The sequence below is a fragment of the Adiantum capillus-veneris genome, chromosome 14 (assembly GCF_014529385.1).
Source record: "Adiantum capillus-veneris isolate H3 chromosome 14, ASM1452938v2, whole genome shotgun sequence".
Taxonomy (NCBI): domain Eukaryota; kingdom Viridiplantae; phylum Streptophyta; class Polypodiopsida; order Polypodiales; family Pteridaceae; genus Adiantum; species Adiantum capillus-veneris.
The window spans coordinates 5,929,372-6,217,729 of NC_140944.1; the positions used below are offsets into that span (position 1 = coordinate 5,929,372).

The window sequence follows — 288,358 nt, forward strand, 5'->3', positions numbered from 1 at the left end:
CGTGCTAGCAGGTCTCACTCAGTTTCTCCTCATTTCGGGCAGTTTTCACATCAGGTGCATACATTTTTCATGGCTGACAACAACACATATATGTGTTCAAGATGTTTGCTAATGACAGATTGGATGGGGACAATTTATATGTCCTAGTTCTGAGGATGTAGGCAATGTTGAGGATGTTGCAGGCCTTGCTACAAGGATTGCTGCTGTTAGAGTTGTTTTGCTTACAGCATAACAAGCTCATTGGGATGTAAGAGATGCGTAGGCTCATGCATTGATTGCATTCTATGTGAAGTGCACTATCACTCCTCACATCTGTTAAGCAAAATCTACAAAACAGGCTTGGGATATTTTGGGTGGTCTTTATGCAAGCTGCAATGAGGCTAAAATTGCTTTGCTGCATAAAGAGCTGGAATCGAAGATTATTTATGAGGAAGATGAAATGGACACCTTCCTTGCTAGTGTCAATGATGTTAATGAGAAACTAATATCTACAGGAAAAGTCATTTTTTACAGTTCACTTGTGCAGACTGTTCTTGATGCTTTGCTAGGTTCTTACCAGACTTTTGCTAGTACTTAGAGACTTATGACCCAAGGAAATCTTGAAGTTGTCAAGTTTGATGCATTGTGCACATTACTGTTGCAAGAGTCACTTTCAAGAAAAAACAACATCAGGCAATGTGCAACTAGTTGGATAGGCTTTCAATGTAGCTCAAAGAAAAGGTGGGAACAACAATGTAACCACTTCTTATGGTTCTGTTGCAAGTGGCAAAACTTCTGATCCTAATGCTTCTGCTGGTAGCACTTTGTCTGGCAATTCTGGTGATAAGGGCAAAAAGAAGATGCGTTGCCATTATTGTAAATCTAATGATCACTTGATCGAGCACTGTCCGAAATTGAAGGCAAAAGAGACTAAGAATAAAGAGGCTAGATCCACTACAGGGTCCAATAGAAGTGCAGCGATTGTAGAGTCTTTTGTCAAAGAAGATTGTGATGTTGATGTTGATGTGGAATGGGCATTTAGTGTAGAGTGAACTTATGATCCTAAAATCCATGATGCATGTATGCCTATTGCTGCAGATTCACATGTGTGGTATTTTGACAGTGGTGCTATAAAGCACATTACCTCACATCGTGATTTTTTTACCTATGTTGAGTCTGTCCCTCATGAGAATATGGTGGCTTGTGCCAACAATGCCTCTTCTCCTGTTCAAGGACTTGGAAAGATTGTGCTTACTGCTACAAATGCCAGTTCTTTCACACTTGTTGATGCATTGTATGTACCTGGGATAAAAAAGAACCTTTTGTTTGTATTTGCACTTGCTAAATTGATCTTGTAGTCAAATTTGTGGATGACAGATGTCAATTCATAATCTCAGTTTTAGTGATGAAATTGTTGCATCTGGCCTTTTGTGTCATGGGTTGTATAAGCTCACTTTGTATGACAAGTGTGGACAAAATTTTGCAAATGTAGATTCAAGGGCTGTCTCAGATGAAAAACTGTGGCATGCACGTTTTGGGCATCTGAATTTTACGAGGTTGCTATGTTTGCAAAAATCTGATATGGTTGCTTCTTTGCCTCCTCTTGAAGCACCTGACAAACATGTTTGTGAAGGGTGTATCTTGGGTAAAATGCAACATGCTAAGTTTCCAAAGGATGGGCCAGTTTGTGCTACATGCAAATTGCAACTTGTGCATAGTGATGTTTGTGGGCCTATGCAAACTCCATCCTTGGGAAATTACTTGTACTTCGTGACTTTCATTGATGACTACTCCAGGCATGCATGGGTGTATCTGTTGAAAGCAAAGTCCGAAGTGTTTATGTGCTTCAAGTAGAAACTGAAAATGTCTTGAAATGTACTACGAGCACCCTCCGTTCCAATCAAGGGGGGAGTATATGTATCATGAATTTAATGCATTTCTGGCTAGTCATGGGATAAAACACCAATGTAAAGTGCCGTATACGCCTCAGCAAAATGGTGTTGTTGAGAGGAAAAACAAGTCTCTTACAAAAATGGCACAATGTATGGTCAAGAGTCAATCTTTACCACATGTATTTTGGCTCGAAGTTGTCATGTGTACCACTTATGTACTCAGTAGGAGTCCTACAAAAGCGTTGCAATCTATGACTCTGTATGAAGCATGGCATGATAGAAAGGATTCTATTGAGCACATGCATATTTTTGGCTGTTTGGCTTATGGTTTAGTGCCACAAGCACAACACAAAAAATTGGATGATAAGGTTGTCAAATATATTTTTGTTGGTTATAGTGCTAAAAGCAAAGGTTATAGGTTATATCATCCACAAACAAAGCATATTTTGGTTTCACGGGATGTTGTCTTTGTGGAAGATTCAGTTTAGTCCGTGATGTCATGTACTAAAGACAGTAATGTCAGCTCTTAGGACATTTAAGTCACTTTGTTGTCTCTTTTTGGTGGTGGAATTTTGAATGTAAATTCCAATGAGGCAAATGTACAGCCTATTTCCGAAAATGTCACAGATCAGCCTATTACTGATGTAAATATACATGATGTACTTGATGAGGAAAGGGCTGCAAATGAGCAGGCTAGAGGTATGCCAAAATGGTTGATGCACACTTTGTGTAACAGTAAATTGGATGCACCTTTGTCTAGTCGTACTCATTCAGGCTCTTGCCATGCATCTTATGCATTAGATTGTTATTCTTTGGCTATGTCTAGCTTACATGATGTTGAGGAACCTCTGTCTTTTGATGAAGCACAAAATTCAAAAAATTGGATGGCTGCCATGCAATTAGAATATGATGCACTTATAGGAAATGACACATGGACTTTATGTGATTTGCCTCTTGGCAAAATGGCCATTAATACAAAGTGGATTTACAACTTGAAATGCAATCCGAATGGTGAGGTTGATTGCCATAAGGATCGACTTGTTGCAAAAGGCTATGTGCAGAAGAAAAGCATAGATTATGAAGAAACTTTTGCTCCACTTGTCATATGACTATTGTTCATTTTCTATGTGCATTGGAAACTCATTTTGGTTGGGATGTACATCAATCAGACATTGTTACTACTTTCTTGAATGGTGACATATTTGAGGAAGTTGAATGTAACGCTCCAACAAAAAAGCACATTGTATGTAAAGCGTGAGGGTGATGTACTTTATGTAGATGATTTGCTGATCACTGGACCAACCGAGAGACATATTGCTGAATTTAAGGCTGATTTGAATGCTATTTTCAAGATGAAAGATTAGGAACTGTTGCATCATTACTTGGGTATACAGTTTAAGCAATATGATGGTGGTATTGCCTTGTGTCAGAAAAGTTACATAGAGACATCGCTATGTAAGTTTGGACTTGAGGATTGAAAACCTATTGCCACTCCCATGGAAACAAATTTGAAATTGAGTCTTCATGATGCTGTGATCTTGCAGATGTCACTCTTTACCAAAATGTTGTTGGATGCCTCATTTATGTATGCAACATGAGGCCGGAGTTTGCAGTCTCACGAGTCAATAGATTTATGCATATCCTAGGGTCTAAGCATTGGCAGGCTGTCAAGAGGATTTTCTGCTACTTGAGTGGCACTTTACATCTTGGCTTGTTTTATCCCAAGGGGTGATCGTTTTCGCCAAATTTACATGCTTTTTCGGACTCAGATTGGGCTGGTTGTTATGATACGCGAGTGTCCACAAGTGATTTTTGTTGCATGGTTGGCACCTGATGTATTTCATGGTTGAGCAAGAAGCAACCTACTGTGGCCACTTCTAGTTGTGAGGCTGAGTACAGGGCAGTCTTCATAGCTACGGTTGAGTGTGTATGGCTCAGACGCCTTATGGATGATTTGGGTGTTGGACAGGACATTGCCAACACTATCTACACTGAAAGTCAGAGTGCATTGCCAGTTGCGAGGAACCCAATTTTTCATGCTTGCACAAACCACATTGAGGTGCATCACCACTATGTCAGGGAGAGGCTCTCAGCAGGAGAGATCGACTTGAATTATGTGCCAACTCAGGACAACCTTGCAGGTCTTTTCACAAAGGCATTGTCTCGTGAGAAGTGAGAAGCTTTCTGCAAAGTTTGGGCTTACTCCCTTTTGTGGATTGATCATGTCCTCAGGGCATGGCACTTCCCTTTACTCTTGTGCCAGCTCTCGTTCACCACATCACTCCAGGGGGGATTTGTTACCATATACATGTGGTAGTGATGTGTGTGAACACACTAGGACCGTCGAGGAATTTTTGTCCTTTTTAGGAGGTTTTTTCCCCCGTGCATTTTATATACACCCATCATTATAGGGCTATCTATCTTTCCATTGCACACTAAGTAACACACTCTCCATTGTGTGCTTTGAGCTTCCTTCATCTTCTCCAAGCTGCGTGTGTTTCCTTGCAGCCCTAATTCCAATAGCTTGGAGAAGGAGATGGAGTTCTTGCACTTCACCAAGTGAAGAATGCGAGAAAACAAGAGAGAGTGTGAGAGAGTATACCCCCAAGCACACCCCTTGCTTGCTTTGGTCGACCCCCCCCTTGTAGCTCATGCTTGAAGCTCATTGGACCCCTCCAATCCTAGCCAATCACATGCAAGAGGCATATCAAGCAACAAGTGTAGGTTTTGGACAAGTGTCTTTCTTTCTCCTTTGAGGTAGAGAGACTTGATAATTGCTTAGATAACTATTTAATTAATTAAATGCTCATTGGACCCCTTTTAAGCCTGTCCAATAGGATTCAAGCACACCTTGAGGGCAATATGGGTAGGGATTGACATGTGTCCTTGCTGCCTCTTGAGGCTTGGGCTTACCTGTGTGTGTGTGTGTGTGTGTGTGTGTGTGTGTGTGTGTGTGTGTTTTCTCTCTCATCCCCCTAGCTTTAGGGCTTGCCCCTCCTTTGTAGGGATTTTGTTGACTTTTGGAATAGCAAGCACCTTAGTCAGCAAGCACGACAAAGCACCTCAAGCATGGGTAGTGTTTCCACAAGCACCTCAAGATCCCTATTTCGCAAGCACGACAAACACCTCAAGAATATTAGTTAGCAAGCACGACAAGCACCTCAGGCATCTTAACGAGCAAGCACCTCAAGTTTGGGTAGGGTTCCCACCTCAAGCTCAGCCTCAGCTTACCTAAGGTCAAAGGACTTTTAACACAAACCATTGGAGGTCTTTAACAAAGCTAAACCTAAGGTCTTTAAGCTCCATTGGCTAGCCTTGCTCTTTGACAAATCACCTCTCATTTGGACCCCTTTACCATTGGCCCCATGTTGAGATAGACCCCGTAAGCACCTGTCTACATTCTAACTCTTGTTCTCGTCTATTCCCCCACATTAAATGATCAATTTAATATGAGAAAATTATTTGGATTGGTTAGATATTAGATTTTATGACATCATCCTTGGATAGAAAGTTAGAGAATCCTCTAGATTTTGTTTATGGTTATCTATGCGGGCCTATGCCGCATTATTCTCTAGGGGGGCATCATATTTTTTTAACATTCATAGATGATTCTACTGAAAGGTGTGGGTCTACCTTGCAAAGAGATAAGATGAAGTCTTCAATTGTTAGGGTAAGCCCAACTTGTGGCACCATGTGGGAAAGCCCTCTAGCCACCTAAGAAGAGATAAGTGATGAGATGGTCCAATAAGCAAGAGGGTGCAACCTTTGTAGCTAATGATTGTAAAGCACTAAGCCCATATTAGAGGTTACATTCCGATGAAGTGTTGCACTTTGAGCATTATCATTGTGTCTATACTCTTTCTCTCTCTATGCTCTTGCTTTTGGCATAACCCTAATCCCAATCACCATTTGTCTAACCCTAACCTTAACACCATGGTTAAGCTAAGGCTTCACTCGGCATAGCCTAACGCTAATCATTGGTAATTAGGGAGTACATTTTTGCATCAACTAACCCATTAAGTTTTTTTAGAGCTGAATGTTTGCACCTAAGCTTAATTAACCTCCCCCTCCCCCTCCCCCCCCCCTCTCCCTCTCCCCTCCCCAATCATTAGGATCACTAATTGAGCTTGGGCATGTTCTTGGCAATAACAATGAGCCACTACCCTTTTTGATTAGTGAGCTTTTGATTAGTGACATGTGTGTGCAATTTTTTGTGCTTCTTTGTGTTCATCTTCAGCCCATTCTGCAGTCCTATAGTTGTCATTGTAAGCATCATCACCTCGTGTAATCTGTGTATGTGCAAATCACTTTTTGATGGCATTTTATAGAGCCTCCAATTGCAAATATTGATTAAGATTTTGTTTGTTGGTTGTATGTCTACAATTTATTCATTTTCAGCTTTTAATTGATTGCTTAATCTTTTCCTTTGATGCTTATTAGCCCACCTAATCTCTTCTAATTAATTTTTGGTGTGTGTCAAGATCTTTTGTGTGTGAAGGCCTGCTAGACTGGGGTAAAGTTTACTTTCTTTGGAGCTTTTCACATCGTGGGCCATGGCTCAAGTGGTCAAGACATTCTACATTGGGCATTCCCTAACAAGTATAGAGATCAATCCCTATTAGCCTTTTTTCAAGCATCGTGGGCGGACTTCAAAAATCTATTGCATCTACTTGTGAAGTATTGGCAAGTCTTTACGGCTAGATTTTTGTGCCGCAGCATGCCAATATTTCTTTTTGGTGCATCCTCGGATGCGAGACAGTATTAAATTCTACTTTAAGCTTTTTTTTTTGGCTCCATTATTGTTGTTTCTCATGTTGTGGCCTTCCTTGCCCATCGACAGACGTGATTTTGAAGCCAATTTGCCCTAAGGGGACTCTTAGATTCACAAGAAAGCATTCCCACACCGCGTTGTTGGCCACATGATCCTAAAACTTGTACTCCAAAGCACCTGCTTTTGCAAGCCCTTGCTCACACAGCCTAACCTAAGCTCCCCTTTGCCAAAGTTCAAACCCCCTTACCAAGGGGCTATTCCTATGAGTAAAAAGAGCACATCAACTTAGCCCGCGTTGTTGGCCACATGATCCTAAAACTTGTACTCCAAAGCACCTGCTTTTGCAAGCCCTTGCTCACACAGCCTAACCTAAGCTCCCCTTTGCCAAAGTTCAAACCCCCTTACCAAGGGGCTATTCCTATGAGTAAAAGAGCAGCATCAACTTAGCATCAAATAAAATCTTCAAAGCATCATCAAGCTTCAACGAGCATTTGAAAGCTCCCCATCGAGCATTCAAAGAGATTTTTTGGACTTTCAAAGGGTTCTTTCTCATTTCACTTCAAGGCTTTGGTAGGCGTGAAGAGATGCTTCTCGTGAGAGAAGAGTGTCTTCACACTCAATCAATTTTTCCCTTGAGGATTCCTTTGCACAAAGGGCACCTTGCAAATGACCTCGTGCATGCATAGCACTAGATTTGACATGTATGCTTATCAATATTTTTCAAGATGATCTTGTATTTTTAGACATATCATAGGGACTGATGCTACCACTAAATGTGGTAAGACCTTCCCTGCAAGATGCGCACACATTGACACACACATAATGGGGACTAAGTTTGATATATATGTGTGCATTATGACATTAGCCAAGATGAATACACCTTCAACACAATGGACCAATGAAGATTGACATCAACAAAATGACATAAGGAAGATGCATGACAAAGATAACACAACAAACAAAAAATCTGTTGCAAATTTGTGTGGGGAGAAATTCCTTCAAACTACAAATAAGAATAACCATGTGAATCTATGTGCACTCAGTTGTGTGCCACCCTCATTTGTGATAGGGAAGCTTTGTGTGTCTACACCCTTTGTGTATAGGAGGAGAGATAGTTTGTGTGAGTGCAATACTACCCTTATCTATGTGAAACCTATGTACACGTCAACCATGTGAACCAAAACATATGAAATCTTTATAAAACTCCAAGTTTGGTTTAAGGAGTTGATTGTTAGGGTAAGCCCAACTTGTGGCACCATGTGGGAAAACCCTCTAGCCACCTAGGAAGAGATAAGTGATAAGATGGTATAATAGCAAGAGGGTGAAACCTCTCTAGCCAATGTTTGTAAATCATCAAGCCTATATTAGAAACTACTTTCTAATAAAGAATTACACTTTGAGCATCTCTCTCTATGCTCTTGCTTTTGGCATAACCTAACCCTAATCACCATCTCCCTAACGTGTATCCTAGCACCATGGTTAAACTAAGGCTTCACTCTCCATAGCCTAACGCTAATCATTAGTAATTAGAGAGTATGATTTCGTATCAACTAACCCATTATTAGTGTCTTCCAGAAGTTCCTAGCCATGGTTGAGAACCAGGTAGGCAAGATGTTGAAGGCTTTGCACATTGAAAATGGCGAGAGTACGTTTGCACTTAGTTCAAGAATTTGTGTAGCAAAAGAGAAATTTGAAGGCAATTTAATATGCGATACACACCTGCTCAAAATAGATTTTTTAAGCACATGAATAAAATTATTCAAGAGAGAGTCACTTCCACACTGTTTATGAAAAAAATTATCTCAAGAATTTTGGGGAGAGGTTGTTATGATAGTGGTGCATATAATCAATAGCTCACCTAGTACATCACTGAACTATAAAATTCCGTAGGAAATGTGGACGGATAAGAAGCCTAATTATGATAGATTACATGTGTTTGGGTTTGAGGCATTTTCACATGTGCCTAAAGAGCTTAGACAAAAGCTGGACCTCAAGTCACACAAATGCATCTTCATTGGCTATGGTGCAGATAGAGAGATGGGTTATCGTCTTTGGCACCCAAAATCTCAAAGTTATTTGCGGCTAACAAGTGATCTTTAACAAATCAAAGATGCACAAACAGCCTATGAAAGAGGTTGAATATCGCAAAGGAAGATTCAAGGATGTAGCCTCAAGTCCAATTACGCAAACAACTTAGCCTACTAGTGATGTACCTAACACTAGTAATGCTCTAGGGAGAGCTAGTGATGCTCATGAGTGAGCAGAGTTGAACAATGAAGATCTACACATGTCTTTCATGTCTCTAAGTGTTTTCAGCCAAGGTTAGACTATATGTTGTTCATTGACTGTGGAGAGGCTACCTGCGATCAAGACGCTATTCAAATGAAAGATAATGTGAAGTGGGAGAAATCAATGTAATTTGACTATAACTTGATTTTGGCAAATGAAACTTCGGAATTGATAGAGTTGCCAAGGGCAAAGAAGCCTTGTATTGCAAATAGATGTATAAGAAAAAGTACATGGCAAAAAATCTCGAGCCTAAGTACAAGGCTAGATTGGTTGCTAAGGGATTCAAGCAAAAGAAAGATACAATGCAGTCAAGATGTGAGGTCTCTGCCCCTTGTCGAGAGGAGCGGAGTACCTTTGATAGGTCTCCAATCCTAAGAAGGAAAAACCAACAGACATTGCCTTAGCTACTACGTAGCCACGGGCATGAACCGTTAGTGAAGGATTAGTCCTATCTCGCTATGGCGGAGCGTGACCACCATAACCCTATCTAAAAACTATCTATAATCAATTATACCTAAAAGTATAAATCTTAGAGTGACCAACCTATGCGCTTTTTTCCCCATGTTTCAAAAGCACAGCCAGCAAGGTTTGTCTCTTTTAAGATTTATGACTAATAAAAAAACATTCTAGCGTTGGAAAGTTACCCGACTCATCGGATCCACCCGTCGATAGAATGATACCGTCGGGGTATCATTCTCCCACTTTCCACACCACACTCACCCTTCTTTTGTTATCTAATTACTACCACATTGTTTAAACATACATGTTCCTTTACTTTATTTATGATACGGGTTCGTTAAAACAACCCTTCAAATAGTATTACAAACAATAGTCAAACAAGAAGTCGTCCAATTTTAAACCAACAACCCTTGGATTAGGTTCAATTAAGAATCTCTACTGGCGCTATTATGTCCGATCGGTGTATACATTATTTATAAAACCCCTTGTCCTCAAGAGCGTCCCATACCACTCGACAAGTACTCGTTGTGCTAATCTGGACGTACTCCCACCACAACAACAACGGTGCCAATCTGGGTGTCATCCTCACGCCACGAAAAAACAAAACTGCAGTATCCAACTGGGCTAATCTGGGTGTACTCCCACCACAGCATCAGCGGTGCCATTCTGGGCGTTATCTCACGCCTCGGCAACTGCCACATAATGCCAGCGCTAATAAGTAGAGATACTTAAGAGAAACCATACCGAAGGTTTTCGACAAACATTCTTTCCTATAGCAACCAGTTTAACCAGACATTCTTTCCTACTTGTCAAACATATGCCGAGTTTCTTGGGGTTAAGCCCCTTGGTTTCGGTCCGTGTTTTCTTTTCATAAGGTAGATAATATATTCCTATGGTCTCGCATATGCAATGATGCATAACTTAAAACAGCAATACTAACTTGTACCATAGCTCCGATTTAGGTCCGATTGGTGGAGACATAACATGTTCCGCAGGAGTTCCACCGTTACTTGTACCAGCTTCATGATCATTAGCACCTTGGGTTCGAGCACTCTTTGGAACCATTTTTTTGTACTACACTTATGTTATACACTTAGAACTTTAAATTGGTCAATTTTTCTAATAATCTCTTTGTTTCCAAAGAGAGTCTGTAATTTGAAACTTCGCCAACTCGAATTCACACTTCGTATTGTTGTTTTATATCTAATTTCTATACATCAAATATTTGTTAATCTTAATTAATCAAAAATTAAGTGTGTAAACTACGAGTGAAGGTTTAGGATTGCATTACTTTTATGCATGACATTTCTAATCCAATTCTAACTTCCATTTCTATACTTTAACTAAATCAATTTTTAGTATTATTCAAAATTCTACTTAATCTAATTGACAATAAAATTGTTGAATGAGAATTTCATCATGTATAATAAGAATATGATGAGTTCTCTTATGTATTAACTTTCAATTAACTATGCATAAGTTAATAGTGAAGATGTACTAACTAGAGAGAGTAGGTATATTTAGAGAGATCACAGTAAGAGAAAACATACACACACATCTTTTCTAAAGTTAATTGAATCTTACTAATCCATTAGAAGATTAGAGTAAAAGAGAACACACACACATTCTTTTCTAAAGCTAATTGAATCTTACTAATCTATTAGAGAAATTAGAGTAAGAGATAGCACACATACACACATATCTTTCTTAAAACTAATTGAATCTTACTAATCTATTAGAGAGATTAGAGTAAGAGATAGTACACACACACACACATAGCTAATTGAGTTTTACTAATCTATTAGAGAGATTAGAGTAGGAGATAGCACATATACATCATTCCTAAAGTTAATTGAATTCTCAATTAATACGCACCTTATTAGTCCACTAGAGTTTTTTCTCTCTTAGTGGTTTGTGGACGCTTCTCTCTAAGAGAAGTGGCAGCACTTCGTGAGCGCTATATTGGCAATCTCTATGTCTAAAGTGTGAGCATGGATGCTCTATTTATAGAAGAAAAGAAAACGTCCATTTTTTTTTAAATGAATTTTTTTATTAAAAAAATAAAAAAAATTCCTCAAAAATCATACCCGCGCTTTTGGTACCCTCGTGGTATCCATCAGCTTGACCACTTTGTCATTATCATCAAAAGATAAGACCACACAATCCCCCCTCATTAAGATTAGTCAAGACTAGCCTCTCCTTTTCATGTGATAGTGTGTCCCACTTTGTCCCCTCCTATGTGAGTCCAAGGGAGTCCATGTGCCTTCATTTGTCATCCCTGTGTATTCTTTTGTCTTTATAATTATTTTATTTATTTCCTTAATGATAATTTACTTTACATTTTTAAGTTAAACTTTACAGTTTTATATTAACTTTACAGTAGTAAAAGAAAATTCTACAATCAGTAAATAAGTCTTGCAATAAGTTAGTTAGTGATTCATATAGCTAAACATGTCAGAATTTTGTAGCGTAAATTTTAAATTCTAGGTTTTCTCAACCTACGATTCATAATTTGAACTCGAATATCTTAAATAATGATTGATGGTTTAAAAAAATTTCAAATGCGTAATAGAACTTGTGTAAAATTCGAAATTAGAGACCTTACAATCTCCCCAACTTAGAATTTGAGATGTCCTCATCTCAAGAACAGTGAAGGGTAATCTTTAAAAAGGGATGTCTCATCTTCCCAAGTAGCATCTTCTATAGGGAAATCCTTCCATAAGATAAGATGTTCTTTGATGGATCCATTCCTAAGCTTTCTCTCCCGAGTTTCTAGGATAGTATCAGGTTGGAGTTGTAGAACATCTTGAGCAGGTAAAATGATTTGCTCATCATCAAGGACATGGTCAAGGTTATATACATAAGGTTTTAACAGACTTACATGAAATACATCATGCACTTTCAGATGAGAAGGGAGTTTTAGTCTATAAGCTTCATCACTTACAACCTTGATTATTTCGTAAGGTCCACAATATCGGCAGCTAAGCTTCTTATACCTTCCGAGAGATAGATTGCTCTTTTTGGGCTTTACTCGTAAGAAAACTTTATCACCTTCTTTGAAAATCTCATTAGATCTTTTTAAGTCGGCATACTTCTTTTGTTGATCTTGAGCCGCTTGAATATCCCTTCGAACAGCTTTGGTTTGAGCTTCCATTTCTTCAAGCATTTTCTTTGAGGCTTCTACCTTTATAGTGGGGTCAAAAAATTTAAGAGGTGATAAACATTCTTGACCATAAAGAGCATTAAAAGGTGTCATTCCAATACTTCTATGAGTAGAGGAATTGTAGGCATACTCTACCAAGTGTAGGTATTGAATCCACTTGCGAGGTTCTCTATTGCAGTAGGCTTTGAGGATGTCTTCAATTACTTGATTAACTCTTTCAGTTTGGCCATCAGTTTGAGGATGATAAGCAGTACTAAAACATAAATGGGTTCCAATAGCTTGAAACAATAATACCCAAAACTTTGAAGTAAACTTGGCATCACGATCACTGACAATCCTCTTGGGTAAACCATGAATTCTGAAAACCTCCTTCACAAACAGACGAGCAATATCTGAAGCTGTAAAGGTTGTCTTGACTGGGATTAAGTGAGCCACTTTAGTAAGCAAGTCGACTATGACCATGATTGAATCATAGCTAGCTTGGACAGAAGGAAACTTGGTGATAAAGTCCATGCTAATACATTCCCATTTCATTTGGGGAATATCTTAAAGGATGTAATTTACCTGGCATCTTTAGTCTTTCTGCCTTAATCCTTTCACAAGACAAACACTGCTTGACATGGCGAAGGACATCACCCTTCATACCTTGCCAATAGTAACTTCTGCGAATTGCATTGATGGTTTTGGCATAACCTGGATGTCCTGAAGTTGGGCCATCATGTGCTTCATATATGATAGCATTCCTTAGGGTAGAATCCTTAGGTATGCATAATCGATTCCTATAGTAAATTTTCCCATCTTCTAAGGAGTAATGTAGAGGTTTAGGCTGATTTGATGATACCCTCTCTTCACGTAGGATACTAGCAAGCATCTGGTAATCTGCATCTCTGACAGCAGCATCCGAGACCTTGTCTAGAATAGGGTTGTTAGCCATGGAAATTGCCCCCAGAAAAGCTTTACGGCTTAGGGCATATGCCACAACATTATCCTTACCTGGTCTAAATTTAATATCAAAATCATATTCGTGCATGAGCTCTATCCATGTCCTCTGTCTCATGTTAAGGTTAGGTTGGATAAAAATCCACTTAAGGCTCTTGTGATCTGTTACCAATTGAAATTTGCGTCCCAATAGATAATGTCTCCATAGCTTGAGAGCGTGAATTACTCCTAGCAATTCTAAATCATGCGTAGCATAATTCACTTCATGAATCCTAAGCTTCCAAGAAGTATAAGCTACAGGTCTTCCTTCTTGAGTAAGGACTCCTCCTAATGCAAGGTTACTAGCATATGTGATCACCTCGAATTCTTGGGTGAAGCCTGGAAGTTTTAAGAGAGGTTCTAAAGCAAGATACTCCTTAAGCTGTTTGAAGCAAGATTCATGTTTTTCTTCCCAAAGTATCGTAGCTCCTTTCTTTAGCAAGTCGGTTCGTGGTGCAGCTTTAAGAGCATAGTCCTTTACAAAGATCCTGTACCACCCTGTGATACCTAAGAACCCTCTGACTTCGGTTTGTGAAGTGGGTTGAGGCCATTCCACAATATCTTTGACTTTGTCAGGGTCAACAGAGACTCCTTTAGGTGAAATGATAAACCCTAAGTAACAAACCTTAGGGGTAAAGAAGGTACATTTGCTTTTCTTTGCATACATCTTATTTCGGCGTAAAAGCTCTAACACTTTCCTAACATGTCCTTCATGCTCTTCTTCTGCTTTGGAATAAATTAAGATATCGTCAAAGAATACTAGGACAAAATCATCCAAGAATTCTCTAAAGATATCGTGTATCAGATGATTGAAAGTTGCAAGAGCATTCGTAAGTCCGAAAGCCATCACTGTAAATTCGTAATGACCATAACGAGTGTTGAAAGCTGTTTTGGAGATATCAGCCTCTTGGATTCAAATTTGATGATAGCCAGATCGAAGATCGATCTTTGTGAATATTTTGGCTCCATGTAATCTGTCCAGCATCTCATCAATACGAGGAATTGGATATTTATTCTTGATGGTAACCTGATTTAAGCCCCTATAATCTATGCAAAGTCGAAGAGAGCCATCCTTTTTCTTTTGGAAGAGAACAGGTGCACCCCATGGAGATGTACTAGGTTGGATAAACCCTTGCTCAATCAATTGCTTGAGATGCTCCTTGAGTTCTATAGCCTCTGGAAGTGACATCTTGTATGGAGCTCTTGAGACTCGTTCACTACCTGGAAAAATTTTGATTTCATGGTCTACCTCCCTAGGTGGTGGTAGTTCAGAAAGTTCAGCGGGGAAAACATCCAAAAATTCTTCTAGCCACATTGGTTCAGGTTTGGAATAAGATTTTTCTACTTTGTTTAGCTTGACTACACAAATTTGTTGACCCTTGCATAACCCTTTCAAAAGACGATTAGCTTTGACCAAGTAAGATTTTGGTCGTCCATTCTGGCCTTGAATAGTGACTTCTTGACCTTGGTTGTCCACAAAAGTAACACTTCCTTGGGCACAATGGATATTGACATTATGACTGGCTAATCAATCCATTCCAAGAATTCCATCATAGATTCCTATGGGTAAGGTTTGAAAAGTAACAGAAGTAGAGTATTCTCCCAACTTAAAATCTATTTTTTCCACAGTGTACTGAGATAACACCTTCTTTCCATTGGCTAATTCAATCTCATCTTTCTTGCAGGGTTTTGATTAAGTCCTAACCTCCTTAAACAATTATGTGACAAGAAAGAATGAGTACTGCCACAATCAATAAGAAGCTCAAATTTTTCACCTTGGTGATTTGCAGGTGTTTGAATGACATCATATTGTTGTCTTGCTCTTGGGTTATCAATTGCAACATGGAGAGTTGCTCTTTCCTCTTGTTCTTCTCCCAATGTTGGTTCTCCTATGATAGCATTGACTCTGGCATCCATTCTGCGCCCTCAACCTTGTCCTCCATTTCTTCCTCCACGATTTATTATTTGGCCTCGTCCTCTAGCTCGATTAGGTGTATTTGTTGCAGAGACTCGCCTAGGACATACATTCCTAAAATGTCCTAGCTCGTTGCATTCATAGCATCTAATATCTAAATTTTGAGCTCCATTTGCTGAAGCTACAACTATTGGATGAGTTTGGTGAACTGGGTGAACTTGCCTTTGGTTCCACATCATAGGCCGTCCTCTCCTTCCAGCATTCCTTATATTTCCATTTCGCACCCTTTGAGAGTTTGACATCTCTTTAGCTAAGGGTTTAGCTCTTAAAAGAGCATCTTGCAAATTTACAGGCCTCATGGCTTCTAGACGTGTATTTAAAGGAGCATTTAGTCCTTGGCAGAAACGGGCTACTTGTTGATATGCGGTCATTGGCGGAGCATAGCGCCTAAGAGTTACAAATTTGGAGTAGTATTCTTCCACTGTAAGATGAAACTGACGTAAGTTGAAGAATTCATTCATCTTAAAGGATTCGTGTGCAGGTGGAAGATAACGTCCTTTGACAACATACTTAATATCTTCCCAAGTTTGAGTGTTTTGAACTACTTGATTATCTTTGCAGTGTTGTTTCCACCAAAGCTTGGCATCTCCCGTGAGACGAAACATAGCCAACATTGCTTGGTTATCATAATCCTCCATCTCTTCGAGCCACACTTCTGCATCGCGCTCAACTAGGGCTCCTTCCCCTTTGAAAGAGGGAAGTTTAGCTTGCTTGAGAAGTAGATTTTTCTCTTGAAGAGATGTGTACACCGCACTCTGTGCAATATAGATTAAGTGAAACTTTATTGGATACTCTAACTTTAATCCACTTTAAGGCAAGACTTGATCAGACAATAATACAAACAAAAGATAATATTAATCCAAACTTTATTTATATACACATTATTTGCTACCAAGGTTGGTAGTCTTTAAGTACAAGGATTGTAATGTCTCTATATTTTGAGTTTAGTGACTACAAAAGGATAGGCTAAAGAATCAAAATAATAAGTTTCTTTTGACCCTTTAAAGCTACGAGATACACATATGGGTCGAATCCTACCACCATGGATAACTTTTGTAACTTGGTTATAGACCCATTGAGTCTGAGATAACTTTTCTCCTCCCAAGGTAATGGTAGCATCCGGATTTTTAGTATCAATGAAAAGATAAACTTCGATGACTTTTAACTCCTCTGCCCATTAAACTTTCTTGAGGTTGGTATCCATGCACCATATCTTGTTAGCATCGATGGTATAGATTCCTCCAAATGGACTCCAGTTGATGCCCCATCCTATATGCACCCTTGGGATAGGTGGTGCAAACACCTTATCAAAATTTATCATCACCCTTTTTCGAAACTGATAATTTGGTGATTGGCATGCATTTTCAAACATGATGGTGAACACCTAGAATTTCTGGTAGGCTGAATGAACATTTTCCTGTACCAGGAAAGTTCAGTCTTCAATACCATATAAAAACTCAAAACAATTTTTCTAGGTTCTTCTGTTATTTCAAACATTCGCATCCTTCAATATCCAAACATCAATCTAAAAATCTCCCCACGCTTTAACCTAGGCTCTGATACCAGTGTGAGGTCCTTGCCCCTTGTCGAGAGGAGCGGAGTACCTATGATAGGTCTCCAATCTTGAGAAGGAAAAACCAATGCTTTGATAGGTCTCCAATCATAAGAAGAAAAAACCAACGGACATTGCCTTAGCTACTACGTAGCCACGGGCATGAACCGTTAGTGAAGGATTGGTCCTATCTCGCTATGGCGGAGCGTGACCACCATAACCCTATCTAAAAACTATCTATAATCAATTATACCTAAAAGTATAAATCTTAGAGTGACCAACATGTGCACTTTTTTCCCCATGTTTCAGAAGCACAGCCGCCAAGGTTTGTCTCTTTTAAGATTTATGACTAATAAAAAAACATTCTAGCGTTGGAAAGTTACTCGACTCATCGGGTCCACCCGTCCATAGAATGATACCGTCGGGGTATCATTCTCCCACTTTCCACACCACACTCACCCTTCTTTTGTTATTTAATTACTACCACATTGTTTAAACATACATGTTCCTTTACTTTATTTATGATACTGGTTCGTTATAACAGCCCTTCAAATAGTATTACAAACAATAGTCAAACAATAAGTTGTCAAATTTTAAACCAACAACCCTTGGATTAGGTTCACTTAAGAATCTCTACTGGCGCTATTATGTCCGATCGATGTATACATTATTTATAAAACCCCTTGTCCTCATGAGCGTCCCATACCGCTCGACAAGTACTCCTTGTGCTAATCTGGAGGTACTCCCGCCACAGCAACAACGGTGCCAATCTGAGCTTCATCCTCACACCACGGCAAAACAAAACTGCAGTATCCAACTGGGCTAATCTGGGTGTATTCCCACCACAGCATCAGCGGCGCCATCCTGGGCGTCATCTCACGCCTTGGCAATTGCCACATATTGCCAGCACTAATAAGTAGAGAGACTTGAGAGAAACCATACCGAAGGTTTTGGACAAACATTCTTTCCTATAGCAACCAGTTTAACCAGACATTCTTTCCTACTTGTCAAACATATGCCGAGTTTCTTGGGGTTAAGCCCCTTGGTTTCGGTCCGTGTTTTCTTTTCATAAGGTAAATAATATATTCCTATGGTCTCGCATATGCAATGATACATAACTTGAAACTGCAATACTAACCGGTACCATAGCTCCGATTGGTGGAGACATAACATGTTCCGCAGGAGTTCCACCGTTACTTGTACCAGCTTCATGATCATTAGCGCCTTGGGTTCGAGCACGCTTTGGAGCCATTTTTTTGTACTACAGTTATGTTATACACTTAAAACTTTAAATTGGTCAATTTCCCTAATAATATCCTTGTTTCCAAACAGAGTCTGTAATTTGAACCTTCGCCAACTCGAATTCACACTTGGTGTTGTTGTTCTATATCTAATTTCTATACATCAAATATTTGTTAATCTTAATTAATCAAAAATTAAGTGTGTAAACTACGAGTGAAGGTTTAGGATTGCATTACTTTTATGCATGACATTTCTAATCCAATTCTAACTTCCATTTCTATACTTTAACTAAATCAATTTTTAGTATTATTCAAAATTCTACTTAATCTAATTGACAATAAAATTGTTGAATGAGAATTTCATCATGTATAATAAGAATATGATGAGTTCTCTTATGTATTAACTTTCAATTAATTATGCATAAGTTAATAGTGAAGATGTACTAACTAGAGAGAGTACGTATATTTAGAGAGATCAGAGTAAAAGAAAACATACACACACATCTTTTCTAAAGTTAATTGAATCTTACTAATCCATTAGAAGATTAGAGTAAAAGAGAACACACACATATCCTTTTCTAAAGCTAATTGAATCTTACTAATCTATTAGAGAAATTAGAGTAAGAGATAGCACACATACACACATATCCTTCTTAAAACTAATTGAATCTTACTAATCTATTAGAGAGATTAGAGTAAGAGATAGCACACACACACACATAGCTAATTGAGTCTTACTAATCTATTAGAGAGATTAGAGTAGGAGATAGCACATATACATCATTCCTAAAGTTAATTGAATGCTCAATTAATACGCACTTTATTAGTCCACTAGAGTTTTTGCTCTTTTAGTGGTTTGTGGATGCCTTCTCTCTAAGAGAAGTGGCAGAACTTCATGAGCGCTATAGAGGCAATCTCTATGTTTAAAGTGTGAGCATGGATGCTCTATTTATAGCAGAAAAGAAAACGTCCATTTTGTCCCTTTTTTTTATTTTCCTCAAAAATCATACCCGCGCTTTTGGTACCCTTGTGGTACCCATCAGCTTGACCACTTTGTCATTATCATTAAAAGATACGGCCACACAGCCCCCCACTCATTAAGATTAGTCAAAACTAGCCTCTTCTTTTCATGTGACAGTGTGTCCCACTTTGTCCCCTCCTATGTGAGTCCATGTGCCTTCATTTGTCATCCCTGTTGTGTATTCTTTTGTCTTTATAATTATTTTATGTATTTCCTTAATGATAATTTACTTTACATTTTTAAGTTAAACTTTATAGTTTTATATTAACTTTACAGTAGCAAAAGAAAATTCTACAATCAGTAAATAAGTTAGTTAGTGATTCATATAGCTAAACATGTCAGAATTTTGTAGCGTAAATTTTAAATTCTAGGTTTTCTCAACTTACGATTCATAATTTGAACTCGAATATCTTAAATAATGATTGATGGTTAAACAAAATTCAAATACGTAATAGAACTTATGTGAAATTCGAAATTAGAGACCTTACACAAGATGACTATTAGAGAGAAAATCTCATCAAGGTCTACTAGGAGCCACTGAGGACATGAAACTTATCCAGGTGGACATGAAGACAATTTTCTTTCACGAAGATCTTGATGAGGATGTCCATATAGAGTAGTCATAGTGTTTTAAACTCAAACCTAAAAAGCTTACAAGGGTAGAACTGGTGTGTAGATTGCATAAGACATTGTATTAATTAAAGCAGGGCTCAAGGGAATAGTACATAAATTTTAATAAGTACATGCAACCCCACTATTGAGTTTCATGTTGGAAACTCAAGGAGTGCCATTATGTCTACATCGCTAGAAGAGAGGTATTCAATCAAGTAACACATTGGGATTTTGTATTGTCCTCTATTGTACAATGTTCATGTTTGTAAGATTAAGACCATTTTATTAGTCTAGAAATCAAATCCAAGGGGATAGCATTTGCACCATGTCTACTGAAGCGAGTGTAAACCAAGGTTGTTAGAGTCCATTTTAGAAAGAAGTTTGTCAGATACTTCATTTGACAAATCCTATCCAATTGTGTATGAGAGATCTACCCACATGCATTTCATGGACAAGGATGAGGTCATTGAAATCTCTAGTGTCAAGCCAAAGATAAAACTCATGCAAAGCCCAACAAATTCAAGGATCTAGTACACATGGACTGCAATGTAGATAGACATTTTAAAGACGGTGGAGTGGAGTAGCGAGTTATATTTCACCCATACATAGTCGATAAGTGCGACATGACGGGCACCAAAGCCAAGGTAGATGACAAACCTCCTCTAATCAACATATCTAATTCTAGGTTCATGAAGGTCAATGACTCCACAAGAGTTCATAAGGATTATTTCGACATGGGTCTATATAGGTTAGCAAATGAAGATGAATATAGCTTTATATATGTATAGAACCTAATTTTAGAGAGTTGGCAGACCATAAAAACCTTTATGTATTTACATATATAGATGCTCAAGGAGTTCAAGCCCTACTGGTGGACAAGTACACACAAGAGTATAAGATTGTTGAACCATATTATCTGAAAAGGGATGCTTATATGAAAACTCCACTCTCTACATAGTATATTTAGTTGCATGTAAGTCCACCAAGAAGATCTAAAATTAATCCACAAAAATTTCAAACTAAAAATGTCAAAAAAAACAAGATTCAATGAATTTAGAGAACATACAAATGCTTCGAAGGCTCACCCCACATTATCAATGGGATCACACCTCTAGGAGAGCTATCCAAGGGAGCCAAAAGTTGAACCCAATGAGGAAAACATGAAAGCATAATGTTGTAATGGGGTCAAGAGAAGCACAATTTGGAAATAGAGACCTAAGCAGATTGACAGAGATAGTTCCATTGAAATTTCCTTTACAAGTGTGCACAAGGTAGTAAGAGAAGCCTTTCCTAGAGATCTTGTAATGATGAGGTATATGTTTGAACCACATAGGACAAGACCATGACAAGTCTCCAAATGTGTAAGAAAAATTATGGTCGGCGGTCTAGAGATTCTCATGAACATGTATTGCTATTTAAACAATCTTAAGAGTAGAGACGGTGTATGATTTCTACACCAAGTATGAAGCATTTGGATTGACTTTGGAAGGTACGGCCTTCACATGGTTTCAATAATTGAATCGAGAATTTTTTTTTCACTAAAGAGAATCTCTTAATTGAGTTTGCAAAAGAGTTTTCAAAATGGGGGATCTTGCAATCATAATACTGTTTTGTAGATGTATACTTTTAAATAGAAAGAAAACAAAAAAGTGAAGGAAGCTTCACTACGATTCAAGTAGTATCTCAAGAGATGCCTACCTACAGAGGTACCACAACAAGACAGATTCATAGTATTGTTCATGGAAGGTCTAAAGGAAAAATGCTTGATGTTGATCATGCTTTGAAGGGGATTCTTCTCTTAGAGGGCTTGATAAATGCAGAACATATTGCAAGATAATGAAGGAAATTGATATCTCAGCCACTGAAACAAGTTCTACATTAAGTGAGACTACATATCAAATAAGGAATATCGTACAACAAATAGCCAATGTATAGAAAATCATTGAGGAGATATTTAGACAAGCATAAAATGTTAGAAACTTCAAACAAGAAAGTGTGACATCTGTGGAGGTGAGCATCCTATCATTTTGTGCTATACGCTGCTACAAGCTTTGGTGCCAAATAGCCACTAAAGTAAATGTTGTGCAATTGAATAACCATATATAAGGATCATTTCTCCCTTTGTGATACGGTTACACACTAATAATGAAATTCCACTTTAGTCAGTCATGTAGCCTTTTTTCAGTTTATAGGAGTGTGTTGTTTTTATTAATCTTGTGCTTAGGTAATAATACTTAGCTATGGTGCTACACAGTGATTCTTGCCATGATATCCGAGCTAGAGTAGCTACTTGAAAATTGGTAATAGAGCATGAGAATCTAGCATCCAATTAAAGGGGCATTTCTTGGACTTCATCAATGGTGCTACTTCAATTGTTATAGGCTCAAAGTCTTAAAGAGAAAGTGATCAAGATAATTTATGCTCTACACCAAATTTGAGACCGAATGAACAACAATTAAAGCTCCAATACACCACCTAGTAATTAGAATGGGTAATTTATTGTCTTCTACCACTAATCTTGAGTAATTATGTTTTTGTAAATCCACTTAGACTCCAAGTTACAAGCCTTGCTAGTGTAATCAAGGCATATTGGTGCTCAAGCAAATTTTATTCAAGGTTGTAGATTAACCCTACTAATCTCCAATTAGCGACCATATAATATCGCACAGACAAGTCACTTGTCACAAGAGCAATCAAACACCTTGTATCACAACTTACAATAGTGGTGGCCTCTCTCAAGGATGCTTTTGGCATACAATAGCTGTATGGATTTGTGATCTGGGGCTGAAATACCCGACCACATAGTTCACACAAGTTGAGAGGCTTTTGGTGACATCCTTACAAGGAAAAACTACCATCAAGCTACGCCTATTTTGATAGGAGATTTCATTTTTTTCTTTTTATGTCAATTTAACTTATTTGGATTTAGAGATCATCCACATGGTTTCCAAACACAGAAGCTCACTTCTTATGGGGTTTTCCATATCTAATAGAATCTTTAAGTGGGTCCACCACTTTAATACAATGGAAGTAAAGTGACATGGAAGCCATTATAATCCATTGCACTGAGATTAGAGACTAGTCTTGATGTGATCAAAAGGTAAGTCCTTCTCATGCAGAAATTATAATGAGTGAAGACACTAGTGTATCTAGCATTCTCACTATTGAAACCCACCTACTAGTCAACCATGAAGAAAAAGTGACTTCCCAAGACTTTATAAAACCACTATGGGATTTGAGGATAGCCCACAAAGTTTGGGATGTTTTAGATAGAACCTTTGGGGCTGTGAGTAGAGTCTCAAAGATTACCTTATTTATCTAATTTTTTGAGCTAGAGAACGACTAATCCACCAGCATGTCATCACACTTTACTAATTTTGAGAGCTTACTAGCACAACTAGCTAGCATCAATAAGCAAATACAGAATGATATCAAAATAGAATCTCTAGTGAAAAGTATCTCTAACCTCAATGAATAAAATCTTGGCACAACAAATTTACAAGCACCAAGACTAGAAGACGAAAAGGCTTCATTACTTAAAGAGAAAAAACACGTCACTAATAAAAAAGAGACTATAAATTGATAGTGCTTTGTATCATGTGGTAAAAAGAAAAGAGTTATAACAAGAATCATCCCTCTCAAACTAAAAACATATAAGCCACATTCTAGCATCAAATACCTTTTGTGATAAACTCAACCACATTAAGGAGCACTGATTCCAAAACCAAAGATTACAACACTTCTCGTGGAGTAGCAGGAAGAGGAAGTTTTGCTAGAAGTTAAAGACGTCAAAGAACATGAAGAAGAAGCAAGAGAAAGTCTTAGTTAGAAGTCAAAGAATGTGAGAAATCTATAGCAACAGTCAAAGATGACCCTCCTTTAGTACCTGATAAAGATCGGGTGTCTTAATGTTACACCAATTATTGGAATTGTAGGCCTGTGAATGTTTGATAGCTTTTTCATCACACTTTTGGATATAAAAAATTGAGAATCTTTATACATGTCATACTCATGGGTAACACAATATCACTAAAAAGAAGACTCTGCTCAAAAATAGGAAAAGGCTATAGTGCCAAGTTATATAAACTTTCTGTATTAACATGTAACCATATCACAAAGGGAGAAATTGTTCTTCCTTAGTGGGTTCTAGTGGATGGTCGATCACACTCTATATCAAAAGACCAACTAGGAGATGGTCTAGTGTGTTGCTCCAATGGAAATCAAGAGGTGAAACTATCCAAAAGAATCCTAAGAGCAAGTGGAGTGATTGAAGTTAGATGGGATGCAGATTATGTGCCACTTAGGCCAAGAATAAGAAACCTATAAGCATAGGTAAACCTCTCGGCTTATTGATGCTAAGAGACTTGTGGACACCTCAATGTTAACTAAACTTTAAGGCTTTAGGCATAGAATATGTGAGTGCTTCTTATCAATTCCCCCTTATTCACTTTATATTTGTGGAGTTATACAAGGCTTGATATTGGCAAGGATACATCATTCGAAGGTTCTCTCTGGATACATCTTTGGATGGTTCTCTATAAGGTAATATTACTATACTATGACATAGCTATACTAATGATTCTTGCCATGCTATTGTATCTAGAGTAGCCACCCAAATCAACAAGATAAACCCAATCAAAATTGATGTCAAATCAATTAAGAACTGATCAAAATCTTGGGAGGCCAAAAGAAAAAAGACAAAAACCAAACAAGAGCACGAACAAGCAATCATGGCAATAGTCAAGCTTAAAAATAGTTGAAACAAGATAAAGAAAATATGTGTCCATGGTAGAACCAAACAAGATCCCAATAGTTAGTTAGTTTAGGAGGGTTGGTGCTAGTAGACAAAGTCTTAGAACCATTGCACGCCTTACTAGAAGCATATGAGGCCAGTTTGAAGACTACCCAAACATTAGAGCAAAGATGAATGACCATGCACATTAAAGACTCTACCATCTTATATAGAAAAGCATGAAAACAAAACATAAGTGAGTTCTATCCTCACAATGGAAATCAATGCTTAAGATTATTGATTCAAGAAGTTTGCAAGAGTCCTTGTCTAATCCTATCCAATGCATGATAACAATTGTTGAGTTGTATGGGAGTGTTAGCGGCTAGCTAACCAAGATACCATTTTCTATCACTTTAGCCAAACATCTTGTAACAGGCTTCACTTACTAATCCCATTAACTCCAATTTCTTTGTGCCAAGAGCATTCATTCATATGTGTGAAAAAGGTAAATCGGCCCAAGAGCTTTCAGCTTGTAGTTACATTTTGATCGGATATATTTATTAGCCCTATTTTCCTCAAATTTTGAATCTGAAACCTTTATTTTCATAAAGTATTTTTTGCTAAGGTATAAAATCTAATTTTGTAAAAATGGACCTAAGCTTTTGGATAATGAAAGTGAGTGTAAAAAAATTCTGTCTATAGGGTCTTCTCTCTTTCTTTTGTTGTTCATACCTCCCTCATACAATATGGAAATTTTGTTTTGAGACTTACTACATATACACATATAAAATCTCTGTTGTTAAATAGCGGTGGACAACCTCAAATAGACAAAAACAATAGAATTTTAGATGAGCTCACTATCAGGTTACATAAGGGAAATTTCAGTCAACTGGGATCCCTAGAGTTTATAATTGACACTTGAAAGGTGTTGACCAATTTTGGAAGAATTTAAAGCTACAAACAAGAAAATTGTCAGAAGAGTTAGAGACCTTCTTAAATTTATAAATTTTGTGATAGAACTCAAAATTGAGATCCAAAGCCAGTGTAACTCAAGGGGAGGATATACTTCATCAGTGTTAATAATCCACAAAAACCCAAAATCTTGAGAAATTACCCAAAATGGGGACATTTCACTATTAAGCTTGCCAAATAGTGAGAGGCTTGACGGTGCAATTTTTGACTTTATAAATGTTCTAAGTAGAAATAATTGCAAAATTGAGATAAAATAAGCCAATTGGACATTTTTTAAGTCACATATTGTTTGAAGTGGATATTTGTAGTATTTAGAGTAGTTGGCAAGGAAATAGACAGAGATTACCCCTGTGGAGGACTCAGAGCAACTGATCTTAGGTTTATCGTTCATTGATAAATCATTGTGAATCTTAAATCTATTATAGAGTTTAAAAATCTTATGAATTTTGATGAAAAACTCAGTAGAGGATCAACAAAAGAGAGTATAAGCCAAGGAGATAGATTTCCAACCATAATTGATTAAGTACTATATACATACTCAAATATCTACTCAAAAATGTCTTTGATATCAATGGGGATAGCTTCAAAGATTGGTGGTTCCAACACACTTGCAAGATATCAGTGCAGCTTAACTTTTTTGAAACAAAATAACCATGGAGTACTATTGGAAAAATGTGGATTCAAATGAAATGCTATGGGTAAATAACACCACAGGACCTATAACACGTCAACATAGCAAGACAATGTACATCTTTAGGAAGGAAAAAGGAACTATGCTTGTCTTTTAGATTTCAAGACAAATATAACAGCGGGTTTACATCCATGACTCAAGAGGACATAGATATAACTCTATTTTAGGGATATTCACTGAAACATTATAATCTTGATAGAAAAAGTGAATGTTTCACAAGATTTCATAGATAGCTTGCATAATGAATAACATTAAACAATGAGTCAAACACAAGCCAGAGAACTTGATGACTTGATTCCATGAGATTGGATCAACAAACAGACCAATGCAATGCCTGATGTAAATGTAACCAACGCATCAAAACCAAACGCGGGTTCATTGAATGATAGTGATCAACAAATTTGTTTGATGATCTTGGACCAATAGCACTAGTAATAAGGAGAATGAGACTATTACCACGTCAAGAAGTAAGACCAATGGATTTTCCAAAGTAGATTTAAAAAAGTATGATAGAAATGGAGATCCCCATAATCACTTAGCAGCCTTTAAATAGTCTCTTACAACCAAGAAAGTCTATACTTTTTCATGTAGTATAAAGATTTTGGTTTGATGCTTGATGAAAAGGCCGTGACCTGGTTCTAAAACCTAGAAAACATAATGATCTACTAACTTTAGCTAGTAGGTTTGTAGTAGCATTTTCAACAACAAGAAATAAACATAATATTGTTGCTCAATTTTACAAGTTCAAATACAAATTAGGATAAATAGTATAAGATTGCATCAGCCAATACGTAGTAAGATGTCCTAAAGAGAGCTATCAAGCCAAGGAAAACGAGTATTATTTTTTTTGGAGGGTCTGCTTAACAAAAACTTTTTTGCTATAGCTTGTATAGTATAAAACATGGGACATTAAAAGCTTTTATACATGATGGAATAGATTTGGGAGACAATTGTGAGATCTATGCTAGGAAAGAGGAGAGTGAAACACAAAAAGTGAACAAACAACAATGACTTTGTGCATACAAATTACACCTGTAGTTATCACCTCTTCAATAATTGGTGCAAGTTTGGAGGAAGTTATTAAGTTTGCTACACAAACTCTTGCACAATTGCAAAGATAGATACTAGTGAAAGCACAAGGGCCAAGATCACTTCTTCTTCCATGGTAGAACAATCTATGGCTCTTTGATAAAACAAATGGTGTGCCATAGAGGACACACGAACCAACCAAGAGATACATAAATGCTATTATTAACCTATATATGATGGAAATGTGTAATATATGCCCATAACACGACAAGGAAAACCTGTATATGGATATCCACCCAACATGACATGGGATTAGATTTACAAGGAAAATGGAGAGACCTCAACTTATATTGGGGAAACAATCTCTATTGCTTGGTGATAATTCTATACTCGTTAAGATCATGCAACGTGAGGAATTGAGAGAAGAACACATGCTAGTGCTAGTAACTCCTTATGAGAAAGCTAGTTCTTCATGAGTAGTAAAGAAGATTTGTATGAATCACAACTAATTTTTATGTATGACTCGTTATATTACGAGAAATATGAAATTCCTCCAATTTGTTTCATTGCAAATTAGGGGGCTAGACCACCTATGGTAAGACAATAACAACATCAACAAAGAATAGGAGGATGTAAAAAATGCACAACACCTTATCATTGGAAAAATGAGTTCCAAGAATAAAGAGAAGGGTTAGCGCCACCATCAATTTATTGCATGCAGTGTAGAAAAGAGGGACACTTCTCTAAAGATTGTCCCAAAAATCCCAACAAAAAAGGAAAGATGTCTATGAATTTGATAGAAGTGGGACGTCGCATCAAGTTTATTACAAGGTAGATCGATGATACCTGTCAAGGAGGTATTCACCAGGACAGAATCTTGGGTGGTGGTGTCAAATATTCATTTAAGACTCAAAAAGCTAGAAGACATAGGTACAAAGATAGAAAATAAAAACTTAATGCTCAAATCAAAACAATGCCCCAAGAGATTATGGAAAAAAGAACCAAATCTATTCTGAAAGGATAGTGGAGTCTTTAGTCAAATCCGAAGGGTCAATCTTGGTCGACAAGGTTTATGAATAGAGATGGATCTGAGGCGCCTTTGGAGTGAGCTCCCCCCCCCCCCCCCCCCCCCCCCCCCCCAAGCCCCCCCCTATTACTCTTCATCTGACACACAATCTCTCTTGGATTTTCTTTCCTCCTTCCCTTCTTCTTTATTCTCCTCTCTCTCTCTCTACCTCCTCTATTTTTTCTCTTGCTCTCTCTCCTTCAATTTTATATGTTTTATATTAGGTAGCATTGTCTCTATCTATTCATTGTCATCTCTCTCCCTAAATTTCTTAGGTAGCATCCTTCTCTCTCTCTCTCTCTCTCTCTCTCTCTCTCTATCTCATATTTGTGCATTATATCTTTTGTGAAGCATCACAATGGTCACCTGTAGTCAGGATTATGTCTTGGTTTAGTGTATTTACACAAATATTCTCAATGGTTCCAACGATACATGTCTCTATGTGAGAAAGTGTTACATGTAGAACTTTGAGTCAAATGCATAACTTTTTAAACAAAACATGAGCCTTGAAAAATGCATTATTCAAAGTAAATAAAATTTAAAATGCTTTCTCAACCATGGTCGAGATTTTACAATAACTCAAGAGAAATATTACTTTAGTCTTTTGCTTTGTAACAAAATATTGAGCTTGTGGCCATCCAAACTAAATTGGTGGATGAACATATTTCGATTTATGTTCATTCCAAACACTTATAGGTAATATAGAGGAATGAGGTGAAGGGTGACATGGATGAAAAAGGATAGTGGACAAAAGAATAAAGGGGGGAATATGTGTAGGGTATAGATAAGATTGGAGAGAAAAAGCATGTAGGGAGAAGAGAAGTAGAGGATAGAGGTATGGATACTGAGAGGGACAAGAGAGGTAGAGGGTTAAAAGAGGAGAGAGGTAGAGCATAGGGAGATAGAGCATATATGGAGAAGAGAGGTAGAGAGGATAGAGCAAAAATAGAGGGTAGATGTGAGAGAGGTCAAGAGAGTAGGATTGGAGTTGATGGAAGAGAGGTGAGGCATGGATAGATAGAAGAATAAGAGATAGATGCTTAGGAGGCACCTTCCACCAATGAGGTTGCTAGTGTCCGCAAAAAAAAAAAAGTTTTATTTTTTGTTTGCAATAGCGAGCTCACTGTTGCTGTTTTTAATTCCCCCCTAGTTACACCATATCACAAATCCTCTTGACACCATTGTTGTAAATTATATCTTTGAAGACTGTCAAAAATCCCTCACATGCTTCTCAACATAAGAAATTATTAGGGATTATATAGTGACAATGTCCTTTTCAACAATTTAATCCATATCTAAAAGAGCTACATGCATATCCAAACTTAGCATTAGATTTTGTTCAAAAAAATCCTTACATTGAGAGTAAGAGATTAATGGAAGCATTTGGTTATGATTGGTTGCTTTAGTTTTGTAACATAATTATCTCATGCATTTGCACAATATCGATCCTGATTCTTGACACTTAATAACTTGCTTTACCCATATGAGGGGGCATTGAAAGAGTAGTGGGCCATGTCAAGATGGGATTACCTTATGTTTTTGATGATGCATATATATTGTGAAAACCATGTATACCTTGTCATTTATGGCCTTTGAAGTTTATATATGTTAGCTTTATATGGACATTTTTATACGTTATCTTTGTATGAAATATTTTTTTGTCACTTGAAATAAAAGGACAACCCATTGGATTTCTCCCAAGCCATAATACATATATACCTAAACACCTTTATTCTACCTTGTCATACTAAATTCCAATGTTTGAGCACTTTGATTTATATTGTCTAATACATAGGTCTATGTTATACTAATACATACAACATAGATTTATACACCTCCATTTCACCTTGTCACATTGAATCCCATTGTTTGAGTACCTTCATTTATACTGTCCAGGTAAAAATTATTACAAAATACTTTTTGAAATGCAGAGCGTGAGTGTGGACATTCACCATATTGCTCAAGAGGATTTCACCATAATGCAAGACTACTAGTAAGATGATTGGATAAGCATTTGGATTTATTGGTTTAAAAGAGAATCTTTATCATGGAAATAAAAAAGTCAACTAATTGATCGATCAGTGGAAAATATGGTGCTTACATCTTTGGTATTATGAAAACCTTTGGAATTGAATGCTTTACTCTAGGTTTACTCTTTTTGTGAAAGATCAATAGAGTCTCGTCTTTCCCTTTCCAATTGGTCCTAGTTGATCAATGTATGTACGGAAAAACTGGCAAGAGAAGAGACAATAGGATAGCAATGTGAAGTATTCAAAAATCCAATAACACCTCAAAAAATTTAGTAGTTTGGATCTTTTTCCAACTTTTTCTATTTTCATTCAATAATTTTTTAAAATTTGAATTTTTTTGATAATCCATTTCAGAGTCAAGTTTGTAGAGATAGATTTATGAATCAAAGTTAGTAAACTTCAGAAGCCATTTTTCAAGAGGTTTAGTGCGAATGGGGTCTACATATGGTAAGGCACATTTTTTGCCACTTCTTATATAAATAGTGTAAAAGGTTCATATAGGAAAGAATTGATCGACCAGCTGTAAGATCCTCGATTTTTGAATCTCTTTTAAAAATAAGAAAAATAGATTTCAATATGCATTACTTTTCTTTTGGTCTAAATTGCTTGTTGTGCAATGTTGAGAGGTTTTAAAGTGGAAAGCAAGGCCGTTTCCATGTTCTACTAGTTAGGTCAAATGAACACTTAACTCACTTTTGAAAATTTTGCTTTTTCTTGTTTTTTGTGATTTCTACTGTTTTTTTTGTGAAAATCACGAGGGCCAGACCCTCACCTCAATCTACGAGGTCCTTGCACTTTTCAAGAAAAAGTAAATTTGTTTTCTAGTTCAAGTCCGCTAAGTGAGACCATAATTCTTTTTAGAAATATATATATATATATATATATATTTGTAGCTTTTTGTGCTTTTTGACATCCTCACAAAGCAAAGTACTTGTTAATATTGTCTTATCCCAAAAAAATTATCTTTACTCATTGTATAGGTGGAAAATGGATATATGGTGGAGAAGTCACATTAATAAAAAAATTTCAAAAATTATTTTTATAAAATTTGGCATTGTAAATATGTCAAGGCGGTATGATGGGTGTCGTGATTATATAGAGGCATCACGATAGTGCGGTTTAGTTTACTTCCGATCACATTAGTTGTCTAGATCTTGTTTTACAAAGTGGGGTATTGCAAAAAACAATTTCATGGTGTATCACCACTTCTAAAGGCAAACCATGTTTTTAGCAATGTTTGGAGCTTTTCTCAAGAATTTCTGACTAACTTTGGCAAGAGAGGAGACACTCTCTTTTGCCTTAGAAGACACTCCAAGCTACATAAACATATAAGGAGTAGTAGAGCTCAGTTTTAGGGACTGACAATTGCATAGAATACATTGAAACTTTACATACATATTATACAAAGGTAGTGCAAGCTCTCCATCACCATCTTCATAAGAATCTCTCTCGTTTGTGGGAAGAAGAAAAAGAACCATCTCTCTCTACTCTCTTACTATATTCTCTTCTCTATTCACAATATACATGTTGCATTCTACATCAACTTCATAGCAACATTCTCTAAATAGCTCTCATCACCGCTCTTGTGGCAAAGCAATAAGACTTTTGATTACCGATATTAACTTTTTATTCACAGTAAGAAGCTCTAAACTCCATAGCTATTATCTTTTTCTCTCTTTACTTATGTTCCACTATGTGTAGGAAAACTAGACTGTTGATGATTGCTTTTCTATATACATAGGTAGGTATGAGCTTATTGCAAATGTACAAGGATGCTACATGCTTGTTTAATGGTGTTTAGCAAGCCAAAATACCTATACAATGTGTTTATGATCACGAAGATACATAAGAAGTACTTTTTGCTTTCACATCATGTAGGCAATAGGGACACTGTTTTAACCATATCTCCTAAACCGTTAAAAATAGTCCAAACCCTTTGAATGAAAGATTCATCACATCATTTAGAGAATTTTCTCTTTTATGTTTCATTGAAAATTCTACTTGAATGAAGAGTTATGGCTAAAATATAGGTTGCTATGCAGTGCACTCTCAATATTTTAGATTCTAGGCTCCTTGGAGAGCCACTATATAAACCTTTTGGATGAAGAAATCCAGTTTAAAAAATCACAAAAATTTAGTAGACATGATGATTGATGTATTCAAGTTACCGTAATCACTTCATGAGTACGAGCTACTAATCATTCTTTGTATGAGACTATCTATATATCTAGTGGTGCTACCAACAAAGAGGGGTACCATATGAAGTTGTATCTTTTATGAGAGGTTCATATATGTTTTATGGTTTTTTTTAATGATTGATTTTAACTATTTATTGTCCATAAACTTATGTATGGATGTATGGCTAGCCAACCCAAACTGTATGGACATAATTGCATATAATGAATTTTTTGTGTCACGGTTGTTAGTGTCATTTTTATATGAGTGACATCATGTGATGAGGTGATATTCTATGTTATAGGGTTGAGTTTGATGCATTGGTATGAAGCCAAAAGAGAAAAAGTTTGTTTTGCAGCTATATATGACATTATGGCATTGGATTGATCAAAGTGGTGGGGTTGTTTTGCATCATAATTGGGTTGTTTTTATATGGTTTTATGATGCAAAAAAAACTCAAAAATAGATGTGGATGTCTTATGTGCATTTGTGTATTATTTGCCAGCTTTCCAAGTCAAAATTAGCTCTATGTGCAAGGAGGTGAGGTGCGATCATGGTACATCATTTACATATAATTAAACAATTTCAAAATGGTGATTTCATATTATGTTTAGCCACTAGTCATATGTCTTTGGATATTTAAGGGCCATGTGTGTTGGCTCAGTTTGACAACAACAATGTCTATACTTAAAACTCTTGAGTATGAAAGTTGTTTTCAGTAAGAAATGGTCAAGAGCTGAGGATCCCTTATGGCTATGGTTGTGCTTTTTGAATTACAAAATCGATGTGGCTCTTAGAGATTATTATTTTTGTTGTGATTGTGTTACCAAAATGCTATAGAAAATTTTGCAGCCAATGCTATATACTAAATTGGTTTTGAAGGATGGTTGTCCATCACGTAGAGAAGGGTGAAGTATTAATCTATGTGATCAGGATTGGATTGCCATTTATGGTTTTGAACTGGGTTATGAAGTGGTTTTGGCAATTTATATTGTAAGCCAAGTGTAACCTAATCGCACTGGAAAAGATTGGTTTTACATATGCAAGGTTTTACTTAAATTGGATGGACTCATGTGTTATGTTCTCATAGAAGCGTCCCGAGACTTTTCTAGATTGAGGGTGCTGCTTAGATCTTCTTTGTTGATTACGCTCACCTACAGAATTAGTGCTCCATGGGTTGAATGAACTACATGGTTAACGCATTGAGGATCTTGCCTTGGCTTGGACTAAACATCTAGTGTGGCACCAAAGAGGTGTGGTGCCTAAAGAGGTATTGTTGGTGTTGATTTTTTATCACTTACTGGTATTTGAAATCCTTTTAGAACAAGTTGAAGGTGTTCTTCCTTGCTAAATTCTCTTTTTTCATAGTAGGAGCGGATGTTGATGGATGGACAAGGGTCAAATCCTCACAAGGTCTGATGATTTTGCTTGATCAATTATGGTTTTAAAGTTATGGTATACTCACATTTTGTAAGTATTACTTCATGGTTATCCCGTTTCATTTGAATGGGGTATTTAAAGATTATTTTTTGTCATTGTGCTATGTCATATGTGTACTCTTATTCACTCTCCACATCTCTCTCTCTCTCTCTCTCTCTCTCTCTCTCTCTCTCTCTCTCTCTCTCTCTCTCTCTCCACTTGGTCATTTTCTTGAGTGTGTATCCTTTTATTTATACACATTTAGAGTAATCACTAGGTACCTTTGGAGGTATATTAATAGTAAATAGCAAAATTGTAAATTACTCCTCATCTAGGAGCAATCCGGTTTGGAGCAAGAAGGAGGAGTTTTTGCAAAGTCAACCCCTTAAGTTCTTTTGTGTTGGAGATTTTTTGCCACATGAAGAGCTGAAAGTATCCTCTTCTTCTTCATCTTATCTTCTTGCTTCTTGTGATAGCCTTAATTAGTTATCCCACATACTACCTTAAAGGAACTTCAAAGCTTTCAAAACATGAAATTTCTTCATCCACTTCAAAGCCATAATCAATTTTCTACTTCATGATGTATTTCCAGGTACATATCGTAACTAAATCCATCTATCCTAATTTGATTTAATTGCATCCTCCAAATGCAAAAGGGAAATTTATTTGTGAGCAGTTCTTGGTTAATTCTAGAACATAACCAATGTTTAATCACAAAAGCCAATTACTGTAAATTTCTTGCCAATTTCAAAGATTTTGGGACTCATTTTTCTCTGTTGAACCAAGACAAATAGACATCATTGCACCAAAGTTTTGATACCACTATTGTCAAAAGGAAAAGCTCAAGAACCTCCTCCAAGCTCTTTATACACACAATCCCTATCATCTCTCTCTCTCTCTCTCTCTCTCTCTCTCTCTCTCTCAAATACACACACAATCAAGATTGTGACACTTCCATGCTACACACACACACACACACACACACACACACACACACACACACACACACACACACACACACACACACACACACACACACACAAAAGGCACGGTGAGTGGCCTATAGATTGTGTGACGATACACCACTTTAAGGTTTAAGAGGTGAACCCATGCTCACTTAGTCCTCTATGTTGTGCTGCTTTGTTGCTATTAACGCCATGACCAAGAACTCCAAGATGGAGGAAAAGACAATTACATCACACGTGGTCACCAAACTCCTCTCTTATGAGTTTGATTCACATGTAACTTTGTTGTATTTGAAGGTCACCCGAGTTGGGAACCTACACATGGTTCTAGAATAAACTAATGGCAATCCTTTGTTAAAACTTGCACATATTTAATATTGTATTGACTACTGGTATAATGGCATACCTTCCTCAATGAGCTGGTGTACATTGTTTGTAGTAAATTCTTGGTAATCAAAGGGGGATATATAATTCTTAAATTTTAGACCATGTGTGACAGATTATCTTGAAGGATATCTTTTTCACGAATAAATTGGTTACTCATTTTGTTTGTCCTTGTTCATGGACTTGCAGGAAATGCATGATCTTGATATTTCTATGAACTTTGACTAAAAGGGTGAACTTTGACTAAAAGGGTTTTTTAAAGAGGTTAAGTTTGTCCTTGTTCAAGGACTTGTAGAAAATGCATGATCTTGATACTGCTATGAACTTTGTCTCAAAGGGGTTTTCTAAAAAAGGTTAAGTTTCCCATGAAGGGAACCTACATTGAAAACTTTGTATATATCTTACCCATGTACAGGGACTTGCATAGTAGACTTTCAAGCTTGCATCTTGATTATTTTATTGCAAGCACATGGGCATTGCCTACATGCATCATACAATAGAAGAATCTTGTTGTGAATGACTTTAACAACACTTGGTTTTAGGTGACTACCAAAATATAGCTATAATTATATTATTTGGTTTTGTACCAACCTGATGTTGCAAGTCTTTTCTTTCAGGGTGCATAAGTGAAATTGATGTTGGTTTATTATAATGGTGGTGTTGTAGCACTTTGCCGAGTAAGGCAACAGAAAATGGTTTCCTTTTATGGGCTTACTGCTTTGATTGTTGATATTGACCAATGATTCTTTGACACTAATCTTTTTTGCAAGAGGCAATGTGGAAATGGTTTTGTGTATAAACCTTTGGTGTGTAGAGTGTAAGGCTCACTTGAACTCTTCATGTCAACAGGACTGTTGTTGCTCAAAAAAGCATGCTACATTTTGCTTAGCATACCCTTTTTTTATATTAGATATTGCTTTTCAAACTAGTTATACATTTTTTTGGCTATAGAAAAATAATAAATAAGGTTGGTTAGATTAAACTTAAAACTTGGGTTGAGATCATGGCATCAATGGGCCTTTGCATGGTTTGTTTTGAAACCTTGTTGTTTTTTAAATACTTCTCAACATATTGTTTCGAACTCTACTATGGTGGAGTGGTGATGATACTGTTATTTAGAATTTGGATTCAATTATGAACGTTAAATAAATTTACTCTAGAAACCCTACTAAGGTTTTTTCTTTTGAAATATACAAACCAATTCAAAAAGAATAGAAAGCATTCTTAAAATGAATCCTACATGCTTTTTTTTTTTTAAAGAGAGCATAATTTTTGAACAATATAAATCTAGAAATGTGGGTGACATTGATAATAAGTAGAGAGTCTGCTGAGGCCTCCAATGCACATCAACAACTAATGAATAGTTGTCTTGTGTTGCATGGATGTAAGTGGGATTCTGTGTGTGTGTGTGTGTGTGTGTGTGTGTGTGTGTGTGTGTGTGTGTGTGTGTGTGTGTGTGTGAGTGAGAGAGGAGGGGTTGCTGTTCAAAAAGAAGATCAAAGATCATTAACTATACATAAACTTTCACAACGATTATTTTATTACTCTTGTATTGAATCTATAAACTGTTTGAATTTTAGTACAAACCACTTCATTGTCTGATGTCAATTGTTATTTGTGATAATTTTTCTATTCAATTATAGGTATTTTAGTTTATATTAAACAAGGACACACACACACACACACACACACACACACTCACTCAAATATGATTAGGAAAGGTAATATTTCTCATGAACACATAACTTACACACACACATCTACATGGGCCTTAGTTTAACCTTGTAGTCTCTAAATTGAGATTCTTCAATATAAAGTAGTTGCAGCATGTACGCACACTTAATCTCATCTTAATATTGAGGATTTTCTAATGCATCTAGTGTACACCCAGGGTTAATATGTTATACACACTTGATGCATCACCCATACCTACACTTTAGGCTTATCCACCTAGACTTTAGACTATCTTCAACGTGCGAACCAGGTTTTTTTTGCTTCTCTCAAGTTCGAAAATCCTAAACTTGATAGGCTCGACAAAGGATATTGTTTCCACTTCTCTTGCGTGACCTGCTTCTACTATCTCTGATTGGGAACAAAAAATATACAGATAAGCCTCCGGAGGTGGTGGTGCCTTGAAATTAGGTCCCGTAGTTAGAATATTGGTAGTTGGCTTTTGTGGTGTATCCACTCCTACTATTTTTGAGCACCACTTCAACTTTAAAATATTCTCTTTATGCATAGTCGGTCACACACTCACACACTTTGACTTGAGCATCTACTCCTTTGACTTCATAAACCTTTGCTCACCTAGCAAAAATGCAATGAGCACTCATCCTGAGCATACACCATAACGCTTCACAAGCCTACATATCCGTCCCTCTTCTCATGCACCAGGACGTAGCCTGATGTCATTGGATGTAACCATCTAGAGCTTTGCTCTTAGTGCTTACATGCACCAACGTTAGGACCTAACACACACACATACACACATGCATCATAAGTCACTCGCTATCAACCATCGGCAGGTGATATTTCTTCCTCATGTCGCTCAAACACTACTTGCCTTAAATAAACACACTTCAGTGGTTTACACTCGCCTGGAAGATTAAAAAATTACGGTTGAAAAATCTCGGACATTCGTGTACACAAGCATGTTAGTTTATTGATTGGAGTGGAAATGCTACCCTTGCTGTCCCATGACAGTTTCTCAAGGCATATACAACATCTAGGTAGGTGCATCTGAACCTACTCAGTATGTAGTTAGATTATCTTAAAACGTTCCTTTTTCTGCTCATGATTTGGAGAAAGTGTACAAGGTTTTTGGTTTTGACATCTAGTTAGTCAAAACTTAATGACAGATGTGTGGTTTTATTTCTCATGTCATGCAATTCATATAGAGATCGGATGGTATACCAGACTGATTCATTGACTTGAATGCATCAAGGGTGGATAGAACTAAAATAAAATACACCCTTTGTCGGTGGAAATGGTTGTCACTATTTGTTTTCATACAACCTCATGTGAGGGTCTCATGGGAGATGGCATTGATTGGATTTTTTTGAAATGACTAAGCATATACAAAGGAAATGCTGCCGAAATTTTTGCGTACATAGTTTAGTTTGTAAACGATTATTACTTTTTTTAAAAAATTGGTTACTCCAAAACGAAGTTAAGCCCTTGTCCTAGCTTACCTAAGGGTGGGTATTATTTCTTATTCCTTCTTGGTATGAGATGATTGGCACTACTTGATTTGTCAGTATCTTCATGTCAGGCTATCATAGGGGATGCTGGGACTATATCTTTTTGAGAATATTGAGTGAATACGAAGGAAAAGCTACCGAAAATCTTACGCAAATTGAAATACATGCATATTATAGCTTAATAATGGTTAGTATTTATCTGATAATAAACACGTTATGAATGCTCATTAAATTTTAGGCTACCATGCTTAGCACGCTTACCATACTTTCAACTGGTTGTCCTTTTAGATGATGTATCGCTTCTTCACTAAATGGTGTGTCATAGTTATGCGGGGTTTTCTACGTGTGGCATACTATCAACTTGATGGATTTCTAGTTGCTGGTGTTTGACCTTTCAACTTGATAGCATTTTGCGTTGTAGATTGTTATTACTATGGCTTTGGAACATAATGTTCTTGGCCTTAGAAGGATTTGGTCAATCCTTTTGCCATAGCTAACGACATTAATCATAATAGTAAGCTCAGGGAGGAAAAATCCTAAGCAGAATAGATGCTACTCGTTTTTCAAATTTTGAACAGTTCTTATGCTTCACATGGACGTCAAATTTGGCTATTTTTTCGAGCCACTTTGGAGTTGAAACCTCAAGCTATTGGATAATCATATTATGGTATGATGGACTTTTGGATATATTAGACATATTGAGCAACATGTTGGTGCATATTGGATATCAAGTGACATATAGCTAACCTTTTTTTGGCTTTCTTTGTGTGATGGCCTTAGAGATTGACTTAAATAATTGTCTTTTGGCAAGGTTTGGTAGACTTATTTTGGGATCCATTTGCAAAAATATCTCAAAATGTGGTAGTAATTTTGTAAATGAAAAATCTTGAGTATTATGATATTATTTACTTGATCTTTGCTTTTGTTATCACTTATTTGTAATTTTTGACACCGATAACAAGGGGAAGGGGTTGTTGACACTATCTTCCCAAGTAATGCCAGTTCTAATGGGCTTGTGTTTCTTGGATGGTGGTAGGTAAGAGGTTCCTTCTTTGGGATTACGAAGGAAACTGCAGCAATAGTTGGAGGTTAACCAGTGTATAGATAGTCTTTGTAAACACTTCTTTGATAAGTATATATATGCATAAGTGATACAATTGGTATCAATACAACCAATCTAAAAGTTGTCATTTGTACAATCTTGTCTTTGTCTTTTCTATCTAATATACAGACATATTTTTATGTATTTATGTACCCCTTGTCTGATCTCTAGTCCCATTGTATGGTTCAGTAGTTTGTTAAATCAAACTTTCAATTTTGTTGCAAAAGTTTTAAATTTTAGGGTTTTTTTGGTGCACGTTTTTTACTTTTGGAGGTCAAAAAATTCTTTTTTGACCATAAAACAAGTTTAAGGGGTTTTTAAGAAGATAAAATTTGACTTTTGAAAATTTTAATTTTTTGGGGTTTTTTCATAATCGGGTCAAAAAGGACAGAAAAATGTTGATGTTGTCCCTAATGTGTCAAATGCACTAGTCTTCACTTTTGATTTGAGTCCACACGCGTTGTTAGATCTAGATGAGTTCATGCTTTGAGGTGTTAGACATGTGCCAAAGCAAGAGAAGTCAAACCTAAAAATCCTACAAGGGTAGAACTGGTCTATCAATTGTGTAAGGCATTGCATGGCCTAAAATGAGGCTCAAGGCAATGGTACATAAAGTTTGACAAGTACATGCAGTCCCAAGGTTATGAAAGGAGCTAGAAAGATCATTGCTTGTATACCAGAAAGTTAAATGATGGTTTACTTATCATCTTGATACTCTGTGTTGTTAATACATTCATTGTTGGGAAGTCTAAAGACGATATTTACATTTTGAACAAGTCACTTAGCATGTAGTTTTCTATGAAGTTTATGGGAGATGCAAGCCATTTTCTTGGTATGCGTATGGAGGTTGATAGAAAACGTGGAATATTGGAGCTTTCATAGGAAGCTTATATCCACAAGGTCTTGCAAAGTTTTAATATGTAGGGGGGAAAGGCCACATTGAGTACCCCAATGTAGGCATATGCAAAACTTACCAAGAATGATGCTCCCAAGTTTGATGTTGAAAAAGCAAAAATATCCAAGGTGCCATATTCTTCAGTAGTTGGTAGTCTTATGTATGCTATGGTAGCCACGAGGCCGGACATTGCTTTTGTAGTGGGAGTGGTTAGCAAATTTATGGCAAATCCTCCCAAAAAGCATTGGGATGCTGTGAAGTACATTTTGAGATATCTGAAAGGTATGGCAGACAATTTCTTATGCTTTGGGAATAGTGATGCATCCCTTATAGGTTACATGAATGCAGATTATGTAGGTTGTGTGGATAGTCAAAGATCCATGCCTTGCTATGTTTCATATTTGCTAGACCAGTTGTGTCATGGAGATCATGTCTCCAAAACTGTATGTCATCTTCCACCACAGAGGCAAAGTATGTGTCAATTTTTTTTATGCTAGCAAGAAATTTGTATGATTAGCTCCCTTAGTGGGAGATATTGGCATTACTAAAACTCTAGTGTTGCATTGTGATAGTCAGAGTGTGATTGTGTTAACAAAGAAACCCGTGTTTCACTCCAAGTTGAAATAGATAGAAGCTCGTTATCATGTTATACGTGACATATTGGATAGAAAGCACATTGAGCTACTCAAGGTTCATACGGATGACAACCTTGCATATACTCTCATGAAGGACCTAACCTTTTAGCAGTTTTCACATTGCATGGACATGATGGATGTAGAGTGAATCCACATGGATATTTCACGATTGTAAAGATGTACATACATAAGCTACTTAGGCCGTGTTAGCCTTCAAGTGAGAGATTGTTACAGTTCAGGTCAACCAGTCGGACACCAATCACACTAACCATACTAACCTTATCTACTCTTTCAATCATATAGAAAAATAAGGAGTAGTGAAATTTGAATCCTAACTGAGAGCTACACCCACATTGTGCTTGTGTTTGCTCTTATTTCCCTCTCATTTTCCATGCACCTTGCACTCTTCATGTAGAATCTCTAAAGGGGCATTTAGGCCACTCAATGGCACCTACATAGGAACCATAGACATAGAAACTCTCATCAGATTAGAAGGCACCATGTGGCCCTAGGGACATAGTGTTCCAAGATAAAATCTCTGGAGGGGCATTTAGGTCACTCAAGGACACCTATATGTACACAATGGATGCTTTTAAGCCATAACACCATAGGAACTCTCATTAGATTAGAGAGCACCCTTTTGACCTAGGTCCATAGGGTGTCAATGTAGCATTTAAGCCACTCAAGAGCACCCACATGGGCAACATGGCATCATAGGGCCATAAGATCTCTCATTAGAATGCATGGTAATCTAATCTAATGAGAGATCTTATGGACTTAGGACCATAGGGTGGCATCGGTGCACTAGTACAACCTTTACGTTGGCACCCTATGGACCTTGGTCCATGGCGTCCCCTCTATGTTATTGAGGAACCCTATGGCCCTAAGTCCATAGTGTGCCAAGTTACTACCAACAAAATGGTTCTACAAGGGAACCTATGCCACCCTATGGCCTTAGGGTCATTGCATCTCTCATTATATTAGAGACACCATGTGGCCCTAGGGCCATAGGGTGCCAATGTAAAAGCCCTACATAAGCATTTAGGCCACTAAAGGGTGCCTACATGGCCACAATGGTATCCTTATGACCTTATGGCCATAGGACCTCTCATTAGAATAGAGAGAAACTTGTGACCCTGGAGCTTCTACTTTGGCATCCTATTGCCCTAGGGCCATATGGTGTCCTCTAATCTAATGAGAGATCCTATGACCCTAGAGCCATATGGTGGGCTAGTACCCTGGTAGAAGAATTTTGTTGGCACCCTATGGACCTAGGGTCATAGGATATTTCATTAGATTAGAGAGCACCCTATGACCCTTGGGGCATAGGGTGCCAACATAGAAGCTCTAGAGAGACATTTATGCCACTCAAGGACATTTACATGGGCACCATGTACATAGGAACTCTCATGCAATTAGAGGGCACCTTGTGGCTCAAGATCCATAAGGTGTCAATGTAGAAGCTTTGAAGGGGGCATTTAGGCCCGTCAAGGGCACCTACATGGGCACCATGGACATAGGATGTTTATGACTTCCAATGGCCTTAAGCCATTATGTGCTTTTGAGAGAGGTTCTACAAAATACATTTAGAGAACACATTGGCCATCTTATGACCCTAGGTCCATAGGTCTCCTCACTAGCATAGAGGGTAGCATGTTCACTAGCATAGAGGGTAGCATGTTGCCGTATGGCCATAGGATGCCCATGTAGAGGCTCTACAGGGGCCTAATGGCCATTAAGAGTTCTTTGTCAAAGTACTACATAATTATTTTAGAGAGAACCTTGGCAACCCAATGGCCATACAGTCATACAATTTTTAATCTATGACCCTAGAGACATAGGATGTACTAATATCCATCTTATCTAAATATATGTTGTTATTTATAGAAAATGGCTCATGAGAGCATATCAAAGTTGATCGATTGTAACAGGCTCAACACCAAGCCCCTAGTATCAAGATTTTCACTTACCAAGTGGTGCAAGTGATAAGAAATTCCACTTGTCCTTTCAAGATAAAGAATAATTGTCCTTCAAAGAATGTAGGATTGTTATGGAGCTAAAGAAAGATTGTTCGAGTCTTGACATGTCTCCATGTCTTGGAAAAAAGCTACTGAATATTGATTCCTACTTATTGGAGCCCGTGTCCTTTGCTCAGAACTTGGTGAAGTTTGATTGTGATGGAGTGAAAATGTCAAAAATAGGGTGGGTAGAGCTTAAAGAGGGCACTCCATGTGAGAACTTCATAGACATATATATTGAGGGCTTTAAGAAATTCACTCAATATTTAGGTAAACTGAGCAGCACAAAGAAGAGTAAGAAGCAAATTAATGAATACATAGTCTCACTCTCCTTGAGAGTCTCACTCTCAAGGAGAGTGAGACTCTCTCACCTGGAGAAAATAGTAGAGATGTGGCCCAAGAAAACCTTCACTTATACCATTATAGACTCAAGAAGCCAGAGATGCTAATGCACTTGCAACCCCACGGCTAAAAACCCCTCAATGGCAGTGGTCATGGACTCAGCCTCACTAGCTATGTTGGACTCTATTGTACAACCCAAAGGAAAAGATCTTGATAAAGAAGTTTCCAAAACTTCTAGGAGTAGGGGTTAACTCGATACGTTGGAATTGCACACTATTTTAAATTTGGGACACAATTTACCCAATTGATCTCAATTGACCAATGCAACCTTGCACCAAACAGCTACAAATGCAAGCCATTGTCAGATATGTATGTGAGTTACCTTTTGAAGTAGTTTGCGGGGCACTCTAAGCTAGTCTCCAGTGCAACCGACTTAATGCCATATGATCCAATTACAAAAATGCCTCTACAAACAACTGAAGTATACAAATATAAGCTAGCAGCATACCATTATTGGATACTCTCTAGTCAACATTCCATCATATCAATTAGAGCTTTTTTGCATAACAAGAGGACTAAGTACGCTTCTATGAAAGAGTCCTACAAGTTTAGAACCGCAAGGAAAGCGGTAAATGCTCCCAAGAGAATGTTGTTTGAATATCCAAAATGAAGAACATAGAGAGAATAACAGCAAGAAATCTCCCAAGAGATTGTTATTCAAATATCCAAAATGAAGAACATAGAGAGAATAACAGCAAGAAAGCACCATCCTTATGTGAAGGTCTTAAAGCATGGTCATGATCAATGGCTTACCAATTCTTTTCCATCAAAAACCCAAGCCAAGAGTTCTTATCGGTCATGAGAGTCGAGCATCATGGGATGTAAGTTCCACTTCCCACTTGTAATTTTCTAAACAAATACATCTTTGTTTTTAGTTTATTGAAGGCCTTTGTAAAAGTGGAAAACATCACATTCAACCATAGATCATTTGAAACAAAAGAAGAAAACATGTTCATATGATGAAATCTATGACCAATGGATAAACATCTTGGAGAAGCATCACATATCAGCTGCTCGTGGACAACTTCCAAGCATAACAACCTTTAGATGCCTAAAAGGTTTAGAAGATAATTATGTCAAGTTACTAAAATAGGATCTGATAGAAGAGAAGGTTTGCTTAGCAACCACATCAAGAGGACATGCTCGACCTCTCTACGCGCACAATGAACATAAAGCAGACCAAGGTTTTTGTGACTCAAATGTTAATGATGTCTAAAGAGCTAGATTCAGTAGAATTTGTTACTTCATGGGAAGAATATATGTCTCATTACAAAAGTATGAATGAGATCTACAAATCTCTCTCCATGAGATGTATCCAATAACTAAATCTCAAGCTATAAAAATCAAAGGAGAAACAGTCACTTTCAGAAATCACCAAGGGATATGTGCAATGGATCATTGCACAAAAAATGGCACATCTAATTTGCAGTTAATTTTACCATGGACAATCAAGTGTGTTGGAAATAATTTGGAAGGCATTGAGTTTCTTTATAGTGGGAATAGTTCTACAATTTTCCTTGGTGTCTATATCATAGATATGACACACAAAAGTCTTATATCTAGTGGTTGGAGTACTATCCAATTTGGTAGATTAATAGTTAGTTGATGGAGTATGTGGAGTAGCACACATCAACCATCAGAGTTTGTGATTGCTGGATTAGTCAAGTATCATCATGTTACTTCCCTAGAGAAGGCAATTTTTGAGAAAGTTGGGTGGTATGAAATGCATGTTCTACCTTTGAGCTCTTAAATAGCATCAGAGATTTTCCAAACATTTGCTCTTCACAAAGTATTTTTTGGGGCTTGGTCATTCTTTAGTCCAGGAGAGCAATACACCAAACTACTCTAGTGTTTAAAGAGTCATTGTTGGAGCCAATACATTCTCTTTGCCATCAGTGACGAGGAGTATGATCTTGTGACCACGGCCAAATCTTTTCTTGTGCGTCATGCAATCAAATTCATTTTTGTCAAAGAAGATGATCAAGTAATAGAAATGTTGCTATTAGGCTATGGGACTAAAGAGACACTACAACAACAGACTCTTGATCTTGGAAGGTGGGCATGTGTGGATACCACAGACAAAGTCAATGCCAAGGAGTCAGAGGAAGAAGAAACTTTGAAGAAACATTGGATGCAAATGCTGATGCCATTCTAGAAAGTTTACAGGAAACAAGCTAAGCTAGACACCCATGATGCTACATCATTGATGTTTAAATTGTTATTTTTATCATTTGTTTTCTTTGTACCATTTCAAATCCACCCATGATGTTTAATTTGTTCTTTTCTTCAATTTAATTTTTTTGGAAAATGTTAACTTATGAGTTTGAGTTTTTTCACAATAAATTAATTAGAGTTAAGTGTCTAGATACATATTGTGGCAAATAACACCCTATAAATATATGGCCATAAGATAGAGTTTGTAATACTTCAAGGCTAAGTGATCATATGATGTTTATTGTAACTCATTTATAGTGAGCCGGATAAGGCTAGGGATTTGGTCAAAATACCCTATTGCCTGAGGATCATAGAGTTCTTTTGTTTGGAGAAGAGGGGGAGATCGACTGCTTAAGCTATTCAACACATGCTCCCAAAAATCACCATTAACCTATCCACCTCTTTTCCCAATTTCCAAGCACATAGACACACACACACACACACACACACACACACACACACACACACAGAACATAGAATTGACATAGACATGCTTGTAAGAGAGTGTAAGAGAATTGTAAGAGATGGAAACTAGATTAGAGAGTACACATCAAATAGAGCATAGCATAAGAGAGTAGAGAAGAGAATCTGCAAGAGAAAGGCCTAAATCTAGCCCCAAACTCAATGGCACCTCTCTTGTGGAGTTGGTATTTAATATATTTTTTTTGAGTTTAAAGTGCCAAAAATTGAGGCCCCTCTTTTTACAACCACTTCACTTTTGTAAATGAGTGAAGCTCATTAGTTCTTGCATGACCCATAAGGGGAGTTCCCACTACAATTATTTATAGAATCATAGTGGCTTATTGAAATGAAATTCTAAAATACTTGCACATATAAAATGACCAAGAGTAATTGATGGCGCCTCTTCATCAACTCCCCGCATTCCACTCTACAAAATCATCATCAACTCAATTACAAAATAAATAGACAGCATATAATTAACCATTATGCCAGCTATCCCAATTGCAGCTAACCACTACAACAGGAGGGTGCCCAGTCTTGTAACATCCCTCCCACCAGGGATAGTAACTGTCCTCAGTTGCTCAATAGAGAAATCAACTGGACCGTGAGTGATGAAAAGTGTGGAGAAGGTCGGGGAAGTTGCAAAAAAACTTTTCAGGCATCCATTTGGCATCCTCTCTAGGGTGGCCCTTGAAAGTCAAAAGGTAATGGTTATAAACCCTGTCAGTGTGTGTAGTGGGTGTAGTGGTGGTCTTGTGATCGACTATTTTGTCAGGGATGAGTTATTCTTCTTGATCTGCAAGTGAAGGTGGGTCTTCATAAATGTGGTGTGTAGCTATGGGTCCTTTGAATGGGCGTAAAAGACTAATGTGAAATGCATTGAGAATGTGTCAATGTGCAGGTAGGTCTAAACGGAAAATCATAAACACACACACAGGTGAAACCTTGAGGGATTCACTCTATATACAAAACGGGACGCCACCTGCGAGCAAACAACTTTGATAAAACCCCTATATACGACTCATACTAGAAAATATGACCCCCCTTTCTACGTTTATACGACAATCAATGAAGAAAACTATCATACCCCTATCTTACATATAAAATTTATGCCTCACATGATCTAACTGAGTAAACCTAGTCAAAGAATGTGTAGCATAGTGACCCCGGGGGATTCACTATTAGTAATGGGAGGATGTCACCTACGTGCATCCAAATTAGAGAAACCTCCCAATGTATGGTATCTAGCATGCTAACCTACTTCCCTACATACGGACAAGATATGGACGTTTTCGTAATGAACCATCCCCCCATACGGATTTCGTACAAAGTGTAATGGCCCACTATTTTATGTATACTGTAACATGACAATTTTAGAAGCAAATGCTTTGCAAAAATACATGTTGAATTGTAAATGAACAGAAGTGTAAATTGTAGTGTGCTTTCATTTGAGAAAACAAACCACCATGAAAAGCAATAAATAAAATGAATACTAGATTAAAATAAACCAATCAACAAAATGTAATTTCTCAAAAAACGAACAACATTTCCCTCGTAAACTGATACAAATCTTAATCTCAAAACAAATGATACTAGCTACCTACTCAGTAGGCTTCCCACATGGAATATAAAGCACACATAAAATGCATTGTTCTCTATATAACAAATAATGGCAGGTCAAGAGCAAGGGCAATATGTTGATGTAATCAAACATTGTGGCAAGCCATCATGCATGGAAACATCATGCAGCCTAAGTGTAGGAAGCCATGATCGCCATCCACTTCACCATTGCATTATCGCTGATTAGTTGAAAGCTTGTTTGTAAGACCTGCATACATGTGTTTTCGTCGCCTTATGTGAACAATAAGGTGGGGGACAAGCTTTTGTGCCTCTTTTACCAACGAGCTCGTTTGAACCCGCCCCAAGACTCTGCTCTCTTCCTTCTTTTAATCTTTTGGTGTGCCTTGCAACTTACAAGTACTAAAAGACTCATGCTTCTTACTGCTAGCAATTATTATTTGACAAGAGATAAAGAAAGATGGGGATGCGAGAGAGAGAGAGAGAGAGAGAGAGAGAGAGAGAGAGAGAGAGAGAGAGAGACTTTGTGCATGTGAGGGAAGGGATGGGCATCAAAAATTGATGTAGACCCGCCCCCTCCCTCTTTTGGAGTTTCTCACATGGCTATGGCTCTTAAATTTTAAGAATTTGTACTACACCTTTCAAGAGTCCGCCTTTCTTCTATAGACATGCTAAGTCTTGCTACTTGTCCAAGCATTCATGTATTGGCTTGGGTTCAAAGTGTTGCACATAATGTAGCTTCTTGCTAGGCTTCCACAAACAAGAAATTGGTGTAGAGTGTAAAAGCACAATTTATATTGCTAATTTCTATCCGAACGCATTTAATAGAATAGCTTATGAAGACATACGAGATGTTTTCTACATCGTCACATACGCTAAATGTTCATAGATACAGCCAAGTGTCCACATATGCTACTCCCAATGGCCTCTTTTAGACTTACCCATGGCCAATGTCATGAGTTTACAGATCAACTTTGTCTTTGAGCACAACCTCTACTTTACAATCCAAGACTTATGCTTACAAGAAATCCTACCCATATATCACATAAAATGAAAGTGATTACACCTAAAGTGTACCAAGCAAACGTTGAATCTTGACATGCCTGACTAATAATTCCATCGTTCCCATAGAACTTCCAAAAAGCAACATACAGACATTTGACATAAAACTTCTAGAAAAATAGTATACAAACACTATGTAATAATTGAAAAGAGTTGGAAAAAATGCATTTTCTGATGTGTCTTTGACATATCAACCATAGTCATTGAGAATGAGAACAAGATCAACAAGGCTATCAGAGACGGAAACGACTTGCTCATTTCACTAGAATGGTTTCAAAATGGCTTTATATAGGTATATTGTGTATAAACATTTGAAACTCCCCAAAGAAATGGAAAATAAAAAACAAGAAACGGGGGACGAGTTCCAATCTGATAGGCTCCGAAGCGAAGTTTCCTTGTAATTATGATATCAACAAGCAGGACATGAATCATATCAATGCATCAATATATATCACTCACCTAACCCATGAATTGAAAACGGTTGAAGTGCCTGTGAGCATGGAGTGAATATCGAAGGCCTGAGCACATTCCTAAATACAACAGATAAAATTGTAGTAAAGCAGCATCCAATACTAAACAAGTACAATTCTGCCTCTTAATTTGTCGCTGCATGCATTCTTATAAACCAAAATATTTCAAGAAGCTAATAGAAATTATCCCTACATGTTACAGAAAGAGAAATTCATTCTACATTTGAATCGCTAACCTTGATCTGGTTTGAAGCCAAAGAAGAAATTTGCTATCTTTCTTGTTTCGGTGGCGGCTGGTGGAGCAAGCAATGGCATCTTTGCTGGCTTCGACTTCATATTGAAATTCCCCTTCGAGTTTGGATTCTCATTTTCTTATGCGTAGAGGCATGTGCAACCATTGCTAGATGCTCAAGGAATAGCTATGAAGCATCTTGTCAAGACAAACCAGAGAAGTTGGGACTTTGTAGTCAATAGGATGTCCAAATATGTCATAGGCCTTCAGAAATCAAAATGAAAAACAATGCTAAAAGACATGCCCATGTTAAATCATATGCAAGAGCCCCAACTTGGGTTCACATTCATTATAATCTCTGACAAACAACATCAAGAAGAAACTGAAGTGCTGAGTTACCCGCCCTAGAAAACAGAGACAGGGGGAGAAGACTGACTGATGCTTCGAAGCTGGCAAGCTATACTATGTGGAGTGCTACAGTTGGTGGGGCGAGTATGTCGGGGTTTGATGAATTGGAAGGTTGACAAAAGCGGCTATTTTCTGCTTATGCTGCAACATTCCTCCTCAGCATCTTATTCATCATCTCTTCTGTGTGATGCCTGATCCGCATGCTCCTTTAGTCCTTTCATTTCTACGTCTGCGTTCACCTTTGGCTCTAATTGTTTGATGCACATATGCTCCAAATTAGCTGAAGGCTACTTAATTCCGACAATTACTGCCATTCCACCAAATCAATATGGTCGAATGAGGTGTTGATGAATGCTCAGGGAGTTTGAAACTACAGCACTACCTTCTTGCTTGCATGACAGTGTTCTGCTTTGTTATTATCTAATGTGACACATACAGTTGTAGAATGTTGATGGAAATCCAGCTGTGAGGAAGTCTCATGAAGCCTTGCAATAGCCCCTTGTGAAATCTCAGACAAGAATTCAGAAACGTGGTACTTCCCTTGCTCTCCTTCTTTGCCTCGGATCCTCCCCCTCTTTGCCTCGGCATAGGACATATTGTTACGCATAAAAAATAAGTACATCAAAGCGAGGATGCCCTACCAAAAAACAATCTTGAAGTTATAATCCACCTGCACCAAAGTCAAGAATTCAATGAAAACAAAATGCGCAAGGAAGCTACATGCTAGTGCAACATCATGTGATTGCAAGATACTTTCACCTTGTACTTCTTTAACAGACACAATAAAACGAATACATCAACATACCTTGAGTAGCATGTAGCATGTGAAGTTGGTAGCCAGCTTGACAGAAACAAAAGAAGACATAACTGAAGCAGATGGTCTCCACTTGGTAGAAGAATGTTCTCCACTTGGTAGAAGAATGATCAATAGTGATGACCGAGATCGTGCAAATCTGATCCCTCATTGAACACCCGAACACCAATGAAGACCAGTTAAGATTAGGCATTGGCATTGCAGGCTTCCCATCACCAGCATCTCCCCACTCAAAACCTATGAGACTTGTACGAACCTCTCCTACCATAGCTACAACAAGCCTGATGAAGATCTTTCGGAGTGAAGAAGCACGTGTGCATGTATAGAAGATGTAGAACCAAACAAGCTCTCTACTTCAATTAGTAGAAGAACAACATAACTGACATAATAAAATCCCTAAAATGAAAAACAAAGCTTTAAGGAAAAGAGATGTGACTCATCTCATCTAGTCCCAGAGCAGGAGGGAATAGCTTCCATCAAAACCACCATGATGAAAGGAAAAAAACATCGATACATCGGTGTCCACTCTGCTTCGGGGAAGTCTCGGGAGAACTCACCAGATTTGTTGCAAGTGTAGCAAGCATTTCCACCTCCACCTCTGCCTCCATCACCGTCACCTAAGCTATAACCTCCGCCACCACCTCTCTCTCTCTCTCTCATGGTTAGAGTAGAGGTGGGAAAAATTAGCAATAAGTGTCATGCATGCCTACTCTACATACTCAGGCAGGCACACACACATTTTCTGTTTTGTAAGTGTGCACTCATATTTTATCACACATTAATGCACAGAGACAAAAGGAACGATAACCTCCCTTCTTATGCACAACAAAATTCAAAGAAAACGATTGTCCACCACACGTCCACCTCTCTCTCTCTCTCTCTCTCTCTCTCTCTCACACACACACACACACACACACACACACACATACACGTGTGACACACACACACACACACACACACACACACACACACACACACACACACACACACACACACACACATCCAGCTGTTACAAGGAAGAGTGCAATTTTTCACAGAGACTCGACGTCGACCCTTCAACCACCCCTTTCCAGCAAGCGGTCCTTCCTCTACTAATTGGTAGCTGGCAATCCCAATCCTTGCAGCTCTTGATGTTCCTGATCTACCTGTCTCTACTTGCGTGCGCTTGCCTCGCCAAAAACCTAGTTTCATTTGCAACACAAAATATGCAAGGGAAAAGAGTCTAAAAGGTGTGTGCAATGAGTTTTGAACTCAAGACTTGCTTTTAAGAGCCCCGCCCCACCTGAGGGCTGGGTAGTCACGGCTTGTCATGTCCCCTAAGTAATTCATCTGCTCACACTCGTAAAGACTTTTTGGAAAAGCGCAATACAAGTTATCATCTACAACGATTTTACCAATTTTCCTCAATTTTGGCATTCTTTTTGCCAACCACCTTCTAATGTAGAGGGAGGGAGCTCTACCCTAGATAGTTATCCACATTTGTGCATTGCAGAGAGAGAGAGAACAAGAGAGCTCTATGTGAATTTTTGCAATGTAACCAGAGAGAGATCTATACAGTCCTTCATCGTTTCCTCTCTCTCTCTCTCTCTCTCTCTCTCTCTCTCTCTCTCACACACACACACACACACACACACACACACACACACACACACACACACACACACACACACACACACACACACATAGAGGGGCACATGTCGCCATGTAAAATACTAGGGAGAAAAATGCATTGCTTGCCATCATCCCAACTATCATAATCGCGGCAAAGCAAGCCAAGGAAATTTGTGAGACAATGCTCTCGCCTTCGATGGAAACTGAAGATCACAATTCCATCGAGCTCATCTACAAGCATGTTTCATCTTGCACAACATGCTGATGGATCTAGCCATGGATCAAGAGGTCGAGGTGTGTCAATGACCCACTTCTCGACAATACAGCCTTCACAGACATGTTTGAGAGGTGCTTCAAGAGGCGACAAAGAAGCAACCATATCAGATTTCTTATGGAATGTTTGTGTTTCTCCTATTTCTTGGTTAGAGTCAGCCAAGATGTGACATGCTCTAAGGTTCTCTTTGCTCAATAGTCACATACTTACAAAGGAAATCTTTGAAGATGCAGGATAAGAGAATCTGACAGAGCTTGTGTCACGTGTGCCACAAATGTTGAGAGAGAGGAAGAGAGAGTGAGAGGGGACTCTCAGACAACGTTCACAAGTCACAGGCTCACAAGGCAAATTGTAAAGAGGTGGGATGACACAAAGGAGCAGGAGCCTTGCCATTAAAAAATAATGTTTATTTAGATTTGAATGTTAGCTAAGCCTAATAGCAACAATAAAGTCTTTAAAATTTACATGAACCTTATTAAGGCATCCTGATTCCCCATTCCCACTATCCTTAGTCCTATTCCTCAGTTCAAGGACACAATGCACTTTAAAATTCTAAAAAAACTATATAACTTTTTTATCTTACATTTATCTTATCCTTGTATATTCAAAAGGTAGTTTACCTCCTCTTCCTTTGCACACACTTAAAAAAACCTAATAGGTTCTTTTATTTCTAAGTTGACACAACACACACAATTAATTTCAAGAGGTAAATTTCAAAAATTTCTATGGGAATACATTAAACCTAGGTTTGTTTCGAGCACTAGCATGTAGCCTTTAGTTTTGTTTCAAGATAGTATAAAAGATATAGGCTAGATTTTCAAGCATCTAGAACATGATAAAACAAAGAAAAATATAGGGAATAGTATGTGTGCCCCCCCCCCCCTAAATATGATACCCCCTCCCTTATTTTTAAGCTTGGGAGATAAATTATTGGGGGCCTTATCCGCTTATGTAACTTGTAAAAAAAAAAACCCTCCCCTGCACTTACGAGGTGCGGTAAGTTTTCCATGGTGCATCCCTCGGGGGCGAAACAAGTATTTAATCTATCTCCGTCTTTATCTTTATCCTCTCATGACTTTACTACTTCTTTGATCTTGGATTTACTTGATACTAGATCTATGGTAAACTCATGGAACATCTTGGGATGAAGCTCATCTCATGTTAGGTCTCCCACTAATTGGATTCCAATACTAGTAAAGATACAAGGAAATACTCTCTGCTAATACCTACGATGGAAAATGTATTATTGATTGTTGGCTAGACAAAAAGAAAAAAACTTTCTTTCTTTAATGAAATTATATGGATGTGTTTCCTCTCTCTGTTGTGGATTTACCTCCTTTGGTCATGGGTACGTATAGGGTCAAAAACCCCTCTAAAGATTTTCCCATTTTAATGGGTCCTTCTTACTATGTGAGATATGGGCTATCAAAGCCACCTGCCTGGACTTTGACTTGCTTTGGAAATTGATGATGTCTTAACTTCTAGTTGAGATGTCCATGCTCCCTCTCCCATTCTCTGCATCGCAATGGTAATTGGCTTGGATGTGCTCCTCTTGCATACCTCCACATGAGTATCATGGCTATGGTGTGGTCCAATGGGATGTCCCCCTCCTTTAATGGAAACTCTGATGGTTATGGTATGGCTCTTGGATTCTTGCTTAATTTTATTAAGATATTTTACTGATCTTACTATTAATTGGGCTGCTATATTGTACTTGATCTAGCTTGTGGATCTCTATGGCAGCAGGGTCTTGTACTACCAATACCACTATGGTCTCTCATTTAATTTTCTTCTACTAATCATTGGAACACAACTAGACATGCTATGGATAGACGTGATGAGGTGATGGTTGTCAGCCAGCTTCTTCATACGCATTACCTCTACATAAGATGAGGGATCTTGATCTATCTCTCACTTAACCTTTTGATTTTTTTAATTAATTTATACCAAGAAAGAGGGTGAGAGAGAGTGGTTTCTTGGTAGTGCCATCTTCTTTCTCTTTGGGAACTATGGAATGCATCTTTCCCATTTTACCTTATATAGATTGTGGAGGGTGTTTCTTGTTCACATGTCCTCTACTAAAAATATGATTTTTGTTGGTAGCTTGGCTTAATTCAATACTCATGGCTCTAACAGTACTCTGTGATTATCTTTTAACTTTGGTTTCTTGAGGGAAAGCATTTCTTGGATGGTTTTGGTTTTTTGTATTGATTGGAAATGTTGAAGTGTTTACTAACTGATTCTACATTCCTTATGCATAGATGGTTGGTTATTGGTCATTATGTTGGTTACTAAAAACATACGTATGATTCTACGAATGGTTTTGGTATTTTTTGTTTTTTTTAAATAGGTCTATGTTGGGTTTATTGCTATGGTTATTGTCTTTGATATTTAAAATGGCTTTTGGCTTCTAGGGAAAATAGTTTTCACCAATGCCTTGCTAGTATAATTTTAAACTTCACTATTATTGACCTTGATTGGTTTGGATGTATTTAGGAGGCCTCGTTTTCAGAAGTTTTCTACCTCAAAACTAGGTAATTTCTAACATGGATGATTGTCCTTAATTTTGATCTAGTTGGCATTAGAAATCATGGATTAATGAAATTAAACAATTGTGATTGGTCTTGGTGGCATAATTACTTTCAATCTTATATTTGGTAGGTCCCATGGGAAATCAAATACTAGAATCTAAGTTCTTTTTATTATTCATGCCCATAAGTCATTTGGCTATTGTTGAAACACTCCACATGATAGCTAGCACAATCTACTTAACATATGGACTGGTTCCTATCTTTGAAACTGAGCATGATATTTAAGGTTGCCTTTACTAGTTTGAAAATAAGGGGTATTTTATGAAATTTTGACTTTCTTTTTTGATGGAAGAGTTTTATTCTTTCTAGTGTGTGCTGCTTGGCAAGAGGTAGAATCATGGTAGAACTAAGCTATTTGATCTAATCTCTACTTTAAAAATTGGGATTGAATGGAAGATTCAAATCTAAGATACAATCCTATGTATATTTTTGGTGTAATTGCCCGATTCTTTCAAAGATATAATGTTCTACTTCACGATCAACCCCGTATGGTACACCTAAAAGAAATTTTTATTATGTAGATCCATAAATGGATTTTTCGTAATAGAATTTATTTTTGACTCCCATAAATACATTTGGGATCTTGTTGACGTTTAATAACTTGATATTTTATTAACTTCTTGACTAAGAACACTAGCTTTATGGTTGTACCTTTCTTAAACATTGAGAGTGGTAATGCCTAGTTTTAAAGATGAGGTGGATAAAAGACGTTTAGAATGTGGATTTGGTTGAGGAATGATCACTCTACCCTCCGGTTTGCAACTGGTCACTTCTTGTTGGAAGGAGACGAGTTTTAAATCTACTAACCTTATCTTTCTCAAGCTAACCTTATCTTGCTAAAGATAGGTAGGTATAGTCTAAAGGAAAACCCTGTTGCACTAAGCAAGGTCTTTCAAACTTTTCAAGAAAAGACTACCTAAAGAATTTTAGGTTATGGTTCATAGGGGTGGTTGTATGGGATGCATTTGACTTTTCTCCATAGTTTTGCCTTGACCTTTCTTACAGTAAATATATTTTTACTCAAGTTGATTTCCCTAATTTGATGCTTACTCTCCGATTTTACCAACCTTCTTCTATGTCTTCTCTTCAAACCCGAATTCTCTTCCTCTCTTCATGTATCTAGTGCACATAACTAGACATGAAATACTCATCCAACAGCCTTAATCACATTGCTACACATCTACTATAGAACTAATAATAGCATGATAGATACTAAACATAATCAATACACAAGAAAGTGAGCAACATTCTCTTCATCCATGTGTTAACACAATATATAACATCTCTCTCTCTCTCTCTCTCTCTCTCTCTCTCTCTCTCTCTCTCTCTCTCTCTCTCTCTCTCTCAGCTTCCTTACAAGGAATAACTACGTAGTTGGCACGCCTAGAATTGGTCTTTCAGCAGACTTCCTATAACAACCGTATAATCACTCAATAAATAATGTCGACTCAATATGATAAGGATCAAAATAGTCTTCCTTCATTAAGTATTTCTTGTCTAATGTTACCTAACAAAAGGACACCTATTGGATGGATTGAAAATCCAAGACAAATTCCAACAAGCCCTTGATCAAGAAAAGTCTAAATGTTAATAGCCTCAAGTAATGTAAAGTGTAGTGTTTAGAACTCAATCTAAGGTACACGAGATACGTCACCTAAAATCATGAGGCATTGTTACACAATACATTTTCTTACAAAACCAAAATGTTTCTCATTTTTCAAGATTTTTTCTCAAAATTAAAAGGAAAAGTTAAATGCTTAGTGTTTGAAAATAATGTGGTGTTTTAAGCATCTACAGCCTTAGCTACTGCTTCATTAGCAAGTTGATTGAACTTTGGTATCTTAATAGTGGTTGCTTCTACCACAACCTACACATTTTTTCTTCTTTTGCATAGTTGATTCTTCTATCACACTTGCTTGAGATTTTGCTAGAATTTCTTCGTGCCAGACCACATTCTGTACGGGACTTGTCTCCATAATATCATATTAAATACTCGGCAAATGTTGAACTATGTAAGTATGTTAAAATCCTCTTCATCAAATAATGACTTTTGCTTCTTCGATAGACTCTCCAGCTCTTCATTTCTACTTAGCAACTCTTTTAGCATAATCAACTACTTTTCTTTGACAAGCTGCTCTTCTGTTAGAATGTAGTCATCAATGTCAATGATGGATTCTTAATCACTTTCTCAATCTACTCATTGATAGTAACCAAACCATTTTTGTTGTACTCACTAACTCATGCTTTTAGCAAACAAGGGTCATTAATATTGTTGCTCTAAAGATCCTAGCACTTTGAAAAAGAAATTCATCATATTGTTAGCCTCAAGAAGAATATTTTAGTTAGCTAAGGTTTCTAGATTTAATTTGACTACTACTAGTAAGCCATCAATCTGTAGTTTAAACACATCCAGAAATGTCATGCTCCTTACTTGTAACTTTTTAGCTACCTCCCATTGGTACTATAACTCATTCTTAACTTTTGACTCTGCTATTGCTATTTCTACACGGCCTTTTATGTATGCTCTACTTCAGCCTAGCTTTCCCCTAATCATGTCTTAAAGTACAAAGATTCAACTTCTTTCATCTTGCAACATCCTTAATTCCTTTTCTTGCTGCTCCTATTAGTGTACAAATTTCTCAACATTCTACAAAGCTAACATCTTTTTTTGAGTTGGTGATTGATCCTTGGCTCCTTAACTTGGTGTATCTAATTCCTATTGGATTTCCCTACTTATCTTCATCACATCTTACCTCAAGGGTGTCTCACCAAGCTTAGGCTCAAAATCTATTTCTTAGATCTAAGCTGGAATCTAACAACCAAGTTTAGTGAGTAGTTTACCTCTATCAAATATTCCATCAAAGACATATGGTAAATTTTTTATGTTGACCAAAGGTCATAATGTCCTTTTGTGTGAACCAATTTTCAACAATGGTCATTTAGCTAGTGGTTATTCTCTTAGGCTTGGTGGATCCACAACCAATGAAGTGATCTATGTGTCCCTAAAAACAAAGCAGCTAGATAAGGTCCTATCTTGCCCTTGATAGTGGCCTCTCTATAACCCTCTATTTATGGGCCCATCTATTCCTTTCATAAAGATAGTGAGCCCAACTGACCAATAACCCCCTTTGTGCTACATGCAAGGGTAAAGGCCTCTTGAATCCTATAACTAAACTTGATCAGTAAACACATTTTTTTCTCAATTACCATATTATTTGAGCTTTCTAACAATTTCTAAGCTCTAGAGCTGATTATAGGTTTGTACCTTTCTTGCTGGCATACCAAATTTCTAACAATTTCTAAGCTCTAGAGCTGATTATAGGTCTGTACCTTTCTTGCTAGCATACCAAATTTTTCCATAATCTCAGCATCAGATATAGAGCATTACGAGTTGGTGGATATGAATTTGAAATAGCTTTGTGACCAATCCTAGTGTGATAAATTTTTCTTGAAGTCTTTTTGCCTCTTGACATACTCCAACTGGAACTATGCAATAGGGTATTTGATCTAGTCTACCCACGGCAATAGGATAGAGTGTGTTTACCCAATTTTCGTCAGACATTGGGTGTTCTTTTTTTTTTTTAATGAATCCAAATCATTCTTGAAACCATAGTTCTCCTTAGTAGATAGTAGGGGCATGTTTGGTACTATCTTAGCAACGTTCTCTTAATCCTCATCCTCTTTGTCTTCAAACAACTTTATTTTAGTGACTGCTATTTATGCCTGCTATGTGATGAGATTTTCTAAACTCTGCATATATAGAATAGTAGGCTCTAGAAGGGGTGAAGTGCAATGGTTTTCTATTTGGTGAGGGGTCCATGAGAGAATCACCGAGATTAAGGAGACATTGTAGTTCTTGTTTCTCCATGCAGGTATAAATAAGAGTTGGCTTCTATAAGATGATAGGTATGAAAGCAGTAAGTCTAAACAATGATGGTTACCTACCTCGGTATCAAAGTACTAGCCTATCTTTGCCATGCATGTGTTAGCAATCTAGTTTGCAATGAAGTGGCACATATTTCCCCATTTTTGATGTAAATATTACATTTGGAAAAAGATTACCTAAAAGTTAGGTTTGACTATAACTACCCTTTTGATTGGATGCACTACTACTACTTGCCTGCTTCTGCCATATCATAATGTCAATTCTTTTACTTGTCACCCCACCAACTACTAGGTCTACAAAATGCTCATTGGTGGTTGGGTTTTTGAAAAATCCTCATTGGTTGGTTTGGTAGCTTTTGGTTGGCCTAACTACTTGTTTCTCGGTGTCCCAACATCCTAAGTCCTTAATGGGCAAGCACCATTGTTGTGTTGTGTTGCTTGGTGTGCCAGCATCCTTGCTCAGCCTACACATAGTTTTTTTGACCTTTTTGTTGGCATTCTGCACTAGCTGCATTTGGGAGGTTGATCCATGATATTTTTAGCCTAAATCTACTCACTAGCTCACTTTTTGTTGGCATGTGTACTATCTACACTTGTGGAGGTTGACCCATGATTTTCTTTAACATCTAAGTTCATTCACTAGCTTGGGTACATTATTACCATACATATCGCGCAAGATGAAAGTACTTTGGCCAACATCTTCAACAATTTTATAGGGACCTATGCTCCTCAATTTTAGCTTCCTTGGATGAGGAACTAATCTATAATTGTAGACCATGAACCAATCTCTAATAGCAAAGACCTGATATGATATTTATTCAAGCTTGTCTTCTCTTTTGGATCACTTTAAAACAATGTTACCACTTACAATCTTGTCCTTCTTGAACTAAAATAAGTATATCTACCTATGCTACATTGACTACCCAAGACACAACATATGTTGTTCAAATTTCATAAGACTTGGGACTAAGTACTTCATTGGTACTACAGCTTCTAACCCATAAACCAACATGAAGGATGTCATTTCCATGATCACCTATGTTGGAAATTTTTTTTAAGACTTGGGACTAAGTAATTCAATGGTACTATAGCTTCTAACCCATAAACCAACATGAAGGATGTCATTTCCATGATCACCTAGTATACTATCCTGAATGACCAAAGTGCCGAGTCTAGATTCTAGTCCCACTCCTTCTTGATTTCACTCACTATCTTCTTCAAAATCCTTCCTAGCACCTTGTTGATACTCTCTCTTTGTCCATTTGCTTGTGGTTAGTATGTGGTGGACTTCTTATGTTGAATCATATGCTTTGATGTTAGCTCTTCAATAACATGATTCAAGAAATGGCCCCTTTGGTCACTTGTTAGTTCAACACGACAACCAAACTTGGTCATGGTGTTCTTGCAGATGAACTTAGCTAGTTGATCATTGGTATCTTTGCATGTACTTTGCATGGGGTATGCATCTATGACAAAGTCGAATTTTTGCAAGAGGAGCATCCATATGGCTAACCTTTTGTGTAAAGTGTGGCTTTGTAATCAACTAGACAGAGTAGTGTTTGGTGGTCTACATGGAAGATAGCCCTATTTTCTAGAAAATAATGCGTAAGTTATTCAATGTAAAAATCATACACAATGCTTCCTTTCAGTCACACTAAATTTCTTTTCTACATTGGTCATTAGTCTGTTGGTATAATAAACCGATCTATACTAGCACTGTGTTAAACTTTTAGTATCTCAAGTGAATGGCCTAATGCAAGTCTATTTGCTATTTTGTCTTTAGGTATTTGTTTTACTTATTTGACATGATTTTGGGTAGTAAAATTTCTTGAGGGGGTACTTAAGGACCTCAAGCTAGTATTTAAGAACACCCTAAGTCCCCATTGTAGTGTAATTAATTTGTTGCCTCCAAAGTCGCTCTCTATCTCTCTCTCTCTCTCTCTCTCTCTCTCTCTCTCTCTCTCTCTCTCGTATTCTCTCCATAGTTTTACTCTTTCACATTGTCAAATTTGACAAAGCCTTGTGGTCTATGATTATTGGACAAGAAGCGCAAAGGCAAAGAAAACAAGGTGGTAGTAAGAAGCTCAGTGTTTTGGACCTAGTATTTTGAAATGCTGTCAGCAAAGAAAAGGCTCTTGTGACTGGTGTTCCCAAATGCTATTGGAAGGTAGTGTCAACAACTACATTTTTAAGAAATGCTTTTTTTTAATTGTGGAAGGAATTCTCCCTATTCATCCTCATCAATGTCCTTCAAATTTTGCGTATAGTGTGAATATCAGGATCATCTTTCTCTGTAGGAGTAAGCGAAAATCTAATAAAAAAAGACCATAAAATTTGTGTTACTAAAGAAAGTCAAGAATATGTAAAGACATCAACAAACCATATTTTCTTACCACCATAATGACATTTGATTCTTTGAAAAACAAAACATTGTGGAATGTATATAACAACATGGCCAATAATATTGAAATTCTACTACGTGAATAGTTGTGGCAATCTCATGGTGGCTTATATAAGGTGGTTCATGAAACTCTTTAAGAACAAGTTGATGGAATGAAATGATTACGCACAATCGCTTTTCAAAGAACAAATATCCATCATGAAAGGAGTATTGTGCATGAATTAAAGATGTATGGTTACAAAAGTAAGCATAAATGCTAGTAAAGGTTTTGAACGTAAGTATCAAACAGTTTTGAAAAAGTTTCAAGAGACACAATATAAATGTTATTAATTGATGACATGTGACTTAAGTGCATCTATGAACTCATTTTCATGCCTTGGTTGATATTGAATGAGTGGATGAAAACTTTGAATGTGTTGAGAAAACCGATATCTATGCTCTTAAGACGTCTCCTTTCAATGCAAAGTGTCACAAAATTTCTTTCTTTGAATTCCATGGATTCTCTCTTTTTATTTGATTATTTCATGCATGTATGTTGTGATTTGTGAATTTCTTGTTTTGCTTCCTTAAAGATTTGGGTGTGTTGTTGAGAAATTTCATCAATGTGTGATACTTCATGAGAAATGCAAGATAAAGGAGTAGGCAATGAGTATCATTGTAAAATTTAAAACGGTGGTTTTTTCATGGATGAATGAGAAGTGTTGTTGTATGTGAATTGAAAAAAGTGTATGTATATATCCCATGTTCTTGGTCTCTCATGAATGTATGCTCTGAAAAGATTTAGAATGGTGCTATTGGTCTACCTTGATCAGATATGATAAATTTAGGCATTCCATGCAAAACAAAAATATGCTTAAAAAAATAAAAGATCCGCTTGCTTAACTAAGAGGATCTTCTTACAAGATAGAAATTAAGCCTATTTGCTAAATCTATCTACAATGGTCTAAATCATATTATTTTGTGCACGAGTGAGTGGAACCTTAAAGGACGCAGCAAGTAAGTGGTATTACCACCACCCAACCTGCAAGCTCAAGATGTACATTAAGCTAATCAACGCATTTTGTATGGGTACATTGATAATAGAGGTGATGAAAACATCCTATGTGAACTAGATAAGATTAAGTAGGGTAAATCTATCGGAGAGAAGCTATGTTGAAACAGTGTGAAACTAGAAGGGTCTCAAGTAAAACTAGCTACTTCAGTTCCAGTAGGAGCAATCACTGGGAGTGCTTGATTAGCAATTGGGAATTTATGAGATGAGCTAGATCAGGAAACAAAACAAATCAAAGAGGCTTGGAGATGGGAAAGCAGTGAGCTACCTAAAAAGCAAAGAGTAATGCTAAGGAGGTTTATGAGTGGCAAGAGCAAAGAAATCTAACAGCCAAGATCATAGAGAATTTGGCTAAGAAGAAGTCCGAGCAACAAGAGTGCTTAAATACCAGATTATCCAAAGGTTGTCGCCACATAACTTTTAAAAGCTTCAAAGAGGAAGCCCACAAAAAGTGTATCTAGTAAGGAGGAAGTTGAGAAGAGAATTAAAGAGTCAGTCAAAGCCATAATAAAGTGCTTGGAGGAGGAAGTATGATAAGTTTGACCAGACTTAGCGGAGATTGAGAAAACAGACCTGAGGATGGAAAATGCTCAAAGGCAATCTGATTCCTCACCAAGGGGTCAATTATCCACTAAATGCAAGAGGCTAGCAGAGGCATGGCACTGCAAAGACAACCAATTGGAGAGAAGGTTCTCTAGTTCAAAAAGCATCTCTAGCAATGAGCAAGATGTAATTTATTTTAAGGTCTACAAGAGGATTCAACAGCTAAACATAGAGCTAGATCACATTAGGCAGACCTAGCAGAGGGTGCAAAGCTTATCAAAAAACAAAAGAAGAAAGAATCAAAAGCAATGGCCGTGAACTTGTCTAATAGTAAGGATGATGAAGTGCTAGTCATCTAGATAGACTAGAAACAATGGGAACCATTATACAATGTCAACTAGATGGTGACATAGGGATACACATTTTAAGAGAAATTGGGCATTTCAAGAAATGAAACCAATGCCATTTAAAATAAGGATGCCTGACTAGAGAGTTGTCTAGTTCAAAATTAGATAATTGATGTTGGACATTTAAGGAGCATATAGTATGCTATTTGGCTGACCGTTGCTCAAGAGTGCGAGAGCCATTTATGACTATGCAAACCAAGCATTTTGAACTGAAAATTTCATTCAATAAACATGCACCAGAAATACAAACAGATAAGAAGGTGGAATCATTGGAAAAATAGAAATAAGGTGGTCCAAATAGGTTATTGCCAGATGATCAAGAAATTGAAGAATGGAATCTCGAGTTGGATGAGAATTCAAAAATGGTGAAAATCAATAAGCATCTGCTTCAAAAGCATAAAGATGTATTTGCTTAGGAATATATAGACCTACAAGGGGTAGATCCACAGGTCTATCAATACAGAATACCACTAAAATGTGATCCAAGACCAATAAGGCTCTAGAGGTATAGAATGAATCCAGATTATGTCAAGAATATGCAAGAGAAAATTGAAAACTTACTAAAAGCGAGATTCATCAATGAAGTGGTGAGTAGTGACTAGTTATTTTTAATAGTTGTTGTACCAAAGAAGAATGGGAAGCTAAGGGTATGAGTGGATTAATAGAAGTTGAATGTTCAGATAGTCAAAGACCCATTTCTGTTTCCATTCACTAACATGATGCTAGACAAAATTGCTGGCCATGAAATATATAGTTTCATGTATATATTGTGGCTACAATCAATTAAGAATGGCACCCAAAGATAGAGCAAAAGTGATGTTCATCATTGAATGGGAAGCATTCATTTATGTGTGCAAATGTAAGGAACGATGCAGATTATTATATAAGATCACAACGGGAGCGCATGAAGACATTTTTCCATTGAAATGACTTAGAAGAAAATATTGCAGGTAGGGTTATGGTGGCAAAGCATGATTACTAATGTAAGGGCTTTCTACAAAGCCTATGATATTAGACCCTTTACCACCATACAACAATTGGGGTTTTTCATGAAGTGGTGTCTGGACTTTATGGGTCCATTCAAGAAGGTCACCCCAAGAAAGAACAGGTATATTGTGATGGCCACATGTTATGTGAGCAAGTGGATGGAGGCCAAAGCATTGTCTAACAACATAACAAAGTCAACAACACGGTTCTTGTATGAACATGAAGTCTACAAATTTGGTTGTCCGATTGAGATCGTTTCAAACTAGAAAATTCACTTCATCAATGACACAATTAAGCATAAAAGTTCAACACCCAATTATCCAAGATGCAATGGACAAGCTGAAAGCAATAACAAGACAATAAAGACCAATCTAGCTAAAATTGTATATAATGAACTTTATATACAATTAACTAGGAAGAATGACTCCATTTCGAATAGTGTAGAGTCAATAGTACCAATGGGGTTTGCAATTTCTAGTCTCAGAATGGCTATTGAACACGACATGGATTTTAACTAAACTTTGAAAGTTAGGTTGGATGAACTGTTGAAGCTAGATGAGATAAGATAGAGGAAAATGTTGAAACATGAATTCAAGAAGGAAGGTTTGGTCTTGTTGTACCAGTCAAAGCTAGGCCCTAAGAAACCTAATCTAAAAATAGTTTGCTCGTGACCATATGAGGTAGATTGGGTCTTCTGAAATGACACAACCAAGATTTATCTAGAATACTATTTCTAGGGGTCTTTAATGGGACTAAGATAAGGTTCTATTGCTCCAAAACTTCCAACATCACAGGAACACAACTAGCCATATTTTGAGTCTAAAAGCAATCCATTGGTTATGTTCATAATAATCAAACCAGATGTAGCGGGAGTAGCTAAGGAGTAGAATAGTGGTGAGGACCTAAAGATTTTCAAATTTCAAAACAAAATGGAGTTTAATTTGAAGGTGTATGATTCCTATAACGATCATTGGCGATGCATTAACAACCAAATCTTCTTAGTATCCTTCCAATTATCATTAGCTGGATAGACCAATGCATGCACGACACGTCATATATACGATGGGCATAAGATTAAGAAGCAAAAGGAATGGGGCATTCATGGCCCAAATTAGGATAACTAGGAGGAGGGTGTGCGACCCTATATTTATTCCTTCACCTCTTGTTCTTCTTGAGCCTTATCCTTGTTTTGAGACCTTTCTCCTCTATTGATAGCCTACACCATCTTCAACTACTCTTGCATCACCTTCACACTCACCAGCTACTGGTGCACATCTTGACACACCCACCTACTCTTGTTTCACATTGCCATCATCTTCAAATGAATTTTTAGTCTCCACACAAAGTTTGTCGTAGAGCTCGGCTATGGGGAAAAAGGGATAACTTCTGTCATATGCCATGCAGGTCACTACGAATGACTATGCAACATAAATTAAAGAGCTACAATTTTTCAAGGAGCAATGTTTTATACCTCATGAGAACATTGAAAAGTATATATTTCAATTAAATGAAGATCTTTGCTAAATCTATGGGACATGGAAGTAGTGGTGGATGCCACTAAAATCTCTTTTGATGCTACTATTATCTAGCAGGTTATTGATAACTTGATTCTAATACCAAAGCAATTATAATCAATGGTAGAACATTACAAATTATCAAAATAGCATTAACATTTGTTTTATGTTTATCATTTGATTCAAAACCACAATCGTGTGCTCAACATATCAAATTAGCACTTTCTTGAAGGAAACACCACAAACTAGGAAGAAAGGGAAGAATGGGGACTAGGGTATCCCAGTGTTAGCCTTGAAGTATAAAGTAGCATATAAATTTTCCGCTGAAGCATTCAGTTTGAAAAACAAACCTACATACATATTCAAAAAATTATATATAGAGCATGCTACTTGCTCGGACAAAGAACACTCAAGTGCCCATCAATCTGAGCTCCATACTATTTAGCAGTGTAATGATCCAAACTGAAAAGGTGAAAAACTAGAATCTATTTAAAGCATGGTAAGTGTGGCGGTTTTTATATTGGGCAACTTGTATCCCAAAACATGTCAATGTAACAAATGCTTTAGCAAAGATTAGCTGGGTAGCAACAGCCCAAGACTAGACGATGAATCTGGAGAATCACCAAGGGAAAGCTACGAAACATACGACTCTAGTTATTGTGGGAACAAAGCGATATATTTCGTAGTTGACAACTACAACATCAAAGGCCACATAAAAAAAGACAAAAGATCATACGAGACTTTTGGGGTCAAATTAACGCCGCTTGAAGAAAAATAGTTCCATCAACAACTTTCTAAACGAGTGGAAAGCGAGTTGCTAGCTAGACTTAAGGGATATCAATTGAGAAGCAATTGTACTGCCAGAATTCCCACCAAAATCAACAAGGAAAATCCCAAAGCAGCTTGATCAAGCTATCACGTCTGCATATCCCATTGTAGTAAGTTCTTTCATAAGGTAAACATCACTTGATAGGCTATAGGCTTTGGAAAATAAACCTATGGTGGGCAATCTAGTGTGGTAACATATCTAGAAGATTATCAATTTCATACCAGACACCTATATTTATATATGAGATGGATTAGACGAACAAGGATACAATAATAAATGGATATCTGTGTGGCTACCATTCATGTGTGTGATAGGTCAGATGATGGAAGATCCGAGCTCCATCTAGAAATTTGACATCCATCAGCTTGAGGTTGAACTTAAAAAGGAGAGGATCACATGTGAAGAGCAACAACAAGAAAATCTACGCATCAAGGACATTGTGCTCAAGATAGAAGTGCAACAAGAAAGGGACGACAAGATAATTCAAGCACTACAATAACAAATAGAGAAATTAAAAGCAAAAAATTCAGCCTTAGGTGAAGACAAAAGCTAACTCACCAAAGCTAATAATGCTCGGAGGGTACTAATCAATTAAATTACAAATGCACTTGGTAGTCTGAAGGGGTTGTACAATGTACTAAAACAATCTATTCTAGATAAGTATATCTATCAATCTCTGGTGGATATATATGATCAGGATGAAAACTTAACTAAACTTTGAAGAGCTCCAAAATTAAATTAGTTCCATCAAATGGATCTGGAAGAGAAAATTGAAGTATTCATAGCAATGCTAGTTAATCAAGCAGGAAGTGATGGAACATCAAGCTAGTTAATCAAGCAGGAAGTAATGGAACATCTTACTCACCAGAATGGGAATGATGAGGATAAGATGATTCTGAGCCAGAATAGGACAAGGATACTACTGAGGCGACAACTAATAAGAGGGATGATGAAGACCAATCCCCTCCACCTCCAACACTAGGGTCAACCATTGATGGGAATTCAATGGGTACCACACAAGGAGAAAAGGAATTTGGCAACCAGTTTTTGAATCAAATCCAACATCAGAGTGATAAAAAAAATTATTGATCAACAAATGAATCAAGTAATAACTGGGAATCAACAATTTGGACCTCTTCTTAGGGCAAATAAGGGCGAATTAGTGCTAGTTGATCTAGAATCGGAAGATGTAGTGCCTTAGTCTAAACAAGAAGCTACCGGGGGGGGGGGCTTCAGATCCAAAATTTTCTCCGTGATGATGATGCATACTTAGATTTGAAGAAATTTTAAATGTTGTATGTTGAGACAAAAAGGATGATTGATCAATGGATGGTGATTAGCTACTATGTACATGCCACCTACAGGCTTCCCTCTCACCCCAATACCATCTAGTTGCTAGCAAAAGTTCCAAAGTATGTGCTCACTTCAAATGAGATACTAGAAAACCTTCAAGCACAATAGATTATAACAATAAATATTCAGAGTCTAGGGTTGCAACTAGAAATGCTTCTAAGGAACCATCCTTCATATTGGTGTGTGAAAGACATCATACTAGAAGTGTAGGTGCCAGAAGAATACTAGATCAAAAGTTTAAAGGATGCTATTATAAAACAATGCATCCAAGAACAAAGAATCCGAAACCAGGATGACCCCTTGAGAATAGGAGACGGCTTTAAAAAGTTTGTTTCACCTAGTTCAAATACCACGAAAGATGATGATGCAAGATAATTAGATAGTTTTGAACTTCATTGAGTTGATTTGCCGATTCTCGTTTATGCTTTACCTATGAACAATGATGAACTACCCAAATTTTACCTTGCACTGTATCTAAGATACAATGAATCAGTATATCAGCAAAGGTACCTCATAATTCTAGATCAACTTAGGGAATGAATTGTTTGGGTTTGCTTGGAAGAATGTTCTTAATGAGATTGAGTAGAAGACGATAGTATCAAAGTTGAAGAATTACTTGATCAACTTCAAAGGCATAATGACATAGCGGAGGAACCATATCTACACATTGATTAGGTGCACCAATGAGCTACTCCAATTGTCTATTGAAGGGTCTAAGATTCCAAAAAACGAGTTGGCCAACAAAGTAGCATCTGAACATTAGTTCGAAGAAATGGATAGAATTTTGTTTGAGGCTTGGATCAAATCTAATTAGCCACATTCGGATGACTAGATTCATACCGCATTAATCTGCCATAACCTGGTCAGATCCAGAATCACCAAAGAAAAGAGGATTCTCTATGATACTAAAACAAAGACCTCAAATGCTCTAACACCATACAAAGTTGAGATGATGATTGACTGAAGGGAGCAGCTAGAGCATGAAGCTATCTATTGGTAAGAGAAAGCGGTGAAATTTTAGAGAAGCCTGAGATCAACTGCATAAGACAAAACTGGTAGGAAAGTGGGTGGATTAAGAGTAACGAACCCCAACCCCCTAGGTATCAGTTAATGTCAGATGCATCTCTGGAATTTTGGAATGTGCCAAAATTCAAAATCTTCAAGGTTTGCTCTAATGGAAATTGTGATGTCCATGGGCTTTGAAAGGGGCATAAACAACTAGGTCACTTGATTAGAATGCTTTTTGGAGCTCTCGTCTTCCTCATGGAGGATCAAGAAGATGATTCCTACTAAAAAAGTGTGGTGTGTGTGTGAAGGCACAATTTTGGGATTCTCTCTCTCTTTCTCTCCTTAAGGACATGCAAGCACCCAAAATAGAAGTGATTGTTTTTCATTTAAACTCTTACAATAGTAAATAAAGGAAATTTTTGTTTAGATTGTTTCTTTCTCCTTTCTCCTTACATGCATGTACCCAAAATAGACGTGATTGTTTTTCTTTAAATTCTCAGAATAGTAAATAAAGGAAAGTTTTATTTAGAATGCTTCTCTTGAGTGGTTTTTGAGAATAAAACATAAACAAAATTGATAAAATATCCAAAAGTAGTAGTAGTGATAAGAATAATAGTGCTACAATTGAAGATGGTGCAATTACTACTACTAGATTTAGAAGTCCAAAAACTGGTTGTAGTATAGCAGGGGTTGCTGGTGTAACAATAGTGGGTACCACTGTTGAGATTGCTATTTGAATTTTCTTTAATCATACTCACACAACATTTCTTGAGTCGAAAACATGACTAACCTTTCTTATCTTTTCATAAAACCAATAACGACTTTAAAAAATGATGATGGTTACTTAGGTAATGGTTGGGAAAATTAGTTCCTATGATAAAATGAATATTACTTTGAGGACTTTTATGACTGTCATGATACTACTCTAAGAGTGTTCGGTACTAACTTGCTGTATGGATTCATGAAATTATTCAAAAAAGTGGAACCTTGGACATTCATGACCTTGATGAATCAAGGGCTTCCATATTTCAAGGGATTTCGTGGCCACCTTTATCATGGTTAGCTAAACATGGAAAATTAGGCTCTGTGATGAAATGAATATCACTTTAAAGACTTATATGATTGTCATGATACTAGTTTGAGAATGTTTACTATCAGCTTATCTTATGGATTCATGAAACTAAAAAAAAGTGGAACCTTGGACATTCATGACCTTGATGAAATAAAGGCTACTATATTTTAAGGGATTTCTTGGTGGAATACTAAAAACATAACCAAACATTACAAGGTGGAATACTAAAAACTTTCCCGCCAAAAGGAATGATGACCTCTTGATGGTTTTATAGAACTAGTATTAAAATAAATCTAGAAAAAGAAATAAGTTTTTTCCTTAACATACAAGATAACTATTTAAAATATCAAGAAATCTAAAACATATCTAAAGCTAATAGAAGTCTTTCTTTGCTTAAAGTGATTTAGCTTAGCTGCAATCCAATCTTGGAGATGAAGGCCCGATTCATCATTCAAAGCACCTGTACTTTTAATATATAAGATTATATAAATAGTTCCTCATTATTACGATATCGTACAAAAATGAGTCAAACACTGAATCGTTTTTGTATAGATACCTTCTTCTTGTTGCATAGAAGATCATCCATGACACAAACACAAAGTAGCACCTTCATACTTTTCTCCCACTTTTGATTCATCAAAAAGCTCTTCTCCTTAACAAGAAAATAATTTTTTTTAAAGGCGAGTAAGAGAGGACATCGCCGTACCCATCCTAAATGGAAGAGAACATGTCGTATGTAAATATTCAAAGTTGGAGACAAAACATCATTTTCTTGTCTTTTAATGGAAGCTATGGTAATACTAATAAAATATTGAATTTCCTTTAACAATTTGATGATGTTTTTGGTGGAGAGAATATGAAACAATCCAAGCTACGGTATGTAGCTATGTACCTCCAAAAAATTGGTAGTCAGTGTTGGGCAAGCTTCAAAGCTCAAGGAGAGGCACCAAGAACTTGAAAGGAGTATAGAGTTTCTATCATGGAATATTTCTCACCAAGCAAGCCAATGATGACATTTTTACTGATTGGAGAAGTCTCAAATTGGAAAGAGGAGAAAGTTTGTGGACGAGTTTTATATCTCAAAGCCACTGTCTTCCAAAGAATATCTCTCTCTAAGGAGCACGAAGAATTTTGTGGAGGACATCCTGCAGATATAAAAGCATAAGTCAATACACAAATGGCTAAAGACCGCATAAAAAATAATTAAACACACTTATAGTTTCTACACACACCTTCCCTCCTTTTGCAAAAAATGCTCATAAGTTTCCCAAGAAGGGAGACAAGCCTCAAGGAGGAAGATTTCTACTCTAGATTCTAAAGGCAAGAGCCAAAACAACAACAACATTAAGAAGAAGGAGAAAATAGTATACAAAGGTAATAACAAGATCTCTCCAAGGAACTTGGAAGATATAAGAAAAAGCATAAATCACATTTATGATTATGTTATACAATACATAATGATAAAGGCAAGCAAAGTACTTCATTGTTAGCATTACGAATACCTGAATCCCCATGAGCAGTATAGCCATGGATTTTATCTTTGGTCTATCCAAGTCTCTCCATGGCACAAAAAGACTATTAAACCTCATTATATGGCTAATCTTTTTATCTCTCAGATTTTCAACTATGATGCCTAGCCAAGTCGATTGCCTCTGATAGAGACCAGTCTCTTTTGGAAGGTATTATTTGAAAATTTAGATATAAAGTTAAACTTTCTCTCACCTTATCACACACCAATGGATAGATAGAGTGAAATGGACAATTCTATTATTTTGAATCTACTTCAGAATTTTATCAATGAAGCAAATAAAAAAAATAGTGCGAGATACCTACCACATGTAGGCTATGCATAATATAGCACATTGCATACTTCTATTGTGAAGTCTCCAATTGAGATTGCTCAAGGAAGATCTAAGATTTATCTCATCTTGAGCACAAAAAGATCTTCATTGTTGATGAGTATGTGCATAATTTACATAGTACATTTAACAAGGTTAAAGGTGCCATAAGTTACTCTCAACATAAACACAAGCTAACCATAAATAAGCAACATCATGCTCTCACATTCAATGATAATGATTTGGTTTTGCTCAAGTTCCAAAGGTACGATTGCAACACACAATACGTAAGAATTAGCAAGGTGAGACTAAACATAAAAAATATGTACAAATCCACCTCGTCATTACCATGGACTATTTCAAATTTAGAAAAATATTAATGATGTTGCCTATAAGCAAAGCTTCCATCACATTGGAAGATACATAACTTATTAGCTTATTAAATCCATATAAAGAGACTCATATTACATAGATAATTTATGAAGATGCTCATGAATTTGATGACGTAGATGAAATACTCAACCAAATTTGTGACATGAAGATAGCTACCTCCACAATAGGGTTTGCGTAAGTTTAGCCAAGATTAAGAATTATTCTTTTGACGATGCAAAATTGATGATGTGATTTCAATTTAAAGACTCTCCTTAGTTGAAGATTATAACCACACCACTTGGGTAACGCATAAGCCATTGATGTATAAACATGCTCAATGAAGTCAAATTTTTGTCTCTATATTTTTTGTTCACATTTGGTACAATGACATTAGTAAACATACAACCTTTTACCACTTGTTGCAAGTCTTTCCTTTTCAAGCACCAAACAATGTAGCATTACATAGTGGAATGGTGTATGGCTTTTGGTTTGAATAACACACTTAAACAGACTTGTTCTCTCAAGTACCAAGAGTAGTTTAAGCAACTATTTTGGAACGGTGTTAGCACAATAAGTGGATCCAATACAATGTGTCACCTTTCTCCCGAGTTGAGCCACCAAATTTTAACTTTTGTAAATCTAAATTACTAGAGAATACTAAAAAATCAATTTGATCACTCTAAACTAGAGAGAAAATATCAGTATTTGACCTATATGGACTACAAGGAAACCAAAAAAGGTAAGTCTAAGAGTGAAGTATTGAAAGGGCTTTAGAACATTAACAAGCTACTAAGACTTATTTGAAAAAAGACCCTTAAAGATTGAGATTGAGACAACATTGCTCCTTTTGAGAACCCCTTGTTAAATAGGGGAATGGGCATAAAAATGTCAAAAGCTTAAGAAATATCCATTAAGATGAGGGGAATTCTCTAAAGCACTCATTTTTTTATATAAAAAAGATCAAAACATTTCAAAAAGACCTCCGATCCTCGATCCAATGCTTCAAGAGTAGTACCAGCTAGACCTACATGAGAAAGCCATGTCAATGGGCTTGGTAATAAGTGCATAGGCCACCAATGATGTGCAAATCACTCACACACAAATTCAAGAAGGGAGATTGACCCATAATGAAAAAACAGATGTGGCTTGGCATACAAGGCATCTACACAAATGCCACAGCTTTTTTGGGACACCGTTTTCTCTTTTGGGTGTATGTAATTCATGTAATTAGAAACCTTAGAAAGAGGCAAACATACAGGTGCAAAATCCATAAGCAAAGCTACTTATTCTATGATTTGTAAAATTCTAAGCCTTTACAAAGCATGGTAATAAAAAAGTAACTCTACATCTTAGCGTAAATTTTCTTTTCATAATGGAAGAGTCCTTTCAAGTAGATTGGCCTCAAAAAATTTGACCCTCTACATTGTGTCAATGTTTACTTGTGCTTGCCTCGAATACCTACATTGTCATCGATCGTCCTCAATGCACCACAAAAAGTGTACTTTCTACACCCTTGGAGTCTTGAACACAGTTGAAAACCTTTTCAAGCCAACCATTGATTGAAACAAATTCTCAAGCATTTCAACAAGCCTTAAACCACCTTACAAAGAGAGTCTTGACACATGAGTGGTGCATAATTTTTGCAAGAATAGCCAATTTGTCCATGGTCTTTTTTTTGCAGAATGCTAACTCTATGAACGACCTTGGCCATTTTCAGCAGGGTTAACTCAAAGAGGACATGAGCACAGATGGAAAGAGTAAGAAAAATGGTGCTGTTTGAAACCTTTATGAAAGGTTGAAGAACACTCCAACTAGCTACACAAGAACCTATTATTTAGAGCTACAAAAACACTCCAAATCTGTTGAAATAAGCAACAAATTGCTCCCTTAGGTCCATGAACATGATTACCAAATCAGAGTTATGTGTAAGTGAGGCAAACTATTGCTTCTTGTGTTGCAAACATCGATATGTCCAAGATTGAAAATGTCCAATTTGACTTTAGCATTTAATTGTGTCTATTTCTGGTCTCACTGCACTTAATGCACAAGATGGAGCTTATGATATTGACACCTTTTCAAATATTGTATTGAACACAGTTGTATGCTTTATTAATTAGTGTCAGACAAGGACCAATGTTTCATGACAAGGTTTTCTTGGTTGGTTTAAAAGTGATACAACCAATCACTTTCTCAAAAAGTGTGACTTGAGTTTCTTATCAAGCAAAACAAAACCTTTGTGGCAAATGCTATGGTAACCAGCACTGTAAGTTCACAAAGAAGAAGAAAATCTACTCATTGGAAAGATCAATATGCACCAGCGGACAAAGACAAATCCTGTGGAAGGATCATTAGTGTCCTTTGCTTGTTAGGATGCAGATCACTAATATCCTGTGGCAATTTAGTGGCATATTAGTGTAAAGAATTATGAGAACATATAAGCATGAAATTCACAGAAATTCACAATGGTCTAGACGAGCACTAAAAAGTGGGAAAAGGACCATGCACAGTTTCGAAAAGCCACCGAATTCATTAAACACAACTCATAACTTCAGCCAAAACATTAGCTTAGAACAGTGCAGATCTGCCCTACCTAAAGTTAATACACCATCCACTTAAAATATGCTGGTACATGCAGCCTGCTCGTGGAGCGGTTGATCAATTCCTGCCACCACCCACATGAACAGGCTCTGCATTTTGTTCGAGATTGACAGGATGCCATTTCTTATCAGGTGATCACAAAAAGTTGCCATAAGATAAACATTGAGCATACAGCCACACCAATGCTTTGGATTCTTGCCATGTTCATCACTGATTATGGCATCTGAAGCAGGCCCAAAACCAGCATTTTGATGCTTTTATGGGGCTAGTCTAACCTTTTTAGGGTGCTAGTCTAACCTTTCTGCCATCAATAATAAACTTAGCACTTGACTGAATCTGCAACCAACAAGAGCCCAATTAGTGACAACAACTAATAGCCCAAAACTCCAAAACATTTCTAACATAGACTTCCACTCATCCGCTTACCTTTCTCACCATCCCTGATGGAGTTTAGAACCACAGTTGCTACTCTACGTGGCATTTGACACTCTTATGCAACTGGCCATATAGCATCCCACTACCTACCTGGCATGTGCAGCCCCTAGCATGTGCAACTGGTAAATGTACGAACTGCTCTCCTCAATCAAAAGAACTGGCAATCACACTGATAGCGTCACATGATTTGCACAAGTCTTTTTGCTGAATTCTACCGACTGGGTTAACATCATCTTAAAAAACACAATGTTTAAGAAAATGCACATCTAAGGACTACCATGGCAGCATCAAAATAAAGTAGTGTAAAATCTTTCCCTTCTTCACAAGAAATCTCAACGCTTGGGCAGCTCGAAAAGGTGCTGGACAGCGGAGTTTCCTGTCATCCTGCTTCCCCAGCAGTTGCAAGTCAGTCCACTACAGATGAAGTAGATAATTGCTTGTCTTTGACTCATGAACAGGGCTTCCATGGACACAACAACTGATATTGTATTTTTGAAGTTTTTGTCTCAGTTTTACTCATAGCAGTCAGATTTTGGTCGGTTGGGGGGGGGGGGGGGGGGGGGAGTTTAATAGCTTGGAGCATAATACACGTCTTCTTCGAGCACCTCAAACAAAAAACGTGGTTTTTGTATCATAAATTTTCTTGTATAGCTGGCACAAGAATTTAAAATGGGAAGTTGGTACTTAAAGTTGAAAGGTTGGTACTAAAACTTAACTTTCAAGAGACAAGAGAGGAAAACCTTAAAAAAAAACTATTGCCATCAACTAAAAATAACATAGCTTATCATCTTTCTGCATACTTGATTTTTGCACATGATGTTTCAAATAATTTTCAGTCAAATTTATTTGTGTTAGATAAAGAAAGGTCAGCATTTTTGAGAGAGGTTTAATGACTATTTTTCTGACTCATTACCATCTCAAATGATTTGGTGCCAGGTTGTCACCCACCAAATAGGCCTCCCTATAGGGTTAGTGCGGCTGAACAGAAGAGATTATGGGCCAAGTAGAGGAGCTACTAGAGAAAGGGCTGATTCAACCTAGTTCTTCACCCTTTTTCTCCCTAGTGCTTCTAGTCCACAAGAAGGATGATATTCTTGACCGACTAGAGGATGCTGTAATTTTCAGCATGATAGACCTTAAGAGTGGGTACCATCAGATTCGTATCAGGCAGAGGATGTGAGCAAGACTGCGCTTAGGACGACATTTGGTCTGTATAAGTTCTTAGTGATGCCATTCGGTCTTACAAATGCTGCTGCTATGTTCAATAGGATGATGGATCGGATTTTCCGCCCACATCAAAAGGTTGTCGGCACATTCTTTGAGGACATGATAGTCTACTCATAGAATGAAGAGGAGCATAGGCGTCACTTGACCATTGTGTTCGAAGAGCTACGTAGTCACACGTTGCTTGTTAGTGTCTAAGGATGTTGTCCAAATGGATCTTGCCAAGGTTGAAGCAATTAGGACATGGCCAGATTTCAAGACTGTAAATGATGTCCATAGCTGCTTGGGCTTATGCTCTTACTACAGAAGGTTTATCAAAAACTTTGCCAAGATTGCTTCGCCCCTACATGCATTGCAAAAGAAAGAGGTCTCGTTCAAGTGGACACAAAAAGAGATTTCAGATTTAAATCTCTTAAGGGAAAAGATGACTTCGGATCCAGTTATTGTCTTACCAAATCTTAGGAATTCATTTGTGGTCCAGTGTGAAGCATGTGGCAACAATATTGGGGCAGTGTTAATGCAAGATGGTTAGGTAGTAGCCTATGAGAGCAAAATCTTGCAAGGGCCAGAAAAGACTATGCAAATCTATGAGAAAGAGCTACCGGTTGTGATTCATGCGCTCTCTAGCTGGAAGTACTACCTGCTAGGTGTTGATTTTGTTGTCAACACAGATCATCAGACCTTGTGATACTTCTTGACAAAGTCAATGCTATTCGAAAAGCATATGCGATGCGCAAACATTCTCTCTATGTTCCACTTTCAGATTTTGCATGTGGAAGGCAGGAAGAATGTTGTGGCTTATGCATTATCAAGAAAGCCACAAATTTCAGTTGTGTCAATCCCTGATCATCATGAGCTTGATGACATGAAGGACCAATATGTTATGGATGAAGATTTTGCAAGGATTTTTAAACAGTTGCAAGATGGGCAACGCCATCAGCACTACCTCCACAAGGATGGTTTTATGATGATGCATCGGAGACTATGTGTCAATAGGCCATTGCGACATAAGGTTATGGTAGAAAGCCATGTCCCACCGTATGCAAGGCATCGTGGTATAGATGCGACAGTAAAAGTAGTCGAGACATTCTTTTATTGGCCTACTTTGAGGAGAGACGTCGATTCCTTTGTGCAAGCATGCGTGACTTGCCAAAAGGTCAAGTTTGACAGGCAAGAGGCTGGTAGGGTTATTACAACCATAGCCAATTCCAGATAAGCCATGGGAAAGCATTGCTATGAATTTTATCTTTGATCTTCCAAGAATGCTGACAAGGAATGATTGTATATGGACCATTATTTTGCAGGTTCAAAAAAGCAAGCCCATTTGATTCATGTTAGGAAGAAGATAAAAGCTTACCAGATGGCACGGTTGTTCATGTACAATGCATTTGTTCAAGTACACCATCGTATGCCACAATTTATTGTAAGTGATCGTGATCCTCCTATGACGAGCCTGTTTTGGAGAGGCTTGTTTGAAAACATGGGCACCACGCTCAAGTTTTCATCCTCATTTCATCCACAAACCGATGGGCAGTCTCAGAAGAGGGTAATTCTACTGTCTTAGATCTGTTGAAATGTTATGTGTCAGATAATAAGGGCAAGTGGGAACAGTATCTACCCATGCTTGAGTATGCGTGCAACAATATGGTGTATTCATCAACACACAAGACACCTTTTGAGATTGTTGAGGGTGGCAAAAAGGTTCCTCCCATTTTGCATTCAACGTACAAATTTTTTGAGGCAAATCGATATGTTGAGAACATGGATGAAATGTATAAGAAGATCAAGCTTGCCTTGGAGAAGGCTCACGCAAAGCAGAAAAGGGCTGCTAATCGTCACCGTCGTGAATTGTTTTTTTCACCTAATGATTGGGTACTCTTATGGTTTGAAAAGGCAAGGTTAAAGAAGATGAAGGGCAACGAGAGGTGGTTTCCGGAGCTCAACATGCGTTACTACGGGCCTTTTCAAGTACTTGAGAAGATCAACGATGTTGCGTATAGGCTGAAATTACCCGACACTTGAAAGATTTATAATGCGTTTTACGTGAGTCTTCTAAGATCCTTTGGTCGCCACGAGATGGTCAAGCCAATCGACACTGGAATCCAAGCTATAAAAGGGTGTCTAGGCTCAGTTCAAAGTCATTTAGGTCTCTCGCTACACTTATAAGTCGGTGGGTACTAGAAAAATAACTCAAAAGAGGCAAAGTGGACACTTGGCGGCTACAAAGCAGTTTGCCAAGTCCAGCATGAAGAGGGGGCGCCCAAAACGAGAGAGGCTGATTTGACTCATAAGGGAGCTACTATGTGTGTGAGTAGGGGGTCCAGATGATCACAGTTTTAATGGAAAGCTTTCCTTCTCCCTTGCCTTATGTAGCGTGATGATTCCACTCTCGTGCATCTCTCTCCCCCTTTGAATACAGAAACGTGATGCCCCGCTCGAGGGCTTTTCATCTGTATGCACAGTTGTGTGGGTTCATGTCACGAGGCTATGGCAACCACTAACCTTAGTTGTTGGTTTCTTTCCCTTGATTTTTATTTTATTTTTGGGACTCTCTTTTTGGAGTCACAAATGGCCAGACATTGTGTGGCCAGTGTGAAACGGCCGAATGCCTAGAGTTTCACCCGCAATCGGGAAGGGCAGGATCGCCACGAGATGGTCGGGCTAGTCGGCACTGGAATCTGAGCAGTGAAAGGGTGTCTAGGCTCATTTCAAAGTCATTTAGGCCCCTTGCTACACTTATAAGTTGGTGGGTACTAGGAAATTAACTCAAAAGAGGCAAACTGGACACATGACGGCTCTAGATGCACTTTCCCAGTATGCATGAAGAGGGGGGCACCCATTTTAAGAGAGGGGGCTGATTTTGCTCTTGAAGTGACTACAATGTGTGAGTGAGGAGTGGGTGCAGGTGATCACAGCTTTAATGAAAGCTTACCTTCTCTCTTGCTCTATGTAGCGCGACGATTCGCTCTCGCGCATCTCTCTCTCCCCTTGGCACATATGGTAATGCCCCACTAGTTGGGCTTCTCAGATGACCATGTACAATTCTGGGGGTTTTATTCGCGTTTGCCAAGGCAAGAGCCTTCTGAACAGAAACCGGATTAGCTAACTGCTAATCCCCCACAAGTATTCATAGTTCCATCGCAAAGGATTGCGAAAACGAAGAGTTTTCTCGCGTGAAAACTCGTCCATTTCGAAGGGGAACTGTCCCAATGTGTGCGAGAGCACCAGAGACGCGTAGACGTGTTCGCTCTGCCCAAAACGTTCCAAAACAGAAAATTACAGCCTACTGTTTTTCTGCAGGTTTAGGGTTTCACACCTAAACTACAAGACAACGTCAAGGGAGCCTCAGAAAAGCCTCGGAATGCTTAAACAAGGCTTTGGGCACTTGACAGTGTAAAAACAGGGAATTGAAGCATGCTGAAATTGACCTGCAGCTCACTGGAAAGCTTCCTAACCGCAAGGAAAAGTGTCCTTGACGTGTACTTTTGACCTACAGAGGGTTTTGCGCCGTTATGCTAGTGAAATTGGGTCAAAATCCTACAATTACAGCCATGGACAGGTTTGGACAGCTTGGTGAGAGATAGGTGAAAGTGTTCGGGTCGTCTATTCGCAATAAGAATAAAGAAATACCGAAAGGGGCGCCAGTTTTTGGGGCCAAAAGGTTGTTGGCGTCTACTAGGTAGCACTCTAGCTTCCAAGCCGTGCGTGTTCGAAGTGTTAATTCCAGTTATAGGTTTTATTTGCAAAGTTTCTCTGTGTCCTAAAGTCTAAAGTAAAGGTTTTGGGTGAAAGCCAAAGTCTACCACCCTACGGGCCGGTTTCATGGTTCCGTTGCTGGGACAGGATCACTTTTTCCTCAAGGAGTGAGCCTCGGTTGGTTTTTGGTGAAGACATAGAGTACAGGAACGCGGGATCATACTATGGCCAACAAAGGGAAGGCATTATGGAAGAGGATTCCTCTTCGCAGGACAGGCAGGCAATAGCTACGGTGTTTGAGGTTGGTGAGAGTTCTAGGCCACCCATGTCTGTACCTTTTGTTGATGTGAATGCTCCACCAGTGCAAGGCTTTATGACTCGGCAACTTGAAGATGATGCATTCAAGACTCAGTTGGTTGCCGTTGTGAATGTTTTCACTCGACTGGTGCAGAACCCAAGGTTTATGGAGTTTTTGCAAGCGCCACCAGTGCCACAGCAGACAAGGCAACTCACACAGCCAATAGAGCCCGTTGAGGCTCAAGCCCAGGTCCTTCATGCGTCCCATCAGGATAGGAGCACTCGCACATTGCGGAGTCTGTTGGGGATCCACGACAAGTTTCTTCCGTCCATGAAAAGGTGGTTAGGACGCCAATTCCACACGTTTTGCCAGTTGAGTCTGCCACCTTTCAGAGTCCACATGTTGCAGTAAGTGGACAGGGAACCAATTTCCAGGCAATGCATCAGGTTTTTCCACCACCCAGGGTACATCCCGTGTATTTCGGGGTTGAATCTGTGTGCCAAAGTATGGCTGGTTATGCACTTGGAAACCAACAATATATGCCAGGAACAATCTTTGGAGGTAGGAACAGTCTTTGGAGGTATACAGGGCATGATGCCAAACCCCATGTATGGTAATATCGGCATGCAACAAGGCTTTTAGAGCAACCAAGGCCAGTTTGGGGTGCCACATGGCAATTTTGGCATGGCTGGTTTTTTCGACCAGCAACCATATATGGCACCAATGACTCAAAATGCTAATGGCCGAGGAATGCGCATGATCCCTATTACAGTAACCATGTTGCAGACAATTCCCTACGACAATTTGGGGGCACTAGAAAAGCCAAAAGCCTACAAAGAAGGTGGTGCAAGTGTAAAGTTTGACACTTTTAGCGGCTTTGAGGATAAGGCAAAGGCTTTTACTTTCCTCCAGCAATTTGATACAGCCTATGCAGGGGGGAATTTTACGAAGGCCTCTAAGGTCACGAAAGCTGCCACTTTCTTGAAAGGCAATGCGCTTACATGGTGGGTGACACCGTTGATCCAAGGACACGCACCCGCCACATGGGTATACTTCAAGCAATGTTTGCATCTCCGTAGCTGTCAAATGAATTTGAAGCCGATGTCATGACGGATTGGCACCAACTCACTGCGGCTACTTGCAAGAGTCTAGAGGAGTACAATAGGAGGTTTTGTAAAGCGTTGCTCTCAGTAACCTCCTATAGGTTTGTGCCACTGACAGAGCAGATTCAGAAGTATTGTTGTGGGTTGCCTAAAGGGCTTCAAGATTACTGTACAAAGAACAAAGTGGATACCCTCCCTCAGCTTATGGAAGTTGCCAACACTAGTCTTGCCTTGTTGAAGGGAGAGGACAGTGAGTTTTTGAGCAGCGTGAAAGGGGGACAGCAAAGAAAAATTCAGCAAAAAAGCCCTTTGTGACAACGGTTCCTGAAGCGTCACAAGGGTCAACAGGGACAAGGACTCAGCGAGACTTCTGAAGCGCAGGCAAAGAATTAGAAAAGGAAGCCTTTTGTGCGTAAGTCACTCGAGGAAAAGGAGGTCTTGATAGCTCAGAATAAATGCTTTATATGTGAGCAGCCTGGTCGCTTTGCTACAGATTGTCCACAAAGGAAAAGAGAAGCTGACTCAGATGATAAAGAGGACAAGAAAGGGAAGAAGCCCAAGCCCACGACAAGTTTAGTGCCAGACATGGTGGGTGACACGCCAAGCACGGATGGCCAGGACATGCCAACCCTGCCTGTGCCGTGTACACCATCTCTTCAGCTCTGATGCCCAACTTCTTAGCTAACTCTAGTGAGATAAAGTTTGCTTTGGCACCTAGATCAAAAAAGATAAGTTGCAATTGGGCTTGAGTTCACACTGGGCGGACACTCACCTGCGTTGTGACACGTGGGTAGTTAGTTGCAGTTGGGCTTGAGTTCACACTGGGCGGGGACTCTCGCCTGGGCTGTGACACGTGGCAAGTGTTACGGATGGTGATCACCACCACCTCAGTTAGGAGACAGGCTTAGCTGGATTGGGATATCTGCCAGCTGTTGGTGGCTCTTAGGAGATACATATGAGTGGTTGGTTCTAGTGGTAGGGACGTACGCATCATCTTCTTCTGTGTGGTCAATTATCTAGAGTCTCTCATCAGAGTTGTACACAACACGTCTGCACCATCCTTGCACAGTTGAGCCTCGACACCCCCACTGTACCTATGAGATCTGGGTTGGAGCTGAGTGTGCTGCCCTGCCAGAGAGTCTGTATCGGTTTCTTTGAGTTTGTCGATGTTCGCATTGTTCACGATCTGCTGAGTCATACTGTTCTTACTCTGTTGTTCTTTGCCTTCTGTGTTTTCATTCTGTGGAGTGAGATATCACGCACATTGCACCGAGGAGCACCCACTACAGAGGGCACGACACATTATCTCCGCTAGAAGTGCTCTCATTTCTGGCACGCCCGGTGGGACCTCAACTGAAGTTTCACTCCACTGTGCCTATAGGTCGAGGAGCTAGCTCGTTTAAGCTCTCGTCATTGTTAGTCTGGAATAGCTTAGTCCGGCTTGGTCTGTCCAGCTCGATATTACATCAGCTAGTCTAGGCACTCGTCCTGGCTCGTCTTGGTCTATGTCTCTTGTCCTAGTCTAGTAGTCTCTAGGTTGGGTCTAGTCCTCTCTCGTCCAGGTCTAACCAGGAGGTCTAGTCACTCGCCCTGGTCTAGTGGAGTCTGGACCAGTGTGCAGTAAGTAAAGGTCTTCGTACTAAAGGCTTGGGTGGGCACCAAGGCAGTCAAAAGAGCGACAAAGCCCACTACTAAGTCCTTTGAAGTACTACCACAGGAAGCGTCAACCCTTCGTGCCAAGCAGAAGTCCACCAACCCCATTACCCCTACCTTCCTCCTCAAACAGTTCTACACCTCCCCAATCACCCCCACCAATAAACTTCTCACCCACTGTGTTACAACAAGCTCCGGTGCAACAAGCTCTTGCACAGACAGCCATGGAAGAGCCCACAAGTGTTCTAGCTAAGGTGAATACTAAGTTTCCGACTTTCAAACGTCTCTCCATAGAGGATGCTGACGACCATGCCCAGAGGTTTGTTTCTCTCTGCAGCGGTCATGGCCTCAACCGAGAAGATGCCTACTTAGTACTCTTCCCATCTACCTTGGATGGATTAGCAGACAAGTGGTACAGTCAATTTGCAGAGAACCACTTTACTACTTGAGCTACTTTAAGACAATAATTTTGTGAAGCTTTCACACCAGGCGATTTCCAAGAAAAGGTTCTGGATGAGTTGGCCAACCTGCTGCTTCAGCCCAAAGAGACTTTTGCAGAACTCATGACCCGAACAAAGTCTCTGGTCGCCAAGCTTCCTCAGCCACCAGGTGAGTTCATGGTCAAGAAATGGGTAGAGAAGGCTCTTCCAAAGACTTCTCAGCAAAAACTCAGAGAGAAAATCCGACCTGATGCCACCTTCGAGGAGTTTGTTGCGGCTCCTACTAGGATAGAGGGGGCAAGGAAGCGGTTTACCGACTCTTCTCAAGTAGAGACTGCCTTTCTACTCTTGGAGAGTCCATCTAGCCCTTTGACTTCTTTACGTAGGGAACTTGAAGCCCTAAAACTACAACGCACTCTTCAAGAGGAGAAATCAATCTCTCTTAGACAGGAAAAGCCCCCACATCACGAGGCTTTGGATCAAATCAAGAGGGAGCTAGAAGAGCTTAGGTCTCAGCAGGAGACTAAGGATATGGTGTGGTGCAGCTCATGCCGCACTCCAGGACACTTTCCATCGAACTCTCCCTTTCGCGCTTATTGCCACTTCTGCAAGAAGTCTGGGCATGAAGACAATGATTGCTACTATATCAAGGGATTGCGGCAGATACAACAAAGTCTCGATCCTACTCTAACAAGGGCCACCACCTGCATCCAACATGGTTTCACCCTATGGCCATCCAAACCACATGCCACCTTTGCTGACAGCCCCTGCTATGCAAGGTATGCAGAGCACTTTTAAAACCCTCTCAGAGCTTTTATCATACCCATGCTCCCTCATCACCTCATAGCTTCTATGCTTCCACCTCCAACTCCATGCACCAGGAGCAAGGACCACCTCGCCTTTCGACTCGCACATTGAATCAGCCCATTTTGTGCTACAGATGCGGGGAATATGGTCATTACCAAAGCAAATTCCCCCTACTCGAAGGGTCCCCTCCCTACCGTCATTGCCCTGAAACGAAGGATGACTACAGTAAGGATTGCCCTAAACTTCATGCATCCACGGCTTCGAACCCAAGTCAAAGCCAGAATGAGCTTACCTTTCCCAAGCTCAATCTGATAGCAGTTAGCACAGTTCCTTGGCCGCCCCCTTCTACCCACGTGGTTACCCCTCAAAATAAGCTGCAGTTGGTAGAGGAGCCAACGGGCGTCCTCACTCGGGCCCAGAGAGCTGCTCTTGGTCTTAGCATTCCAGCAAGTTCAACTCCCCCACACATTCTCACAACAATGGATACCCTGCCTTCAGCTGTTGACAAGCCATCCCCCAGTGCCAAGAAAGAATCCAAATCTTTGCTCTCCGATATTGATGAAGCTTTCTTGGAAGCACTTTCCGATCTACAGAAGATCAAGGTACCAGAGAAACCACTGGTAGAAAAAGAAAAGCTTACAACAGAGACAATCTTGAAGAACACCTTCCAACAAGTGTCCCTCTTTGACATGCTGTGGCTAGATGCGAGTTTTAGAAGGCGAGTAGGCTGTGGAAGAACACCTTCCAACAAGTGTCCCTCTACAGCCTACTCGCCTTGCACAGTTACATTGGCCGGCCAGCGGACAGTCTACCCAGTGGTCATAGTGGACAATGTGCCTCTGCAGGTATAAGACTTTACTTTTAACCTGGATTTTGTTGTGATTCGTCTTCCCAAGGTTGAGGGTGGATTTCCCTTGCTCATCGGTAGACCATGGCTACGACACACGAAAGCACTTCATGATTGGGGAAACGACGCCATGTGGATACATACTCTTGGCTTCCCAATGCAACCCATTCGCCTAGAAGGAGGCATGGATCCCGTCGTATAAGACCACCCTTAAATTGGAACAACCTACACCACCTGACGGGTCAGAGGAAGATCTGTTGGAGTGGTTGGACGCTACAAAAACTATGCCTTGTTATGGAGTCTCTATTCAATCTTTGCCTGTGGATACACCCTCTTTCAATGTTTCCACAGTAATTAAACCCAGTGAGATTCTTGAGTCAGCTCAAAGCGTGGAGGTCATAACACCGACTCACCATGCGCCCTTGGTGGAAGCCTTGGGTTGGGTGAGCCTATGAAGATTCATAGTAGTGGAAACACATCTCCTCTACATGAGTTCACCCCCCACCCCCCCAATCATCAGCCCCATTGGTGTCTGCTTCTCCGACCAAAAATAAGCTCTGTGTCTAGCGAACTCCTCTTCACCTAGCTTCCTCAAAGCGGAATACAACAAATAAATGTTGACCCTGCTTATGATGTCTCTCTGATCCTTGACGCAACAACCTCTTTACCTATAGAGAATTCTTTAGCAGTTCCATCTCCAGACCCAGTAAAAGGAAGACAATTCTGCGACTCTTGTACCCACCCCGCACTGCTAGACAAGATGCAGAGCAGATCGCTATGGTCCGTGTCACATAACATAGGGTTAGTCTCATTCAAAGTTACAGCAACATCAAGCAATACTGATTTTGGAGGAGACTGGTTTGTAAAACTAGTGGGAAGACCAATGGGTATACTGCTATGTGCACCTTCTGCCAAGAATCAACATAGCACCTTTTGCCGGGAATCAGACTACCACAAATTCAAAGTTGAATGGGAGGCTATCTGTGCAAGTGCATGTGCACCCACCCCCTACCTACCACCCACTGGTGCCCTCCCACCTTGACTCGCCCCTACCCTCTCTCTCCCTCGCCACTACCCACCCCTCCCCCTCGCCCCTATCTAGCCCAACCCCCTCCCCATCTCGACCATATCTATATACCTAGATGAATCTAGGATAAGCCGAGATTCACCCTTGCAAGAGAGTGCAAGGTATAGACCCATGGTAGTCACCCACAAGACAATATAACCATCAGCTCCATCATGCATAGTATTGACTAAATACCACGACATCCCCACTAACGTCATCAGTGCCTAATAGTGGGTGTAGAACTAGGTACTAACATATGCTCGACCATATCTACTCCCTCGGCCCGGCCTACCCCCTCTTCCCTAACCCTCACCTACCTCCGCCTTTAAGATAGATTTTGAGCATTGCCTTTAAGAAATCAGCAAAATTTTCGCCCCTCGAACCAAAGTATTTAAAGATGGGCTGCATTACACTTGTTTTGTGGGATTTGTTTATCTTTGCAGTCTTCTATTTCTACCTTCTGGACAGCTTACCTCATTGCGCCGGGGGTCGTTACTTCTTCAGCATATCTTACGGCATTGCTTCATTAATCAATCCTCCTAGGAACTCAAAATCTTCTCCAAACATCACCTTCTTCAGTACACTCTCTTCTTCAGTCGCGTTTTTCCTGGTGTTTCACTGTTCTCTCTAGTCTCATGGTTCTATCTCACCGGGATGGTGAGTGGTCTTGTGGCGAGCAACCTGTAGCAGGGCTATAGTGTCACTGGCATGGGACAAGTAGTTAGTTGCAGTTGGGCTTGAGTTCACACTGGGCGGACTCTCGCCTCGGTTGTGACACGTGGGTAGTTAGTTGCAGTTGGGCTAGAGTTCACACTGGGCTGTGACACGTGGCAAGTGTTACCGATGGTGGTCCAGTGGACATCGTGGCTAGCTCACCACCACCTCAGTTAGGAGATAGGCTTAGCTGGATTGGGATATCTGCCAGCTATTGGTGGCTCTTAGAAGATACATATGAGTGGTTGGTTCCAGTCGTAGGGACGTACGCCTCATCTACTTCTCTGTGGTCAATTATCTAGAGTCTCTCATCACAGTTGTACACAACACGTCTGCACTATCCCTGCACAATCGAGCCTCGACACCCCCACTGTACCTATGAGATCTGGGCTGGAGCTGAGTATGCTGCCATGCCAGAGTCTGTATCAATTTCTTTGAGTTTGTTGATGTTTGTGCTATTCATGATCTGCTGAGTCATACTGTTCTTGCTCTATTGTTCTTTTGTCTTCTATGTTTTCATTCTGTGGAGTGAGATATCACGCACATTGCACCAAGAAGCACCCACTACAGAGGGCACGACACATTATCTCCACTACATACTTCCATCATTGGAAAGCTGCGTCTGCATATTCAGTGGTCTATTGACACAGAAGAGTTCTATATCATGCCATTGGCAGGGTGCGATGCGTTGTTGGGAATCCCCTGGATGTTCAGAATACATGGCGTGCTGGATGTCTTTGACAAAAGGATCACCTTCAGCATAGGGCAAAACTCATGTTTTGGATGTAAAGCTCAGAGGGGAGTTTGTCCCTATTGTATTTGCTGGATATCTTCGACCAAAAGATCACCCTTTAGCATAGGGCAAAACTCATGTTTTGGATGTGTAGCTCAGAGGGGAGTCTGTCCCTATTGTATTTGCTTCGACTATTTCTTTTGTAATTAAGAATCATCTTTCTGCGTACTTGATTTTTGCATGTTATTTTTCAAATAGTTGTTAGTCAAATTTATCCGTGTTGGATAAAGGAAGGTCTTTGACAAAAGGATCACCTTCAACATAGGGCAAAACTCATGTTTTGGATGTAAAGCTCAGAGGGGAGTTTGTCCCTATTGTATTTGTTGGATATCTTCGACCAAAAGATCACCCTTTAGCATAGGGCAAAGCTCATGTTTTGGATGTGTAGCTCAGAGGGGAGTCTGTCCCTATTGTATTTGCTTCGACTATTTCTTTTGTAATTAAGAATCATCTTTCTGCGTACTTGATTTTTGCATGTTATTTTTCAAATAGTTGTTAGTCAAATTTATCCGTGTTGGATAAAGGAAGGTCAGCATTTTTGCAGGGGTTTAATAACTGTTTTTCTCATTCATTACTGTAACAAGTGCCGTCGGAGAGGCCTGAGGACCATATGATAGATTTGGTGCGAGGGTGTAGCCCACCAAATAGACCTCCCTACAGGGTTAGTGCAGCCCAGCAAAAAGAGATTAGTTGTCTATTCGCAATAAGAATAAAGAAATACCAAAAGAGGCACCAGTCTTTGGGGCCAACAGGTTGTCGGCGTTTGCTTGGTAACGCTCTAGCTTCCAAGTTGTGTGTGTTTGAAGTGTTAATTCTAGTTACAGGTTTTATTTGCAAAGTTTCTCTGTGTCCTAGAGTCTAAAGTAAGGTTTCGGGTGAAAGCCAAAGTCTACCACCCTACATGCCAGTTTCAATTCATGCACGATTGCCGAGGCAAGAGCCCCTTGCACAAGTACTGAATTAGCTAGTTGCTAATCCCCCGTAGGTACATGTGAATTTGAATTTCGGAGAGACTTCACACGAGGAATCTCGTCCAATTCAAAGGGCAAGTAGCCCTACAGGTGCGGGAGCTCGAGGATTGCTACGGATGCAACCGGCACGCGAAACGGAGCCCAAAACAGTAAAATACAGCCTGCTGTGTATTTTTGCAGGTTTAGGGTTTTGACCCTAATTGATCCCTAATAACCCCAAGAGCTTCAGGGAAGTGAGGGAATCGCTGTACAGGTGTTCTGGTGCATTTTTGGGGCAGAAAACAGAGAATTCACTGTGCTGCAGACTCTCCCCAGGTTTGGAAAAGTGTTCATATGCGCCGGGAAAGTCACCTTTGGCATGGGGATTTTGTCTATCAAGCCTCCTATTGCGATTATGTTGCCGAAATCCGGCTAGAGTAGGCCATTTTCAGCCCGGTAAAAGCGGGACAGCTCGTAGCAGCTTGCAGGTTTTCTCCCAAGTTTTATAATAATAAGGAAATACCGAAAGGGGCGCCAATCTTTGGGGCCTACACGGTGTCGTTGTCTACTTGGGAGCACTCTAGCTGCCAAGCGGTGCTTTGTTTGAAGTGTTAATTCCAGTCACAGGTTTATTCGTGAAATTCTCCTCTGTGTCGTAAAGTCAAATAAACTTATCAAGTAAAGAACCGGGTGAAAGCTAAGTCTACCGGTTTCGCATGATAGGGAATATTTAGATCTCTCTGTCTCTCTTGGGATAGTTCCCCACAACATTAAAAATTCTCTTCTTCTTCTTCTTCTTGTGTGTGTGTGTGTGTGTGTGTGTGTGTGTGTGTGTGTGTGTGAGAGAGAGAGAGAGAGAGAGAGAGAGAGAGAGAGAGAGAGAGAGAGAGAGAGAGAGAGAGAGAAATGTCATATTTGTATTTTTTGTGTACAAATATACATAGAAGTGCTAAAGAAGCCTGCCTCGTGGAGTGTACAAAAGCACATGGCCATAGAAAAATCCACAGATACTAAAAGAATCTAGTCTCCCTCTCAGCTATCACGAGGATCATGCTCAAAGTGTGTCGACTGCCTTGATAATATCCATTTGTTGTCTGCATGAACAGCGGATCAATGTCAGAATCTTCATAAAACAAATGCTCTCTAAAGGGTGCATGAGCCAAAAACATTGCACCCCAAGCGACAAAGCCAAACTGTACACCGAATCTGCTCAACAACATTGTTGTAGCGCTTTCTAATGACGAATGGCCCCTCCCATCTAGGTGAAAACTTTTTATCCTTCCTAGTGCATAAGCAATGACAAGGGGACTCAACAGTCTGAAGTAAACATCTAGTGCACTAGGAATCATGTCCCATTGAAGCAATCCACATCCCAACAAGTGATCCACCATGAACTTGCAACCATAGGAATAAGAGATCTGTCTCACTATATGGCAATATGCAAGTCCCAAAGTGTTGACCAGTACTGCCTCAAATATGCATGTGAAAGACCCCCTTAACCAACTCTGCAACCAAGCCAGCAGCTCCCTTTGCTGTCAGACTAGAGAAATGCACCCAAACCTGCTTGTATACGCAAGAAAAGACAATAGAGCCCAACCATGCTCTATTGCAGGCCACTGCCACTCCCCTTGATCCCAATAAAGTTAAGAGATCGATTGTCACCAGGAGGTGTATTTTTCCTGTTGCCTTCCGTAAATAAGTACTAGGTATTTTTATTTATTTTTATTTTTACTTGTTTTCCCCGGAACCCTTGAAAAGGTGCAAGTGGACATTGCATGGCCAGTGTGAAACGGCTGCGGCCGAATAGGTTTCTCACAGCGGGAGTCTGGATCGGTCAGTCTGGGACTGGTCGGGCCAGTTAGCATTGAATTCTGATGAGTATGGAAGCCTGTGTGCACCAAATGAAATCTGGGCCACTCGGAAAGTCACTTACAACTTTATAAGTCAGTGGGAACTAGAGAATTAACTCAAAAGGGGCAAACTGGACACATGGCGGCTCTTGGTGTAGTTTTCCACTTCCATCAGCAAGAGGGGGTGCCCAATTTGAGAGAGGAGGCTGATTTGACTCATAAGTGACCTACAGTGTGTGTGTGAGTAGTGGGTGCAGGTCTACAGCTTTAATGGAAAGCTTGCCTTCTCCTCTGTCTCATGTAGCGCGATGATTTTCTCTCGTGCATCTCTCTCTCCCCTCTGGCACATATGGTAATGCCCCACTAGTTGGGCTACTCAGTTGAACATGTACAGTTCTGGGGGTTTATGCGCGTTTGCCAAGGCAAGAGCCTTCTGAACAGGAACCGGATTAGCTAATTGCTAATCCCCCACAGGTACGCACAGTTCCATCGCGAGAAATTGCGAGTTTGGTGAGTTTTCTCGCGTGAAAACTCGTCCAATTCACAGGGGAACTGTCCCATTGCGTGCGGGAGCCCTTGGGACACGCGTAGGCGTGTTCGCTCCGCTAAAAACGATCTGAAACAGCGAATTACAGCCTGCTGTGTTTTTCTGCAGGTTTAGGGTTTCGCACCTAAACTGCAAGGGAACACGGGGGGAGCCTCGTGAGAGCCTTGGGATGCGTGTACAAGCTTTTGGGCACCCGGCAGTGAAAAGCAGGGAATTACAGCCCGCTGAAATTCTGTGACAGCTCACCAGAAAGCTTCCAGATAGCGAGGGAATCCGTCCTAGACAGATGCTTTTGACCTACAGGGGTTTTTGCGTCGTTATGCTGCCAAAATCAGGTCGAAAACCTGCGTTTTCAGCCCTCGCCAGGTTTGGACAGCTTTGTGAAAGCTTGTGCTAAGTGGTCGGATCGTCTACCTTAATTTGAATGAAGGAATACCGAAAGGGGCGCCAGTCTTTGGGGCCTACAGGGTGTCGGTCTCGTGTGCGCAGTGACATTCTAGTCGCTGGACGCAACTGTGTTCTCTTCCCTTCTCAGTGCTCTGTGTAAAGTTAACAGGTGATTGAAATAGTACTGCCCTCTACGTTGTACAGGCCGGTTTTATCGATCTCCCCTCCCATATCCATCACCGTGAGGATGAAGCCTCCTCTCCTAGAAAATAAGGGTCTACAAAGTGTCTTCTCCCTTGGCACCAACTACTCAGACCTGCTGCTGCCAAGGAAAATGGAGTAATATAGCCCCCCCCCCCCCCCCCCATTTGTGTGTGCGCACGCGCATGTGTGTACGTGTTTGGGGGGGGGGGGAGGGCTCTCAACCCTCTATGAGTACCAACCCTTAAGCCTGAGTGCCTTGCACACTCTCGGCACCAACTGGCTCTCAGTTCGTAGGCTATTCTCTGTCAACTCGCGTTTTGTTCTAGGGGGTGTGTGTGTGTGTGTGTGTGTGTGTGTGTGTGTGTGTATGCGTTTTGTCGCAATTGTTTCTCCTCTACGCAGCCAGCCCTTGATGGCCCCTGTACGGGTTTCGCTTGTGTCTATGTTTTAGGATGTGAGTGAGGGTGTGTGTGTGTGTGTGTGTGAGTGAAGTAGCGAGTGTGTGAATGTGAGTGTTCTCTACGTTTTTTTTTTTTTAAAAGTGAATGGTCTCTACAAAGTTTTCCCTATAACTAAACTGTACAGCAAGTGCCTTTGAGTTCTATTAGAAAGTAGCAAAGGAATGGAATCTCGATACAATGCAAGATCACCATGGAAAAATCAGCGGGTTCAAGTTTCATGACAGACATCAGATGATCCAATGGCCCTCATCAAGGAATGCTTGCATGATGATTTTGAAGATGCATGTAGGGCCTGGGAGAGTTCGAAACCTGAGAAAGACGTTGTCATTCCTGTTCAGCAATTGATGGATCCTATTGCCCAGTATGCGTTAAATGATGTTATACTTTTCTTTCCTGGAAAAATGCCTACGGCACAGGATGTGGGACAATGGGTGGATTTCATGCTGAAACACCAGGCGGTTTGTGGGGTTTATTTCAAAGCTCGAGGATTTTAGGAGGTTTTGTTGGCTGACAATGAGGCCACGGATGGCCTGCTTGAAATGTCACCATTGTTCTTCAACATGCAAATGACACATGTATTGCCATGGGCTCTCACTAAGGACTATCAGAGTCTCATTCGGCATAAATGTCCAGTATGGGTGGAGGTGGTGAACTTTCCTCGTACATGGCGTCACTTTTTCAGCTTATGGCTGCCAGTTGAGAAAAGTGGTTTGTCCTCCGAGGTTGGATGCGAATACTAATAGATGTTGGCATAAAAGTCCAATATGGGTGGAGGTGGTGGACTTTCCTCGTACAAGGCGTCACTTTCTTCCCCTTACGGCTACCCAGTTGGGAAAAGTGGTTTGTCCTCCTAGGTTGGATGCGAACACTAATAGATTTTGCATCTTGTGGGATACAAATGTCCCTACACCAACAGGCATAATGATAAATTAAAGTGACCCGTTAGTAGGGAAACGCCCTTTTAAGCTGAAATGGGGCAAATTTGCCAACACTTGTTTTCGATGTGGTAAGTTTGGGCGCATGCAATTAGAATGTCTAGAACCCCATTTCCAGCTTCCTCCTTTGGCGCTACCCCCTGCACAGCCTTCTCCACCCCCAAAGTCCCCTCCGGAATTTAGACATAGTGGTGCTTTGAGTTCACCAACGCCCTCCTCCGTGGATAAGGGGAAAGGGAAACAGGGGTCCATACCTACTGCACCTCCTTCTACAGTTTCAAAGAAAGGGAAAAAGAAAAGGACAAAGACAAAGAGATAGGCAAGGGCAAAGACAAGAGCATAGGGAGGGATGCTTGGATCGTTCCCAAAAAGACGATTAAGGTTCAAGCTCCAGCCTCCTCACGAAATTATGTGCCCCCGCTGAAGACTGCACCTTCTACAGTTTTTTTTCTCGCAAGAAAAAGATCCTTCTCTTAGTTAATGAAAACTGCCCATAGGGCTACAACCACCTCTACAAGAGAGGGCTACAACAATCATGATGGGGAGACTCTCCCAATGAAAAACAGCATATATACAATGAGGCACAATCAAGAGATGGGAGGAGGAAAGAGCAACACAAGTGGACAGTAGTGCCATCTGAGCACACCTTGGACCATGGTGGAAAAAGGCCCAGGATGCCAGAGTCGACGCCTCTCTGCGCTCCCGCATGCGGTCGGAACTGTCCTGGAGTCTCTCGAACTGTCCTCTGAGAGTATGGATTAGCTCTAGCTAAAGATCCCAAACAATCTTTGCTGGTGGTACAGGGCGAGCCTTGAAGATGTGGAAGCAACGGGCCCGCCAGATGAACCAGAGTGTTAGGCCACTAATGAGCTCCCAACACTCCTCTCTCTCACTCCACCACTCCTGTGGAGTAAGCTCTATAGCAGGTTGGAGTGTAGGTCGGACCCCCTGCATCACTATCATCCTGCTGGTGGAAGATAGCTCAAACTCAAGTGCCGGGCCCGTGAGAGTGGACCAAGCAGCTGCCCCCCAAGTGTACTGCCGAGCTGTGGAAAGAGCTGGCATCAACCGAAGGACACGAAGCCACACCTGCTGTGCCAAAGGACAGTCCCAAAGACAGTGACGCTGACTCTCCACAAGGTGGTCACAAGCTGCACATGCTGCTGAGAGACAATTATGTACAAGCCAGCTCCCAACTGCTGTAGCTCTGTGTGCAACCAACCACTGGAACAAAGTGACTCGTCTTGGCTGTCTGGAGTCCCACAACCTCTCTCCCAAAAAGCTGCCAAGAACTCAGCTGTGAGACCCTCCTCCTGCCAATGAGGTGTTGCAACAAGACGAGCCTCTCTCTGCGCTGCCAGTATGTGACGTCCTAGTCGAACAGTGTACTGAAAGAAAGGGACACTTGGATGGTCTGCAAAGGAGAAAGGGTCCCTCCAAAGCCACTCTCCAGGATCCCACTGTACTCGTGCCAATGGATAGCTCTCCCAAGCCCACAGTCTCCAGTGGCTAGTCTCAAGAGCTGCTAGGTCGGGATCTATGACACTAGTCCTCCCACACATGCCCACCACGCGGATCCTCTCAAAACAGCACCCTGCCACCTGCGGGGCCTCTACCACAACTCGGTGTAAGCGTCCCTCACCTTGTAGCTCAAAGAAACGGGAGGGTATAGTCTCTAAGCAAGCCCGAACTGAGATGAGAACCTCTAGTCGCGTGAAGGCTCCCATCCATCTGGGCATTGCTGACCCGAGAGGTGTGAGCCACTCAGCTGGTACTACCTTTGAGATGTCCTGACACATGCTTTGCACCCCTCTCATGCCTTGTAGCTGAATGCCCTGAAGCTCATCGAACAAGCCTGAAAACTGTAACCAGTCACCTAGAGAGCGTGCCGGACCCTCTGCCATGGGACCCCAGGAAACATGAGGCCGACTACCAACCAAGTGGCCTCTCTCAGTGCTAACCATGGGGTTCCAAACAAGGGGCTGTGTCATGCGCTCCTCTGTGCAAGTAGGCTAACGCTACTCCACGCCTTGCCGCAATTGCTCCCAAGATCGGAGCAAACTCACAGCGAAGTGGTCCTTCAGTCTCCTGCTCAAGCCAACTATGCGGCGTGCGCATCTCTGTAAAAATCCATCGAGTTGAGGGTCGCCAGGGGCCTCCAGCTTGAGGCACCCTAGCACTAAGCCACTGAAGCAAGAACCCCTTCCAAGGCTCCTCACTTGGAAGAAGTCCTCTAACGATTAACTTCCCAAGAAGGGCTCTGCTCTGCTGTGCTAGGTCTATGATCCCCAACCCTCCCTGAGAACAAGGAAGAATGATGACCTGCCATGCCACTCTCGCCCGGGCTATGTGAGTGTCACACCTTGACCAAAGAAAGTTCCTGATCAGCCTCTCAACCTGGCTGATACAAGAACTCGAGAAGATCCAACAAGAAGTCATGTGCCACATAGTAGCCAACAACACCTGGTTAGCCACTACAACTTTGCCTACCAAAGAAAGTCGTGCGGAGCTCCAATGTAACAACCTCCTCCTGTCTATCAGGAGGAGGGGAGCAATCTGTTGCTCGGGAGACAAGTCCAAACCAACCTAACAGCCCAAGTACCGAACTGCAGTCCCTGGGGGAATCCACCTGAAACCCTCACCTGGCATCCAATCGGGCGTTGGAGCACTACCAATCGAGAAAGCCACGGTCTGCAAACCGTGCAAGGGGACATGGGACGATCTGAGCCAAGCAAGTCCCAGTACTCCAAGAAAAAGCTGGGAGTCAAGCCATCCTCACCTAGACAGCTACCACGGGGGAGTGCACTAAGAGCCGTGTGCAGCTCCTCTAGCTGTAGAGGCAACTCAAGCCTCTAGCGCAATTCTAAGTCACAAGACAAGGCATCTCTGTCCACACCTGCTCTCTGCATGCATCCTGACGCTCTGACTGGGGCTCTGCAGACAGTAAATCACGGTAAAAGTCAGTAGCAACTACACGCATGTCCTCTGACTCTAGCAATTGACCCGTCGGGCCTCCTCAACTGACTGACCTTGGCATGTGTATGCCACGGTCCCACTGCCTCAAAGAAAGCGCCTTCACTCTGTCACCCATCTGGGTCCACTGAGATGCCTGTCGATGGAAAGCAAACTCATCATGCCTCACCTCTGTGCTGAGGAGCTCCTGGCGAGCCTGCTGTAACTGCTCCTCCAACCAAGGACTGTTTGGATGCTCCTCGTGTATCCTCTGCAAGGAAGCAACACCCCGTCGGAGACGCTGTTGCTGCTCCTCTCTCGCTGCAGCCAGGCGTGCCAAAGACTCTTGAAGAAAGAGTCGACTAAGATGAGCAAGTCCTGAGGCCACTCTGTCAATAGGAGACTCCTGCATGTCTAAGCTCTCTGCCCAAAGAGCCTCCACTCGCTCTCTAAGCGCTGTGTCGAGCAAGACCTTCTCTGGGATGCGAAGCATCGTGCTCCCCCTCCTCTGCCTATTAGTCACTATAAGGATCATTGGAGCATGGTCCGAAAAGGAGGTCCTTGCCAGAATGCCAACTGTCCCACCTAAGTCACAGAAGTAGTCACTAGTGTAGAAGCGTCTATCCGTAATAGATTCCGCCTTCCACTCTGCGGTCCGAACGAGAGAAGGCCAGGCTGTCTGGGGGCCCCACAAAGCTGGAATGCTACCACACATCTGAAACCCGCAGAGTCATACAAAACCTCTCCCAAGCTGCTAGCTCAACTCCATGAACAGTAGTATGGCTACCACCAATCCTGTCAGAGGGTTCCTCCAACATGTTGAAGTCACCCCTATGCACCATTGCTCTAGAGGCCTACGGCAAAGACTCAACAATCTAAGACCAAAACTCTGAACGTGCACTCGCCGCATTGGGCGCAGAGATGTTCACGAAGCCCACGAGACAGCCCTAAACCTGCATAGTGATCCACTGAGCCCTGCCTGGCACAATAATCCCTATGCCCATAATGGCCTGCTGCAAAGAATCCACAATAGTCATACATACCCCACCCTGGATGCCTCCAGGTCCAAATGCAGCTGACCAAAAAGTCTCATATCGTCCACACAAAAGCTGACCACGACGTCTAATGCGGCTCTCACACAGATGATGCTCCTGTAGCATAAGAAGGTCAATCTCTCCTCCCTCAAGGCATCACTGAAGCTCCTAACACAGTCGGCCCCTCTCACGTTGAAACTGGGGCCCACCTAATCTCTGTACATTCCATGAGACGATCCTCGTGGGGAGCGAGAGAACTGATGATGTCGCAGCAGCTAACCGTGCTATCTTCGAGGCTGGCTTGGATGGGGAGTGATCCGCATCCGAGCGTCCTCGAGATAGACTTGACTGCAAAGAGTGCCTAACCCAAGCCCCAGTAGACCAAGCCGTGCGTAAAGCAACCTCCTTTGTCCAAGAGTCCTCATGTATATGTACATAGCATGGCGGGCACTGTGTGTCAGTAAAAAAGTGGACCACAATGTGTCTACATCCTGCTGCGCCTGGAGGTGTCAGAACAAACTTGGCCAATGGCCAAAGAGTCTGAAGCAAGTCTGTAACCCCTAGGTCTCCCATGTTATGAGAGAACTCTAGGGCCTGTGTCTGCAGCCACTCCAACACTGAGTCTATGGTCCACTCACCCTGGTCCCTGCCGCATAGGGGAAACGAGAAGCCAACCGCTGAGTCCAAGGCCTCTATCCCCCTAGCTGCAAGGAACAACACATGAACTCTGAAGTAGGCTGCCTCAAGGTCTAGTGAGGGGTGGCCGAGAAACCGTATAAAATCGTAGGCAAAGAAATTCCAACGACGACGAATGTCGAAACTCGTTAGACCACGAGGAACTGCTGCAAAGGGAGATGTCTGCACCAGAAGAGGGGGTCTCAAGAAAGGCTGTCCCTCTCTTGCTAATCGACTCGTGGCAAAGGTACTGCCAAGAGATCGCCTAGCAGCCGAGGAAGGCCCTACCCCCTGAGACGGCTGTAGGACTGGAGCGGGAGGAGGTGAGGGAGCAAGGGGGGGAGAGGGGGATCGACACAGATAGGAGGGCGAGGTGGAGAGGCAGAGAGAGGAGGAGGAGGGGGAGGGTGGTAGAGGAGGGGAACTCGAGGGGAAGAGGGGTTGTCGAGGGTGAGGCTGGAGCAGGGACCTAGTGCTGCTGAAGAGGATTGAATCGGTTCCCCGTGGAAACCCACTGCTACTGGGCAGGAGCTTGATGACCACTCTGAATGCCAGGCTGGCGCGGTGGCCCCTGCCGACGACAACCACGAACCTGCTCCCAGCCCTCCTTCGCCTGAGCCCCAAACTCGGAGGGTGGCTCTACCTGAGTACTTGGTGACTCTGCCTGCTATACTGCTGGTCAGCCTTGGCGGTGGGCCTCTGGAGTAGGTCGGGGTCTCCTCCGTGGACAGGCCTTTGCAAGATGGCCCATTTGCCGACAAATGAAACAATGATTCGAGAGGCCTGAATACTCCACGCTCTGTCTAAACCAACCACCACGCACCCGAGGTAAAAAGGATGACCTTCGGGAGAGTGTGGGTGTCCCGAACGAGAACACATACGTGCCGGCCGCCTTGGCAGCTACCGAGGTTGCCGTGTGTGGTGTCTCCAGGATAGTCCCAATCGCTAAGCCTATCCTGGAAAGGAGCGGAAGGTACTCCCTCCTCAGGCCAGGGAAGCAAACTGAAATTGGTAGGTCTGCCTCCTCGACAAGAACGTTGGTAGCTGGGTCAAAATCGTGGCACCACTGTCGAAAATGTGCTCGAACTACACGGATGGCTAAGGGGCTCATCGCAATGACTTTGGACACCATTTGGGAGTCTAAAACTCTATCTGGTAGTAGCCGCATTTGAGAAGCTGAACATCGAGAATCTTGCCCACCTCTGCGAGAAGGCGGGCCTAAAGGAGATCGTGCACTTCCCCTCTGCTAGGTCTGGTGCCGAGAATCTTGCAAATAACAGAGGTGGCCTGGAGACGCATCACCTCTGCCTCTAAACTCGCTTGCTCTGTCGTGAAAGAGCAAGTCTGATGGTGGGTTTTGCGGGGTCGGGCGAGCGGGCTGCAGTAGAGTCCCTCTTTGGCGGAGCAAAATCCTCCATAAGTGTCTGCTGCTGTGAAGATGGACGAGGACGAAGGCGAAGGTGACAGATAGCGTCGAGAGCCGCTGCCACCACTGGGAAAAACACCAGCGAGCAACGAGGGGGGGCGGGGGAGGGGAGACGGAAAAAAGGCAGGCGGGCAGAGGGAAGTGCGAGCGCAGGTGAACAGCGAGCGAGAACGGGAGGCGACGAGCTGGCAGTGCAAGCGTGCGGGCTGGCTGTGCAGGCGACGGGCCTGCACCTTTTACAGTTTCAAAAGAAAGGAAAAAAGAAAAGGACAAAGACAAAGAGATAGGAAAGGGCAAAGACAAGAGCACAGGGAAGGATGCTTGGATTGTTGCCAAAAAGAAGATTAAGGTTCGAGCTCCAGCCTCCTCTCGAAATTATGTGCCCCCGCTGAAGACTGCACCTCAAACGAAGCTTCTTTATATTGATAATAAGTCTATAGCGGAGGCTTGAGATAAGGTAGTCCTGTCATATAAGGAAGAGGTTACAGGGGAATCCGCTTCTTTGCTAGGAGCTCTTCATACTCTCTCTGCTACCCCTGGTTGTGATCCACCTATGGTTGCTTCTGTAATAGATGTGGATGTGCTCATGGGCACTTCCACTTGATTCTCTCGTGTTGTTGTTCTCTATATATATCTCATAGGATGCATGGTTCAATGTGATGCATTTCATATAACGTGCAAGGGTTATGCAATCATGACAAGTGGAGCCTAACCTGGCAATATGTACATACATGTAAAGCGGATGTGGTAGTTCTCCAAGAGCATAATCAGCATCATTTTGCCCAACAGATTTCTCATTTTGCGGGGTATTGGATTGCCTATGCACGCAATACCAATTACTCGTGAGTGCTTATGCTTGTTCGGCATGAATTACAGCCAACTATTGCTTATAATGACCCAAATGGAAGATGGATGGTGGTTCAATGTACTATTGATGGGGAAGCCTTTGAATTAGGAGGGGTTTATGCTTTTACAGTTTCTAATGATCATGCAAGATTATGGAGAGATATCTCCATGTGCAGTTGGCGTTCTGATGCATTTCTTTGTGGAGATTTTAATAATGTGCTAGTTGTTGCAAACAATACTATTGGCCAATCACACATGTTGCATATGGAACGGCGGGCATGGGATCTTATGATGCATTCCTGTAATGCATTGGATATGTGGCCACTTTTGCATGATGGGGATCCAAGGTTTACCTTTCAGCATAATGCTCGATCCTCTTATCGAGCTCGCCTTGATCACTGGTATCTTTTTGACAGACAACAATGTGACACTTTTGTGTGTGATATGAGGGTCGACTACACTTTATGCCTTTCGGATCATGCTCCTATATGTTTGGCTTTACACTTTGGCCCGTATACGGATGTTGCTTCTCTGCCTAGGAAACGACTTTTACATCTCAATAATGCATATCTCAAGCATGACGTTTTTCGTGCAATGATTATGGACATAATCCCGTCTTTGACCTCCCATATGTACATAGATATGGATGTTGCGTGGTTCCGCTTTGTTATGCGGATCCAGAGTGTTATTAGCGATTATGGAAAGTATTATATGTCTCAACTGTGGGGAGATGTACATCAGGCAAGGAACACCCGTCAAAGATTGATGCATATGGCTAATTCCTCCATGCTTTCGGAAAATGAACTTAATGCATTGATTTCAGCCTGTATACTATACGGCATAATGATGAGCGAAATTTGGCTAAATGGCAGACGCGTGCAAAGCAGCATGCTTTTGTTGATAAAGGATGTCTTTCCAACCAGTTTTTCAAGCACTTGCATCATTCTCGTCGATCTTAGGACATCAAAAGAGTTAAGCTTTCCTCTGGCGAATGGACATCTTCCTCTTAGCAATTGGCAGAGGCTTTGGTTGCCCACTATGGAAAGATCTTTGAAGCACCGCACCCTATTACCCAAGAAGCTAGACAAGCACGCAATCTTTTTTTTGTCACATGTGGCTGCAATTATCTCTGTACAGCAAGCACAAGATTTGGAGGTTGCCTTCACTGAGGCAGAGTTGCATGGAAGTCTGCGAGATTTAGGAAGATAGTAATCTCCTCGTTGGGACGGGCTTACTGTTGAGTTCTTTCTCTCCTTTTGGGAATACCTTAGGGAACCTTTATTGGTAATGATAAATATGGCTTGGGAGGAGTAAGATGTACCCCTTTCTTGGAAGGAGGGGCTGCTCAAGCTACTGCCAAAGCATGTCTTTTGTGATCAATTTTCGTATTGACGGCCTATCACCCTTATGCCGGTTGCACAACCTAATAGAGAAATTGGGGGGTAGGGGTAGGGAAGGGCTGTTGGTAGACCACGGAAGCATTGGGTGAAAAGCAGCCCATGCCACTGAGGGGGGCTACAGCACAACAGGAGGGCTTGGTACCCTTTGTATTACATAATCAAATTACACGCCTAAGAACATCACATCAGCCCGTGGGCGTAACAAAATATAAACAGATCTGGTAGTGAAAAAACCCCTAGATTATACAATAACCACAGACCATGGGGGGATAACTACTAGTGATACAAAGTTATATAAGATGGGTGATATATCAAAAGCTAGAAACAACGGAACGGAGTAAGTAAAGAAAAGGCAAAGAGCTGAAGTAGAAACAAGCCACCTAGACTTTGACAAGGAGGCCGAAAACTTAATCCAACATCAGACTTGCTTTGTGAAACCTACACAAATCTGCCAAAAGCTTTCTCCACCTCCGGCGGTGTATTTCAAAACTAAATACCAAAAATGTTCTCAAGTATCTACTCTTAAAACCATCATGTAGCAGCCAAAAGAAACTATGGTACTGAGAAGTCCCTATGCTGTACCTCAAAAATCATCTGCATCCATTGCATCAAATCTCTATGTGAAACACCAAGGTAGGATGGAGATAATTTTTATTTCTAAATGCATAAATGAGATCATTAAATCCCAGCTGTCACATTACACTTTTTGAATAACTTGTCCATTCCAACATTCCTAGCAGTATAAAAAAGATTCCTCATAATTTACCTGCTTTTCTAGCTCTCTTGAAAAAGTGGCCTTAGTTACTTTGAGCCCAGACTTTTCCACCATTTCCATAAAAGAGGGGAGGATAGATCTCTGAAGCTCCTTGACTCTCAAAGTGCCATTAGGTGCCTGCATGTGTTGCCAAAGAAACACACTGGCACATAAGAAGCAGCAGAAATGTAACGGTTCAGTTGAAAGCATATATGTATAGTACCCGCGCTAAAATATATCATTCTAATCAACACATGTTACGTAAAAACACTCAAAATGATCAAGTAACACAATGCTCAAAAGGGCACAGGTTGACAAATCATGTCAGCTGCAAACAAAAACGCAACACCACTTACAGTCTTCAAAGCTCTCTTGATAAGCTTTTTCCATTTCACCAAACTCATGCAAACTTCCTCCACATCATCAACAGCCATCACCTTTTTCCGCTTCCTTTTTAATGATATGTCCCTATGCTTGTCTAAACTGGAATCCTCAACCACTAACGGTTCAGTTGGCTCACTGATTTTTTCTGTGACTAGTTTCCCACAAGCTTCACCTGCTTTCACATCATTGGCTTTTGATCTCGTTTCATTGCGAGATGGAGGCGTAGGTTGATCCCTTGAAAATTTTCCCTTCTTTTTCATCTCTATAGTTTGCTCCTTCATCGTTCCTTCTGTACATTTGCAATTTGATTCTGGTTGATCTCTCTGAACTGCATCTCCTGACTGTCTATTCTTGTCATTTCCCTGGAAAGAGTATTCTCTTAGACCATTCTCTTGCTTGGATTTGCAGAGACTTATTTCACTCCATTCATTTGAAGAAACCTTATTTTTGTCCTCCTTTACATGTAAGTCCACTGCATTCTTACCATTGGACATCTCTGAAGACACTGATCTCACTTTGGACTTGTGCTTCTTCCCTTGTGAATGCAACAACAATGTATCTTGACTGGTGGCCTTAACATTGCAAAGACTGTAATACCAGAGCACACAACCTGCTAAGCTTTCAATAAACATGCCATTCAATAGAAAAACCATACCTTCATAAGGTCGCAAGAGGGACTTAAAAATTTTCACAAACCATACAATGAAGACACACACATGCAAAACGAAAAAGGGAAGATATTGATGCATTATAATTTATTTGTTTGAAAAACAACAACAGAACTGCGAAATGACTAAGACGGTAGTAATAGGCAGAACAAATGTGAAAAGCTTACTTGACTGACACATATATAAACTCTCACAAAACATACAATCAAGACACACAAATATCCAAATCAGAAAAGAAAGATATTGAAGCACTTCTAATTTGAATTATAATTTAATTGTTTGAAAAACAACAACAAAACTCGAAAACGACTAAGACTGGTGATTGTCAAAACAGATAGCCATTCACATCAAGACAAGGCAATGCAAAGAATTCATTCCTAAACTTGAAACTTTTAGAACACAAACTGAAGACAGAAGTCCAAAACTTTTAATTCAACTCACAGACCTCATGCATCCTGTGTGTGAGACAATTCTCTCCCTCCCTCTATCCTGTGCGTGTGTGTGTGTGTGTGTGTACACGTGTGTGTGACATTACGGAAAAAAAAAGTGTGTGTGTCTAATTATTGGATAGTAAATTAAATGTCAGTATGTTCTTGGGACCACCAATGAGCGACTACCCTCCTAGATTAATTAGGGTTTAATTATTAGACACTAGGCATTTAGGGCTTCACTTAGTCCCCTTTCATTCTCAGCACGAACTCTAGTGATAGCCCTAATCCTTCTCTTGCACACTCATAAGATTGTGTTGATTAGTCATCCTTGAACAACAGCTTCTTGTTAATAAGTTCATAGGTTGACTTGTGCATTGGAACACTCTTTACGTCACTTTTATGTCAATTTTTTTGCCGATTCCTCTCATTCATAAGGCACTATTCCTTATCATCGTCATCATACTCTTGCATTGAAGGTGTGTCCTCATAGCCCTCTCGCGCCGATTCCTCTCATTCATAAGGCCCTATTCCTTATCATTGTCATCATACTCTTGCATTGAAGGTGTGTCCTCATAGCCCTCTCGCATAGCTTACACATAGAGCCTCTAACCTCTCAAATTGGACATCATTTGAATACCTGATTAATTAAGAGATTAAGTCTCTCGAATCCTATGTAGGAGAGGTCTTGCCCACTTTCTGTGCCTTCCAAAATCAAGAAAACCAACTTGCTTGGATAGGTAGAGAGACTATTTTATTATCATTGGGTCAACGTGTGGTCCAATCTCACTCAAAACACTAATTTTGATATATGACTTTCAAGCGTTGGACCTAAGGGCATGTGGGGCTCTCAGAACTACTTCAAAACAGCTCATTAAGCGCTCAATCCGTGGCAGCCATTTCTGATGTATATCACTATAAACTTCATTTGATAAGGCACCAAATTTGGGAGGTCTTTTCTGCGAGTAAACTCATTTCCTATCAACAGAGTCTACCTGCCGGTTGCTCATACACTCGACTGTATCTTTCTTTTAGCACTCTGTCAAGAAATGTTTCCTACAACTCAAGGAAAGATATCATCAAGGAGTCTCGAAAGGAAACTTTCTCAACCAAAGGATAGAGCTTTGACCTCCAAAGTTCTTTAATAGAAAGTTCTTTCTTTATTTCTAAATAATCAAAACAAACACATCCAAGCACAAAAAATTCCATTGTATGTCATATTCTCTATGTATTTGGGGATGATATTGTGCTAGCCCTTGCATTCCAAGAAATACGACCCCTTCATTTGGCACCATGGGAGAGCAGTACATCAAGAAGTTAAATGGTGAGGGACTTCACACATGACAAACTAAGTTAAGAAATTACCTAATGAAAAAGAATTGATTGTCACAACCTCGTGAAGTGGCAGACCAGCACCGGACCAGAAGGGGAAGGAGTTATAACTTATCGACTAGAGCAAACACCCCAGGCGAGGACCTAAATCTTGCAGCAGCCACCCATGAATCGCGTCGTGATTTGCCGCAGAATTTGAGCCACAGATCTCGAGCTATCAATGTGGCATATGGGCAGAAGCTTTCTAACCATATTTTTTGCGTGCAGAGCTTTTCAGTGCCATTTTGTGAAAACAATTACCTACTGCCAGCTTTTGGGAGATGGCAGTGACAAAACAGGGAATTACAGCACGCTGAAATTCTGTTACAGCTTACAATAAAGCTTCTGAATTGCAAAGAAATCCGTCCCAGACATGTGCTTTTGACCTACATGGGTTTTGGCGTCGTTATGCTGCAGAAATTGGGTCAGGACCCTGCAATTTCAGTCCTCGCGAGGTTTGGACAGCTTTGTGAGACTTTGATTAACATGTCTGGATCGTCTATTCTTAATTGAATAAAGAAATACCAAAAGGGGCGCCAGACTCTGGGGCCTATAGGGTGTCCGTCTTCGTGTGCGCAGTGACATTCTGATCGCTGGACGCATCTGTGCTCTCTTTTCTTCTCAGCGCTCTGTGTAAAGTTAACAGGTAATTGAATTAGTACCGCCCTCTATTGTGTACAAGCCGATCGTTCTATCAACAGGATAGTCACTTTTTCTTCAAAAAAGTGCACCATGGATTGTTGTGGGTGAAAGCAACACAAAGCTTCTCGTTATGGTAGAGAAGAGAGACCAAGTACCTCAAGAGGGATCTTCCTCACATGGCATACCATAGATCTAATGCCAGGATCTAGTCCACCGAATAGACCACCGTAGAGGGTTAGTAAAGCCCAGTAGAAAGAGATTATGAGTCAGGTCAACGAGCTTTTAGAGAAGGCGTTGATTCAGCCCAGTTTATCCCCCTTTTGTTAGCATGTACTCCTAGTGCAAAAGAACGATGGTTCATGGAGCATGTGCATTGACTATTACGCATTAAATAGAAATACCATCAAGAGCAGGTTCCCCATACCGAGAATAGATGACATCCTTGATCGGCTTGAGGGAGCGTCAGTGTTTACCAGGATAGACCTAAAGAGTGGGTGCAACCAGATGCGCATTAGGCCAGAAGATGTCCATAATAAGACTACGTTCGGGAGAACATGTGGTCTCTATGAGTTTCTTGTCATGCCATTCGGTCTCACAAATGCTCCTGCCATGTTCAGTAGAATGATGGACATGATATTTAGACCACATAGAAACTTCGTGGGTATCTTCTTTGATGACATGATTGTCTACTCAAAGCCTGAAGAGGAGCATAGGATCACCTGACTGCAGTTTTCAATGAGCTACGCAGAAATAGGCTACTCATTAATGCAAAAAAGAGTGAATTCTTTTTGGAAGAGATTCACTTCCTTGGGCACATTGTTTCAAAGGATGGGGTACGCATGGATCCCGCCAAAGTGGAAGCAATTAGGTCATGGCCAGACTTGAAGTCCATACATGACATTCGAAGCTTTCTAGGCTTATGTTCCTACTACAAGAACTTCATCCGAAATTTTGCTGAGATTGCTTCTGCACTCCATGCATTGCAAGGGAAAGGACTTACTTTCAAGTGAACAACCAAGGAAATTCCAGCCTTCAAACACTTGAAAGAGAAGCCGACTTCAGATCCGGTAATCATTTTACCAGATCTTTCGAAACCTTTTGTGGTTCAATGTGATGCATGTGGCCACAGTCTTGGTGCAGTTCTAATGCAAAATGTCCAAGTAGTCGCATATGAGAGCAGAATTCTTTTGAAGACCGAAAGCAACTTACAAGTTTATGAGAGAGAATTGTTGGCAATAATTCACTCTCTCACTAGTTGGAAACACTATCTGCTAGGGATACTTTCTCACACAAGCAAAGTTGTCTCAGAAACACATGCTATGGTCAAACATCTTGTCAATGTTCCATTTTCAGATTGTGCATGTGGAAGGGAAAAACAACGTGGTGGCTGATGCGGTGGTGGTTGATGCATTGTCACGAAAGCCCCAAATTTCAACAATGTCAGTTCCGTACCATTGTGAACTAGACGGAATGAAGACACAATATGTTGAAGATTCAAATTTTGCAAAAGTTATGCGTTACTAAACAATTATGGCCAAAGGTTTGATGGAAAGTCATGCTCCACCATATACTGGGCATCGTGGAATTGATGCAACAGTGAAAGGCATTGAAGCATTCTTCTATTGGCGAGCTTTACGTCAAGATGTTGACACATTTGTAAGATCATGCCTAGTATGTCAAAAAGTCAAATTGATGGGCAAAAGCAACCGGGATTGTTACAGCCATTTTCGATCCCTGATAGGCCATGGGAAAGCATAGCAAATAACTTTATCTTTGATCTTCCAAGAACGCAAATGGGATTGGACTATCATTTGCAGGTTCAGTTAGCAGACCCATTTCATCCCTGTTAGAAAGAAGATAAAGCCAAAACACATGGTCAAGATATTCATGAGAAATATCTTTAAATATCACGGGATGCCTCAGTCACTTGTCAGTGACAGTGATCCACGTATGACGGGTCTTTTCTGGAAAGCATTGTTTAAGAACATGGGCACTACGCTAAAGTCCTCATCTTTGTTTCATCCACAAATTGATGGACAGTCAGAAGAGGCAAATTCTAATGTCCTAAATCTGCTCAAATGTTATGAGTCAGAGCACAAAGCAACTTGGGAACACCATCTCCCATTGGTTGAATATGCTTACAATAACACTATGCATACATCAACAAGGCACCATTTGAGATAGAGGAAGGAGGGAAGAAAGTCCCACCCATTTTGCAAACTAAAGGCAAGATATTTGAGGCAGGCAAATATGTGCAAGATATGAATGAAACATACAGAAAGATAAAGATTGCTCTTGAGAAGACTCGGGCTAAGCAAAAGACAACTGCTCATCGTCACTGTCTGAACTTGTATTTTCACTTGGTGATTGGGTACTTTTGCGCTTTGAAAAGGCCCAAGTTAAGGAAAAGGAAAGGCAAGGAACGTTTGTTTCCTAAGCTCAGCATGCGATATTATGGTCCTTTTCAGATTTCAAAAAGGATCGGTGATATAGCTTACAAGTTGAAGCTACCAGAAGGCTGGAAAATACATGATGCTTTTCATGTCAACCTCCTAAGGGACTTTGTTGGTGATGTGCCAGAGAATATGCTTGATAAGGAACAACTGGAAGGGGAAGAATTGGATGAGATTCTTGTTCCTAAACAGATATTGGCACATAAAGAAAGGAAGGTTAGAGGAAAGGTTGCAAGGTGCTATTTGGTTTAAGTTCATAAAATATCCATCTTTGGATGCTAAATCGATGGAAGAGTCTGAATTGGTTGATTCACCTCAGCTATAGCAACTAGATCTTGAAGCCTTTCAAATGGCACCCACGGTGACTTGATGTAGCTCTTTCGAGCCAGGTGAGAGCATGGTTCATGATGCTCAAAGGAGTAGTTTGGCAATTGTATCTACTCTTTCCATACAGAATTTTGCTAGAGAAGTTTGTGCTTGAGAGTACACCAGAAGACTTCTATGCTTGATATATGTGTGGTAGCCAGGTTGGCGGGATTGTCTAATTGTCCAACGCTACATTTTCAGAAGCATGCATATCCTTGATTTCCATCATAGAATATATGTGATATCAAGAGATATCAGCATGTATTATTGGCATGCAAGCGAGGTCGCTGGCAGTATTTCAAGGGTGGGGTGCGTCACCAGTAGGTGTATTTTTCCTATTGCCTTCTTTAAACATGTACTACATATTTTTATTTTTTTATTTTTTTTCTTGTTTTCTCTGAAACCTTGAAAAGGTGCAAGTGGACATTGCATGGCCAGTGTGAAACTGCTGCGGCAGAATGGGGTTCTCACATCGAGAGTCTAGGTTGGTCGGAGTGCGACTGGTGGGCAAGTTAGCACTAAATTCTGATGAGTATGGAAACCTTTGTGCGCCAAATGGAATTTGGGCCACTTGGCAAGTCACTTTCAACCCGGGTAGTTGTCGTTCAACCTACGGGACGTCTCGTTCGGTCCGGTAGATCCCGTCCTCTACCGTTCATTGTGTTCATTCCGTACGGTCGATTTTTGCAACGGTTGGGATTTTTGACTATTGGCCATTTTGGAGTGCAATTTCAAGCTCGTTTAGCAACTTTATCCACATTGGATTCTATCATCTATGTGCTAGGGCTTTTGAGCTTTGGATGCTCCCCCTTCCACATGTGACATGAAGCCCATGATCCATCATCCATGTGACCTAAAGGCTAAATTCTAATGACATTGGATGGCATTGCAATTTGCCACTTCTCTCATGCTCTAGCCTCTTCCTATTCAAGCAATGCCTCTCCATCTTGTTCTCCAAGCAATTCAAGCAATGCCTCTTCCTCTCCGCTAATTGCTAATCCCCCATAGGTGCGCATAGTTTCGTCGCGAAAGATTGCGAATTTGGAGAGTTTTCTCGCGTGAAAACTCGTCCAAATCACAGGGGGACTATCCCATTCGAACGATCCAAAGGACGCGTTTAGCGCGAACCCACTAAATGCAAACGAAGTCTTGTATAAAGCTCTTGGTCCGGTCCTAATCAGATAATAGTCACTCTTAAGATCGGTTAGATTGAAAAAGTAGAACCTTTTAATCTATCGAGTATATCATCGATGGGTATGGGAAACTTGTTCTTGATGGTGATCTTATTAAAAGCCCAATAATCGATATAGATCCTCCAATATTCGTCTTTCTTCTACACAAGCAACATTGATGAACAAAAAAGCAAAGAATTGTGTTGGATCAAGCCTTTCTCTAAAACGGCATTGAGATGGCTCATGATTTCTACTTGTTTAGCAAGCTTGGCTTATTCTAAAAGGTGGTCGATTCGGAGAGGTAAGATCAATCATGTGATCTTCATGTCTTTTTAAAGGTAGCTCACCAAGTAAACCCTCTGAGAAACAATCGCCATGAGTTTCAAGAAAAGTTTGACGCTCTTACTTTAACTCTGAAAAACTTGAATCCTCAGATTCATCCATAGGTATTAAAAAGACCAAGTAAGCAAAACGACTTGATTTCATTAATTTTGCAATGGTCAAACCCAATACAAGAGGGACCGACTCCCCCTTTAAATCACCACATTTTTGCCTTTGCTAGTCTTTCGTTGGAGCTTCCTAGCCTTCACCTAAACCACTACGTCATTCTTGTAATGCCAAAGCATCCCCAAAGCACATCACCCCTCAAGTGGCATGATATGAAGTCCTCGTTCCCTATGTAACCTTGACAGTGCACGATGAGTTTCCTAATGAAAGGCATTACATGAACTTCATGTCCTTGTGCCACCAGCACTACATCCATTTGTGGTCCCATGTCCTCAAGCTTGCCTCCAAGACAAGCCACCATCTCCATAGAAATAAAGTTGGCCTTGGCTCTCATGTCAAGGAAGATTAAGGCCTTTTGATCTTGCACCTTGCCCCATGCTCGGCAAAGCTCAGTACTCTCATCATTGTGGTCTTTGGGTGTCCCAATGAAACCTTGTACAAGTCATGCTTTCATCTTTGCCACTCGCTCCTCTGCCGCTTTGGATGTTTCTAGTTTGTCTTCTGTTTGCTCCTCCTTAGGACACTTTCCCAAAATGTGTCTTACTTCACCACATCCATAGCACTTTCCTTGCCTGTAATACTCTACCATTTGCTTAGCAGACACTTTTGGAACTGTGGACTTCCTTTTCTAAATCAATTTTCTACCCTTCGTTTCCTTTGAACTTTCTTTATCTGAAGATTTCTATACATGTGTATCCGTAGCGAATGTCAAGGACCATGCCAACATTGAATAGCCATCCAAGAATGGTCTATAAGTTGTTGAATAAAAAGACTACTGCTTTGGATAGTGACGTTCTTAAACTGCAACAATATTGCTCAATCTGTTCTTTAAGTAGGACCTTCCAGAAAGAAGCTACTAATAGAAAAGTATATACCAAGATGAATCCAGGATAAGCCTAGATTCGCCCTTAAAGAAAAGTGCAAGGTATAGACCCATGGTAGTCACCCACAAGACAATATAACCATCAGCTCCATCAAGCATAGTATTGACTAAATACCACGACATCCCCACTAGCATCGTCGGTGCCCAATAGTGGGTGTAAAACTAGATACTAACATATGCTCCCAAACACACCCCACACGCACACACACATGAGCATACATCAACACAAAGTTCAGCGCACTGAGTTTTTGTCATGACTCCAGAGATCAAGGGCAAACTCAGCCATAATGAAACCTAGCACTAAAAGAAGCATTAAATCAAAAAAATTAGCACAAAAATGAGGTAGTTGATAGGGCATACACACCACAAAAGATAGAAAGAATTTGCACAAAATCAACTAGTCGTAACTCAGACGAAAACTTCACAATGGAGGTCTGCATGTTCGCTATACGACTAAAAAATAGTATTCCACAATCTGGACCGCACCTGAAAAGTGTATCTTCCTTGTTCATCCTAAATTCTAAAATCTATTGTGGTGTCAACCACAAAGACGCAAACAATCTCTTAAACCCCAGCCAGTTGCGAGGTGCAGTCGGAAAAGTGGGTTTTCTGCCCAAATAGACAAGAAAAGTTATAGCCTATAACTGATGCCCCTTGCATGTCGTCAAATGTCCCAACTCTTCATAAGTTTGCTCACTTCATGCTCTACCTCCCTTTGAATGTCCTCTAGTGAGATAGACAAGAGGGTGTGAACTCTTGACACCTTTCGCCTTTGCTTTTTGTCTTCATTGCCGACTTGAGTTTTGGGTTGATAATGTTCTGCCACCATTCGTAAAATTCCGTCAACAGTTGATTCTGTACATTTATTTCATGAGGCCGACTACCAACCAAGTGGCCTCTCTGAGTGCTAACCATGGGGTTCCAGACGAGGGGCTGCCGTAGGCGCTCCTCCGTGCACGTCGGCTGTCTCTGCTCCAGGCCACGCCGTAAGAGCTCCCAAGATCGAAGCAAACTCACAACGAAGCGGTCCTCCAGTCTCCTGCTCAAACCAACTCGGCGCAACTTTGTAAAGATCCATCTGGTCGAAGGTTGCCAAGGGCCTCCTGACTAAGGCACCCTAGCACAAAGCCTCTGCAGCAAGAACTCCTTCCAGGGCTCCTCTCCTGGAAGAAGTCCTCTGACTACGAACTTCCCAAGAAGGGCTCTACTCTGCTGTGCTGGATCAATGATCCCAAGCCCTCCCTGAGAACAAGGAAGTGTGATGACCGACCAAGCCACCTTGGCTCGGGCAATCTGAGTGTCATGTCCTGACCAAAGGAAGTTCCTGATCAGCCTCTCTACCTGGCTGATACAAGAACTCGAGAAGATCCAGCAAGAAGTGATGTACCACATAGTCGCCAACAACACCTGGTTAGCAACTACTACTCTACCAGCCAACGAAAGTCGTGCTGAGCTCCAATGTAACAGCTTTCTCCTGATGGACAGGAGAAGAGGAGCAATCTGCTGCTCCGGGACAAGTCCAAACCAACTTGACAACCCAAGTACCGAAATGCAGTCCCTGGAGGAATCCACCTGAAACCCTCTCCTGGCATCCAATGTGGCACAGGAGCACTGTCAACCGAGAAAGCCACTGTCTTTCTCCAGTTGATCAGTGCGCCTAATGCACAACAGAAGGTCTCCAAACCCTACTCACATCTGTGCAGATTGGCCTCCTGGCCCTCTAAGTACAAGGCTGAGTCATCGGCAAACTCAGCGTCCAGTAGCTCATCTCCCCGAATAGGGAGTGCTAAGCCCCGCAGACCAACCTGCTGTGACACCAAGAATCTGCTCATCGCCTCCGCATAGAACAGAAAGAATCTGCTCATCGCCTCCGCATAGAACAGAAAGAGAAAGGGGGCAAGAGGACAACCCTGTCTGCCCGAGCGTGTGAGCATGAAGCGCTTACCTCTACCTCCTGCCAAAAGCACCTGACTGTGAGCCTGTCTGTACAAAGCTGACACCCCTCTGATCCAAGCATTTGAGAAGCCCATCCTGCGTAGAGTGCCCTCTAGAAAGTCCCAGTCAACTCTGTCGTATGCCTTCTCAAAATCTAGAAGAAGAAGCACAAGGTCCTCCCCACGGAGCCGTGCCAGGGCAGAAGCCTCCCAGAAAGTGAAGATGTTGTCAAGGATACTGCGTTCCTTGACAAAAACTGTCTGAGTCCCATGTATAAGGCTCTCCAAAAGTGGCTGAATCCTCAAGCTCAGAGCCTTGGCAAGAATTTTGTAGGCTGAGTTGAGGATCGTGATGGGGCGCCACTGTCGAATCTCATCCATGGAGCCACCCTCCTTTGGAATGAGGTAGATCAGGCCCTCACTCATGCTATCAGGCATCACCCCTGTGTGCAAAATGTACTGAAAGGCACTACAAAGATCTGGGCCAAGCAGGTCCCAATACTCCAAGAAAAAGCTGGGAGTCAACCCATCCTCACCTGGACAGCTACCACGAGGGAGGGCTCTAAGAGCCGTGTGCAGCTCCTCAAGCTGAAGTGGCATCTCTAGCCTCTAGCGCATCTCCTCTGTCACAAGACAAAGCATCTGTGCCTAAACCTGCTCCATGTATACATCCTGCCGCTCTGATTGGGGCTCACCCGACAATAACTCACGGTAAAAGTCAGTAGCAACTGCACGCATATCCTCGGGCTCACAAGCAACTGACCCATCAGGTCTCCTCAACTGATTGACGTTGGCATGCGAGTGCCGAGGTCCCACTGTCTCAAAAAAAGCACCAGTCACTCTGTCACCCACTTGAGTCCACTGAGATGCCTGTCGGTGGAAGGCAAACTCATGACGCCTCTCCTCTGTGCTAGCAAGATCCTGTCGAGCCTGTTGTAACTGCTCCTCCAACCATGGACTGTCTGGATGCTGCTCCTGTATCCTCTGTAGTGAAGCAATGCCTCGTCTAAGACGCTACTCCTCCTCTCTCGCTATAGCCTGGCGAGCCAGAGACTCCTGAAGAAAAAAGTGGCTAAGCTGAGCTAGGCCTAAGGCCACTCTGTCTGTAGGTGGAACCTGGATGTCCATGCCCTCTGTCTAGAGAGCCTCTACCCTCTCTCTGAGTGCTGAGTCCAAAAAGACCCGCTCAGGGATGCGAAGCATCGTGCTCCCACTCCTCTGCCTGTCTGCCACTGTGAGGATCATTGGTGCATGGTCCGAGAAGGATGTCCCTGCCAGGATGCCCACTGATCCCCCCAAGTCACTGAAGTGGTCACTAGTGTAGAAGCGATCTATCCGCGATAGATTCACTCCTCCCACTCTGCGGTCAGATCTAGAAAAGACAAAACTGGCTGGAGGCCTCACAAAGCCAGAGTGCTGCCATATATCCGAGACCCTCAAAGTCATACACAACCTCTCCCAAGCTGCCAACTCGACTCCATGCACAGTAGCATGGCTGCCTCCAATCCTGTCAGAAGGGTCCTCCAACATGTTGAAGTCCCCTCCTATACACCAATGATCGGCCTGCGGCAAAGACTCAACAATCTGTGACCAAAACTCTGCACGAGCACTCGCCACATTGGGCGCATAGATGTTCAGGAAGCCCACGAGGCCACCTTGAACCTGCATAGTAATCCACCGAGCCCTGCCCGACACAATAATCCCTCTGCCCACAATGGCCTGCTGCAATGAATCCGCAATAGTACCCTGGATGCCTCCAGGTCCAAAAGCAGCTGACCAAAAGGTATCATATCGTCCACGCAAAATCTGACCACATCGCCGAATGCGGCTCTCACACAGATGGTGCTCCTGAAGCATAAGGAGATCAATCTCTCCCCCCACAAGGCAACGTTGAAGCTCCTGACGCAATCGGCCCTGCTGTCGTTGAAACTGGGGCCCACCTAGTCCCTGCACGATCCATGAGACGATCCTCATGGGGAGCGAGAGAGAACAGATGCTACCGCCGCAGTAGCAACACGGACTATCTTCGAGGCTGGCTTGGATGGGGAGTAATCCGCATCCGAGAGTCCTCTAGATAGGCGTGACTGCAATGAGTGCCTAGCCCAAGCCCAAGGAGAGCGAGCCGTGTGTAAAGCAACCTCCTCTGTCCAAGAGTCCTCATGAATGTATACATAGCAAGGCAAACACTGCGTATCAGCAAAGAAGTACACCACAATGTGCCTACATCCTGCTGAGTCTGGAGGTGTCACCGCAAACTTGGCCAATGGCCACAAAGTTTGCAGCAAATCTGTAACTCCAAGTTCTCCCATGTGATGAGAGAACTCGAGGACCTGTGTATGCAACCATCCCAACACTGAGTCGAGGGACCACTTTGTCTCGGCCCTACCACAGAGGGGGAAGGAGAAACCAACTGCTGAGTCCAAGGCCTCTGTCCCCCTAGCGGCGAGGACCAAAGCATGGACCCTGAAGCAGGCTGCCTCGTGGTCTGCTTCGGAATCGCCGAGAAAGCGAGTGAACCCGTAGTCGAAGAAGTCCCAGCGGCGTCGGAGGTCAATGCCCGTCAGACCACGAGGAATAGCTGCAAGGGAAGATGTCTGAATCTGCAGAGGGGGCCGCAAGAAGGGCTGACCCTCTCTCGCTAGGTGACTCGTGGCAAAGGCGCTGCCAAGAGATCTCCTAGCCGCCGGAGAGGGACCAATCACCTGAGTCGACTGTGGAACTGGAGCTGGAGGGGGGGGAGAAGGAGCTGGGGGGAGCGGAGGAGAAGAGGGGCGGGATGGGGCGATAGAGGTAGAGGGGCGAGGTGGAGAGGTGACGGGAGCAGAAGGCGGGGGGGAGGATGAGGAGGAGGAGGGGAACTCTGAAGGGGGAGCGGCTGTCGAGGGTGAAGCGAAGGTGGAGGCTGGCGTAGGGGGCTCCTCCTGCTCAAGAGGACCAAAGCAGTTCCTCGTGGGAACCCACTGCTGCTGAGTAGGCACCTGAGGGCCACTCTGAGTGCTAGGCTGTCATTGTGGCCCCTGGCGTCGACGGCCACGGGCCTGCTGCCACCCCTCCTCCGCTGAAGCCCCAGGCTCGGAGGGTAGCTCTGACTCTGTGCGATGTGCCGCTGACTGTGGCTGCGGTCCAGCCCTGGCAAGCTGGGGCTGAGGCTGTGGTGCAGGTCGTGGCCTCCTCCGTGGACAGTCCTTCGCTAGGTGGCCCATCTGTCGGCAAATGAAGCACTGGTTCGGGAGGCCCGAGTACTCCACACTCTGTCTAAACCAACCCCCACTCACCCGAGGCAGAAGAATGTGGGTATCTCTGACCAAAACTCGAACTGAGGGGATGCCAGCCGCCTTGGCAGCTACTGATGCTGCCATACGAGGTGTCTCCAGGACAGTCCCGATGGCGGAGCCGATCCTGGAAAGAAGTGGTAGGTACTCGCTCCGTAAACCCGGAAAGCAGACTGAGATGGGGATGTCTGCCTCCTCTACTAGAACATCCGAAGCCGGGTCAAAACCATGTCGCCACTGTCGAAAGGGGACGCGTGATGCTCGGATGGCCAGTGGACTCATAGCTATGACCTTGGACGCCATCTCGGAGGTCTCAAACTCGATCTGATAGTACCCCCGTCCGAGAATTTGGACATCCAAGATCTTGCCCACCTCTGCGAGAAGGCAGGCTTGGAGAAGGTTTCGCAGCTCTCCTCTGCTAGGTCGGGTGCCGAGAATCTTGCAGATGACCGAAGTCGCCTGCAATCGCTCTACCTCTGCGGCAAGGCTCGCTTGCTCTGTCGGCGAGAGAGCAAGTCGAATGGTGGGCTCAGCGGGGTCGGGCAAGGGGGCTTCTGGCGAGTCCCTCTGTGGCGAAGCTGGAGCCTCCATCTGTGTCTACTGTTGTGTCGTAAGAAGAGGTCGACGGGTGGACGCTGCAATCAGGCGCAGAAAGCACTGCCCCAAAAATTGAAACAATGCTGAGGAGGCCGAATTGCAGGGTTGACGGGGAGAAACCGAGGCGGGCGGGAAGAAGGGGGGGGGGGGGGGGGGGGGGGCGCTGGGGAAGGTGGAAGCGCTGGCGGCAGCAGGAGGAGGGGGTAACGGGGGCGGCAGTGGCTAGAAGGCAGCGCGGGGCAGGCAGGGGGCGGCAAAGGCTGGCAGGCAGCGAGGCATAAGGGCAGGGGGGGGAGGCAGCGGGCTGTGGTGGTGGTGGTGGGGGGGGGGGGGGGGGGGGGGGGGGGGGGGGGAGTCGTGCGAAGGTGTAGCAGCAGCAGCGAGCCCGTGAAACATCCGACTCTTGTCTCTTACAAGTAATGTTTTAAGTGAAGTGTTTGCTGTTTAAATTTACTTTCAAGTTTGTACAGTTCTCTACCACGAGCTTGTGTATGCTATTTGGTTTCAATGCTATCAAAGCTCAGTCGATTGTTTGTTCTCCGACGGACGATTTGACCTAGCAACTCTAGTGGACTTACAATATGGGGGTCACTTCTTCGCATAATCATGACTCTAAATACGAGGAAATCACTTTTGAAAAGGAAGAGGAGGAAGAACATGTTGGTTAAAATCATGCAAGTGAAGTCAAAGCCGTGACCACCGCTGTACTTCTATTGGCGTCAACTTAAGCAGGACATGGATAACTTTGTGCTTACTTGTTTGGTATGTCAGAAAGTGAAATATGACTGGTTTGTTTTGAAGAGCAGTATGTGACAATTTGGGTACCGCTCTCAAGTTCTCTTTGTTGATTCATTCACAGGACGATGTGCACTTAGAGACTTGTTGGAGTGTTACATCTATGATCATAAGTCTCGTATTTTCCATTTGTGGAGCTGGCTTACCACACCAATGTATTTTCATCGATTGGGAAGCACCGTTTGAGATACTCAAGGTTAGCAAGAAGGTTTCTCTTATCTTGTTTACCAAGGACAAGATTTTTCAGGCTGATCATTTTGTGAAAGTATCCGGCCACTAGGCATCTGCAATTTGCATGAATTATCAAAGCTTGAAGTTTCATCAAAAGATCGTTAACAAGAAGTGTGATGGACATATCCTGTTGAAACAAGCTTGTGTGCTGCTTTATTATGCCATTGCTGAGACTTCAGTAAGCCTCTTTAGCATTGCAAAACGATGTACTTAACATTTTCAACCTTTCAACTAAGCATTCTCATTATCTTTAATCCAATTCACAGGAAGTGCTCTTGTTGTTCTGCCAATGTCAAAATAAGCTTAAAACTGCAGGTCTTTAGGCAGCCAAGTACAGCATGAATGATACTCAAATCGAATATTGATTACTTGAGGCTTGTCATTCATAAGCTTGAATCAATGCATAAACCAATGAAACCAAAGAATTTTTGTATCCATTTCAATCATGCAAATATACACGCAATGGGCATTGATTGATCTAAAGGGCAGAACCAAACAAATCCTAACTAATTTTCTTAATGAAATTAAATAGACAAGTTGTACTTCTTTTTTGATATATACCTGCAGCTCCAGGGTGCTCGTTTCGAAAGCCCTAGGCTTACATCCAAACCATTACAATTATTTTCCTTGCTAGATGTTTTTATGATTTCCTTCTTAACAATCCCCACATTTTTAGGTCCATATTTCTCCTGCAAATAAACTTATCATAAGTTCCCCAATCAGGAAAAAAAGGAACGTGGTGCAACACGTGATATGTGATTTCAAGAATGAATGGAAATGCTGAATTGAAAGAAAAAGAATCCATGAGACATGTGATCACCCTGATGTTCCTTTTTCTGTGCACCATGGCCAGGTTATCACTTACACATTAAGATCAGAAAAAACAAGGTATGAAAATTTATGATACCAATGATGTGGCAACTTGCTTTTTCTGAGCATGCTGGCAGGTTGACAACTTACACTCTATAACATGTCCTTCCAAGGATAACAATACCATATCATCAAACAAATACCAAATCAAATGAGCACAAAGAATCGTCCAATACACCTGAATCCCCCAAAACAAAGCCCCATGAGTTAAATTGTCAAGAATGCCCTTCTCTAGTAGACGATTTGTAGTAGATTTGAAGGTCGTGCATTTAGAAGGGAAAAAGGCATCAAACATTTCAGAACAAATATGCCAACAGACAAATGTTTTACGAATGAGCAAACTTGTGCACTGCTGACCAAAGATATGTACAGTAGCATCTAAACTATCATTCAATGTATGTGCGTATTTATGCGTGTGTGCATGCATGTATCTATGTATGTACGTATGCACATATGTACATATGTGCGCACATGTTTATATGTTTTCTTTTGGACATATACGAGCAAAGGTGGCCGAGTATGTGGACCCATGATCTACTTCTTGGTGTTGTAACAGGACGGGAACCACATGCCTACAGAAAAGAATAGACTGAACACTTTTAGCACTTCAAATAACATTGAACTGAAAGAGAGAGAGAGACAGGGAGTGGCGTAGTTCCACCCCGAGAGAGCACTGGCCCCAAACCTTGGCGCCCCTTGCAATATTTCTTTATATTGCTTGAACTCAGTAAAAATGTCGGTATTCGCATTTTGCTTTTTCACCTAAAAGAGTCCTAGAGACTCAGTCCTTTGTACATATTTAAAGGCCCTTGGCCTATGAAAAGAAGTTTACATGAAAAGCTTCAAACTCAAAAGCATTTGGTCCCAAAAGTTGCCGCCCAAAGCTGTCCAGCGTAAATCACGGAAATCCGTACACCGGCCACATCAACATGTCAGCGCGAATTGCGGGAATCTGTACAGGCTGCAATGTGGCACTGCCAACGTAAATCACGAGCGTCCGTACAGCTGCCACATCATCTTCTACACAAGAGAGTGTTATTTTGATCTCTTTAGGTCCCTTGGGCCCCATCGGACGGGGTCCCATAAGTTCGTAAGACTTCTTCTTTAAAATAGGCCACTCGGCAAGACTTTGCAAGTTGGTAGAGCTTCTTCTGTTGCTTCTAGGTTTTAGGCCCCTCGGCCGGGATCTGCAAGTTGGCTCCGTTCTTTAGTGGCTTGACACATTAGTAGTTTGTGACAGGTGCGCACCAATAATAAAATTGTCTACTTCCTACTTTAGAGCATCAGCTTTTATGAGCAGTTGACTTTGAAGCTTTTGCACTTAAAAGAATAACTATGATTTTCTAAGTCGCTTTTAGGGATTGATTTTGGATCCGTGCCTATAAAAGAAAGGCCAAGGGTTCCATTAGAGGAGATCAGCCCATTGGACTATGACTCCGTGATGACTCAAAAAAAGAGCGTGGCTCTTTTAGTTTGTAAACTCCAACTTTTGAATTTATGGAATAAAGAAATACCGTGAGCGGCACCTAGTTGAGAGGCCAATGCTTCTAGGAGTGAAACTCCACCACTCTGCGTCTCTCGTCTATTGTGTGGTGTTCTCTCTTTCAAGTTCAAGTGTTTCCTATTTCGGTTCAGTTCCATATGGTTGCAATGGTGGCCAAAGAGATGGTGGCACCAAAAGTTTTTTGATGAAGTTGCAGAAACTCAAGTGGAAGAGGACGCTAAGGGAAAAGCAATTCCAAATTCAACAAAGATCTGTTTCAAAGTTAGTGGAATACAGAAGAGAAGTGGTTGATATGCTTTTGAGAGTCTACACAATGCGTGACCAAGGGGAGGACAAGAAGCTGAAGACAAAAAAAAGCAAAGATAGCCAAGGCATGAACTAATATAGTGTTTTATGGGATATGGTGAAAGGGATTGGCACAATCTAAGTTGTAGTGTTGCAAGAACTTTTTGAAAAGATTCAAAGAGGGACCTTCAAAATTCCTCCTGATAGGAGCTATTGCACAGTTCTTGGAAGACTTGGCAAAAAGCCCTTAGGGGAGAGAGAACATGTCTTAGAATCTACAAATGTGAGGAGCTTTTCTGTGCAAAGCTCTCATATATTTAGAGGTCGAGTCTCGTGAAGCGTCTGTTGCATAAGGGGAGGCACTACAGTCTCCATTCGGCATAACACATCAACACGATTAGAAAAGGAAGTTTTTGGTTATTTCTTTTTAGATTAGTTATAGATACTATGGGCTGACAATATTCTACCTAGAAACTTCTATGTATACTCGTAACTAATGATGTTTTGATATGGTTATCGTGGACAATTTAAAGAAGTATTCATAGTTAATACATGTGAGTAAGTACACTAGCTATATGCTACCACTTAAGCGAGAGATTAGAGGGATAGTCTTGATGCAAAAGTAGAGAGTAGATTGTATGCATTATTGATGTACAAAGGTGCTCTTTTGTACAAGTAGATAAAGCGCACAAGGTGGCATACATGCACAACATATTAGGTGGCTATTTCTAAGCCTTACACATCATGATTGTCTAGTCACTTTCCACATAGGTTTCCTCATTGGATAGATCACACGGCTATGTTCACATAAGCGTCCATATAGGTAGAGGGTGTTCATACACACACAGTGTAACAAAGTTCACACCCAAGAAACCTCCCCTTGTGGGTTTTGTTCCGCATACACAATCCTCTCCTGAAAACACACTAGGGGTATGGCACACATTACACAAGCCTCCCCTTAAAGACAAATAGGTGGTAGGCAAACAAAACATAGTTACCGGGGAACGCCTATATGGGGCCTTGGAACGCCGGAACGGCGTTCCGGCCGGTCAAAAATTCAGGGAACGCGTCGGAACGGACTACCGTTCCGACAGGCAGGCCATCACCGGAACGGACCGGCTAGAACGGGGCGGAACGGCCGGAACGGCAGCAACGGGCAGAAACGGGCAGTTTTTCAACTTTTAAAAATATAGTTGTTTGGGAGATTTGGGCAGCCAACGGCCATTTAAATTTTACAGCCCTATATAAATCCCCCCTTCCCCCATTCTTCACCAAAGCATCAAGGAAGTTTGAAGGGGGCCATCTCTCCCTTGCTCTCAACTCTCGAGCCTCGACTCTCAAGCCATAGGGGCCTAGCCTCTAGCTCTCAAGCCATAACCTCTCTCTCTCTTGGGCTAACCCTCAAGGCTCAAGGGTCAAACTCTCTCTCTCGGTCTCAACTTCCAAGAGGTGAAGCCTCTCTCTCGAGTCTCAAGCTCTCTATCTCAACTTCTCATTGCTCAAGCCTCAAGCAAGAACGGAATCAAGCCTCTCTCTCTCTCAAGCCCTCTCTCAAGCTATCTCTCTCTCTCAAATCCTCAAAGATCAAGCTCTCTCTCTTTCACGGATAATCCATGGCCTCTTCTTCTCGTTCAACCCCCTCCGTTCATGCGGGCAACACTCAAAAGGCGAAGGAATGGTCGTGGTGGGATGAAGTGACCTCGGAGGGCACCTTGTCGGCGGCGGGAGGTTCTCGTGCATGGGGATGCAAGCTATGCTCTTACACACGGAAAGGGGGGCATGACAAAGTGAGGGCACACTTTCTTGGAGTGCCGGGACATGAGGTGAAATTTTGTGCCAACGTAACCATCGAGAAGAGGAAGGAGCTCGAGGAAAAGGATCGGCAATTTAACCATAAAGCCAAGCCGGCACGCAAAGGTATTGATCCAAAGACCCTCATTTTCCCTTCTTCCTCTCTACCCGGTGTAGGTGTTGGTGCATCTTCACAAGGTTCAATTCGTCGCCAAAAGACCCTTGCCACCTCTTGGGACACAAAGAAGAAGGAAGAGGTGGATGCGGCCGTGGCCCGATTCTTCTATCACGACCATATCCCATTTGTCGCAGCGAGGTATGTTCATTGTTTTATGATTTATCAATCTTCTCTCTCATTTCTTTCATTATCGTCGGTTCCACTTTTTTGATACCAACCTCTTCTATGTTTGATCGAAATAGGTCGGAGTATTGGAAAGTCATGGTGCAACGGATTGGAGAGTATGGCACCGGCTATGTGCCGCCATCTTCAGAGGCTCTCCGAACCACCTTGCTCGATCGAGAGAAGGCTATTGTGGAGCAAGCAACCCTCAACATTCAGCGTCTTTGGGCAAAACATGGCGTTTCCCTCATTGCCGACGGGTGGAGCGATACAAGGAAGAGATCTATCCATGGTCTCGTCGCATACTCCAGTGGAGAGATGTACTTTGTGCACTCTCATGATGCCACTGAGAGTGGCAAGTCCGCCGATGTCCTCTCTGCAGAGTGGACAGTGGCCATAGAAACCATCAGTGAGCAACACGTGGTGGCCTTTGTCACAGATGGGGAGGCATCAAACAGGGCAGCAGCAGCTATCATAGAGGGCCACTATCCGCATGTGACAGTATGCTTTTGCATGGCACACTGCTTGAACAACCTTCTAAAAGACATCGGCAAGCTAGACTGGATTGCTCCAGTCATTGCTGATGCAGTGAAGATGGTTACTTTCATCAACAATCACAACTTGGTTCGGAGTGAGTACCTCAAGAGGTCGAGCGGCAAAGTGCTTCTAAAGTATTCAGATACCCGCTTCACATTCAACTTTCTTCTTGTACGCAGGCTGTCTGAATGTCAAAATGCGGTCCGACAGGTCTTCATCAGTGATGAGTTCACCACCTCCCCCTATGCAAAGACAGTTGTAGGGATTTTGTGCAAGGATAAGGCAGAGGATCTTGAGTTCTGGAAGGAGCTCAAGAGTCTAGATGCACAGGTAAAACCGGTGGTTCATTTGCTTCGAGTTCTGGATGGCATGGATCCTTGCATTGGCAAGATTTATGAGGCAATGGACCGCATGATTGAGCAGCTTGCACAGCTTGAGCCGAACGCAGAGCGATATGAGGAGATCCATGCGCTTTGCAGCTCGAGGTGGAATTCATATGCCTCTCCTTTACACGGGGCAGCGTACATGGTGGATCCAGAGTTCCAAGGTGCAGGGCAAGAGACAGATAGGGAAGTCATGAACCAATTTACAGAGATCTTAAACAAGATGGTTCTAGACAGAGATGGGCGACGCATTGTCAGAGATCAGCTGAGACAGTACAGAGAGATGCGGGGGTCATTTGGCAGTCCAGATGCTCAGATTGATCGCAGGAAAATAGGTTCAGTGCTTTGGTGGGAGGACTATGGCTATGATGACCCTGAGCTTCAGAGATTGGCGATCCGTATTCTCAGCCAGTCAGTTAGTACCTCATGCTTGGAGCAATTGTGGAGTACCTTTAGCCACATTGCTTCCAAGAAGAGGAATCGGCTTGGAGTGGAGAAGGCTAATGATCTTGTCTTCGTCAGCGCAAATTTGAAAATGCTTTGCAAGAGTACAGACAAACAGACAGATCCTTTTACACAGTGGGAGATGGAGCAAGAGGCTTCTCAGGCGGATGGAGATGCACATCCACCAACACCAGGTACTTCATCTGTGGCTGAGATCGAGCCGGACCTAGACCTTGATGATGAGGAATGGGAGGATGTGCATGATTTACAGCCGGCTACTATGGATTGGGAGGCCTCTCAGGCTAGTGGCTCTTGAGTCTTGAGTCTTTGCCATTTATCCTTACCTTTTTGTATGGCTGCTTGAGCCTTGCCCTCTTTGCCATTTGTAGCTACTAGCATCTTTATGATATTTGTCACCTTCAGTCTTTTGGTATTGTGGTCACTGAAGTCTGGTTTGAACTTTGCCCCCCTTTGGTTTTTTTGTAGCACCTTGGCCGCTGGCGGCCCTTGAGGCTTGTTACTATGTTAGCCATAATTAATTCCAAAGTGTTATCTCTGACTACTACTCTTGCAATTATTTGAGAGCATTGTGTATGTACTATGGAAATTGTGTTTGCTCATTGTTGTTCATCTGGCTATGTACTTTGGACGCCTCACATCCCAATCAAGTCATAATAAGGTTAAATGGTCTTCGAATCGTGTTTTTTGTGGGTATTAGAGTCAAAGGACTCTAATACTACTTGTATTCAAACACATAACGCTAAAAAAAATAATATTTGGGTGTTATTTTAGCCTGCCGTTCCGCGCCGTTCCCGTTCCGGGCCCATTCCCGTTCCCCCGTTCCGCAGGGAGGCCCGTCGCCGTTCCCGTTCCGCGTTCCGGGTAACTCTGAAACAAAAGCCTCTCAAACACAAACAAGAGTAACCACACAAATCTGTCAGACACAAGGGTAAATGCACAAGCTTCCTTATACAGAAGATCAGGTGGTCCCAAGAGCTTTAAATACACATGGTTTATTTTTGTTGTTGAATTTGAGGGATTATATCTCCTCCACACAAAACTACAACTGATTGTGGTTTGTCGCCCTGTTGTTGTTTGATTGTTGGTTCGCCTAGTCACCTGTGACATATCACATTTGATAATGCCTTGATATTAGGCATAGCATACATGACACTTTTCGTGCACTCATTCATAGCACGAGGAAGGTCTTACCTTATTGTCACAATATTGTGCAAACGTTGCTTATATTGGTTCACAAACTAGAGAGTGTTGTACAAAGTGGAATACCCAAGTACCCACAAAAAGGTGGATGTCTCCCATGGATGGTGCTCCAAAGCTTTCGAAAAGCACTTTGATTTCAAATGTAAACTTTGTGCTTCAATAATGAATGTGTGAGAAAGCCTTTGCTATATTAAAAAGTCTCCCATTTTGAAGCTTGTCGCAAACTTTCTCTTGGCTGTCAAGAGATTGTCCCTTAATCAAGAGATTGGTCTTTGGGGCTATATTGCCGTCCGTGGAAAAAGCTTCTTAGGCAAAAGTTTGCCCTGGGCTGTAAGCAGGATGTCGGCAACAAGCGGCAGATTGGCAAGGACAAGCAGATGCACGAGCGTGGCAGATGGGGCAGCACACCAAGAGAGCGTGAGGTAAAGATAGTAGCGTTGGTTGCAGTTGAGGTCGCAAATAATTTTTTGATGAGCATTGGTCTGCAGCCTATGGGAGGACTGCACGCATGTGTGGACAGTTGTCAGCGCTAGATGAGCTAGCACTGCAGCAGATATGCTTAGGAGCCAATCAGCGGCAAGTGGCTGTCAACACACAAGTGTGGACAGTTGTCAGCACTAGATGAGCTAGCACTGCAGCAGATACGCTTAGGAGCCAATCAGCGGCAAGTGGCTGTAAACAATAAATTACCAGGTGTTGCAGCGCTTTTGGGTGCCACGAGGGGCCAGGATGAGCTGGAAAGCTGTGGCAGCTAGGAGAGTCGTTGGAAGCAAAATTCACTGTCGTTTGGCTCCCCTTTACCACCTTAAAAGTGATGCTCAAACAATTCAGTCTCAAGATGCTGCTGACAAAAGCTTTGATCAAACCTGCCTTATAAGGGGGGGGAAAACAACCCTTCTGAAGTTTTCTCTAATTTCATGCAATCGGCATGTAATCCAAGTCTTCACACCTTTTCTATGTGACAGATTTGACACTATTCAACAGAAATAGAAATGGCTTCCAGATTGCACAATACTAAGTTCATAAAAAAGCTCTCTCAATGAGTACAATCCACACACATAAATTGTTCCTTAAGGTGAGATGGTGGATGAAAGTAAAATTTGAGACTAAGATTGAGCCAAAATAGAGCACACAATCAACGGTGCTAATGACATCAAGTTCATTGAAAAGACAAATACACATACACTAATTGACAGGTTGCAACAGGAAGACTCCACAATCGATTTTGCAAAAGAACCAAAATAAGACTATTTACACAAGCAATTAAGGGTACGAGCTTATTGAAAATGCCCACACACTAATTAAACACTTTATCAATCTAAAATCAAAGAGTAGTGGTTCAATGGTATTCCCATGAAGATATCGCAATCAAACCAGTGGATCGAGTTTGAGATTAGGAGGTGCTCACAACGCTTAAGGCTCTATTACTAATTGATATAGTTATGGTGGATAATCTAAAAAAGCATTCATCGTTAATACATGTGATTAAGTTCACTAACTATATTCTACCACTTAAGCAAGAGATTAGAAAGAGAGCCATGATATAAAAGTACACAGTAGATAATGCATTATTGTTTGAACAAAGGTGCTCTTTTGTAGAGCTAGAAAAAGCACACAAGCTGGCATACATGCACTACATATTAGGTGGCTATTTCTAAAGCTTTACACATCATGATTGACTAGGCACTTTCCACATGGGCCACATCACATGGCTATGTGATGTGGCCACATCACATGGCTATTTCTAAAGCTTTACACATCATGATTGACTAGGCACTTTCCACATGGGCCACATCACATGGCTATGTTCACAGAAGCTTCCACATAGGTAAAGGGTGTTCACACACACACACACACACACACACACAGGGTGCAACAAAGCTCACACCCAACATGTTTGCTCTTTCAAATTTGCATGTTTTGTTTGAGTATGAGAGGTGAACTGCCTGCAACATTTTCTCTAGTCACTGGTAGGGGTGATACTGATGATTGATATAACGATTATAGGCATCTTGATATCTGCTAGCGATCCATGGGATATGGATGCGATGGCTACGTGTTTCATAGAGCTCACAGTTTTTGTCTAAGGTCTTGATGAAGACAATGAAATGACGTGATTTGTGAATGTAATCCTAGACTATCAATAATTGTCATGATTGTGACGTATACTTCCTCCATGTGTTACCTCCTTGCACTTATTCCTGATGCACGTACAAAGATGGACTAGAATGGAGATCCCTGTCCTCGAAAGGGTGCGTCTCTTGGCCCACCGGCTACACTACTTCATCACCCTTACACCAAATGGTCATGTCTCTACAGCGACTGGTCACAACTATTGGTCAAAGGATGTAAATCTTAGTCTAGAGTCATGTCTCTTCGTTAACAGACATGCCTCTCTTCGTATATGTCTTTCCATCTTCTATATCAGTTTTGCAGGTGTAACCGAGGGCGATTTCTCTTCTCTTAAGCGGGGGTTTATGTCACAAAGTGACGACGTAGCAGTAGGTAACAGATCGGTAGAGGAGACGAAGAGCCAACTTGAAGATGGACCTACTCGGTGGACCCAAGTCTCAACACATCAGCCTATGATTCGTGGTGGAAAATCTCGGTGACGCGTGGCAATCTGTAGGCAAAGGTGACATGGCATGTCGACACGGGATCTGCTTCTTGGTGCAAAACTCTTAAGACATGTTGACTCCCTGCTTTAGAGCTTCAATTCGTAAAAATAATTGTGATTTTTAAAGTCACTTTTGGGGATTGCTTCTAGGCCTCTGCCTATAAAAGAAGGCCAGGAATAACCTGCTTTAGAGCTTCAGTTTTCATGAGAAGTTGACTTTTGGTGCTTTTGTACTAGTGAAATCAATTGTGATTTTTAAAGTCACTTTTGGGGATGCTTCTGGCCCCATGCCTATAAAAGAAAGGCCAAGGGTACCATTACAAGAGATCGGTCTCGTGGACTGCAACAATAACCGGCATGTACACAGTAGAGGGTGGTACTAATTCAACTACTTGTTAATTTTACACAGAGCATTGAGAAGAAAAGAGAGCACAGATGCATCCACCCACTAGAATGTCACTGCGCACACAAAGGCCGACACCCTGTAGGCCCCAAAGACTGGTGCCCCTTTCGGTATTTCTATATTCAATTGAAAATAGACAATCCGAACACTTATATCAAACTCTCACCATGCTGTTCAAACCTGTCAAGGGCTGAAATTGCAAGTTTCCGACCTGATTTCGGCAACATAACGGCGCCAAAACCCATGTAGGTCAAAAGTACACCTCTAGGACACTTTCCCTTGCATATTGGAAGCTTTCCAATGAGCTATAACAAAATTTCAGAGTGCTGTAATTCCCTGTTTTGCCATTGCCGGGTGCCCAAAACCTTCTACACGCATCCCAAGGCTTACCCAAGGCTCCCCAATGCTAATTTGCAGTTTAGGTGCGAAAACCCTAAACCTGCAGAAAAACAAAGCAGGCTGTTATTCCCTGTTTTGGATCGTTTTGAGTAGAGCTAACACGTCTACACGTATCCCAGGACTCCCACACGCAATGGGACAGTCTCCCTATGATATGGAGGAGTTTTCATGCAAGAAAACTCTCCAGATACACAATCATTCGCGATGGAACTGTGCATACCTGTGGGGGATTAGCAATTAGCTAATCCGGTTCCTGTTGAGAAGGCTCTTGCCTTGGCAAACGTGCATAAAACCCACAGAACTGTACATGATTATCTTAGTAGCCCAGCTAGTGGGGCATTACGATATGTGCCTAGGGGAGAAAGAGATGCGCGAGAGCAAATCATTGCACTACATGAGACAAAGGAGAAGGCAAGTGTCACAAGACGGGCACTACATGCCAACAAAAAAGAACAGACTAAACAAATTTAAGCACTTCAATAACAACTGAACTTAAAGAGAGAGACGACACGAGGAGTGCCCAAGTTCCACCCCAGAGAGTATTGGCCCCAAACCTTGGCATGCCTTTAGGTGTTTCTTTATATACTTGAACTCAGTACAATGTCGGTACTCCACTCTCTGCACCTTTGTCATGAAGAATGAGCCCTCTACACACATTCAAAGGCCCTTGGCCTCAAAAGCAGTTAGATGTGTCATAAAAAGCAGTAAACTCAAAAGCATCTGGTCCAAAAGCAGGTGCTCAAAAGCTGCCAGCGTAGATCACAAAAATCCGTACAGGCTGCCATGTCAACAAGCCACCGCAAAAAGCGAAATTCCGTACAGGTTGTGAAACGAACACATGGAGTGGATCTCCTGGCTACACGGACCACCTACAAACATGCGTTGGACAAACCATCCAACCATAGCGACCGTCCGACAGTTCCCACGTGCTAGTGAAGTGTCCGAGGACGTAGGCGTGCACCTGTAAGACCGCGCGTCCCATACGGTATACCACCCCGCCTCACCTCCTCGAGGTGACCTTGCGTACTCCTAGCCTCACGGGCGAACCACTGGCACTCTGCCAATGGGGGTCGATAGCTACAAATGAGGCCTTGGCCTCCCTTTTATAATAATGGCCGACCACATTGGCCGGTTTCACACTACGTCCATCTGCACACCGGACGCCCATCCGGACAGCGTCTAGGCTAGATCCCCTCTCCTATAAGCGGGACATAACATACTTCCTTTCTTAAGAACCATTGATGTCCTCATCAATGAAGTAGGGATATTGAGACTTCAAAGCTCTAACCGATTCCTAAGTAGCAAACCTTTCAGCTTGACCCTTCCATTTAATTAAGTACTCGTCATAAACCTTTTGGCATGAATGACGGGTACGATGATCTAAAACCGCCTCTCGTTCTCGAGGAATATAATCAGTTTACGTATCTTGCCATACATTTTTCTGGATAGGCACAACAACATCGACCTCGCCCAGTTTTTCTTTAAGGCGGCAGACATGAAGCACTGGATGTACACCATAGTTACCCGGAACGCAGAACGGGAACGGCGACGAGCCTCCCTGCGGAACGGGGGAACGGGAACGGGTCCGGAACGGAAACGGTGAGGAACAAGAGGCTTCAAAAACACCCAAATAATGCTATTTTTAGCGTTATGTGTTTGAATACAAGTAGTACTAGAGTCCTTTGACTCTAATACCCACAAAAAACACGATTCGAAGACCATTTAACCTTATTATGACTTGATTGAGATGTGCGGCGCTGCAGCCATGGATGATGGTACATACACAACATTCAACAAACCCAAAATGTAACTACAAGGGGGCCAAACCGTTGACCACAATACCAAAAGACTAAAGGTGGCAAATACCATAAAGATGCTACAAAGAGGGCAAGGCTGCAAGCAGTCATACAAAAAGGTAAGGATAATGGAAGTCCTAAAGTCGCAACTCTCAAGTCTCAAGACTCAAGACTCAAGAGCCACTAGCCTGAGAGGCCTCCCAATTCGTAGTAGCCGGTTGTACATCATGGACATCCTCCCATTCCTCATCATCGAGCTCTAGGCCTGGCTCATCTCAGCCATGGATGAAGTACCTGGTGTCGATGGCTCTGCATCTCCACCTGCCTGAGGAGCCTCTTGCTCCATCTCCCACTATGTAAAAGGATCTATCTGTTTGCCTGTACTCTTGCAAAGCATTTTCAAATTTGTGTTGACAAAGACAAGATCATTTGCCTTCTCCACTCCAAGCCGATTCCTCTTCTTGGAAACAATGTGGCTAAAGATACTTCACAATTGCTCAAAGCATGAGGTACTAACTGACTCGCTAAGAATACGGATCGCCAATCTCTGAAGCTCAGGGCCATCATAGCCATAGTCCTCCCACCATAGCAATGAACCTATCTTCTTGCGATCAATTTGAGCATCTGGACTGCCAAATGACCCCCGCATCTCTCTATATTATCTCAATTGATCTCTGACAATGCATCGCCCATCTTTGTTTAGAACCATCTTGTTTAAGATCTCTGTAAATTGGTTCATGACTTCTCTATCTGTCTCTTGCCTTGCACCTTGGAACTCTCGATCCACCATATATGCTGCCCCGTGTAAAGGAGAGGCATATGAATTCCACCTCGAGCTGCAAAGCGCATGGATCTCCTCATATCGCTCTACTTTCGGCTCAAGCTGTGCAAGCTGCTCGATCATGCGGTCCATTGCCTCATAAACCTTGCCAATGCAAGGATCTATGCCATCCAGAACATGAAGCAAATGAACCACCGGTTTTACCTGTGCGTCTAGACTCTTAAGCTCCTTCTAGAACTCAAGATCCTCTGCCTTATCCTTGCACAAATTTCCGACAACTGTCTTTGTATCGGGGGAGGTGGTGAACTCATCACTGATGAAGACCTGCCGCATTTTGACATTAAGACAGCCTGCGCACAAGAAGAAAGTTGAATGCGAAGTGGGTGTCTGAATACTTTAGAAGCACTTTGTTGCCCTACCTCTTGAGGTACTCACTCCAAACCAAGTTGTGATTGTTGATGAAAGTAACAATCTTCACTGCATCAGCAATGACTGGAACAATCCAATCTAGCTTGCCGATGTCTTTTAGAATGTTGTTCAAGTTGTGTGCCATGCAAAAGCACACTGTCACAAGCGGATAGTGGCCCTCTATAATAGATGTTGCTGCCCTGTTTGATGCCTCCCCATCTGTGACAAAGGCCACCACGTGTTGCTCACCGATCGTTTCTATTATCCATGTCCACTCTGCAAAGAGGACATCGGTGGACTTACCACTCTCGGTGGCATCATGAGAGTGCACAAAGTACATCTCTCCAGTCGAGTATGCGACGAGGCCATGGATAGATCTCTTCCTTGTATCGCTCCACCCGTCAGCAATGAGGAAAACGCCATGTTTTGCCCAAAGCCGTTGAATATTGAGTGTTGCTTGCTCCACAATCGCCTTCTCTCGATCGAGCAAAGTGGTTCGGAGAGCCTCTGAAGATGGCGGCACATAGCCAGTGTCATATTCTCCTAGCCGTTGCACCATAACTTTCTAATACTCCGACCTTTTTCGATCAAACATAGAAGAGGTTAGTATCAAAAACGTGGAAATGACGATAATGGAAGAAATGAGAGAGAAGATTGATAAATCATAAAACATACCTCGCCGCGACAAATAGGATATGGTCGTGATAGAAGAATCAAGCCACGGCGGCATCCACCTCTTCCTTCTTCTTTGGGTCCCAAGAGGTAGCAAGGGTTCTTTGGCGACGAATCGGACTCGATGAAGATCCATCGGTACTGACACCGGGTAGAGAAGAAGAAGGGAAAATGAGGGTCTTTGGGTCGATACCTTTGCGTGCGGACTTGGATTTATCATTGAATTGCCGATCCTTTTCCTCAAGCTCCTTCCTCTTCTCGACGCTTACGTCGGTGCAAAATTTCACCTCATGTCCCGGCACTCGACGAAAGTGTACCCTCACTTTGTCATGCCCCCCTTTCCGCGTGTAAGAGCATAACTTGCATGCCCATGCACGAGAACCTCCCACCATCGACAAGGTGCCCTGCGAGGTCTCTTCATCCCACCACAACCATTCCTTCGCCTTTTGAGTGTTCCCTGCATGAACGGAAGGGGTTGTAGAAGAAGAAGAGGCCATGGATGAAGAAGCTTGAGAATCACGATAGAGAGCTTGAGAGAGGCTTCACTTCTTGAGAAGTTGAGAGTCGAGACCAAGGTGAAGGGAAAGAGAGCTTGAAGCCTTGAGAGCAAGAGAGAGCTTGAGAGCTTGAGCAATGAGTAGACCGTAGCGTCGAGCGGAGGTTGAAACTTGAGAGCAAGGGAGAGAGCCTTGAGAAGTTGAGAGCAAGAGAGAGTGAGAGCTTTGTAGCTTTGTGAAGGAAAGGGGTGAGAGGGTGGCACAATTTATAAGGAAGGTTTCTGCCCGTTTTTGAGTTTCTGCCCGTTTCTGTCCGTTGGCCGCATCTGACCGTTTCTACCCATTCCAACCATTCCGGCTCCGTTCCCCCCAACGTTCTGGTTAAGCATGGATTGTCGGAGCAGACTGTCGTTCCGGGGCGTTCCCCCCGTTCCCAACCGGTCGGAACACCGCTCCGACGTTCCAGGCACCAAAATGACCGTTCCCCGGTAACTCTAATGTACACTAACATCCGAAGGAAGAGCCAGTTTGCCTACAGTTTATAGGCAAACTGACCAATTTTCTTTGTGACCAAGAATGGACCACAATATCTAGGTAAAAGCTTATCATGCTTTCCCGTTCGCAAAGTCTTGGAATCCTTGGGTACGTTCAGATAGACCCATTGTCCCACGTCTAGAGTCCTAGGAGATCTCTTTTGATTAGCAGAAGTAGTAACTCGATCACAAGCCGTTCTTATACTATCCTTAGCCAATTCGAGCATTTCTTGCATGCCATACAAGAAATCGCGATCTTGGCGGTCCTTGACTTTCTATAAGCCAATAGCAATCGGGGATTTAGGCTCTAATCCATACATCAGCATGAATGGGCTAAATCCAGTAGCAGAATGCTTGCTGCTATTGTAGGAAAAACTCTAATTGTGGAAGATACCTTTCCCAATCAGACTACCGGTGAGAGACGTAAGCCCTCACCATGTCCTCTAACGTCTGATTCATCCTCTCAGTTTGTCCGTCGAGGGACTCAAGATGGTCAGAAGACAACATACTCAACTTCGTCTGAAGATGAGCAAACACATCTCGCCAAAATCGCCCAGTGAACTTAGTATCTCAATCATGGGCGATATCCTCTGGCAAACCATACAGCTTGTAAAGCTGGTCAACAAATAAGACCGCCAACTCATGGCTTTTTACTATCGACTTCGTTGGTATAAACTTCGTCATTTTTGTGAATCTATCGACCACAACCCAAATGGCGTCATTGCCCCGACTAGTATTTGGCAAACCAACAATGAAGTCCATGGAAATACTCTGTCACTTGGCATCTGGAATTCCAATGGATGTAGCAGGCTAGCTTTCTTAAGGCGCTCTGCCTTATTGACTTGACAATAAGTGCATCTCTTCACATAGCTCTCTATGTAAGAGCGTATCCTTGGCCAATAGAAATATCGCTTGACCAAAGCCAAAGTTCTTTGGATGCCTTGGTGCCCAGTGCTAAGAACATCGTGGCATTCAATCAAAATCCTTCATCGAACCTCATCGATTTCCGGCACGCAGACCTTTCCATTTTTGAACGATAGTCCACCTCTAATGAAATATTGTCGGTCTCATCTCTCCAGCACGACTCACTTGGGTCTCCGGACCACCCAAGCATGTACATGAGTCATGCCCCGCTTCGACCTTGTTCCATATCTTGCCAAATAGCTATCGGAACAACATAGACCTCGAAGAGAGAGATAGAAATCCGTCGAGATTTCAGCCATAGACAAGGCATTAACCTCAGGAATCCTGTTGAGTGCATTAGCAACTCAATTGTTGGATCCTTTTCTATAACGGATCTCAAAGTCAAACTCTTTCATAAGTTCAACCCATCTAGCCTTCTGGTCTCTGAGATCACCCTGATCACATACATAGCGCAAGGAGTGATGATCTGTCCATGCAACAAACGTAGAGCCACACAAATAGTGCCGCCATTTTCTCAAGGCGTGGACTACGACGTAAAGCTCCTTCTCATACGTTGAATAACGCATCTCAGCGTCAAAAAGTTTCTTACTTTCAAACGCAACAGGACGTCCATCCTGGTATAACGCCGCACCAATGGCATACTCACTAGCATTCGTTTCAACCACAAACGGTTTGCTAGGATCCACAATGTGCAATATTGGCGTGGTAGTCACCAAGTGCTTTAATGTCCGAAAGCTCTCGTCGAGATGCTCATTCCAAACCACAGGGGGGTTACCGTTACGGTGAGGACCCGAAGTCTTCGGTCCTTTCACCCCTCCTTTTAAAAGTTGCGTAAGTGGAGCTGCAACTTTGGAGTAGTCCTTGATAAATTTGCAAAAGAATCCTGTGAAGCCTAAAAAGGACTTTACTCGGTGCACATTCTTTAGATTCCATCGCGAGTAATAATATGACCCAGATACAAAGCTCTTTCTTGAAGAATTCACAATTGGAAGCCTTAGCATAAAGCTTCTCAGTTCTTAGTACCTCGAGAACAACGCGTATATGTGCTAAATGCTCAGACAAACTTCGACTAGATCAAGATGTCATCGAGAAATACAACAACGAAGTTGCCTAAAAACGATCTCAACAGATCATTCATCACTTGCTAAAACGTAGCTGGAGCATTGGTCAAACCAAAAGGCAAGACCAAAAACTCATAGTGACCACAACGCGTATGGAAACCCGTCCTGGGAACATATTTGATCTGTATCTGATGATAGCCTAACCACAGGTCTATCTTTGTAAAATACAACGCTCCATGAAGCCGATCTATCAGATCGTCCATACGTAGGAGCGAATACTTACTCTTGACAGTGAGCTTATTCAAGCCTTTGTAATCGACGCAAAAGCGCATAGTGGTATCTTTCTTTTGAGAAAGTAACATTGGCGCTCCCCACGGGGATTTACTTGGCCAAACAAAACCGTTGAATCTCGTCCTCCTCGGTTTTACTAAACCGATAGGGTTGCTTTGAGAAGGGCTGACTACCAGCCACCAACTCAATGCCATGATCTATTCCTCTCGAAGGCAACAAGCCAGAAGGTAGATCATCAAGGAAAACATCCTTGAAATCAGTCATGATTTCTTGGATAAGTTTGGATTTGTCGGAACCCCGAAGTTCAACAGAAGAACATGAAACATTTGTACGAAATTCAGTGACAAAGTACCAAGCACTAATGAATCAAACCAAGCAGGTGGTACACATTGATAAAAGTCAACATCAGAAGACTTTATATCTTTAAACATTTCCATAGCAGTGACGAAACAATAAACATGGATTCTCACAAATTGATGACGTGGCAATGCCCGGATACACACAATACGGACGCCCGCAATTCATGCTGACATGGCTAACAGTACAGATTTCCGCATTTGGCACTGACAGCTGCTGACGTGGTAGGCTGTACGGAAATCTCACTTTTTACGCTGACAGACTGACGTGGTAGAACTGTACGGATTCTCCGCATTTTACGATGGCTGGCTATACGGATTTCCGCAGCTTTTGCTGGGTGCTTTTTATTGGCAGATTTTTAATGAGATATTTTGGAGCTCATGGCTTTTGAGTTTAATGCTTTTGGGGGCTCTGCTTTTAGTATCCCTTGTAACCTTTATAATGAACCCAAGGGGCTCACTCTGCAGAGCATCTGGACGCAGAGTCTGCGAGCGAGCACCCACAGGCAATTGTACTTTGCTCAAAGATTAATATAAAAGAAATACAGAAAGGGGAGCCTGAAACCGGCCCGTAGGGCGGTAGGCGTTGGCTTTCACCCGAAATTCTTTACTTTATACACACACACAAAGCACTTTGCAAAGAGAACCTGCGACGGGAGTTAACACTTGAATACACACACGGCTTGGCAGCTAGAATGCTCCGAGCAGACGCCGACAACCTGTAGGCCCCAACATTGGCGCCCCTTTCGGTATTTCTTTATTCTTTAGGAGGGTAAATTACAAGGTAAGGTCCTGGGAATCCTTCACGTGTATCCACCTAGATACCATTTGATTTGGCCAAATTTCGGCAGCATAACAGCCCCAAAACTTGCGCGAAACCAATTCCCCTGCTGGAACTCGCTTGCACTGTCGTATACCCTCTGATTCCTGTCCAAAAACAGTAAATTCAGCACGCTGTATTTACTGGTTTTTGCCATGTTTTCAGCCCCAAACAGTCCCCTAACTGTCCTTTGCCAGTGGGGCACGATTCCCAATGATCCTGGCGTCCGTATGGCTGAAAAACAGTCAAATTACAGCGCATACACAGCACTGATTTTGCACCTGTACGGTGAGGTTATGACCCTCACCAGTGCCTGCTTTGGAGCAGCAGTTAGCTACCCCTGTTCCTGCTCAAGGAGGCTCTTGCCTCAGCACAAAAGCATGAACCCACACAACTGTACATCAGTCAAATGAGTAGCCCTCTTGTGGGGCATCACATAACTGCACGTAGGGGAGAAAGAGAGCAGTATGTAGCGTGCGGGGCATCACTCCCGTCACCATACTGTGCATAGAGGGCAAGGTAAGCATTCCATAGCTTCTGTACCTGTTGCAATCCGCCTGTGGCTGAAAATGGCGCCCCCTTTGATGATATGCAGCTCGTTTTTGCCTCCCAGAGTGGCAGAATCGCTCACAAGCTGACACGTCGCCCAGTTTCCGAGTTTGGGCTTTCCCTGCTAAAAATATCTCAACTGGTGCGTCAGTTGACTTCACGGCAGAGTTGTAAAGTGTTCCCCTAGTCATACCGAAGGTAATGACGCGAACACATTTCGTGGCCCAAAATAGCAGTTCCCTAAATTTTAGGAGATGCTTCCGTTGGGCTCCCACTGGTCTTCTGACCATCTATCCTCATTGGGACCGCATCCAAAAATGCAATGTGGCCCAACTGTCGCATACTTTTTGTTGGTAGTCCCACCTTGACTTTACGCCTTAATTGAGTTCACTTCCTAGTATCCACCAACTTGCTAAGTGCGACGGGGGGACCTATATGATCTTGCTCTGAGCCTAGACATCCTCTTACCATACGAATTCCAATGCCGACCACTTCCCGTCTGCGGGTGAATCTACCGTTCACATTGGCCATACAATGTCCGACCGTTTGCTACTTCAAGAAGAGGGTCTTAAACAAATAAAATAAACCCCATTGGAAAGAAACCAACAACCAAGGTTAGCAGTTGCCACATCTCTGTGACATGGTTAATAACTGCCACGTCCTCGTGATAGAGCCAGTCTTTAGGGCCAGCATCTCTTGGCACAAAACTACGCCGGGCCCTGCAGACTCTCTCTTAAATTTGTGAAGTGTTTGGAGTGAATCTCTGTTGTGTCGCGGTAGAATCTTGACTTGGGGTGTCCAAGTTGGTTACAGTGATATCAGAGCACGGCCAATTTCTCTTCTATCGGCAAATCCGATTCCTTTTCTCGCGACTTATGGATTCCGAAAAGAACCAATCAACCTCTTCTACAACCGCTAAGGCGGAAGAAGGCAACTCAAATGATTCAAACGACTTAACAGAAGATGAATACGGGCCACCTTGGCCGACAGAGTATGAACTTTTGGAGATGCAACGTCGACAACAGGTTGACGAGTGCACAAAGCAGATGCTTTAGTTTGCTAAAGATCCCCAGTTTGCGAAATTTTAGACTCAGCAATCCATGGCTGAAGTGCATACACAGTGGGAGAAAGCCACCGAACCACCAACCAAACCAGCAATCAAGAGCAAGGTTGTCCATGTTCGACGTACGGGACGTTCCGTACGTTCGTCCCGGCCAACTAATAAATCTATACATAATCCAGACAATTGGATAAAGACGGTAGACATCATTGGCATTACAAAGGGAATTTGATAGTCATTACAAAGGGGCTTTATACAACTGTTGGGATCCAACAGCATACCGTACCGTACAACTCGTACGTTCCGTACATGACTCGTCTAGTGTTTTTTTTTTTTTGTTTTTTTGGCGGGGGCGATTTGTAGTGTGGGATTGTTTTGCATCTCGACTGCATTTGACCAAGAGCCCAATGGCTGCATTGGCTCAAACAATCATGACCTATATGCGGCGAGGCTCGGGTAGCGTATCTACTATGGCCGCCACCACTTTGGAGATCATGATTCTTCTTTCTTCGAACATTGCCGTTTCCAATGTCCATGGACAGATATTTCATGTTCTAACTTGTAAGACTTAAGTTACAAGTATTTAGTACTAAGTACTAAGGTCTATGTCATGACTCATATGATCTATCATGTTTTCTAACTTCTGAGTTTGAAAACTTCTTGGTTTAGTCTCTCTTGTAATGTGTAAGACACCTGATTTTCTTTTGCATCGTACGTTACGTCACCGTACGTCTAATTTTTTTTAGTTCGATTAGTACCGCACGTCTTCGTACGTGTACCCATCGTACGTGACCGTACGTGTCAACCCTGACTGATCAAGAGACCTCCTACTCTGAGGATGTTTACAGAAGAAGAACTTCAAGAGGTGGTTCAGACCTAGATAAGTCTTCTTTTGGACACGAAGAATCAATCGGAAAAGCAATTGAAGAAGCCCCAGAAGGGGACTGACTACTCTGGTTACTTGGGCCGTCAATCTTCTTTTGCATCTGCAATCAAGCAAAAGAAGCGTGTGCGTTTTGAAGGACTACCTAGTTCTTCTTCCTCTTCTTCTAACAGTTCTTCTAGCTCTTCCAACTTGAGTGAGGAGGACAACAAGGGTAAGAAGCGAAGCACAAAGCAAAGCTTCGGAAAGAACAAGAAAAAGGCAAAGAAACTCAAATTCCGATCAGTTTCTGATAGCTCTACGGAGGAGTCATCCTCTGACAGTTCGGACTCTTATGACCACATAATTTACGTGAAGAAGAAGCACTTTTACAGAGCCAACCAATGCAACTTCCTCCGAGGGCTAGGCCTTCATCCAACAGTTTGACATAGCCTTCTCTGGAGGGCATTACTCAAAGCACTCCAAGATAAGGAGGGCTCCATCTTTTCTAAAAGGAAATGCTCAAACATGGTGGTCCACTTATCTTCTGAGAAAAGAAGCCCCAGTCAAGTGGTTGAAATTAAAACGGCTCTTTATTTCTTCTTGGTTGACCCGGGAGTACGAACAAGATGTAAGAACCGCTTGGAATCATCTTCGGATGACCAAGGGAGATTCTTGTTACCGTATACATTTGGTAGTGAAGCGTGTGAACACACTTAGGACCACTGGGGCATTTTTTCTCTCTCTAGGAGGTTTTTTCCCTCGTGCTTTGTATATACACCCATTCATTGTAGGGCAATCTATCTTTCCATTGCACACTAAGTAATACACTCTCTGTTGTGTGCCTTGAGCTTCCTTCATCATCTCCAAGCTGTGTTTTCCCACGACCCTAATTCCAACAATTGGTGTCAGAGCAAGTTACATTCTCTTGGGCTTAGTCGCCAGCAGCTCCAGCATACGCCTGCTCACTTTCTCCGATTTCTGTGAGATTTGGCGAGCGTTCACAGGTCGACAAAAATTTCGGGCTCATTTCAGTCTCCGTTCCACTACAGATAGTATTGCACACGCTATTTTGTCATTTTGTGCAGAAATTCTTTCAATGCCGTTTTCTGCATAGAAGGTCCTTATGGTCTTCTACGGTGTGTGCTATATAGCACGTGTTGTTCCCGCTTTCCTTCTCTTTTCGGACAGTTTTCATAGTAACAGGGAATGGCCGTTTTCAGGTCTTCGTTCCCCGTTCCTATTCCAAGTTCTTGTTCCGAATCCCCGTTCCGTGTTTCAAACGTGAGTACCCGTAACAGGGAATGGCATTTTGTTCCGCATTCCCATTCCGATTTCCCGTTCCTGGTAACTATGGTTTTCATATCAGGTGCAGCATTTACCATGGCTGACAATAACACAAATGTATTCAAGATGCTTGCTGCTGAGGACAAATTGGATGGAGGACAAATTGGATGGAGACAATTACCCTATGTGGGCTTATATGATGCAACATGTTCTTGTGTCAAAGGGCGTTTGGAACATTGTGCAAAGCATTGATATACGTCCTCGTTCTGAGGATACAGGCGATGTTGAGGATGTTGCAGGTCTTGCTATAAGGATTGATGTCGTTAGAGTTGTTTTGCCTACGGCAGAACAAGCTCGTTGGGATGTAAAAGATGCATAGGCTCATGCATTGATTGCGTTGTCAGTGAAGCGCACTATTACTCCTCATATTCGTTCAAATCTGCAAAACAGACTTGGGATATTCTGGCTGGTCTTTATGCAAGTCGCAATGAGGCTAAAATTGCATTGCTGCGTAAAGAGCTGGAATCGAAAATTATGCATGACGAAGATGACATGGACACTTTCCTTGCTAGTGTCAAGGATATCAATGAGCAACTTATTTCTGCAGGTGAAGTCATTTCAGACAGTTCCCTTGTGCAAACTGTTCTTGATGCCTTGCCAGACTCTTACCAGACTTTTGCTAGTACTTGTAAACTTATGACCCAAGGAAATCCTGAAGTTGTCAAGTTTGATGCATTGTGCACATTGCTGTTGCAAGAGTCACTTTCCAGAAAAAACACGAGTAGACTGTCTGCAGTTAAACAGGCTTTTATTGATGCTCAAAGAAAGGGGGTAACAGCAATACAGCCACTTCTTATGGTTCTTCTGCGAGTGGAAAATCACTTGTTCCTAATGCTTCTGCTTGCAGCAATTCGTGTGGAAATTTTCATGATAAGGGCAAAACGAGAATACGTTGCCATTATTGTAAAGCTAATGATCACTTGATCAAGCAGTGTCCTAAGTTGAAGGCCAAAGAGGCTCAGAAGAAAGAGGATGGTTCCACTACAAATGCAACTATTGTGGAGTCTTTTGTGAAAGGAGACTGTGATGCTGATGTTGATGTAGAATGGGCTTTTAGTGCATAGTGTACCTATAATCCTACTTTCCATGATGCATGCATTTCAATTGCTATAGATTCACTATTGATAGTGGTGTTACAAAGCACATTACCTCACATCGTCATTTGTTCACCTCTCTTGAGTCTGTCCCTCACGGAAATTCAGTTACTTGTGCCAACAATGCCTCTTATCCGGTTTAGGGAGTTGGAAAGAATGTGCTTACTGCTACAAATGGCACTTCTTTCACACTTGTTGATACATTATATGTACCTCTGATCAAGACGAATCATTTGTCTGTATCTACACTTGCTAGACTTGGTCTTGTTGTAAAGTTTGTGGATGACAGATGTACAATACATGATCTCAGTTTCGGTGATGAAATTGTTGCATCTGGCATTTTATGTCGTGGGCTGTATAAGCTCACTTTGTATAACAAGTGTGGGCAGAATTTTACAAATGCAGTTGTGGATTCTAAGCCTATTTCAGATGCAAAACTTTGGCATGCACGTTTTGGTCATCTGAATTTTGGCAGTTTGCTGCATTTGCAGAAATCTGATACGGTTGCTATGTAATAATAAATATGTAGTTATACCGTGTTCCATCGGGAGCCCCATCTAGGATTGTAGACTTCTCAATCTCCTTGTAAGCTTCCTCCATGAAGTGCCATAGAAGCCCAATAGTTGCCCCTTCCATGTCGGTCATGCGGAGAGCCTTGTACAAGGGCAAGATCGCAACGACAAGACCCTTAATTTCTTGCCAAAACTCCTCCCGCAAGCAAAGCCGTTGGATTGCTTTTGCATCTTGTTAGGAAGCGGCGGACTCTCCATTCATCCACTCCTTAAACTCATCGGAGACCATGGTCTTTTGTATTTTGTTTTGCACATCATAGTGTAACTAAGTCAGACTTTGTAAATAATTAATTTATTTACGAGAAAAGAATTATCTAATTAGTTGTGTGCACACCAGAATAGACCTAGTAGTTCTAAGGCCTCAGGTGAGCCTAAATGCGGGCTAGAACACCTCAGAGGGACCTTAGCAGAAATTACCATGAAGCCCTAGTGATTGGGAAATCGGGTCTTCAGAAAGGGGTAAGCAGTAGCCTCAGATTTTAGGCTCAGAAAAATACGCGCGTCAGTACAAGCACATGAATGAGATGGGGTCCTTAGAACAGTGACCCTAAGGCTAATAAAGCTAATAAAGCCTTAGGGTAAATTTCGTGAAATTAAATTTAACGGTCCGTGCCCGGGCGGACGGCCGGACAAGTGTGAACAGGTAAAGGCGGTGCAGTGCCCGTGCGGCATTGCGCCGACAGACCTTTGGTGTTCTCATAAAAGAATCATTGGTAGCAGTTGTTAGTTAGTTGCACATTTTTAATTAATGAGCTAGAAGTTTTTAAAGTCAAAAGTTGAAGGGTTTTTTAGTTTTTAAAGTAAGTGTGCCAAGTGGCACACTTACCAATGCAAACTAACTCTCTCACCCTCTCTCTCTTCCTAGCGCCCCCTCTCCCTGATGGCTATTTAGGAGCCCCCCCTCCCCCATTTTCAGGGCTGGCAGTGCACCTACCCCCCCTAATGTGAGCGTGCTCTACGCGGTGGAGCCCTCCATTGAAGCTTGAGAGCAGCCCCTTGCGACATATGTGGTAGCCTTGTGCTCCCATTGTCAAGAACAAGGGATCTCACAGTCATAGACACCTTTTGGTGAAGTTTCATCGCGAGAAGCTGCCGTAGACACTCTCTTAGCAGAGTGCGGCTGCTGTAATTCTCTGTTTTCAGCCCCTAATCACCTCGATTAGGGCTGTTTTCAGCAGATCAGCCATAGAAATCCTCTTCTCTCTCCTTATCCTAAGTCTACATCAAGTTTGGCGCGATTCCATCGCGAAGAAGACCTCTGTTTCGGCGTAGGGGTGCGCACAGGTAAGAATTTCAGGTTATGTGCAGAAAATTACAGCGAGCATGTGCGTGTGCATTTTGCTTGTTTCTCTTTTGTGTTCTATGCATGAAGGAATGAGCATGAAGGCAATACATAACGGAAGATGGACTCTCCTCTGTGAGAGCTTCCGATGAGCTGTTTCGGAAGATAGACTCTCTTTTCGAGAGCTTCCAACCAGTCTCGCAGAAGAGGGGAAATCCCCTAAGCAGTAAGAAAGTGGAAACACTTTCTCAGTCAGTAGTCAGAACAGAACAGAAGAAAGAATAGAGGACGGGCGTATGCCCCGTTCCTGTGCTTGTAAAGATTCTCCCTTAGTAATAAAGATATTCTCTTTATGGGGGGGGACCAGCCCATCTTCTGGTCCCCAATGAAGTGTCAAGTTTTCTCGCTCCCTCTATTTGAAGTGCAATTAAACGTCAGTTTACGCTTCCGTATTTTTGTGGCAGTGGTATCAGAGCAAGGTCCTCTCTCTCTTCCTGAAGGGATTGACGACTCTTGGCAGACTGCAGAAATGGGAGGACGCGAGATAGAGTTCTCTCCTTCAACAGCAGGTGGAAGAGTTGCAGAAAGCTCTCTCCCATCCAGAAGTCCAAAAGATTCTCCATACTCTTGAAAAAGGGAAGAAGAAAATGCCGATGGGGTCGGGAGAAATCCCGCAGAACCCAAAGGCGCCACAACCAAGAAAAGATCCTTTGATTGGAACTTCCCATATGCACGAGAGACAGAAGAAATCTCCAGAACGTCATGTGCGGTTTAGTCCAAAAGTTCAAGAGCAGGATCCCCCTGATTCCCCTCAGTTCTCTTTCATGAAGGATCTGGAAGACATAGTTTCTCCGGAAGACATGTTTCTCGACGATCCGTCGCAGCAAGAAGTACATTCAAGGGAAAGGACTCCTGTCCCCAAGGAGTCTAAGCATCGAAAGAAGGAGCACCATAAGAAGAAGCACCACAGGCAGAAAACATTCAAGTCGGGAGATAAAGATGTGAAATTCGACACCTACAATGGACGGCGTTATAATGACAAAGCTTTGGCTTTCATCCGCCAATTTGAAGTTGCATTTGCTGAAGGGAATTTTAAAGAAAGATCCAAGCTTCGCCATGTTAGTTTGTACCTGAAAGGCACCGCAAGCAATTGGTGGTTAACCCTTATCTTGGAAGAACGCAAACCCCAAGATTGGACCGCTTTCAAGGAGGAGTTCTACGCACAGTTCCTTCCTCCAGACTATGAGGAAGAGGTAAAGAAAGAATGGGATCGACTTTCACAGTCAGAGAACGAAACCGTTCCACGCTATGTGGATAGGTTTTGGGATGTTCTCTTGAAAGTCACTCCATTCAAGAAGATTGACGATTCGGAGAAGATGCGCAAGTTTGAAGCAGGTTTGCATGAAGCCTTGCAAAAGGCTATGAAGCTTTACCCTCGAGGTAACTTGCAGATACTTATGGAATCAGCCCGCATAGCTGATGGAATACATGACAAGGGTACTCCCAGGAAGATGGAGCAAAGCACTTACCATGCTAAGCAGAAGGCTCTCCATGAGCAGCCTACCTCTTCTACTTCTTCTCAAAAGAAGAAAAGAACCGCCTCCGAAGCAGAAGCAAAGCCAAATCAGCCCAAGAAAGGGAGATATCTCTCTCCTGCTGAGTTGCGAACATACATTAGTGAAGGAAGATGCTTCAAGTGCGGACAAGTTGGTCATATGAAGGGTGACTGTCCTACCAAACCTCCACAACCACCCTCTTCCAATGCAGTCCCAGATGTACAGGGAAATACAACCAAGGATGGAAAAGAAAGAGCTCTTCTCAAAGCATGGGGTAGTATCAACAACCAGCGGGCTCTTATTTTGTTTGACCCTGGTAGCACAGACAACTTCATCTCTACCAAGCTAGCTGACGACCTGAACTTGCAGCCCAATCGTTTCGGAGTCTCTACTCAAGCGCAGTCTGCTTTCAAAGGGCAGAACTCAAACTCTACTCCAATCATAGGGAAGTTGAATCTAAAGGTCGACGACTACAAGGATCAAGAGTCTTTCTTACTAGCTTCACTTGAAGGATGCGATGTTATCTTGGGAATGCCTTGGCACTACAAGATGCATCCCATTCCTGACTATGTTCAGAAAACCTTATCTTTTGCTCACAAAGGAAAGGAGTATCTTGTACTTGCAGTGCAGGTGATTGGCGTATTCCTATCGCCAACCACATTGCCATCAAGAAAGAAATGAAAAAGTGTGTTTCAGCGTACTTGATTTTTGCAAGAGAGAGAGATGTGTCTGTTTCACAACTTTCTTCCTCTTTAGAGCAAAAAAGACTTAAGTTAATAGAAAGATATAAAGATTGTTTTGTAGATGAACTTCCAAATGAACTCCCACCTTCGCGACCTGAGGATCATACCATTGATTTGATCCCAGGAAGTTCTCCTCCAAATCAGCCCCCTTATCGAGTTAGTTTAATGCAGCAAGAGGAAATTCTCAAGCAGGTTAACGAACTTTTGGAGAAGGGCTTAATAAGGCCTAGTACTTCTCCATATTGTTCACCTGTCTTGCTAGTACAGAAAAAGGATGGCACATTCCGCATGTGCATAGACTATAGATCTCTAAACAAGATCACAATCAAGAATCGATTTCCAATCCCTCGGATTGACGACATTCTTGACAAGTTACAAGGAGCAAGTGTCTTTAGTCGTATAGACTTGAAGAGCGGTTATCATCAAATCCGCATAGCTCCTCAGGATGTGCATAAGACTTCATTTAGAACAACCTTCGGGTTGTATGAATTCTTAGTGATGCCTTTTGGACTCACTAATGCACCAGCTACATTCAACAGAATGATGGATAGAATCTTCCACTCATATAGAAGTTTTATAGGCGTTTTCTTTGATGACGTCTTAATCTTCTCAAAGACGGAAGACGAACACTATAAGCATCTCGCCTTAGTGTTTGAAGAATTACGCAAACACAAATTATTTGTGAATGCTAAGAAGAGTGAGTTCTTTCTAAAAGAAATCCACTATTTGGGCCATATAGTATCTCACAACCAGGTGAGAATGGACCTTGAAAAGATTCAAGCAGTTGTAGAATGGCCTACGCCAACTACAGTACATGATGTACGAAGTTTCCTTGGCCTCTGTTCTTATTATCGGCGTTTCATTCGAGCTTTTGCCGCGATAGCAGGTCCCCTCCATGACCTGACAAAGAAGCGGATTCCATTCCATTGGGGGTCTGGACAAAAACAAGCTTTCGAAAAGCTTAAGTATCTACTCAGTCACGGACCTGTTCTCACCGTCCCTGATCTTCGCAAACCTTTCGAGGTATACTGCGATGCATCTGGAGATTGTGTAGGAGCAGTTTTGAACCAAGAGGGTCACGCGATAGCCTATGAAAGTCGGCGCCTTAAAGATGCAGAGTTGCATGCCTCCATATACGAAAAAGAGCTACTGGCAGTAATTCATGCTCTTTCCATTTGGAAACACTATCTATTAGGAGCTGATTTTATTATCAAGACAGATCATCAAAGTCTTCGCTACTTTCTCACACAGAGAAAGTTATCAGAAAAGCAGATGAGATGGGCCAACTTTCTTTCAATGTTTCATTTTCAGATTTTACATACTTCTGGAACAAAGAATGCAGTTGCAGATGCTCTCTCCAGGCGTCCAAAGATCAATGCACTCACAACAATTTATCATGAGGAACTAGAATCTCTCAGCGAGATGTATCCTCAAGATCCAGACTTCGCCACAATTTGGGCAGATCTTCAAGCTGGTCACTCAAAGCCACCTTATTCTATCAGGGATAATACACTCTATCGTCAACAAGCAATATGCATAGCTCAGCCTTTACGACAAAAGGTGATGGATGAAGCACATAATTCTCCTTATGCCAGGCATCGGGGAATTGCTTCCACCACTAGTGCCCTCGAAAGGTATTTCTTTTGGCCAACACTCCGTGCGGACATTGAAAAACATGTACGTGAGTGTTTAGTATGCCAAAAAGTGAAATATGACAGACATAAAGTTTATGGCAAACTTCAGCCGCTCCCTGTGCCTAACACGCCATGGGAAAGTATTGCTATGGATTTTATTACGGATCTTCCTAGATCCAAGAATGGAAATGATGCAATCTGGACTATAGTAGACAGGTTCAGCAAGCAAGCACATTTCCTTCCAGTAAAGAAGACGATCAAAGCTGATCACATGGCTAGAATATTTCTAGCTCAGATTTTTAAACACCATGGATTGCCAAAGACTATTGTGAGCGACAGAGATCCCCACATGACTAGTCTATTTTGGCAGGCATTGTTTGAAAACTTGGGAACTAAGCTTGATTTTTCATCAGCTTATCATCCTCAAACAGATGGTCAAAGCGAAATCGCTAATGCCACTGTTTTAGATCTCCTCAAGTGCTATGTTTCGGAACGACAATCCGAATGGGAACAGTACTTACCGATAGTTGAGTTTGCGTATAATAATACCATACATTCCTCAACTGGTAAAGCTCCCTTTGAAATTATTTATGGGAAGCCACTCTTACTTCCTATTATGGTGACCAAAGAAAACATCTTCGCCGCAGATGAATTTGTGCGCAATATTGATATTGCCCATCAACAAGTAAAGCAAGCGATTCTTCGTACTCAAGAGCAACAGAAGAGAAAAGCAGACAAGCACAGAAGGAATCTCAATCTTGAAAAAGGACAATATGTCCTGCTTCGGTTTGAGAAAGCTAGATTGAAAAAGCGGGTCGGCAAAGGGAAAGTTGTCAAACTTTCCCATAGATTTTACGGCCCTTTCAAAATTACAGATAAAGTCAATGATGTCACTTTCAGATTGGATTTACCTTATAATTGGCGAATCCATAATGCTTTTCATGTCAGTCTCCTCCGACCCTATGTTGGACCTCCTCCAGTGGCGCCCGTACAAGAAGATCCTCCAGAAGTCGAAGAGATTGAGGAAATCCTTCAACCTGAACAGATAATACACCACTCGGAGAGACAACTCAAGTCGGGGAGTTTACATCGAAAGTATTTAGTCAAGTTCAAGAATTACACTCCTTTAGATGCAAAGTGGATGACTGAGTCCGATCTCAAGGACTACCCTGACATCTTGCACAGTTATGTTGACGCTCTACAGTTGAGGTCAACTGTTTAGAACCAAGAGGGATGTAACTAAGTCAGACTTTGTAAATAATTAATTTATTTACGAGAAAAGAATTATCTAATTAGTTGTGTGCACACCAGAATAGACCTAGCAGTTCTAAGGCCTCAGGTGAGCCTAAATGCGGGCTAGAACACCTCAGAGGGACCTTAGCAGAAATTACCCTGAAGCCCTAGTGATTGGGAAATCGGGTCTTCAGAAAGGGGTAAGCAGTAGCCTCAGATTTTAGGCTCAGAAAAATACGCGCGTCAGTACAAGCACATGAATGAGATGGGGTCCTTAGAACAGTGACCCTAAGGCTAATAAAGCTAATAAAGCCTTAGGGTAAATTTCGTGAAATTAAATTTAACGGTCCGTGCCCGGGCGGGCGGCCGGACAAGTGTGAACAGGTAAAGGCGGTGCAGTGCCCGTGCGGCATTGCGCCGACAGACCTTTGGTGTTCTCATAAAAGAATCATTGGTAGCAGTTGTTAGTTAGTTGCACATTTTTAATTAATGAGCTAGAAGTTTTTAAAGTCAAAAGTTGAAGGGTTTTTTAGTTTTTAAAGTAAGTGTGCCAAGTGGCACACTTACCAATGCAAACTAACTCTCTCACCCTCTCTCTCTTCCTAGCGCCCCCTCTCCCTGATGGCTATTTAGGAGCCCCCCCTCCCCCATTTTCAGGGCTGGCAGTGCACCTACCCCCCCTAATGTGAGCGTGCTCTACGCGGTGGAGCCCTCCATTGAAGCTTGAGAGCAGCCCCTTGCGACATATGTGGTAGCCTTGTGCTCCCATTGTCAAGAACAAGGGATCTCACAGTCATAGACACCTTTTGGTGAAGTTTCATCGCGAGAAGCTGCCGTAGACACTCTCTTAGCAGAGTGCGGCTGCTGTAATTCTCTGTTTTCAGCCCCTAATCACCTCGATTAGGGCTGTTTTCAGCAGATCAGCCATAGAAATCCTCTTCTCTCTCCTTATCCTAAGTCTACATCAAGTTTGGCGCGATTCCATCGCGAAGAAGACCTCTGTTTCGGCGTAGGGGTGCGCACAGGTAAGAATTTCAGGTTATGTGCAGAAAATTACAGCGAGCATGTGCGTGTGCATTTTGCTTGTTTCTCTTTTGTGTTCTATGCATGAAGGAATGAGCATGAAGGCAATACATAACGGAAGATGGACTCTCCTCTGTGAGAGCTTCCGATGAGCTGTTTCGGAAGATAGACTCTCTTTTCGAGAGCTTCCAACCAGTCTCGCAGAAGAGGGGAAATCCCCTAAGCAGTAAGAAAGTGGAAACACTTTCTCAGTCAGTAGTCAGAACAGAACAGAAGAAAGAATAGAGGACGGGCGTATGCCCCGTTCCTGTGCTTGTAAAGATTCTCCCTTAGTAATAAAGATATTCTCTTTATGGGGGGGGACCAGCCCATCTTCTGGTCCCCAATGAAGTGTCAAGTTTTCTCGCTCCCTCTAATTCTCTTGAGTATTTGAAGTGCAATTAAACGTCAGTTTACGCTTCCGTATTTTTGTGACACATAGAGCCGCTCTAGAAGTAGCCACATGGCGGCAAAGCAAGTGGCCGATGGCTTCTTCAACTCAAGGTCGGAGTAGGTGCGGTAAATGGCAAGCACCCTCACTTTGCCATTGATGAAATTGATGATGGAGAGTGCTTGGTTGAGGATATCTTTCACCCAACCTAGCTCCCCTATGTCTTCAAAGAGAAGGTCAAGGCAATGAGAGGCACATGGAGTCCATACTATGGATGGAAATTCCTTCTCTAGCCTCTTACTCATTGCCTTGCAATTTGAAGCATTGTCGGTAATCACTTGCATGACATGCTCCGCACCAACCAACACAAGAGGCATTTGTGACAAGAAGAGTTAAAACTTAAAAATTAAAACATAGGACTCATTGGCAATTGCTCAAGACATAAAGGCTCGATTTACGGTTTTACCTCAAGAATGGCTTGGCGGATGTGCTTCCAAATGAACGCCCCGGTCACTTTCTTCCCTCTCGAACCCGCATCCACCGCCCGCAAGAAGTACGTGCCAAGAGGACAAGAAACAAGAATGTTGATGATGCCCCTCTTCTTGCGGTCGCTCCATCCGTCGGAGAGGATAGAGCATCCATACTTTGCCCAACCCACACGTACGGGCTCAAGTGACTTGTCAATCCTTGCCCTCTCTTCATCAAGCTTCTTTGTTCTCATGTCATGGTATGACACACCCATCCACCCTTCGCATGGACCAACCGCCGCAATTGCTATGATCATCCTCTTCCATTGCTCCAACCGAAGAATGTTGAAGAAGAGATTGCATTCAATCACCGTGCGGGCAATCTCTATTTCCGCGATTCTTTGTCTCTCCTTGAGGAAAGACAAAGGGCCGGAGCATCCACCCACCGATTTCGCAAGAGAAGTTTGCTTTGCCATCTTCGGAGGCCGGCCACCATCACTTGAAGACCCCTTGGACTTCTTGGACTTCTTGGAGGAGGCACTACCATCACATGAGGCCGCGGTGGCACCGGTAGCCATGGACATAGTTGGAGAGGCCTCTTCCTCCGAATCGGAGCTATCAACATCCGGCGACACGAACTCATCCGAGGTGACTCTACCCTTGCGTGTCTTCAATGGAAGATACTTTCTCTTGCATTCCGCAAGGATATCTTCGGGGATATTAGGACATGGCCCCGCTTGTCCTCCCATCTTTGTCAAGTGGATGATGAGACGGGTGACGGAAGAGGTCATAGCTTTTGGGCAATATTTGCACCACCACTTGCAAGAGTTTTGCTTGCCCCCCACCCGCTCAAAATATCGGCAATGCTTCTCAAAGGCTTCATGAAGAGGAGGCGGCATTATGTAGTATGTAGCTAGTAGCTACTAGTATGATGTATGATGTATCAATAGATTAGAGAGAGAAAGAGAGAGAGAGAGAGAGAGAGAGAGACCCAAGGAAGCTTGAAGGAGAGACCCGTCACCCAAGGGAGCTTGAAGGAGAGAGATGGTAGACCCAATGGAGACTCGAGAGCTTGAGCCCACTTGAGAGCTTCAATGGAAGCACATGGAGATGAGAGGGTAGAGCATTGAGAGGCTTAGGGCTAAAGCTTGTAGCTTGTAGTTGTAGGTTGTGTTGGATAACAAAGGGGAAGGGTTGCTTAAATAGGAGAGGAAGAGCATGTGAGGCTTGACTCTTGAGCAATGGGCATTGGCCCTTGGGCAATAAGCATGGCAATGGGCCATGGGCCATGGGCTTGCATTTGGCTTCAAAACTGCCCGTAAACGGCTCCAAAAGGCCTACAAAGTGGACGTTGCAAACGGTCAAAAACCTGCCAACGGTCATAAATTACCGAAAAAAAGTGACCGGACGGAACGAACGGAACGCACGGGACGGGACGGGTCCGGCCGGACGGGACGAGAGGTTCCGTTCGACGTACGAAAACTACCTTGGGTGAGGGTCATAACCTCACCATACAGGTGCGTTTTCAGCACTGTAAATGCGCTGTAAATTGACTGTTTTTCAACCATACGGACGCCAGAACCATTGGGAATAGTGCCCCATTGGCAGAGGACAGTTAGGGGACTGTTTGGGGCTGAAAACAGGGCAAAAATCAGTAAATACAGCGTGCTGAATTTATTGTTTTTGGGCAGGAATCAAAAGGTTTATGCCGGTGGAAGTGAGTTCCAACTGGGGAATTGGTTTCGTGCAACGGTTGGTATCTAGCTGGATACAGGTAAAGGATTCCCAGGACTCTACTTTGTAATTTACCCTCTCAAATATAAAGAAGTACCGAAAGGGGCGCCAATTTTGGGGCCTACAGGTTGTCCGTGTCTGCTCAGAGCATTCTAGCTTCTAAGCCGTGTGTGTGCTTAAGTGTTAATTCCCGTCGCAGGTTTTCTTTGCACATTTCTCTCTGTGTGTCTTTAAAGTAAAGAATTTCGGGTGAAAGCCAAAGCCTACCACCTCACGGGCCGGTTTCAAGGTTCTGTTGCCGGGACATCAATCACTTTTTCCTCAAGAAGTGAGCCTCGGTTGTTTTGGGTAAAGACACAGAGTACAGGAACGCCGGGATTATATTATGGCCAACAAAGGGAAGGGCATTATCGAAGAGGGTTCCTCTTCAGAGGACAGACAGGAAATTCCGCATGTTCGCCCTGCCAAAGAGTGGCCAAATTAGGGCTGATTTTCTGTTGCGTTTTCATGTTTGCAAGTATGAACCAAGATGAGATAGGGAGAGGTCTCACGGTGGTAGATTGGCCACCAGATCTCCTGCAGGAGTGATGTGGGCCTACCAAGTGACACGCTGCTCGCCGATTCTCTGAGGCATTGCTGGGATTCTTTGACGCATTGGTAAATCATCTTGAAATTTGATCTTAGTTGGTCGTGGGTAGTACGCTACAGTGTTGTGGAATTATGCTCGTTTGCAGAGGCAAGGACCTCTTGCACAAGTAAAAAGTTAAAGGACAGGTTGCAAGATGCTACTTGGTGAAGTTCAAAAACTATCCACCTATGGATACAAAGTGGATGGAAGAGCATGAACTGTCAGAGTCACCAAATGTATTGCAGCTTTACCTTGAGGTCTTTGGGTTACAGCCTACTTATGTCCCAACCCAACGTGTGCAAAGGAGGGATAATGATAGAGCTAGCACATCATATGTACATATGAATTCAGTGTAATAGATGGAAATGACAAAAGTATGAAGGTCTATTAAGTCATTTCTATCTATGTGTTACGACCTTCTTGCCGATACATGTGATGATAAAAGAGTGCTAACAACACAAGATCATCAATGGCATGTATTTATGGTATGCAATCGAGGACGTTTGCGATTTCAAGAGGGGGGTATGTCGCGAGGACGTGGCAACTGCTAACCTTAGTTGTTGGTTTCCTTCCAATGATTTTTGTTTATTTTTTGAGACCCTCTTTTTGAAGTTGCAAATGGTCGGACATTGTATGGCCAATGTGAACGGTAGTTTCACCCACAGACGGGCAGTTGGTCGGCACTGGAACTCGTAAAGTAAAAGGATGACTAAGCTCAGTTCAAGATCATGTAGATATCCCCGTCGCACTTAGCAAGTTGGTGGATACTAGGAAGTGAACTCAATAAAGCCATAAAGTCAAGGTGGGATCACCAACAGAAAGTATCCGACAATTGGGCCACATTGCACTTTTGGATGCACTCCCAATGAGCATAGATGGTCATACGACCAGTGCGAGCCCAACGGAAGCATCTCCTAAAATTTAGGGAACTGCTATTTTGGGCCATGAAATCTATTCGCGTCATTAGCTTCAGAATGACAAGGGGAACATTTTATTACTCTGCTGCAAAGTCAACTGATGCACCAGTTGAGAGATTTTTAAGTAGGAAGCCCAATGGGGGGAAATTACGTGCATGAGTGCCAAGTGGCATTTTTTGGCAAATTCACCAAGTTTGGGATGTACAGCTGTGTGGTTTCATGCTTTTGTGCTGAGGCAAGAGCCTCCTTGAGCAGCAACAGGGGTAGCTAACTGCTACTCCAAAGCAGGCATTGGTGAGGGTCATAACCTCAACATACAGGTGCGTTTTCAGCGTTGTGTATGCGTTGTAAATTGACTGTGTTTCAACCATATGGACGCTAGAACCATTGGGAATAGTGCCCCACTGACAGAGGACAGTTAGGGGATTGTAAACAGGGCAAAAACCAATAAATACAACGTGCTGAATTTACTGTTTTTGGGCAGGAATCAAAAGGTTTATGCCAGCGGAAGTGAGTTCCAACAAGGGAATTGGTTTCGTGCAAGTTTTGGAGCTGTTATGTTGCCGAAATTTGACCAAAACGGTTGATATCTAGCTCGATACAGGTAAAGGATTCCCAGGACTCTACTTTGTAATTTACCCTCTCAAATATAAAGAACCATTGGGAATAGTGCTCCACTGACAGAGGACAGTTAGGGGATTGTAAACAGGGCAAAAACCAGTAAATACAACGTGCTGAAATTACTGTTTTTCGGCAGAAATCAAAAGGTTTATGCCAGCGGAAGTGAGTTCCAACAGGGGAATTGGTTTCATGCAAGTTTTGGGGCTGTTATGTTGCCGAAATTTGACCAAAACGGTTGATATCTAGCTTGATACAGGTACAGGATTCCCAGGACTCTACTTTGTAATTTACCCTCTCAAATATAAAGAAATACCGAAAGGGGCGCCAATTTTGGGGCCTACAAGTTGTCGGCGTCTGCTCAAAGCATTCTAGCTTCCGAGCCGTGTGTGTGCTTAAGTGTTAATTCCTGTCGCAGGTTTCCTTTGCACGTTCTCTCTGTGTGTTTAAAGTAAAGAATTTCGGGTGAAAGCCAAAGCCTACCGCCCTACGGGCCGGTTTCATCTACACTGATAGTCAGAGGCATTGGCAGTTTGCGAGGAACCCAGTTTTTCATGTTCACACAAAGCACATATAGGTGCATTACCACTATGTCAGGGAGAGGCTCTCAGCAGGAGAGATCAACTTGGCTTATGTGTCAACACAGGACAACCTTGCAAATCTTTTCACAAAGGCATCGTCTCGTGAGAAGTTCGAAGCTTTCCACAAAGTTTGGGCTTACTCCCCTTTGTGGACTGATCATGCCCTCAGGGCATGGCACTTCCCTTTATTCATGTGCCAGCTCTCGTTCATCGCATCACTGCAGGGGGGACTTGTTACCATATACATGTGGTAGTGATGTGTGTGAACACACTTACGACCATCGGGGTATTTTTTCCCCCTTGCATTGTATATACGCCCATTCATTCTAGGGCTATCTATCTTTCCATTTGCACACTAAGTAATACACTCTCTGTTGTGTGCCTTGAGCTTCCTTCGTCTTCTCCAAGCTGTGTGTGTTTTCCCGCAACCCTAAATCCAACAATTCTTTGGATGCATATTGCGAGAGATTTTGGGACTCTTTTCTACCGACCTCTTCGTTTAAGAAGGTCACCTTTAAGGCACAGATTGAGCGGTTTTGCTACGGACTCACTAAGAGATCCGAGATTACTGCTTTGACAAGAAGTAATGGGTCATGCGAAATGGGGTTTCTCGATACAATTGGGGAGTTTGACCTACCCCACTGATGAAATCATGACTAAAAGGACCAGACAGACGAACAATGAAAGTAGAAAGAAAAAGAATCCCCTGGAAAAGAAAGATACACGACCCCGATTGACTCTTAGAGAAAGGGCTAACTATCTCAAAGAGGGGAAGTGTTTTGGTTGCAAGAAACAAGGGCACATCTCCGACAAAGTGCCCCAAAAAGGCACAACAAGGACAGACTAAAGACAAGCCAGAGAGTTTTAGAGCAGCAGAGGAACATGGTAGAAAAGGCAAGATGAAAGCAGGATTGGTATTGGATTGCATGGGAACCGACCCAAGCCAAATAGATGATAGTACAGAACTTTGTCGAGCTTGGGGCAAAGTGAGATCACCAAGCCCTTATCTTTTTCGATGGCGGAGCCAAGGCCAACTTCATTTCACCTGAATTGGCGGCGCAGCTCAAGATTACGCCCGACAGGAAGGGGCCACCAGCAGAGGCAGTTCTAGCGGCGCCCTGACGGGATGTAGCCATTACGCCTGTCATCGGCAAACTTTGGTTGCATTGCCAGGGGTATTTACGACACGAGGACTTCTACATCATGCCTTTAGAAGGGTGTGAAGTCCTCTAGGAGTCCCTTGGTACCATAAGAACAACGTCGTGGTCGACTATCGGGCCAAGAAAGCGACTTTGACAAATGAAAAGGGCAAAAAAATTGTATTAGATCTCAAATTGAAGGGCCAGTCTGTCCCTATTGTATCGGCTTCAACCATTTCAACATTAATGAGATCCAGTCTTTTTGTTTACTCGATCTATTTGAAAGAGTTGAATGATGAACACAGAACGAACATTTCTAAAATAAACAAAGAACGCCAAGATTTTCTACACACATACGCTGATTGTTTCTTTGAAGGCCTACCAGGCGAGTTACCTCCATCTCGTCTTGAGGATCATAGTATTGATCTGATTCCTGGAAGCACACCACCGAACCGGCCACCTTACCGTGTTAGCCAAGCCCAGAATGAAGAAATCATGAACCAAGTGAAGGACCTTCTTGAAAAGGGTCTTATCTAGCCGAGTACTTCACCCTACTGCTCTCTGGTTTTGTTGGTATTAAAGAAAGACAAATCTTGGAGAATGTGCATTGATTGTAGAGCTCTCAATAAAATCACTATTAAGAACAGATTTCCGATTCCAAGGATCGATGATATTCTTGACTGACTTCAAGGATCCTCTTGTTTCAGCAGGATTGATTTGATCAGAATCGCTCCGGGAGATGTCTACAAGATAGTCTTTCAGACAAGTTTTGGCTTATACAAATTTTTGGTGATGCTTTTTGGACTTACCAATGCTCCAACAACTTTGAACCAAATGATGGATAGGATTTTCCGAGAGCATCGATCTTTTGTGGACACTTTCTTTGAAGTTTTCTCCAAGGCTGAAGCAGAGCATCGACACCATCAACTACACGTCTTTCATGCATTGCATCATCACATATTAGTTATCAATGCCAAAAAGAGTGAATTTTTCTTGCCGGGGATACACTTTCTGGGACACGTCGTCTCAGCAGAGCAGCAGTACAGAAGGACCCGACCAAGATTGAGACTATCTACGATTGGCCAGATTTGAAGAATATTCAAGAAGTTAGAAGCTTCTTGGGCTTGTGTTCTTACTACCGGCGGTTCATTCGGAAGTTTGCAGAGGTAGCTTCCACTTTGCACATATTGACTCACAAAGAAGTCCCTTTCTCGTGGGGACCAACAGAGGTGACTGCCTTTCAGACACTTAAAGAAAAACTGACTACTGGACCAATGTTGGCTTGGCCAGACTTGCAAAAGCGATTCAAAGTATATTAAGATGCTTGTGGTCGTAGTCTAAGAGCGGTCTTAATGCAAGAAGGCCATGTGATTGCTTATGAAAGCAGATTATTTTCAAGACCGGAATTGAGAGCACAGATTTCTGAGAAAGAGCTATTGGCAGTGATCCATGCTCTTACTCAGTGGCGACATTACCTACTCCCAGCAGATTTCACGGTCTTTACTGATCATAAGAGTTTATGCTACTTCTTGTCACACAAGCAGCTTTCAGAAAAGCAGATGCGGTGGGCTAACATCTTGTCACAGATTCACTTCCAGATTGTCCATGTACAGGGACAGAAAAACTTGGTGGTAGATGCATTGTCTCGGAAGCCCCTAGTCTTGGCTATTTCCGCAATTCATCATAGAAGCTTCGAGGGTATGGTTGGTCAGTACACACTGATCCGGATTTTTCCGATGTTTTCACTTGGATACAGAATGGGGAGATAGTGCCGGGATATTTGATGAAGAAAACGATGTTGTGTGTTACACAGTTGTTGAGGGAAAAGGTTTTGATTGAGTTCCACTGTCCACCTTTTACGGGTCACCGTGGCATCCACACCACCTTGAGAGGTGTGGAGCGTTATTTCTTTTGGCCGAGACTCAAGAAGGATGTGAACAACTTTGTTCGCACTTGTTTAGTATGCCAGAAGGTCAAGTTTGACAGGCATAAGGCACAAGGATTACTACAGCCTTTACCCATTCCCACCCGCCCCTGGGAAAGTATTGCAATGGATTTCATCTTAGATCTCCAGAAGACACGGAGTGGGCACAATGGCATTTGGACTGTCATTGACAGATTTAGCAAGCAAGCTCACTTCATTCCAGTGTAGAAAACAGTCAAGCCGGACCATTTAGCGAGATTATTCGTTGCACAAATATTTCGATTACATGGCATGCCTGAGACAATAGTCTCCGACAGAGATCCCCGATTCACGAGTTTGTTTTGGAGGGCTATTTGAGAGAACATTGGCACACGTTGCAATTCTTGTCATCATTCCACCTATAGACAGATGGACAATCTGAGATTGCAAATTCAGTTGTTCTAGATTTATTGAAGTCTTACATCTTTGATCAGAAGATTCAATGACAGTACGGACGCCCCAATTCATGCTGACGTGGTTGATAGTACGGATTTCCGCGTTTGGCGCTGACAGCTGCTGACGTGGTAGGCTGTACTGAAATCTCGCTTTTTACGCTGACAGACTGACGTGGCAAAACTGTACGGATAATCCGTGTTTTACGATGGCTAGTTGTACGGATTTCTGCAGCTTACGTTGAGTGCTTTTTACTGGCAGATTTTTAATAAGATGCTTTTGGAGCTCATGGTTTTTGAGTTTAATGCTTTTGGGGGCTCTGCTTTTAGCATCCCTTGTAACCTTTATAATGAACCCAAGGGGCTCACTCTGCAGAGCATCTGGACGCAAAGTCTGAGAGCGAGCACGAGTGGGCAATTGTACTTTGCTCAAAGATTAAGATAAAAGAAATGCCGAAAGAGGCACCAGTCTTTGGGGCCAGCATCTCTTGGCACGTAACTACGCCGGCCGTGTCGACTCTCTCTTGAATTTGTGAAGTGTTTTGAAGTGAATCTCTGCTGTGTCGCGGTAGAATCTTGACTTCGGGTGTCCAAGTTTGTTACATGGATCGTATAAGTAAAAGTCCACTTCGAAAGACTTGATATCTTTAAGCATTGCAAGAGCAGTGACAATTGACATTATCAAAAGGATATGTACAATCATTTACAAAGAGAAATCTGCAACTACGGCATGTCTTGCCGCATAAATAGAAAGCTATGTACATAGTCTATATACAAAGAAAACTATAAATTCTCTTTGTAGTTTGTTGCTCAAGCTCAAAATTCAAAAGCATTTGGTTCTTATCCAGGTTCATATCACGAACCACTTCAAACGATTCTCACAGTCACTACCCCACATCTGCACGCGCAGCATCTGTAACAATTTTGCATCCACAAAATTGTAGAAGTTTTTATTATCAAGGCAGATAGTCACATCGTGGCTATCGCTCACGCAAAAAGAGGGTATTTAAGAAACACTTTGGTGTCACATTTGTAATCAATGCATGGAATGTGTCCTAAAATAACAAATTTAAAATTGAACTGAGCTTACCAAAAATTTGGACATTAATTGCTCGAAAGGCTATCACTGGATGGGTGGGTACAATATTACTTTCTTCTCTTATCTTGTAGAGCATCGTGGCCTTAGCCACAGATTCTTTGACATCTATCGAAGCTTTACGTATGGGTAATGCCCAACGGTACTCCTCATGTCTGCGGAGGGTATACATCCACAGCATCTTCAGAGTCCAAATAAGTAACGCAGAGGGTTTCCTTGAAGGCGGTAGTATATTGGTCGAATGACATTGTTTTCATCAACAGGCTCTGAAGCCTAGCGTATGCCTTCAACGGATCCTTTCTGGCGAAGTGATCGAAGAACTTCGCACAGAAATGAACCCATGTCGCAGGTTCTCCTGTCATGTTATGTCACAAACTGGTGACGTGGCTGCCGAGTACACACACACACACCCTCTCTTGGCATGGATGATGGGACAATCCCTGGCAGGCAGAAAAGCTAACGTGCCAGGCAGCGTACGGATTCCGGATTTTGCGGCGCAAGGTACGGAAATGCTGACGTGGCAGCTTGCGTACAGAAAAGCACTATACGGCAGAGTTTGGCTGCTTTATTTCTCTACGCAAATTAGCTTGCTTTAAGCTACGCAAGGAGAAAGAGAGAGAGAGAGAGAATTTTTAAGCTGCTTTATTTTTGCAAAGCTTGTGAGAGAGAGAGCTTCATTTTAAAAGGCTTTTAATTTCAGCTACAAACTTCACCGCTTGCCCACCTTCCTTGTAATCCTTAGGTTGACTCTCAAAGGAGTCAAATCGTCATAAACAAGTTCCCGTAAAAGTGGTACTCCAGGATTGTTCATTCCAGCACTCGTATCACTTGTTTTACCTGTCATATTTGCATTTTGGACATATGGCTGCGAAAAACTAACCATACCAAATTGTGTTCCACGCATTCGAAATTGACCATATTCACCCCGAAAACCTGGTTGGATACCCATGTTCCCGTATATAGGGTTAACCATGCTTGGTTACATGGTCGTAGACACATTCCCTAGCATATAACCTGTGGAAGGTCCACCCATAGCTTGAAACACTGAACCACCTCCAAAATAACCAAGATATGAAGTAGGTAACGGAAGGGTCTGACGCAAAGCCTGTTCATTACTCCCTTGACCATTCACGAACGGTTCTTGTCCAGGTAAAGCAAATTGCTTGGGATCAATGGACACCGCTCATTGCTCAATCACATGGGCTTTTCCTCGAGCATCACGAGACGTTTGTGCATTGGAAATCTCCTTTTCCTGTAACAGCTCAATCATGCCCTGTGTAGGAGCCTGAAATTCCTGTGTAGGAGCTTGTAAGAGCTCCTACATCCTTGGGTTGTTGGCCAATTGCTGAAACATTTCCATGCAGCTACGCAGTTGAGCTCTGAACAACATGTCCTCTTCTTGAAGAGTTGAAGGAACTTTCTCTCTGCCATTTGAGGAAGATCCCTCTTAGAGGTACTTGGCCTCTCTACCCTACCCATAATGACAAGCTCTATGTTTCTTTCAACCACAACAATCCGTGCTGCAATTTTTGAAGAAAAAGTGAGTATCCTGTCGATGGAACCATATAACCGGCTTGTACACAGTAGAGGGCCGTACTAATTCAACTACCTGTTAACTTTTCACAGAGCACAGAGAAGAACAGAGAGCACAGATGCGTGACTAGAATGTCACTGCGCACACGAAGACCGACACCCTGTAGGCCCCAAAGACTGGCGCCCCTTTTGGTATTTCTTTATTCAATTGAAAATAGACGATCCGAACACTTAGATCAAACTCTCACCACGCTATCCAAACCTGTCGAGGGCTGAAATTGCAGGTTTCCGACCTGATATTGATCGACAACATAACCGCAACAAAACCCCTGTAGATCAAAAGTACACCTCTGGGACACTTTCCCTTGCATATTGGAAGCTTTCCGGTGAGCTGTAACAAAATTTCAGAGTGCTGTAATTCCCTGTTTTGCCACTGTGGGGTGCCCAAAACCTTCTAGACGCATCCCTAGGCTTTCCCAAGGCTCCCCTAGTGCTAATTTGCAATTTAGGTGAGAAACCCTAAACCTGCAGAAAAACACAGTAGGCTGTAATTCTCTGTTTTGGATCGTTTTGAGCAAAGCGAACACGTCTACACGTGTCCCAAGGACTCCCGCACGCAATGGGACAGTCCCCCTGTGATATGGACAAATTTTCATGCGGGAAAACTATCCAGATACGCAATCTTTCGCGATGGAACTATGCGTACATGTGGGAGATTAACAATTAGCTAATCCGGTTCCTGTTGAGAAGGCTTTTTGCCTTGGCAAACGCGCATAAAACCCACAGAACTGTCCATGATCATCTGAGTAGCCCAACTAGTGGGGCATTATGATATGTGAAAAGGGGAGAGAGAGATGCGCAAGAGATGCTAGTTTAGCTCTTGCACAGAATCCCCTTGATTTCGGCATATCTTTTTGTTACCTTACGGATGGAGACATGCGATGGATCTAGCCTTGACAAAGGTCCAAGCCTTCTACTACTTACCGCAATGATTGGTAGTAGTATGGAGCATCTTTTGAAAGAGGGCGGTGCATCGTCCGATGATGTACACTTCCAATTTACGATAGATTCTTCACCCTCTCTCGTGGAGTGTCCTACAAGTTTCATCTCTCTCCCTAATCTAAATGGCAGACAGTCAGCAGAGAGCTTTCCTATTAGGCTTCCACAACATTGCAACCCTTGTAACCGGCTGGCACCACGTTCCAACAGATAATAACAACTAGAAAAAAGGCTTTTACCTAAGTGAAAACAGAGAGAACTGAACATTGGACACGAGACACAATACGACAGAGTTTCCCACTCACATGCAGTGGGCCCTACTCTAGAGACCCCTCGAGGTACTTTTTATTAAGGTCAGAGTTGAGTGTACAACTCTCAATGTGAGCCTGCTCCACACCTGATGAGTCCAAAGCTCAGGGAAGGCACATATTTACATGCAAAAAGCTCCTGGTTACACAATTTGGCATCCAAAATAATCAAAAGTCAATTGCTTTCATAACATACGCTGAAAACTCCAACGCCAAATCCGCCACATCATCACGTTTATTCAATACCACATCAGCACGTCCATACAGCCAACGAATCCTGCCACGGTATTTGGGTGCCTAGAGTCGGTCTAGCTCTCCTCTTGAATCTACGTTGCTTTCAGGTTGGCTCTTCTCTCCGGTCGCCGTCATTCCACATCACCAATTTGTGACAATTGTAGAGCAAGACATACGGCAATGTTACCTACCAGCACGTGCCAACATAATATCAATCATACAACTTGAAATGACTAAAATTGAAGAGAGTAGACTTTGATACTTGAGCCACCATAGAAGAGCCGTAGATCGTCTTCAAAAAGTGTTGGCCTCCAAGTCAGACGCCCATGACAATATTTTATTATTATTATTCGATAGAGTTACAACTATTGGGGGAGACCACTCCCCATAATTTCAGTCATAACTTGCACACTGGCCACTTAATTATAAGCCCTTAGGCTAAGCGCACTTAAAACATATTTGCTATTAATCTTAAAAGCTTTTATTGTAAAAAGTTTGCCCAAACAACATCTGGTAATTCCCACAGGTTGATTCCTCGCCGTTGAAGTATTATCATTGCACAACCGAACCAAGCAACCCCCTGCATTGTCCACCCAAGTCAGGTTCACATTGGTGAAATCATGAAAATGGGGTGGACATACATAAGTCTGCTTGATTCAGCCATGCAGTCTAAACCTGACCCATAAAAACGATTTATGGACGATTTCCCATGCACTTCCAGCCAACACCAGTCAAACATGTCCCAATGGTCGAGACATGGTCAACATCAGTCAAACATGTCCCAATGGTCAAACATACTTCTTCCCCTCTTCCTTATCATTTGTTTTTATACTCTTCTTAATTAAAACCTCGGAATTCCTAGATCTCTCTCACTCTGAGAGTCAAATTGGAATTGTTCCCCGGGATCTTCTTCTGCATTATATGTTGTCTCTTCTTTAGCAAAATTCTAGTTATGATTATCCACTTCAGAATGTCCTCACCTTATTGAGTCGCGTATAGAGATGAGGTTCCTCTTGCTGTGCTCATGAGACAGAACGAGAAGATATTTCCGCCTAGTGGACATGATAAAAATGTATATATTAGAAGATCTGAGATATTGAGAACCAAGAAATATGGTATTTGATCGTACGGTCTATGTATTTTAAGATCAAACCTTTGTGGTGATCCGTATAGTCTATATATTTATCTTGAGCATTGTAATAGATTTTTCTTTGTGAGAATATCATGGTCAACGTACTTGCACGTAACCTTCACAAGGCCAGCAAGAAAGACTTGCCTGTGGCACCACTGTTGCTTGCTGGCTGCCTAAGTTGCACACGATGCGTCCCTGCTTGCTGCCCACACTGTAAGGTGCAGCGGAAGTGAATGCCCAAGATGAGTGCTCTGAACTGTGCTCAAGGGTTCCTCTTACTTACGAAAGGGAGAGCCTTCCGTTCCTTTAGTGAGAGAGTGCAATGGAAACAAACAAAGTGGTGAACACTGTGAATGAAGGTGTTGAGACTGAGAGACAAAGAGAGAAGAATACGACACCAGAAATGTTGTCAAACCCTCCTCCGAAGGCCCCACTCCCTATGGCGAGAGCGGTCTACTTATGATTGCACAAATCTCTACAATGCTTGGACTTGCCGATGATGTCGACGACGATGAGGACGACGACGAGACGGGCTGAAATCTGAAAACTCTAAGGGTTGAGATCTGCAAATCTTTATCTACTGAATTCTGACTCTATGTCGATGACGACGATGCAACGACGACGTGCTGAAAACGCAGATGCTGAAATCTACAAATCTTTATCTGCTCAATTCTAACTCTATGTCAGTGACGATGTTGATGATGACGATGCGACGACAACGCGCTGAAAACGCAGATGCTGAAATCTGCATTTTCCGGGCTGAAACTGTAAACTTCGATGGATCCCACCCTGCGGCGAGGAGCTGCTGCCGGAAGGTGAGGTCTGCAAGGTTCGAGACTTCTACTGCGGGTTCCGACTGCTGAAAACTGAACGTGCTGAGTCTAGGGCTAATCTGTCACGATGGAATTGCAAAACGCTGAATGTCCTGCTGCTCCAAAACGCTAGGGCTGAATTCTGCTGCCGCTGTGGATTTTGCTAATGCTAGAACTGATCTGCTATCTACGCGGGAATCTGCTAACGCTAGGGCTGATCTAGGGTCATACTGTTGCCAAGCTACTGCATTGCAAAAACGCTAGCTGATCTGGGTGCAAAACGCTAGGTCAATGCTGATGCAGAAAACGCTAGGCCTGCTGTCTGTGGGGTCTTGCTAAGAAGGTGTCTCTTGAGCAAGTGCTCCTGCTGCCTCTTTTGCCCGAAAGTGCTAGCGCTAGGTTTCTATATATACAAACTTAGCAAAATTGCCCTACCTAGTTTCCAACAAAAGTCACTTAAAAATAATAAGTGAAAATTGTCAAAAATAGGGAAAATAGGTCTATGCACAATAAAAATGGTCCTGATGAGTTCTGATGGAAATTTGATGGTCATGCTATGTGCAACCAGAGGATATGCATCTACTTTAAGTATCTGGACATGCACGGTCTGCGAACAGACTCACAAAAGTGCCAGATCACTTCCTATTCTAGACTGACTTGACTGAACTGAACCCTTGTCATGTTGTAGCTTGTCCACGTACACATAGGGTTAGATGTGCACGTGACATCCCCTCTTTTTCAAAGTGAGGTACTGGTACCGAACTGTATGGCGTCGAGGGAGATCGCCAACAGGGTCTAGAATCCTGGGAAGGACTCTTCGTCGGCCCACTCTGATGTGTGGGTGATATGATACTTTAACTTCATAAAGATCTGCAATGCTTGCTTCTTTGGGCTGCGCCGAAAGCGACACAAAGTCTTCTTCAATGCTTCCACTTTGTCGAAAGTCATGTGTCTACCTTCTTCAGGAATCTCCGAGGGTGAAAGTTCTTGAAACCACTTGCAACACAAAAACATAAACATACTCATTCCATGTAAAGTGACTGGAAAAATTCGAGTCTTTCGAAAAAACTGTGCATGCAATGCAGATAAACAAAGTAATGCAGTGTAAAGCCATTCATCAAACACACGCAAACAATGGGGTCGAATCTTGACTTTTTGATCTAAATCAATCAACTGTGGCAAATCACAATGGAAATGCCGATGCTTAATGCTCAATCTTTCTTGTGCTCTTTCGAATATTGTGTCATGCCAAGGAAGAAACATGGAATGTGAATTCCTTGAATGCAAACATTTCATCTTTTCATGAGAGTTCCGCATACATCCGTGCTCATTCATGAGTGAATCGTGCTCAACATACAATATGGCATGCCTTTGGAAAGGGATCACATAAGAACGGTGACTAAAATACAGGAAAGCATCACGAATGAAACCCTCGAACAATGCGTGCTAACTAATCATTCGAACACATAATACTTCCTGTGGGGGTTCTTTGGACCTTGACTCAAGAGCCAAGATCGGTTCTTCGTGATAGATCGAATCTTCCTGTGGGGGTTCTGTGGACCTCGACTCGAAAGCCAAGATCAGTTCTTCGTGATTGATCGAATCTGCAATGAGGTTAGCTTCACTAGAAAAAGTATCTACTAAACCATCATCCTTGTGAACAATCACATCGTGATACTGCAATTCATCATGCTTGTGAAAAATCACATCTTGATCATCGTGCTTGTCATTGTCATTCAAATCATCATGCTTATCATTATCATTCACATCATCATGCTTGTCATTGTCATTCAAATCATCATGCTTATCATTGTCATTCAATTCATCATGCTTATCATTATCATTCACATCATAATGCTCATAATCATGCAAATCATGTGTCTCATGCTTGGGAGAAGAAGAGACTTAGAGAGTCTCCTTTTCCCAAATATCTTGCATCTATGCTTGAACTTGAGAAAAGAGTCGCAACATTTCTTGCATTCTTGCTTTGTTCTCGCGATCAAATTTTTTCGTCGCTTTCTAACTTCCTGTCCATCATCCTCTTGTCGAAAACCTCTATTGGAGTTAGTGCAATCCTTTGCGTAGATGGGGGAGGGGGAGCGTCAGAAAAACCTCCTGGTGGGGAAAAATTCTTCTTCGCCACTTCCATGCTCATCACCTTTATGCAAAGTATCCATTCCGCTTCGGGTGATGACCATACACTGAGATCTTTGGTTCTTAAGTTCACGAGAAACTTTGGTTCTTGTGGGTCTTGGGTTCTTGGGTTCTTGAGATTCTTGAGTTCTTGAGGTTCTTGAGGTTCTTCTTTCGCTTGCAATCTGTGTTAGAGAAGGATCTTCTCTTCACCCGAGCTTTTCTCTTTCCTGCGGGCACACCCCTTCGCGGCCTTGCGCTCACACCAAGGTTGCTTTTTCCCACCTCACGTCGATTGGCCGGCCGCTAAGTGCACGGTCCGGTCTCGATGAGTGAAAAGAGAAACAAGGGGAGGCTGGACAAGCCCTTCTTTCTTGGGTTTCCTGTCACTCTTCAAAAACACGAAAAGAAATCGACACACCCAAGAGGACTTGGGTTACGTGAGACCACAACAAGCAAAAAAAAAATCTTGTGGTTTTTTTTCTTGAGTGATACAGAACACTGCCAAAGCTCTGATACCAATGTAAGGTGCAACGGAAGTGAATGTTGAACTTTGCTCAAGATGTGTGCTCAAGGGTTCCTTTTACTTACGAAAGGGAGAGCCTTCCGTTCCTTTAGTGAGAGAGTGCAATGGAAACAAACAAAGTGGTGAACATTGTGAATGAAGGTGTTGAGACTGAGAGATAGAGAGAGAAGAATACGACACCAAAAATGTTGTCAAACCCTCCTCCGAAGGCCCCACTCTCTATGGCGAGAGCGGTCTACTTATGATTGCACAAATCTCTACAATGCTTGGACTTGCCGACGATGTTGATGTAAGGGCTGAAATCTGCAAATCTTTATTTGGTGAATTTTGACTCTATGTCGATGACGACGCGCTGAAAACGCAGATGCTGAAATCTGCAAATCTTTATCTACTGAATTCTGACTCTATGTCGGTGACGATGTCGATGGCGACGATGCGACGACAACGCGCTGAAAATGCAGATGCTGAAATCTGGTTTTCCAGGCTGAAACTGTAAACTTCGATGGATCCCACCGTGCGGCGAGGAACTGCTGTGGGAAGGTGAGATCTGCGAGGTTCGGGACTTGTACCACGGGTTCTGACTATTGAAAACTGAAAACGCTGAGTCTAGGGCTGAATCTGTCCCAATGGAATTGCAAAACACTAAATGTCTTGCTGCTCCAAAACGCTAGGGCTGAATTCTGCTGTCGTTGTGGATTCTGCTAACGCAGGGCTGATCTGCTATGTGCGGGGGAATCAGCTAACCCTAGGACTGATATGAGGTCGTACTGTCACCAAGCTGCTACAATGCAAAAACACTGGCTGATCTAGGCGCAAAACGCTAGGTCAATGCTGATGCAAAAAACGCTAGGCCTGCTATCTGTGGGGTCTTGCTGAGAAGGTGCCTGTTGAGCAGGTGCTCCAACTACCTCTTCTGCCCGAAAGTGCTAGCTAGCGCTAAGTTTCTATATATACAAACTTAGCAAAATTGCCTTACCTAGTTTCCAACAAAAGTCACTTAAAAATAATAAGTGAAAATTGTCAAAAATAGGGAAAATAGGTCTATGCACTGTAAAAATGCTCCTGATGGGTTCTGACGGAAATCTGATGGTCATGCTATGTGCAACCAGAGGATATGCATCTACTCTAAGTGTCTGGACATGCACGGTCTGCAAATAGACTCACAAAAGTGCCAGATCACTTCCTATTCTAGACTGACTTGACTGAACTCAACCCTTGTCATGTTGTAGCTTGTCCACGTACACATAGGGTTAGATGTGCAGGTGACACACACAGCCCGCAAAGTGCGTTCAATGACTGCTGCCACCGCATTACGCTCTCCTTTCTTGCCTGTTCCCCACTCTTACAACATTACTCAATTGCTCAACCGCTGCTAGTTACCGGCCACCGCTTCATTCCACCTCTGGCCTTACATTGCCTAGGCATTCAAGTGATAGGCATTCGTGCAGGCTGCAGGTTTAGAACTTTGTTCAGACCTTGGAGGCCAGCTCTACCTACGCATATGCATTCCCTTGACCCTTGGCATCAGATTTGCAGCATACACAATTCGAGGTTTGTTGCTTGATGTGCAAGTCGTTGGCTACAAATTCTCCAGCAGGTAAATAAAGACTACTTCAAGGCATCCTTTTGTAGGAGCTTTATCCTCAGGATTGAGTCTGAGCTCCTCTTTAGGGAGAGGCTCCTTTAGGCTTCAGTTGAGACATCAATCAGGCAAAAGAGGCTCTTGCATGGAGATTTTTGGACATGGAAATCTCTTTGCTTGGGTGAGGCACTTGCAGAATAAGAGTATCTGAGATTATCTGAGAGAAAATGCCTCATTTCTTAGAATTTGGAAGGAGTCGTGAGGCACCGTACGAGGTGACCCACACTCCCACTCTGAGTTATCCTTCGAGTCCTCACATCACCCATCTACCCGTCAGTCATGCAGGGAATACTTTTCAGAGGATTTTCTTCATTGGGCTCTTCAGCCATTGTTTTGCATGTGGAACAGCAGGCTGATGCAGTCATTTATTCATTCAACTGAATCCTATCGTCTTTCGCTCCCACTTTGTGACACTTTTCTTGTTTTGAACTAAATGGTTTCGTTGTGTATGATGTCATGAATCTCACCCTTTTCAGTGGTTGAAAGCACCACATAAACTGACTTCTGATTTCTCAGTTTTAAAAGCCTTTTATTGTCTCGAAGTCCTTTCAAGTTCGGTTGATGAGTCTGATATGGATATGCAATGCTTTAATGGCAGACATATCCTGAGGGTGGTTTTTGTACAAAAAGATTTAGCATGGAGTAAGGTTCAGCCAAACCAGTTAATTATAATTTTTTCACTCCCATACCCACACGCCTGTAACAAAATTGTAACGTTTACATTCAAAAACAAATACCAATTTGTGCCCAGATTTTTTGGAAAAAACAGTACAAGCTGTACGCTCAATGTAGTCATCGACAAGGCTGTATGACCACTAGCTCCATCATGCATAGTATCAACTAATGCTGCAACATCCCCACTGATGTCATCAATTACTATGGGTGTAGGATATAGTATCAATATGGGCGCATGTGCGCATACACACACACAAGCAGGAGAAAAAGAAGAAGGAAGATGACAATGGTTTAGACTGTACATACAGCTTCTGAAAGACACTGGGTATGCCCTTGGACGCTTTGCTGGTTGAAAATGACTCCACAATCAATACATGATAACTGCAAGTCAAAATTCACAATTTATTAGAGTGGGTCCTTCCGATAAAGACAATGTGGGTCCTGATGATACACACATACACCTGCACAGGTGGTACGACTTAGAAGGTATTTAAGTTTTCTATCTTAACCAAGTCTATTGGCAACGGCCAAAAGCCCTGCAAATGTAGCATCAGTTCATTCCATTGATGTACACGCTGTCATGTCTATTAACAGGCTAATCAAGTTCACACTCGTATGATGAAAGCAATCATGAAAGAACTGAAGCAAGCAGTAGTGAGAGAGTTTCAAAGAGAAATCTTGTAACTTAAAGGCATATTTAAAAGGCCAACAAATAATGAGAAATTAACCCTCTCTTGGTGTGCACAATCACGATGGTGCTTGAAGCAGATTATCATGATTTCGAAAAGGGTTTCGCAGGTCACTGAGGTAGCCACGCAGGTTCAGCAGGTCGCGATTAGGGTTCCACAGGCACAGAAGGACGCGAGCAGGTTTCAGCAGGTCGTGAGCAAGCAGAAAACAGGCCGTGCAGGCAGCGAGCAGGCCCAACAGGTCTCTCTCTCAGCAGGTCCAGCAGTGCAGGGCTCTGTTGAGCGCGCAGGGGGGAAAGGTCGTGCAGGGCTCTACTGAGTGCGCAGGGGTAGCAGGTCATGCAGGCAGGTTGTAGAAACGCAGGAAAAGCAGGCCACGCAGGGCTGCATCTCTACAACAGCACGCGCATCAGCAGGAGGGCAGAGCTGCAGGTTGCGAGCTCGCGCAGGGTAGAGCAGTGGTGCAGCTCACGGATGCACACAAGAGCTAGGGTTTGCGGCCCATTGCTCTCTCCTATACAACGTAGGAAGATAGGGCTCTTGATGGTGATGGTAGTTATGAGTCTATGATCTACCCTCGGCCTTTCTGCCCACCCCTCGCTCTCTCTCTCTCAACCTGATGGCATGAACTTCTCCTGCCCTGTACTCGCGTTTTGCGCAAGTGGTAACTGGTTGCTACGCTAAAGCCCCTACTGCTCGTGTACGCTTCAAATAGGGTGCGTCGACCAGCAGCAGACCAATGACTGTGCAGCACGCCCTCACGGTAAAAGCAAAGGAAGGGAGACTCGTGCAGATTTAGGCCTTGCAGGAATAGGAAACAGGGGCCATTAGGATGGAGGTCATGAGCGCTTCACCAGTCTGCAAGTCCCGTACGAAGGCAACCTTCATGCTTACAAACAAGCGGATAAAACAAGTGGAAAGGGAGATGGAGTGGAAAGCAGAGATGGAAGGATGGTGGAAGGAGAAGGCAAACCTTCTTCAAATGTTCCTCAATGAAGGCACGCAATGGAAGGAGGAGAAAGAGGACCTGCACGTAGAGATACAAGCACTTAAGGCGGGTTTCACAAGCACTCACAGAAGAGGTCTCAGCCCTCAAGCGAGAGCTTGTTCATAGAGCAAGCAACAGACTAGAGGAAGGTGAATTCCAACCCTCGTTGATCAAGGATATCAAGGTCATCAAGGAACAGGTACGGATGATCAAAGAGCAAGAGAAACGGAATGGAGCAAAGACGTCTTCGTAGGTGAATGTAATCACAAAGACACAGAAGAAGGTGGATGAGGCCAAGAAATGGATAGAAGTCGCTAAGAAAGGGAAAGGGAAAGGGAAAGAAACCACATATATCCCCACTCCTACAATCATCAACATGATTTTAGAAGAAGAGCAGCGAAGGAAGACTAGAGCTCTGCACTTACGAATAACCGGTCTAAAAGACCAAGATAATGTGGAAGGGGAAGTCAAAGAACTTCTCCACATGATGGGTAGTGAGGTTACTCATACAAAGGTATGGAAGGTAGGGAAGAAGACACAAGGAAATGGGGAGACTTCGAAGGAAAGAGCTCTAATCATGCGCTTCCCATCCATGGAGGCAAAGAAGGACTTCTTGAAGAAGCGTCCTACACTAAAGAAAACGGGCAAATTTCTTGGAGATGACCTCACACTCACATAGCTTGTTCATATGAGAGAAGTTATGCCCAAGATAATGACAAGTCGAGAGAAGGGGAAAGTGGCCCTCTACAGGGATGAACGAGTGGTTATTCTGGAGAAGCGTCCCGCATGACGGTGCGAGACCTGTGGGACCGCACTCAGAGTGGCTACATGGAATTGTAATGGATCTTTGCGCCTTGATGTAGAGGCCTTTGAGGATAGTTTCACAGGGAGAGACATCATTTTCCACTCTGAGACGCATGAGGCCCCGGGGCAGAGAGAGAGGGCATACGGGCAGTAGAACAGGCAGGGTTCAGGAGAGGTTTCTCCACTCTTGACTAGATTTTGACACTCTGAGCCATTATTGAGGAGGGTAGACACCATGGCAGGAGGATACATTGTAGCTTTGTGGATTTCCGCAAAGCCTTTGATACAATGCCACGAGCCATACTCATACGCAGATTGCAAGACATGGGGGTGCCCACAGAGCTGATCTGGGGGATCTTAGCTTTATACAGAACAGTGGTAGGACAGTACGCAATACTCGGGGCATGTCCGACATGGTTCACTCCACTATTGGGGTGAAGCAGGGTTGTCCCCTATCTCCGACTCTCTTTGGGATATATGTAGATGAGTTTTCAGATTATGTACAGGTAGAGGATGATAGAGGTGCTCAGCTTGCAAGGACATGGATTCCGTTGTTATTATATGCTGATGATATTGTGCTGATCTCAGATCTTTAGAGGGGTTGCAGCGTCATTTGGATGCATTGCATGTATTTGCACGGGACAGTGGATTGTCTGTGAACCTTGGTAAGACCAAGGTAATGGTGTTTAACACCACGGCGCAGTGGGTAAGGAGGTCCGCCCCCACTTTTACGTCTGGTAGAGAGACTGTGGAGTATGTAGATACATACACTTATCTTGAGGCGGTTTTCAGTGGTCCAATACTTTCCCTGAGGTGTGCAGCAGATACGCGATTGACCAGAGCCTATGCAGCATTGGGGGCACTTGAGAGGATATGTTCGCAGGTTCAGTTCCAGGAACCTCGGACAAAGCTTTGGCCCTTTGACACTTTGGTCACTTCGCCTATGCTGTACGGAGTGGAAATATGGGGCCCCTCAATTGATCATAGCAGAGCTGGTAGTACTAATGGATAGAAATGTATGGATAAGCCCTTGGTGTCTATGATTTCTAGGATGATTAGGGCCAAGGCCTCAGTACCACATGACATTATTAGCGCGGAGCTCGCTACTCCTCCATTGGTAGTGGAGGCACTCACTCAATCAGTTTCATTTATGCATAGCACTTGGGCTCTCCCTACAGATAGATATGCTCGATCAGCACTAGAGTCTTCGCGATAGCTGGCATTGCAGGGAGATAGATCATGTTGGTATGCAAAGATGGAATCTTGATTTCAGTTACATGGCTTTAGTATGGATCGGCTACCCCCATTTCAATACTCTCTGGATGCACCCTCCATCTCCCTCACTAGGGCAGAGATTACCAGGCTCATCAGACAGGACTTGATTCGGCTTGGATACGAAGAGGACATGGATACAACCTACACATGAGCTACGAAGATTACTTTCTATACAGAGCATCTTCTCCAACTCACGGAGGATGGTTTTGTGATCAGACCAATACATGGACACTCATCTATCCCACGGAATACGATGTGCTATTGGTCAGATACGCACATCCTCACATCAGCTAGAGATCGACACAGGCAAATTTAGAGGAGTACCCGCTAAGTCCAGGATTTGTCACGTGTGCCAGATAGATCCAGAGACAAAGCTACAATACATATGTCACTGCCCAGTATACTATGAGGTACGAGGCCGCCTTCACTGTCTATTTAGAGAGGGTTTTGGGCCACTTTCTAGAGTCATGAGATACCAGGATCAAAGATGCCTCGGATTATACTTACTGGAGATTCACAAACACAGAGAGGACCTCTTGAAGAGGGGCACAATGACAGAGATCCAGCAACAGCGGAAGATTACAGATTTCTTTCCGTCACAGACAGAGGAGTCTGAGCAGCCCCAACGGCATAACAACACCAGAGGCACCAAAGGCATACTGCTTGATCGGGCGATAGAGTTGGGGAGGTCCCGTCGCACACGGATGAGGGGGCCCTCTCGACATCGACGCAGACTGCGACAGAGGATCCATACCATACTGGTGCGACATAGGAGCCATCCTGACAGAGTGCCTACCTTGGAGGACATTGAATCTATATAGCCTTTTGGATACTGATGTATATGTATATGATGCCTCAACTGTCAAAGAGCTCCATTGTATCAGCTCACCCTTTGTATTCCCCTTGTATCAGAATTCACCCCACCCCTACCCACTATTTTCTTTTCAGTTCTTTGTACTTTTTGTACCCAGACCTGGTATTAGATTCACCACATGTAACCTTTTGGTCTCATAGGTCATTTTGGCCTTTTGAAGACATTAATATTACATTTCATTTCATCTCTCTCTCTCTCTCTCTCTCTCTCTCTCTCTCTCTCTCTCTCTCTCTCTCTCTCTCTCTCTCTCTCTCTGTGTGTGTGTGCACTGCACATCCCGGTTCCAGATTAGCTTTCATTTCAGCATTTTATTTTCAGTATTTTCTTTTCCGGACACCCGGACTACCACTAGATGTACATTGATTTGTCTCATAGGCCAAATTCGGCCTTTAGAAGACGTAAATAAAGCTCTCTCTCTCTCTCTCTCTCTCTCTCTCTCTCTCTCTCTCTCTCTCTCTCTCTCTCTCTCTCTCTCTCTCTCTCTCTCTCTCTCTCTCTCTCTCTCTCTCGGCCTTTGACATAGTGCCGAGGGCCAGATTGATGCACCGGCTTATGGAATTGGGGGTACCCACAGAGCTGATGTGGGGGATCATGGCATTGTACAGTTCAGTGATGGGTCATGTACGCACATCAGAGGGGATATCCGACATAGTTCACTCCACCATCGGAGTGAAACAGGGATGCCCACTGTCCTCTACTTTATTTGGTATGTATGTTGATGGGGTCTCTGATTATATTGACAGAGGAGGTGATAGAGGTGCTCAGCTTGCAGGGACATGGATCCCTCTTTTATTGTATGCTGACGATATCGTGTTGATATCAGAATCGCCAGAGGGTATGCAGAGACATTTGGACGCATTGCATAGTTTTGCAGAGGATAGTGGATTGTCTGCCAACCTTGGTAAAACCAAGGTCATGGTATTTAATACCACGCCACAGTGGGTTAGGAGATCAGCACCTACTTTCACATATGGACAGGACAGTATGGAGTACACTGATGCATACACATATCTTGGGGTGGTCTTTAGTGGACCGAGGTTCACACTGAAAGTAGCAGCAGACACTAGATTGACTCGTGCCTATGCAGCCCTAGGTGGTTTAGAGAGGATTTGCTCGCAAGTTCAGTTCCAGGGACCTCGAACAAAGCTCTGGCTTTTCGATACTTTGGTCGCTTCAGTTATGCACTACGCGGTTCAGGTTTGGGGACCGTCTATTGACAGTGCTGGATGGACTAATATGGAGAGACCCCTGATATCTATGATTTCTAGGCTGATTAGAGCCAAGGCCTCAGTCCCACATGACATCATACGAGCGGAGCTGGCTGCCCCACCTATGGAGGTTGAGGCACTCACCAGATCAGTATCATTTGTACACAGCTTATGGGACACCACTAGGGACAGGTATGCCAGGCTTGCTCTCGAGTCATCCAGACAGCTAGCATTACAGGGAGATACATCATGTTGGTATGAACAGATGAACTCATGGTTTCAGAGGCATGGTTTCAGCATGGACAGGCTGCCCCCTTTCCAGTATTCTCTTGATGCACCATCCTTGGCTCTTACACGGATGGAGACTACTAGACTCATTCGGCAGGATCTTATCCAGCTTGATAGCAAGAGGACATGGATAGAACCATCACGGGAGTTGGGTACGAAGAGGGTTTTCTATAGAGAACATCTTCTTCAACTCACGACAGACGGATTTGTCACACGGCCCAGTTACATGGACACACATCTATCTCATAGGTTACGATGTGCTATTGGCCAGATTCGCACATCTTCACACCAGCTTGGGATTGAGACAGGTAGATTCAGAGACATACCAGCAGACAGTAGGATATGTCAGTTATGCCATGCAGAGCCAGAGACAGAGTTTCACTACATATGTCGCTGCACAGTCTACTATGAGATACGGGGACGCTTTCATTGTCTATTCAGAGATGGTTTTGACTCGTTAGACAGAGTCATGAGATATCAGGATCAAAGATGTCTCGGATTATTCCTACTTGAGATTCAGAGACATAGAGACGCTCTATTGAATGGGCAAAGACAGAGACAGTCCCAGAGACGCATCTCGGATTTCTTCAGTCTGAGTACCACAGAGTCAGAGGGGACACCACCACCAGAGAGCTCGGTTCCCACCCATACACACATCAGCGGTACTCTCATTGATCGAGCTATAGAGTTAGGGAGATCGAGACGACCGCGTCTGAGGAGGGGAGCCACGCAGCACCGGCGGAGATTGCGGCAGAGGATCCACAGGATTCTAGCACGACACCCAGAATGTCGATCGGGATAGGCTTCATGCTACTGCTATATTGTATCATAGTGACACTTATCCCCACTTTGTACCTTTATGGCATGATACCATTGCTCAGCCTACCAGCCACCCATAGGAGTCGGTAGCACTCCTATCAGTTCTTTGTTTGTAGTTTTCTTGTTTGTACCCAGACTTGGTACTAGACTCATCATTGTAATCAGTTGGTCTCATAGGTCATTTTGGCCTCTTGTAGACGTTAATATATCATTTCATTTTTCTCTCTCTCTCTCTCTCTCTCTCTCTCTCTCTCTCTCTCTCTCTCTCTCTCTGTGTGTGTGTGTGTGTGTGTGTGTGTGTGTGTGTGTGTGTGTGTGTGTGTGTGTGTGCGCGCTGATGCTGCTACAACTATGCGCTGCCTTGAGCCTTGCCTATGTGAGCGCACTGTGTGAACGCTGCTCCAAACTCCACCTGCCACCTGTGCGCGCTGCCCTGAACTCCATGCCACTTGCACGCTGCCTTGAGCCCTAACTGCGCACTGCCCTGCTAACCTGCGGACTGCAGATTCAGAGTTACATTGAGGACTATGCAGGAAAGAAGCTTGAAGCACAAAACAGAAGAAAGTCTTCAACGCTGGAAAACTCCGAAAGATAACGCTACTGCAAGCAAGGCCAAAGAGCATTAATTTTTAACGCTAAGGCATATGAGAAGGTTTTCTTGAGGGCATCGTCGGCCTCTTCTGACTTCTACAGGGACTTATGATGGAGGTCATGAGCGCTTCACCAGTCTGCAAGTCCCGTACGAAGGCAACCTTCATGCGTACAAACAAGCGGATAACACAAAAGGAAACCGAGATGGAGGAATGGAAAGCAGAGATGGGAGGATGGTGAAGGAGAAGCCCAACCTTCTTCAAATGTTCCTCAACGAAGGCGTGCAATGGAAGAAGGAGAACGAGGACCTGCACGCAGAGCAACAAGCACTTAAGGCAGATTCACAAGCACTCAAAGAAGAGGTCTCAGTCCTCAAGCGAGAGCTTGCTGATAGAGCAAGCAGTGGACTAGAGGAAGGTGAATTCCAGCCCTCAGTGATAAGAGGACAACAAGGTCATCAAGGAACAGGTACGGATGATCAAAGAGGAAGAGAAACAAAATGTGGCAAAGACGCCTTCGTGGGTGGATGTGATCACAAAGACACAGAAGAAGGCGGATGAGGCCGAGAAATGGATAGAAGTCACTAAGAAAGGGAAAGAGAAAGAAACCACATCTATCCCAACTCCTACAATCATCAACATGACTTTAGAAGAAGAGCAGCGTAGAAGACTAGAGCTTTGCATATACGAGTAACCGGTCTAAAAGACAGAGATGATGTGGGAGGGGAAGTCAAAGGACTTCTCCGCATGATGGGTAATGAGGTTACTCATATGGAGGGTAGAAAAGAAGTCGCAAGGAAATGGGGAGACTTCAAAGGAGAAAGCTCTAATCATGTGTTTCCCATACATGGAGGCAAAGAAGGACTTCTTTAAGAAGCGTCCTACACTAAAGAAAACAGGCATATTTCTTGGTGATGACCTCACACTCTCACAACTTGCTCATATGAAAGAAGTTATGCCCGAGATAATAACAACTCGAGAAAAGGAAAAAGTGGCCTTCTACAGGGATAGGCGAGTGGTTATTCTGGAGAAGCGCCCCGCATGACGGCACGAGACCTATGGGACCACACTTAAGAGTGGCTACATGGAATTGTTATAATTCTTTGCGCCTTGATGTAGGGGCCTTTGAGGATAGTTTCACAGGGAGGGACATCATTTTCTACTCTAAGACGCATCATGCCCCAGGGCAGTCCATGCCACATATAAGCGGATACAGATCGGAGAGAGCTTGCGCACAGGAGAATTGATCAGAGCACAAAGGACGAGGTTGAGGAGGAGTGGCAGTCTTATTCACGGAGGAGTTACAACCTTTGATACATATAGCTCGGAGGGATGAGCATGCTAGGTATATGGGGTGAGACTGAAGGCAAAGACAAGCACATACCTCTACATCGCTGAAACCGGCCCGTAAGGCAGTAGACTTTGTCTTTCACCCGAAATTTTTTACTTTAGACACACAGGGAGAGCAATTTAGAAAGGAAACCTGCGATGGGAATTAACACTTAAGCCCACACACAGCTCGGAAGCTAGAATGCTCCGAGCAAACGCCGACAACCTGTAGGCCCCAAAATTGGCGCCCCTTTCGGTATTTCTTTATACTTGTTCTGGCAAAATTTCGGAAAGATAACAACCCCAAAACTTGCCCAAAACCAATTCCCCTGTTGGAACTCACTTCCACTGACATAAACCCTCTGATTTCTGCCCAAAAACAGTAAATTCAGCACGCTGTATTTACTGGTTTTTGCCTTGTTTTCAGTCCTAAACAGTCCCTGCACTGTCCTCTAGCAGTGGGGCACTGCTCCCAATGATTCTGGCATCCGTATGGCTGAAAAACAGTCAAAATTCAGCGCATAACCAGCACTGAAAACGCACCTCTACGGTGAGGTTATCACCCTCACCGGTGCCTTCTTTTGGAGTAGCAGTTAGCTACTCCTGTTCCTGCTCAGAGAGGCTCTTGCCTCAAAAAAAAAGCATGTAACCGCACAGCTGTACATAAGTCAAATGAAGAGCCCTCTTGTGGGGCATCACATTGCAGTCAATAGCTCTTAACCTGTGACAGCTTGCAAATGAGGCCCCTCTCAGCTAGAAATCGAGCGCCCCTTGTTCTCCATGAGGAAAGGGCACCAGAAGGTGCCACTTGGCACATTTACAAGCATTTTCTCGTTTTGGGCTTCCCGCTTAACACTAGTTTGGTACCAAAACAGGACACTTTTAAGTGTCCTTTTTTAGCAAATTTAAATAAAATGCTACTTGCATTATACAATTTATTTAAGAAAACCCTCTTCATATGCTTAAATATGTTATCTAGAGGGTCTTTTAAAAATATAACCTTGCATTTTAGAATCTATCATGATCAAGAACAATACTCATCAAGTTGACCCTCGCAAGACTGCGATTGACGCTTTGAGGAAATCGCTTTTATAAGCTCAAGAAAAAATGAAGCGACCTTGTAGAAAATTTTAGGTGACTCTTCCACAATTTTGCTATAGATAATTGAAAGTTTCATGCGCAAAAAAATTGATTTTGGAGTATATAAAATAATGGAAAGTTCCATGTGTTTGATATGGTCATTTCAAGCATATCGTTGTATGCAAAGAAAAATTATGTTTTTGATGTATTTGTGAGTTTTAGAAAGTGATACATTGCTTGCCCCTTCCATTGAGCACTCAAGGTGGCAAGTAGAAGGGCTTTGGTATGCAAGAACTATTAGATCGTTTTAAATATTCAAAACTGCATAAGAGAAAACTTTCATATTTTCATTCTTGAGACATAAACATTCAAAACCTCAAATAATATCAAACTTTTCATGTAGATCAACTAAATGTATCAAAGTACATGGTACATAAACAATTGTGCTTAAAACCTTGGTTTCAATGTTATTATGGAGAACTCAAGATTTTCAAGAGTTTTTGCACGATAAAGAATTCAAGATAGAGTTCAAGCAACGAGATTTAATTGAGTTAGGGAGCCCAAAAAATACGAGGTTTCTTGGTTTAAACATATAAAGTCATTTGTAGTTATCAAATTACACTAGAATAGTACCAATTTCATGAGGGGACCTTTGGAAGACCAAAATTATGCTCTTATTCGGCACATGCTCAAGTATGAAATAATGTCTATAGCTTGCATGTGACTTTGAATCTTATCTTTGAAGTGCATTCCGTTGTTTTGTAAACTAAGTGCTAACAATTGGCTTTTATAAACATAAAAAAGGCCATCTCTAGAAAAAGATATAGTAATTTTATGATTTTTTTGGCAAAATAGCTTAAAATTTTACTAAAATTTATGTCTTAGAACTTACCAAAATTCTCTCCATACAGATTGTATTTTGATATGGAGAAAAATCCAATGTTTTCTTTCCCTCATAACCAATCTATGGTAGAAGCAAGGTGTAAAAAACTTCTTTCTAGCTTGACAAATAAATTGCCAAAACTTGGTAGAAAAACAGGACACTTTAGTGTCTCAGGACACTTAAGTGTCCAATTACAGAACTAGTGTTAAAAAACTCCCATCTGGTTGCCCAGTTGACTTTGCAACAGAGTTCTAAAATGTTCCCTTGTCATTCCGGACGTAATGACGCGAACAGATTTCATGGTCCAAAATAGCAGTTTCCTAAATTTTAGAGGATCCTTCCGTTGGACTCCCACTCTATTCCCATTGGGACCGCATCCAAAAATGTAATGTGGCCCAGCTTTTGGATACTTTCCCTCGGTGACCCCACCTTAGCACAATGCCTTTATTGAGTTCACTTTCGAGTATCCACCAACTTGCTAAGTGCGACAGGGGGGACCTACATGATCTTGAACCGAGCCTAGACATTCTCTTACTATACGAATTCCAGTGCCGACCAACTTTCCGTCTGCGGGTGAAATTATCGTTCACACTGGCCATACAATGTCCGACCATTTGCAACTTAAAAAAGAGGGTCTCAAAAATTAAACAAAAATCATTCGAAAGAAACCAACAACTAAAGTTAGCACTTGCCACGTCCTCGTGACAATCCATCTGAAAATGACCTCTTTCTTATGCAAAGCGTGAAGAGGTAATGCTATCTTTGCAAAATTCCTGATAAACCTTCTATAGTAGCAACACAATCCCAAGAAGCTTCTGACATCGTGCACAGTCTTCAAGTCTGGCCATGTCTTAATAGCTTCGACCTTTGCGAGATCCATTCTAACACCATCCTTTGAGACTATGTGGTTAGCTAAGAAAGTGGATCTCTTCCGGAAAGAATTCACTTTTCTTAGGATTGACAAGTAGCTTGTGATTGCGCAGCTCTTTGAACACAATGGTCAAGTGACGTCTATACTCTTCTTCATTCTTTGAATAAACTATCATGTCATCGAAGAACATCCCAACAAACTGTTCATGCAAGCAAAAAATCCGGTCCATCATGCTGTTGAACGTGGCAGGAGCATTTGTTAGCCCAAACGCCATCACTAGAAACTCATAAAGACCAAATGTCGGAGGTCACTGAGAGTAACGCTTTACAAAACCTCCGATTGTACTCCAGCAAGCTCTTGCACGTAGCCGAAGTAAGCCGGTGCCAATCTGTTATGACGTCAGCTTCAAATTCATTTGACAGCCAAGCAGATGCAAACATTTGCTTGAAGTAGACCTAAGTGGCGGGTGCCTGTCCTTGCATTAACAATGTCGTCCACCATGTAAGCGCATTGTCTTTCAAGAAAGTGGTAGCTTTCCTGACCTTAGAGGCCTCTGTAAAATTCCCTCCTGCATAAGCTGTATCAAACTACTGCAGGAAAGGAAGAGCCTTTGCCTTATCCTCGAAGCCGCTGAAAGTGCTAAACTTTATAGCTGCACCACATTCTTTGTAAGCTTTCGGCTTTTCCAGTGCCCCCAAATTGTCATAAGGAATGGTCTGCAACATGGACATTGTAGTAGGAATCATCGGCGCATCTTGGTCATTAACATTTTGCATCATAGATGCCATATCTGGCTGCTGTCCAGAAAAACCAGCCATAACAAAATGGCCCTGTTGCACCCCAAACAGACCCTGGTTACTCTAAAGACCTTGTTGCATGCCGATGCTACCATACATGGGGTTTGGCATCATGCCTTGCATACCCCCAAACACTATTCCTCGCATGTACGGCTAGCCGGCTTCCAGGCAGATAACCAACCATACTCTGGAACACAGATGCACCCCCAAAATACCCAAGATGTACCATGCGTGGTGAAAAAATTGGATGCATTGCCTGGTAACCAGTTCCTTGTCCATTCACGACAACATGCAGGCTCTTAAAGGTGGCGGGGTGAACTGGCATAGCCTTGGAAATAGGCATCCTAACCATCTGTTCAAGGACGGGACGAACCTATTTTGGAGCCCCTGACTCTGTACCATACGAGTGTTCCCTATCCTGTTGAGACGCACGAAGTACTTGGGCTTGAGTCTCAACAAGCTCTGTTCGCGGTGTAGGTTGCCTATTTTGTTGTGGCACTGGTGGCGCTTGCAAGAACTCCATAAACCTTGGATTCTGCACCAGTTGTGAAAACACATTCACCGCGGCAACTAACTGAGTCCTGAACGCATCATCCTCAAGTTGCCCACTCATAAAGCCCTGTACTGGAGGAACATTCACATCAACAGGAGGTACAGAGAGGCATATCCGTGAGCTCTTGCCAATCTCGAACACCATAGGAACTTCCTGTTTGTCCTTCGTACAGGAGCCCTCTTCCATAATGCCCTTCCCTTTGCCAACCATAGTGTAATCCGCGTTCCTGTACTGTGTGTCTTTACCCAAAACAAACCAGGCTCACTTCTTGAGGAAAAAGTGATTCTATCCCGGGAATGGAGCCATGAAACCGGCCTATAGGGCGGTAGACTTTGGCTTTCACTCGAAATTCTTTACTTTAGACACACAGGGAGAGCACTTTAGCAAGGAAACCTACAACGGGTACTAACACTTAAGCACACTCATGGCTCGAAAGCTAGAATGCTCTGAGGAGACGCCGACAACTTGTAGGCCCCAAAATTTCCCTTTCGATATTTATTTATACTTTAAGAAGGTAAATTGCAAGAAGAGTCCTAGGAATTCTTTATCTGTATCCAGCTAGATACCACCTGTTCTGGTAAAATTTTGGCAATATAACAGTCCCAAAACCAATTCCCCTGCTGGAACTCGCTTCCACTGACATAAACCCTCTGATTTCTGCCCGAAAACAGTAAATTCAGCACGCTGTATTTACTGGTTTTTGCTCTGTTTTCAGCCCTAAACAGTCCCTGAACTGTCCTCTTACAGTGGGGCATTGTTCCCAATGATTCTGGCATCCGTATGGCTGAAAAACAGTCAAAATTCGGCGCATAACCAGCACTGAAAACGCACATGTATGGCGAGGTTATCACCCTCACCAGTGCCTGCTTTTGGAGTAGCAGTTAGCTACTCTTGTTCCTACTCAAAGAGGCTCTTGCCTTATCAAAAACGCATGTAACCACACAGTTGTACATGAGTCAAATGAAGAGCCCTTTTGTGGGGCATCACATTATTGCACGTAGGAGGGAGAGAGGGAGAGAGAGAGAGAGAGAGAGAGAGAGAGCAGTGTGAGGTGTGCAGGACATGACTTCTTGCACCACACTATACATGAGAGGGAAAGCTTGTAGCCAATAGCTCTTAACCTGTGACAGCTTGCAAATGAGGCCCCCCTCAGCTAGAAATCGAGCGCCCCTTGTTCTGCATTTTCCCATTATGGGCTTCCCGCTTAAAAATCTCCCGACTGGTTGCCCAGTTGACTTTGCAGCAAAGTTCTAAAATGTTCCCCTTGTCATTCCGGAGGTAATGACGCAAACCGGAGGTAATGACGCAAACAGATTTCATGGTCCAAAATAGCAGTTCCCTAAATTTTAGGGGATGATTCCGTTGGACTCCCACTAGTCATCTGACCATCTATCCCATTGGGACCGCATCCAAAAATGCAATGTGGCCCAACAGTTGGGTACTTTCCCTCGGTGACCCCACCTTAGCACAATGCCTTTATTGAGTTCACTTCCTAGTATCCACCAACTTGCTAAGTGTGACGGGGGGACCTACATGATCTTGAACAGAGCCTAGACATCCTCTTACTATACGAATTTCAGTGCCAACCAACTTCCCGTCTGCAGGTGAAACTATCGTTCACATTGGCCATACAATGTTCGACCAACTTCCTGTCTGCGGATGAAATTATCCTTCACACTCACCATACAATGTCCGACCATTTGCAACTTCAAAAAGAGGGTCTCAAAAATTAAACAAAAATCATTGGAAAGAAACGAACAACTAAAGTTAGCACTTGCCACGTCCTCGTGACATGGTTAACAATTGCCATGTCCTGTGGCAATCGCTATTTGCTATTTCCCTCCTAGTACGTCAATATATACATCACCTAGAGGACAGTCCCCCTTCTCTATTTTGGATGATGATATATGGGAGTTTTCCAGGGATGGTGACATTATTATCTTGGGGGATTTCAATGTTAAGACTGCCCATCACCAGACAGTATTCTATGATACCTCAAAGGAGTTGATGCGGGAGTTTGATATTACAGAAATGGGCATGTCTAGATTATCACAAGATGAGGAGCACACTAAGTATAGCAAATACTTGATTGATATGGGGATTGCACATGGATTGGCCATTTTGAATGGCCTACAAAGATTCCTGCAGCACGTGGTTTTATATGCTTTCCACATCGGCATGGCACTAGTACAGTGGATTATGTTATGACTCTGCCACGACTCATTCCTTCCTTTCAGGATTTCATGGTGGGAACTAGGCCGGTTGGGGTAGCAGTTCATCATGTTATCTTGTCTTTCACTCTATCATTCCAGTTCAGCACAGCTCCATTGGGAGAGGTCTCCACACATACTCGGTATACCTTCACGAGGGAGACAGATCTGGTGTACACTGATGAGAGATACAGGTAGCTTGCACCAGGAGCCGAGACTGCCACTAGATGAGCTCACCCAGATTCTAACAAAGACGCTACATGATGCAGCATCAGAGGCATTTCCCCACAGCCAGCTTACACGCAGACGATCTGGGAGCATGCCTCAGAACAGTTGGTATGATGAGGAGTGTAGAGAGACAAGGATCAGATTACAGAGAGAGGTGCTCATGGGTACTACTACACATAGACAATCACGGATTATCTTTTGCCGCCTAGTGCGGCGAAAGAAGGGCTTACCTATCTCAGTTAAAGCGTGATTTGCATGAGCTATTTATGAGTCAGGACTCTAGTGAGGCATGGAGGCTTTTTCATGAGCACTCTCCACCGCCAGTCATCACTTCCATAGAGACATGGGGAAAATATGCTACATCTCTCTATACAACATTGGGCAGCCACTTTTGCCTGACCCTCCAGAGGCATGCCCAGAAACATGTACTTTCTTTACTTATGAGAGGGTAAGGAAAGCCATTGACAAGATGAAGACAGGAAGAGCACAAGATCATGATGGTCTGGTAGCAGAGCACTTTATCCATGCCCGAGATATGCTTGCAGAGCCTCTTGCTATGATGTTTTATAGAGCCATGTACGAGGGTTTCCCTGAGACTTGGAGTACGTCCACTATTGTGCCTATCTTCAAGTTGGGAGATCCTATGCTTCCCGGGAATTACCGAACCATCATGGTTGCTCACACTCTGGCTAGGCTATATGCATCAATTCTTGAGCATGAGTTGAGTGGATGGGTAGAGAGAGAGGGCATATGGGCAGCAGAACAGGTAGGGTTCAGGAGAGGTTTCTCCACTCTTGACCAGATTTTGACACTCAGAGCCATTATTGACGAGGGTAGACACCATGGAAGGAGGATATATTGTAGCTTTGTGTATTTCCACAAAGCCTTTTTTTTTCCTGAAAAAGGTCCTTCTATTAGTTAATAAAACTGCCTATAGGGCTACAACCACCTCTTCAAGAGAGCTACAACAACCATGATGGGGAGACTCTCCCAATGAAAAAACACCATATGTACAATGAGGCTAAATCAAGAAATGGGAGGAGAGAAGAGCCACACAGGTGGACGGTAGTGCCATCTGAGTACACCCTGGACCATGGTGAAAAAAGTCCCAAGACGCCAGAGTCGAAGGAAAGCCTCTCTGCGCTCCCGCATGCGGTCGGAGCTGCCCTGGAGTCTCTCGAGCTTCCCTCTGAGGGTGTGGATCAGCTCTAGCCAGAGATCGCGAACAATGTCTGCTGGTGGTACAGGGCGAGCCTCAAAGATGCGAAAGCAGTGGGCCCGCCAGATGAACCAGAGTGTGAGGCCACTGATGAGCTCCCAGCACTCCTCTCTCTCACTGCACCACTCCTGTGGAGTAAGCTTTGTGGCAGGCTGGAGTGTAGGTCGCGCCCCCCCTGCATCACTATCATACTACGGGTGGAGAATAGCTCAAACTGAAGTGCCGGGCCCATGAGAGTGGACCAAGCAACTGCCCCCCAAGTGTACTGCCGAGCCATGGAAAGAGCAAGCATCAACCGAAGAACACGAAGCCACACCTGCTATGCCAAAGGACAGTCCCAAAGACAGTGGCGCTGACTCTCGACAAGATGGTCACAAACTGCACATACGGCCAAGAGACCACTATGTACAAGCCAGCTCCCAACTGTAGTAGCTCTATGTGCGACCAGCCACTGACACAAAGTGACTTGCCTCGGCTGTCTAGAGTCCCACAACCTCTCCCAAAAATCGGCCAAGAACTCAGTTGTGAGACCCTCCTCCTGCCAATGAGGTGATGCAGCACGGCGAGCCTCTCTGTGCTACCAGTATGTGACGTCCCAGTCAAACAATGTACTAAAAGAAAGGGCCACTTGGGTGGTCTGCAGAGGAGAAGGGGTCCCTCCAAAGCCACTCCCCAGGATTCCACTGTACTCATGCAAGCGAACTGAGATGAGAACCTCCAGTCGCGTGAAGGCTCCCATCCATCTGGACGCTGCTGGCTCGAGGTGTGAGCCACGCAGCTGGTATTGCCTCAGAGATATCCTGGCACATGCTCTACACCCCTCTCATGCCCTGTAGATGAAAGCCCTGCAACTCCTCTAACAAGCCTGAAAACTGTAACCAGTCACCTAAAGAGTGTGTTGGACCCGCTGCCATGGGACCCCAGGAAGCATGAGGCCGAGTACCAACCAAGTGGCCTCTCTGAGTGCTAACCATGGGGTTCCAAACAAGGGGTTGTCTCAGACGCTCCTCCGTGCAAGTAGGCTGACACTGCTCCAGGCCTCGCCGCAAATGCTCCAAAGAACGAAGCAAATTCACAGCGAAGCGGTCCTCCAGTCTCCTGCTCAAGCCAACTCTGCGCATCTTTGTGAAGATCCATCTGGTCAAAGGTCGCCACGGGGCTCCAACCTAAGGCACCCTAGCACGAAGCCGCTGAAGCAAGAACTCCTTCCAGGGCTCCTCACCTAGAAGAAGTCCTCTGCCGATGAACTTCCCAAGAAGGGCTCTGCTCTGCTGTGTTGGGTCTATGATCCCAAGCCCTCCCTGAGAACAAGGAAGAGTGATAACCTGCCAAGCCACTTTGGCCTGGGCTATCAAAGTGTCGCGCCCTTACCAAAGGAAGCTCCATATCAGCCTCTAAACCTGGCTGATACAAGAACTCGAAAAGATCCAACAAGAAGTGATGTACCACATAGTAGCCAACAACACCTGGTTGGCCACTACAACTCTGCCAGCCAGAGAAACTCGTGCGGAGTTCCAATGTAACAACTTCCTCCTGATAGACGGGAGGAGGGGAGCAATCTGCTGCTCGGGAGACAAGTCCAAACCAACCTGACAGCCCAAGTACTGAACTGTAGTCCATGCGGGAATCCACCTAAAACCCTCACTTGGCATCCAAACGGGCCTAGGAGCACTACCAACCGAGAAAGCCATTGTCTTTCTCCAGTTGATCAATGCGCCAGATGCACAACATAAGGTCTCTAGAGCCTGTGAAGGTTGGCCTCTTGGCCATCCAAGTACAAGGCTGAGTCGTCTGCAAACTCAGCGTCCAGTAGCTCATCTCCCCGAATAGGAAGTGCTGAGCCCTGTAAACCAACCTGCTGCGACACCAAAAACCTGCTCATCGCCTCATCATAGAACAGAAAGAGGAAGGGGGCAAGAGGGCAGCCCTGTCTGACCGAACGAGTGAGCATGAAACGATCACCTCCACCTCCTGACAAAAGTACCTGACTGTGTGCCCGTCTGTACAAAGCTAACACCCCTCTGATCCAAGCATCTGAGAAGCCCATCCTACGTAGAGTGCCCTCCAGAAAGTCCCAGTCAACTCTGTCGTAGGCCTTCTCAAAATCGAGAAGAAGAATCACCAGATCCTCACCACGGCGCCGCGCTAGGGCAAAAGCCTCCCAAAAAGTAATGATGTTGTCAAGGATACTACGCTCCTTGACAAAACCTGTCTGAGTCCCATGTATAAGGCTCTCTAGAAGTGGCTGAATCCTCAAACTCAGAGCCTTGGCAAGAATTTTGTAGGCTGAGTTGAGGATGGTGATGGGGCACCACTGTCGAATCTCATTCAAGGAGCTACCCTCCTTGGGAATGAGGTAGATCAGGCCCTCACTCATGCTGTGAGGCATCTCTCCTATGTGCAAGATGTACTGAAAAGCACTACAGAGAGCTGGGCCAAGCAAGTTCCAGTACTCCAAGAAAAAACTGGGAGTCAAGCCATCCTCACTTGGACAACTACCATGGGGGAGTGCACTAAGAGCCGTGTGCAACTCCTCAAGCTGAAGTGGCAGCTCAAGCCTCTGACGCATCTCCTCAGTCACAAGACAAGGCATCTGTGCCCACACCTACTCTCTACATGCATCCTGACGCTTCTGACTGAGGCTCTACAGACAGTAACTCACGGTAAAAGTCAGTAACAACTGCACGCATGTCCTCTGGCTCTGAAGCAACTGACCCATCGGGCCTCCTCAACTGACTGACATTGGCATGCGTATGCCATGGTCCCACTGCCTCAAAGAAAGCACCAGCCACTCTGTCACCTACCTGCGTCCATTGAGATGCCTGTCGATGGAAAGCAAACTCATGGCGCCGCTCCTCTGTGCTAACAAGCTCCTGGCGAGCCTGCTGTAACCGCTCCTCCAACCAAGGACTCTGTCTGGACGTTGCTCCTGCATCCTCTGCAAGGAAGCAACGCCCCGTCGGAGACGCTACTCCTCTCTTGCTGTAGCCAGGCGAGCCAAAGACTCCTGAAGAAACAATCGACTAAGCTGAGCTAGTCCTGAGGCCACTCTGTCAGCAGGAGAATCCTGCATGTCTAAGCTCTCCGTCCAAAGAGCCTCCACACGCTCTCTGAGTGTAGAGTCTAGCAAGACCCTCTCAGGGATGCGAAGCATCGTGCTACCCCTCCTCTGCCTATCTGCCACTGTGAGAAGGAAGACCCTGTAGCATAAGGAGGTCAATCTCTCCTCCCACAAGGCATCACTGAAGCTCCTGACGCAATCGGCCCCTCTGACGCTAAAACTGAGGCCCACCTAATCCCTGCACATTCCATGAGACAATCCTCATGGGAAGCGAGAGAGAACAGATGCTGCCGCAACAGCTAAACGTGCTATCTTTGAGGCTGGTTTGGATGGGGAGTAATCCGCATCCGAGCGTCCTCTAGATAGGCGTGACTGCAAAGAGTGCCTGGCCCAAGCCCAAGTAGACCCAGCCATGCGTAAGCAACCTCCTCTATCCAGGAGTCCTCATGAATGTTTACATAGCAAGGCGGGCACTACGTATCAGCAAAGAAGTGAACCACAATGTGCCTATATCCTGCTGCATCTAGAGAGGTCACCTCAAACTTGGCCAATGGCCAAAGAGTCTGAAGCAAGTCTGTAACTCCTAGGTCTCCCGTGTGGTAAGAGAACTCTAGGGCCTGTGTTTGTACACTCCAACACTGAGTCGAGAGTCCACTCAGTCTGGTCCCTGCCGCAAAGGGGAGAGGAGAAGCCAACCGCTCAGTCCAAGGCCTCTATCCCCCTAGCTGCAAGGAACAGAACATGAACCCTGAACCAGGCTGCCTCAAGGTTTGATGAGGAGTCGCCGAGAAAGCGTGTAAAGTCATAGGCAAAGAAGTCCCATCGGCGCCGAATGTCGAAGCTCGTCAGATCACGAGGGACTGCTGCAAAGGGAGACGTCTGTACCAGGAGAGGGGGTCGCAAGACCGGCTGTCCCTCTCTCGCCAAGCAACTCGTGGCAAAGGCACTGCCAAGAGATCTCCTAGCAGCCGAGGATGGCCCTGCCCCCTGGGTCGACTGTGGGACTGGAGCGGGAGGGGAGGTGCAAGAGCAGGGGGAGGGGAGGGAGAAGAGGGGCGAGGGGGATCGGCAAAGGTAGGGGGGCGAGGAGGAACGGCGGAGAGAGCAGAAGGCGGGGGGGTGGGGGGTTTTTTTTTTTGGGGGGGGGGGGGGGGGGGGGGGGTAAAGAGGAGGGGGGGAACTCGGGGGGAGGGGGGGCTGTTGAGGGTGAGTTGAGGTGGAGAATGGAGCAGGGACCTCATCCTGCTCAAGAGGACCAAATCGGCTCCCGGTGGAAACCCAATGCTGCTGGGCAGGCGCCTGAGGACCACTCTATGAAACGGCCCGTGGGGCGGTAGGCGTTGGCTTTTACCCGAAATTCTTTACTTTAGACACACACACACAGCACTTTGCAAAGAGAACCTGCGACGGGGATTAACACTTGAATACACACACAGCTCGGAAGCTAGAATGCCCCGAGCAGACGCCAACAACCTGTAGGCCCCAAAATTGGCGCCCCTTTCGGTATTTCTTTATTCTTTAACAGAGGGAATAAAACCTGTGATCTCCTACGAGCTGCCCTGCACAATCCAGGCTAAGAAACACCTGTTCTGGCCCGATTTCGACAGCATAACTTTACTAGGATGTTCACAGTAAGTATCCCCACGCAAAAGATGACTTTCCCGACGCATACGGACACTTTGCAAAACCTGGCGAGAATCTGCAGCATGCTGAATTCTCTGTTTTCTGCCCCAAAAATGCACCAGATCACCTGTACGGCGGTCCCCTCACGTCCCCGAACCTCCTGGGGGTATTAGGGACTGTTTAGGGCCGAAACCCTAAACCTGCAAAAATACACAGCAGGCTATAATTCCCTGTTTTAGGCTCCGTTTCGTGTGCCGGTCGCATCTGTAGCAAGACCTCGAGCTCACGTGAAACCTCTCTGAATTCACTTGTACCTACGGGGGATTAGCCACTAGCTAACCCAATACCTGTGCAAGAGGCTCTTGCCTCGGCAATCACGCATGAACCCACACAACTGTACATCAGTCAAATGAAAAACCCTCTTGTGGGGCATCACATAACTGCACGTAAGGGAGAGAGAGAGAGCAGTGTGTAGCATGCAGGGCATCACTCCTGGCACCACACTGTACATAGAGGGAAAGGAAGCACTCCATAGCTCTTAACCTGTGGCAGGAAACTCAAAAATGAGCCTCCCAACTATAAATTCAACGCCACTTCTTGATGCATGAGGCAAGTGCACAGAAATATGCCACTTGGCGCATTTACAAGCATTTTTCCGTTTCGGGTTTGCCGCCTAAAAATCTCCCGACTGTTTGCTCAGTTGACTTCGCGGCAAAGTTGTAAAGTGTTCCCCTAGTCATACGGGAGGTAATGACGCGAACACATTTCGCGGCCTAAAATAGCAGTTCCCTAAATTTTAGGAAATGATTCCGTTGGGCTCCCTGTGGTCATCTGACCATGTATCCTCCAGATATTTTTTTGTTGGTAGTCCCACCTTGACTTTATGCCTTTATTGAGTTCACTTCCTAGTATCCACCAACTTGCTAAGTGCGACGGGGGAACCTATATGATCTTGCTCTGAGCCTAGACATCCTCTTACTATACGAATTCCAGTGCTGACCACTTCCCAGCAGCGGGTGAAACTATCGTTCACATTGGCCATACAATGTCCGACCATTTGCTACTTCAAGAAGAGGGTCTCAAAAATAAAACAAAACCCATTGGAAAGAAACCAACAACTAAAGTTAGCAGTTGCTACGTGCTCGTGACATAGTTAACAGTTGCCACGTCCTCGTGACATACCCCCCTCTTCAAATCGCAAACGTCCTCGATTGTATACCATAAATACACGCCACTGATGATCTTGTGCTATTAACTCTTTTATTATCACATGTATCCGCAAGAAAGGTCGTAACACATAGATACAAATGACTTAATGAGACCTTCATACTTTTGTCATTTCCATCTATTACACTGAATTCATATGTACATTTGATGTGCTAGCTCTATCATTACCCCTCCTTGCACACATTCGGTTGGGGCATACGTAGGTTGAACCGAAAGGCTTCAAGGTAAAGGTGCAATACATTTGGTGACTCTGACAGTTCATGCTCTTCCATCCACTTTGCATCCATAGGCGGATAGTTCTTGAACTTCACCAAATAGCGTCTTGCAACTTGTCCTTCAACTTTTCTGTCCTTATGTGCCAAAACTTGCTCAGGTACCAGGACCTCATCAAGTTCCTCAACTTCTGGCTGATCCTCATCTGGCATATCTTCTGGCACATCACCCACGAAGGGTCTTAGAAGACTCACGTGAAACGCATTATGAATCTTCCATGCATCAGGTAATTTCAGCATGTAAGCCACATCGCTGATCTTGTCAAGCACTTGCAAAGGCCCATAGTAACGCATACTGAGCTTAGGAAACAGCCGTTCCTTGCCCTTCATTTTCTTTAACCTTGCCTTTTCGAACCTTAACAGAACCCAATCACCAGGTGATAACAGCAATTCACGACGGTGACGGTCAGCAGCCTTTTTTTGTTTTGCCTGAGTCTTCTCCAAGGCAACCTTAATTTTCTTGTACATTTCATCCATGTTCTCAACATATCAATCTGCCTCAAAGATCTTGTCGTTTGTATGCAAAATGGGAGGAACCTTTTTGCCGCCTTCAACAATCTCAAAAGGTGCTTTGCCAATAGACGAATGCACCGTATTATTGTACGCATATTCAAGCATAGGCAAATACTGTTCCCACTTGCCTTTATTGTCTGACACATAGCATTTCAGCAGATCTAAGACAGTAGAATTAGCCTCTTCTGATTGTCCATCAGTTTGTGGATGAAACGAAGACGAGAACTTGAGCGTAGTGCCCATGTTCTCAAACAATCTTCTCCAGAACAAACTGGTCATGCGAGGATCATGATCACTGATAATCGATTGTGGCATACCATGGAACTTAAACACATTGTACATGAACAAGCGTGCCATCAAATCAAATTTTATCTTCTTCCTGACAGGGATAAAATGGGCCTGCTTGCTGAACCTGCAGATAATGGTCCATATACCATCATTCCCTGTTGGCATTCTTGGAAGATCAAAGATAAAGTCCATAGCAATGCTTTCCCATGGCTTATCCGGAATCGGCAGTGGTTGTAACAGCCCTGGTGTCTTTTGCCTGTCAAACTTGACCTTTTGGCAAATTATGCATGCTCGCACAAAGGCATCCACATCTCTCCTCAAGGTAGGCCAATAAAAGAATGTCTCTACCGCTTTAACTGTCGCATCAATGCCACGATGCCCTGCATACGGTGAGACATAACTCTCTTCCATGACCTTATGTCGCAGTGGCCTAGTGACACAAAGTCTTCCATGCATCATCATAAAACCATCTCTGAGGAGGTAGTGCTCGTGATGTTGCCCCTCTTGCAACTGTTCAAAGATCCTTACAAAATCTTCATCAGTAGCATATTGTTCCTTCATGTCATCTAACTCATGATGATAAGCATTGACATAGCTGAAATTTGTGGCTTTCTTGATAACGCATCAGCCACAACATTCTTCTTGCCTTCCACATGCATAATCTAGAAATGGAACATGGAAAGAATATTTGCCCATTGCATATGCTTTTCGGATAGCTTTGACTGTAAGAAGTATCGCAAGGTCATATGATCTGTTTGGACAACAAAATCAACACCTAAGAGGTCGTGCTTCCAGCTAGAAAGCGCATGAATCACGGCCAAGAGCTCTTTCTCATAGACTTGCATAGTCTTCTCTGGCCCTTGCAAAATTCAGCTTTCATAAGCTACTACCCGTCCTGTCACGTGACACATCCAACCCTATGTGTCCATGGACAAGCTACAGCACGACAAGGGTTCAGTCAGTCCAGTCAGTCTAGATTAGAAGTGATCTGGCACTTTTGTGAGTCTATTCGTAGACCGTGCATGCCCAGGCGCTTAGTGTAGATGCATATCCTCTGGTTGCACACAGCATGATCATAAGCATTCCCATCAGAATCCTTCAAGGGAATTTTCCAATGCATTTAGCCTATTTTCCCTATTTTTGACATTTTTCACTTATTATTTTTAAGTGACTTTTGTTGGAAAGTAGGTAGGGCAAATTGAGTAAGTTTGTATATAAGCAAACCTAGACTAGCACTAATTGCCAGAAGAGGCAACAGGAGCCAAGCTCAGCAGGCAACTTCTCAAGCAAGACCTTGGCGGTTCTCCCCTCCAAGCAAGACTCAGCCCTAGCGTTTCCTCCGTCAAACATCATCGCCTAGCTTCCAGACATTGGCGTTTTCAGCAGTATCCATCACCACAGACATCAGCCCCTTGGCTTTTTTCATCATGATGATCATCGCCCACACACCCCCATGAGTGGCATTTCCAGGTCTCCATCATCGCCCACTTCTCGCCTAGCGTTTTCAGCAGATAAGACCCGCCATTTTCAGCAGACAAAGACCGGTAGTTCTAGCCCTAAAGAACATCAGTTTTCAGCCTAAGACCTGCAGATTTGCAGCGACAAAGATCAACACCCAAAACCAGCGTTTTGGATTTGCAGCAGATTTCACCCTTAAGCGTTTTTGGACAGCAGATAAAGACCTTCAGTTTTCAGCCCTAGTGTCGGCCTCGTCATCTCCGTCGTCATCGTCGACATAGCCTAAACTTGCATCAGTCTCATGCATACAGTTTGTACCAGTTTGTGCAATCATAAGTAGACCACTCTCGCCGACGAGAGTGGGGCCTTCGGAGGAAAGTTTTACGTCTCTGGTGTCGTATCTCTCTTCTCTCTGTATCTCTCAGTTTCATACACTTGCACGCACAGTGTCCATTCACTTTGTTTGTGATCATAGCATTCTCTCATTAAGAACGGAAGGCTCTTCCTTCCATAAAAACAAAAGGAACCTTGAGCACAATTCGGAGCACTCATCTTGAGCAAAGCGCAAACATTCATTCCGCTACACCTTACATTGGTATCAGAGCTTTGGCAATGTTCTGTATCACTCAAGGAAAGAACCACAAGAATCACAAGAATTTTTTTGCTTGTTGCGGTTGCACGAACCCAAGTTCGCTTGGCGTGTCGATTCCTAATCGTGTTTTTGAAGAGTGATAGGAATCCCAAGAAAGAAGGGCTTGTCCAGCCTTCCCTTGTGCCTCTTTTCACTCATTGAGAGCGGACCGTGCAGTTAGCGGCCGGCCAATCGACGTGAGGTGGGAAAAAGCAACCTTGGTGTGAGCGCAAGGCCGCCAAGGGGTGCGCCTGTGGAAAAGAGCAAAACTTGGGTGAAGAGAAGATCCTTCTCTAACACAAATTGCAAGCGAAAGAAAACCCTCAAGAACCTCAAGAACCAAGAACCCAAGTTCCTCGTGAACTTAAGAACCTCAAGACCACAAGAACCCACAAGAACCCACGACTTCAATGGATAGTCATCACTCGAAGCGGAATGGCTACTTCGCTTGGAGGTGATGAGCATGAGAGAGGCGAAGAAGAATTTTCCCCACCAGGAGGTTTTTCCGACCCTCCCCCTTCCCCATCTACGCCAAGGATTGCACTAACTCCTATGGAGGAGTTGGAGCAAATGTTTATGGAAAGGAAGTTAGAACGCAAAGCAAGAAATGCAGAAAGAATGGCAGAAATGGAACGCAGAAAGAAAAGCAGAAAGAAAGGCAGCCAAAGCAAGACAAGAACAGAGCGACCGACACATGAATGATGAAAGAGTTCTTGTGACTCTTTTCTCAAGTGCAGGCACAGATGCAAGAGATTCAGGAGACGGAGACTCTCTCAGTATCTTCTTCTCGCAAGCATGACACACAGGATTTGCATGATTATGCGAAGCATGATGAATTGAATGATAAAAATGAGCATGATGATTTGAATGACAATGATTTGGATGATGATTTGGTTGACAATGACAAGCATGATGATTTGCATGATCAAGATGTGATTTCTCACAAGCATGATGAGTTGCATGAAGAAGATGTGATTGTTCACAAGAAGGATGAGTTAGTTGATGCTTTTTCTAGCGAAGCTAACCTCGTTACAGATTCGCTCAATCACGAAGCACCATCCTTGGCTCTCAAGCCTAGGTCCAAAGACCCCTCACAGGAAGTATTGTGTTCGCATGATTGATACGTACGCATTGTACGAGTGTTTCATTCGTGATCGTTTCTTGTATTTTAGGCAACGTCTTTATGTGATCCCTTTTCCTAAGCATGAGATATTGTACATTGAGCACGTTTCACTCATGAATGAGCACAAATGTATGCGGATTGTTCAAGCAAAGCTGAAAAGTATGCATTCAAGGAAGTCACATTTCATGTCTCTCCCTTGGCATGACACAATTGTAGAAAGAGCACATGAAAGTATGAGCACCAAGCATGGGCATTTCCATTGTGAATTGCCACAGTTGATTGCTCTAGATCATTCGATCTCATTGTTTGCGTGTATGTGGTGAACGGTTTAGCACTCCGTCTATTTGTTCATCTACATTGCAAGCACAGTCTATTAGAACGACAGGATTTTTTCCACTCACTTTACATGGAATCGGTACGTTCATGGTTTTGTGTTGGAAATGGTTTCAAGAATTTTCAACCATGGAGATTCTTGAAGAAGAAAGAAGTACGACTCTCGACAAAGCTGAAGCATAAAAGGAGCCTCAAAAGACGCTTTTGGCGCGGCCCAAAGAAGAAGGCATTGCAGACCTTTATGAAGTTCAAGTACCGCACGACCCACACATCAGAGTGGGCCTACGAAGAGTCCCTTCTAGGATTCCGGATGCTATTGGCAATCTCCCTCGACGCCATACAGCTCGGTACCAGTATCTCACTTTGAAAAGGAGGGTATGCCACGTGACACATACAACCCTATGTGTCCGTGGACCAGCTACAGCACGACAAGGGTTCAGTCAGTCCAATCAGTCTAGATTAGAAGTGACCTAGCACTTTTGTGAGTCTATTCGTAGACCGTGCATGCCCAGGCGCTTAGTGTAGATGCATATCCTCTGATTGCACACAGCATGATCATAAGCATTCCCATTAGAATCCATCAGAATGTGCATTTAGCCTATTCCGCCACCACAGACATCAGCCCCTTGGCGTTTTCCATCATGATGATCATCGCCCACACAACCCCATCAGTGGCGTTTCCAGGTCTCCATCATCGCCCACTTCTGGCCTAGCGTTTTCAACAGATAAGACCCGCCATTTTCAGCAGACAAAGGCCGGTAGTTTCAGCCCTAAAGAACATCATTTTTCAGCCTAAGACCTACAGATTTGCAGCGACAAAGATCAGCAGAAATCAGCCCCAAAACCAGCGTTTTGGAATTGCAGCAGATTTCAGCCTTGAGCGTTTTTGGACAGCAAATAAAGACCTTCAGTTTTCAGCCCTAGTGTCGGCCTCGTCATCTCCGTCGTCATCGTCGACATAGCCTAGACTTGCATCAGTCTCATGCATACAGTTTGTACCAGTTTGTGCAATCATAAGTAGACCACTCTCGCCAACGAGAGTGGGGCCTTCGGAGGAGGGTTTTACAACGTCTCCGGTGTCGTATCTCTCTTCTCTCTCTATCTCTCAGTTTCATACACTTGCACGCACAGTGTCCATTCACTTTGTTTGTGATCATAGCATTCTCTCATTAAGAACGGAGGGCTCTCCCTTCCATAAGAACAAAAGGAACCTTGAGCACAGTTCGGAGCACTCATCTTGAGCAAAGCGCAAACATTCATTCCGCTGCACCTAACACGTCCATCTTGGATTAGCATTGCTCCGATGCTACTACCACACGCGTCACACTGGACCACAAATGACTTCCTGAGATTTGGCAAAACAATTACTGGATCTGAAGTCAACTTTTCCTTTAAGAGACTAAAAGCTGAAATCTCTTTCTGGGTCCATCTGAAAGTGACCTCTTTCTTTTGCCATGCGTGAAGAGGTGATGCTATCTCTGCAAAATTTCTAATAAACCTTCTATAGTAGGACCACAATCCCAAGAAGCTTCTGACAACGTGCACAGTCTTCAAGTCTGGCCATGTCTTAATAGCTTCGACCTTCGCGGGATCCATTCTGACACCATCCTTTGAGACTATGTGGCCAAGAAAGTGGATCTCTTCCAAGAAGAATTCACTTTTCTTAGGATTGACAAGTAACCTGTGACTACGCAGTTCTTCGAACACAATGGTCAAGTGACGCCTATGCTCCTCTTCATTCTTTGAATACACTATCATGTCATCAAAGAACGTCCCAACAAAGTGTTGATGCGAGCGGAAAATCCGGTTCATCATTCTGTTGAACGTGGCAGGAGCATTTGTTAGCCCAAACGACATCACTAGAAACTCATAAAGACCAAATGTCGTTCTAAACGCAATCTTGTGCACATCCTCTGGCCTTATACGAATCTGATGGTACCCACTCTTAAGGTCTATCCTGCTGAAAATTGCAGCACCCTCTAAACGTTCGAGAATATCATCGATTCTAGGAATAGGAAATCTATTCTTGATGGTATTCTTATTCAACGCACGGTAATCAATACACATGCGCCATGAGCCATCCTTCTTCTGCACTAGGAGCACTGGGGAGCAAAAGGGTGAAGAACTAGGCTGAATCAGCCCCTTCTCTAATAACTCCTCAACCTGGCCCATAATCGCTTTCTGTTGCGCCGCGCTAGCCCTGTAGGGGGGTCTATTTGGTGGGCTACACCCTGGCACCAAATCTATCCGATGGTCCTCAGGTCTCTTTGGCGGCAATTGCGACGGTAATGAATCAGAAAAACAGTCACTAAACTTTTGCAAAAATAATGACCTTTCTTTATCTAACAAAGATAAATTTGACTAATCACTATCTGAGACATCACGTGCAAAAATCAAGTACACAGAAAGATGATTCTTTATTACAAAAGTGATAGCAGAAGCAGATACAATAGGGACTGACTCTCCTTTAAGCTTTACATCCAAGATGTGAGTTTTGCCCCTATGCTGTACCAGTGATCTTTTTGTTGTAGGCATCCAAGACTCCATGCACTCGGAACATCCAGGGGATCCCCAACAAGGCGTCACATCCTTCCAACGGGATGATGTAGAACTCTTTTGTGTCCACATATGACTGGATATGCAGACGCAGCTTTCCAATGATGGGAGTAACATACTCTGAGTGGCCAGGACATGCCAACCCTGCCTCTGCTGTGTACCCCATCTCTTCAGCTTTGATGCCGAGCTTCATAGCTAACTCTGGTGAGATAAAGTTGGCTTTGGCACCTAGATCAAAGAAGATGAGTGCCGTCTGATCCCTAACTTTACCCCATGCCCTGCATAACTCACTGGCATCTATGCTGGGCCTGTCACCCACCATGTCTGGCACTAAACCTGCCGTGGGTTAGGCTTCTTGCCTTTCTGGTCTTCTTTATCCTCTGAGTCAGCTGGTCTTTTCCTTTGTAGACAATTGGTAGCAAAGTGACCAAACTGCTCGCATATAAAGCATTTGTTCTCATCCATTAGGACCTTCTTTTCCTCGAGCGACTTGCGCACAAAAGGCTTCCTTTTCTGTTTCTTTGCCTGCACTCCAAAAGTCCCAGCTGAATCCTTGTCTTTGGTGGCCTTTTCTGACCCCTGTGACGCATCAGGAGCCGTTTTCACAAAGGGCTTCTTCGTTGAATCTTTCTTTTGCTGCCCTCCTTTGTCGTTGCTCGGAAATCCACTGTCCTCTCCTTTCAACAAGGCAAGACCAGTGTTCGCAACTTCCCATTAGCTGAGTGAGGGTAGCCACTTTGTTCTTGGTACAGTAATCGCGAAGCCCTTTAGGTAGCCCACAACAATACTTCTCTATCTGCTCTGTCAATGGCACAAATTTGTAGGAGGTCACTAAGAGTAACGCTTTACAAAACCTCCTATTGTACTCCAACAAGCTCTTGCATGAAGTTGAAGTAAGCTGGTGCCAATCTTTCATGACGTCGGCTTCAAATTCATTTGACAACAAAGCAGATGCAAACATTTGCTTGAAGTAAACCCAAGTGGCGGGTGCCTATCCTTGCATTAACAATGTCGTCCACCAAGTAAGCGCATTGTCCTTTAAAAAAGTGGCAGCTTTCCTGACCTTCGAGGCCTCTGTAAAATTTCCTCTTGCATAAGCTGTATCAAACTGTTGGAGGAAAGTGAGAGCCTTTGTCTTATCCTCGAAGCCACTGAAGGTACAGCTGCACCACCTTCTTTGTAAGCTTTTGGCTTCTCCAGTGCCCTCAAGTTGTCATATGGAATGGTCTGCAACATGGGCACTGTAGCAGGCATGATCGGCACATCTTGGCCATTCACATTTTGCGTCAGAGGTGCGATATTTGGCTGTTGTCCAGAAAAACCAGCCATGCCAAAATGACCCTGTGGCACCCCAAACTGGCCGTGGTTGCTTTGAAAATCCTGTTGCATGCCGATACTACCATACATGGAATTTTGCATGATGCCTTGCATACCCCCAAACACTGTTCTTGGCATGTATGGCTGACTTCCAGGAACATTGATCCACCCCCGAAATACCCAGGATGTACCGTGGGTGGTGGAAAAACTGGGTGCATAGCCTGGTATCCAGTTCCCTGTCCATTCAAGACAGCATGCTGGCTCTGAAAGGTGGCGGGCTGAACTGGCATAGCCTGTGGAATAGGCGTTCTAGCCACCTGTTCAAGCACGGGAGAAACCTGTTTTGGAGCCCCTGACTCCGCAACATGCGAGTGTTCACTATCTTCCTAAGCCGCATGCAGTACCTGGGCTTGAGCTTCAACAAGCTCCGTACGCGGTGTAGGTTGCCTATTTTGTTGTTACCTGGTGGCGCTTGCAAGAACTCCATGAACCTTGGATTCTGCACCAGCTGCGAAAAGACATTCACCGCGGCAACTAACTGAGTCCTGAACGCATCATCCTCAAGTTGCCTAGTCATAAAGCCATGTACTACTGGAGGGACATTCACATTGACAGGAGGTACAGACTGACGTGGCCATGAGCTCTCGCCAATCTCGAAAACCATAGGGATCTCTTGCATGTCCTTTGAAGAGGAACCCTCTTCCATAATGCCCTTCCCCTTGTTGGCCATAGTGCAATCCCACGTTCCTGCACTCTGTGTCTTTACCAAAACAACCGAGGCTCACTCTTGAAGGAAAAAGTGATTGATGTCTCGGCAATGGAACCATGAAACCGGCCCGTGGGGCGGTAGGCGTTGGCTTTCACCCGAAATTATTTACTTTAAACACACACACAGAGCACTTTGCATATAGAACTTGCGATGGCGATTAACACTTGAATACACACACAGCTCAGAAGCTAGAATGCCCCGAGCAAACGCCGACATTTGTAGGCCCCAAAATTGGCACCCCTTTCGATATTTCTTTATTCTTTAACAGAGGGAATAAAACCTGTGATCTCCTACGAGCTGCCCTGCACAATCCAGGCTAAGAAACACCTGTTTTGCCTCGATTTCGGTAGCATAACTGTACTGGACGCTTCACAGTCAGTATCCCCACGCAAAAGATGACTTTCCCGACGCATACGGACACTTTGCAAAACCTGGCAAGAATTTGTAGCACGCTGAATTCTCTGTTTTCTACCCCAAAAATGCGCCAGATCACCTGTACAACGGTCCCCTCGTGTCCCCGAACCTCCTGGGGGTATTAGGGACCGTTTAGGGCCGAAACCCTAAACCTGGAAAAATACACAGCAGGCTATAATTCCCTGTTTTAGGCTCTGTTTTGTGTGCCGGTCGCATCTGTAGCAAGACCTCGAGCTCCCGCACCTGCAGGGCTACTTGCCCTTTGAATTGGACGAGATTTCTCACGTGAAACCTCTCCAAATTCACATGTACCTGCGGGGGATTAGCCACTAGCTAGCCCAGTACCTGTGCAAGAGGCTCTTGCCTCGGCAATCGCGCATGAACCCACACAATTGTACATCAGTCAAATGAAAAACCCTCTTGTGGGGCATCACATAACTGCACATAAGGGAGAGAGAGAGCAGTGTGTAGCGTGCAGGGTATCACTCCTGGCACCACACTGTACATAGAGGGAAAGGAAGCACTCCATAGCTCCTAACCTGTGGTAGGAAACTCAAAAATGAGCCTCCCAACTATAAATTCAACGCCACTTCTTGATGCATGAGGCAAGTGCACAGAAATATGCCACTTGGCACATTTACAAGCATTTTCCCGTTTCGGGTTTGCCGCCTAAAAATCTCCTGACTGGTTCCTCAGTTGACTTCGCGGCAGAGTTGTAAAGTGTTCCCCTAGCCATACCGGAGGTAATGACGCGAACACATTTCGCGGCCCAAAATAGCAGTTCCCTAAATTTTAGGAAATGATTCCGTTGGGCTCCCTGTGGTCATCTGGCCATCTATCCTCATTGGGACCGCATCCAAAAGTGCAATGTGGCCCAACTGTCAGATATTTTTTTGCTGGTAGTCCCACCTTGACTTTATGCCTTTATTGAGTTCACTTCCTAGTATCCACCAACTTGCTAAGTGCGACGGGGGGACCTATATGATCTTGCTCTGAGCCTAGACATCCTCTAACTATACGAATTCCAGTACCGACCACTTCCCATCTGCGGGTGAAACTACCGTTCACATTGGCCATACAATGTCCGACCGTTTGCTACTTCAAGAAGAGGGTCTCAAAAATAAAACAAAACCCATTGGAAAGAAACCAACAACTAAAGTTAGCAGTTGCCACGTCCTCATGACATAGTTAACAGTTGCCCGTCCTCGTGACACTCTGAGTGCCAGGCTGTCGCTGTGGCCCATGCCGTGGTCGACCACGAACCTGCTGCCAACCCTTCTCCGTTGGAGCCCCAGGCTCGGAGGGTGGCTGTGCCTGTGTGCTCTGTGTCTCTGCCTGCTGCTGTTGGCCAGCCCTTGGAGGCTGGGGTTGGGCATGTGGTGTAGGTTGGGGCCTCCTCCGTGGACAAGCCTTCGCAAGATGGCCCATCTATCAACAAATGAAGCACTGATTTGGGAGGCCCGAATACTCCACACTCTGTCTAAACCAACCCCCACTCACTCGAGGAAGTAGGATGACCTTCGGGAGAGTGAGTGTCCCTGACCAGAACGCGAACTGAGGGAATGCTTGCCGCCTTGGCAGCTACTGAGGCTGCCGTGCAAGGTGTCTCCAAGACATTCCCAATCACTGAGCCTATCCTGGACAAAAGTGGTAGGTACTCCCTCCGCAAACCAGGAAAGCAGACGGAGATGGAAATGTCTGCCTCCTCTACCAAAACATATGAAGCAGGGTCAAAACCATGTCTCCATTGTCGAAAGTGGGCTCGAACTGCTCGGATGGTCAAAGGGCTCATGGCCATGAACTTGGATGCCATCTCGGAGGTCTCAAACTCGATCTGAGAGTAACCTCGTCCAAGGATCTAAACGTCCAAGATCTTGCCCACCTCTGCGAGAAGGCGGGTCTGGAGAAGATCACGCAACTCTCCTCTGCTACGTCTGGTGCCGAGAATCTTGCAAATGACAGAAGTCGCTTGCAGGCGCTCTACCTCTGCGGCTAGGCTCGCTTGCTCTGTCGTTGAAAGAGCAAGTCGAATGGTGGTCTCAGCGGGGTCGGGCGAGGGGACTTCATTGGAGTTCCTCAGTGGCGGAGCATGAGCCTCCGTCTGTGTCTGCTGCTATGGAGAAAAGGCGGAGAAACGTCGATGAAGAGGGAAACTCCTGTTGGACCGAGCACGTCAAGGATGTTGGTGAAGCCCGACAAGCAGGAGTGGTTGAAGGTAAAATGGAGAGGGAGGGGCAATGGCTAAAGGTAAAGTGCAGGAAGGCGGACGCGGCAAAAAGGGGGGGCAGGCGGACAGGGTAGCGGCAGGGGACAACAGGCGGGCAGCGGGACGGGTAGCAAGAGGGGGGCCGGCGACGGGCAACAAGGAAGGGGTGGGCAACGGGCGTGGCTAGCGAAAGACAGCGGGCAGGCGATGGAGGGGAGGCAGACGGGCAACGGATGTGGCAGCGGGCTAGTGGGCAAGCAGGGGGGCTACGCGAGGGCAGTGGGGGGGGGGGGGGGGGGGGGGGGGGGGGGGGGGGTAGGGGGTGGGGGTGCGAGCAGCAGCAACGAGCTCCTCTGCTAGCTTGGTTATTGCTCTCTTTTTCCGCAAAGCCTTTGATACAATGCCACGAGCCAGACTCATACACAGATTGCAAAACATACGGGTACCCATAGAGCTGATTTGGGGGATTTTAGCTTTGTACAGGACATTGGTAGGGCAGGTATGCACTACTCAGGGCATGTCCGACGTGGTTCACTCCATCATTGGGGTGAAGCAAGGCTGTCCCCTATCTCCGACTCTCTTTGGGATATATGTAGATGAGTTTTCAGATTATGTACAGATAGAGGGTGATAGAGGTGCTCAGTTGGCAGGGACGTGGATCCCGTTGCTATTATATGCAGATGATATTGTGCTAATCTCAGATTCTCCAGAGGGGATGCAACATCATTTGGATGCATTGCATGTATTTGCATACGACAGTGGGATTGTCTGTAAACCTTGGTAAGACCAAGGTAATGATGATTAACACTACGGCGCCGTGTGTAAGGAGGTCCGTCCCCACCTTTACATATGGTTGAGAGGCTGTGGAGTACGCAAATGCATATACTTACTTGGGGCGGTTTTCAGTGGTCAAGTATTTTCCCTGAGGCGTGCAACAGATATGAGATTGACCGGAGCCTATGCAGCATTGGGGAGACTTAAGAGGATATGTTCATAGGTCCAGTTCTAACTTCCATGAACCTCGGACAAAGCTTTGGCTCTTTGGCACTTTGGCCACTTCGGCCATGCTGTACTCAGTGGAGATATGGGGCCCCTCAGTTGATCATCATAGCAGAGCTAGCAATACTGATGGATGGAGATGTATGGAGAGGCCCTTGGTGTCTATGATTTCTCGGGTGATTAGGGCCAAGGCCTTAGTACCACATGACATTGTTAGGGCGGAGCTCGTTGCTCCTCCATCGGTAGTGGAGGCACTCACTCGATCAGTTTCATTTATGCATAGCACCTGGGCTCTCCCTAGAGACAGATATGCTCGATTAGCACTAGAGTCTTCGCGACAACTGGCATTGCAGGGAGATAGATCATGTTGGTATGCAGAGATGGCATCTTGGTTTCAGTTACATGGCTTTAGTATGGATCGGCTACCCCCATTTCAGTACTCTTTGGATGCACCCTCCATCTCCCTCACTAGGACAGAGATTACCAGGCTCATCAGACAGGACTTGATTCAACTGGATACGAAGAGGACATGAATACAACCTACACATGAGTTGGATACGAAGATAGCTTTCTATAGAGAGCATCTTCTCCATCTTACGGAGGATGGTTTTGTGATCAGACCAGGATACATGGATACTCATCTATCCCACGGGATACGATGTGCTATTGGTCAAATATGCACATCCTCACATCAGCTAGAGATCGAGACAGGCAGATTTAGAGGAGTACCCGCTGAGTCCAGGATTCATCAGGTGTGCCCGATAGAGCCCGAGACAAAGCTACACTACATATGTCACTGCCCAGTATACTATGAGATACAAGGCCGCTTTCACTGCCTATTCAGAGAGGGTTTTGGACCACTTTCTAGAGAGAACTAGCGATAGCGGCAAATTACAGATTTCTTTCAGTCACAGACAGAGGAGTTCAAGCAACCCCCACAACATGGTAGCACCAAAGGCATACTGCCTGATCGGGCAATAAGAGTTGGGGCAATCCCGTCGCCCACGGATGAGGGGGCCCTCTCGACATCGACGCAGATTGCGACAAAGGATCCATACCATCCTGGCTCGGAGTCGTCCCGACAGAGTGCTTACCTTGGAGGACATTGAACCTCTACAAGCTTTTGGATATTGATGTCTCGACTGTCAGAGAGCTCCATTGTATCAGCCCACCCCCCCCCCCCCCCCTTGTATCACCCTTTGCATCAGCTTTCACAACACCCCTACCCACTATTTTCTTTTCAGTTCTTTGTACTTTTTGTGCCCAGACCTGGTATTAGATCCACCACATGTAACCTTTTGGTCTCATAGGTCATTTTGGCCTTTTGAAGACATTAATATTGCATTTCATCACATTTCATTTCATTCATCTCTCTCTCTCTCTCTCTCTCTCTCTCTCTCTCTCTCTCTCTCTCTCTCTCTCTCTCTCTCTCTGTGTGTGTGTGTGTGTGTGTGTGTGTGTGTGTGTGTGTGTGTGTGCACGCGCGCGCGCTTGGTTGGGATGGGCTCACTGTGGAATTTTTTCTCTCTTTCTGGGAGTCCTTGAAAGAGCCTTTGCTCTATATGATGAATGCGGCATGGAGTAAGCAGAATTTTCCATTGTCTTGGAAAGAAGGCTTGCTGAAATTATTGCCCAAACAGGGGCCAATTACTCTCATGCCGGTCATTTACAAAATATTCGCTAAGATGATTGTGCATTGCATTAAAGAGCCTCTTCTAGCGGGTATCCATCCTGCTCAGTATGGCTTTATCCCTCGTCGCCAGATAATGGATAATTTGGCTAATGTCTTGATTGGAATGGAATATGCCAAATACACCCGACAAGATGTTCTTGTGATGCAGATGGACATTGAAAAAGCCTTTGATACGGTAAAATGGAATTTCATTGCTGACACAATGCGAGTCCTTGGATTCGGTCCTAAAATAGTAAATGTTGTATTTCTCATGTATGCTCACAGTACGTCGTCTGGCCTTCTTGATGGTGAGTTGACCGATCCTTAGCCACTTGGATGCTCTGTCAGGCAGGGTTGTCCCCCTCAATGCTTTATTGTATGCCATTGCCACCCACCCCTTGTTGATGTATTTGGATCACTTGGTTTCCCTTGGCCGTCTTCACGGTTGCAATTGCCCACTGGGAATAATTTTATTGGACAAGCTTATGCTGATGACTCCATATTCATGCCTCGAAATAATTAGGATGACATGCGGGAGATTATGCAGGCTTCGGATACATTTGGGCTTGCGGCAAGCCTTAAGGTCAATTTCAGAAAATCCAAACTCCTGCCTCTTAATGCAAGTGACTGGCATCATCTCTCGTGGCCTGGGGAGATAATTGATTCGCACGTGATCGTCAAACACTTGGGGTATCCTATTGGGTGGAATATAACCAATACCCAGCAAGTGGATTGGGTTATGCAAAGACTACAGGTCAAATTGCATTATTGGAAACTGTTCACTTGGCCGTTACATGTTCGGCTTCATATTGTTCAGAGCATAATGATGGCATATGTTCAGTTCTATTTGCCATTATTACATTGGCCTCGTCCTTGCCTCTAGTCGATTATGTCTGATATTCTATCTCATTTCTGGCGTACCGATTCCCGAAAGAAAGGCCTTCGTTTGTTATCTATGGAGAAGCTCTGCAGTTGGAAGCGTTTTGGGGGGCTTAATATTTTGGATCTTCGCCGGCATGTTATAGCAAGGAAGGCCATGTTGTTACCTACTCTTGCTCAACAGTCTCAGCCATGGACAGTCATGGTTTCCTCACTTTGTCAGCATGTTGTCATACCCGCCTTTGATCACTGGCGGACCTCCCTTTGGGAGATTGTATTTGGAAAGATGGATAGTTGTATTCCTGGTTACTTGGTCACCTCGAGTTTACACATTGCTTGGAAAGCTGTTACACCTCATGTTAGGTGCAACGGAATGATTGTTTGCGCTTTGCTCAAGATGAGTGCTCCGAACTGTGCTCAAGGTTCCTTTTGTTCTTATGGAAGGTAGAGCCTTCCGTTCTTAATGAGAGAATGCTATGATCACAAACAAAGTGAATGGACACTGTGCGTGCAAGTGAATGAAACTGAGAGATAGAGAGAGGAGAGATACGACACCAGAGACGTTGTAAAACCCTCCTCCGAAGGCCCCACTCTCGTCGACGAGAGTGATCTACTTATGATTGCACAATCTGGTACAAACGGTATACATGAGACTGATGCAAGTCTAGGCTATGTCGACGGTGATGACGGTGATGACGAAGTCGACTAAGGGCTGAAATCTGCAATCTTTCTACTGTTGTCCAAAAACGCTATGGGCTGAAATCTGCTAATCTTCTATGTGCTGAATTCTGACTCTATGTTGGTGACGATGTCGATGACGACGATGCGACGACGACGCGCTGAAAACGCAGATGCTGAAATCTGCGTTTTCCGGGCTGAAACTGTAAACCTTGCGGAAACTGACCGTGCGGCGAGGAACTGCTGCGGGAAGGTGAGATCTGCGAGGTTCGGGACTTTACCTGCGGGTGCTAATTGCTGAAAACTGAAAACGCTAATGTTCCTTGCTGTTCCATCGCGGTAAAGCTACAAAACGCCGGGGCTGATCTGCAAACCAAAAATGCTAGGGCTCAATTTCTGCTGTTGTCGCCAGTTGCTCTGCAAAATGCAAAACACTAGGCTGCTCTGAGGTTCTACTGTCGCCGGAATCTGCAAAAGCAAATCGCTAGCTGATCTGGTGATGAAAATGCTAGGCCTTGGCTTCTGCTTCAAAAACGCTAGGTCTCTTGGGGAGGTTCTGCTGAGAAGTTGCATGTTGAGCGTATGCTCCTGCTGTCTCTTCTACCATTTAGTGCTAACTTTGGTTTGCTTATATATTTTCTTACCCAAATTGCCCTACCTACTTTTGTCGGAAAGTCACTTAAATTAATAAGTGAAAAATGCCAAAAATAGGTAAAATAGACTAAATGCATTGGAAAATTCAAAATTCCCCTGATGGAATCTGATGGATTCTGGGAATGCTTATGATCATGCTGTGTGCAACCAGAGGATATGCATCTACACTAAGTGACTGGGCATGCACGGTCTACGAATAGACTCACAAAAGTGCCAGATCACTTCTAAATCTAGACTGATTGGACTGACTGAACCCTGATCATGCCGTAGCTTGTCCATGGACACATAGGGTTGGATCTGTCACGTGACATCCCCTCCTTTTCAAAGTGAGGTACTGGTACCGAGCTGTATGGCGTCGAGGGAGATCGCCAATAACATCCGGAATCCTGGAAGGGACTCTTCGCCGGCCCACTCTCATGTGTGGGTCGTGCGGTACTTGAACTTCATAAAGGTCTGCAATGCTTGCTTCTTTGGGCCGCGCCTCAAGCGACACAAAGTCTTCTATGGCTCCTTCAATGCTTCAACTTCGTCGAGAGTCATGTTTCTTTCTTCTTCAAGAATCTCCATGGCTGAAAATTCCTGAAACCACTTCCAACACAAAAACATGAACATACCCATTCCATGGCGGTGCCTCCGCGGTGTTGCTCGCGTGCAGTCAGGCGACCCTCCGGGCGGCACTTGGCGCTATTTTGGCCAATAAAGTGAGTGGAAAAAATCTTGTCTTCCTAAAAGACTATGCATGCAATGTAGATGAACCAATAGACGGAATGCCAAACCGTTCACCACATACACGCAACCAATGAGATCGAATCTTTCTCTTATGATCTAGAGCAATTAATTGTGGCAATTCACAACGGAAATGCCCATGCTTGGTGCTCATACTTTCATGTGCTCGTTGTACAACTGTGTCATGCCAAGGAAGAAACAGGCAATGTGACTTCCTTGAATGCATACTTTTCAGCTTTTCATGAAACATCCGCATACATTCGTGCTCATTCATGAGTGAAACGTGCTCAACGTACAATATGTCATGCCTAGGAAAAGGGATCACATAAAGACGCTGACTAAAATACGGGAAACGATTACGAATGAAACACTCGAACAATGCGTGCGTATCAATCATGCGAACACATAATACTTCTTGTGAGGGTTCTTTGGACCAAGGCTCGAGAGCCAAGATCGGTTCTTCTTGAATGATCGAATCGTCCCGTGGGGGTTCTTTGGACATCGACTCGAAAGCCAAGATCGGTTCTTCATGATTGATCGAATCTACAACGAGGTTAGTTTCGCTAGGAAAAGCATCCACTAACTCATCCTTCTTGTGAACAATCACCTCATCTTCATGCAACTCATCATGCTTGTGAGAAATCACATCTTGATCATGCAAATCATCATGCTCGTGAGAAATCACATATTGATCATGCAAATCATCATGCTTATCATTGTCATTCAAATCATCATGCTTGTCATCATCAATCAAATCATCATGCTTCTCATAATCATGCAAATCCTGTGTGTCATGCTTTGGAGAAGAAGAGACTGAGAGAGTCTCCTTTCCCCAAATCTCTTGCATCTGTGTCTGATCTTGAGAATAGAGTCGCTAGAACTCTTTGTTTTGTCGGTCGCTCTGTTCTTGTATTGCTTTGGCTTCCTTCCTTGCTGCTTCTCTTTCTGCGTGTGCGTACCATTTCTGCCATTCTTTCTGCATATCTTGCTTCGCGTTCTAACTTCCTTTTCATAAACATCTGGTCCAACTCCTCCATAGGAGTTAGCGCAATCTTTGTCGTAGATGGGGAAGGGTCGGAAAAACCTCCTGGTGGGGAAAATTCTTCTTCGCCTCTCTCATGCTCATCACCTCCAAGCGAATTATCCATTCCGCTTCGAGTGATGACCATTCTGAAGTCGTGGGTTCTTGGGATCTTGGGTTCTTAAGTTCACGAGGAACTTGGGTTCTTGGGGGTCTTGGTTCTTGAGTTCCTGAGGTTCTTGAGGGTCTTGAGGTTTTCTTTCGCTTGCAAACCGTGGTTGAAAAGGATCTTCTCTTCACCCAAGTTCCACTCTTTTCGACAGGCGCACCCCTTGGCAGCCTTGCGCTCACACCAAGGTTGCTTTTTCCCACCTCACGTCGATTGGCCGGCCGCTAAGTGCACGGTCCGCTCTCAATGAGTGAAAAGAGACACAAGGGGAGGATGGACAAGCCCTTCTTTCCTAGGATTCCTCTCACTCTTCAAAAACACGATTAGGAATCGACACGCCCAAGCGAACTTGGATTCGTGCGACCCCAACAAGCAAAAAAAATCCTTGTGATTCTTGTGGTTCTTTCCTTGAGTGATACAGAACACTGTCAAAGCTCTGATACCAAGGTTAGGTGCAGCGGAATGATTGTTTGCGCTTTGCTCAAGATGAGTGCTCCGAATTGTGCTCAAGGTTCCTTTTGTTCTTATGGAGAGTAGAGCCTTCCGTTCTTAATGAGAGAATGCTATGATCACAAACAAAGTGAATGGACATTGTACATGCAAGTGAATGAGACTGAGAGATAGAGAGAGAAGAGAGATACGACACCAGAGACGTTGTAAAACCCTCCTCCGAAGGCCCCACTCTCGTCGGCGAGAGTGGTCTACTTATGATTGCACAATCTGGTACAAACGGTACACATGAGATTGATGTAAGTCTAGGCTATGTTGACGGTGACGACGGTGATGACGAAGTCGACTAAGGGCTGAAATCTGCAATCTTTCTACTGTTGTCCAAAAACGCTATGGGCTGAAATCTGCTAATCTTCTATGTGCTGAATTCTGACTCTATGTCGGTGACGATGTCGATGACGACGATGCGACGACGACACGCTGAAAACACAGATGCTGAAATCTGCGTTTTCCGGGCTGAAACTGTAAACCTTGCGACCGTGCGGCGAGGAACTGCTGCGGGAAGGTGAGATCTGCGAGGTTCGGGACTTTACCTGCGGGTGCTAACTGCTGAAAACTGAAAACGCTAATGTTCCTTGTTGTTCCATCACGGTAAAGCTACAAAACGCCGGGGCTGATCTGCAAACCAAAAACGCTAGGGCTCAATTTCTGCTGCTGTCGCGAGTTGCTCTGCAAAATGCAAAACACTAGGCTGCTCTGAGGTTCTGCTGTCACCGGAATCTGCAATTCTGCTGAGAAGTTGCCTGTTGAGTGTATGCTCCTGCTGCCTCTTCTGCCATTTAGTGCTAACTTTGGTTTGCTTATATATTTTCTTACCCAAATTGCCCTACCTACTTTTGTTGGAAAGTCACTTAAATTAATAAGTGAAAAATGCCAAAAATAGGTAAAATAGGCTAAATGCACTGGAAAATTCCCCTGATGGATTCTGATGGGAATGCTTATGATCATGCTGTGTGCAACCAGAGGATATGCATCTACACTAAGTGACTGGGCATGCACGGTCTACGAATAGGTGCCAGATCACTTCTAATCTAGACTGACTGGACTCACTGAACCCTGATCATGCTGTAGCTTGTCCACGGACACATAGGGTTGGATGTGTCACGTGACAGCTCATCTTTCATGGCATGGCAGACAGCATCCAGATGGGAATTCAAAACGCTTGGAAAGCATTCACTGGAGTAGGGCATTCTCACTTACTCTTGTTGATCGCTCGCCACGTCCTTTCTTGTCGGGGCATATGTACGGTGGACGATGTGGTTGACACGTTTGGGATTATGCTTTCTTTCTCCCAAGCGGCTGAACGCTTTAGTTTGGGTGTGCATTATCGTCAGATTTGGAAAGACCTTCAGCTCATGCTGGCTGTTTTCTTGCCTGTTCCGCCCTTGGCCAATGGAAGCCGTATGACGGATTGGACTTTGTGGGAAACCTCTTTTGATGCCATTTCTGCTAGCAACATTTATGCCTCTCTCCCACGTCATTCATGGCTAGCTGATTATTGCAATGCGTTATGGTCGTTGCATAAATCTGATCAATGGTGGAGAAAGGCTCTTGCTGCGATTTGGAAGAGCCATTTGCCTCTGAAGGAACGTCTGTTTCTTTGGCGCTGTTTGTTGGGAGTTCTCCCTGTTGGAACTCTTCTTGCTGCGCGTCGCATCAGATCTTCTTCTTGTGTCAGATGTTCAACTACTGAAGAGACTATCATGCACCTGCTTTGGGATTGTCGCTTCACAAGGACTTTCCTTGCCCGCATCTCATCATGTATGCGCCTTCGATTTCCCTCTGAGACTTTCCACAAACGGTTTTGGGCTTTTGGCATCCTCTCAACTTCCCTTCAATGTTTTGAGGCTTTCTTCACTTGGGTCAGATTTTGGTCCTTCTGGTCTTTGTAGTGCCAACGCAATCTTAGCATGTTCCATCAGCAAGAAACGGATCTTTTTCCTTTCTTCAAGAAATCACTTAGGCAATCCTTACATTTTGCCCTGGATGTTGGGGACATATCCCCCGATATCTTGCAGCTTTCCTATGTTTGCTTCTAGCCGCCTTTACATTGTGGAACGCTTCTGTGTTCTTTCCTTTGTATCTATTTTCTGATGGGTTTTCCTCACTTTGAGGTTTCCCATTTGTAAATAAATCAAATCAGAGTTACAAAAAAGTGTGTGTGCATGCGCGCACGCGTGCGTGTGCACGTGCGTGTGTGTCAAAAGCGATATTTCCCGCTATAGCCAATCTAGCTTGTACTTCTCAACCTCATTCCCTTGACTGCTACACTCTCAATGCTTGGATAATGCCCTATTTCCTACAAGCTATTATTGCCCCACCTCTGGTAGTTCTGAGGCGAATCTGAGCATCTACAGCTATCAGTAGCAGTATCTGACATCATCAACAGCAACTGCTTGTACATAGGAAGCAGTGCACTCTCTCTTCTAAAGAGGCTCATCTTGTGCCTTAGTCAGCACTCCTGAGAGTGTGGCCTTTGACCTCCACTGAGCAAGAAATGTACTCGCCTGCTCTAGCAAACAACTGCATGTGAAAATATGGTCTACAGTAGACAAGTTGCGCCCAAAACCTGCCTCACTGTTGCTGGTTCAGTGACCTGTAATATGCAGCGGCCTGCAACAGGTTCAAGGAACAGCAACGGGCTTGACAACAATGGACAGCTTGGAAGAGTCTACTGGGAAAAGATGTCACTATTGGCTTCAAGAAATGCAAACCAAGAAGAACTCTAAACTTGAAACCTCTAGCAACTTCATTTTATCGATGAATGCTGCATTGTGAACATCTTCGGTCAACTGGTGTAACCTTGTCATCAAATGTTTGTACTGTTGCAGACAATTTAATTGTTTCATTTCAACCTAATGTTAGAGCACGATGTACATGGGCACTGGGATCAAAACCTTCACAGATGGATTTTGAGTGGCCTTCGAGCACAATATACGTGGGATCAAAACCTTCATAGATGGATTTTGAGAGGCCTAAAACTAGGATAACTTGTTGTTAGTGAAACGGCATGCATTTCTGTAGGTCAGCGAAACGTTTCAAGATGCGAAACATTGCATCTCGTCAGAGTCGTTGACACGTGTTTCATGGTGACCATGCCCTCAACATGTTGAAGAATGAAGAGGTTCCCTGCCTAGGATCAGTTGCAAGACTGGCAGATCAGGCCCTTTTAAACTCAATTTCTTGTTCCCCCCCACCCCAAAAAAACTCACGTTTCTACTGCACGAAGACTTGTGTTTAAGAAGGTGTTTTCTTTTTCAACAACTCATGTTCACATTTGTGCTGCAATTTCTGCTGGTTACCACAAAGAATTGTGTTCAAGAAGGTGATCATATGACTCAAAAAAAGGAGCACTTCAAGGTGTGATGGCCCCCATATATAATCATTATGGTGGTGTGTTTCAAATCCTTTTACTGGTATGTATGTATAAGTTGATGTAGTTTTCGGCACTCATTATTTGATGCCACCACGCTTCTAAACACAGCCTTCAAGGAACTTTTAAGTCATAAGACCGTCCCTGAGTGAGAACTGCTTTTAGTGCACTATTGGCACATCGAAGCTACCAACTAAAGGGCAACTAGACGTTGCCTGAGGCCTCTATTGAGCGAGATGCTCAAGAGGTAAGACCCTCTTCATGGCACAAGCCTATTGAGATAAAGGCCCCCGATTTACGCCTTTGTTTTGGAGGTGAGAATGAGGGTACCATGCTCAAAATTCTCTTCTTCATTTCATCCATGGACAGATGGACAGTCAAAGAAAATTACCTCAATGGTTTTACACTTATTGAAGTGCTACATCTCTTAAAAAATACGTCTCAATGGGAGAAGTATTTACCATTGGTGGAGTTTGCTTATAGCAACATTGTTCACACTTCAACAAGGAAGGCACCATTTGAGATTGTTGAGGGTGGCAAAAGGTTTTGCCTATTTGTGCACCAAGGACAAGATTTATAACAGGAGGGGCGCCACATGCCAACGGAAAAGTACGTGAAATTTTTGGCAAAGCATCCACTTGAAGAGGTGCGCTCCCGATGGCGTGCCGCCATCCATTCACCTGTCAAGTCGGCTCTAATGAAGAAAACTATACCAGCAGCATCTAGACAGAGCATGTACACAGGATGAATTTGATGAAGCTGTAGAGCGAGACAAAGAGGCAGTGGTGGAAAACAAGTCGAGCAACAGACTATCCTAGCTACTTGGGTCACAAATCTACCTTTGAGGCCGCCAGTAAACCAGAGAAGCGTGTTTGCTTAAAGGATGATCCCAATTCATCATTATCCTCTTTTGACAGTTCGAAGAGTTCATCTTGCTCAGACTCCAGCGATAAGAGCAGAAAAGACAGGAAGTGAAGAAAGACTCGGGAAAACAACGAAGGCAAGAAGAAGGCAAAGAAGAGAAGATCCTACAGGAAGTTTCAGAGGCATTTAAAGAGTTCAGATGAGGACTCTTCGCCCTCTGAGAGTTCAGATTCCGACGAGCCTATGTACACGATGAAGAGAAATATCTCTACCGAGCAAACCAATACGACCATCTTGAGAATAAGGGCAAGAAGGCCAAGGATTTTAAGGAGGGTGGGCAGGCTCTAAAATTTGATATGTTGTCAGGGTTTAGGGATACCCACAGAGCACTCGCTTTTATCCAACAGTTTGACATCGCCTTTTTGGGAGGGTGTTACTCAAAGCACTCCAAGGTACGAAGAGCGGCGTCTTATCTGGAGGGGAATGCCCAAACATGGTGGTCTACCTTACTGTTACGCACAGAAGCACCGACTGTTTGGTTGCAATTCAAACAAGTTTTCACTTCTTCATGGCTCACACAACAATAGGAACAAGACGTGATCACCGCTTGGAATTATTTGAGGATGACCAACGATGACACATTGGATACCTATTGCCAGAGACTCTGGGATACTTGTCTACCTGTTTATTCCTTCAAAAAGATCACCTTCACGCAACAAATTGAGCAGTTCTATTGTGGGCTTCCCAAAGAGATACGGAGTTATTGCCTATAAAAGAGATCTGAGTCCATGCAACGGCTCAATGGCTAATGACATGGCAGGCTGTACAGGTTTCCGTGATTTACGCTGGCAACTTTTTGGCTTTGCTTTTGGACCAGATGCTTTTGAGTTTGAAGGCATTTTACTGTAAACTGCTTTTGGGGCCTAGGGCCTTTAAATATGAGGTTAGGGCTCATTCTCTTGCATGCTTCTTGGCAAAGGTGCAGAGTCTCGAGTACCTGCTTGTACTGTGTTGATGCAATATAAAGGAATACCGAAAGGGGCACCAAGGTTTGGGGCCAATACTCTCTGGGGTGGAATCACGCCACTACGTGTCGGGGGTCGTCTCTCTCTCTCTCTCTCTCTCTCTCTCTCTCTCTCTCTCTCTCTCTCTCTCTCTCTCTCTCTCTCTCTCTCTCTCTCTCTCTCTCAGTTCAATTGTTAATGAAGTACTAAAAGTATATTCAGTCTGTTCTTTTCTATTGGCACGTGGTGCCCGTCTTGTGACAGTGGTATCAAAGCATCAAGCGTGTGCTTTTCTAAAAGCATGCCGGTCCTACAAAAGTGCTAAAAGTATGTTCAATCTGTCCTTTTCTATTGGCACGTGGTGCCCGTCTTGTGACAGTGGTATCAGAGCAATAGGCGTGTGCTTTTCTGAAAGCATGCCGGTCCTACAAAAGTGCTAAAAGTATGTTCAGTATGTTCTTTTCTATTGGCACGTGGTGCCCGTCTTCTGACAGTGGTATCAGAGCATCAGGCGTGTGCTTTTCTGAAAGCATGCTGGTCCTACAAAAGTGCTAAAAGTATGTTCAGTCTGCTCTTTTCTATTGGCACGTGGTGCCCGTCTTATGACAGTGGTATCAGAGCATCAGGCGTGTGCTTTTCTGAAAGCATGCCGGTCCTACAAAAGAGCAAACAAAGCTATTGGAATTTTATTCGAGGTATCTTGAAGACAGAGCTATTGGAATTTTCTTCGAGGTATCTTGCAAACAAAGCTATTGGAATTTGATTCGAGGTATCTTCGGCCACCAACCTGGACTTATCAGCCAGTCACTCTTGGATTTTATTCGAGGTATCCTCGGCCACCAACCCGGACTTATAAGCCAGCCACTCTTGGAATTTTATTCGAGGTATCTTCGGCCACCATCCCGGAAGTATCAGCCACTCCCACTCTCGCAATTTTATTTGAGGTATCTTCGGCCACCAACCCGGACGTATCAGCCACTCCCACTCTCGCAATTTTATTCGAGGTATCTTCGGCCACCAACCCGAACGTATCAGCCACTCCCACTCTCGCAATTTTATTCGAGGTATCTTCGGCCACCAACCCGGACGCACCAGCCACTTACTTCATCGCGCATCGGGCGCCCTCCCGTCTTCACCGCTCATGTCTTACAGGGCATAAGCCTCACTTGCAAGAGAAGGATCCAAGATTTGTTTCAAGCTGTTGTTTTTCTCAGAGGCAGTGCCATACAGATGTTGATAACTACCAAGCAGCATACTCCAAGGACTTGGCCAGCTTTTAAGAAAAAAAAATTGCCTGAAGTTATATGGTTTCTGACATCTTCCTTCGGAGTGCAACTTCTGGCACAGCGAGGTATTCTGAAATGCTTGCCATGGAATCCCTAGCAGATTATAACTTGAAGTTTCTCGACATCTCCCAATAGATGTCTCTTCACGAGCAGATGACCTTGGAGGTCCAGTGCGATTGCTATCTTGGGACTACCATCGCCGCCAACAAAAACACTCTCTGTCCAAGAGCTGATAGACCATGCTGTGCTCGGCTACGACCTCATGGAAGGAACCTAACCCTAATTTTTGGTGCAGGTTTTAGGATGAAAAGTCAATCGACTTTTCGAGCTCAACTGATGTTGAGATTGCTTTTTAAGTTTGAATTTTGTCTGAGAATCTGTTTGAGAACTTGTTTGGTGATCCTGTTTGGAATTTGTTTGAAATGGATGCTATCTGTTTTAGACCTGTCTTGGTGCCGCTTTGAATTGTTTGACTCTGGTTTTAATACTGGTTTCAATGATTGGTGATTTTACTCTCGGTTGGAGAAGTGAGAAATACTATACTGTTTTGGAATTGTTTGAGCCTCGGAACAACGCAAGCCGATGCTTGGGGAGCGTTCCGTTGTATGCTAGAAAACCTCTGAACGACGCAGACTGCGGTCTGGGGAGCGTTTGGTTGTACAGTCCGCTGAGCTCATGGCCCGGACCTTTTTAGGTTATTGCGGGGGGAGTGACAAGGTAGTCGTTGAGTATCTTCATATCGCAGACCGTTTGTCTCAGGGGAGTGCTCAACGGCGTTGTTTGTTGTGTCTTGTAGCATGCATATGTAAGCATTTGTGTTGCATTGTGATGTGCCAATTACTGAATATTCCTAATTGGATGAGATTGCCTGGGTATGTAATTTTAGTGCATCAAGACACTCGTGGAAGATCAGTACGGTCTGGGTGTGATGGCTAATTTTACTACGCCGGAATATCGAGAGTTCCGATCTAGACAAAAGGAGACACTAACTCCTTGATCAAAAGAGCAGAAAGGAGAAGCTAACTCCTTGATCAAAACAGCCGAAAGGAGAAGCTAACTCCTTAACAAAAAGAGCAAATTGATTGTCCCTCGGAATGTCCCTCGGAAATTTTTGAGCTAACTTGAGTTGTTTTGTAGATATGCTGTATTCGTGGACGATTACTCTCTTTCAAGAAGGGGAGATGTCACAAACTGCTGACGTGTCAAAGCCCTGGAGAAGGGAGTCAACTTGCAGATGTCGGCCGAGGGGCCTAAACCCTAAGAAGAACAAATAACAGAAGAAGAAGTCCTACCAACTTATGGGGACCCCTGTCTGATGGGGCCCCAAGTGACATAAAGGATTAAAATAAAGCAAGACACACACACACACACACACACACAGAGGAAAAGCTAGCGGAGCAATTGATGACGTGGCAGATTTTCGAAAATTGCATTGGCATGATGACGTGGCAGGCTTTACGGATTTCCGTGTTTTGCGCTGGCTGATGGCGTGGCATACTGTACAGATTTCCGTGATTTATGCTGGCAACTTTTGGCTTTGCTTTTGGACCAGATGCTTTTGAGTTTAAAGGCTTTTTACTATAAACTGTTTTTGGGGCCTAGGGCCTTTAAATATGAGGTTAGGGCTCATTCTCTGGCATGCTTCCTGGCGAAGGTGCAGAATCTGGAGTATCGGCTTCTACTGTGTTGATGCAATACAAAGAAATACCGAAAGGGACGCCAAGGTTTGGGGCCAATACTCTCTGGGGTGGAATTCCACCACTCCGTGTCGAGTGTCGTCTCTCACTCTCTCTCTCAGAGTTCAATTGTTAATGAAGTGCTAAAAGTATGTTCAGTCTGTTCTTTTCTATTGGCACGTGGTGCCCGTCTTGTGACAGTGGTATCAAAGCATTAGGCGTGTGCTTTTCTGAAAGCATGCCAATCCTACAAAAGTGCTAAAAGTATGTTCAGTCTGTTCTTTTCTATTGGCACGTGGTGCCCGTCTTGTGACATGTAGCAATATGCAAGGCGGTCAATGAGCAATTGTTGAAGGTATTTGAAGCCAAGGATGCCGCCATCAAAGCCAATAAAGAAGAGAAAGAAGCGGCCAAGCCGAAGCATCTCACAATCAACCCCAACGACTTGGGTTTTCCCTCTTCTACACCTTCTTCATCGATCGGTGGTGATAGTAATGCAGCAATGGCGGAGACGGGGGCGACATCATCTCGATCGGCATTTTCAATGCCTAATACTACTCCGGTCTCCACTCCCAGACCTCACCAAGGCCCCATATATGCCACTTGGGATCCAAAAAGGAAGGAGGATGTGGATGCAAGTATACTTTTCTATCATGATCACATCCCCTTCATGAAGGCTCGGTAAGACTATCATTTTCTCATGATCAATCATCTCGATTCTCATTCTCATCTAAATAGTAAATCCTAATATCTCTTGTGTGCACTATGTAGGTTGGAGTACTTGAGATGGCAATTTTCAACATGAAGAGGCAATGGACGAAGTATGGCGTGACCCTCATTGCGGATGGATGGAGCGACATTAGGAGGAGGTCCATTCATGGCAGTGTTGCCTATCCAAAGGGGAGATGTATTTTGCTCACTCCCATGACATTACGAAAACAAGAAATTTAGCGGATGTCCTTGCGGGAGAGTGGGCCTCTGCCATAGAGACCATTGGGTCGGACCTTGTGATAGGTCTAGTCAGCGATGGGGAGGCATCAAACAAGGCAGCCGGAGCAATTTTAGAGGGCATTTATCCTCACATCACGGTGTCCTTTTGCATGGCACATTGCCTTAACAACCTCCTGAAGGATTTCGGCAAACTACCTTGGATAGAGCCTCTCATTGCATCCACGTCCAAGGTGGATTCTTTCATCAACAACCACAACATACTTCGAGCCGAGTTCTTGAAGCGATCGGATGGCAAAGTGCTTCTAAAGTATTGTGAGATGTGCTTCACCTACAACTATCTTATGGTAAGCCGCTTTGTAGAGTGTCAAAGTACAGTATGTCAACTTTTTATCAGAACAGAGTTTACTGAGACTTCCCATGTAAGTACAGTCACAAGGATCATTTGTACAGGGAAGGTAGAGGATCCTGAGTTCTGAGAGTCTCTGAAGACTCTTGACAAAATGGTAAAACTAGTGATCCACTTGCTTAGAGTGATGAATGGTATGCAACCTTGCATTGGCAAGGTCTATGAAGCAATGGATCGCATGGTCGAGGCGCTTCAAGATCTTGAGAAGGACCCAGATAGGCTCGAAGAAATCAAAGACCTCTGCAGTAGCAGGTGGAATGCCTATAGTTCACCAATTCATGGCGCATCTTTTGTGTTGCACTCACAGTTCCAAGGTGCAGGATAGGAGCATGATTCGGAGGTAAACACATTGGAACACCATCTTGAAGAAGCTTCACCCTGTCGTGACATGGAGCACAAAATTAAGGATCAGCTTGCATTTTACAAGGATATGCGAGAATCATTTGGGATAGCCAATGCCCAAATTGATCGCACCAAGATTTCCTCCGTCTTGCGGTGGCAAGAAAATGGTTCAGATGGTCCCGATCTTCAGCGACTTGCCGTCCGCATTCTCAGCCTAGCGGTTAGCTCCTCTTGCTTGGAGCAATTGTGCAGTGTACATAGCCACATTGCATTCAATAATAATTTTGTATCCGCATCAAAAATCATATTTGTTTCACACAATATCATTCTGCTTGACTTGTACATGTGAGGCTTGAATCACTCGTTCCCTGTCACAAATTGCTGGCGTGTCAAAGCCCTGGAGAAGGGAGTCAACTTGCAGATGTCGACCGAGGGGCCTAAACCCTAAGAAGAACAAGTAACAAAAGAAGAAGTCCTACCAACTTATGGGGACCCCGTCCGATGGGGCCCCAAGTGACATAAAGGGTTAAAATAAAGCAGGACCCACACACACACACACAAAGGAAAAGCTGGCGGAGCAATTGATGACGTGGTAGATTTCCAAAAATTGCGTTGGCATGATGACGTGGCAGGCTGTACGGATTTCTGCGTTTTACACTGGCTGATGACGTGGCAAGCTGTACAGATTTCCGTGATTTACACTGGCAGCTTTTTGGCTTTGCTTTTGGACCAGATGCTTTTGAGTTTGAAGGCTTTTTACTGTAAACTGCTTTTGGGGCCTAGGGCCTTTAAATATGAGGTTAGGACTCATTCTCTGGCATGCTTCCTGGCGAAGGTGCAAAGTCTCGAGTACCTGCTTGTACTATGTTGATGCAATATAAAGAAATACAGAAAGGGGCGCCAAGGTTTGGGGCCAATACTCTCTAGGGTGGAATTCCGCCACTCCGTGTCGGGTCGTCTCTCTCACTCTCTCTCAGTTCAATTGTTAATGAAGCGCTAAAAGTATGTTCAGTCTGTTCTTTTCTATTGGCACGTGGTGCCCGTCTTGTGACAGTGGTATCAAAGCATTAGGCGTGTGCTTTTCTGAAAGCATGCCGGTCCTACAAAAGTGCTAAAAGTATGTTCAATCTGTTCTTTTCTATTGGCACGTCTTGTGACAGTGGTATCAGAGCATCAGGCGTGTGCTTTTCTGAAAGCATGCCGGTCCTATAAAAGTGCCAAAAGTATGTTCAGTCTGATCTTTTCTATTGGCACGTGGTGCCCGTCTCTGACACTACATGTTGTTCCTCTAGCTTAAGGAGGTGAGTACGTACTTTACTTGTGCCGGATTGGCACTTCCATGCACTTGCACCACCGACCTTTCCCAACACTCAAGAATGCACTTCATCCCACCATGAAGCTTCATCCTTCTTCTTCTTCGCGCCCAAGGGCACACATTCACTTGATGCGGAAGCTTGGGCCATGAGACTCGAGAGAGGGAGGGAGCTTGAAAAGAGAGAGAGAGAGAGAGAGAGGTTGCGACGTGGAGCTTGAAACTTGAGCCTTTAGCAAAAGAGGGAGAGAGGAAGAGACTAGAGTGAGGGAGAAATGCCAAGTGGAGCTTGAAGCCTTGAAGCTTGAGGGCTTGACTCTTGAGCCCTGAGGCTTAAAGCCTTGAGGCCCAAGAGAGAGGAAGAGAGACGAGACACGAGAGGGAGAATGAATGGAGAGAGCTCCGAGCTTCAAGCTTGAGCCTTGAAGGCTTGAGGCCCAAGGGATGCAAAGAGACTCGAGAGAGGCTTGAGGGAGAGGCTAGAGCATGTGAGCGGCGTCATAGCGAGCCTTGAGCCTTGAGGTTGAGAGCTTGAAGCCTTGAGGGAGGGATGAGCTTTCGAGGAGGCCTTGAACCATTATAGGATAGCCCCCCCCCCCCCCCCCAAAAAAAAAAACGTTCAAAAACGCTGCCCCCTGAATGGCCTGGTTTTAAAAAAAGGGTCAAAAATTTGAATTTCAAATTTTCCATTCAACCAACCCTCCTTCCGAGTTTCGAAGTGTTCCAGTTGCAGATCTGGGCGGAACGCCGTTCCGTTCCAGTACCCGTTCCGAGTGGCTACCTCAAGTGGCAACACGTTCCAAGAACGGCAGGAACCAGTTCCGCCGGTTCGCTGTTACTCTGGCAAATACGAGAAGCAGTGTTACCAATGAACGCGTTCCCTAAGCCTTGGAACGCCGGAACGCCGTTCCCTCCACCCCTGCCAGGCCAAAACGTTTTGCCGTTCCGGATGATCAATTGCTACTGGAACAGCCTCGGAACCGCCCGGAACGGCCAGCTCTAAAAAATGGAGAGAAATGAAAAGTTTTTTGCAAATTTGCAGTGAACATTAGGAGTTTTTTAAAGTGTGCAAGGACTCAAAATGCACCCCCTCACACCCATTCCCTTCTCAAGAAAATCCACATGCCCTCAAAGCTCAAGGTCTAAGGCTTAAGCCTTAAGCTCTCTCGACTCTCGAGTCTCAAGCTCTCCCCCTCTCTCTCTCTCTCTCTCTCTCTCTCTCTCTCAAGCTCTCTCTCGCATAGTCCATGGCCTAGGGGTTTTCAAATCGAGTTTTTTGTGAGTATTAAGTCAAAGGACTCTAATACTACTTATATTCAAATTTCAAACATGTAGAGCTAAAAATTGCATTATTTGGGACCCTTTATGCCTCCCGTTCCACGCCGTTCTCGTTCCGGACCCCTGGCCGTTCCCCCATTCCACGGGGGTCCCTGTCACCGTTCCTGTTCCGCGTTCCAGGTAACTATGACGAGAAGTGACATGCCAAGGAGAACCCTTACGCTTAGATGGTCACGACTCTTCGTTCTAGAGACATGCCTTTTCACCAAAAGCCACGCTCCTTCAACAATTGGTCACAGCCCTATACCCAATGGTTGCAGCTACTGTGTTTTTATGTTTACAGTCATGTCTCTTCACCATAAAACGCGTCTTTTCATTTGTGACTCTTTTGTCTGCTATATAAGGAGTCTATTGTACTCAATTTCAATGAATCAATCACACACACAATCTCCTAAGTCATTTATCTTTTCAAGTTCTGTTCAGAAACATAGTAAATAAGTATGAAGTAATAGAATTAGGACAAAGATTCTCACAATGGTATCAGTTGCTTGAGACCCGATGGTTGTGAGCCTTTCACCCTCCCCACTACACTCTAACCTTCTCCCGAAGTTCTTTTTGGTTGGTAATGCCTACTCGTCCATCCCCAAAAGTGATAGGCAAGCATTGCTTTAGTGTAAAAATATATGAATGAGAGAGAGAGAGAGAGAGAGAGAGAGAGAGGAAACCCGAATAACCTTTCTATCAACCAAGTGTGGTAAATTCCTTATCCGATTCTCCTCGAGTTATAGGTCTGGATTCAAGATTCTTCGAATTGATCTTTGACAACTATTGGGATTGAATAAGAACAGGAAACTCAAACGAATGACATTGTGAACCAATGGTAGATTCATTTTGGGAATTTCCTCTTGAGATATAGGTTTGGGTTCCAGACTTGTCCTTGGTCTCCTGGGATTACTCTTACGACAGATGGATGTGCAGCACATACAGGTGAAAGAGGCCAGTTTTAGCTGAACTTTTTGTTTTGGGGTTTGGGCTCTCTCTCTCTCTCTCTCTCTCTCTCTCTACCTTTTGCGCTGAGCAACCACGAAAATGGTTCACAAGCTTCGGCTTCTTCAAGTTCTCTCCGCAGTCTTCGCACTGAAACCACACCATGTTCACCAGCTGCCACCCTAGGTCACAAACGGCATAAGCAGTGCTGAGGGTAAGCAACAGTCTGTCAGCTTCGAAACTTCAAAAGTTGGAGAGCGGAGCCGCTTACACACTGCCTGGTCAGAAAAACAGGCTGCCCACACCAGCCCGGGCTTTGAAGCTTTTTATACACAGGAAGAGTCTTCTCCGGACCCGAACACCCCCGCCCCCCCCGGGAACAGGGACGTTGCCGGGCGCTTTTCAGCGCAAAATGCGGGCTGTAGGAGCTCCCTGGCTGAGTCCCAGCTGAAATAATTTCCCGCTAGTACGTAAGAGCTGCGTCCCGCACAGGACCTACAGTCTCATGCCGTGCCAAACACCCACTTTGTTGGTCACACAGAATGAAAAAAACCACGCTTGTGGTGCTTCGATAGCAAGAAGAACCGACAATTGGCCGTCATGAAGAGGAGGAAACGGAAAGGTAGCTAGGTCTTTGACTGGATGGAGCCAGTGAAACGAGAAGAGATAACCGGGAAGAGGAGGTGATGCTCTACATGCGCTGCAAGTTTTCACTTGCGAAGGAAATGGGGCTGGAGTGCAACCTGGTCCCGTGATAACTTTGTGGGACGGCCTACATGGACCCGACACCATGCACTGTACATATTGTATGTTCCAAGCGGGACGCAGCTCTAACTTATATAATGGAGAGAGGATTCTTCAGGACGTGCCACATGGGAGGCGTATGTAAAAACAAAACATGATTTTTAAAGAATTTTTTTGCGAGGACGATGACAATCGCCACAATTTCAGCGTTTGATAACTAATTCAATGTAGGAGACGTTTCATCGCAATCCTCTGCAGTGTCCATCAGCGTCTCCGACTTGCAGCTTTCTTGGTAGGTGCATCCATTTTGTAATTCTATCAACGCTAGGTGATGTGATATACTGGCCAATGCGCGCACACAAACACACACAGAATATATGCGATGCGCTATGGAATGCTAAGTCTCTGTTAGCGATAATTGCATTCAGCCACCGAATCGTGGTTATTCATGATGTTGTGCATTCAAATCCACAACACCATCATTCGGCCCTGCTTCGTAAGCAACTGCTAAAGAGCAACAATGCAGTATAACGTTGTTGCTAATCTCCACTGCGCCCGCATTGGTTGTCTTCGCACGCGATTTAGCAAGAAAAAGGTCTTTACATTGTAGGTGATGTGAGATACTGGCATGTCGCCTACACGCGGTTTAGCATGGCAAGAAGGGAGCTCCGAAGTAACTGTTGTGCGTTCAAATCCACACCACTAGCATTCCCTGCTTCGTAAGCAGCTGCTGAAGAGCAACGATTCAGTATATTGTTGTTGCTAATCTCAACTGCGCCCGCATTGGTTGTCGCATATACGCGATTTAGCTATAAAAGCTCTTCTCATTCGCTTTCACCTTAGAGAGAGAGAGAGAGAGAGAGAGAGAGAGAGAGAGAGAGAGAGAGAGAGAGAGAGAGAGAGAGAATGGGGATATTAACAACAGTGTGCGATGTGCTTTGGAATGCTAAGTCTTTGTTGGTGATAATTACACTCGGCCTGTTTGGCATATTATAGCTGCTATATGGCAGATGAGCACATACAATAGAGGTTGGGAGATGCGAATAGAGGTCAAAGTAAGACGACGAGATGCAGGATGAGGAGGTATTACTGCAAGGAATGGGATATGTTTGATTATGCGCATGCAAGATGCAACGAGGGCAGTCACATTGTAGATAAGAAATGGTAGCAAGTATGTCCAACGAGAGAATCGTCATAGTTCCATTAATCAATGTGGGTAGATTGCTTATTTTACCTTCGGGCCGGAGTTAGAAGAGGCTTGCCAGCGAAATAGGCTTCAAGGTTGGAAACAACAAGATCTGATATAGCCCTCCTGGTTTCCCATGTCAAATTACCAACATGAGGAGTCAGAACAACACTATCCAGAGACATCAGCTCTTGGGGGACTTGAGGCTCATCCTCAAACACATCCAGGACATCTCCTCCAATACGGCCCTCCACCAATGCCTTCACAAGTTCTGCTTCATCCACTATCGAATCTCGAGCTATCAAACCTCAAGCTATGTTTATGAGAATCCACCCGGACCCAATGCATCAAGGACTTTCGGGTTAATGTTGCCCTTTGTCCCCTCCATCAAGGGGCAAGTGATCATCGAAACGTATGAATTAGCTGCCAACTCTGTTGCATCGCAATAGAAAGAATAAGGTATTCCTAACTTTGTTGACCTACCTTTATATGCCATTGGACACCCAAAAGCTTCAGCCGCTCGCTTTGCTATGGCCATGCCAATTCTTACAAGCCTCACAATTCCCACTCGCTTTCCACTTGCCTGCAATGCACTAAGACAGTTTGTGCTAGCCAACCTGCATCCATTTTTGCATTAACTGTAGCCATGCGGCCTCTTCAGGAACATGTCCAAACCCAAGATAGTTTGCATATATGATTTCAAAATTTTGAATGGCATCCAGAAAATACTGACTTTTATCTGCATCATTCCTAATACCCACTCCATGATTGCTTAGAAGGTGATTCCCTGGATGAGGATAGCTTGCATGGCCCGATCTAGATGCATATACCTCTTGCTTGCTAAGGCGCCCTCCAAAATTTGCTTGCCCATCTTGATGATTGCATGGTACTACAACAAGGCAGCCACATTGTAGATAAGAAATGGTAGCAAGTACGTCCAATGAGAGAATCATCATAGTTCCATTAACCAATGTGGGTAGATTGCTTAGTTTACTTTTAGGACAAAGTTAGAAGAGGCTTGCCAGTGAAATAGGCTTCAAGGTTGGAAACAACAAGATCTTCTATAACCCTCCTAATTTCCCATGTTAAACTACCAACATGAGGAGTCAAAACAACACTATCCAAAGACATCAGCTCTTGGGGGACTTGAGGCTCATTCTCAAACGCATCCAGGACATCTCCTCCGATACGGCCCTCCACCAATGCCTTCACAAGTTCTACTTCATCTATATCGGACCTCGAGCTATCAAACCTCGAGTTATGTTTATGAGAATCCACATGGACCCAATGCATCGAGGACTTCCGGGTTAATGTTGCCCTTTGTCCCCTCCATCAAGGGGCAAGTGATCATTAAAACATCTAAATTAGTTGCCAACTCAGTTTCATTGGAATAGTCCGAATAAGGTATTTCTAACTTTGTTGACCTACCTTTAAATGCCATTGGGCACCCAAAAACTTCAGCCGCTTGCTTTGTTATGGCCATGCCAATCCTTACAAGCCCCACAATTCCCACTCGCTTTCCACTTGCCTACAAAGCACTAAGACAGTTTGTGTTGGCTAACCTTAGGAAGGGTGGCATGATAATGGTGGCGAAGAGCCCATATTATTGCATGCAACAATTGAGATATGGGGCCGCATTGGCAGGTGCCACCACTGGCTATCGAGGATGTCGCCCGCGCTTATGATGCAGCCACTCTGGAATGAGAGAAAGATTGTGTGTGCGTGTGTGGGGTAGAGAGAAGGGGGCTCGATCAGGGAGAAAGAGATATAAGGGAAGGGGATATATACCCCAAGCTTCCCAATAACTTGCCAAAGAGAACAAAGTGGACATGGCCAACAAGCCATGGGTTTTGCAAAGCGAGGGCAACTCTTCAAACACAATCATCTACAATTGCATCTTGAAAGAATGTGGTAATAGTTCAAAACACCGATCTAGGAAAAAACAATTCGAATTTGTAATGGGCATCGGAACCCTAACATCTACATCACAAGGAGGCATGCACAACCTTGCGAGAGTTGTAGCTTGCAAGGAAGGTGAGAAACCACACAGAGATGGAGTGAGCAAGAGAGAGAGAGAGAGGGAGAGATTTTGTTTTTTCTGTAATGCGTCCACATTAATTAAGTGTGATACACATGTGCCATGCCCTATCAAATGGAGGCACTATTGCATGTGTCGATTATTATGCCTCTATTGCTGCTGCCACATTATTGTTAGTCGTTGGACTCTTTTGATAGTGTATGTGTGATTTTTTTTTAAGATTGGACAAATTTGCCATGTCAAAGAAGATTGTTAGGTTAATATTGTTGACAAGCAGAATAAGAATGGTTAAGACTAACTTGCTGAAAAATCTATCACATCTTCAATGACCCCATTGCAAAACATTTTTCCTTCAAAAACCTACCTAAGATTTTCCTACAAATATTTGAGTCTTGATTGACTTACTCAATTCATCATATTGCGACCTTTTCCATATTATGGTGGCATCTAAAGTTTTTTAACTAACATCTATTTTTGTGTCTACTCTTAGTTGAGGTCATGGAAACTGTAATTTACTTGCCAAATACTTTTTAACTTTGAGTAGATACCTCAAAGTAGTGTAAAACACCTATCTCTCTTTCTCTATAAATTAATAAATTAAAAGGAAAATATTAATAGCTTTACTGTATAGGAATATTTTTAAGAGTGGATAAATTTACCATGTCAAAGAAGAGTGTTATTAAAGATTGTTGACAAGCACAATAAGGATTATGAGAGCTAACTTTGCCAAAAAACATTCACATTTGTAATGAACCCATTGTAAAAAAAATTGATATAAGAGTTTTCTACAAATATTTAAATCCTAACTTTATTTTTGATGGCATCATATTGCAATCTTTTACATACTATGGTGTCATATATAGTTTTTAAACTATCATCTTTTTTTCTGTATACTCTTAGTTGATCTCATTGGAATTGCAATTTACTTAATGAGTACTTTTTACACAAGTAAATACCCCAAGGTAACTCACTCTCTCTCTCTCTCTCTCTCTCTCTCTCTCTCTCTCTCCCCCCCCCCCCCCCCCCTCTATATATGTCATACACTTAATCTTTTCAAAATCATACTTACGTTAAAGAGAGATTTAAAATATGTATTATTTACGATGAATTTTGATTTCATATATGAATATACTAAGCATGTCTAAACTTAAGTTAATTTTATGTGTTACAAAAACATATACAATAAGAACTTACATGGTGTCCTATTCATTGTCGCCATGACTTCTTCCATATAAATTTATATGTCAAAGAAGAGTGTTATTAAAAATTGTTCACAAGCACAATAAGGATTGTGAGAAATAACTTGTTGAACACTCGCTCACATTTATAATGAACCCATTATAAAAAAATTGTCAGTTGAAAAATAGGTAAAACTTTTCTATAATTTTTTTAAAGTCCTAATGTGCTTGCTCATGCATGTCATGTATCGTATGCATGTAGCAAAAGATGTTTAACTTAAGAAAGTTGTCTACATCATAGAAGGTCGAACCATGATTGTGAGAAAAAGGGCTATGTTTGATAGTGTATGTGTTGTATGTGCGAGAGCTATTGTAATGTATGTACTATTCAGGTAGGTAGATGCACCTCAATGTGATTTTTGATAGTGTATGTGATATCCGGTTCATGAACATGACAATTCAAGAATCGTAGGGTATCATTGTGTATGTACAATGTAGGTAGGTAGATGCACCTCGAGGTGATTTTTGATTCTTCAAAATCTCCAATGAATTTAACCCTTTGGTCCATTACAACTCTAAACAATTATTGGAACTGGACCCAAACCCACCCACACCAAAGTTAGGACAACAATTTGCTAATAAATATTCATATGTTTATGAATCCATATGCTAGATTTATGTGGATAACGTTGTGTATCTAATAGAACATTTTCATATATCAATGTTTACTTAATTAATTATCATCATACGTACAATGATGAGAGAGAGAGAGATCATTCTTTCTGCGATGCACCCACATTAATTAAGTGTGATACACATGTGGCATGCCCTATCAAATGGAGGCACTATTGCATGTGTCGCTTATTATGCCTCTATTGCTGTTGACACATTATTGTTGGCTGTTGGACTCTTTTGATAGTGTATGTGGTGTGCGTGCAAATTTTTTTGAAGATTGGACAAATTTTCCATGTCAAAGAAGAGTGTTAGGTTAATATTGTTGACAAACACAATAATAATGGTTAAGAATAACCTGTTGAAAAATCAATCACATTTTCAATGACCCCATTGCAAAACATTTTTCCTTAAAAAATCTACATAAGATTTCCCTACAAATATTTGAGTCTTAATTTACTTGCTCAATTCATCATAATGTGACATTTTACATATTATGGTGACATGTATAGTTTTTAAACTAACATATATTTTTGTGTCTTTTCTTAGTTGATGTCATGGGAATTGCAAGATACTTGCCAAATACTTTTAAACTTTGAGTAGATACTTCAAGGTAAAGTAAAACGCCTCTCTCTCTCTCTCTCTCTCTCCCCATTCTATCTCTCTATCATACACATTACATAATCTTTTCAATAATAAATGGTCCTGCTTTCCTTGACTTGAGTTTTTTTTTGTATGTATCAATTTGGATTCATATTGATTTCAAATATGAATATATTAAAAATGTCTAATAGTAAGTAAATTTTATGATGTACATACATATATACACTAAGAACTTTCATGGTGTACAATTCATAGTTAACATGTCATCTATCATATGCATGTAGCAGAATATTTTCAACATAAGAAAGATCTCTCCTTGCAGACAATTAGAGTTGGAAGAATTGTTTACCACAAATTTCACTCATTTGTTCTCTAATTTGAAGACTCTATAACCTTCACAAAGGTATTGCTTATGTTTTTCCTTATTTTAGCTGCTTATATTTAATAGCAAAGAGTGAAAAAATAAAAACTTTAATTGTATAAATAACAATCTAATGAAGAAAATAACCTTTAAGTTCTTATTTTTATGGCAAGATATCTAGTTAATGCACTTTTAATAGTGATTTGGATAGTAATATGCAATTAAATAGATGAGATACAAAACCTTTGACATGGTGTTGCATTTATCGTTTTTTTAAAGAGTCTTCATTTTAAAAAAAAATCTATGTATAAAAAGATATAAAAATATATGAATGGTTTGTATATTCAAATTATGAATGAATATATAAATAATTTAATATATATATTTTTAATTGCATTAGAAAAATGACAAATGCTATCTTTAAATTATTACCATTGGAGACACAAATTGCTCTATCTTTGGAGTTTGAAAGAGAGTTGATGCCTACAGGTTGGGATTATCCATGGATGATAGAAACATCAAACACTTGGGGGTCATTTCGTAAAATAGGGGGAACACTTCAAATCATTACTCATAATAGTCATCACTTTAGGGAGCAAATAAAGCTAATGAGATACAAGCAAATGCTAGATATAATAGATAGTTATGATTTGTTTGCAGGTCATAATAAATATGTAGATTTAAGGTATGCATATGAAAATGGAGGTACATTGTTTTCTCATAGAAGTTTTGAGGGACTAGAACTCATTGTAAAGTTTATTCATGGATCTTATTGGAATTAAACGTTGCGTTGATCACATTCTTTTGTATTAAAGAGCTCATGCATATCCTATTCTTTTTTGAATCATATAACTTATATCTATTCTATCATATGTTTAATTTTTGAAGATAAAATCTAAAGCAAGAAACCTTGATTTCTTGGAGATAATTAAATCATGCAACTATTTATATATATATATACATATATATATTTGTATATAAATTTGTTTTATTTTTAAAAACTCATGTTTGGGATAATATTTAGGTTTTACAAGAGAAAAAACATATACGTACAAAGAAAAATTTGAAGTTTATTAAAAAGAAAGAAGGTAGTATTCTAACGAACTCTCTTTATGCTATTGATAATATGTGAATATATATGTTTGTAATATTTAGCTTCTAAAAAAATATGTATGTGCATAAAAAAATAGATTACATAGAAATTTGATAGTTTTTTATACAAAAAATTATATTGAAATCATTAAGAACATAAGTGTAATTATTAGTTTCTATTATCTATGAGTATCAAATGTACTGATAAAAATTAACAAGCATTGAATTCATATATGTTTTTTTTTTTAAATCGCTTTATACATTAAAAAAAACCAAAATGTAACATTCAGATGCTTTTTCCATCATTAATAGCTGTGCTTATTGATTTCAAATATCTTGCTACACTCTCCCCCCCCCCCCCCTTCTCTCTATAAATCACGTATACACATACACATGCATAAATGCTCATTGCACGGATGTAATGTTTTTCATTTAGAATTTTATTTTTGTTTCATGTAATGAATTTATATATATGGAGACAAACTATATATTGAAAAAAGACACGCAAACACATATATAATCACACACACATGCATGTATGATCATTGCAACAATGTAATATTTTTCATTAATAAATTGATATTTATTTCATGTAATTGATTAATATATATAGACACAAATTATATATTCAAAAAAACACAAGCAAACACATCCTCTCTCTCTCTCTCTCTCTCACACACACACACACACACAAACACACACACACACACACACACACACACACACACACACACTAGTTTAATTATATAGTGAATTATTGGTTTTAGAGTTCAAGAACATAAAATGGATGTCAATTATGCTATAGTTCATGGTAAAACAAATTGATTTAAATTTATACTCAATTAAAAAATGTAAATGCAATTAATTTTAATCAATTTTCTAAGAGGCACTTATTGAGTATGATAACATTTTTTCTATAGAAAATCATGAACTTAAAGACAACAAAGAAGAAATACCAAAATGATCCGTATTAGCAAGCGGAAAAATAAAACAATTAAGAAAGAATATCAAAGTGAAGTTGAATTAAAGGCTAAGAAGAGAAGAAACAAATCACCAAACATTGATTGCTCAACTTCATCATCTCTTCATAAAAAAGTAATGGATCAAAATATGTACACTCTATAATCCATTCTCTGGAGAGAATTATCAATCCCAAAAAACTTTAAAGTCCTTTTTAAAACCAATACTATATAAAAAATTCATATATCTTTTTTACATTAAAATGTCTCCAACCAGTATCTAATTTATCTTTTAATATGATGAAAACAAAAAATTAAGATCAAATATATGCTCATAGTAACTGATTTAAATAAAGTTATATAAACCGTGAAAATAGTTTTATGCTTATAAAGTATAAATATAAGTATCTATGTACATACATGTTAGCATAAAATTTGTATATTCATAAGTAGTAGATATCTACATATACTTTATTTATATATTTATGAATGTATATTTTTGTGATGATATTTTAATTTTAAAATGATATCATTTCGTTAAATACAAATGGAAATAAAAAATACAGAAGAACTTCAAAGTATTCTTAAAAGTTCAAGAAAAGATCGTCAACAAATAGAGGCAGAGAGAAAAACTTTCAAAAGAACACAACAATTGAATCTTGATGGATTTAAAATTAGTCAAAGTAAATTACACAATATAGAAAAAAAACAGGTATAAACAATATCTTAAATATATATTTTTTAACAACTTTATTAAAACCATTTATAATACTAGATATATATTTATATATATACATGAATAATAATATATTGTATTTTGTTTTAAATACAATTACTTTGAGAACATAGTATTTGGATCATCTTTATATGCTTTTAGACTACTCGGGAAAAACATGCAAAAAAAAAAGCAAGAGAGAGAACACAAACAAAGAAAAAACAAGAACTCACAAAAGTAGCTAAACAAAGGCGACAACTTCAAATAGAACTAATGAAAATCAATAGATCATATGTTAAATCTTTACAAGATATAGAACATATTGGTATATCATATATTTATAACAACTTAATAGCAATAATTCATATGCTACTTAGAAAATAAATTAAATAATAAAGAATATATAGATTAAATATTTCATTTTAAAATGGGACATAAGAAATAGAATTCAAACTCCCCAAGGATGGGCATGAAACAAAAAAAAGATAATAAGAGATCAAAAGAAGAAATATACCTCTCCATCGATCATATTATAGCACATGTTACTGACATTGATCATCCTTCTCTATTGCCTATTCAACAACACAATGTAAATCATCATACTTTTGGAATATTAAACTTCAAGTGTCAGTTTTGCTCTGCCATTCTTTGGAAAGATGAAACAAAATGGTTTTCAAAACGCAAAAGGGTAAACATTGCTGCAATAACGACAAAATAGCTTTGGAAAATCTCTCAGAACCTCCTCTTCAAGAAGTCAAAGAGCTAATTGAGTCATGTGATTCAAAAAGCATAAGTTTTCAAAAAAATATTCACGGTTATAACAATATTTTGGCTTTTGTATCTATTAGAGCAAATATTGAGACGACAGTCACACAAAAAAAGGAGTCTATAATTTTAGAATACATGGATCCATAGATCACAAAATTGGTAATTTATTACCGAATTCAAAAGATGGAATTCAATAGCCAAAGTATGCTCAACTATATATTTACAACACAAAACATGAGCTAGAAAATCGAGTAAAGAGAATGAACAAAATAGATGTAACAATTGTTCTTAGTTTATAAAAAATGATGCATATTTGGAATCCGTATGCAAACATTTCAAAGCATTTCGAGAACATCTAAATCAAAATGCTAACAGTGATGTCAAGTTAGTAATTTATGAGTCCAACAAAGTAGCAAAGCAATATGGAGTACCTTCAGGAAGTGAAGTTGCAGCTATAATGCCGGATCATGGAGATGATGAACATATTGGACATTGCAATATTCAACTATTGAATATTAATGGCAGTATCAAGAGAATCACAAATCTAAACAGCTCTTATATGCCATTAACCTATGTTTTGCTTTTCCCTAAAGGAGAAGAAGGTTGGCATTTAATATGCCAAAGCATATTCAAGATACCTGCAAACACAAGAAGAAGAAAGAAAAACAGTTTATTACTCAAAGAGAGTATTATGCTTACGAGTTGCAAATCAGAGAAGACACAAATGCATGTCTGTTAAGAGGGAGGTAGGCTTCTTCAACAATATTTAGTCGACGCTTATATTAGCACTGAAGAGTCCAGGTTATTTTGGTTGAGGAATAATCAATCGAATCTAAGAAATGAAGACTTTTCGATATGGTGAGTACAATGGATGCTTCAATCCAAATTAATGGAAACACTACAGGAAGAAGAAGAATTTTACCATCGAGTTTCCAAAGTGGACCACGTTTTATGCATCAACTTTATCAAGATGCAACGGCGATTTTTATATCCAATGGTAAACGAGATTTGTTTATAACATTCACATGTAATCCCAAATGGAAGGAAATTCAAGATGCTTTGCTTCCAAATAAAAAACCTAATGATCGACTAGACTTAACTACAAGAGTTTTTCACAAAAAGCACAACGAATTAATGACGTATTTGACAAAACAACAGATTTTTGGCAAAATCAAGGGTCATGTCTCTGTTATCGAATTTCAAAAGAGAGGTTTACCCCATTCTCATATTCTTCTAATATTGACAAAGGAAAACAAACCAAGCAATATTGAACACTATGACATATTGTTTTGTGCTGAGATTCCAAACAAAGAATTTTTTTTTGAGCTTTCTAATATTGTTTGTCGATGCAATATAAATGGTCCATGTGGAGATTTCAATAAAAATGCATCTTGCATGAAAAATGGTAAATGCATTCGCCATTATCCAATAATTTTTTTTGAAACCACTACATTGGATGGTGATGGATATCCAATATATATGAGACGCGACAATGGAAAATCAATACGGTCTAAAGAATGAAAGCTGGATAATAGATGGATTGTTCCTTATAATCCATTTTTGACTATGAAATTTAATGCACATATAAATGTAGAGGTTTTTTCAACCATATTGGCAATAAAATACCTCTACAAATAGGTATACAAAGGTCATGACAGAGCAACATTGTATTTTTAAGCAGCCAATAATCATCAACAAACAAAGAATGATGAAATTTGATGAAATAAAAAAATACGTGAATGCAAGATATGTATCTCTGTCAGAGGCATGTTGGAGAATCCTTCAATGTAAACTTCATGAAGAAAATCAAGATATAACGGTTACATGTGTGTCAAATTTGTAAAAAAATTCTAAATATAATAAATCTTATATATTTTAATTTCATAATTTTGTAATAGGTCCATTTAGAGAACCAAAACCATGTATATTTTCAAGACAATGATGATTTGAGGCAAATTGTTGAAAAGGAAAAAATCAAAAGGCAACTCTTATAGAATGGTTTGAATGTAATAAAAATTTAAAAGAAGCGCAAAAATAATTATACAACACCATTTTAGATGAATTAAAACAATCCAGTTTCCTAAATGCTAAATTGGTGTGTTAGGATCATGCTATTCTACTATTTTTTAGCTCAATTTTCCCTTAATTTAGATAAGATGTCATGATTCTAACACCCAAGTTTTATATTTTTATATTAAAAATAATATCTAGACACAAAAAGCACCAATAACTCTTATTATAAAATTAGTTAAGTTAATCTCAAGTACGAGAAAATAGCTAGTCCCAATTTTAAAATACTAGCAAGTTTTAGCCACACTATAGTATGTACAACACCCAAATTAACATTTGATGATAAAAAAAACCTAAAGAATATTGTGGAGTAGCCTACGGCCCTAAGACCATAACTAGTCATGTATGGCATAGTGTTAAAAAATATATTTTTGTGCCAAAGAAACTATAAATAAAGCTTCTAGACATGGTCTCTCAAAACTTTCATACATGCCTTAAAAATTTAATACAGCTTCTAGAGGTGGTGTCTCAAAAAAGGAGGTGTTTAAAAACACCATTGATATGACTGATTAGCAGCATATGCATTGATTACACCAAATCTGTATGAGTTGTACACAAATATTGCCAACAGCTCACTTCTTAAAATTTATGGTTTTTATCTCATGTACAACAAAGTACTAAGTGCAAGGAGTATAGTATCTTCAAGATAGAGGGTGTTCAACAAACACCATTTTTGTAACACTATCAATTTTTCAACATCATTTTGGTAGTTTTCATCACCTCAAAAAAGGCAAGTACTAAGAAACTTTGTCAACCGTGATTTCAAAAGGTTTTACTCAGGTGAAACTGCGTCAGCCGCAATATCATTTTGAAGGACTACAAGTTTTAAAGAACACCTATTGTTTGATTTGTCACACTCTTAAAAACAAATTAGAGAGTATCCAAATGACAAATTTCATATGTGAGAAAATAAATAGATTTTTGAGAATATATTTAATAAGACCAAGGATATCGTTGCAATAGAGCTTGTAGAAATTTAAGGACCACCCTAAAAGGCCTTCTAGCCGCATGCTAGACTTTGACTACAAGGTGTAGATAAATTGGCACTATATGGCCCATTATGGTTTCTAGGACACATGATTTTGATCATAGGTAAGTTATAGATTTCTCTCTTTTCTAATGAGAGATCCTATTGCTTCAAGGCCATAGGGTGCCAATGTACAAGCTCAAAGGTCATAGGTTTCCCTCTTTTCCAATGAGAGATCAAATGGTCCCAGGGCCATAGGGAGGCCAAGGTGCCCATGTAAGTGCCTTTGAATGGCCTAAATGCTCTTTGAGAGCTTTTACATTGACACCTAGGTCACTCTCTAGCATTAGGACCATAGATTTCCCTCTATTCTAATGAGAGATCATATGGCCCTAGGGTCATAGGGTGCTAATGTATAAACTCAAGTGCCATAGGTTTTCTCATATTGTAATGAGAGATCCTATGGCCCTAGGGCTACCATGGTGCCCATGTAGGTTCCCATGAATTTTTAAATGCTCTTTGAGAGCTTTTACATTGACACATCTAGCCCTATGGTCATAGGTTTACCTCTATTCTTATTAAAGATCCTATGGCCCTAGGTCCATAGGGTGTCAATGTATAAGCTCAAGGGCCATAGGTTGTCTGCTACTCCAATGAGAGATCCTATGACCCTAGGGCTGTCATGGTGCATATGTATGTTACTTGAATGGCCTAAATTGTGAGATCCCCAACCCGCTAATACCAAGATCCGGATGGGATCCTTGACACGTCTCTAGGTCTGATAAAACTCAGAGTCTCTAAACAAGAAAAATCCAAGGAATAGACCTTTACCATTGACAATGACTTGGGTCTATAGCTTTAGAAGAAGACCTAGTACTGTCTCGCAGCGGAAACGGAACAACGTATTAAAAGTCCAAAAAACTATTTCGGCCCTATAACTGCCACAATTGGGCTAAGGTATCCTCAACCAACGCTTTTTTCCCCCTAATAGATGTGAGGGCAAAGCCGCTGGTGGACTCCTCTTCCAAGTGAAGAAGTTTTATAAACGTTTTAGTGCGCAGGGATGGATAGTTACCTGACTAATCAGGTCCACCCGTCCATGATTGACAACCTTAGTCAATCCCCACTTACCACCCCGACTCACACATGATTCCTTTATTTTCTAATTACTATCACATTGTTTTAACATTTAAAATAATGGTTTCTTTTAACGTTCCGTCACAGTATTTCCTTCAATCAAGTATAAAGATAGTATTGAAAAGCATTCTTTTAACAAACAGGCATCTTTAAACTTAAGACAGGGTACTGTCAATCAAAACATTGTCCATAATAACCATGAACAGTACTCTTCTTGTCTCAAGATCACATAAGGGTGAAAAAATGGCACCCATTCCTTGTTCACAATCCGGAGTGGATAAACCCCCACCCAAGGTTCCGGGTACCCATACACCAAACCAATTGCCCATACAACCAAGAGACTCTCCTAGGATAAAAACGGTATCCTAACTTATGTAGAAACATCAAGACATGACATGGAGTAGAAACTCATCGTTCATGGGGGTAACCGACTTATCCGTGGCTGGAAAGCCATCATTATTCATCAAAATATACCAAGGAGTCGGAGGTGTCTTGAGACAAGCTGTCACAAGGATGATCAATCATATCTTTCCTAGTTCAACCAGTTTTAACCCAAATAAATTTTTCCTATATTATGCACGTTGGTAGTTACTTTCCATTTTTGGTCAATTATTACTTTTCTGATTGTTACTCACTCCTTACATATGCAATGTTAACTTATAAAAGAACTTAAACTGTTTAAAGACTTAATTGAATAATGGAAAACCCACTTGGGACTGATCGGCCATCTGTTGCTGCGCTGGCGTCTGAAGACTCTCCTCCGTAGGCTTACTACTAGGCCCAGCGCCATCGTCGTGCGACGCTCTAGTTCTTTTTAGAGCTCTGTCCTCATCATCAGATGTAGGATTGGCTTGGGTCCTTTTAGGTGCCATACTTCTTATCTTTATAAAAAGGACGTCTAATCATTAGGTAAATTATCTAAACTTAACCTTTGTATCCAATTTTACCCAAATCTAAGTTAAATTTATAGTCTTAATTGGTAAATTCTTGACCTAGTAATTTCTTATTTTCCTATATAGGCATGATAACTTTTTCCACAGCTTCCCTAAGGGTTTTCTAAGCTATCCTAATTTTTTAATAATTTTGTATATCTTTTTCCTAATTTTTCCATCAAATTTTAAGCTTGAAAAGTGCTTATTTTGAGCTTAACATTTATTCTATTTAATTTCTCTCAAAGATTTCATTTCTTCAACTTAATATCAAAGGTTTACACTTACTATAATTTTCCTAAAAACTTTTGATCGCAAAATCTATTTATTTTAATTAATCTTTTGCTAAAAATAGAACTTTTTGTCAATTATAATTTCCTAACCCACTAATTATCTATGGTATAATTATCACAAGTAGATAAGGATATTTTTGACCTTTGATAATTATCTTATTATTTTTCAACTTAACTATACAATTTCCATCTTTAATCTTCAGCTAAAATTAGTATAATTTGACTTATTTAAATATCTATACTACTTTTCTAACCTTGAAATAATTATCACGACCTTATTATCATGTAATCTAACTCTAATAAATAGCATGTAATCATATCACATGATTTACTCATTTTCCATTTTAGTTTTTAGCTAAAATTAGTATAATTTGACTTAAATAAATATCTATACTACTTTTTTAACCTTGAAATAATTATCACGGTCTCATTATCATGTAATCTAACTCTGATAAATAGCATGTAATCATATCACATGTTTTACTAATTTCTCCCTTTAGTTCTCAGCTAGAATTAGTATAATTTGACTTAGATAAATATCTATACTACTTTTCTAACCTTGACATGATTATCATGACCTCTTTATCTTATAATATAGCTCTAATAAATAGCATGTAATAATATCACATGATTTACTAATTTCCCCCTTTAATTTACCATAAAAAATAGTGTTTTTCTACCAAGATAATTAGCTAAACTAATTATCCGTCATTAAGATAATTATCACGGGTTTGTCAAAATGTGACTTACCTGTGAAAATTATCTCAAAGGTTTTTAGTTTAATTTACTATTTTCCCCCATTAAAACAGTGTTTTCTTATTGAGATAATTAGTTAAATTAATTATCTCAGGTTAAGATAGTTATCACAGGTTTTATAAGATGTAATTTACTTTTGATAATTATCTCAAAGCATTTCAAATCAATTTGCTATTTTCTCCCTTTTAATTTCTTCAAAAAACAATATAATTATAATGAGATAATTAGTTAAACTAGTTATGTGAAGTTAAGATAATTATCATGGATTTTATAAGATGTGATTTACCTCTGATAATTATCTCAAAGAATTGTGGATCAATTTTCTATTTCCCCCCTTTTAATTTCCCGTAAAAACAATGTAATTCTACTAAGATAATTAGGTAGACTAAGTATCTAAGGTTAAGATAATTATCACGAGTTTCCTAAGATGTGATTTACTTTTGATAATTATCTCAAAGCATTTTGGATCAATTTGCTATTTTCTATCTTTTAATTTCTCATAAAAACAGTGTAATTCTACTAAGATAACTAGGTAGACTAATTATTTGAGGTTAAAATATCCCTGGTTCCCTAAGATGTGATTTCCCTCTTATAAATATCTCAAAGCATTTTGGATTAGTTTGATTATTTTCCCTTTTATTTTTCTCTCAAAAACAGTGTAATTCGGATTAATTAATTATTAAAATTACTCAAAAAATTACAAGATAATTTTCTTAGCATAATGACAGTCTAACACAACTCTGATAATTATCTCATCTTAACTAAACTTAATTTGTATAATTTTAATTAATTTATGGTTAAAATGAGTAACTTCAGTGCTAATATGATATAATAATTAATTAGCTTAGTATCCCTAAGCTTAATCACAATAATCAACAGAGAATTTTGAATTAAGAAAGGATTTTTGAGTAGAGGTCTCATGATTTCTGCGTAGAGGTCCTCTAGATGAGACAGAATGTACCAAGGCTCCCAGTCTGTCTGAAATTGTGAAGCAAGGGTCATATTTATAGGTTTTTGGGTACTCACAGGCTGAAAAATGGCAGTAACTTGCATCCCAGGCAGCCCTTCAGCTCCAAAAACGCCCCCTGCCGCTAAATCTAGTTTGGAAAAGTTCATCATTATCCCACACAATCCCCCAGATACACATAATCAATTTTCTACTAGTTTGTTGACTTTTAATGATTAATTTTGAAAATATCTACAATTTCTAGAGTCTTAGGATAAAAAGTCTTTAACAGTAATGATTATTGAAACCATTCAATTTTACTTAACTAATTAAATTCATAGTGTAACCTTACAAATTTTATCGGAAATCTGTTCTGAAAATTTCTAGCATGGGGTTTGCTGTGCTTAAGATTCCAAAAACACCAATATTTGCCACGGTCGGACAATTCTACATTGCTTTTTCAATAATCATATCAGTTTGATTAAGCTTTATATAATCTTTAAGGTTTCAAAAAGTGGAAACCTTACAATCACCCCAACTTAAGAATTTGAGATGCCCTCATCTCAACCGAAATTGGAAAAATCTTTGAGAAGAGAAATTCATCCTCCCAAGTGGCATCTTCGAAGGGATAACCTTTCCACTTACCAAATGTTACTAATTACTCTAAGAGTTCTTTATAGTTTCTGGTTGGAGTTACTTGTTAGCCAATTTTTCCTCAAGAAGCTCTTAGTGTTGAGCCCATCTTAAAAATCTTTACAAACCATTTGTATCATCTCAAAAACCTAGTTAAATTAATTTCATAAAAGATCCATATATCCACCTTGTCAACATGAACGCGCTCGGTCTAACTGACCATTCAGAGCAATGAGCGTTCGACAAGTATCCTGTATTCTAGCTTTGCCAATCTGAACGCGCTCGGCATGTTCTTGCCATTCTGAGCAATCTGCGTCCGGAACAAGCTTCCATCATTGCACCATAGGTACCCCCTCTGTGCTCTAACTTGGTTGACCAAAAATATGTAAAGGGTTCAAAGAAGTATCATACCAAGAGTTCTTTTCGGCTTCCTATTAGTCTCGTACCTTAATACTTTCATATCTAGGTCATTTTCCAAGGAAGGCTATCGTATGCATAAAGAATGTGAGTTGGTTTCTTGATAACTATCTCCTTCTCAAAATGAGACAGAGGTTCCCTATAGCACTATAGGGAACCTCTGTCTCATTTGCTAGATCAATCCTTAATTTCTTGATTGAATACTAACTTAAATTTAGATTCCTTAAGTAATTTTAGAAAAGAAAATCATGTATACCATTATAATATATAAGTAACTCAAAGTTTTTCATTATTGATTTTTTGTGGTTTACAAGCTCTAGGATTGCTAACTATGGCCAAGCGAGTGGCTCTTTTATCTTCCTTATTCATAAGGTTGGTTCTCCCATGATTGCATAAGCTCTTGCTCCTCTTGCTCTTCCTACTATGTACAAGGGTGACGACAACCCTATACTAGAATCTTGTGGACTTTGGGTGGATCAGATATAGGATCAAAATATACAACATCTTTTGGTCCATTAAAACTAGGGCCTACACCTATGGATCTAATTCAACCTGGGTAGATTACTTTAGACACATGATCAAACACCCACTTATTTTGTGATACTTGGACATCACCTATCACAAGGGTTTCCTCTGGATTCTCCGTTCCAATGAAAAAGTATACTTCAATCACTTGAAGATCAACGGCCCATTTGAGTCTCTTTATATTTAGTTCTAAACCTTCTAACTCTCCGCATCGATGAAGAAAATTCCACCAGATCTTGACCAGCTGATCCTCCAAGTGGAAGGAGAAAATCTCTTATCTAGCCATTTCATCACGCTTTTTCGCATTGAATAGTGTCGGGATAGGCAAGCTCTTATAAACCAAGTGTTAAAATCCATGGATTTGCGGTAGGCCTAATGGAAATCTACCTGCAAAGATGGGGATAATTCTCTCTCTTTCTTTCTCTCTCTCTTTTCCATTAATTACCTCTTTAATTGAATTTGTCAAAGGTCTCTTATTTCAACCTAACATCTTAAACTTTTCCCTAGGTCCAAGACTTTAATTAACACATGTTCTGATATCACTTGTGAGATCCCCAACCCGCTAATACCAAGATCGGGATGAGATCCTTGACAGGTCTCTAGGTTTGATAAAAATCAGAGTCTCTAAACAAGAAAAATCCAAGGAATAGACCTTTACCATTGACAATGGCTTGGGTCTATAACCTTAGAAGAAGACTTAGTTCTGTCTCACAACAAAAACGAGACAACGTATTAAAAGTTCAAAAAACTATTTCGGCCCTATAACTGCCACAATTCGGCTAAGGTATTCTCAACCAACGCTTTTTTCCCCCTAACAGATGTGAGGGCACAGCCGTTGGTGGACTCCTCTTCCAAGTGAAGAAGTTTTCTAAACATTTTAGTGCCCAGGGATGGATAGTTACCTAACTAATCAGGTCCACCCGTCTATGATTGACAACCTTAGTCAATCCCCACTTACCACCCTGGACTCACACATGATTCCTTTATTTTCTAATTACTTCACATTGTTTTAACATTTAAAATAATGGTTTCTTTTAACGTTTGTCACAGTAATTCCTTCAATCAAGTATAAAGATAGTATTGAAAAGCATTCTTTTAACAAACAGACATCTTTAAACTTAAGACAGGGTACTGTCAATCAAAATATTGTCCATAATAACCATGACCAATACTCTTCTTGTCTCAAGATCACCTAAGGGTGAAAAAACGGCACCCATTCCTTGTTCACAATCCGGAGTGGATAAACCCCCACCCAAGGTTCCGAGTGCCCATACACCAAACCAGTTGCCCATACAACCGGGCGGCTCTCCTAGGATAAAAACGGTATCCTAACTTATGTAGAAACATCAAGACATGACACGAAGTAGAAACTCATCGTTCATGGGGATAACCGACTTATCCGTGGCTAGAAAGCCATCATTATTGATCAAAATATACCAAGGAGTCGGAGGTGTCTTGAGACAAGCTCATCCAAGTTAAGAGATTCAATACTATCTAGGGAAGAAGACTCTAGCATCATGACTACTCACACTAGAGATGAAGTCAATCAAGAAAAGGCACAAAAAGTTGATGTGGAGCCATCTATGTACTTTTATTTTTCCACTACTATCTATGGAGCTAGAATCCATGGAATCCCATTGGATATCCATGTGCAACTAAAGGATGTTCTTAGGGTGACTAATAGATGTGATAATCTTAGCTCCTGATTGTGATGATCATTTCATGGGCTGAAATGGAAATTATATACTGATCATGGTGACAATTTTATATGCAATTGATATGGATGCTTAGGAAACAATTAGATGGAGATCTAATCTCTGGGCTAGTAGCAAGTCCCATTCAAATTTCAAAGGCTAACTCAAAGCTTAGCTACTACTACTGCTCCAAGTGCATCAACCATGGTCACTATGATCCAAGAAAAGACAAGACTTCAACACCAGCATCTCTTACAAACCCTCCTTTTAGTGTGATTCCTATTGTGGCTTTAGTAGCCTAACCCTAAGCAACACCAACAACACATCCAATGCCTTAGAGACAATAACTCTAGAGAGAAAGAGAAGACAAATATACTTCAAAATTCTTTCTTCAAATTCTCATGCATCAAATTTTTTTGGATGATAATTGTTTGAATGTCTAGGATGATTATTACAAAGGGGTCTTTAAGACAACTCTACTATCATGATTTGAGAATTCTCAAGCTTCTAATCTTTTTTCCTAACGAGAGTCTACTAAAAAATCTCAAAGTGCAATATTTTATGAGTATGGGACATGAATATCACTTGGTGCCCTATGTTCAGATTCACTACTTCATAAGCAAGGAATAACTATCCTTGATTGAAGTCTAGCCATAATCATAGGGCTCAGACAGTCCCTAAATGGTCTGCTTGCAAGCCCTTTTGATATTTATGCTCTTATGGAACACTAAAATCATATAAATTTTCCCTTGATGTAAATAGGTAAAGAAAATGGAGGCCCGAATGCTAGTTTTGATCTTAAGTAGTCTTGTGTATACCCTTACAACTATGACACACAACCTATTATCCTCAAAACAACTGTGCCAAGAGGGCTAGGCATGGCAATCCTTGAGGAGGACAACAAAATAATTATCTACTAAATAGCAAGAATGCCAAATGCTCATGGAGTAATGGATCATTATAATATATGTATAGAGGGATAGGGGCTAGATTGAGACCTCCAAAAATATGATCCTTCCATTTGCAAAAAACTAGGTATATATATTTTTATGGGACCAATGATCTATATATTCATGTAGAGTAGTATTGATAAGTGCTATTTGCTAAAGAGGTAAGAGACCCTCACACAATCCGTCAAGAATTGTGTTTTCACATTGGAAGACACGTCGCTATTGTCATTCCAATCTCTTATTCAACTTTGAGATATTAGTTTTGAGCCTTTATAAAAGCTCTCAAAGACAAAAATGCAATAGTCTCACAAAAAAATTGACACTTACAAAAGAAGAGAAGGAGACGGTGAGGTGGTAATATGATGCAAACCTATATATTTAGATACCCAAATACAACAAAATGCCCTGGAAGAGCACATCATTTCTTACTTTCTAGAAGAACTAAATGATAAATTTCTACTAGTTTACCTATCTAAAAAGGGACACACCACCTTGAGCCAATGTTGCTATGATTCTTAGAAGTACATTGATAATTGTGACCTGATTGAAAGCATCTAAGGATGTAACATATAAATCATCTAGCCATACAAGTTGGCATGAAATATCAAGATTATAAGATGCCTATGCAAGAGGTCAAAATAATCCCTGTCTACGTCCTTATGAAGTGGAGGAAACCAAAACCTACCAAGTGGTCATTAATTCAAGGATAGGGTGAGAGATATGTAGCCTATGGGGCAACCATAGCACTGCTAGTTCTATTTCCAAAACAAAACTCAAACGTGCAGATCTTAACAAAGGTGGCTATGTACCTAATACAAGTTTTGACTTTTCTCCAATACCCCCTCCCCTCCGCCCCTTGCTATCAAGGGGTATCCTACTACCTTGAGATTGTCATTCTATCTGATACAAAATGATAATTATGGATCAATATTGTACTTAAAAAGCTATGATTTCCTAGGGGCAGCTTCAAGTAGCTAGATCACAATGGATACACGGACTCTAATATTGATTTCTTGAGTACATTTTCGATTATAAAGACAAAAAATAACTAGTGACCCTAGGAATATTGATGCCTACGTAGCTCCATTTCATTTGCAATGTTGATAATTGAATAAAGGCTTGTTATTCAAAAATCCCGATTCTTTATTTTATCACTAGAAGGATTAACCTAGGACTCACAATAGCCAAACCATAGGTAATAATAGTTGAGGCTCAAAGAGATAAGTTCCACCATTCATGACAAAATATATCGAGTTGGATTGGACTCAACCTAAGGGATATATGTTTTTGAGTATGATTATCTGAAAGTACTTTTATATCCTCACACAAGAATGGAAGGTAGAAAATTTTCAAGCTCTACTACTGCTAGAGTGTAAGGATTAGGGTGGATGATTAGGAGTACCATTCAAATGACAAAGAGAGAATGTTTCTATTAACTTACAAATGTGTGTACAAATAAATTCTTTATAGCTTTGAGCTAGGTATCTAGAATGTTTTCAAAGAATGCAATACTTACCTTTAGATTCAGCGGAATTTAACTATGAAAGAAGAGAGTTTTCCTAAGAGAAAGATAGCAAGGAGAATGTAGGTTTATTAGAAGCTGAACACACCCTACGGAAAATGACTGCTCGACGGAATATTATTTTTTGTAACTATTCTTTGAGGAAAACCGACATTTCACCTTTGTAAATATTGGGGCTTACAGAAGTGTCCAGATTGTATCCCATATTTGACATTTAGATTGAGTAGATGGTTAAATTGGAACATTAGGGTTTGAGATTGTAAGGTATTTATACCACTTTTGACCTTAATGAAAAAAACCTTTGTCATTTTAAAAAAGTTCAGTCTGTGAGTGAGCGTACCGTGTATGAGAGAGAGTGAGAGTTTCATCTTGACGCTACGCCCGCACCGGTGGTCGGAATCAAGTGCGGAGAAGTGCAGCATGTTGCCCCCGACGAGAGCTACGCGCCAATACCTACATTGCGTACGTACGGTTTGGTTTTGCGAGCTTGACCTACGAGCTTCATCTGGTGATTCGGTGAGCATACGTTGTCCGTTTTTGCATTTCAACATATCCACGCATTGGCATTGAGTAGAGCTACACATTAGGCACTTTAGTTTTTGGAAACGACGACCTGTAAATTTTGACCAGACATCCTACGCGATTTTGCACCAGGTGTTTAGGGTTGGGATTTTGGTTCATAGACCTTAGGGAGAGCGACCTATTGGTGATAGTAGGGTCTCCTTCAAGTTCTGTGGCATTTCGAGAACGTTTGATGGGTATTTGACTCTTGGAAGCATTGTAAAAAACCTCTTCTTATGCACTCCTGAAGGCTGTAGCTTAGACATTGGGTAGAGACCTCTGTAGGAATTAGACGAGAGTTGGTCGAGTGTAGGTTGACACCCTATGCTTGCTTCCATGCGCTTGTGGGTTGAGCTTCGTCCTTAGCTGACAAATCTTGTTAGGTGAGTTCTCGTTGTGCTGACGTCCATCGCGACGTATCCGCCAACATTGGCGCCGCTGCCGAGGACGAAAACCCTTGGTAGGTGACCGAGACTAGTCCTTGAGGATAGGGATTCTCTAGCTTGCCAGAGTCTCGTTTTACATTTAGATAGGATTAGAGGGTGGAGGACTCTCTAGGTCTTAGAGGGAGTATAGGGAGCGTGTGTTTGGCCTAGATCCTTCGACTTAGGTAGACTTAGGTAGACTTAGATAGTTTTTAGGTCTTAGTTGAGTTGATGAGTAGGAGTTGGAGTGGTAGAAGCGGTGAAACGAGAGCTTGAGAGTCCGTAGAGGCCAGGAAGCAACCGAAACACCAATATCACCGTTTCACATGATGAGTAGGAGTAGGGTAAGTAGGACATCATGATTCATGATCTAGAGCATTTCATGCATGTTATACTTGTTGTTAGGCTCATCACATGGTTGTAAAAGATGCAAAAGAGTGTTTGAAAGCTGAAGTGAAGTTCAATAGTTGCTGTGAGTGTTTCTGAGAGAGCTACAAAGCATCAGGAGCATTTCTTTCAGGAAAAAAATAAATTTTAAGCCAGGAGACATCCTACGCGTAGAATGTCTACAGGTTGATCTGGTAGGATTTTGAAATTTTGAGTTGACCAATGTGTTCAGAAGGTAGGTTTTACCCTATTTTCACCTGGAAAGTGGAAACTTTGACCATATCTTGACAGGATAAGGCCAGATAGACAGAAATTGCCAGACATCCTACCCAAATTGTGCCAAGGTATTATTTTAAGACCAAAACCATAGGGTGGCTGCATGAGCATGATCTGCATGATTTATTGAGTGCCTGAGAAGGGTTTCATCTCAATTGGGTGAGAAAAATGGGTTCTAAGCAGACTTTAGCATCTTTGACTGAAAAGGGCTAGAATAGCTAAAATTCGGGTCTTTTGAAATCCAAACCAAAATCTAACCATAGCACTAGGTTGCTGACATCAAGGGGAAGCTGTGGCTCAAGTCTGGGGTCAAACAGGCCAAAAAGACATCCTATGCGTAGGATGTGTTCTATGTGATTTGGCACTCCAAACCCAGATTTGAGCATACCAAAGTGATCAGCACCTCAAGAGGAGTCTGTGCTTTGTATTTGAAGCCATTTTGATCAATTAGACATGCTACACATAGAATGTCTAATGCATGAAATTGAAGCGAGAAACTGACTGTAGGCATAGCAGGGTGTTGTATAGCATGAGGCAAGCCTCCTAGTCAATTTTGGTCCAAATTGGAGTTGATTTGACTGGTCAGACCAACATCAGGCTGCTCGAACAGATTTCTAATCCATTGACCAGCTTGTAGGTGACCAAATCAAAAAGTAAAAATAGTTGCGTACTTAGCACATCAAGGGGAGTCTATAGTGAAAAAACCAGGCAAAACAGAGCAGGAGATATCCTACGCGTAGGATGTCTACAGGGGCTTAGTGAAGAGAAAATTTGACTGAGGACATACAGTGATGTTCCAATTGACTTGAGAGTTCCAGAACTTCTTTCAGAAGTGAATTTGGACCTTGTTTGACCTTTTTGACAGAGCAAAGACGGAATTAAGACTTTTCAGGTAAATTGACCAACATCCGATAGGTCGGGAGAAAGACCATCCTTTGAAATTATGTATCCCAAATAGGCAACCTTCTCTACAAAGAAAGAGCACTTGGTCTGCTTGGCATAGAGTTGGGCTTTTCTGAGAATCACCAAGACATGGCGTACATGCCGTTCGTGATCTTCTCTAGTCTTTGAATAAATAAGGATGTCATCAAAGAAGACTAGAACAAAATCTCCGTACTTATGAAACAGTCTTGGGAATGGGCCACTGAACTACAACTTCCACCTTAGCTGGGTCGGGAGAAAGAACATCCTTTGAAATTATGTATCCCAAATAGGCAACCTTCTCTACAAAGAAAGACCACTTGGTTTGCTTGGCATAGAGTTGGGCTTTTCTGAGAATCACCAAGACATGGCGTACATGCCGTTCGTGATCTTCTCTAGTCTTTGAATAAATAAGGATGTCATCAAAGAAGACTAGAACAAAATCATCTAACTCTGTCTTGAAGAGGTCAGTCATGAGACAGTTAAATGTGGCAGGGGCATTAGTTAGGCCAAAAGATATGACGATGAACTCATAATGCCCAAACCTTTGGTTGAAAGCTATTTTTGGAATATCCTCCCTTTTCATCCCAACTTGGTAATAGCCTGACCTGAAATCAATCTTGGTGAAAAATTTGGAACTACCGAGTCAATCGAGCAGCTCATCTATGCAAGGCAAGCTCATCTATGCGAGGCAAGGGATGCTTGTTCTTGATAGTGCACTGATTTAGGCCTCGAAAATCTATGCAAATTCTGAACGCTCCATCTTTCTTCTTTTGGAACAGTACTGGAGCACCCCACGGAGAGACATTGGTTTTGATGAAACCTTGTTCCAAAAGCTGAGTCAATTGATTCTTTAGCTCTATGGATTCGAAAGGTGACATCTTGTAGGGAGTCCTTGCTATTGGTTGGGCACTAGGAATGCGCTCGATCTCGTGCACTAATTCCCTAGGCGGTTGAAGAGTGGTCAGCTCCTCTGGAAAAATATCTTGATATTCATTTAGCCATTCAGGCTCTGATTCTTCTGAATCGGTCTCTGGTTTATTGAGTCTTATAACATAAATTGACAGTCCTTTCTTTTAACCCCTTAACTAAACGACTGGCTTTGACCACCTTCAGGGGAGCTTTCCCTGCTCTGCCTTGAACTAAGACTTGTTCACCCTTTGAGTTTGAAAAAGAGATACTTCCTTCACTGCAATGGATGTTAACTTTATTTTTGCTCAGCCAATCCATCCCTAGGATTCCTTCAAATTGGCCCATCTTTAGGATTCTAAATCTTTGTTGGGTTGAGTGACCTTCTAGTTGAAAAAATAGATATATCGTCTATTCATCTATCAAAATAGTGGATCTAGTTGCTAGAGAAACCCGTAACTTACGGCCTGTGGGTTGGGAGGTGACTTGCAATCTTTTCTTTATTTTTCTATTATGCCAAAAACTTTTTTACATCTCGAGGAAATACTTACTTAATTATTTCTAGACATCAAGTCCTTCCATCTCTCGCTTTGTCAGTACGGACTTTAAAGCCCTAAGGTTACAAGTCACAGAAAATACGACTCTGTGGACTCGAGAAGAAAGTGACTTACAAGCACATATAGGCTCACCAACTTGTTTCCAAGGGTTATGTGTAAATGGTCTAGTAAGTGTTTCTCTTTGTCGTGGGTAGATAAACATCTTATCATGAGAGATTGGTTATTAATAGAAGAAGCTTGCTTTTGTATTCTATGGCATGAGAACTAATAATCATTAGCGATTGGGACCTAGTTTCAACTTTTGCCTCATCATGGCCAGGCAAAGATTATTTAGAAGGTGTTCATGGCCCCAAAGAGTTACTTCAGTTATGTTGCATTGGGTCTCCCACATTTGTTGAGATCCAATTGTTCCTTTGGCAGGAAAGAGGAGGTGAACAAAGTGTTCCAACATGGCCTCCTTTTGTTCCATAGTTGCTTCTTCCAGTTGCTTTTGAAAAATTTCGAGTACTTCCTCTTCTTGAGAGGTCCACATCATCTGGAAATATTTCATGTAATTTGAGAAGTTATTTTTTCATTATCTCACTCTTTTCTACAAGAGTCAATTAAGACCTTTATCTATCCAAGGATAGAAACCGTGCTCTGATACCACTTGTGAGGGCCATGCCCAAGGACCACCAATTGTACCATCTCCAAATGGATACACCGTGATCTCCGACATCCCTCCGGCTTGAGACCGACACCAAGACAGGACTCTTCCTGCTCTTTGATGCCAACTCAAGGGGGTGATAACATTCACTTTCTCTCATATGGATCCTTTAGCCCCAAAGAACCTTTGCTTATCGATCAAACTTACCAATCGAAGTCATCAGACTAACTTGGAACTCAACCTTCTAGGGTCAGCTGGTGGGAGTTCTCTAATTCACCCTTGGTTCAAGGTCATTGACGCTTTTTTCCCGGTTATGACCGAGCACAATCGTCAATGCATTTCCCTAAGGTGAGTGTATTATAATCTACACGAATCCCTCGATCCCAAGTTTTTCTCCCGCTCCGTAGATCGGTATCCCTTTCCCCCACTCTTGACTTTACTTCAAGGACAACAAATTGGGTTCAACTTTCCAGCCAATTAACCCTCCGGAATTCGTCCACCCATCGAACCGTTTGATAAATGCACCTTCCCAAGGTAATACTATGATACTAGAAAATAATATCCCAATCATGTTGAACCAAGAATATATTTCAAGTATTTAAAATAGCATGCAAACTGTTGCATACCCTTGCAAATGTGCATTTATCAGGTCGTTCTCATTTTTTTATTTTATAGAATATTTTTACTTCCTTTTTTCTGTAATATTAGTAAAATTATCTAGTTATCTTTCAAGCAATCACATATACTTCTCCAGGCATATCCCTATCCTCGTCCCAAGACTCGGGTATCCTGTCTCCTCTGCCACGTGTGGAGGCGACGCCTTTACATAGATCCCGATTCTTATTTTCTCTTTATCTTGTGTGGAAAAGGCTTCAAAGATAATCTACTTTAGGTTTCTTTTAAATCAATAATCCCGAGAAGAAGAGTAAAGGTCCGGCTGATGAGGACAATTGCGGAATAGCCCATTTAGGTTCTTAGCCTTTCCAAGGTTCCTTTTTACGAGACAATTTGAAGAGTTCCTCAATTAAATCACATCCTCCTCCCTTATCATGATCCCTCCATGGATCCTTTTTCCTTCCTCCTTTTCCCGTCGGCATCAGGCCTACCCAAACTAGACCAATTTCCAGACGCATCCGCAGGTCCCTATCACCCGACCAGGACACACTCCCATTCAATCCCATTTCTAAGGCAATGTGAACCCGAGCTCAAAGCATAGACCTACAGTTATCAATCCTAGCCGAAAAGGACCATCCCCCATTGTATCCCACAGGTAAACACCTGCGCCAGCCTTTTTACAAACATGAAGACAAGTTCACACATAAATCTCTATATTATGCTAAGGCTATCCACGTCAATCTTCTCAGTAAATTTTTTAATCCTGGTTTATATTTAGATTAAGCTCCTTGACTTATAATCCCTTAATTCCTATTTCCTTTTAATTTTTATACTCAAACAAATCTCTTGGAAGTTTAAGTTTTTGTCACGACGTAAGTTTCGAGTGAACCCCGACTTCGATGAATCCCATTTTGGTCCCTTTTTATCATTGCCATTCATGGGGCATCTCCATGGAAGTGATGGGAGTTTATGTTCAAGCAACACAGTCACGACATCTGTGAAACTATCCCCTTACTCCCCTCTTCGAATTTTCAAAACAAACTTGAAATGAACAATGGGTATGCTTTCTATAATGAGTTTTTTTTTTCTTTGGTGTGTCTATGCATGGTACACACAAACTTCGAAATGCATCGACTTGCAATCTTGGACAATTAATCAAAAACTTCCTTTGAGTGCTTATACAAGAGTGAAACCCTTCTATGCATGGTAGTGTAAAAATTGCAAAGTTCCGAAGAGTGGACATGCTAGTGTATCGTAAAATATACATGTAATAGTGTATGAATGATTCACAAATTCTTCTTAAGAAGGCATTTAGGCATACCTTTACTACCGTGAAGAGGATTAATTAGGTTGCTAAAAGAGGCTTATGGTTTCGGAACTTTCCATTTGGTAAGAGGGAAAAGAGGGAATGACTTTATGGGAAATCCTCTTTTTCAATTAACTTCCTTTGGTTATGCTAAGTTAACCTTAGTGCGTATATGGTAGGATATTCTCCTTGCTTTGGAAGAGCAACGATGAAGTGTATTGATGCATCCGGTTCTTTTCCACTTCACTTTGCTTGAAAACCATCGATTTGGCTATGGAATTAAAGAGAGGCTAACAAAATTTAAGTTATGAAAATCTCGAAGGTTAGGAGAGAGAAGGTGAAGAATTTAATGGTAATTTGGATTATGGATATGGACATAGCTTCTTTTGAGGAGAGAGGTGTGTGTAGGGTAGGGTGTATATGAAGGAGGATTAGCTTTGGCTTTCATAGCTCACTATCAAGCTTGCACTTTCAAAATGTGAAGAGAAGTGAAGTGAAGTGTTTAATGAGTAGAGAAGGCCTCCTTTTAAGCTTAATTTGATAAGACCCTTAACATATCTTGATGAGTTACTTTTGCATAACTTGATATCCTTTCCTTCTTTTCAAAGCTTCTCCAACAAGTGGCTTATGCAAGAAGCTACTTTCCCAACAAGTGGCTTGTGCAAGAAGCTACTTTCCCAACAAGTGGCTTATGCAACAAGCTACTTTTTCAACAAGTTACTTTTTCACCTTACCCTTATTCTTTCTTTGTTTTCTTATGCAAATTTATTTTTTCTTGAGATAAAACTAATATCCCATGCATTGGTTATATCCATGTTCCCATGGTGAAAATCGAGAGTGTTTCGTGGATAGCTTTGCATTGGTTATATCCACGTTCCCATGGTTAAAACCGAAAGTGTCTCGTGGATAGCTAGGGTGCTTTGACTATAGACCAAATTTACTCGATCATATTCGAAAAGTCGATGGCTTAGATTTGTCATCGAGAGTAAGGGTTCAGAGGAGGAACTTACAGTATGAAAGGAGTTAGAAAGATCACTACTGATACACCCAAAATTTGAACAATGGTTCACTTATCATCCTGATACTTTATGCCGATAATATGCTCATCGTCGGGTAGTCTAAAGAGGAGATTGCCATCTTGAAGAAGTCACTTAGCACACAGTTTGCAAGTGCTTATGCTTTGGGGATAGTGATGCATCCATTGTGGGTTACACGGATGTGGATTATATGGATTGTGTGAATATCCAGAGATCCATGTTTGGCTATGTTTTTCTATTTGCTAGAGTAATGTGTCATGGAGATCATGTCTCAAGAACTGTACGCTATCTTCCACCACATAGAGGCATGGTATGTGGCAGTTTTTGATGCTAGCATCCTAAGAAGCAATGTGGTTAGCACACTTAGTGGGAGATCTTGGTATTACTCACACTCCAGTGTTACATTGTGATAGTCAGAGTGCAATTGTATTAGCAAAGGACCCTGTGTTTCACTCTGATTTAAAACACATAGAAGTTTGTTATCATGGGGTATGTGACATATTGGCTAGCAACCGCAATGATCTAGTCAAGGTTCATACGGATGAAAACCCTACAGATGCTCTTGCCAAGAGCTCGCCCTTGGAGAGGTTTTCACAATGCATGAAGATGATGGGTGTAGAGAGAAGCCACATGATTGCTTCACGGTTGTATAAATGTACATACTTACATCTATAGCCACTTGGGCTATGTTGGCCTTCAAGTGGGAAATTGTTAGGGGTCATGCCAACTGCCCAGGCCACCCATCACACTGACCGTAGTAACCTTATCTATTATTTTCATCATATAAAACAACAATGAGTTGTGAGGAATCCCAATTGTCATGCTGAGCTCCACCAATACTCTACGTCTACTCTTCTTCTCCCTCTCACCCTACATGCAAGGCACACTCTACAATTAATGAATTAATTAAGTTTATAGTAAAAGAGCTATAAGGATGAATTTTATTTGTGTCATTTCCTTTGAAATTAAATTTTTGATTATTTGTCTCCCTCCCATTTTATCATGAATTCTTTCTTCTTCGTTATGTGTGTGGAGACTTGAAAAAAAAGGATGAGGTGATCTTAAGTATTCATCAAAGATTTTCTCCCTTCCTCCTCAAATCTCAGAGGAAGTCACTAAAGCAAGGTCTAAATTTTCAACGTGAGGAAGAAAATAGTTGTCTCAACTATTGTTTCCTTGTTGGTCTGCCTATGGCCAAAGACCAAGGTAGAGAAACTATCACCACTTAAAAAAGGGGCAAAGCTTCTAGCAAAGATGGCTTGCTTATGAATTCTTCATCAGACTCCAAGATTTGATGGTGCCTTATACTCTCTCAACATGGCATGGTCTCTGAGAATATGGACTCAAATGGACTTTGATAAAGCTTATGATGTTATAGAATGGGCCTTTGTTCTGCTATCTTTTCCTGATATTGGACTTGGAAAGAGATATATTCTTTTTGGCAATGCTACTGCTCTAGATCCAGTGAATGGGTCACTAATAGATTCCTTTAATCTAAGAACATCTCTATAAGATAGGGATACCCTCTTGCTCCTTTGTAAGAAAATCTTGTCAGAGTAAATTTTGAGATTGTTGAATATTCACATGGAATTTGATAGCAAGAGTCAAATTTATTTATTGGTAGTGTATGCAACCATCCATGTCAACTAGAACCTTGTCCTTAATCATTATTTTCTTTCATTGTTGGTGCATTTTATTGCTTGTTGGAGGCCCTGTACCTAGGTTCATGCCTTGGCCATATCTTTCCTTTGAGTAGGTACAAGGTAGGTAAAAATTACCCAAGGTTGCATTTCACATCTATTCTCGACCCAAAGAACAAAGAGGTCTTAGGTTTTTTTATCTTCACGATCTATAAGTGCAAAATGGATATTAGAGTAATAGCTTCTACAAACTTCGTGTCCTGCTCATAAAGAGGAACATGTTCTCCTCTTGAGTTTCCCTATCCAAAACAAGACTAAATTTTATCTTGAAGATATCCCTTTGGCCAATGCGAGTTTCATCCCTAAAGAATTTCAGCTCATTTGTAAATTTTGTCTTTATTGGTTCCAACTGAAAGAAGATACTCTTAAAGGGTCTTTACATGCTACTTTGAAGCCACATCTTAATGACTTTCATATGGTTCGGCAATTTTATAGGTCTAGCAGATAGGGCTCAGAGAATAAGAGCCCACGAATACCATGTTGCAAGTATCACACACTAGAGGAAGTTCCATTACAATGGCAACAATATCACAAAGGATGAGATAATTCAAACATTTCAAGTCTTTGAAGCATGTGCCAAGGGTGTCGAATAAAAGTAGAGGGCTTTTCTTCCTATTAACAAGTAGAAGAGTTGATGATGAGCTGTATATCAAACTCAATAGGAGGGGGAAGAGTCAAATCATCTTGGAATTTTTGTTAGAACATCAAGCACAACTTACTTCTTTGGCTTATACTTCATGAAGTTGTACCGATAGTATGAGATGTAACGTGTCAATGATATGGGTATCAAAAGGAGGACATTGCACACTTGTTCTTCTATTACAAAACCAATAATTTTTCTTTGGTATTCTTGCATAGGGATTCTCTTCCTCTTCATCCAAAACCAATCACCAAGAGGAATTATACTAGGGGAATGGAAAGGCTTGGATCTTTTTTGTTCGCACATTTCACAAGTGCATATATACGGTAAAGTGGAAGGTCAAGAATGCTAGAGTCTTCTCCAAAACTTGCATAAAGCTAGTTATGCTCCTTGAGGCAATACTTTCACCTGCTTTGGCGAAGGTACAAGTCTTTATCACCCATCTAGATGAAGAAGCATTGAATTGTATCCCAAGAGTTAAGAGGCGATAGGTTTAAAGAAAGGAATTCTCTTAGTTGTATTTTTCAAAGAGAATGTTGATGATATAGGGCATAAAAGCTACCAAATGTGCCTTGAGATGATGCTTCTAGTAAAATTGAGGACTCTTCTTAGTGTCTCTATGGCTTGTCCATAGTCCCTTAAAAGGTTCATCTTGACCAGTTGACTCATGGACCCCTACCTAAAAATTTGAAAAGAAACCACCCAAGAAGAACTGTGCACCCTTGGAATCTTGGGGGTTTTCCCACTCTCCCACTCCTCTCCTAAAGTAACGAACTAGAAAAAAGAGATGGAAACTCAAGAGTCATGGGCCTAGCTATAAAAAGGGAAAAGGTCCCCTCACTTGGGACACATACTACACTCCAAGAAGCTGACACTACCACACATACACACCACCTACCTCTCCATGGAGTCTTCCTCACAGGTCTGACCTTTTTTCATTTATCTTATTATTGAGTGGACATCTATAACATGTAAGAGACCTCTATGACAGTTGTCTTCCACCATTGGGCTAACTTCTTGCTATTTTATGATGATGGTGATAGGTAACAATGGTTTCTTTCACTTAAGGTCTAACAAGTGGAGGCTCAACCCCAAGCTACTCTACACACTTCTATCTCTCTCACTCCCATTTTTACAATTTTGTAATTTACAAAGCACTAATAAATACAAGCATGGACATGGGTGTTCAAAAAAAATGAGTATTTTGTCACTTCTTATTATTTTTACTTGCTGACAAAGTTTGAAGGTCTTTGCGGCCAATTTGATAACCTACTCTCTCTCTCTCTCTCTCTCTCTCTCTCTCTCTCTCTCTCTCTCTCATGTAGGGACAAAGGGCCTTTACTTCGAGGAGCCTTCACACTAGGCTCAAGTAGGAAGGGTTGTGAGGGCAACAAGAGTGAGAAGAGGAGTAGGGGGAAGGCAAGAGGAAGAAAAGGGGAGGAGGGGGGGGGGGGGGGGGGGGGGGGGGGGGGGAAGCGTTAGCGCTTGGGGAAGAGTGGGAAGTCGATGGAATTTTTGGATGTAATAAATTCTTGTAAGCCTAATAAAAGTAATAAGGGCCTTTATAAATTGAATTTATGCATGCTATATAGTTTCTTGAATACAAATAAAATGATACTAGCTAAGATATGGGCACCAAAATGGTTACACACTGCCAGCAAGAGCACTCCACGTTGACATCCTAGTTGCTGCCTAAAACTCAAAAATTTGGATGGCATCTCTTGCCTGCCCAAATACGACGTATGTAACACCAAGCAATCAATGTGAAGCTGCTCAACCTGGCAAAGGCAAGAGGCATGTTTAGGTTGGGTTTAGATTGCACGGCCAAGCACAAGCCATATGGTCATCATGATGAAGTTGCAAAAGATGATTTGATGGAAAAAGCTTGAAAATTTTTTGGACCCTCCATCTATGCAGGTGGCCGGCCTCTCACCCCGGATGAAGCACAACTCCATCACCTTTGCCACACGCATCACGAGCAAGGCTTCATCACTGGACCTCATAATTTGCAAGTCGTTGGATATAGCTAGTGGGCCCCTCGTGCTTCATGGTCCGACTGCTACAGAAAGAAAATCTTCTGTGTAGTGTAAATGAGCAAGAGAGAAGAGGCCACTCAATTGCGCACCCGCGTCATGCGTGCACAGTCTTAATCCGCCTTTAGGGTGGGTTTGGATGAGTCCGATGGAAAAATGGACTTTCTTAATTGCCTCCGTTCATTAGTTCACACAAGATGGTGGTATAGGACCTAAGGTTATATTAACTAGTGTGTAAACCCGTCTTCCAGACGGGGATGGTAGAAGAAACATTAATAGGAGATAATGTATGCAATGTTTGTTAAATAATGAGTTATGTTGTGCTTTCAAAAGTAGCAAAATTTGACATACATGTAGCACTACAAAACTAAATAAATAAAGAACAACTTTCAACTATATGTATCAAGATGAATTTCTCTTTTATATTCAATTTCTACATAATTCCATGCCTTCTACTTGCAAGTATAGTTGATTTTTTCTTGAGACAAATGATTGCTTTATGCTTATCATCTCAAATTCACAATTCCTTGAAATCTGAGCTTGACAATCTGTAGTTCATTCCCTATTAACATTGATTGAAATTAGCATGTAATTCATGAAATTTATGTTAATGCTATTTATGTTCAGTTTTTATTTTACTATTTTGGTGTTTAATATATTTAATATTTTAAATTTTAAATGGACATAAAAAAAAGTATACCTCTTTAGTTTTGCTTATTTGTTAATTCCAATATTTCTTCATAGACAACATTGGTTGTGTCTTTTTTGGTATATTCTTTGTCACCTCCCAAGCAAATTCCTATGGATTTTGAAGAATTTTCTCTTGATAATACAACATATAGTTGTCCATGGCTAAATACTAGTGTTGATAAATATATTGCCAACTTCAATATACTTTGTCCTTGGGATTTATTTATCGTCATTGTTGCAAAAGCCAATTGTATAGGAAATTGCTTTCTTCTCATTTCAAATGATAAAGTCATTGAATATGGAATGAACGTTATTCTTGGTTAAAAAACTATGTCTCCAATGTGAGTTCTTGTAATGATTTCAACTTAAATAACTCTTTTGAAGAATTTTTCACAAATCATGTGCGTTCTATTGCATATTCCTCTTCAGGGATTTATATTTCTCAATAATATTATAGGTGCATTCTTTTTCAAATGCAGTTTATGAGGTGGATATCCTCCTCCAAGATTTAAGCGATTCAGATACTCAGTTGTTGTGATAAGGTTTGTGTTCTCATCTTGTTTTGATTTTTGAATCTGCACTAAGATATTCCATTATATCTCCTTCCATGAAATCCATAAACATCAAATTTTCTTTATGGACATTTCTTGGTGCAAGCTCTTTCCTTGAAGAACTTTTGAAAATTTTCTACATTGTTTACACCTATTTGAAAGAAAAAAATGATTGTTATGTCAGTGATTTTATGAGTTTTATTTTCTAATGATAATTTTTTAAACCATTTGAATATTATTTTTACCTTTGTATAGCCAAGAAATTAGCTTTCTTTGATCATTTTTTTCAATCAACATTTTTTCATCAATTCTAATTGTTGATTGATCAATGTTGTCTATTTTTCCATGATCAATAGCAAGAATCCATTTTGCATGTTGTTTATTTTGCAAATTGGTATCTTGCCTTAACCTCATGTTTTCTCTTAGCTTTAGAATCTCTATATTATTCCATAATGGAGATCTGCATAGTGCTACATTGACAATATCTGTTCTACTTCCTTTTGGTACAACTAGCAATATTTGTCAAAAATCTCTACCTAAAAGAATAGTCTTTCCTCCAAAAGGTTTATTGCTTGACATTAGATCTTTAAAAGTCCCATCAAGTGCTTCAAATGTAAATCTATGAGCAATTGGAGCTTCATCCCAGATAATTAAACTCGTCTTTCGAATCAAGTTTGCTAGTGCACTATTAATTTTTATATTGCAAGTACTTGTTGGAGTCAAATCCAATGGAATTTTGAAACGCGAATGAGTTGTTCTTCCTTTTGATGATAGTAATGCTACAATTCCAAATGAAGCACAAGCCAGTGCAATTTTTCCATGCCCTCCCAAATGTTTCAAAATGAGTAAATATAGGCCATAGGGCACTACATGTGGTTGTGTCATGAAGAGTATATATACATCCTATGGCATTAGGTCCAAAGGGCACTATATGTGGTTGTTTCATGATGGATATATAGAATCCTATGGAATTAGGGCCATAGGATGCTATATGCAGGTGTCTCATGATGCGTATGTACACATCCTAGGCCATAGGATTCTATATGTAGGTGGTTCACAATGAGTATGTATACATCCTATGGCCTTAGGGCCATAAGATGCTTTACGTCAGTGTATTGTGTGGAGTATATATAAATCATATGGCCTTTAGTCCATATGATGTCTTATGCAGGTGTTTTGTGTTGAGTACATATACATCCTATGGCCCTAAGGCCATAGGGCACTATATGTAGTTGTTTCATAATGGGTATGTAGAATCCTATGGACTTAGGGCCATAGGATGCTATATGTAGGTGTTTCACAATGCGTATGTACGCATCGTAGGCCATAGGATTCTATATGTAGGTGGTTCAGATGAGTATGTATACATCCTATGGCCTTAGGGACATAGGATGCTATATGAATATGTATACATCCTATGACCTTAGGGCCATAGGGTACTACAAGTAGGTGTTTCACAATGAGTTTTTATACATCCTCTGGCCTTAGGGCCATAGGATGCTCTATGTAGGTGGTTCACGTTGAGCAAACATGTAGGTGTTTAATGATGAGTATGTATACATCCTTTGGACTTAGGGTCATATGATGCTTTGTGTAGGTGTTTTGTGTTGAGTAAATATACATCCTATGGTCTAAGGGCGTTTTTGGCACTACTTGGGTTGTGTCATGATGAGTATATATACATCATATAGCCTCAGGGCCATAGGGAACTATATGTACCTATTTCATGATGGATATATATATATATATATATCCTATGGCCTTGAGGCCATAGGGCACTATATGTAGTTGTTTCATGATGGGTACAAAACATACTATGGCCTTAGGAACATAGGATGCTTTATGTAGGTGTCTTGTGTTGAGTATATATACGTTCTATGGCCTTTAGCCCATATGACTTTTTTGCAGGTGTTTTGTGTATAGTAAATACACATTCTATGGCCTCAGTGCCATAGGGAAATGTATGTAGTTGATTAATGATAGGTATATAGCATCCTATGGTCCTAGGGCCATAGGATGCTATATGCAGGTGTCTCACGATGAATATGTATACATCTTATGACCTTAGGTCCATAGGATGCTATATGTAGGTGTCTTGCTATGATTATAAATATAGAATCCTATGGACTTAGGTCCATAGGGCCCTATACATAGGTGTTTCATGATGAGTATATAAACATCCTATAGACCAAAGGCCATAGGATGCTATATGTTGATGTTTCTAGCTAAGTATATGTAGATCTTATAGATTTATGACCACACTGTACTATTTATTCATGTTTTGTGGTAAGCTATGTATACATCCTATGGACTTTGGGCCATAGGGTGCTATATATAGTGATTTCAAAAAGCTAGAGCCCGCCATCACATAAGGGGGTACGTATGAGCTGCACGATGTGCCACGTGGTGCATCCACATCCATTTATCTTATGCCATGTGGCACGATGTGCCATGTGGTGCATCCACATCCATTGATCCTATGCCATGTGGCACATCCACATCCATTGATTTTATCTAGGGCCCTCATCTCAAGTAGCCCCATTGATGTACATCCATATAATATGTTTACGTCTTTGAAGGGACAGAGCAATACAGTATGCACGTATCACATGATCAAATGTGTGACTGCATTGCGTATTTGCACCTTTACAACCCTTTCCGCAAAGGTGCACCAACACCTTTGCAACCCATTCTAGTATATGCCTCTCATTCAAATACTATTTTTATAAATATATGTATGATGCACGTATGCTCACACCTTCAAAGCATGTGTAGAAGAAAATGTAAAAATTGTGAAAAAAGCTTTAAAAGTTATTCAAAAATTTTATTTTTCTTACCCCAAACTTTTTCAAAATGATTTTTCAAGTGCCCTCGTCAATACTGCACCAAAAAATAGCACACTTTTTTTGAGAGAAAATTCTCAAATTTTAGTGTATTTTTCAGTATGGGAAGTTGAGTCCCAGGACACCAAAATTGACGATGGGTGTCGTTCCACTCGCCATAGCAAGATATTAACAATGGGAAAACTTTGCGTCAAAATTTTCAAAAAAATCTATACTCTTTTTTTCTTTTGCAATCAAAAGTGACGGACGATATGGGTCTCGCTGTGAGAAACCCCTCGAGCGCCTCAAAAAATTAATTTGAAATTCAAATTTTAAAATTCTAAGTTAGGTTCTTTTAATTAAAGTTTTATAGTTTAGAGCTTATCTCTTTCTTTCTCTCTCTACCACACACACACACACACACTCTCTGTCTCTGTATCTGTCTCGTTACGTGAATTCCATTGCTACTCTCTCTCTATAACCATCGACGCCGCCACCGTCGTGTTGCGCCCTCTCCCACCTGCCGTCATCGGTCGCTCGGCCTGCACACTACCACTCTGCCCCCTACACACACACTCTCTCTCTCTCTCTCTCTCTCTCTCTCTCTCTCTCACTCAACCGCCATACTCTATTGGCCTGCACAGTCCATCTCATCCACCACTCTCTCTCTTGGCTTGCACATTCCATCTTTGTCGTCACTCCCTCTCGGCCCGCTGCACACTCCCTAACCATCGCTGCCGCTCTTCCTGCTCCTAGATTTGAGGTCCTTGTTGCTCCTACGTAGTCAGTGCCGCCCCTTCGAAAGCATTGCTACTCTTTTTGCAACAACAAGGCACTGCTTTTTCCCTCAAATGCAGATGTGTTTTCAAAACATATGTAAATAGATTATTTCAAAATCTGTGTAATTAGATTTTTCTATTGTAAGTAAACAGGTTCTTGTTTTTGTTTAAAGAACGTTTTCTATGTAAACAGGTTTTTGCTTTTGTGTGAACAGTTTTCTCATGTTAACAAGTTTTTGTTTATGTGTAAAAAGGTTTCTCTGTGTAAACAAGTTTTTGTTTCAACCTAATTAAGTCTTTCTCTAATTCAAACCTTCTCTAGTTATTCCATGAAATGAAATGTAAACAAACAGAACCAAATAAATGACTACCTGTGTATAGTTGTTTAATGGTAGAGAAGTTGAGGGAGGGAATTTCATTGTAGTGAAAGGTGGTATGAGAGAGGTCGAGCAAGGGGGCGATGTAGCAGTAAGGGATGACTTAGTAGGCGATGTTGTGGGAGGACAAATATGCAAAAGACCTCTCAATCTGCATGCAAAATGAATGGAAATAAAAAACTCACCATCAAAATATCTTTTTTATGTATACCCATGGGAGCATAGGGTATGGCATGGGTCATTGAGTGGCATAGGTCCTTATGTGAAGCGTCTTTGTTAATAATGCACCTTATGACCCTATGGCCTTAGGGTAATTGGGATTCTAAATAACGCAAAGAGCACCCTTTGGCCTTAGGGTCATTGGGATTCTAAATAACACAAAGAGCACCCTATGGCCTTAGGGCCATTGGGATTCTAAATAACACAAAGAGCACCCTATGGCTCTAGGGCCATTGGGATTCTAAATAACAAAACAGGCACTTTGTGGCCTTAAGGCCATACCATTTCTAACTACTAACAGAAAGAGAACCTTGTGGCCTTAGGGACACATGGTTTCTAACTAACAAAAATAGCACCCTATGGCCTTAGGGCCATAGGGTTTATATCTCACACAAAGAGCTTTGTGTCCCCTTAGGGCCATAGGGTTTCTCGCTATCACAAATAGCACCTCGTGGCCTTAGGGCTTTATGGTTTCTAGCTAACACAAAGAGCACCCTGTGGCCTTAAGGCCATAGGGTTTCTAGATACACAAAGAGCACACTATGGCCTTAGGGACATAGGGTTTATAGCTGACACAAAAAGTTCACCATGTGGCCTTAGGGCCATAAGGTTTCTAGCTAACACAAAAAGCACCATGTGACCTTATGGCCATAGGGTTTCTAGATAACTAAAAGAGCATCCTCTAATCTTAGGGCCATAGGGTTTCTAGCCATCACAAGGAGCACCACGTGGCCTTAGGGCCATAGGATGCTCTTTGTGATGGGTAGAAACCCTATGGCCCTAGGCCACAGGGTGCTCTTTTAGTTAGTTAGAAACCCTAGCCCTCACAAAGAGCACCCTGTGGCCTTAAGTCCATAGAGTTTCTAGCCATCACAATGATCACCCTATGGCACTGTGGCTTTTGGGTCATAGGGTTTCTAACCACCCTATGGAACTAAGGCACCATGTGTCCTTAGGGCCATAGGGTTTCTACCTAACAAAAAGAGCACCCTGTGGCCTTAGGACAATAATGTCTTGAGCTAAAAGAAGAGCACCATGTGGACTTAGATCCATAGGGCTTCTTACACAAAGAGCACCATGTGGCCTTAGGGCCATGGGATTTATTACACAAATAGCACCATGAGGCCTTAGGGCCATAGGGTTTCTTACACAAAGAGCACCATGTGGCTTTAGGGCCATAGGGGTTTCTAGCTAACAAAAAGAGCACAATGTGGCCTTAGGGCGATAATGTTTTAACCTAACAAAAAGAGCACCATGTGGACTTAGGGCCATTAGGTTTCTTATACAAAGATCACCATGTGGCCTTAGAGCCATAGGGTTTCTTACACAAAGAGCACCATGTGGCCTTAGGGCCATATGGCTTCTAGCTAACACAAAGAGCACCCTATGGCCTTAGGGTCATAAGGTTTCAAGATAGCAAAAAGAGCACCATGTGACCTTAGGGCCATAGGGTTACTAGCCATCACAAAGAGAATTCAATGGCCTTAGGGCCATAGGGTCTCTAGCCATCACAAAGATCACCTTGTGACCTTAGGGCCATAGGGTTTCTAGCTTCCACAAACTACATCATGTGGCATTAGGGCCATAGGGTTTCTAGATAACACAAAGAGCACCATGTTGTCTTATGGACTTAGTGTTCCTAGCTAACAAAACGGGCACCCTATGGTCTTAGGATCATAGGGTTTCTATCTAATAAAAATAGCACCATGTGGCCTTAGAACTATAGGGTTCCTAGCTAACAAAAAGACCACCATGTGTCCTTAGGGTCATTGGGTTTCTAGCTAACAAAAAGAGCACCATGTGGGCTTAGGGCCATAGGGTTTCTTTCTTACACAAAGAGCTCCCCGTGGACTTAGGGCCATAGGGTTACTAGCCATCACAAAGAGCACCCTGTGAGGTCTCTAGAAATCACAAAGAGTATCCTATTGCCTTAGGGCCATAGGGTCTCTAGCCATCACAAAGAGTACCCTGGTACCTTAGGGCCATAGGGTTTCTATCTTACACAAAGGGCACCTTATGGCCGTAGGGCCATAGGGTTTCTATCTTACACAAAGAGCACCCTGTGGCCTTAGGGCCATAGGGTTTTTAACTAACAAAAAGAGCACCATGTGGCCTTAGGGCCATATGGTTTCTTACACAAAGAGCACCATGTGGCCTTAGAGCCATAGTGTTTCTTACACAAAGAGCACCTTGTGGTCTTAGGGCCATATGGTTTCTTACACAAAGAGCACCATGTGGCCTTAGGGCCATAGGGTTTCTTACACAAAGAACACCTTGTGGCCTTAGTGTCATAGGGTTTCTAACGTATATAAAGAGAACCATGTGGCCTTAGGGCCATAGGGTTTCTTACACAAAGAGCACCCTATGGCCTTAGGGCCATATGGTTTCTAAACTACACAAAGAGCACCATGTGGCCTTAGGGCCATATGGTTTCTAGACTACACAAAGAGCACTCTGTGGCCATAGGACCATAGGATTTCTAGCTAACAAAATGAGCACCATGTGGCCTTAGGGCAATAGGGTTTCTAGCTAACACAAAAATCACCCAACAAAACAAGCACCGTGTGGCCTTAGGGCCATAAAGGTCTTCTTTTACAAAGAGCACCCTGTGGACTTGGGACCATAGGGTTTCTAGTGTACACAAAGAGGAGACTGTAGCCTTACTGCCATATGGTCTCTACATTACACAAAGAGCACCCTGTGGCCTTAGGTTCATAGGGTTTCTAACTAAAAAAAGAGCACCCTATGGCCTTAGGACTAAAGGATTTCTAGCTTAACCAAAGATCTCCCTATGGCCCTAAGGCCATAGGGTTACTAGCCATCTCAAATAGCACCCTATGGCCTTAGGGCCATGGGGTTTCTAACCACCACAAAGAGCACCATGTGTCCTTGGGGCCATATGGTTTATAGCTTACACAAAGAGCTCCTTGTGGGCTTAGGGCCATAGGGTTACTAGCCATCACAAAGAGCACCATGTGGCCTTAAAGACATATGGTTTCTAGCCATCACAAACAACACATTTATAGCCTTAGGGCACCCTGTGGCCTAAGGGCCATAGGGTTTCTAGCTAACACTAAGATCTCTGTGTGGCCTTAGGAACTTAGGGATACTAGCCATCACAAAGAACACCCTATGGCCCTAGGATTTGTGACCATCAGAAAGACCACCCTGTGGCCTTAGGTCCATAGGATTTGTGGCCCATCACAAAGAGCACCCTATGGCCTTAGGGCCATAGAGTTTCTAGCTAATACAAAGATCACCTTGTGGTCGTAGGGCCATAGGATTTATAGCTAACACAAAGAGCACCATGTGGCCTTAGGGACAAAGGGTTTCTAGCTAGAAAAAAGAGCACCATGTGGCCTTAGCGCCATAGGGTTTCTAGCTTACACAAAGATCTCCCTATGGACTTAGGGCCATAGGGTCTCTAACTTACACAAAGAGCTCCCTATGGCCTTAGGTCCATAGGGTTACTAGCCATCACAAAGAGCATCATGTGCCCTTAGATCCATAGGATTTCTAACCATCACAAAGAGCACCCTATGGCTCTAAGGCCATATGGCTCTTTGTCATGGCTAGAAATCCTACGGCTCTAAGGCCATATGATGCTCTTTGTGACTAAGGCCATAGGGTTCTCTTTGTGATGGCTAGAAATCCTATGGCTCTAAGGCCACACGATGCTCTTTGTGATGGCTAGGGTTTCTAGCCATCACAAAGATAGCTTGATGGACTTAGGACCATAGGATCTCTAGCCATCACAAAAAGCACCCTGTGGCCTTAGGGCCATAAGTTTCTAGCTTACACAAAAAATACTCTATGTATTTATGGCCATAGGGGTGGGTGTTCTTTCTAGCTTACACAAAGAACACCCTATGGTGTTAGGGCCATAGGGTTTCTAGCTAACACAAAGAGCACTCTATGGCTTTATGGCCATAGTGTTTCTAGCTAACAAAAAGAGTACCCTGTGGCCTTAGGGTCATAGGGTTTCTAGCTAACAAAAATAGCACCATGCAGCTTAGGACCATAGGGTTTCTAGTTAGCATACAGACCACCGTGTGGCCTTAAGCCATAGTGTTTCTAGTTAACAAAAAGAGCACCATGTGGTCTTAGGGTCATAGGATTTCTAGCTAACAAAAAGAGCACCCTCTGGCCTTAGGGCCATAGGGTTTCTAGCTAACAAAAAGACCACCATGTTGCCTTAGGGTCATTGGGTTTCTAGCTAACAAAATAGAGCACCATGTGACCTTAGGGCCAAAGTGTTTCTAGCTTACACAAAAAGCTCCCCGTAGACTTAGTTAGGGCTGTAGGTTACTAGCCTTTGCAAAGAGCACCGCGTGGCCTTAGGGCCATAGGGTTTCTAACCACCACAAAGAGCACCCTATGGCCTTAGGGCACCCTGTGGTGTTAGGGTCAAAGGGTTTCTAGCTAGCAAAAAGAGCACATTGTGGCCTTAGTGCCATAGGGCTTCTAGCTAACAAAAAGACGACCATGTGGCCTTAGGGTCATTGGGTTTCTAGCTAACAAAAAAGAGCATCATGTGGCCTTAGGGTCATAGGGTTTCTAGCTTACACAAAATCTCCTTGTGGACTTAGGTCCATAGGGTTGCTAGCCGTCAGAAAGAGAACCCTATGGCCTTAGGGCCATAGGGTGTTCTTTGTGATGGCTAGGCCACATGATTCCACACAATTCTCTTTGTGATGTCTAGTGTTTCTAGAAATCACAAAGAGCACCCTGTGGTCTTAGGGCCATAGGGTCTCTAGCCATCACAAAGAGCACCCTAGCTTACACAAAGATCACCATGTGGCCTTAGGGACATAGGGTTTTTAGCTATAAGAAAAAGCATCATATGGTGTTAGGACCATAGGGTTTCTAGATAACACAAAGAGCACCTTGTGGCCTTATGGCCATAGTGTTTCTAGCTAGCAACAAGAGCACCATGTGACCTTAGGGCCATAGGGTTTCTAGCATCACAAAGTGTACCATGTGGCCTTTGGGACATAGGGTTTCCAACTTACACAAAGAGCACCCTGTGGCATTAGGGCCATAGAGTTTCTAGCCATCACAAAGAGCACCATGTGGCATTAGGGCCATAGGGCTTCTAGCTTTAACATAGAGCTCTTTGTAGCCTTAGGGCCATAGGTTTACGAGCCATCACAAAGAGCACCCTGTGACTTTAGGGCCATAGGATTTCTAACCATAAAAAAGAGCACCCTATGGCCTTAGGACACCTTGTGACCTTAGGGTCATAGGATTTCTAGCTAACAAAAAGAGCACCCTGTGGCCTTAGGACCATAGGGGTTCTAGCTAACAAAAAGACCACCATGTGTCATAGTGTTTCTAGCTAGAAAAAATAGCACTCCATGGCCTTAGATCCATAGGGTATCTAGCCATCACAAAGAGAACCATGTGGTCTTAGAGCTATGTAAAGCTCTTTGTGATGGTTGGAAACACTATCGCCGTAAGTCCACGGGTGCTCTTTGTGATGGTTAGGGTTTCTAGCCATCACAAAGAGCATCCTATGGCCTTAGGGTCATAGAGTTTCTTGCTAACACAAAGAGCACCCTGTGACCTTAGGGCCATAGGGTTTTTAGCCATCAAAAAGAGCACCATGTGGCCTTAGGAACTCGAATTCGATTAGAGGGCACCCTATGGACTTAGAACCCAAAGACGTTAGATTAGTTAGTCTATGCTTACAAAAGAGGACACATCTTAGAAAGAAACCAGGAGGCAAAGGGGTTTTGCCCACTACATGCATTGTCATGTAGACATGGGGGTGCACTTACATGACACCCATGAATATAGACATTGAGCAATAAAGACAAGAGTATAACCCAATGATCCTAACCTCCGTGCACCTCTAGACTGAGGTGTGTGGGGATCGGACATGGCTAGAGAATGTGAGGTAGTTTACAATGTCATATTGTAGAAGCTCTAAGGGGATATTTATGCCACTCAGCGGTACCTACATGGGAACCATCTACACATGAACTCTCATTAGATTAGAGTGCACCCTCCTTTGGCCATAGGTCCATAGGATGCCAATGTGGAATCTCTAAAGGGTATTTAGGCCACTCAAGAGCACTGAAATGGGCACCATAAACATATGAACTTTGATTCGATTAGAGGGAACCCTATGAACCTAGGTCCCAAATACGATAGATTAGTTAGTCCAAGATTACAAAAGAAGTCACATCTTAGAATAAACCAGAAGGCAAAGGGGTTTTGCCCCCTACTTGTATTGTCATGTATACATGGGGGTGCACTTACGTGACACCCATGAATATAGGCATTGATCAATAAAGACGAGATTATAACCCAGTGGTCCTGACCTCCGTGCACCTCTAGACTAAGGTGTATGAGGATCAAGCATAGCTAGAGAATGTGAGGTAGTTTACAATGTGATAATGTAGAAGCTCTAAGGGGACATTTATGCCAATCAATGACACCTACATCGGAACCATGTACATGGGAACTCTCATTAGATTAGAGTGCACCCTGTGGCCATTGTAGAAACTCTAAAGGAATTTTGGCCACTCAAGTGCACCCAAATGGATGCCATGGACATAAGAACTTTGATTCGATTAGGGGAACCCTATGGACGTTGGGACATAGGGTGTAAGTGTAGAGGCTCTAAAGGGGCATTTAGGCCATTCAAGGGCTACTAATTTGGACCCCTATGGCCCTAGGGCTACAAGGTTCCTCTAATGTCATAAGAGAACCTGTGATCCTAGTACCATAGGGTGGCCTAGGTACACTTGTAGAACCATTTTGTTGGCACCCTTCGGACCTAGGACCATAGGGTTTAACATAGAGGGGACTCTATGGCCCAGGTCAGTTATCCGTCTTGTCTTAACACATGTCATTATTTTTACAGAAAATGTCTCAGAAGAGAATGTCAAAGTCAGTTGATGCAACAGGCTCAACACCAAGTTCTTGCTATCTAGATTTTTTCATCACTTGCCAAATGGTGGAAGTGATGAAAAAGTCCACTTGTTCTTTCAAGATAAAGAGCAATTGCCCTTAAAGGACCATGGGATTGTCAAGGAGATAAAGAAAGATTGTTCAGATCTTGAAATGTCTCCATGCCTTGGAGTAAAGCTACTCAATAGTGACTCCTACTTGCTGGAGCCTGTGGCCGTTTCTCAAAACTTGGTGAAGGTTGATTATGACGGAGTGACAATAACAAAAGCAAGGTGGGTGGAGCTTCAAAACAACACTCCTAGTGAACTTGATGGCTTTAAGAAAGTCACTCAATATTTAGGTAAATTGAGCAGCACAAAGAAGAATAAGAATCAAAAGAATGAAAACACAAGTAAAGCAAGCCAAGCTAAGACTCTCAAGGAGAGTCAGACTCCCTCACTTGGAGACAATAGTAGAAATGTGGCCGAAGAAAATCTTTCAATTATACCCTTATAGTCTCAAGAAGCAAGACATTCTAGGGGACTTGCAACCCTAACAGTTGAAACCCCCTCAATGGTAGTGGTAGTGGTTATGGACTCAATATCCTTAGTTGTGTTGGACTCTATTATGTACATCCCAAGAAAAAGATCTTGATAAAGAAGTTGCCAAAACTTCTAAGAGTGGGCTAGATGGGTACGTTGAATTGCACATTGTTTTAAATTTGGTGTACAATTTACCCATTTGATCCGAGTTGAGCAATGCAACCTTGCACCAGATGGCTATAAATGCAGACCATTGTCAGATGTGTATGTGAAATACCAATTTGCAGGGCACTCTAGGCCAGTCTCCAATGCAGTAGACCTGATGCCATATAACCCAATTACAAAAATGCATTTACAAACAGTTGAAGTGCATGGAGACAAGCTAGCAACATACCACTACTGAATTCTATCTGGTCAACATTCCATCATAGCGGCTAGAGGTTTTTTGCGTAACAACAGCACTAAGTATGCTTCGAGAAAAGAGTTCTACAAGTTTAGAACTGCAAGGATAGTGGTAGACGCTCCCAAAGAGGTTGATGTTTGAATATCCAAAATGGAGAACATGGAGAGAATAACAGCAATGAAGCACTAGCCTTATGTGGAGGTCTTAAAGCATGGTCGTAGTCAATGGCTTGCATATTCTAAACCAACAAAACCCAAGGTAGGAGTTCCTATCGGTCATCCAAGTTGAGCCCCTTGGGATGTAAGTTCCACTTTCCTATGCTCGTTTTCATTACAAATATATCTTGAAATAAAGTTAATTAATTAATTTATTTATTTTGAAGGCCTTTGTAAATGTGGCAAACATCACGTTCAACCATAAATCATTTGCCAACAAAGAAGCACACTTGGTCATGTACAATGATGAAATCTATGATTAGTGGATAAATATCTTGAAGAAGCATCACACATCAGCTGCTCGTGGGCGACAACCAAGCATAGCAACCTTTAGATGCCTAAACGATTTAGAAGATAATGATGTCAAGCTACTACAATAGGAGCTGATAGAAGAGAAGATCTACTTAGTGAAGCAACCATATAAAGCAGACATGCTCGACCTCGCGGCGCGTGCAACGAACTTAAAGCAGACCAGGGTTTTTGAGCCTCAAATGTTGATGGCATTTAAAGAGCTAAATCCATCAGCAACAACAGCTAGTTCATGGGATGAATATATGTTTCATTATAACATTACGGATGAGATCTACAAATCTTTTTTCACGAGCTGTACGCAAGGCCTAAATCTCTTGCTACAAAAAGCAACGGAGAAAGAGCCAATTCTTGAGATCACTAGGGGATATCTGTAGTGGATCATTGCACAAAAGAATGGCACTTGTAGTTTTCAATTCATTTTACCATGGACAATTAAGTGTGTTGGAAAGAATCTGGAAGGCATTGAGTTTCTCTGCAATGAGAATAGCTCTACAATTTGTGTTGGTGTCTGTATCATAGATACAACACACAAAAGTTTTACATCTAGTGGTTGGAGTGCTCTCCAATTTGGTAAAGTTATTGATGGAGTTTGTGGGGTAGCACATCAACCATTAAAGTTTTTAATTGCCGGCTTAGTCAAGTATCAGCATGCTGCTTCCCTAGAGAAGGCAATTTTTTAAAAAGCTAAATGGTATGAAATGTATGTTCTACCTTTGAGCTCCTTAATGGGATCACAGACCGTCCAAACATGTGCTCTTTGCGAATAAGTATTTGGGGTTTGGGCATTCTTCAGTCAAGGAGAGTAGTACACCAACTACTCTAGTGTTAAAGAGTCACTGTTGGAGCCAATACATATTCTCTCCATCAACGACGACGATTATGATTTTGTGACCACGGCCAAAGATTTTTTTGTGCATCATGCAATCAAATGCATCTACGTCAAAGAAGATGATCAAGTAATAGACATCTTCTCATTCGGCTATGGGACTAAAGAGGCACTACAACAACAGAGAAAGATGATATCAATTGCATGTACTAGTGATCAAATGACACAATTGGAATCTCTTTGCCATTCCATAGTGGAAGAAGACCTTGATCTTAGGTGGGAAGGTGTGGATACCACACAGAGAAAGACAATGACAAGGAGTCAAAGGAAGAAGAAATTGAACAGCCATTGGATGCAAGTGTTGATGCCATTCTAGAAATTCTACAGGAAACAAGTTAAGCTAGCCACCCATGATATTACATCAGTGATATTTAGATTATTATTTTTATCATTTTATTTTATTTGTCCCATCTCAAATGCACCAGTGATGTTTAAAACATTGATGTTTGGTTTGTTATTTTTCTCAATTTATTTTCTTTGAAAAAATGTGAACTTTTGAGTTTGAGTTTTTTCACAATAAATGAATTAGACTTAAGTGTATGCTACTTATATGGACATGTTGTGGAAAATGGAACTATATATATATATATATATATATATATATATATATATATATATATATATATATATATATATATATATATATATATATATATATATATATATATATATGTAATACTTTAAAGTTAATTGATCATATGAGGTTTGGGAAGAACACCTATGACTTGAGGATCAGAGATTCTTTGTAGACATGGCACCTTATGGCCCTAGGGCCATAGAATCCCCCAAAAGCAAATGAGATACCCTACAACCTTATGGACGTAGGGTGATTACATAGAGTCTCTAAAAGTGTACATAAGCATTTGGGCTACTCTACAATCTTAGGGCCATAGGGTGTCAACATAGAACCCCCCAAAAGCATTTGGGCTACCCTACAACCTTACGGACATAGGGTGATTACACAGAGTCTCTAAAAGGTCACATAAGCATTTGGGATACTCTACAATCTTAGGGCCATAGGGTGTCAGCTTAAAATCTCTAGAAGGAAACATAAGCTATCCAAGAGCATTTGGGATATCCTAAGGCATTAGGGCCATAGGGTGCTAACATAGAATCTCCACAGGGACACTTAAACCACCCCATGGATACAAATCACTTAGCTCTCTATGGACACATCTTATAAAATATCACATGACACCCTGTGGCCTTTAGGCCATAGGTCGGTTATTCTAGGTCACCTAAAGAGACCAAACTTATGGAAAAATATATGGGAGCAGATATGTCAACTTATTGCCTTGGAATCATAGGATTCATATACATTAGGGACATATATTGCTTAGCTTGTGATTAAGGTTTAATATTCTATTGAGAATGAAATAAGCTAGAAAATACACAAAAGTTTTTAGTCCTCAAAATTCCAAAATCAGAGTGTGAATAGTTGATTCATTGCCAATTACTCGCTTAGGTAGTGAACATTAAGTATCAAAGTGCAAATGGTTTATGAAGCATTTGTCCTTTGGATTATGTGAAGATCTAGTTCTTCAATTGCAACAAGATTTTATTCAAAGATATAAAGTGCGAGTATTTTGGTCTAAACTATGAATTTGTTTTTCTTCTAGGTGATGCCGAGAATTGAAATGGATATCTTGAATTTGTTTTAATAGAGGGAAGCTAGGACTAGTACAATTTTTATGCTTGTCATGTAGCAATGGGAACACTGTATCAAGGTTTCTTGCAAAGAAATGATTGTACAATGTATGACAATTGTTTAAGTTTGTAAATTGGATTGTACATTTAGTGGTTAAATCAAAGATGGCCAAATGTTGAAGTGAAAAGCTTAGATCTATTAATGAACATTGTGGATGTGTTTGCACTTTCAAAAATCTTCATTTTGAATTTTGTGACCTTCATTAGTTTTTTGAGCATTTTTTGCTAACATATTGAAGATATGCCACCCTTTCAATTCTTTCAAAACTTCCAAAGTCATATATTTTTGAAGATTTTGTTAGACAACCAAATTTACATACAAGGTTATTGGGAACATTTAGAAAGTAAATGTGTCGTTGAATTCAATAATACAAGAAATAAATATTTGTGATCATGTGACTTTAAAATCAAGAAAACCATGAAATTGAAGACTTAGAAAACTATCTAGCATTTAAAAATGAGTGCCTACAAAGCTATTCTTGATTCTCTTTTCGATGCCTCCATTTGCACTTTGAAAGGTATTGTTAGTATTATTTGTACTTTTCTCTTTCCATAAGGGCATAGGTAAAATTCCAAACTCTTTTTGTAGTCTACACTTGCAAAGGACCCTATGGTCTTGAGGCCATAAGGGTGGCATAGTTTAGCATCACATGTTCTTAGCATATTTGGGCGTATTGTGTGATGGTCCAAGTGACACTTAAGAAGCCAAGATAAATAGGATCTATATAAGACTACATACTCTTATGTTAAAATCATACCATGCTATGGTCAAACCATACAAAGGGCACCCTATTTCCCTTGGTCCATAGGGTCCCAATAAAGAGCCCCTATAGATACAGTTGGGTCACCAATGATCTTGGGACCATTGAGTAATCCTTGTTTATAGTACATTAAGATGTTAAATCATTGGGCACCTTTGCCACCGTATGGCCATAAGTCCATAGGGTTGTCTAACTAACATAAAGGGAACCGTTTGACGCCATGATCTATGCCATGTTTAGTAAAAAGATCAAAGGGTTGTGACGAGATAACCAAAGTGTAACCTATGTCTAAAGGCTATAGATTGATTTCATTTTCTCTACAAGGTACTCCATATAGTCCCTAGGGTGGTACATATACAAATCATTCTACAATATTAGGACTATAAATCTCTCTCTTTTTATAACCTATAAAAAATCCTTTTTTATGGTCCTAACTCCATAAAAAGGCATATTTTTTTCTTTCATAGAAATATCTACAAAGAGCATCCTATGGCCATTACTAAAATGTGGGTTTCTTCTAAAACCTATTATCAACACCCTTGTATCAAAGCATACCATGCTATGGTTATAAAACCATACAAAGGGCACCCTATTGGCCTTTTCCACCCTATGGCCATAAGTCCATACGGTTGTCTAACTAAAATAGAGGAAACCCTTTGGCACTATCATCTATGTTATGTTGAGTAGAAAGATCAAGGGGTTGTGGTGAGATCACCAAAATGTATCCTATGCCCAAAGGCTATATATTTCTACTAGTTCTCTATAAGGTACCATATAGGTCATATAGCCCTATGGCTATAGGGTGGTACATATATAAATCATTCTAAAATCTTAGGACTATAATTTCCTCTCCTTTGATACCTATAAGAAATCCTTTTTGTATGGTTCTAGTTCCATAGAAAGGCATATTTTTGGCTTTCGCAGAGTCTTAAAAATACCTACAAAGAGCATCCTTTGGCCCTTAGGCCATATGGTAAAATTTGGGTTTCTTCTAGAAATCTATTATCAACATCCCCTTAATAGGCACCCTATGATTCCATAGCCAAAGGATTTCAATATAGATGCTCTAGAAGGACACCTAGTCTACCCATTACCCTTGGGGCCATTGGATACTCTTCAAAAATATTACATTATTCTCTTAATAGGCACCTTGCTACCCTATGGACTTAGGGAGATAAGTTTCTATTAAACATAGAGGGCACCTTTGTCTTTAGGATCTACATAATGCTACGTAAATAGGCAAAGTAGTTGTTTCATTGAAGTATATAATTTGTGCCAAAGGCTATACATTATTTCTCTTTATGTATAAAGTACTTCATAAATTCCCTATGGACCTAGCGCCATACAATGATACATGCAAAGACCACCCTAGGGCCCATAGGGTGCTGCAAGAAAAAAGTACCCTACAATGTTGAGGTTATAGAGTTCTCTCTATTCTATACCTACAAAAAGTACCCTACAATTCTGAGGTTGTGGACTACTCTGTACATGTCCTTTGGCCTTAGGGCCATAGGGTGATACATGAAAAAAGTACTCTACTACAATCCTGAGGTTATAGAGTTATCTCTATATTATATCTACAAAAAACCCTATCTCTATGGTCCTAAAGCCAAAGATAACAATATTTTAGTCTCTTATAGATTCTTAAAGATACCTAAAAAGAGCCATAGGATGAAGTATGGTTTTCATGAAGAAACTTATTATCACACCCTCTGCTCTAGGGAAAATCCTCTAGCCCTTGGGCCACATGGTGCAAATATAGAGGTGCATTCTATAGACCTAAGGATATAAAGTTATCTCCATTTTATATCTATAAAAAATCATATCCATATAGCCATAAGGCCATGAAAAAGTGTTTTATAGGCTTTTGCAAACTCTTAGAGAAACCCGTGATTAACATCATGTGTCCCAAAAAATATAGGATATCAATCTAATAGCTCTCCAAGAGAATTTAAGCCATTGAAAGGCACCTACATAAGCACCATGGTAGCCCTATGGCCCTAGGGCCATAGGAATGAAGGCAACCTAAACAACTTGAGTCCTATGGCTCTAGGGTCAAATGATCTCTCATTACAATAGACAGAAGCCTATGGCCCTTGAGCTTATACATTGGCACACTATGGCCTTAGGGATAGAAGGTGGCCTAGGTGTCAATGTAAAACCTCTTTAAAATCATTTAGACCATTCTAGTGTGCCTACATAGTCACCATGGTAGCCCTATGGCCCTAGGGCCATATGATATCTCATTATAATAGAGGGCAATGTATGGTCATTCAGCTTATGCATTGGCACCATAGGGCCCTAGGGCCATATGTTCTCTCATTAGAATAGAGGAAACTCTATGGACCTTGAGCCCTATCACCATAAGGCCATAGAATCTTTCATTACAATAAAGGTTAACCTATGTCAACTTTATACATTGGTACAGTGTGGCCCTATGGGCCATATGATCTCTCATTAGAATAGAAGGCAACCTATGGCCCTAGGGACAAAGGGTGGACTAGGAGTTAATGTAAAAGCTCTCAAAGAGTAGTTAGGCTATTCAAAGGAACCTACAAGGACACCATGTCATCTCTATGTCCTTTGGGCCATAGGATCTTTCATTGGAAGAGAGGGAAACCTATGGGCCATGAGCTTAAACATTGGTACCATGTGAACCTAATGCTATAGGATCTGTCATCAAAATAGAGCAACCTATGTCCCTATGGGGAGAGGTTGCCATAGGTTTCAATATAAAAGGTCTTAAAGATCATCTAGGCTATTCATTGGCACCTACATTGACAACATGGCAACCCTATGGCCCTAGGGCCATAGGGTCTCTTATTACAATGGAGGGAAACTCATGGCACTTGAGATTATACATTGGCACCCTAGGGCCATATAATCTCTCATCAAAATAAAGGACAACCTATCACCCTTGGGGTAGAGGGTGGCCTAAGTGTCAATGTAAAATCTCTCAAAGATCATTTAGGCCATTCAAGGGCACCTACATGGGCACCATGGCAATCCTATGGGACTAGGGCCATATGACTTCTGATTGGAATAGAGGGAAACATATGGTCCTTGAGCTTATACACTTTCACCCTATGGATCTAAGGCCATAGGATCTCTCATTACAAATAAGGGAAGCCTATGGACATAGAACTAGGAAAATGGCATAGGTGTCAATGTAAAATATCTTAAAGAGCATTTAAGCCATTCAAGGACACCTACATGGACACCATGGGAGCCCTATGTCCCTAGGGCCATTGGATCTCTCATTACAATAGAGGGTAACCTATAGCCCTTAAGCTTCTACATTGGCACCCTATGGCCCTAGGGTCATTGGACTCTCATGAGAATAGAGGAAAACCTATGATCCTAGGGCTAGTGGGTGACTTAGGTGTCAATGTAGCATCTCTCTAGCAATATTTATGTAAGGTTTCAGAAACTGGAAACTGATATGATTATTGAAAAAGTAATGTAGAATTGTCCGACTGTGGCAAATATTGGTATTTTTGAATCTTAAGCACAACAAACTCCGGGCTAGAAATTTTCAGAACAGAATTCTGATAAAATCTGGAAAAGTTACGGGCTCTAAAAGGTTACACTATGAATTTAATTAGTTAAGTAAAATTGAATGTTTTCAATAATTATTACTGCTAAAGACTTTTTATCCTAAGGTTCTAGAAATTGCAGATATTTTCAAAATTAATCATTAAAAGTCAACAAACTAGTAGAAAATCAAATCTGTGTATCTAGGGGACTGTGTGGGCTAATGATGAACTTTCCTAGACTAGATTTAGTAGCAAGGGGCGTTTTTGGAGTTGTAGGGCTACTTGGGATGCAAGTTACTGCCATTTTCCAGCCTGTGAGTGCCCAGAAACCTATAAATATGACCTTTGCTTCACAATTTCAGACAGACTGGGAGCCTTGGTACATTCTCTCTCATCTAGAGAGACCTCTACGTAGAAATCACTAGAGAACAAAGCTCTAGTTGGTTAATCAACGGTAATTAGCACTAACCTTTCTTAATTAGCAAAGCTAGGTTAACCTATTTATAAATTTCTTAATTAATTGAAGATTAAACCTATGTATACTAAAAAATCCTCTCTTAATTCAGAATTCTATGCTAATTATTGTGATTAAGCTTAGGGATACTAAGCTAATTAATTATTATATCATATTAGGATAAAAATTACTCATTTTAACCATAAATTAATGATAATTATACTAATCAAGTTTAGATTAAGATGAGATAATTATCAAAGCTGTATTAAACTATCATTATGCTAGGAAAATTATCTTATAATTTTCTGAGTAATTTTTATAATTAATTAAGCAAAATTACACTGTTTTTGAGAGAAAAATAAAGGGAAAAATAATCAAACTAATCCAAAATACTTTGAGATATTTATCAAAGATAAATTACATTTTAAAAAACCTATGATAATTTTCTTATCCTCAGATAATTAGTCTACCTAATTATCTTAATAGAATTACACTATTTTTAGGGGAAATTAAAAAGGAAAAAATAGCAAATTGATCCAAAATTATTTGAGATAATTATCAGAGGTAAATCACATTATACAAAACTCGTGATAATTATCTTAAGCTCAGATACTTAGTCTACCTAATTATCTTAGCAAAATTACATTGTTTTTATGAGAAATTAACGTGGAGAAAATAGAAATTTGATCCAAAATGCTTTGAGATAATTATCAAAAGTAAATCACATCTTATAAAATCCATGATAATTATCTTAACCTTAGATAACTAGTGTAACTAATTATCTCAGCATAATTATACTATTTTTAAGAGAAATTAAAAGGACAACATAGCAAATTGATTAAAAATATTTTGAGATAATTATTAGAGGTATATTACATCTTATCACATCCTTGAGGATTATCTTAACCTTAGATAATTAATTTAACTAATTATCTCAATAGGAAAACACTATTTTAATGGGGGAAAATAGTAAATTAAACTAAAAAGATTGACATAATTATCATAGGTAAATCACATCTTAACAAACACGTGATAATTATCTTAATGGTAGATAATTAGTTTAGCTAATTATCTTAGTAGAAAAACATTATTTTTTATGGTAAATTAAAGGAAGAAATTAGTAAATCATGTGATATTATTACATGCTATTTATTAGAGATAGACTAAAGGATAAAGAGGTCATGATAATTATGTCAAGGTTAGAGAAGTAGTACAGATATTTATCTAAGTCAAATTATATTAATTCTAGCTGAGAACTAAAGAGGGAAATTAGTAAAACAGGTTATATGATTACATGCTATTTAATAGAGTTAGATTACATGATAATGAGGCCGTGATAATTCTATCAAGGTTAGAAAAGTAGTATAGATATTTATCTAAGTCAAATTATACTAATTCTATCTGAAAACTAAAGCAAAATCATGTGATATGATTACATGCTATTTATTAGAGTTAGATTACATGATAATGAAGCTATCATAATTATGTCAAGGTTAGAAAAGTAGTATAGATATTTATCTAAGTCAAATTACACTAATTTTAGCATAAGATTAAAGATGGAAATTGTATCGTTAAGTTGAAAAATAATAAGATAATTATCAAAGGTCAAAAATATCCTTATCTACTTGTGATAATTATAACATAGTTAATTAGTGAGCTAGAAAATTATAATTGACCAAAAGTCCTATTTTTAGCAAAAGATTAATTAAAATAAATAGATTTTGCGATCAAAAGTTTTTAGGAAAATTATAGTAAGTGTAAACCTTTGATATTAAGTTGAAGAGATGAAATATTTGAGAGAAAATAAATATAATAAATATTAAGCTAAAAATAAGCAGATTCCAAGCTTAAAATTCGATGAAAAAATTAGGAAAAAGATATACAAAATCATAAGAAAATTAGGATAGCTTAGAAAACCCTTAGGAAAGCGGTGAAAAAAGTTATCAGGCCTATATAGGAAAATAAAAAATTATTAGGTCAAGAATTTACCAATTAAGACTATAAATTTAACTTAGATTTGGGTAAAATTTGATACAAAGGTTAAGTTTAGATAATTTACCTAATGATTAGACGTCCTTTTTATAAAGATAAGAAGTTATGGCACCTAAAAGGACCCACACCAATCCGACATCTAATGATGAGGGCAGAGCTCTAAAAAGAACTAGAGCGACGACGATGGTGCTGGGCCTAGTAGTAAGCCTACGGGGCAAAGTCTTCAGGCGCCAGCGTGACAGCAGATGGCCGATTTGTCCCAGGTGTGTTTTCCATTATTCAATTAAGTCTTTAAATAGTTTAAGTTCTTTTATAAGTTAACATTGCATACGTAAGGAGTGAGTAACAATCAGAAAAGGAATAATTGACCAAAAATGGAAGGTAACTACTAACGTGCATAATATAGGAAATAATTGTTTGGGTTAAAACTGGTTGAACTAGGAAAGATATGATTGATCATCCTTTTGACAGCTATCACCTTCAAGTTTTGATTCAACACAAGGAGCTGAGCCTACATAGCTAGAATATTTAGATTCTCTACAAGGAGATATGGAACGTATTTTGCAAAACTGATAATGAGGAGTACCCCATCTAACCAATTTGTTGTAAAGTCCCCAATTGCAATCCTTTTCTTATTCTACAAATTCTAAATATAGATGAAACTTCAATTAATTCACTTAGTTTTGATATAAATGTTTATATATAGCCCATGGGAAATGAAATAGAGGTTATTTTTTAAAATCCCTATGTATAAAGGCTAATTATTACAAGGATAATAGAGAACTATTTGTTTGATAATGGTTTGTGGTTGCTCTTGGGCATCTTCATGTAAAGGTTTGCTCTATTGTAATTGATACTCCATCATGTCTCTGTGTCCCATCTTCGTCTCTTTCCTGAGTATTGACATTGTATATATTAGTGCCAAAAGACGAGGAAAATTACTAAAATCACAAAAGTATCCAAAAACGTGATAAAACTGAAGAGGTTGTTACTCATAAAGAGAGGTCCAAATTGAAAAATATTGTAAACATAGCTTAACTTTCACTAATTGCCTAAGTTTTAAGTCCACGTGGATCGCAATCCATAATTGATAGCATTTTCATAGAAGACCCATATCTAGATCTAGGGGGTACTCGCTTGCCAAAATCTCAATTCTATCTCTTGTTAATGCTAGATCACATGAGCCATCATTTTACCAAATTGATACCACAGATAGCACTAGTGACAAGGACTTTATTGGTGCTTTTCAATTTGAATTTAAACCAATATAAGTATGCCATCCAAGCTAAGATTTGAAATTAGACAGTGATATACAAAATATTAGCTTTTTCAACAATGTAAGGTCTCCAACCCGTCGACACCAAAAGCGGGATGGTCCCATTGACAGGTCTCTAGGTCTACTAAAGTCAAAGTCTTTAAAACAAAACAAATTCCAGGGAATTCACCCTTACCATTGGCAATGGTTTAGGTTTATAGCCCTAGAAGAGACCTACTCCTGTTTCGCAGTGGAAACGGGACCCTATAAAAAAATTTCCGGCCTTAAATCTTCATCCTTTAGATTAAAGTTTCCTTAGCCAACGCTTTTTTCCCTCTAGCATATGTGAGGGCACAGCCGCTGGTGGATTCCTCGTCCAAGTGGAAGAAGTTTTTAAACGTTTTAGTGCGCGGGAATGGATAGTTACCTGACTAATCAGGTCCACCCGTCCATGATTGACAACCTTAGTCAATCCCCACTTACCACCCCGCAGTCACACATGATTCTATTGTTGTTTAATTACTACCACATTCTTTCCACAATTAAAATAATGTTTTCTTTTTAAATTTTCAAACTGCATTTTCTTAAGACAACCTTTGAAAACAGTATTGAAGACATGCTTTCAGAAAACAGACATCTTTAAACTTAAGACAAGGTACTGTCATTTTAAAGTATCACTGACCAGTACTAACTTGTCTCAAGACCACCTATACAGGGGTGAAAAACGACACCCATTTCCTTATTTATATAACTAGGGTGGAAAAAGTCTTCACCCAAAGTCCTGGCGCCCATACGCCAAAACCAGTTGCCCATACAACCGGGTGGTTCCTCTAGGATAAACTTAAAAGTACTATCCATAAACATAAACAAGCACGGGGTAAAGACTCCACACGTGCCGAGGTAACCGACTCCTCCATGATGGTATCTCCATCATTACTCATTACCTGGAGTAAAATATTTCCAAGGAATCAGAGGTGTCTTGAGACAAGCTGTCTTAAGGATCGTCAAACATTTCTTTCCTATTTCAACCAGTCATAACCCAATCAGTCTTTCCTAATTACAATCATTGATCGTGGGTTTCGTGGAAGTTACCTTCCATTTACAGCCAGTTTTTTCCTTCCTAGCCTTACGTATGCAATGCTTAACTTAAAATGAACTCTAAAAGATATTAATGACATAATAGAAATCCACCTGGTACTGCTCGTCCATCTGCTGTGAGGAAGGTACCCGTAGACTCTCCTCTGTTGGCCTATGGCTAGGCCCTGCTTCATGGTCATTAGTTGCTTTGTTGCGTTTGTTACTAACATCTTCTTCTTCAGTCAAAGGATTCCCCCTAGTTCTCTTGGGGGCCATTTCGACAGCCTTATAAAAAGACTTAATCCATTAGAGGATTAATTGAATAACATTTATTTTCCTTGTTTACCCAAAAATAAGGATTTTTGGAATAATTAGGGATCTTTAATAGTCGTTTTGATAGGTTACTCATCCCATAACTTAATTAGGCTATAAGTACTTTTTACCCATCCTTTAATAAGGATTTTGGACCTCGGTTAATTCTTTGGCAATTAGATAATTTCATTTCTTAATTTTCTTGTCCATTAAATATAAAAATTGGTTACTTTTGACCAAAATGCGTACCTAAACTATTTATCTAAGGTTAGGATAATTATAATAGATTCCCCAAGGTATATTCCTTCTTTGGTATTGGTATCAAAGATTTTCTATTTACTTTACTATATTTCCCTTTTTATTTTTTTCAAAAATTAAAGTAATTTTACTGGGATATATAGTTAAACTAATTTTCTAATGGTATCCTAATTACCATGGGTTCCCTAAGGTCTAATATACCTCTGATAAATATCTCAATTCAATTTAAATCTATTTGTTAATTTCCCCTATTTACTTTGTCTAAAAAATAGGGTTTTTCTACTCAAATAATTAGCTAGATTAAATATATGAGCTTCTCCTAATTATCACGATTTTCTTAGTATCTAATTAACCATTGATAATTATATCACAGCATTTTAATTCCATTTACTAATTTCCCCTTCTTATATTTCTCAAAAATCAGGGTATTTTAGCTAAAGTAATTATCTAGACTAATTTTCTGAGCTTCTCCTAATTATCAAGGGTTCTTGAATACCTAATTAACAATCAATAATTATATAACAGCATTTGAATTCCATTTACTAATTTTCCCTATTTAAATTTCTCAAAAAATAGGATATTTTAGCTAAAGTAATTAGCTAGATTAAGTTTCTGAGCTTCTCCGAATTATCACGGGTTCTTGAACACCTAATTAACCATTGATAATTATATCAAAGCATTTGAATTCCATTTACTAATTTCCCTATTTAAATTTCTCAAAAAACAAGGTATTTTAGCTAAAGTAATTAGCTAGACTAATTTTCTGAGTTTCTCCTAATTATCACAGGTTTTTGAACACGTAATTAACCACTAATAATTATATCACAGCATTTGAATTTCATTTACTAATTTCCCCTATTTAAATTTCTCAAAAAACAGGGTATTTTAGCTAAAGTAATTAGCTAGATTAATTCTCTGAGATTCTCCTAATTATCCCAGGTTTTTGAACACCTAATTAACCACTGATAATTATATCACATCATTTGAATTCCATTTACTAATTTCTCCTATTGAAATTTCTCAAAAAACAGAGTATTTTAGCTAAAGTAATTAGCTAAATTAATTTTCTGAGCTTCTCCTAATTATCGTGGGTTCTTGAACACCTAATTAACCACTAATAATTATATCATAGCATTTGAATTCCATTTACTAATTTCCCGTATTTAAATTTCTCAAAAAATAGGGTATTTTAGCTAAATTAATTAGCTATACTAATTTTGTGAGCTTCTCCTAATTTTCACGGGTTCTTGAACACCTAATTAACCACTAATAATTATATCACAGCATTTGAATTCCATTTACTAATTTCCCCTATTAATATTGCTCAAAAAATAGAGTAATTATGCCTAATTAATTAGGAAAACTTAATGCATCTTTGATAATTACTTCAAATTAATATAATCTTAATTAATATATTTACCATTAATTCTTGGTTAATTTGACTAATTTCAGTCCTAATATGATAGGATAATTAATTAGCTTGGTATTACTAAGCTTAATTATAATAATCAGCAGAGATTAATTAATTAAGAGAGGTTTGAGGAGCATACATAGGCCTAATCTTTGATTTATTAACAAATATGTTAATCTAACC

General features: G+C 41.8%; 1 protein-coding gene and 2 pseudogenes across 3 annotated transcripts; all 3 read right to left on the reverse strand.

Moving 5' to 3' along the window:
* Nucleotides 1–74,769: 74,769 nt before the first annotated feature.
* On the reverse strand, nucleotides 74,770–226,150 carry LOC147441834 (zinc ion binding protein). 3 transcript variants are annotated; one of them, XM_086528234.1, is made up of 8 exons: nucleotides 225,823–226,150; nucleotides 225,630–225,733; nucleotides 170,575–170,649; nucleotides 118,983–119,110; nucleotides 103,075–103,690; nucleotides 102,731–102,856; nucleotides 75,519–75,557; nucleotides 74,770–75,011 (listed from the first exon to the last, which is right to left on the reverse strand). In XM_086528234.1, the coding sequence occupies exons 2-8, from the start codon at nucleotides 225,714–225,716 to the stop codon at nucleotides 74,928–74,930; spliced, it is 1,155 nt and encodes a 384-aa protein (XP_086384360.1). In that variant the 5' UTR covers nucleotides 225,717–225,733; nucleotides 225,823–226,150; the 3' UTR covers nucleotides 74,770–74,927. The 3 variants fall into 3 exon arrangements, 2 of the variants coding, with proteins under 2 accessions (XP_086384360.1, XP_086384358.1); XR_015190156.1 differs by lacking the exon at nucleotides 74,770–75,011 and adding an exon at nucleotides 75,648–75,813 and having other exon boundaries at nucleotides 75,110–75,557; nucleotides 225,823–226,145; XM_086528232.1 differs by lacking the exon at nucleotides 75,519–75,557 and having other exon boundaries at nucleotides 74,772–75,011; nucleotides 225,823–226,149.
* A 1,375-nt stretch (nucleotides 226,151–227,525) lies between these two features.
* On the reverse strand, nucleotides 227,526–228,034 carry LOC147441835 (hydroxyphenylpyruvate reductase pseudogene; annotated as a pseudogene).
* Nucleotides 228,035–228,477: 443 nt separating this feature from the next.
* On the reverse strand, nucleotides 228,478–243,135 carry LOC147441836 (hydroxyphenylpyruvate reductase pseudogene; annotated as a pseudogene).
* Nucleotides 243,136–288,358: the final 45,223 nt, after the last annotated feature.

What these genes read in the sequence shown, in the direction of transcription:
- LOC147441834 (XM_086528234.1), bottom strand. Translation starts at nt 225,716, where the DNA reads ATGGTGTGGTTTCAGTGCGAAGACTGCGGAGAGAACTTGAAGAAGCCG. An exon ending in CCCAGTGTCTTTCAGAAGCT is followed by an intron (nt 119,111 to 170,574) that starts GTATGTACAGTC and finishes GTTTATTTGCAG; the next exon opens with GAGAAATATGGACCTAAAAA. An exon ending in CGAGCACCCTGGAGCTGCAG is followed by an intron (nt 103,691 to 118,982) that starts GTATATATCAAA and finishes CTGGTATTACAG; the next exon opens with TCTTTGCAATGTTAAGGCCA.